The 253,224-nt window shown below is 46.4% G+C and overlaps 2 protein-coding genes and 4 long non-coding RNA genes across 14 annotated transcripts; 4 read left to right on the top strand and 2 right to left on the bottom strand.

Moving 5' to 3' along the window:
• The first annotated feature begins 1,794 nt into the window (after window positions 1-1,794).
• KLHDC4 (kelch domain containing 4) lies at window positions 1,795-76,940 on the top strand. Of its 5 annotated transcripts, XM_039503142.1 has the most exons (14): window positions 27,903-27,959; window positions 28,473-28,934; window positions 29,311-29,458; window positions 36,109-36,200; window positions 37,261-37,316; window positions 39,881-39,979; window positions 44,702-44,838; window positions 53,562-53,654; window positions 54,480-54,639; window positions 63,541-63,622; window positions 66,345-66,553; window positions 68,110-68,518; window positions 75,359-75,478; window positions 76,330-76,940. In XM_039503142.1, the coding sequence occupies exons 8-14, from the start codon at window positions 53,599-53,601 to the stop codon at window positions 76,503-76,505; spliced, it is 1,212 nt and encodes a 403-aa protein (XP_039359076.1). In that variant the 5' UTR covers window positions 27,903-27,959; window positions 28,473-28,934; window positions 29,311-29,458; window positions 36,109-36,200; window positions 37,261-37,316; window positions 39,881-39,979; window positions 44,702-44,838; window positions 53,562-53,598; the 3' UTR covers window positions 76,506-76,940. The 5 variants fall into 5 exon arrangements, with proteins under 5 accessions (XP_039359077.1, XP_039359079.1, XP_039359078.1 ...); XM_039503143.1 differs by lacking the exons at window positions 27,903-27,959; window positions 28,473-28,934; window positions 29,311-29,458 and adding an exon at window positions 1,795-1,937 and having other exon boundaries at window positions 37,261-37,339; XM_039503145.1 differs by lacking the exons at window positions 27,903-27,959; window positions 28,473-28,934; window positions 29,311-29,458 and adding an exon at window positions 1,922-1,972 and having other exon boundaries at window positions 37,261-37,339.
• A 15,103-nt stretch (window positions 76,941-92,043) lies between these two features.
• On the bottom strand, window positions 92,044-210,905 carry JPH3 (junctophilin 3). The gene is made up of 5 exons (XM_039503138.1): window positions 210,246-210,905; window positions 176,427-177,204; window positions 119,235-119,359; window positions 104,170-105,089; window positions 92,044-92,622 (listed from the first exon to the last, which is right to left on the bottom strand). Exons 1-5 carry the CDS (start codon window positions 210,625-210,627, stop codon window positions 92,542-92,544), a joined length of 2,286 nt encoding a protein of 761 aa, XP_039359072.1. The 5' UTR covers window positions 210,628-210,905; the 3' UTR covers window positions 92,044-92,541.
• On the top strand, window positions 103,635-238,550 carry LOC120384438. 5 transcript variants are annotated; one of them, XR_005588881.1, is made up of 8 exons: window positions 103,635-103,709; window positions 104,107-104,222; window positions 109,049-109,180; window positions 109,475-109,582; window positions 114,657-114,791; window positions 170,923-171,042; window positions 237,666-237,727; window positions 238,328-238,550. It is a non-coding gene; the product is annotated as an uncharacterized LOC120384438 (long non-coding RNA). The 5 variants fall into 5 exon arrangements; XR_005588883.1 differs by lacking the exons at window positions 237,666-237,727; window positions 238,328-238,550 and adding exons at window positions 173,614-173,744; window positions 175,150-175,443; XR_005588882.1 differs by having other exon boundaries at window positions 103,636-103,709; window positions 104,093-104,222.
• Window positions 149,405-158,777, top strand: LOC120384440. Its single transcript, XR_005588886.1, has 2 exons — window positions 149,405-150,103; window positions 157,204-158,777. It is a non-coding gene; the product is annotated as an uncharacterized LOC120384440 (long non-coding RNA).
• On the top strand, window positions 197,091-198,580 carry LOC120384442. The gene is made up of 2 exons (XR_005588888.1): window positions 197,091-197,305; window positions 198,225-198,580. It is a non-coding gene; the product is annotated as an uncharacterized LOC120384442 (long non-coding RNA).
• Window positions 238,551-240,148: 1,598 nt separating the features above from the next.
• Window positions 240,149-241,431, bottom strand: LOC120384441. Its single transcript, XR_005588887.1, has 3 exons — window positions 241,338-241,431; window positions 240,942-241,094; window positions 240,149-240,267 (listed from the first exon to the last, which is right to left on the bottom strand). It is a non-coding gene; the product is annotated as an uncharacterized LOC120384441 (long non-coding RNA).
• Between the last annotated feature and the right edge of the window lie 11,793 nt (window positions 241,432-253,224).

Below are 253,224 nucleotides of genomic sequence, written 5' to 3'. Positions count from 1 at the left end.
GGGGTCACTTTGCTACCCGTCTACCATCAGTTTGACTGATGTTCTCTTTCTCTCACCGTTCCTAGAAGCGATGCTGGAAAAGTGCTCCTTCATGTAAAACTGCAGCACCAGATTCTGGTTGGCTGGCATTAGACCTTCTTTCTAGGACGTTCTGCCTTCCAGAGGGTGGCACTGCTTTGGATGCCGACCAGGATCTGCAGTTCTATGGACCATGTGAATGTGTCTCTGTTTTCTGGGTGACTACAGGGAGCCAACTTTCCCATTCCAACTTGAATCTAGACTCTTATGCTCGCATACAGAGTGCTGTGACCTGTTATGTTCCCATGTAGTCAGGGGCATTCTCTTAAGGACTGTATTGGTTCCTTACCCTTACCTAAAAAATCTGTCTCTTTAGCAGGACACAGGGCCCCAAATTCTGTAACAAATTGCCCTGAATTCATCTATGTGAAAGGTGATGTTCTCTTTTAAAAGCAAAAGCCTATTTTCCTTAAGTGAGCTGTGCTAGTCACTTCCAGAGTCTCCTTTATGCTTTTGCCTGGCCATCCCCTCCCTTAGAAAAGGGTAATTAAACTTGTGCCCTGCAGTATTGGTTTTTTTGTAAAACAAGATGTTTTGAAGTAGTAACCCTGTAGAGTTAGGGGCTTAGAACTCTGCCTCTGTCAGGTGTCTTTCTGCTTTGTTTTGCGTTCTTTTGGCAGGATGGAAGATTTCTGGAAAGAGAGGCAATAAGCATATTGAAGCCTTTAGTTGATGCACTGTCCTTTTATGAAGCTCTGTTGCCAGGAGTTTTGGCAGCTTGTAGCAATTCCAGACAGCAGCATCTCCTAAGACCATCTGGAGAAAATGACCAATGGTTGTAGTTAAATCAAGCAGCACTGTTGCTGCTATTTAAAAAAAAAATTCTCCTTGTTCTTAGACAGTATGATTGGAGGATTGGATGGCTCATTTGTCCTGTAGAATATCTCCCTGCTAGGTCACCTATTCCAATCCAGCCTGGGTCGGTAGTGACACATCTGATAGCTGTTGAGGGGAACTCTGTGCCGTGGGTTGGTAGGTCTCAGACCATTCCTAGTGGACAGGTGAACAACTCATGGGCCAGGGAATCTGAGCTCCGCTCCTCCAGATCAGGGTTGAGGTGCTTTGGCAGGACAGCAAGGGGAAATTTGCACTGCCACCGCGTGCGCAGTCAGTACCTCTTCTGCGGACGGCGCACCTTAGGCAATCCGACACCTTTCACTAGTGCTAGATTTTCTTTTCTTTTCTTTTAGGGTTTAGTGTTCTTCGGACCAGCCACATGGGGAACCAGGCTTGAATTTCTTGACTTGGGCTCTAGCCCCCTTGGCTGGCAGGGACTTTAAGTGCCATGTAGCCAACTGAGAATTATCAGGAGTGGGAGGAGAGAGGGTTTTTCATCCCTCCCCCACCCCAAGCTGAAGTAAATTAGTAGCTGTGCTGAAGTCACAAAAAGTTCAGATCTGGCTCCAAACCTCCCCAGAGTTTTGGCGTTGCTTGGTTTGCACCCATCTCTGCACTAGCTTCAGGGGTGAAGAAGAGATGAAAATGGATTTCCTCTTGTTTAACCTTTAAGACCTGTGTGTATAGAAGGATTTTCACATTGGGGAGTTAATTTTTTTAACAAGTCTTAATTAAAACCTGCTTGCTTCTCTTTAATAACTTTCTTTCCTGACATTGAAGTGAAGTGAAGAGTTTTCTCTCGTGTCAGTCTGTGTGCTCCTGCAGTGAAATCACAACACTCCATTATGACATCACCATTGTTTCTATGGCAATAACTCTATCATCAAAACAACTGCTTCATCACCACAGGTGATGCAGGAGGAGTATCTGGTAGACCAAGGTTGAAATCTCATTCTGAGTTTTCCCAGTGTGCAAGTTCATCTTTCAGGGACCAGACTGATTGTCTTGGAAGGGAATCCCAGGTAGTCCTCTTCATCCAGAGGATGGTGGCCTAGATGTATGTATTTTGGGGGGTTGGGGAGGGAATGGGTAAAGGAGTAAAACTGAATGAATTTTCTTTGGGGAGAAAAAAAGTTGAAAGCAGTTTTGGCAAAGAGAAGAAATCGCTGTTATAAGTGTAGATGCTGTCAGCAGAATCTACATCGCAGTGCTAAGGTGCATAACTATCATTCTGAAGCTTGGAGATACCGGCTTTGAGGCTGGACTTGTTAAGCTAGGATAGAGTACATCCAATAAAAGACCTCTGCTGCCTTTCTGATCAAAAGCAGGGTGAAAAGTGCCAGCTGACAGGGGGCATGAGGAGCTGAGAGGGCATCTGGAGAGACTGCATATAAGTCATCCAGACTAGACATGGTTTTGCCCGTGATTAGTCATCCTATTTTATGTTCTGAATGACCCAAAAGAGAGAGGCTAACCCTCTGCTCGCACACACTCAAACGAAACCACAGTGTTACTTGTAAAATACTATTTGATGTTGCCGTTTAGTAAATTTCCCCAACCAGCGAAGTATCTTGTAAATGAATTTTATAGCATAATGTTGTGCAGTTGTGACCTCCAACAGCTACAACTTACTGTAGTGTTAATAGAATAGAGTGTATGGGACCATGGCAACTAGTTTTTAGGATTAATTGCAGGGAAATAATTATCACTGAATGTTCATGGCAATCTTCCCTTATTGTTACCTAGAGGGTAAGGGAGAGGGGTCCTTGATTCAATGGGCACATTCCCCAATGTGTTATAGGGCTCTTCCTCTTTCTCCCTCCCCCAACCCATAAACATCCACCCTAATTGAAATGAGACTATGCCCTTATTACCCACATCCATTCTGGCAAAATAATTCAAAGTAAACCATGTCAGCTGGGATTTTGTAGAGATGGTGTCAGGGGTTTAACTGTGACTTTGGTGTAAATTCTGGAGGGCAGGTGAAATACAGTGGATGGTGTGATTTGAAAAACAAATGATTTCCTGGCTAATTAAACTTCCAGCAGTATGTGCAGCATTTCCCCTTCCGAATATTGTGTTGTGGTAAACAGGGTTTTAGTGGCACCCACTGTACATACCTTGTTGCTGTCCAGCAAACTTTAAAGATCGTCCAATTTGATTGAAACCTGTATTAAATTGCTCTGTTGTTTTTCCCTGCTTCAAGCAATGCTGACAGCTGAGATGGGAGTATAACTGAAATTCCTTGGTGTGGCTTTCTTGTGGTCGGTTTGTCTCCAGTGCTGGATTGTGACATAGACTGGAGAGGTGGAGCAGGCTGTGCTCATTAATCAGCGCTACAGATTCATAAATAACTTGGCCATTGGCAGTGATTGGAAGGAAGACGGTACCTGATAATTTGAAGATGTTTCTGGAAGGCATATTTAGGTTTGTCTGAACATGACAGGGTCATTTTCCATTTAGTGGTGACACTGGGAGGTCTTTTCCCATTTGTCTGTGAAAGCCCCCTGAAAGCTTAAACAGATGTTACCGTATTTGGTGGTAAGAGTTCCAAACGCTACCATTTACAAAACACTAGAGAGCCTCTACTGTGAGGCACTGCTGCATTTTCATAAAAGGGTTGCGTAACCCCCTTTCAGTGACATCAAAGGGAAGGCTAAAAGAACTGTTGAACCACTAAGAATTTTTTTTAATTTAAAAAATATATTGAAACAATGTTCTTAAAGTTTGTGTCCTCTATTAGAGCTGAAATGAGGCAGGCCAGAAGTGAGATGGCTTTAATTTCCTCCAGGACCTTTGCTGAAGCTCACGCACTGAGCTGTCTGACATTTTTCACATCAGCAGGACTCTCTGGCGTCAATTACAGCCTTGTATTCACACTGGGAGCCCACATAGTAGCTGCTTTATCCTGCTGCAGGAATTAGCATCCTCCCGTGGGGACAATGGAGTTCAAGATACTGACTTCAGGCCAAACCTCAACACTCCTTCAGGTGAAACTCCCATGGAAGTTATAAAGTTCCCTAGGCCGCTGAATATTTCATGGAGGCTGCACCCACTTGTGGTTGTGATGAATTTGGTCTCTTTCATGGGTATTTTGCCTGCATGAGAATAGCACGTGGGTTTGTGGGGCCTGATCATGAAGGATGCTTTAGCTCCTCTCAGTTTTTACTGGCTCCACTGGGAGTCACAGGGCTTCAGCCTCACCCTGACTCGGGCCATGGTAGGGGAGTTTCTTACCATTCTCTCGACTGCAGCATCGGGAGCTGTAGTGTAGATGGGCACTGGCTGCTGCTGGTGGTCTAAGCAAGATGTCAATCAGACCTGCTTTGAACAGGGTGACTGTGCTCAAGGTCATGGCGGCAACTGGCAGCCCGTCTAATAGGGCTCTCAATGTTTCTAGCACTGGTGGAGCCGAACCGTTGTTTTTAACAGTGAGGAATATTTAGAAGATGTCCCTAGTGTTAGATGATGGCCCTTTAGAGACCTGCTGTTCACAGGTCCTGTCCTTAGCTGCTCTTTATCACTGTTGTTCCTTGCTTTAGAAACGATGTCACTTCCTCCAGTTGTAGTGTTTAATACAAAAAATATTTTTTTAAATATTGAATTAATTGCAAAAGGCTGAGGGAGCCTTTATACCTAAATTATTCCCTTAGTGTGACATTCATCTCAGTGCAGAAGATCTGCACTGCCATATTCAGTCCCATGTTGAGGGGCCAAGTGATGCAGATGGCTTTGGGTCTTCTGCACTGTGATGAATTTCACGTATAGGGAGAACTTTGCTCCTTGTTTGTTCAGAAGGACAGCGAGAAGACTAAGTCCCATTTAAGTCCTTAAAATAGGGAGTTTTAAGTGTTGTGTAGGCCTCGCGCTGGCCCTCTGAACAAAAAAGGCTGAATTTTGCACCTAGTGAATAATCTGACTTTTTAGAAATGTCTTTCTTTTAAAGGTAATATAAATTTTTTGTTGTTTGTTTTAATTTTCTTAACAAACAAAAAATCTAAATATAGGTTAGGATTTTGTTACACCTGGTTGCTTTTTAAAAAAAAATACTAATTTTATGGTTGATCTAGATGATTTTCAGTTCACTTTAATGGGTAAATATCTTTAGTCTTAATATTTCTACAGTAAGTGCTGTCTATTTACAATGTTTGTGTTCTTGTCAACATGGCTATTCCAAGATTGACCTAGAGTGCTGTTCTGTCAGTCATTAGTAACTTTATCAAATTGCTTTGTACAATGAAATGTGTAATGCAATGTATTATTTTTCTCTAGTATTTCTCAATTCTTTTATTGTTTCTGGTTAACAAGTCTGTTACATTATAATGTTTTGGTTTTTATTTGATCACTGAAATATGAATTATAACTGTTGTTGCTGGTCTTTGCCTTGAAAACTTTTATTTGCAAAAAATTGCCTGCTTTTTCTTTTTTTAAAAAAAAAACATAAGTCTAATTATGTCATTTGACATGGACCTCTGAATTGCATTTTCAAGGGTTCTGCTTGCAGATGGGTGCTGGCATAGTAACATAACATAACATAAAGATAATTTGCACTTCCATATCAGCTTCATTCAGAAGCTCTCAAAGCCCCTCACAGACATGAAGCTTTGTCCTCTAATAACTCCCTTGTCAACTGTTTACTATGAGCCCCATTTTACAGATGGGGAAATGAAAGCAGAGAGAAGTGGTGTGACCTGGGATAAATCAATGAAGTCTGTGCTGAAGCTGGGAAAAGAACCCAGATGTCGTAACTCCTGAATCTTGAACCATTGTTGTTCATTTCTGTGTGTTCTGATAGATGGGGCTAGACTTGTCAATGGGCAGGAGAAATCTGGAAAGCAGTAATGCCGAAAGAGACCTAGGTGTGACAGTGAGACAGATTATCATGTGATAAAAGTACCCTACCCCCTAAAAAGCCCCTCTGCATGTTTGGGCAGCATAAATCGAAAGATGGTGTCCTGCGGTTGGGAAGTAATAGACCTTGGCAGAAATCTTTCTGCAAACTGGAGGGAAGTTCAGAGAAGAGCAATAAAAAAGAGTTAAGTTTGCTTGAAGATAGGCGGTGAGATTAAAGGTGCTAAATATTTTTAGCTTGGCTAAGAAACAACGAAAGCAGGTCATGACACCAGCCTACAAATACTTGAAGGATGTGAACACTAATGAGAAAGGGGAATTCGCTAGGATGGTGTAGAAGGGCTCGGCCGAGGCTCGTCCCCCCGCGGGGCTGTGGGGGATCCCACCGCCTCGCAATAGTTCGCTGTGGGCCCCAGGGTGGGGCAGCAAACAAACAGTCTGGAGCTCAGGCCCTTAGGCAGAGCTGAGCCAAGAGTCCAAGGGACGCCCAGGCCCTAGGTCAGGGCGGGGCAGTAAACAAAGTCTGGAGCTCAGGCCCTTAGGCAGCGGCTGAGCCAAGAGTTCAATAGAAGCCCCAGGCTCTGAGTCAGGGCGGAGCAGTAAATAAACAGTCAGGAGCTCAGGCTTCTGAGCGTCTGGTGCGAGGGAGAGACTGCCACCCGTGAGTCGGGTGACGGGGGACGCAGGCCCACCCACTCCACTGTGTCCCAGCCTGGGGCCCTTGCAGCAGCAGGAGACTCGCTGCTGTGTCAGTGGGGATCCTGACTGCAACACACTGACCTGGGTTCTGGCTGAGCTGCAGCCAGATCAGGGTCGACTGCCCCCGGGCTACTTCCGGACTCCCCCTCGTAGGGTACCTGAGTTAGGGCGGTGTCCTCAGAGGTTTCCAGCACCACCGGTTCCACAGGGTAGCGGGCGAGGGGTAGGCTCGGCTGCTCCTCAGGGTAGCTGGCCAGGGGTAGCTCGGCTGCTCCTCGGGGTAGCTGGCCAGGAGTAGGCTTGGCTGGCCCGGCCAGTCTTGGTGTTGGCTGCAGCCTGCCGGCGTGTCCCAACCCAGAGCTAGGCCACAGGCATCTGGCCTCTCCGGTGGCTGGCTTTCAAGTGAGCTGGTGCTAAGGGAGGCTCATCCCTATGCGGGGCTGTGGGGTATTCCACCACCTTGCTACAGATGGGACTAGTGTGTATAACACTGGAGTAGATGGAATAAATAAAAGGATAATTTAGTGCTGAATAAATTAGTGCAAGGATAATTAAATATAGGGATGATGCAATTTACTAAAGTGATAATTGAGGCTGGCAAATTCAGTGAGATACATTGGGTTGTGCAGTAGGTCCCTCAAGGGAAGTGATGGAAGTTCCCTCAGCTATACTAAATTAAACTCTAAAAAATGAGTTATTCTTATGTCATCCATCTGTAGCGTGCAAGACACAAAATAAAGATGGTTCCTGCTGTGGGGCCCATGCAAATAAGTATGCACTCCCCAGTCCAGTTGTCCCTGGTTCTGTTGGAGAACGGCTTGCAGGTCTCCAGATGTGTGCTGTCGGCTCTTAATCGAAAGGGTGGGGCTACCGACTCTTTAACCAAGGCATACTTTCAACTCGGTGTTCATTAGGTGTTGAAACAAAATAGCTGTAGACAAAACTAAACAAAAAGCAGTTTTAGACAGTCCCACAAAATTGCTTCTCAAATTTGTGCAGATTTCACTCTTGTGATGGTATCATTTTGCTGGTTCCCAATCACCTTCATTATGTTCCGGGGTTCACAAGACCTGAATTTCTAATGCAGACAACATTTGTATAGGAAGGAATGACCATAAACCTTCCACGCCTTTTGCTGCATCATAAATATAAAGAAGCATAAATGGGCAGCGTCCAGTTTATTATTCCATTCGGAGGTCACCTTTGACTTCTCTATTAATAACTGTCTGTCCTAAGCAAGCATGGCTGAATGGTAGTGCTGGCTCTGAAAGCAGACATCAAAGCCCTACTGGGAATAGTCCCCTGACATTTTAAGCCAAAGTGGCCTCTTTCATATGAAGACGTTGTATAACAGAATAATTAAGTGGGAGGTTTGGGAGAGGATGAAGCTTTTTTTGGTACATGCTTAAGGCAAAATAATTCTGCATTAGCGTCTTTTGTGAGTACATGGCAATTTTCAGTGCATCAACACAAGGAGTATCTTGTGTTTAATTTACAGTTAAATCTCTTGTCTTTATACTCCACCCCATGGAAACAAATCTCATAAGAACATACATCCCCATGCTTTTGTGGTGAGCGGGCTGCAGATGGACCATTATGTGAAAACGTTGCCAGCTGTTAATTTCCAAAATCCCTGTATTATGGGGGTGTGCGAAACTATAAGGAAAGTATCAGGAAAATGGGTGAATTTTTCAATAGTGGGAGTGTCACAGTGTGTGGAGAAGTCAGGGCCCTGCATCCCTCTTCCTGAGATTCACCGTGATGCTCAGCCAACCAGTAAAACAGACGGTTTATTAGATGACAGGAACACAGTCCCAAGCGGCGCATGCAGGTTCAACCATAACCCCTCAATCAAGTCCTTCTGGGGGGTTTAGGGAGCTTAGACCCCAGCTTGGAGTTCTCTGCGTTGCATCACCCAGCCCAAGACTGAAAACAAAACCTCCTCCCGCAGCTCTCTTCCCCCTTCCCCCAGATCCTCCTCTCCTTTGTTCAGTCTCCCTGGCAGAAGATGTCACCTCTCCCAACCCCCCTCCTGGCTCAGGTTACAGCTCAGGTAGCTTCCTTCAAGGGAAGTCCCCCATCCCCAATGTAACTCCCCTGCAACATTCCCAGGTCAAATCCGCCCTGCTTCCTGCTCTGTAACAAGGAGTAACAGATGCAGGCGTAACCTTTTAGAGGAAGGCAGTGCGGTTGGGTGGTTAGCTTGGGACTCAGGAGAGCTGGGTTCTGTTCCTGGGTAAGCCATTTCCCGCGCATTAATTGATCCCTACCCCTTTTGTGTAAGAACATGGTTATTTATTATTTGTATTACCACAGTGCCTAGGATTCCTGTTCGTGCACCAGGACCCCATTGAACTAGCTCCTGTACAAGCCTAGAACAAAATCACTGTCCCTCCTCCCGGGGTCGTGCAGTCTAACATCTTTGAGGTTGACAGATGAAAACTGCTATTTAAGAGCTAGGTGGTGGCGGTGTTGTTGTTAATGTCACTGTGAAAGCTTCATCAAACCTTCACGTTTGATGTTACCAGATGAAATCCATAGCTGCAGAGTCTAGCCTCAGTAAGCATCTTAACTCTTACATATTGTGTGTGAAGACCAGGACCGTGAGAAAAGTTTGCTATGGGGCTGGACCTCCGTCCCCTAATTTAAGTGCCTTTTTAGCTAGATGCCTCCTTAATAGACTGCCTTGCAAGGAACCTCGCTCCCCAGTGAAATGAGTTCTGCCAGTGTGTTTGTCCTTGAACGTCAAATTGGATTCACATTTTGCCCTGGGATGTATAATGACTGTTGTTGTTTTAGAGCCTTGCTCAAATATGCATTTCAGGGAAATTGTTCCTGGATTTGGATCAGTTGAAATCCCACTTAATACCCACCAATTACCCATCACTTCTTCCAATTGTTGTGCCCTACAGATATTTGAATCAGAAGCTAGCTGGTAAGCATTAACATTAGAACAACGCAGGGGTAAAGGAGGTTGCTAGGATATGTTAAAAAGAAGGGAGGGGTATTTGCGAATGATTTCAAAGAAAATAACCAACTTCTGTTTTGCGTAAAGAGCTCTTTTGCAATCCACCCTTTTCAACCAAATCGCATCTGCTTTGAAGCCTGAGTCTAAGGCTATGTCTACACTGGCAATTGAACAACAAACCTTTTGTCTTTCAGAGGTGTTAACCCCCACTTACCCCCCGAAAGACAAAAGTTTTGCCAGTGACAAGCACCAGTGTGAACAGCGCAAATGCTGCTTGTTGAGGGTGGAAGTTTTTTGTTGCCAGGAGAGCCGACAAACAGCGGCTACACTGCACGACTTTTAGCGGCACGGCTGTAGCCACTTAGCCATGTCGCTAAAAGCTTGTAATGTAGACATAGCCTAAGTAGGCATAAGTCATGGGAGCTACAGCAAAGCTTACTTTTATCTTCTCTGGGGTTACATTCTTATATGATTCACAAGTTTGCATTTGTTCTTTGGTCTTTGTTAAGATCTCTCTTACTGCATGCTATGCGTGAGATTTTCAAAATGCCTAAGGGTGCAAGTCCCATTACAAGTCACAGGTACAGATGCTTTTAACCCACTTAGGGCCAGTTTTTCAAAGGTATTTAGAAGTGTAAAGATGCAGATAGGTGTCTAGTGGGATTTTCAAAAGCACTTAAGCAGGTTAGGTGCCTATCTCCATCTTTGGGCACCTTTGAAAATCCCACTTTATTTATCTGTTCATTTGCCTAGTACAGTGGCTTGATCTGGATGCGCCCTCTAGGGACTACAGCCGTATAAGTGAGTAATAATGATCCTTTGTCATCCTAAGATCCATGGCTCTGTTACAACGGGTATTTTAGCCAGGTGGCAGCTTGGGGCTAGAACCAGTCCTGTCAATCACTGGCAGCAGGGAAATGTCCCCCAGCGTTCCCAGCAGTTGTGTTGTGCCTCTGTGGCGGCAGACAGGCACCTCCTCCAGTCCTCCCTGCTGCAGAGTTTTTATGAGGAAAATTCCAATCTTTTGTTTTCAAACTTCTGACTAATTAAGAATGACTAACAAGCTGGCTCAATAAATCCCAGCTGTGTCTCAGGCCTGTGGTTGCATCTGGGGGAGTTTTCCCCTTAGCTCTATTTCCCTGTCTGAGGCATCTTGCAGTGGCTGATGTCCTCGGGGGCTTGAGGGAGGTAGGGAGGCCCAACAGGCATAACGAAAGGTCAGTCTCCCTGTCTGCCTCCCCATACTGAGGCCTTCCCTGTGGACAGAATGCTGTTTTCCTTCTCACTGCTGTGTTGGAAGGGTTGTCGCAGCTCCCTCTCCCTTGGGTAGGTAAGGAGCCAGGGAAGAATTGAGAAGTTGGCTCTGATTGGCATTGTCTTAGCTGCGCAGTCTGGTAAGGAGTCACCTCAGCCACCATCCCCCGGGCAGGGAAGAAGTTGGGTAGCATTGGAAAAACTAGCTTCAGCAGCAAGTGGCTTTCCATCCCTCATCTCCATGAGGGGAGTGACACCAGGAGGGCAGCAATCCAGAGGTAAGATGGTACCTAAGTCCCGAGAGCTATCACCAGCATCCAGGCTCCAGACTGCAGAACTTAGCCTATGCCATGTCCCCTCAGGCAGCCTGATGGAGGGCACTAGGCACTGCCAAAGCATCACTGCCCTTCAGACTCTGCCCTTCCTCCTTCTGCCACCTCAATAACAAGTCTCCCAAGAGTTCCTCTCTGATGCCCTAAGACTAGGCTGTGACCTCTGGGGGAAACACAGACCCTTCTGGCTTGTGTAGTAGAGCACTGGGACCTCCCACCCTCCACAAGCCAGTCTCTGGGCATCGGGTTTTGTGGGAGTTCATTCCCAAATCCCAGAGGGCTCCTTGAGAGATCCAGAGTGAGAGGGGAGACAATGAGTCCATATAACCATGTATCCCTCCTGTGCCCTGGAAAAACATGAGAGGAATGGAAACACCTGGAGTATGGGCTATTGTCTTATCTACCACTGCGGGTCGTTAGTCCATATGGAGGAGAATATCATGCCCAGCTTAGGGTTGCCAACTGTCTAATCTCACAAACCCAAACACCCTTGCCCTGCCCCTGCCACACACCTTCTCTGAGGCCCTGTCCCCACTCACTCCATCCCCCTCCTTCCATGGCTCTCTCTCTCCCACCCTCATTCACTTTCACCAGGCTGGGGGAGGTTGGGATGTGGGATGCGGGCTCTGGGAGGGAGTTTGAGTGCTGGGTGCAGGCTCTGGGCTGGGGCAGGAGGCTGGGGTGCAGGAGGGGGCAAGGGGTGCAGGCTCCAGCCAGGCAGTGCTGACCTCAGGTGGCTCCTGAAAGGGACCGGCACATCCCTCTGGCAGCGGCTCCAAGGTTGGGGGACCAGGGTGTCCTGCGGAGTCAGCGCTTGGGGCAGGCCAGTGTGCGGAGACCCTCTGCCGCCCTCCCTAGGGGCCATAGGGACATGCTGGCCACTTCCAGGGGCGGCACAGAGCCAGGGCAGGCAGGGAGCCTGCCTTAGGCCCACTGCGCCGCCAGACTTTTAGGGCTTAAAAACTCCCACTTTGATTTCAGTAGCCTCTGGGAGATAGAGCCTGATTCTGGGAGACTCCTGGCAAAACCCGGGGGGTTGGCAACCCCTAGTCCAGCTGCTGCTGCAGGTTGCCATGTCCTTCTGACCAAGATAAGTCCACCACCACTGACTGATCCTTAGCTCTGACGGGACAATCGGGAGAGCAGCCCAGATATGGAAGCCCGAGTAGGAAGTAAAGGCCTATTAAATGCACCAAAAAACAAATGACTGAATAATTAACGTCCATTCTGCATAATCCTTGGTGGAATATGGAGGAGTGTAACCCACATTAGTACCAGCGATGCTCTTTGCTCCCCTCTAGCAGAAAGGCAGGACAGTTAAGACATTGGCCTGGGGCTCAGGAAGCCTGAGTTCAATTTTCTGATCTGCCACAGACTTCCTGTGTGACCTCTAGCCTCTCTGTCCGTCAGCTCCCTCGCTGTAAAAATGGGGCTACTAGTAAATTCCCTCCTCACAGTGTCGTGAGGACAAATATGCTGCTTGTGAGGTGTTTGGATACTATGGTGATAGGGGCATGCCAATACCTGGACCATGGAAAGACATGGATGGGTCTGCTACTGTCCCCAGGTGAGGGTCTGTGGTGACAGGACTGGAACCCAGGTCTCTGGGATGGCCAATGCCTCCACACTGCTACCTGGCAGCCATGATCGGACCATATGCATTATCACTGTGAAGATAAATACCATAGGAATTATAGCTTTGGTGGGCCAGACTGACAGATTCTCTTGTGGCCCCTGATTGGTCCAGGCACCCTATTTAAGCCCAGGAAGAGGTCCTGGAAGTGTTTATGCAAAGAAAAGGATCCCCTGTCAGCTGAAGTGACAGACCTGCATCTCAGCTTGTTCTCGGGCTCCCAGCTCTGACCTTGACCCTGACACGTGGCTAGACGCTGACTCCTGGCCCCGGTTCTGACCCTTGGCTTTCCTCCTTTCTCTTGGATTTCTCTCTGACCACTGTGCCTGACTTCAGTCCTGGTCCTCTCTGCTAGGCCAGAATACCCACGTCCTGCCTGTGGACACCCTGACTCCGAGCTAATAACTTTAGATCCAGCGGCCCTAGGTTCACTCCTCATAGAGTACCAACAAGGTCTTCTGTAAGGCAGGAGGACTGAGGGCCCTTGTAATTTTTCACTTCACTTGTGTAAATGCAAAAGCTATTTTTATTTGATATTTTGTCAGTTCTGCCTATGCCCCGTGCTACGTCCATCACTCTATTATAATTGAAAATGAATCACAATATCATCAGACGAGACTCTGTTCAGCAAACAGACTTCTAAACAATTGTTCATGTACTGTACTTGTTGTATCCTTTCTAAAATTGCTAAGCTGGCTGCCTCCAGGGTAGTTTGCAATAGTGCATTTCATAGGGTAAGAATAACAATGACATGTATAGGTGCTCGTGCTGAAAGGCCTCTCTGCGTGCCATGACAAAATTAGAAGAAACAGGCCCTATGCCTATAAAAAAACCTAACAGCTTAATTATGTGCTGGTTAAACTAAAACGTTACCCACTTTGAGCATGTTTGAATGCCGGTTTGTTTTGTCAATTTAGCAGGCAAGGCTCCAGGTTTTAATGCTCTTAGGAGGGCGTTTAGGGTGTGAGGAGAAGAATTTGTGAACTGCTGCCTGATGGAATAACAGGTCCTGCCTCTGAGGCTCTGTGGATAGCGCTTTCTTCCTAGACTTGGGCTAACGAAAGCTCATAAATCAGGCATGAGCATTTTAGGCATTCAGGAGGCTTGTCACTGTGATGAGAAACATGAACATGGTGGTGCATGCTAGATCCTTAGGGTAACTAAGCTGCAAACAAAGACGTCAGTTTGGTATAAAATATTTCCTTTTGAGGACCGAGCGTGCCTTAGCCAGGTGATGCACAAATGAGGAAGCTGCTGCTAATTGCGAGTGATTCAATCCCCACAATTATTGCGTGGGAGAAAATAAGCAAAACAGGGACAGGCATGCCAGTATTTGAGATAAAGGCGGCTGCTGGCCCTTTGCTTTCATTAAACAAATGTTAGCAAACTAAGTAGATATGTAAAAGAGGAGAAGTCGTTGTCCAGGGACAGAAATCAGTGTGCAACCTTTAGACAGTCAAGAGTTTGTGTCAAATGGAAAATCAGGCAGCTACCTCATTATATGTACAAGAGTTTGTAGAAAAATCCTCCTGCCTTGGCAAGGTCTGATCACAGATAAAGATGTGAAAGAAAGACCTGACTTAGGGCAGGTCCATACTCACCGCGCGGGTCGACGCGGTAAGTTCGACTTCACGGAGTTCGAACTATCGCGTCTGATCTAGACGCGATAGTTCGAACTCCGGAAGCGCCGCGGTCGACTCCAGTACTCCACCACTGCAAACGGCGGTGGTGGAGTTGACGGGGGAGCCGCGGAGTTCGACCCTGCCGCGTCTGGACGGGTGAGTAGTTCGAATTAGGGTACTTCGAATTCAGCTACGCTATTCCTGTAGCTGAATTTGCGTACCCTAATTCGAACCCCCTTTTTAGTGTGGACCAGGCCTTAGAGGGAAAAGAAAGTTCAAACTCTATGACCCACCTTGTTCTTTATCCTCCCATTGACACTGGCAACAAAGGGGTTAGTTACTACCAGTTGTGCATTTGTGAGGCACGGGTCGGGTATTTGTCCAGTAGGAACTGGTCAGATAATTGCAAAAAGGCTCAGTGATCCCAAAAGAACGTACTGTGCTGATGGCAAGCGCCGGAGAATCAGGAGCAGTGCAAATTGCTTATTGCACTTTGCAATACATCAGAAGTAATGGTGGGGGGGGGGAGGGAGTGGAGAGGGAGGGGAGGAAGCAACATTTCATCCCCAAACTGGCCCAATCCATAATAAAATCAGCAAGAAATGCTGATTTTTGGCTTGAAGCAAATCTCGCTAATGCTGCCAAACTGCAACTATTGTAACTTTATTTTGTTTTTGCCCCTTTTTATCAGCTTTGTTAAAGGAACTAGGGGCTAATGAGACTTTGGGCCCATATCTTGTCCTGAAGCCACATTCTGGCGCTTTGTCAGAAATCTCATGGCCATCGATGTGTGTTCGGTCACTGCTTGAGGGCATTATAATAAAGAAGAGGTCCGAACCTCTTCTCACTTACCAATATACCTCTATTGCTTCAATGGAGAGACTGATTTTCACTCCCGTTAGGGCTTGTCTATATGTGGAAGCTATTCTGGAATAAGGTAGGGTGAGCAATTAAAGCGCTATAGCTAATAAGAGTGTCCACACGAGCGCGGCTCCCAGCGCTTGGAGCCTGTCCACACTAACGCTTTAAAGCACTCAAACTTGCTGCACTCAGGGGCGTGATTTTACACACCCCTCAGCTAGCAAGTTAGAGCATGAGACAATGTAAGTGTAGACAAGCCCTAAAGCGCTGTAATTGAACCGCTGTTGCATGTCCACACTGTGCTCCTTGTGTCGCTGGAGCACGTCCATACTAGCAGCTTTAGCAAGTGCACTGTGAGCAGCTATCTCGCTGTGCAACTGGCCGCAGGGTACTTTGGGAAGGGTTTGCAATGCCTCATGGGGCAGGTACAGCATCACATGATGCAGGTTTCTCAATCTCATTGTTCCCTGGGCATCCTACTAGATTGCCAGCTGCTTTTCAAATGAGGGGGAGAGTGAGTGTGTCGGCATGCTATCTCCTAAATTCAGACAGCCGCTGGAAGCAACCTTTCTTGAAGCAGGGGAACAGGGTGGCCATTGCACCCCAGAGGGATGGGATTGTAGCAGAAGAAAACCTTTAGAAATGGTGACTCTGCACTTTCTCCGTTTTGTGTTCGTGGTTTCTCACAGGTATAGCTCCAGGCGGACACTTGTTCAAACCAGTGCACTTCAGTTCCCATCCCAACCCATTCCTTTGTTTACAAACAGCCTCAGTTACCACCGCCTTCGCTGAGAGAGCCAAGGGGCGATGCCTAATAGCTGTGTTGAGACATGGACTCTCTTCCCATTAATTGTGCTGTATTTATATTGCTGTAATCCCCACAGGCTCCATTCAGGATTAGAGCCCCATCATGCGAGCACTGTACCAACAGAGCTCTCCATGAATACCTGTAAAATGCCCTCATATTTAATGAATACTTTGGAGCCTTAGTCCTGTTGGAAATGCCTTGCAGTCAAATCACTTCTAGTTTGTTGCCCGCTTACCCAGTTAGAGGATGTCCCGGCCTTCAAATCTGGCACTGTTCACTAGTGCTAAATTCTAGTGCTTAGCTACCCTGGTGATGGAGACCTTACAAATATCCTAGGTAGATAAAGTTGCCTGAAATGTAAATAGTCTATGCGGTATTGCCAACCCAAAATGTCCAAAAATCATGCATCAGGCTCACCAAAAAATCATGAGATTGGCTTGAAAATCATGAGATTATGTAAAAGTGATAGATTTGGTATTTTTTTATTTGCCTTCTGCTTTTTGAGCCTTTAGGGTGCACTGGAGTCACATTTTGAAGGTTTCCCCACATCCACGAGGGCTAGAAACTTACATTTTCTTTAAGAATGAAGGCTGAAATCATTACGTATCCACTTGACTCCAGGAACTGGGGCTTTAAGGAAAACAATAATTATCATGAGGCTCATGACAAAATCATGAGAGTTGGCCACACTGCCTATGACTTTTTAAAATGTAAGCATCTTAAGCTCTCACATGAGGTGTTCTGTTGTGCCATGAACTCAAAAATCACCATTAGACAGAGTGATATACTGCCCTCCTTGTGACACAATGTGAGAAAAGAACAGGAGTACTTGTGGCACCTTAGAGACTAACAAATTTATTTGACCATAAGCTTTCGTGGGCTACAGCCCACTTCATCGGATGCATGCAGTGGAAAATAAAGTAGGAAGATAGATAGATAGATATATACACACACAAAGAACATGAAACAATGGGTGTTACCATACACAGTCTAACGAGAGTGATCAGTTAAGGTTAAGTAATAATAGTAATAGCTCACCTTATCTGATCACTCTCATTAGAGTGTGTATGGTAACACCCATTGTTTCATGTTCTCTGGGTGTGTATATATATATATCTTCCTACTTTATTTTCCACTGCGTGCATTCGATGAGGTGGGCTGTAGCCCACAAAAGTTTATGCTCAAATAAATTTGTTAGTCTCTAAGGGTACGTCTATACTACCCGCCCAGGTCGGTGGGTAGCGTTCGACTTCTCGGAGTTCGATATATCACGTCTCATCTAGACGCGATATATCGAACTCCGAACGCGCACCCGACGACTCCGGAGCTCCACCACCGCGAATGGCGGTGGAGGAGTCGACGGGGAAGCCGCGGACTTCGATCCCGCGGTGTCTGGACGGGTAAGTAGTTCGAACTAAGGTAGTTCGTAGCTGAACTTGCGTACCTTAGTTCAAACCCGCCCCCAGTGTAGACCAGGCCTAAGGTGCCACAAGTACTCCTGTTCTTTTTGCAGATACAGACTAACACGGCTGCTACTCTGAAATGTGAGAAAAGAAACCCAGGACATGCAGCTCAGTGAGAAGGCTTGTGACTAGTCAGCATTCAAGTAAAAGTGCCAGGTCCTATAAAACAATCATTTAAAGTCTCAGTTATCAAGGCATAGGACATTTCTTGTGGTTAGTCAGAAAATAACTAGTGCCAGTCAAAATTTTTCAGATGAAAAAATAATTTTAAACAAAAATCCTCCCCCTCCACCCTTTTTTTTTTTTTTTGGTAAAGAAAATCTGTGGAAAATGTTCAAGTCCTTCACATTTTTATATATATTTTTTTCAATAAAATACTGAAAACCTAAAGTTTTCAAGTTTTTGAAAAGTGAAAGCCACCAACCTCCTCACCCAATTTATGTTGTTCAGTTGCTTTGGTTAACTTTTTAAAAAAAGAAAAAAAATGGAAAACACCAGTAAAATTTTTTGAAAAAACTGAAAACATGGAAATTAGTTCCCCGTTTTCTGACCAGCTGAACTAATTGCTAACCCGCAAGGAAGAATCAACAATTTTTGCCATTCTTTCAGTATTAAGCTAAATTTAAGGGAAAACATTTGTAAAATACTCTGTGTGGCATTTTCTTTTTATTATTTGGCTTTGGGGGCCAAATTCTCCCTTAATCCTTTCCTGCACTGGGCACAGGAAAGGGAGGGGTGGAAGTTAGCTTTGAGCCTCTTGCATTCTGACCTACTGCTTATTTGTAACAGCCCTTTATGGGCTAGTACTTCACAAGGGAATAGCCAGGGACGTGTCACTCTGAGCTTCCCAGTGACAGCAGGGATACAACACTGATCCTCCTGCTCCATAAACACAGGCCTTTACCGCGTCGGCTACAGGGACAAATTACTCTTTACCCATGGGCTGGGGAAGAGATGTGAGGGTTGTGAAAGAGTTTGTACAGGATGGACAAATCCTGGCCAAAACTTGTTGCTTCATTAAGTTGATTAGAATAGCGGGGGAGGGTGGATTAATAAGATTTTATTACCCTTATTAAATTAACCCAAATAGTTACATAACAGTGGACTTCCTGGATCATATGCCATTGTTTCCTCGGGCATAAAAGTCTGGTACCAAGCTCTGCTCCACCAGTGCAAGTTGAGGCTGGGTGAATGATGCATTCATGATTGCCATGCTCCAAGCGCCAACAGTACTGGCGCTAAGGAAGGAGGTGTGTTCAAACTCCCACACAATATCGCTTTGGCTACCTGGTTGCATCAGAAACTGCTGTTGGCCTACAGGACTTTAATTATTAATTCAGAGGCGTTACATGTTGAAGCTTTCTTGAAAGCAGAGTTGAAAGGTAAAACATTGAGACAAGGGAACTTCTCTCGTGCCTCCTGCTGAGTGAGAGCAATTAGAGGAGATGAAAGCTGGATTTATGAGCAGTGCTTAACCGCAAATATGGGTGATTTAGCAATAGTACAGGTGTTTGTGAGACACTGAGGCTGGAGAAAGGGAATGAGAAGAGACATGAATCAGAGATAACTCCATCACGTTGAATGGACAAGTTAACACAGAGATAGACCTTGGGAGGTCTTGAAGAAAGAGTGGGCTTACCTGTGCAGCTGCACAAAAAGCAAAAGGCTATTTGGGAATAGCATCCCCACAAGAGATGTAGCTTGGCTGGTTTGGAACTAGGAAGAGGCTGATCTCGACAAGGAAATAACAGTGTTTAGGTGAGAGCTGGTGGTATATGTTTATATGACTAACCGCCCCCTGGGCTGACAGCAGGGTCTGAAGCCTGGATCTTCAGTGCTAAAAGCATAAGCTCTATTGTTTGAGCTAATTCCATTATCTGGAGCAATAGCAAGCTACTAGAAGAGGACAAAGACCCCCCTATTCCCCTGTGTGCATTACCCTTAAAAGGAAGGTGGAGATGGAGGGTCCATGGGAGGCTATAAAATCAAACAGCACCCCATTCCTCATTTGCCAAGCTGAGGTCACGTCTAGATATGCATGAGTGGGGACTGAATTCCCATGACCAGTCCAGTCCTTGGTCTTTTTCTCAAGACTGCCAGCGAGGCCCAGATATGGTGATTTATTATGTGAGCATCTGTCAGTGGGATGGAGCCCACCATATCATTTCACAGCTGCCACCAGAGAATGATGACTTTATGCCGCTACCAGTTTTAGCCACATTTGTTCCAGTGCCCTGCGGGTTAAGGGCTTGTGATCCTATGGCTGGTTTTCAAGCTTCATTATGGTGTTGTTATTTTGGTTTGGGGAACAAACAAGGAGTTGCTGTCATATGTAGCCTACTGAGAAATCATCAAGCCTCCACCAGGGATAAAGAAGTGTTGGATAATTCAAATGATAGCGAAGCAACATTTGTCAGAGAAGCATCAGCAGATTGCACCTGCTTTCAGCAGAGTTCTTTGCAAAGCAAATTGCTGCCTTAGGCAAGATGTCAGCCTCTCCTTGAAGCTATTGTGCACTTCAGAGCTACCACTTTTTTTGGTTTGTTTGCACCAATAAGAAGCCATAATACAACTAATGTGAGTGAACAGCTCTGTGTAGAAAAAATAACCTTCAAGGCAGATTGCTATGCTGGTAATTATATATCAGTCTGGTACACCTCTACCCCGTTATAACGCTACCCGATATAATATGAATTCGGATAGAATGCGGTAAAGCAGCGGTTCGGGGGGTGGGGGTTCGGGGGGGCTGCGTGCTCCGGTGGATCAAAGCAAGTTCGATATAACGCAGTTTCACCTATAACGCGGTAAGATTTTTTGGCTCCCGAGGACAGCATTATATCGAGGTAGAGGTGTATTTCAAGAAGGGAAGCAGATAAGTGCCTTTTGATTTTGGTGGAGTCAGATGCAGCTTGGGAAGAAAGTTGAACGGGAAAGAGGCTTCCTCGGCACTTCTGCCCTTTGTTTATTTTTCAGAAATGTGAAACCTATTCTGCTCTGACAAGTGGCAGCTGAGTCAAGATCAGCTCTTTACAAACGTATCTCGGCATCAGCTCAGGTTATAGTCACAGTAACCCACAGCGCTTGCTCTCCATCTCAGTTCTATTCCTGGAGACGGTGGAGCGAGCAAGTGGAGGAGAAGGAGGTTTTGAGCTGACCCACTAGTTCTGAATAGAGATGCTTGTACTGTCATGCAAAGAAATGGGGTTCAACTCCTGAGTGAAGGCTCCGCTTTCCTAGACAAGCAGGGTCTGCAGGAACTGCAGAGTCAGGGCATTCAGCTCCAGGAGAAAGCACCTCACCTTTCTCAATAGTGAATCCCTCTGGCTGGTTAAGATGAAGCATTGATGGACTTTGCTCACGTCGGTCAAAAGGGAGGTCGCTGCACTGTGAGGCCTCCAGGATGTGGGCTCTTCAGCATCCTTATTTCCAAAGGATCTCAAAGTGCTTTAGAAACTATTGTATTCAGACTGTACAAAGCACAAGGAAGACACCACTCAGCACTGCAAGCATGGGGGCTCCTTCTCAGAGGGCATGAGTCTGAGGCAGTAGTGATCAGCAGTCACTTTGGAGAAAGCAGTGTTTTTGTTGTGAGAGCCAGTGTGTGTGTGACTGTGTGTTGGGGGACTGTGACAGAATGTGAGACTATGTGTGTGTGTGTGTGACAATCTGTATTGGGGGACAGTGCCTCGTGAAGAGGTGTGTGTGTGTGTGTGTGAAGTGATCAGAGGCAAAGCAGCGCAGGCAGGCAGGGTCCAGGGAGGGACTCCATTCCAGGCAGCGGTGGGGCAGGCTGCCAGTGACTGGCTGCACAGCTCTGGGCTCCCCGGGGCTGGAGTGGCAGAGCGAGAGGCTGGAGTCCTCAGCCGGCTGGCTGAGGCATGAGGGAGGGAGGGGGCGGGGTTGGGGGGAGGGGAGAAGCCCGCCGGCCCAGCGTGACCGGAGGGGCCGGAGACTAAAGGGTTCCAGCTGCAGCCAGCGAGGGGAATGGTGCCCCAAATTTCAGGTGCCCCACACAGCCGCATATGCTGCTTATGCCTAAGGACGGCCCTGGTTGGGATGGTCTTGGGCCAGGAGAGTACGTATTGGCAGTGTAACAGTTCTTTGTGTTGGCATGCTCAGGATAGAGTTATTCGGTAAAATCGAGGCAATAGGTGATGATCTTGTCCTCAAAGGCCTGAACAGCTGATAAGTACCTGAGTATCAGAGAAAGTATCTGAGTACCAGAATGGGAGCCAGGAACTCCTGAGTACTAATTACAGCTCTGACACTGAGCTCTTCTGTGCCCATGGAGAAATTGACCCTATGTGCCTCAGTTTCCCAATCTGTAAATCAGGGATAAAGATGCTTGCATACAGTGTCTCCAAAGGGTAGATCCTGTCTGCAAAATGCCAGATATGTTTATAGTGCTCCCAAGGTGAAAAGTACTGAGAATGATTGTCATACAGTTCAAGTGGCCATGGTACAGCTACCATCCTCAGCTGATGTGAAAGCTAGCCACACTGCAATATCATAATTTATCCCCTGGGAAATTGAGAAGCTGTGTTGAATTTGAATGGCCGTTATGGAAAGCTGCATCATACATCCTGATCCTCGGTACACACTGTGACACAACAAATGGCAGGTAGCTGAGCAAATATTTATTTCTGAATGGAATGTGATTCTCAACTCTTTCATTAATAAAATGGACAGTTTGTGTGGTGTGCGTGATTGAATCGCCTGTGGTTGCCTTAATAATGAAGCAAGCAATGCTTATTTCAGCCCCACTGGCGGTTGTTGTAATTAGCCAGAGGCAGAATAGAAAGAGCCATGACATTATCCCCAGGATTTGCCTATGTACTTACCGTGTTGCTGCCTTTCCAGTAAGGTGAATGAGATCGCAGGTCGGAAACATGAGCTAACAGGCATTTCTGAAAAGCGCAACATGTTCTGTGGTGTGGGGAATCTGTTGACGGGCATTAGTTCAGTACTGCTGCTGCAGCTTGTGATTTTAAAACAAAACCTTTCCATACTAAAGATTAATTAGTGGCTGATACACAGATATGACGCATCATCTCTGTACAACACCCCGAGACAGAGAAAAAAACAGTGTGTCCTAGAAATGTGATGCTATCATTTTAGAGATGAGTCAAAGTAACGGGTAGTCCAAGTTAGGGCATAAGCCAAAGCATGGACTGCTGCACCGGAGTGGAGAGGAGAAAAAAGGGTCCAGCTGGGGCCACCCCTCCCTCCAGCACCTTCCTCGACTCTGAACTGTCCTGGGGGGACCCATCACAGGTGGTGTCTCCCCTCTCCCTGCACCATATGAGCTTGGGAGAAAGCAGCAGAGGAGCCAGCCAGAGACCCCAGCTAGTAGGAACAGAAACAGCCACAGCAGGGACTTTGGGTCCTTTGGAGAATTTTCTGCGGTGTTGTGGACTAGACTCTCTCTGCTCTGTGCTGGGCTAATTGGCTGCTTGTTTCTACCCTCCTTCACAATCTCTTCACCTCAACCTCACTCTTCTGACCCTCTTCCCTGCCCCCCTACCTCCTTCCCTTCAATGTCCCTTCCCTTGAGCTGATCCCCTCCTTCCCAAACCCACCAAAACAGAAAAGAATCATGGAACTACACCTCTACCCCAATATAACGCTGTCCTCGGGAGCCAAAAAATCTTACCGTGTTATAGGTAAAACTGCGTTATATCGAACTTGCTTTGATCCCCCGGAGCGCACAGCCCCGCCCCCTGGAGCGCTGCTTTATCGCGTTATATCCGAATTCATGTTATATTGGGTCACGTTATATCGAGGTAGAGGTGTACCATGACTTTGCTACCATCATCCTGTTCACTCTGCTTGGATGTGATGCCCCTTCCCCCATCCTGTGTCTGTCCTGTCTAGTGAGATTAGATGAGCCTTGGGGCAGGGACTGTCATTTTGTTCTGTGTTTGTACAGCTCCTGGCACAATGGGGTCCCAGTCCATGACTGGAGCTCCTAGGCTCTACCATAACACAAATAATAATAATAATTAACTAAACAGTATAGTACTGTGGTAAACTAGCAAGTGTGATTACGTATGACACTGTTTTACTGGATGGAATGAGAACTTTTCAGCTATGTGTCATAGACCCTATAGTCTTAACAATAAATGGCGAATTTCCTTTAGCTAGAATTGGAGATGCCATCTATGCAAAAGGAACCCAATTACTAATGATCATCACCAAGAGTCAGAAAATGATGGGCTCAGATTCATTATTAACCAGTGCCATTCACCATTAAACATGCATCTTTTATGCAAGCTGGTATATAGCATGTTTCTTACCATTAACCAATATGAGCCTTCACATCTGTGCAGTAAGAGAGAAATGAATATAGGCAAATCCTGTAAGATGAATTCCTTTTCCCCATTCAAATATTCTAATACTCCAGAGAAACACAAATTCCTATTCATCAAGAAGTGCATGGTACGCACAAGTCCACTTATTGAAATTTATAAGAATAAATAAGTAATTCATGTTTATTTTGCAAAGACACAGGAAATCTTGCAGGGCTAATCATTTCACTGGGGATAAAGTTTTATGGTCTGCAGCATGATAAGAGCATATATAGGGGGTTATCATATTATTTGTTCAGCCTAAGAGAACCAGACTGCACTTGTGTGTGACAACAGACTAAATCCCTCAGTAATTTATTGTATAGACCAGTAAACCTTGCTCAGACCATGCTGACTGAAGCAAAGAAGGCATTAACCAGCTGATCTTACTCTGATATCTGTCATATTGTTACCCACAGAAAACATGGGAGTAATTCAGCCCACTCTATGAGGCCAGTAATTATTACTATTTTTATTGTGGCAGCAGGCAAAATGAGCTTGGCTGTATACAAACAAATGTGAAGAGACACTGTCCTAAACTGCTTACACCACAAAGGTGGGCAAGTTGATTTTGTGCCTGGGCTAGTAAATGTTCATGATGGTTTTGCAATGCTAAGGTATCTGTCAATTATTTAAATATCCAACAAATTAGGCCTCGGCAGCTCAGGAGACTGGTAATAGGATTACAGTCCCCTTTTTTAGGTCACCAGTCCAGATTTGTCCCACATGGGTAGTGACCAAAATCTGCTTCCAGCTGGTGGTGGTTTGGTAGCTATCTGAAATGAGTTCATTTTCCAGTGTGCAAGTACGTAAATTCCAAAACCACCTTCACAGCTGATACTGACGGATGCCCTTATTGACAGTCTCCTCAGAGCACAGTAATGCACTTTCATGTGGGGGGTAGCTTGGATGAGAAAGCACTGATTATTTACAATTCCAACAGTGAATCCCAAAGAAGCATTCTGGCTACGTGTGTTGTGCAGCTGTTAATCAAGTTGTGAACGAGAAGGCTCTTCATAACAGAGAGGTAAACAGTTTGGCTTGGAGCAGAGTTGGGTGGGAAACTAACATTTTTGCAAAAACAAATTTTGGTTTTGCATTGACAATTGAGCATTTCAGTATTCAGCCCAGCACTAGAACAGAGGGGAGGGGATCTTTGCAGACGTGATTGAGTTTGAAAGCAAGGTCGATCAGACACCAGTTTCAGAATGCCCTCTTCCTGTATGGACTATCAAAATATTCAGAACTAGTGAAATGTGTGTATCAAATGGAGAATAGGCCCCTAAAACTGCATTTATAACTCTGTTCTTTGTGTCCAAGAGAAACCATCACCTTCTTGATTTTAGTGAAATCCCCAAATGCAGAATGTGAAACCCACTCTGCACTACTCTTGCCTCTGGAAACTGGTAACCTTGCCAGTTGAGCACGGACTCTTCAGGTGGTTAATTGAATAATTGGCTTCCCTGGTTAATAGAACAAGAAGTAAACACAGGATTCATATTTTTGTGCTGGCTGGAACCATCTACATGGATTTAGGGCGAGGAGGTCCTGACTGCGAGTGAATGAAGTTTGGATTTCCTGAAAGAATTAAAATAGATTTTTTAACCTACACACAATCTCTTCTTCACTTTGATTCATAATCCTGCTCCTGATCATTGAACACTTCTGAGAGGGAATAAACCCCCCACCTTTGCAACCTGATGCAATGCCTCAGCATTTGTTGCACCATGTGTGGAGAGTGTTCCTAAAGAGGATGTGGATGTGGTTTGTGGCTCTTCTCTGCTGAAGTGCTGACACCTGGTGGACTATGAAGGCCATGACAACTTGTCGGGTCTCACCACATTTCAGTCTTGATTGCATCAGCCTAAGAACCTGACTAATAAAGACTGCAGAACTGGAATTAATTTGCAAACTAGATACCATCAGATTAGGCCTGAATAAAGACTGGGAGTGGTTGGGTCATTACAAAACCTAAACTTAATTTCCCCAATACCAATTTCTCCCTACTGCTACCCACACCTTCTTGTCAACTGTCTGTAATGGGCCACTCTCTTATCACTTCAAAAGTTATTTTCCCTCCTTTGGTATCCTGCTGTTAATTGATTTATCTCGTTAGACTGACCTAACACTTGGTAAAGCACCCCCATCCTTTCATGTATGTATACCTGCTCCTGTATTTTTTACTTCATGCATCTGAAGAAGTGGGTTCTAGCCCACAAAAGCTTATGCCCAAATAAATTTGTTAGTCTCTAAGGTGCCACAAGGACTCCTTGGTTCTTTGACTGCTACAGACTAACACGGCTACCACTGAATTCTGGTGGTGTTTCATTAGGTACCTCTGGCTGTTGTGACCTTCTGAGCAATAGGTCCTTTTCTTTCACTTGGTCATTTTCCAGATGGCTTTCCCTTCAGTCAGCCTTGAAACTGGGGTTTATTTTCTAACTAGTGCACCTACATTTTTTAGTTTTATTTTTAAATGATAAAGTGAATTCAAAGACAGTGTATAAACTGGAAATGGGCCCAAGCCCCTGAGTCTGGATCTGGACCTGATCTTCTACAAAGGCCAGATTCAGGGTTTTTGTTCAGTGGACCGTAGAGATGTGAATTGATGTGAAGCGAAGCGCCAGCTCTGAAAGAACATCAGAGGTGTTTTGTTGCAGGACTATCTCTAATAAAAACATTCAGCTTACTAAGCCTCCGTGGGTCCCCACTGTGAGCTGTTATGTGCTAGCAACTCCTGTGTTTGTCAAACCATTCTGCAGAGATACATGATGTAAATGTTACCTAATGGGTAGGACAGTGCCTTTGCAATTTCAGGAAACTAGGGGTTGTTTCATGTTTCCCAACAGAGACATTTGCAAGTCACCCCCACGCTGTCAATTGCTGGGTTTTAATAAATTATTGGAACAAGGAAGCCAGTCGCAAACACTCATGTTAATTAAGAAAGACAGACTCTTTCGATCTGATTGTAGTATTGCCAGTGTTACAACACATTGCCCAGAGGAGTGTGCTTTGAATGCTTCCTGCTTTTTAAACTTTCCAAGTAGTGAGTTTTCCCCCCAACTCACACATCTGATGATAATCCATGGAATGACTTTGCCAAAAGGTATAGGGAGGGAGTGAAAGGCAGAATGAGATGAAATCAAGACTAACAAAAGAGGAAAGGAGGCAACTGCTTGCTTGCTTCATTTATCTAAGGCCCTGTCCACAGTGTGGTAGAACAGTGCAAGTAAAGCCCATGTTTAAGCATGGTTCTTGCTAGAGGGCTTCTATCAGGATCTTGCTCATCTTTGGGACAGATATATTTTATCTCATAGCATGCCAAGGGAAGTCACATGGTTTGAATTGTACTTGGCACAGGGCCAAAGGCAAGAGTCAGAAAGAAGATACCATTTTGCCACTAAGTACTATGGTACAGTATGAAGTCCTGGAGAGATCTGCTCTGTTTCATAGAAGGGCAACCGAGGCAGAGATAGCAAAACACATTTGTTAAGGGCTCAGTCCAAGCATATACTGGACAGAACCCTTGGGAAGTTTTGCTAGTTCCAGATTGATACACTGGATACATTACTGTATAACTATATTCAACAATATATCCCACAAAACTGATAACTCCTTGCTCTAATGCCTAGTTTGTTTTAATTAAAGACTTCCAAGGATGCAGCATACAAGTGTATACAGTGGGTCAAATTCATCTGTGGTGCATTGATAATAATAGAGTTGCATCAAGCATTCATTTGGCCCAATGGGTACTGCACTAACTAGAGGCAGGTCTGAGCCAAAACCCCAGGCTCACACTTTGGTCCAGCTGTGAATTTCATGTGTAGCCCTGTGATATATAATGGATCGGTACCAAGCCCCTGCTGTTGAATGTCCACACCCAAATGTTGCAGGTTCGGCCCGTCTCTAATGCCATCCCTTACAAAAGGCCATCACTGAACTCAGGCGTTTATGTTAGGGCAAATGGGCATGAAGTTGCCATTGACAAGAGCACTGCTGGACCCACAGCCCCCAGATTTGAATATGTGAAGCTCCATTTATTTGGTATTTACAAGAGGCAGGACAACCTGCTTCAGCTGGAAGCAAGAATTTTATACGCAGCCCTGAATTAATTGAGTCAGTTGGGCTGATGCAATAGGACAATGATGCATGTCCCCACTGCTCTTTGGAGAAATGAAAGTGGAAGGCTTTAGGTGATTCTACAGGGTGAGGCACCACTAATGTTAACGGCTTTCACTAGCAATGAGATCAAGACATTCCCAGCTTCTAAAGGCCTGTGGGGAATTTGCCACTCCAGGCTGCTGCAAATGGCTCCTTTTATGGGCTGTTGTGGTTTCATATGCCAAGGCAAGAAAACTGGAAACATTCCTAGTTGTATGCGCCATCATATTAGCAATTTGCAGTGTTATTGTAGTCGTGTGGGTCCCAGGATATTAGGGAGACAAGATGGACGAGATAATATCTGTTATTGGATCAATTTCTCTTGGTGAGAAAGACAAGTTTTTAAATTTACTTAGAACTCTTCTTACGGTGTTTTGTAGTCTTTGCAGTAGTTCTTGTATTGCAAACTTTTAAAGTGAACACCGCCCTAGTTTTGGCTACTCGGTAATGAAGCCTGCAGTTGTCGACTTCTGGAATATTAATAACTGCTGTGGTCATTATGTAGCACACTTGCGTTAAAACCATGCTTCTTCTGAAAGGCTCTCTCTCTCTCTACAGGTGAGCTCACTTTAAGCTAGTAATGCCTGCCTTTGAAGTGGAATTGCTGGATTCAGGTGCCTATCACCTTGGAGCCAAGTTCAAATATCGGTGCAATCTGCAGAGATGAAAAGTCATTCCCATCTGACAGCTGTGTTTAATTGCTCAGTTGATATAAGCTGGTGGCCTCCCTTCACTTTTAGGGAGGAGGCGTCTGCTTCATGAAAACTGCTCTGTCAAGGCTCCTTTATTGAAAGGTCAAGGATTAAAAGGGCCATAGAAACCCAGGCTGAATGGAGGAGTTTTGCTGCCTTAGACAAACCTAAACCCAAGTTACTCTATCTGCAGTCCCCCTTACAAACAATTATCGGGCCTTTTGTTGCCCCTAACACTGTGCTGCCCTGCGTGACCAGTTGTTCCACCTTCTCTGCTAGAGATGATGCCGATGGAAAATGAAACTCCCTGCTCAGCCTTAAGTTAGAGGTGATCTTCTCAGATTTGAGTGAAGAGATATTGTAGGGGTCATGTGGGGGCCGCACAGGGAAATTTGTATTGGTTGCAGAACCTGTTATGTGGATAAAGAAAACAGTTCAGACTCTAGGACCTTCCACATGCACTAAATTAATTTTAAAATTAAAAAAATATGACCATTTTGAGACACATTAGACTTTTCAAAATTATAGACAGAGGCTCAATTTTCAAATTTTGATGCCAAAAGACACTTAAATCCCTTTTTTAGGCATCTAAACCCTGAGTTTGGTGCCTATACTGAAACATCCAAATTTGAAAACTTGGCCCACTGGACTCTTACAGTTGGAAGAGACTCTCTGAGTTAACTTATCTGTCTCCCATTTTGTAGACGGGTGTGGAATTCAGCTGGAATTTTATTTCATTATATCTGCCACCTGTCTCCAAGTGTCTTGGTCCATCAATCATACTAAACTGCTCCATTCTCAGCTACGACCTCCTAAAATGTCTGCAACATCGCTGGAAACCATAAATAATATGTATGTTAAAGCCACTCTGTTTGAATCCTTTTCTCGCATTTCAGTCTTTCCTCTGAAGTCTAATTTGATTGCAAAGCACTAAAAAAGCAATGAAATTACCTTGAAATTGAGAGTTAAAGGGCTTTTGCTGATTCATTAAAGAGGATTTGTGAACCTAGACACAGTTTGAATGAAACAAACCGCTGTCATTGAATTAGGAACGGGACATCTAGTTGAATTGAGTCATCTCATCCTGGTTAGCTGGTGCTGGGGGTCCCCTTCTGGATTGTGGGCATATAGGGACAAATCTTGTAGCTTTTATATAAGCTAATCTCCCCTGGAAAATTTGTCTAGGTTAGGAATTTTTAGAAAGTGCCTAAGAAGCACAAGTTCCATTAACTTGGCCTTATAACTCAGACACTTCTGAAAAACCTACCTTACGAGCCTGATCCTGAAAAGCATGGTCATGAAGAGCTCAGGGTGCTCGGCAACCTGTTGGATCAAGCACTAATTAAGGCCTGCTGGGTTCAGACGGGGTAAGTTAGGCATGGACTGGGAAAATTAAACAATGAGTCTGAAGTAGAGTCAGAAATAGAGCCCTTGACACCTGACTCCCTGTCCCCTGACTTAACCCCAAGACTGTCCTACCTCCCTGAGGGATGGGGAACCTGATACATTAGACGAGAGCATCTAAGACGTTATATGACGTTACTGCCATTTCACAATGCAAATATCGTAATTAGATCTGAGCCCTTATTGGAACGCTGTCGCTAACCCTAAGCTACCGGAACAATGAGGATTTTCTCCAGCCACATCAGAATATTGTGGTATTAATCTGCAGGGACTTTGTATTGCTCTGCAGCTGCGTTCGCTGGTTCTCTAGCTCTGCAAGGACATTGTTCTACGTTTATACCAAAAGAAATGACCGTATCCAGATTCCTAAAAAAAATCTAAGCTTCCCCCACTCATCAGTTCCACATTCACCCCTGTTTATTGGCTCTATCATCATCCCCACCTTTCCCTAAAATAAAACCTAGGAAACCCTGATTAGAATGTATTTCTCTTCCATCCACCCATTCAGGCACGGGAATGTGGGGCTAGTTTTGTTACTCTCATTGCACCGCCCTGTTGTCAGTCATAAATGACTTATGGTCCTTCTGCTTCCTTTGTGACATCAATTTCTTCCTTGCTAGCGGCTCTAGGAAACCTTAATAAGGGAAAATAAGCCAAGTGTTAGCGCACAAAGGTGACGTGTGGGGGAAAAAGCTATTGGGTCCCCTCTGATCTTCAGTACAGTTATGAAAAAATGTTACGGGCATGAAGGCTCCATGTGGGTTATTCTTTGCTTTGCTGATGCAGCAGCATTTACCATCCCGTTGAATGAACATGTTCCAGACAGTAAAAAATAACAAAGTGAAAGGGCAAGATCTTGCTACAGGCCAGTCTGGGCCAGGCTGCAGATATGATAGTACAGAGCGTCTCACATCATAAAAGGAAATTTGCAAACACTGGCAAACTGAAGCCTCTGTAATGTTCCCTGTCAGCAGATTGTCAACCAAACAAAGGTGATAGAGTGAGCAGCTATGCAAGGGAACATCTGTGAGTGCATGTCTGTGTCTGGCAGTGCACATCTGGCTGCCAGCTGTGTGTATATGTATGAGTGTACGCTTGGCGTGTGTGTGTGTGTGTGGAGGTGGGGAGTGTGATTGCTCAAGTATGTGTTTGGGGTGCAAGAGAGTTGGCCTGTTTGTGCAAAAAACTTATCTCATCCCAAGACAGTTCCAGAGATCCAGGGCTCTTAGCACAGGAACACTGGAATTCCTGTATCAGAACAGTTTGTCTCCTATCTCCAGATCTGGCCTTTAACAGACTCTTTCAAAGAAGGCCAGTCCTATACTGCCACCATCATTATTGCACTTGGAGTTTTGTGCAATGTAAATATAACATGGTGGGGAGGGATTTCGCCTTGATCCAGCTTATGCTAGTGTTGCCAACTTTCTAATTGCACTACACTGAACACCTAGCCCCGCCCCTTCCAGGAGGCCCCTCCTCTCCCTAGAGGCCCAGCCCCCATTCACTACATTTCCCCGTCCCTCGTTCTCCCCCACCCTCACTCACTTTCAATGGGCTGGGGCAGGGAGTTGGGATGTGGGAGGGGGTGAGGGCTCCAGCTGGGGGTGCAGGCTCCTGGGTGGGGCTGGGGATGAAGGCTTTCAGGTGCAGGAGAGGACTCCAGGCTTGGGCTTTGCCATTTATTTTGTAATAATAAGTCTAGTCCCCAAGAGAGGGGCTTTGTTGACCAAGAAAAAGCCTGAAGTTATGTTTTTGAATGGCCTAAGAGGGGAAATTGAGGCTGGTTGCCTGTAGAGCAACCTCTGGCCACAAGGGGGCTCTGGGGAGGCAGCTGCCTGTCTTACAAACCTCAAACATTTAAATACCTCAAGTCTTTCTTCCCTTCAAAATCTCCCTAAAATGTATTAGGTGAAAGCCTGACTGCAGTGAATTGAGGGGCAAAGCTCCCATTGACGTCAGTGGGGCCCAGATTTCACCCTTGGGTTTCTTTCTGAGAGAAAGAAAAGTCACTGTGTCTGAGCTATTGAATGGAGCTATAACTCTTTACGCCAGCTGAGGATTTGCCCCATTCTCCTAAGTTCTCAGTTCACTTTCCTGGTATAAACTTATTGATGACTCATTCTAGTCTTAATTATAACTCTGGCATTTTCAAGACTGCCAGCCAAACATTTGTTTAGCAGGATGTGTATTGTCTGCAGTGCTAAAGAATTTTTACGGTTCTCTTCTCATTCTGTTTTTTTTTTATTATCTTGAAAAAGCTGAGATTCAGATTTTAGGCAGATATTCAAAAAATCTGAATGATCCTGCAGTTTCTAGGGTATGGGCTTAAGTACTTAGCTTATTAGCTGTGTCAGCATTTAGATATAGCAGTGATAGGTACTATGGAAAAACACTGGCACACAGATAGATTAGGCATTGGTGGAAGGCAGCCTGGCCTCACATTCTTGGAGAGGTTTTTTTTAATTTATTTTCAGTGAAAATATAATAATTCTACTTTTTTTCTGGAAGTGAAAAAAATTACACAAGCATATTTTACAGTGGAACCTAATGAAAAGAAAATCATGCCTCCTTGGATTTAAACTCAAACTGATTTTCACAGTGTTCAAAACTGGCTGAATTTAAGAAAATGGACTCTCGTAGTCAAAATGATCACTTTTCCCAATTACAGCTTGATGAGATTCTAATGGGGGCTCCATATCAGTGTGAAACACGTAGTTAATAGCAACCCTAATAATGACTTGTTGGGCCATATCACCAAAGTGACACTTATAGAGCACTGGAGTATCACCAACTCCAGTTTTTCAAAAATCATAAGTCAGGTCCCCCAAAATCATGAAACTGGCTTAGAAAAAGTGAGTTTCTAGCCCTCCTGGTTGTAGAGAACAGCTCAAAACATGACCTGAGTGCCCCCTCTAAAGAAACAGGAAGGCAAATGAAAAGAACCCCACATTTATTATTGTCAAATCTCATAATTTTTAAGCTAGTCTAATAATTTGTTGAGGCCTGGCTCGTGATTGCTGGATGGGTGGGGTTGACAAACCACACCTCCTAACATTTCAAGTGGCTAATGTGGGTCACAGCGCCGCTCAGGTTTGATCCGTTCACTCCTCCATCTACAGAGGGGCAAACCTGAGCGGTGTTGCGACCCCCCCCACGTGCCAGGTCACTTGGTTTGGGGGCCCTCTCCACTGGGGGGCATGGGGCAAACTTTTGGGATCAGTGGTCTTGGAGCTCAAAGCTAGGGCTTCAATTACAGGGGAATTTTTTTAGGGGGGGCCCTTATTACTTTTTGAGGTTACCTATCTTTCGTCTTTTGTCTCACTACTGTTTAAATGAAAGTAGCCACTTGACATTCAGGGCCCCCCGACTTTTTTCTGGTAATTTGGGCACTGGTCAAAGCAGGCTCATAGTGGGCTAGTGAGTGAGTGAACTGCTGGGGCGTGTTCAAAGTGACCCCCCTAACTATGGGGTGCTGTACTTTGCACAAGCCTCGGGGATGGCCTTGTACCTCTCCCTTTGGCTAGGGTGACCTGATAGCAAGTGTGAAACACCGGGACACGGGGTGGGGGGTAATTGGAGTCTATATAAGACAAAACCCTGGCTATCAGGACTGTCCCTATAAAGCTGGGACATCTGGTCACCCTATTGGGACAGGCAGCAAAGCCTGTGGCTAGCACAGCTGCACCAGGGCTTTGCTCAGCAAGGCAGCAAGCTGGTGTGAGAAGCCATCCAGCCCAGCAGATGGCATTCGCAACAGCACGTGGCCAGCTCCTTCCCTTCCACCCCAGGCAGGAAATCACCCCTGAGTGCCTGGGAAGTGATTGTCCTCAGCTGGGTTGCTCCCCCATGTGAGCTCTGCAGGAGCAGGGCGCACCCTGGCAGTGGGGCTCTGTTCAGTGCCCCCTGCAGTAACCCAGGCTGAAAACATGGGTAAGAAAAGCAAGAAGGAGAAGAAGGTGAAAGGGGCAGAGAAAACAGCTGCTAAGATGGAGAAAAAAGTCTCCAAGAGAGCTAAGAAGGAGGAGGTGAGTGGTGCTGGGGCAGGTCAGGTCGCAGGGGACTGATTCGCCCACCCAGCGGAGTGTGCAGCAAACACACACTCACATTGTGCCATGGCTCCTGGTCTTGACTAACTAAAAGACTTTCCTCCCACCTGCTGTTTTATTAGAGCTGCTTTTTTCTGAAGAGCTCACTCCTGCCAATCTGTGTGTGAGAGACACTGACTCTGAACCCTTTGGCTTTCAGATGCAATATGTATTCATCCTCCCCAGGGATTTCTCTGAATAGCAAAGCAACACACAGAAGTAAAATTCAAAACAGAGCCGTCGCATTTATTCTCATTCTGTCTGGGCTCTGTTCCCTATAATGGGAACTTCACAAGCCATGCCTAAGGGAAAAGTTTCTCTTGAAAGTTAAGCATGTGTTTAAGTGTTTCACTAGACAACCCTCCCTTTTCAAACAATGCAGTTGGCTTTTTTGGAAGGGAGATCTGCTGGTATTGAGAGGTACAGATGATTTTGCCCATGTGGGTCTGGCCAGACAGAAGATTGGCCAAGTTGAAGATTTGCCCACGTTACCTAGTATTTTATAATTTGTATAATTTCTCAATGGCAATCTCAAATCTTGACCCTCATCGGCTCAAAAAGTAGAATATTTATTCTGTAGTGGTAATGTTTCAGTTTTATGGGCAGTTGTCTTATTGGCCTGGTTGGTGGCAAAAACAAGAAAGGGATTGTGTGAAATCTATTTTATTTATGGTTGAGCTAGGTCAAGTGATTCTCAACTTTTATAATTTCATTTTTGTTTTAAGGGGGGTGTTAGAAGTGTAATTTGTATGATAGGAGAAGGGCTGAATCTCTGCTTCATATCTTTCATACTGTGACAGTTTGAAAATGTGTACCTATTCTGTTGAGTATAATTGTTAATTCAAAAAATGCTGTAATAATAAACTAAAACTTATAGACTGGACTGGGCTAGAGGGCTCAGCACCTGGCAGAATTGAGCCCTGCACAAGGGGTGGGGCAAACAGGAACTAGTAGAATTAAATTAAGACCGGACATTTGGAAGAACATGCTGACAGATCTATTAGGCTGTGGACTGCTTTCTCAAGGAAGCTAGTGTAAACCCCATTGCTTGGAGACATTTAAACCTAATTGGCTGAGAGCTAGAAGACTTACTGTAGGGAACAATCTTTCATTTTCTCCATCTCCAATTCATATGATTCTGTGAGTTTTAAAAATCCTAGAAACGTTTCTATTGCTCTTTTAAAAAAAATCAATTTGACAATTTATATTTAAAAAAAAATAATTAAATTTGACCTGAGACTGTGTCCCTTTACTCCCAGCCACCCTGCTGCTGCAGAATGAGAAAGTTTAAACTAATTGATTCAAGTGTCTTACCCAGCAATCGCAAGTATAGCAAAAAAAGAAAGTTGGGCCAAGAAAGAATGAACAGTCCTAGTACTTACTGTTAGGGCACATGGATGGTTATAACTTCCCAACTCTTATCTAAAGAGGGAGTGGGGAAGAGATTTTCTTTGACTTTTGCATAATTTGGGGGCTTTGGGGTTGTGTGTTCTGTTTTTTAATTTACAGAAACTGAAGGAGACTAAAAGATAACATATGGAGTTGTCTCTCCAGATGAAATATAAATTTTAAATAGAAAACACATTTCTCTTTGTACTTGCACAGGAGTCAGGCCAAGAAAGAACCGTGTATTTTAACATCTGTCTGATTATATCTGCAGATCAGTTACACAAATGCTGAAACAGCTGCCTTGTGCTAAGACTTCGGTTTCAACTACCAGTTGTGCTACAGAATTGCTCACCAGCAAAGGTGAACCACCTCTGTAGGGTAGGAAGTGTGCACTAACCATGGCATTGTGTTACAGCCTGCTTACAAATTCAGAAATGTACAGTAGTGGAGACCAGCCCTTAGTGTAGGATGAAAAAAATCTATAACTTTGATACCTCACAGTTTAATGAGGTGAATCTAATCAAATTTAAGGAAAATCGAACTGGTGGCTAGTGTAGGTTTTCGTGGTATGTGGATGACAATATATGCCAAGAAACTCATGCCCGACTGGCTGTTTACTTTCAGGAGGATCTTGAAGCCCTGATAGCAGAATTCCAGACATTAGATGCTAAAAAGACCCAGATAATTGAGACAGCCTGTCCCCCACCCTCACCAAGGTAAGAGATCACCTGGAACCATGACTGCTGTTATCCAGCAAGTGATGGTATCAATGAAACTTGTTTAAGTTGTATCCTGAGAGTGGAGGATGTAGTATCAGGCTAAAATGCTTTTATGGAAGGATAAAAATGTATAGGGTATTCAGACCTCGTAGCATCAAAGGGACCAGCAACGCCTCTCTGCTAACAGCTACTTTTTAATCTTCCCTTCAGCCTGCTAAAAAGAGCCAAAGTGGGGAATCTTATCAAAGCTGGTGGTTAGATCTGAGGGCTTTGAGCGGTATAACATAGATGAGTGAAGGGGAACCTTGTGACTTGGGCTGGAAAGCTGAGGGCATGCTACCGGTAAGATTGTTACGAGAATCCTTGTGAGAGTCAAGATACAGTGGGCTAGTGGCCGGAGCACAGGACCGGTATCCTGGCACTGCAAAGGTCTAGTCCTGTAGCTGCCACTGATTCAGTGTCTTGAATGACACTTGACCTTTCTGTACGTGTTTCCCCTCTGTAAGGAGGAGATAATGATACTCGTCTACCTCACAAAGATGTTGGGAGGATCAGTAAACAATGAGCTTCTTTGAGGTCTGATCCTGTGAAGTGCTAGATGCTGTCAACTCCTGTTACGTACAGGGGGTGGGTGAACCTTAAGCGAACAGCGGTATCTATGGAAGAATGATGCAGATAACTTAAAATGAGACAGCCCAATTAGAGTCATAGCTGTGTGCCATGACGAAGCTAATCTTTGCTCCTTATCCATCAGCATTAAAATTAAAATCATGTCAAAGGCCGTAGTTAATGACAATGTAATGTGTGTTCCTAAAATAGGAGAGGATTTCAGATTAGCCTTTTTGGAAGTTTCCAAAAAGTTAATTTCTTCAGAAAGTTTTTGGTTTGGAAATAAAAAAAGATATCAGAAACTGATGGAGAGGCTTTTTGGCCTGGAGGGGAGAAGTGCTAGCGCTTGTTAAATTATGCATCCAGAACTGTAGTGAGTAGCTTCCGAGCTGAGTTACAAATGGTTCTGTTATGTGCTGATGTCGGCCCATCTCTCTTTCTGACGCAGGCTGAACGCCTCCTTGTCTGCTCATCCCGAGAGAGACGAATTGATCCTTTTTGGAGGTGAATATTTCAATGGCCAAAAAGTAAAGTATTCTTCCATTTATCTATCCTTCCCCTCCCTCCCCATTGCCTTGACTATCATTTGTATGGGTTTCATCTGGAGCAAAAATTCAAAGCGGAGGTCATAAAATATGCATTTTTCCCAGAATGAGAGCAAAATAGCCTTTAATTCTAGGCTAATACTGTCTCACACCTGAGCTGAGCTGTGTCAGCAGGATCAAGGAGCACTGGGGTCCATTAAGGGGTCAGAGTAATTGCATAAGCATCAATATTGCAGGCATCATAATTTCTCTAGACTTGAGGGGCAAATATAGTCCATGTCATCTTTGGTTCCTGTTGTACTGTGTGTTTGCCCCACTTGCCCCGCCATGACAGTGAGATGCTTCTGTTAGCCCAGAAGGGCTAAGCACTGGTGGTCCCTCAACAGCTTCTGCCTGCAGATCTTGCACTGATTTACCATATTCCTGGAGGCGGGAAGCTCCTTATGCTTCCTGAAAGCTCAAGACTGTTTATAGTCATCGGGCTTTGATTCAGCACTACACTAGCCTGCGCTGCCTGTTAACAAGTTCCACTCGTGTCAGTCATTTCCCCTTGTTTTCAGTCTATCCTAGCTGAGCACCACCTTTATAGTACTCATCGGAACGGCCATACTGGGTCAGACCAAAGGTCGCTCTACCCCAGTATCCTGTCTTCCAACAGTGGCCAGTGCCAGATGCTTCAGAGGGAATTAACAGAACAGGACAACTAACAAGTGATCCATCCCCTGTCATTCACTCCCAGCTTCTGGTAATCAGAGGTCCAGGGACACCCAGAGCATGGTGCTCCGTCCCTGCCCATCCTAGCTAATAGCCATTGATGGACCTATCCTCTAGGAGCTTATCTTGTTCTTTTTTGAACCCTGTGATAGTTTGGGGCTTCACAGCATCCTCTGACAATGAGTTACACAGGTTGACTACATTGTATGAAGAAATACTTCCTTATATTTGTTTTAAACCCACTGCCTGTTAATTTCATTGGGTGATCCCTAGTTCTTGTGTTATGTGAAGGAGTAAATAACACTTCCTTTTTTATTTTTCTCGACACCAGTCAAGATTTTAAAGACCTTTATCATATCACCTCTTAGTCTTCTCTTTTCCAAGCTGAAAAGTCCCAGTCTTTTTAATCTCTCCTCATGTGGAAGCCGTTCCATACCCCTAATCATTTTTGTTGCCCTTCTCTGTACCTTTTCCAATTCTAATATATCTTTTTAGAGATGGGTCATCCAGATCTCCACACAGTATTCAAGGTGTGGGTGTACCCGGGATTTATATAAAGGTATTAGGATATTTTTTTGTCTTATTAGCTATCCTTTTCCTAATGGTTCCTAACTTTTGGTTATTTTTTTTTGACTCCTGCTGCACATAGAACGGATGTTTTCAGAGAATTATTCACGACTCCAAGATCTCTTTCGTGAGCAGTAACAGCTAATTTAGATCCCATCATTTTGTATGTATAGTTGGGGTTATGCTTTCCAATGTGCATTACCTTGCATTTATCAACATTGAATTTCATCTGCCATTTTGTTGCCTAGTCACCCAGTTCTGTGAGATCCCTTTGTAACTCTTCGCAGTCTGCTTTGGACTTAACTGTCTTGAGTAATTCTGTATCGTCTGCAAATTTTGCCACCTCACTGTTTACCCCTTTTTTTCAGATCCTTTATGAATATGCTGAACAGCACTGCTCCCAGTACAGACCTCCGGGGGACACCACTACTTACCTCTCTCCATTCTGAAAACTGACCATTTATTTCTCCTCTTTGTTTTCTATCTTTTAACTGGTTACAGATCCATGGGAGAACCTTCCCTCTTATCCCAGGACTTCTTACTTTGCATAAGAGCCTTTGGTGAGGCACCTTGTCAAAAGCTTGCTGGAAGTCCAAGTGGATATACCCACTGGATCACCGTTGACCCCTTATCATGGGCAGCCTTAGGCTGTGCAGCTGTGTTGGGCTCCATCTTTCAGGAGCTCCACATCTCAAACATGCACCCAATCCACCAGCCAGGGAGCCATCCCTGATTTTCCCCACAGTGGTATCATTTTATCCAGGCACCAGAAGGTTGCGCTGCAGACTGACTTCCCTAAGTAGTATCCTTGGCTTAGAAAGCTGATCCTCATCCGCACCTCCTGACTTCTTGGCCCACGTAAGCTGTGTGTAGGTCAGCAGTGACAACAGAGCCTCAGACAGCTGGTGGAGGCTCTTTGCGGTCTGAGGTGACTGCAGGCAGGGAGAAGGTGGGTGGACATTCTCACAAATGGGGTGGGAACAGGATGGTTCCATCCGCTTTGCATAGGGCCCCGCAAGCCATAAAGCCAATCCTGCCTATGGCAGTCTGATCCCCTAGCATGAGAGCAGAGTGATGCCATGGACCCAGCAGGCTGGCCTTGGCTTGTTCTTCCTTAATAGAAAAGGACTGTTGCATTCCTTCAGTGCCTGGTAGAGGCAGGTTGAGAATTTGACACGCTTCTGTTAGGTAAAGTTAAATGGCGAGCTCTGGTGATACCCATTTTCCTTTTCCCTCCCACAGACGTTCCTGTATAATGAGCTGTACATTTACAACATCCGGAAGAACAGCTGGAGTAAAGTAGATATCCCAAATCCTCCTCCCAGGCGCTGTGCACATCAGGTAAAGCACTTGGCCTCCCAGGCAACGGAAGAGCACTTAGAATTACTCTGACATTGTATTTCAAGATGCTATGGTAATAGACAGCTGTGTTTTCAAGGGGTTACGACTTCTTAGTATCCTAGTCACAATGGGATGCCAACGTTGTGATCAAGCTGTGGCTCGTTGTGCTGAGAAATTAGAGCGTTGATCCTTCACTGTGACTTAAATGAATCAAACTGTACCATAGAATCTCTATGGCTAAAAATTCTGTGCTTGAATAATAAGAGTATAGCAGTAGCAATATACTACTGACCACCTGACCGGCCTGGTGATGGTGATTGTCACCTCTCTGGGGCAGAGACCCACGTCTCTCTCCCTCCTGACCAGGGGGTTTTAAGGCAGTACAACTCCCTGCCTGTTACTGTGATATTCCCAGCAAGCCAGACTGCTGAAAATGGCTAGTCCTTGCTTTGTCTCCGAGGGCTAGGACCAGTGTATTGCTTGCAGTTTACAAGTGACCACACAGCTCCTTCTAATGCTACGGTAACAGCAAAGTCTTTCCAACCCTTCCGCAAGAGTTGTGGCCCCCTGGGGCAGAAAGTCCCGTGTGTGTTTGCTGGATCAGGAATAAGAGCCCCAAGTCAGTTTAAGCTCAGGCTGTTTATCCAAAAATTCTTTCTTTGTCTCTGGAGAATCCAGTTGGAATGAGTACACGCGAGGCTTCCCAGGACAGGATATCTCTCTGGGGGTTACAATCTCGGTGACTTGCCTTCAGCACCACCCATGGTTTTGGTTCCTGGAGGAGCTGTGGCAGCCCTCCCCCATGGAGTAGGACACAGTTGAACATAAACCGTGCAATTAATACAGTGGACCCCAAAGATACTTAAAGTTAATTCAGTAAAGTCTCCCAAGGATGTGGCAGGAAGCTGCCATATCTGTCACAAACAATTTGCCCATATTCCGCAGAGGCAACTGATGCATATGCAGAGGAAATTATTCTGTAATTTCTGAGATACTGCACAGAGCAAGCTTCTTCGAGGATGTGCAGCCCTTCACCTCTGGGTTACCAGATCAAGTTAGGTGAGGGAGCAGTTCGGTCTTTCTCTCCTCTGGTGCATTTGCCAATACGGTTGCTTGTCAGTGCCAGTTGTGGAGGTGGTTTTTATTATGCAAACAGCTGTGCCCTGGGAACTAGGCTGAGCCTTCTCCCAACTCATTTGACACTGCTTGTGCTGCCTGAGTAACCTCTTCACAGACCCCCCACTAATTTCAGTAGGGGGCTGCTGATGTGGTTCACAGTGGAGAACTGGGGGCGTAGGTGTGGGACGATTAGCATGGGTTGGGTTTTTTTTTTTTATAGCGATTAGAAAAGTAATAGACTTTTTCTCTTCTAACCCAGCCTCCTCTGATGTTCTCTTCCGCCTGTTGGTAAAGACAGAATCACCCTGACACTCTGATACCGCATAAATGGTCTTAGGGAAGGGGCTTTTAAATGAATACTACTTGGTTGGTTTAAAGCCCCCAAAGTTGCTTAATAAAACCTTGCACTTCTGTAGCGCCCTTCAGCTGGGATCTCAAAGTGCTTTTCAAGCTAGGTAAAAGGTCTGCAATGTCACTGAAATGCATCCACTGCTATGGTGGGACAGTTTTTCACATGCGCAGAGCAGTTCAGGACAGGAAGTGAAAACAATATGAAATTCAGACCAGAGCAGTGTAACTCTGTATGAAATGTGGGCAGGACACCAGGGTAAATACTTGATTTATCAAAACAAACCAACCCAAACCAACAAGGGATCTCTGATTGCCACAAGAGGTCAGGACCTTGGCTGTGTCTCTCATCTGAAAGATATCAGACGGTTAGCCGTGTTAGTCTGGATCTGTAAAAGCAGCAAAAAATCCTATGGCACCTTATAGACTAACAGACGTTTTGCAGCATGAGCTTTCGTGGGTGAATACCCACTTTGTTGGATGCAAGTAGTGGAAATTTCCAGGGGCAGGTATATATATATGACAGCAAGAAGCAAGCTAGAGATAACGAGGTTAGTTCAATCAGGGAGGATGAGGCCCTGTTCTAGCAGTTGAGGTGTGAAAACCAAGGGAGGACAAAGACAGCAGCACAGTACCACTGGCATCATGCTGGCGTGTTGGACCAGGTATTATTTGTAGTATAGAATCACCTAGGACTCCAGTCATGGACCAGAAGCCTTTGGTGCTAGGTGCTATGCAAACACAGAAGAAAAAGATAGCCCCTGTCCCCAAATGCTTAGAATCTGAGCATGAGAGAAGAGACAACAGATGGAGACACACCGACCTAGGGGAGAATACAAGGAAACCATGAGGCAAGATTGGTCAGCATGACAGGCTGTGGTCTCAGCAGGCCAGCAGCCTAAACTATTGTCAAATTTCTGTTCGGTTTCACAGCAGACTCAGCTACTGATTCTGAAGGAACAGCTCCACTTGCTGCATTGGCAACTCTGTTTCCCGCAGTGCCTGGGTTCCTTATTCAAGTCTTGACTTAGTCCAACTTTGCATAGCTTGTTAAATTCTTATTATTTAGTATTTATATTACCGTAGTGCCCAAAGGCTCCAATCCTTTGTGCTGGTTGCGGTACTAATACAGAGGTAGACTTGATCCTTGCCTCAAGAGTTTGTGATGAATTACACCACCAGGACAAAGAGCTGCGAGGAAATAGGGTTCTAAAGCACTGATTCATTCCCCATTTTGCACTGTGATGAGTACCCTAGCATTTTCTGTAGGCAGAAGTATCAAAGATGGATGGGTGACCCTAGAAGGAAGATTCATATCAGTCGTTAGGTTTCTTGGAAGTTTCCTTTCACATTTAATGGTCCTATCTGCAAATGCTCACTCCTAAGTGTGGTAGTACTTACTACGGTGAGTCGTCCCAGTAACTGCAAAGGGACTACTCATGGTAGTAAGTGCTTGCAGGATCGGGCCCTTTGTTTGCCCAGAATCTTTACTCTAGACAGGGGGTTGGACTAGATGACCTCCTGAGGTCCCTTCCAACCCTGAGATTCTATGAAAGCTGTTTGTAGTGAATTATATTTACACAACTTTAAAATCTCCCAAGAAAAATCTTAAAATGTTGAGTGAAACGTATAGGTAAGGTATTGGAGTATTTAGGGTTGTATATTCCAGATGGTAAATGTGACAAGTATTAACTAATGAGTACATAAAATTGTTAATCAGACACAGGCAGGCAAAGCATTTACGTTTCCGAATGGGCTAGGATTGAATTAATGCATCGTTCATGTGCGTGGTATTAATCATAGTTACTAGCTGCTGCATTTTTGATAAACCATAAGATAAGTCTGGGAAAGTAACTTCAAATAATAATTTTAAATAGGCCTGGAATATGATGTCCTAGAACAAATGCATTAAATTGCCAGAAGTTACGGTTTTCTTTTGTTAAAAGGAGATCCTTTTTGCTCATACAAGCACTGCTAATCCTGGCTGTTTGAAGTGACAGTGTCCAGCAGGTGGCACTCTAACAATTTAAATCTTACTACCAGGCTGCCTACCAGGGAATTGCAACAGACAACTAACTGCTCGTCATTTTTTTGTTTTAATTTTACCTGGAGCGTTTTGCGGTGTATTTTCTGTTTGATATTTAATTACTGTTACAGGGAGAAAATTCAGCAAAGTTAACTGACTAGTCTTTTGCCTTCATTGCAACTTTGTTTGTAAAGCATGTCCCTCATTAGCTAGCAGTTAGAGTAAACAGAAGTACGTCTCTGGATCATCTGTGCATATCTGCAGCCTGGTTTGTTAGCTTTAGCCTCTGACACAGAATCTCCCCTTGGCATGACATCCTGCTGTTCCACCTTACAGTCAAAATGCTTTTGCTACCAAGTATTTGTGAAGCTGGGCTCTTGGCTTTGTAATTGATTTGGAGCCATATCCTCAAAGGGGTGCACACAATGACATACCTGCTTTTGTACTTGCCCAACTTCTGTTTGCAAATACCAAATCCCCCTGGAAATCATGTGTTTGCACAAGCAGATAGCCAGTTAGGTATCTACATTGCAACATACTTTCCTGCAAATCCATGATTTTCATATGCATTATCTCTCTGCGAGTATAAATTAGGCTCTTACCCAAATCTTGGGAGACCCAGAACAAGGAATTGAGCCTGGGTCTCCCAAGTCATAGGCTGATTCTCAAGCTGCTGGACCATGTTTCCTGTAATGGTGGTTCCTCTCATGAGGTTGCCTGCTCTTTTGTGGCACATTATCTACATGTAAGAAGGCAGGAACTCCCCTCTTTCTGTATGCCACTGTGTCTTCCCCAGATAGCCAGTGTGTCATCTATGGGATGCATGGCTAGAGCTGAATGACTGGAGAGTTGCTGCCAGACCCCAGTCTTTGGCATGATAGTCTAGAGATCTTTCCCTCTTGCTGGTGGGAGAGACTTTAAACATTTCTTTTGAAAGATAAATCCTAATGAATTTTCCCAGTGTGAGCCAGATTAACAGACCTGGCAGCACGATGCTGCAGCGAAGGGTGCACCAGAAATCCACCGTAGACAATAAGCAATTTTGAATTTAATCTCCAGATATCTCGTCTTTCCATCCCTTAAGAGCTACCGTAGCCAAGCAATGCCGCAACAGTTGCTGCTATTTGTCTGTCATATTCCAGAAGCAGCTGCATGTTTGACTGACTAAATTCCTGAGCCCCTGACTTTTTAAAGGCTGTATGACATGTTCTTTCTCTCTCTCCCGGCAGGTTGCAGTGGTGCCCCAGGGTGGTGGACAGCTATGGGTATTCGGTGGAGAGTTTGCCTCTCCTGACGGAGAGCAGTTTTACCACTACAAGGATCTCTGGGTCCTGCATTTGGCCACCAAGACTTGGGAGCAAATCAAGTAAGTGAGATGTTCTGAAATTAACCCTGTTGACTTCAGTGGGAGCTGCGTTTGCTCAGGCCCAGTTTGGTCCCTTGTGTGGCTGCGTGATTTTCTGGCTGTCTTCAGGTCTATCTTTGTGGGCTCTGATTATTTCTCATGGTGCATGTGCTAGAAAAGGTGGAGATGCTCCGTGACTCCCAGGGGGCCTGCATCCAGGAATCAGCAGAAAATAAGAGACCTGCTCTCAGTGGGAGAAACTGTAGCCTTTGTAATCAAACAAGTTCTGCAGCACAGCTGTTTTTCTGCATTGTCGTTTTCTGCCATGACCAGCACTGTGTCGTGTGGCTTATTCTCCCCTCCCACTCTGGACAGCAACAGCTAGCATATTTTAATGCAATTCCCTTTGATTGCTCCATCCATCTAGGCTCTTGGAGAGGCCGTGTCTTGGTTTTGAGTTTGCTTGGAGGGATGGTACAGCACTGGGAGGAGCAGACCTCCTTGCTTAGCCACATGACTATGCCAGAGGGGAACTGAAGGGACTCAACCCTACCTCTTCATTCTGGTTTAAAAACATGTTTAAATATCTGGCCACAGAGCAAAGCTCTTGCACCCAGTTAGGACTCACTGTCCCAGAGAGGCCCAGTGGTGGAATAGCTGAGGTCTTGCCCAGTTTCCTCTCTCTGTGGCCTGTACTCGTGCTTCAGGGGGAGTGTACAGAGCAGGGACATTTGGAGTGATCACCCCAAGTATGGGCTTGCGTCCCTGACCATCATAGCTAATAGCTATTGATGAACCTGTTCTCCATGAACTTGTCCAGTTCTCTTTAGAACCCAGTTGTACTTTGGGCCATCACACCATCCCATGGCAATGAGTGCCACAGGTTAGCTGTGCGTTGCACTGCCTCTTGTTTGTTGCTTGTGGTGATGCCTGGCTGCAGTTCACGTGGTTGTGATTACATTTTGTTGCCCTCAAATATATGATTATAATTAGAGATGTAACTATTCCATAATTAAATCAATGTTCCTGTTTCTGTGCATGCGGATAATCATTCATCCTATTAACATTTAACAAGCCCTGAAACTTTTAACTTTTCCCTGGGATCTTATGTCACCATGGCCACATGGCTTGCAACCCTGTGTCCATTTGTCCCCTTGTTTTGCAGGCATCTCGCTTGCTGGAAGCCAGCCTTTCAGTCTGGTCTGCATTTCATGATAGCACATGTGCTATGCTCCTGATGTTAAAATAAAAACAAAGTGCATCTCCGCCTCATCTTTGGGAAGAGGTCCAAGATCTGTGTTAATGAGAGATTTCGCGGAGGAGGCTGGGAGGGGAGGAGACATCTTTGTTTTAATGCTAACCTGACCGAGTGCAGAAATCAAGTTTCTGCCGTCTTTGTGCTGTTTCATGTGGCATCTTGATTACAGTCTGCAGGGGAAGGGGGGAAGGACGGACAAAGCAGATCAAATCTGCTGTATTATGTTTTTGTCAAAGGCGTGAAACATGTTGCACTTGCTTTATTTGGAACTTTTGTCTGCTCTCCTGGGCCCCGATCCTGTATGTGTGTAGCTTTATTCATGAGACTATTTCCACTGAAGTTTATGGGAATGCTGCTGTGAATAAAGTTACACACCTGCTTAAGTGGTTGCCAGACAGAGGCCTAGATGCTGGCTACCTGTTGGGATTGTTGCTCCAATGGGAATGGGTGACGCCAGGCATAACCAATCCATTGTTACTAGAAGCCAGTGTAAGTCTGTGTTTTCAGGTACTCTGCATACCTGCTGGAGTTCAATGTCAAAAACATGAACGAGTGTGGTGATTGTGGAGTTGCTGGACCTGTGCGGCTACGTTGGAGTCATGTTGCATTAGCCACTCTCACGTTTTGAGGCTTCAGTTAGCAGGTGCAACATCAGCTTAACACACAGACTGCATAGCCTGCATGGAGATGAATGAATGAAGTGGGCAAATTTATCCAGTGAAACAGCAGAGCCCAGTGTATGGGAGATTACAAGTTTGCTTTCTTCCAGAACCTTAACACTGTTGATTTGATTAATCTGTGCCACGGGGATAGCAGGTGGTGTGGCGAGAGAACTGCTGTGGAAAAGCATTGAGCAACAAACCACCCCTGGTCTAAACAGCTGTTTCTCCCAGCCTTTGCCTGTGTTCATCTTAAAACAAAAACAAAGAAATGGCTGGAAAAATGGACAATTTCCAAACTGTGCCAAAAATTGATTTATTGAGATTACCCTGCTGTGGGCTTTGAAATGTGGAGTGGTTTCAGGTGATGCGAGCACACACTTGACAGTTCTGTCCATCGTGTACGAGGTGCAGTCAGTGTTTGTTGGACTGCGTGGCTTCCTAGAACCATCCTGGAGCACCTGATTTCTACCCCTTTCAGCCCTTCCAATAATGGCCTTTTGTATAAGGCTCCTGGGGCGCTAGAGTTTTGAGTTCAATTCCTGGCTATGCCACAAACTTCCTGTCTGACCCTGGGTATGTCACTCAGTCTCTTTGTACTTCAGTTCCCTATCTGTAAAATGGAGATAATGCTGCTATTTTTCTTTAACTTTCTGTCTGTTCTGTCTTTGCGGCAGGGACTGTCTCTAGCGTGATGGGGCCGTGAATTTAATTTAGGTCTCTAAATGCAACTGTCATGTGAATAATAAGAGTGTGTGTGGGATTTGTGTTTAGAGTCCTAAATAATTTCTTCTGTTGTTTTTTTCAAAGCTTCCATGACATTTCAGACTGGAATATTTACTTCTGAACAAATAAAGTGTAATGATTACACAGACTTCATCTGTCTCTCAATCTGTGTGTCAGTTTCCTATGTGGAAAATGTGGATAATACTTCCTGTCTCCCCTCTTGTATTGTGTTGTCTATTTAGATCGCAAGCTTTTTGAGGCAGCGACGGTCTCTCACTATGTATAGGTACAGCGCCTAGCACAGTGGGGCTCTTAGACTCTAAGTGCTACTATAATACAAATCGTAACAAATAATCCCAAAGCCCTTCACATACTACGATATACGTGCAGCACTAACGAATGCAACCACCTCTGGGGTGGAGACTGATGCATGGTAAATTAGCCACCAGTGGCGAAGGAGATGAAATTTTAGTCAAGGTTACACGGTAACACCATTACCCGCGCTTCTGTGCCTCAGTTTCCTCAGCAGTAAAATGGGGATCATGATACTGATGTTCTCTGCAATGCATTTTGAGATATATGGATGAAATGCGCTAGATAAGAGTCAAATATTATTATAAGACTGTGACCCAGGTCCCAGGGGAGCCAAACTGAGGATACTTAATTCGGGCAAACTGCAAAGAATGGGGCAGACAATCCCCACCTGGTTTGTCATTCCAGTACTTAGATCCACCAAAGTTAGCCTCATAACCGCTTCTCTGATACCTTACTGGTTGGTTACCCAGAAGGTTAGACCTCCACCCAAGTCAAATATGATGAGGATTACTGAAAATCTTATTAATCATATAAGAAAGTTCTACCAATCCCAAAGGATTGGACACATTACCTCCCAGGTTAATAAATATTCCAGCTCTTACCCAAATATGCGCTTACAGTCAATTCTTATTAACTAAACTAAAATTTATTAGAAAAGAAAAGAGAGTGAGTATTGGTTAAAAGATCAGTATACAGACAGACGGACGTGAGTACCATTCTGAGATCAGTTTTATAGTAGAGATGGTGAGCTTTGTAGTTGCAAAGAGTTCTTTCAGAACTAGTCCATAGTCCAATATTCATATTCAGGGTGATCCAGGTGGGACTGGAGATCTCAGTCTTACCACTCAAGCTTCCCCTGCAAAAGCATTAAGTAGATCTGAGATAAAAAGGATCAGGACCCAAGACAGTTCCAGGCCTTCTCTTGACAGGTCGGAGTCTTTAGGCGAACAGTAGGCAATCATCGAGACTTTGAAGTAGACCTGTTTCCTAAGCATCACCAGTAATTAGCTACACAGATTAACAAAAGGCAATTGCCTGTTTTCCACCTTTCGCAGGTGATTTGCTATATACTTCAAAGAGAGATCAATACAGTGATATCACTGTATTTACAGTTCATTAATTGAATACAGCATAGACAGGAACTGTTTGGTTACATTGTTAACTTCTGACTATATGTAATGTAAATGTAAACTTCTGACTAATGTAAAAACACAAACATTATCTACCCTATGTCTCTAAAGGTTGAATTTGGGTCACTTATCCTGTGGGATGCTTAACCCTTTCTGGCATGTGTCTCAAAGACATGTCTGGTCATCTAGCTCAGAGGCAGTGTAGGCAAGACCGTAGTCTTTTAAGTCCCCACAGAAAGAACCATATGGTTTTGAATGTGTGAATCTGTGTGGGGTGAACAGTTGAGATCATCCTGCTGGGATTTGAACGTATGTTTCTAGGAAATCTAGTTATTTCAGTCCTGGAGCTTAGGCCAGAAAGGATGGCTTAGTGATTTAAAGCCTAGCAGTTCGTGCTATTGGGCCTTTAGCAACATCACAGGAAGCTTGAGACGTGTGGTCTAATTGATACTGATAGTTTTAAAATAAGAAAAGACCGACCCCCACTGCTTTGCAAAGGCTGAGAGGTAAATGGAGCCTATGATCCTAATGCCATTGCTGTGTGTGTCACCACACAGATCGAAGGAGCGATAGTCACTACTGGACACGTGGCAAAGTAGAATTAGCAGCCATTTTACTTGTTTGCATTTTGCACGCATATTTTAAAATTCCAGCAGCTATGTTGAAACCACCTTGTTATTCGTTTGTGTTACAGCAGTGCCCAGAGGCCCCAATCCAGACATTATTTGTTGACCACTTTACGGCAGAACAAAATTTTAATCAATTTACACCTTTTCTTCTGAAGAAAGCATTCATTTCTAGGCAGACAGCTCTCTATATGTGGCCCAGTTCATGCCAAAATGAGCCAATAATCCCCCAAAAGCCAGGTTGATGCTTCCCTATATGGAAATCTGTCTACCCTGTGACCCCCTTCACTGGAGCACCTGAGCACTAACAAGCACTGTGATACGTCTCGGACAGTTTTGTGAAATATGAAGCTGTAAATATTTCAGGACAGTGTTTTAGGAGCGATTGCTTAACACCCTTTACAAAGCAAGCTGGAGCAGTCCCCAGTGGTGCGACTGCTGCTGGAATCTCGTGTTTAGTTCAGGTGCATTGAGTCCAAGGATGTTGATACATTGGAGAAGGTTTAGAGAAGAGCCATGAGAGTGATTAAAAGATTAGAGAAATGCCTTAGAGTGGCAGACTCAAAGAGCTCCATCATCTTAGCTTAACAAACAGAAAGTTAAGGGTTCACTTGATTACTCTGTAAGTATATATGCAGGGAACAAATATTTAATAATGGGCTCTTCAGTCTAGCAGAGAAAGGTCTAACAGGATCCAATGGCTGGAAGTTTGAAGTGAGACGCATTCAGACTGGGAATAAGGTGTGCATTTTTAACAGTGAGAGTAATTAACCATTGGAACAATTTACCAAGGGTCATGGTGTATTCTCCATCACTGACCATTGTAAAATCAAGACCTGATGTTCTTTTCTAAAAGATCTGCTCTAGGAATTTTTCGGGGGAAGTTCTATGGCTTGTGCTATACAGCAGGTCAGACTAGATGATCACAATGGTCCCTTCTGTGTCTAGATTAGGTCCTGTTCTCCTGATAAAAGCATTGAGAATTTACAACTCCCTCCCACCTGGCTGCATTGTGATATCAACCCCCATGAAACACAGCTTTAATCAGAGACTTGCTCAGCCTGTCTCTGAAATGCGCTTCTGGGCCACGAAGCGGGTACAGTATTTTACATTATTGCCAGGATTGCTTGACCAGATTATGAAGTTTCCTGTTTGGTGGTGTGAGTCGTGTTAAACCTTCTGTCTCTATAAACAGGTACATCTTTAGGTGATTCTGAGCTTTTTCTTTTTTTAACCTTTCCAGGGTTTTATCTGAAAATTATGATAAAAATGGATTAAAAACTGAAAGTAAATCATGAGCTGAGAGGGATTTTCTCACTCTTTATTTGTGTGTTGCCTTATTAAGATTATAAACTCTTCAGACAAGAGAGTTTTCTTGCTATGGTGCACTAAGTTTTCTAGCAAAAAATTCCCACTACCAGCGATGGTGGTACTAGTGTAGACAAGATTTCCGTAGCAACTGATGTTTTTAACATTGCCCTGTCTAGACCTATTCTGGGCAGGGTTAGATGACACAGTGGATAAAACACCAGTGGCTCATCTGCTCTAATGCTCCTGCCTTGGAGCTGCTCTGGTGGTAACAGTGGTGGGAAACTTAGGTAAAAAACCATAGAATAGAGAGATCCCCTATGTCAGTGAAGTTTTATAGAACATTATTGGTCTAGGGTTTAGAGGGGTGTTTGTGCTTATTCAAAGTGTTGTTTAACCCTTACAAAATATAAAAGATAGGTGAAATTTTCAATTTAAACTCATAAATTTTGATCCATTGGGGTAAAATCTTGCCATCTTGTTAAATAATACTGTATCTTGCTGAGCATGGGAGAGATCTTAGCTCGGAGAGATCTTGACTCATAAATGCAGAAATCCATTTGGGGACCAATTTATTTGAAAATCTCTCTGCAGTGCTGTTCTCTCTATCTCCTTTGGGATCTGCCTCTGATTTTGCAGATTCCCTTTGCAATTTAAATGGAAGAGAATCGTTCCCCCCTCCCCCATACTTTGCTTTCTCCAGTGCCTTGTTTTGAGGTGGAGGAGGAGGGAGTTGGAGCCTGACATGAAGTTTCAGGATAAAAGTATTTTTTTAAAATAAGGATTGTATCTTGGGAGGATTTTTGTTTTAAATCAAATGTGATAGAGTAGACATTCATTTAAGGTCCATTCCAGCAAGGTGCCTGCTGATTCCAGTAACCACATTTTAGCATCTGTTTTGCATTCTAAATTGCAATTTTTAGGGAGGGGAAGAAAAATCTTCTGATCCAAAGCACAGCTAGGGTCAGTGGGAGTCTCTCAGTTCACTTCACTGGGTTTTGGGTCAGGCCTCCAATTGGAATATTAATTGTTTGGAAAACGTGGAGTTGATTGCACAGTTGTGTGTGCTTGTTTATTAAGAACAGTCATGAAAATCAATGAATAAGCTTTTTACCATTCAGAAATGGCAATTGGCTTCAGAGAAAACACTGACAGTAGAGACAGAGAATATGTATGGGACCAAAATTGCCTTGAAAGCAGGGTTTTATTTTATTGTAAACATTGATTTAAAACCCCTTTTTAAAAAAAATAAAAAGGCACTATGCTCCGGGGAAATCTACTGGCAATTTCTTTATCAGAGAGAAAGAAAATAGTGATTTTAATGCATGATCAAATGGAAGATGCTTTTAACAACAAAAGCCTGGAAAACTGCACTTCCTCCTGCTAGAATAAAAATACATGAGAGCAATTTTAATCCATTTCTTACCTACACACTACTCCTCTGATTGGGTTTTTTATTCTGAGTAGTGTGAGATTGTCATTTTTGGGGGGATTTGGGGCTAATTTACTCTTCTGTGGAAATCTACCTTGGCTCTTTATAGCTATATAATGCCAGTTGAAGGATAGCAATGGATTCTTTCAACCCTTGATAAACAATTGGCTTGCAGTTCCGTATTCATTTAGGCGATGATCCTGCAAAGAGGCTCAGGGCTTAACTTTATCTATTTGAGGAGTCCCATTGAGTTCAGTAGTGCTAATCACATACGTGTTCGCAGGACTGGTGCCTTAGCAGGGATTAATATGTTGTAGGATTTACCTAGAGAGGCAAAGAACAAACAAGGGAATAAACTGGAAGTTTCCATATGAACTAGTGCTGGGCCTCAAGCACAAAGCTGTATCTAGAATCCCCCAAGTTTGGGAGTGTTGGTTCAGGCTGATTTCTAAGGTGACTATCAGTCAAATAAGGGTTGACTTCTGTTAATGTGGTAGATCTTTATTGTTCTTCAGAAAATGTTGCTTTCAGTTGGCTGGGTTCTTCCTACAGCTTTTGGGCATTGACAGATGGGGACTTGGGGCTCGCTCCAGGAAGTGGAAGCCGCAGGAAGGTCATGAAGGCTTGAAAAGACCATCTATATCCCCCTGCTTATTTAATGTCTAAAATAATAACAACTCTTTGCACCGCTAGAGTGCCTTAATCTGAGGAATTCAAAGAGATTTACAAAAACACTATGTAAACATCTCTGTTTTTCCTCTTAGTCAGGTATTATATCCTTAGTACAGGCTGATAGATTGAGGCAGAGAGGATAAGTGACTTGCCCAAGACCTCAGAGAGAAGTCGGTGTCAGAACCAGGACTGGCATGCCGGAGTTCCTGGCTCCCAGTCCTGCATTCAGATCGTTATACCATGTTGTTTTCTCTGTCTTTCTCTCAATCGTGGGAGTTAGCTGCTATTCATTAAACTCTCCTGGAAAATTAGCTGCTTGAGTCATAACTGAGAAGGCTTCTAGATCTTGGGTAGCACAGAGATTAGATTACTTCATCACGAGGAACGAAACGATTACTGCAAAATACCTATTATGCAAACACTGAATGGTGCAAGAACACACATTTTTGCAAGAAAATGTACGTTTTATTAAGGTAGCAAAATTCTCCGCGCTCTCCTTGCTGTTAGAAAAGAAGCTGAATGAGCTCAGCGAACTGTTGCCAATATCTTTAAATAAGAACGAACTCTGAAGTCAGTAAAAGGAACCCTCACTGATCAGTGTAATTTCTTGCTTTTCAGGGTAACAGGGGGGCCCTCGGGAAGAAGTGGACACCGAATGGTAGCCTGCAAGAGACAGTTAATCGTCTTTGGAGGATTCCATGAGAGTGCCAGGTTGGTTGCTCCAGGATTCATAGATTTTAAGGTCAGAAGGCATCATGACAGTCACCTAGTCTGCCTTCTTCATTCCTGTATCAAGCCCAACAGTTTGTAGTTGAGCTAGAATATCTCTTTTAGCCATCCAGTCCTGTTTTGAAGATCTCGTGATCGAGAGTCCATCGCATTCCGTGGTCAATTATTTTGTTGGTTAATTACTGTCACTGTTAAAGATTAAGACCATATTTCCATGTGCCAAGCTTCAGCTTTCAGCTGCTGGATCTTGTTATGCCTTTGCCTGCTAAATTACAGAGCCCTTTACCATCAGAAATCTTCTCCCCAAGCAGGTACTTATAGACCATGATCAACCTCCTCTTTGATCAGCTAGATAAATTAAATGAAGAATAGGGTGTTTTGAGTGTTACACTCTTTTTTTTTTTTAATTGGCTCAGGTGATCTCAAAAAAAGTAGTTAATCTTAATGTGTTAGCTCTTTTGTTGCCCAGTGGGATTCTACTGTTTGCCTGGAGTTGCTGGGACTTGTTTGGAAGTAATGGTTAATACAGAGCAGAGAATCTGGAAGAGGTTTTTGCCACCTGCTAAAGTACAGCTGTCAGCTGTACATTGGTGCTGCGCACTTTTAATTTTTGCCCTAGCAAATTCAAATTTTACACTGTACGTCATGTCATAAATTCATCGGCTGCAGAGGAAATGAACCTGCTTTTAAAAGGTGTGGCTCACAAGGGGCTAAATTACTTGTCCACCTCTTCAGAGTGTCCCCATTGCGTCCCTGAAGTGACATTTTACCCTGTGCTAAATGACAGTCTTTGTGTGCCCTAACTAGAGACTACGTGTATTACAACGATGTGTATGCCTTCAACCTGGACACTTTCACATGGACCAAGCTGTCTCCATCAGGGACTGGCCTTGCTCCAAGGTCTGGCTGCCAAATGGCTACCACTCCAGAGGGCAATATAATCATCTATGGTGGCTACTCCAAACAGGTAAGAGGCTCCTCTGGGTGAGCTGGGGCAGTCGGAGGAAGGATAGCCCGCTGGCTAGGGCCCTAGCCTAGAACTTGGGAGACCTGGGTTAATTCCCTGCTCTGCCTCTCTAGCCTTGGACAAGTCACTTAGACTCTGTGTGCGTGAGTTCCCCATTTGTACAGTGGGGATAATAGCGCCGCCCTGGGGTGTTCAGTTGAAATACATTACAGATTGTGAGGTGCTCAGATATTACAGTAATGGGGCTCAGATAAGGACCTAAAATAGGTAGATAAAAGACTGGAGATAAAATCTCAGAGCATATGCCAGCCACTCACAGCCCTGAGTTCAGAAGAGACCTCTCCCACAGGCAGGTTATCCCATAATTGTCGACTGTAGCGTTTTTTCCACCTCCCTCTGAAGTGTGTGGTACTGGCCACTGTTGGAGACAGGATACCGGAGTGGCTGGGACATGGGGTCTTGATGGTCTGGCAGCTCCTGTGTTGTTTTCTGTAAATGAATGATGTGTTTTTCTGAGCCCAGGTTTGCTGGGCCTGGAGCCGTAGGATTCCAGAACCAAAGTTTGCTGACGGTGTCTGATAAATTCCAGTGTGTTATCATTAAATAGAGTATCATCAGTGGCTGTTGGCCCGCTGGCCAGTGTCTGATAAATGGTCTTTTCCTGCCTCATGCCAGTAACAACCAGCATCTGGGAGTTCACTGGCCCTTAACGGGTCATGTCTCAATCTATTAGATACCCACACTGAAGACCACAGCTGCCAAAATTGGGGTTGGGGGACTTAATAGCAGGCAGAACATAGGAGGCATCAGTACCAGTATTTCCCATGATTTTTCAACTTGTGGCAGATGGGCTGTCCTTTCTTGATAATATCATCCGGCCTTGTCATGCCACCCCAAAGCGAATATAAATGCCCAGCCTGTGTCCAAGAATGTCTCGCCCTCCTGAACCCAGATAGGAAAGTGTTTCTTCTCGGCCCCATTGCCCCTGAGGCAGCTACATTCCAGCACACATGGCAATAAGGCAGTAGCTGCCAGCATGCATGTCCTTTCTCGCACTACTGAAGGGGTTATGGGAGCACAGCTAGTTTGCAAACCCAGTCAGCCAAAAGGAGACCTTTGATCAGCACCAGGCTTCCTTTGCCCGGTTCTTGCCTTGTTAATCAAGGTAATTTATACAGGCCAGTCCTTTTGACCATATGTCCTCATTGACCAAGTGTCCCTGTCTCCATGCTGGGAGGCAGGAAGTAAACATTTCATTGGCAGCATTCGCAAAAGGCTCCTGCAAATGCTTTTAATGTTTATAATGCAGCCCGTAACAGCAGGGTCTGGGTTTTATAACTCAGCAGAAAGGCATCTCTTCCAGCAGTGCAGCATCGGGGGAGGAGGATGCACTGTTCTTCCGATCTGAATAAATGAGCGAAGAAGAGAGGGAAAATATTCCATCTTTATATTTAGAAACATTTGTGCCTCCTCACGCCCTGCGCTCATGGCTGCATCTTCTTGGATGCACATTTGTTTAAGTAGTAATAGCAATATGGAAGATTTTCCACCCAAATAGGCTTTGTCCTGCTCCTTGCTTTTCCTCCCCAATTGCTCTGAAGACTGGAGAGCAGCAAAACCTGCTTGTCAGATGGGGGGGTTCTGACAAGCAACTGGGATTGGGTTGTGTGCTGCAGCCCGTGGAAATTAAAGCTCGTGTGTTTTGTTTTGTTACCATTGGCTGCTGTACCAAGCTGAGCTGCGTCGCAATGTTTCTGGGTTACTTTTCTTTTAGGAATTTGGCAAATGAGTAGTGTTAGGAGCTGAGCGAGAATGTTTGGCTGAAATTCAACCTTCCTGGTTAAAGCCCAAACAGCTGGCCTCTGTGCAGGGCGCTGAGCAGGGATTCAAATAGAGTGCAGTTCCTCATGGACCCAAAGGAAAGCTTTTAGGCTAAAACAGCGGCAACTGCTGCTCTGCACACTCTGTGAGGTACTGGGCCGGTAAATCCTGAGGCCCCTCTCAGTGCACACAGCCCTGTTCGTGACTGTCATGGAACCCCTTTCTGTGTAGTACAGAGGGGAGCGGAGACCATCCCTCTGCATGACTGATCTGCCTGCACATCCCTGTTCTGGGCATAAGTGATACCTGGGGCCTTGCGTGTGTCCCCCACAGCATGGGTGAGTTTCACACTTGGTGGGTAAATCCAAAGACCTGTTGTATCTTAGCTACAAACTGTAACCCAATGCACTGGACAGAATTAATTTGTGTGGCCGGTAGCTGCCAGGAGATGTCAAGGTGACAATTTTCAGACCTGTCCTGATAGTTTCATTTGCTGAGATGAGTAAAATTACAGCGAATGGTTGTTTAGTACTTGATATTTCTGCTGACAGCTGATTATGGAGTTGAATCTCTCTAGATTTAGTGTGAATCAATCAGCAAACTGTATTGTTGAGAATAATTTGAGTACAGGCTTCCAGAGACAATGAGAGGGGTGCAGTTTTGGGTGTGTGTGTGAGTGAGAGAGATGCTGTACTCAGAACCAATGGCATTGCTCAAAGCTCGACAAGCACTGAGCAAGACACGGTTCCTGCCTCAGCTACTGAGCGAGAGAGACTGCAGTGAAGAGAGCTATGAAAAAATTTAAGCTAGACGCAATGAGGCTCTGCAGCCTGCATGCGTAACAAGCCAAGTGACCAAATGGAGCTCCATTCACAAAGTCAGCTGGAGATTTTTCTTGGGGCCAAAGTCAGAGCTGGTGTAGACGGGTGCAATTTGCATGGAGGTCTCTGGGCCCAGTTCCAGTGTGGAGGTTACATATGTTTCAAGAAAGCAAGTATCAATTGTAATAGCTTCTCCTTGTTAGCGCTGTCTCCAAACAGCTCAGCCATGCGGCTTAATAGGCATGGCTGGGGGGAAAATGATCTGACTCAGAACCAGGATGTTCATTGTTAAGGTTGGAGCTTCAGCCTTCTCTCTGCCGTCCAGGCTGCTCTACCACCACACAAGCTTTGTGGAGCCCTAAGTGAAGTCACCTCAGCTTTCATTTTCCCACGTTTGATCAGGAACGTTTCCCTCCCCAGAAGATCCTCCTCCTCCCCCCCCTCAGCCCGTCCACTTGTCTCACCCAGCCTGCCATGTGAGCTGGAAGGGCAGGCGTTGGAGGCAGGCAGCAAGGGAGGGGAGGGAATTTGGTCTATGCCATGTGTTGCTGGTGTTAGCGTTACATGGCATTTGGGCTGGAGGGCCAGAAGTGTATATCGTGCAGGGCCCTGGGATAGTACAGGGCCTGTGGGTTTAAAGCTGCCCCTACAGTGCAGGGAGCTGACCACGCAGTTTTAGCCTTGATGATGAATCTTATTGCTGTTTTGATCCTAGCTGCAGCCTAAATGTTGTCTGCTGTGGTGTGTGTATGATGCACAGCATCTGAAATGCACCTGTTGATCCTCACGACCAGTCTGTCAGGTAGCTAAGCAGTAAGTATTATGGGCACACTGAGCTAGAGAGGATGAAGTGACTTGTCCGAGGCACATAGGTGGTCAGTGGCAGAGCTAGGACTCGAACCCAAGGCTCTTGACTCTCAGCCCCCTGCTCCAACCCCTTGGCTCCTTCACTCCTGCTCCAAGACGAGTGAAGTGCAGATTGCAAATGTCCAGCAGGTAAATAGTGAAAAGTAAATATGAATTTCAAAATCCTTTGATCCTTACTAATCTACGATGTTATCAATAACACTGGGAACAATATACCTACTATATATCTTCACAGTGTTCCTTTATTCAGGTGTATTGTAGCAAATATTCTCTTTCATTTTCATGCAGGCTGAAAATAGTAGGGTCTACTTCTTTGGCTACTGTCATCCTCATGCCTTGAAAAGTAACTTAAGGGGATCTTATCAGCTATCTCTGGTTATACAAAAAAATCCCCTTGGATAATTTATATTCATTCTTCACCCACTGGTCTTGGTTTTAAGACATTCCCATTTTTTTGGCTTTCTTTTTTTGTGTGTGTCAGAGAGAGAGCTCTGCAGCTACTGCATCTCGGGCTGTTTAAAGTAACGAGAGTGTGCTATTGCTAGGCAACCTTAGCAGAGTGTGCCTGACTAGAACTCTGAATGCAGCTGGGAGACGTCAGGAAGCTAATATTGTTACACCTCACCAGTGAAAATTGGCTAGAACCCGCATTAGGGCACCTTGTGGGGGAGAGATTTTTGAATGCACCAAAGTATGCCATAGTTCATTTTAAGGGGTAGCTTTCTAATGCTTCTTTTTAAAAGCAGATTTGGTTAGGCTCTCACTTGCTGAAATGCTTACAGAGATGAAATGTGATTGTCATCAGTTGCTGAGTCTCATGAATATCAAAAGGGCCAGGATGCGGGACAGAACAAGACTCCTGTGGCTTGAACTTTCAACAATGGTCTTTGATTTTGCACTTAAAATCAGTTAAGACAGAGCTGAGTTTCAATGGCTTCACCATAGAGTGCCCTGAATTCTTATCCCGGCTGTAAACACTATGACCAAGCCACTTAACCGCTCTGTGCCTCAGTTTCTCCTTCTGTCAAAGGGAGATGAAAAGCCTGACCTCCCTCCCACACTAGGCTCTGAGGTGAGTATTCATTAGTGAATGCTTGCAGAGAACTCTGAATTTGGAAAGGGCTCATGTTATTTATGAATTGTGGATGCAAACAATATAAGGTAGAGATCTAACACTCTGAGTTGTGCTTGCAAAACAAGGAATTGGATGCCAACGTTATGTAATGGTGTGGATGGGAAATTAGAATGAGGATGGAAGCCCCTTTAAAAATGTGGACCTCTGTGTGATAAGGAAGGTGCTTAATATTGCCAGGTCAGAGGGTAACCATATGTTTCTGTTGAATAATAGTGCTTTGTAATCTTGCTTGGTGTTTGTGCATTTCGACAGCAATTTGAAAGTGTGTGTGTGTGTGTGAGAGAGAGAGGCATCTCTTTGAAAACAAGGAATTGTAACTCCCACTCCACCTCATCGATTTTTTTCCGTCCATGAAGCATTATCATGTTTCATACACAGTGTGTTTACTACAGGGAGCCACATGGTTTTCAGATGAGAAATAATGCAATTCTTCCTCATAGCCCTTATGATATTGGAGCAGACAGTACTCGGAACACGTAATTCCCCTCCCACCCTGCACTGTTCAGATCGCTGTGCTGTTAGCAGATCTATGCCCCTCATCGTTATGTGCCCCTCACACACGCATGCACACACACTCGCTTGTACTCCTATGTTAAAAAAAAAAAATAAAAATAAAAACCAGAATATAGCTTGGATTGTAGGGAAAACAGCAACATGAATCCTTTATTGTGATGAGGTGCTTATGTGGACACGTACAATGTTAATTGAATTGGTATTTGCAGGGTGTTTCCCTGAGGGGAACATTTTCTTTCTCTTGCCTTTTTTTTTTTTGCACTGGAAGCTCCTCCCAGGGAGGTGGTTACTAGACTGTCCAAAGCGGAAAGCTCCCGGCTTTGTGTGTGCTGACACCTGCAGCACAGAGCTCCCCTACTTACACCCAAGAAATATACATCAAGTCAGAAATTTGCTGTGTGGCTTGTTTTTGTTTTGTTTTTTTGTCTCTTAATAAGAGCCGATGTGGACATAAAGAGCTCCTGCTGTTTCCCTCTTTCTCCCAAGGTACAAATCTCATTGATGTTTGTTCTTACAGAGTTTCTGCCCCCAGCCTCCCAAAGCTCCTACCTTGCTCAGCTCAAGTTCTGTAGCAGGAATAATGGCTACTGTGTTTGGGGCTGGATGCTTGTTATATAGAGAGCACTGCAGGCAACCGGGCACCACCCCAAAGGAGGAGAATACTTCCAGTGTAGTATTTCCATTCAGTGCACCAACAAATGCGGCAGTTCTGGCAAATGATACAATTCCTGGTGTGCTGTCCAAGCACCAGTGCATGTGGTAGGCAAGAAGAGGTTTGGATGTCAAGTGTACACCTGTATTTCTTGGGAGACTTCTACTGTTGTGCTGAAATTTAAGGTAGGGGACACTAAGGCCTGCAGAATCCAGAGCATAGTGCATTTTTTGGACAGGAATCCCTGGGATTTCTTCATTCTCATGCAGTTATATGGGAGCTGGAGATGTAGCAACAGACAAAACACTTGCTGTTCAGCATCTGGAACCAAGGTTCAAGTTGTCTTGAGGATCTGCATGAGTTTGTGGACAGGAGCTCATGCCCCATAACCACCCTGGGTGGAATTTTTCAAATCACTAACTCTGCTCCCATTGACATCAGTGGTAAAACTCTCACCACAGAGTTGGGCATGTGCTGAGTGCTTTAAAAGTCTCAGCCCACGTGTAAATTGACGTTGTTGGCTCTGAAGAGGCCAGGGGCTAGTTTGGGGCTGGAGACTGATCTGCCCCTTGCTGTTGGGGAGGGAGTGCCTTCCCTGGCCGCTAGGTGTGGGAAGCTGTGGGAGGTTCAGCCAGCAACTACTGAGAGACGCTGTAATGTATGTGTAACAAAGCCGGATTGCAGTGCGCATCACTATCTTTCCTTTCACCCTTAGGGACACTAATACTCACCCATAGTTTAAAAGATACAGACCCCAGGTAGAAATCAAGGCACCAGCGCTGTTTCTGTTGGAGTCAGTGGGAGCCAAATAGTGATCAAAGGCTGTTAGCACTTTTAAGCATCCCAGGGACTCCACTGGGCCTCTTTGGTGGGGTGGGATGCCATTTCCAACAAAAGTGCGAAGGACGGCGAAGTCCCAGTGTCCCAACAGCGGTGAGAATTCTCAGGGCGGGAGCTAAAACAATGATTCTCTCACCCACATGCAGGGTGTTTTTCCCTCATATTTCAGGGGAAGAACAGGGATGCATTGGGCTAAGATATCGCAGTTCAAGCTGTCCTCTTGGTCTAGAGCCCATTGATGTCAATGGAAAGACTTTCTTTCATTTCGGTGGGATTCGCATCAGCCCCTTAGAGTCAAATTCTGCCTACGGATACGTGTGGAGGCTCCTACTGAATTCAGCGGGAGCTGGTGTGGACAGACCTGAGGGCAGAATTTGGCCCTTTGGTTTTTAAAAAACCTTCCTCCATCGTCCTTCAACCAACCTGCCAGAGCTCATTCCACTGCTCCCACCAGCTGCCCTGAATCTCTCCACACCATCCTTGCAGCCTCCCTGTGCACTCCATCTCCCATTTCAAACCTCAGCTGGAAACATGTCCTGCCTCCCCTTCCTCTGTCTCTGCCTTTCTCTTTCCTCTCTCCCAGTAGTATAACATTTGACCCTATAACAATAATCATACTATAATATACTATTAGGAATGTATTATTATTGTTGTAACTGTCGCATTGAACTCATGTACGTACCTGTGTGAAGAACAAATATTTGATACTGGGCTTTTCAGTCTAGCAGAGAAAGGGGTCGCACAATCCAGTGGCTGGAAATTGAAGCTAGGCAAATTGAAGCTGGAAATAAGGTGTCGTTTTTAACAGTGAGGGTAATTAACCATTAGAACAATTTACCAAGGGTCGTGGTGGATTTTCCATCACTGGCAATTTAAAATCAAGATTGGATGTTTTTTTAAAATCTGCTGTAGGCGTTACTTGGGGGAAGTTCTTTCCTGTGTTATACACAAAGTCAGACTATGATCACAATGGTCCCTCCTGGCCTTGGACTCTATAAATCTGGGTATGTTTTGTATGCAAGATGCTGTATGAGATGGAGTTGTGTTGTGTTCTCTGAGATGGGCCAGAGTCAACATCCGGGATCTGAACACTCCTGAATTTTGAACCAGACCATCCTGGCTTGGGCCCACTTCCCATTGCGCTCCCTGGATCCTGTTTGCAGAATGAATCTGTTGCGTGTAGAATGTTGAATGCCACCACTCGTGGGGGGATGAGAATGGGAGCTCAAACTGAAGGATGGGTGGCTAATGCCATTATTAAGAGACCTCCCACGGTGGCATTGCATACTGCTACCTTCAAATAACGCATGTTGCTATGAGCACCGAAGTACAGGAATTCATAGGATAAGAAACAAAAGTGGGGGAGAAGAATGGCATTTAAAACCAGGCATCTAATTACATCTGCTGAGGCATGGCCCTGCTCCCACTATAGTTGGTGGGAGGTTTGCTGCTGCCTTCAGTAAGATCAGGATGGGGCCCCTTGTTTTATTCTGTTTAGCAGAGAAAGCTGATGCCAAAGGCTCCCAGGCCCTCTGAACGCTTACAGGGACAGACCTAGTCAAGGTGCAGAAGGCTGTTCTCACCTCAGTTCCTGTTATAACTGGCCGTGGCCGTGTAGGGGACCTGAGTGATCGTGTGGGAATTGTGGCAACTGTAGTTGAGGATGACCTGGGAGAGCAATAATGTAAGTTCAGGGGAACTTGAACCATAATACGGTACTTTCAGCTTCTGCTGTGCCTTCTGATTCAGAATCCCAAAGTACCTTACAAACGCTAGTGAATTTAGGGTCATGACACCCCTGTGCCAGTAGGTGTCATTGTCCCAATTTCACAGATGGGGAAACTGAGGCACGGAGCTTGTAACTTGCCTGAGGGTCTCTCAGGAAGTCTGTGGAATATCAGGAATAGATCTTGGGTTTCTCGATGCCACAGTAATGCCCTTCTTTCTCTCTTTATAAAATTTGTCACTACCACTTAAAGCTACTTCCTTCTTGTCGTCTCCGTCTTGCATGGCAACTGCCTCCCTGGGAAGGAAGTCATTGAGCAAGTTAGTTAAATGCTGGGGTGCACGGATACTGGGCCTGATTGACTACTGCCTTGTCCCTTGTGTTGTCAATTGCAGCTCTGCAAACTGGGTGTAAAGTGCTACTAGTCTGGTGCAGATGACTGCCAGGTGCAAGGCTGTGGAGATTCAGGTGTGTTGGGCCATTGCAATATGTTTCATTTTGTGTTTTATCCTTCTCTTCTTTGCAGAGAATTAAGAAAGATGTTGACAAAGGCACCCTGCACACGGACATGTTCCTGCTGAAGGCTGAAGGCGTGGGCAAGGAGGAAGGTGAATTGCCTCTCAGCGACTGTAAGAGGGAACAGGGCCTGGTTGTGGTCGATGCTGAGCCGCTTTAGTATGCCAATGCTCTTGCCCTCTCGATGATTTAAAAAAAAAAAAAAAAGAAAACTACCCAGAACGAATTTCACCAATTATGAAAACCACCACGTCACTGGATCTGCCTTGATGCTAAGCGGACCAGATGGACCGCTTCCCCAGGACAAGTTGATTTGAATTTCTCTTCTTTCCAGGAGCAGTTAGAGGATTTGTACCAGGATTCTTGCTTTAAAAAAGGAAAATACAAGTTGAATGGGAAGATGAGATGAATTGCTCCTCTTCCTTGGGTGACATGTGGGGCATTTAGGGACAAACCTTCCCCTACCTGCAGGCAGCTTTGTAGAGGACAATGGAGAAGGAATTGTTAGGCACTCATGTCTATTCAGCATCTGTTTCTGTGGCCCTAAAGCTGCAGTAGATTTCACAATTGCTGTATCTGCTCTCTGTAAGAGATTGATCCTATGGCATGCCTGCCCTCCCCTATGCCTGCTACCCCACATGCCAGGGGCATGGCAATCCTTGCAGGGATGGGATCTCTGGCACAGAGAGGGTGCATGATTTTTGTGCAGGTTCCTCCAGTGCTGCCCCTCTCCCAGCAATGGAATCATACTGGGTCACTGATGTTCAGAGACTTGCAGGACCATAGGAGCAGTATAGGATTTGCTCCTTTAAAGCACCTTGTTGACGGACAGGACAGAAACAGTGTAACATAGTAAGTGAAATAGCAAAGGAATTGAAGCAGAGAAAGGGTCAAATGATGCTAGTGCTGCTGGTTTGCGATTCAGCTGTGGAAAGGGAATGCAGCAGGGTGTGTCATTGCTACTTCTTGCTGCAGTGCCTCTGTGCGCAGCCCAAGCCAATTGCTGATACAGGTTTTGGAGCTGTGATTAGTACTAGCCGTGATGTGTATGTAGGGAGAGCAAACTGGCAGGCCCAGTGGGTTAGGGCTAGGGCTAGGGCTGAGTTTGAGATCTGGCTCAGATCTGGGTTTAGGACTGAATCCAAAGTTCTCCAGTGTTCTGTGGTGTCCAGATTTGGTTCTGACTCAGCCCCAGGTAGCAATGTTTGCCTCTAGATCCAGCCTCCATCACAATGGGATAGGGAGGTCCATTGCTCTGGTTCAAGCCTGCCTCTGGTTAGGCCACACTTTCAAGTCCGGAAACCAAAGTGTAAATGCTAGCTCTTGTCCTTATGCTGTTGGGTTTGGTGCTTGCTCATCTGAGTCTTCATTTGTGCACGCAGTAAACCCCCTGTGCAGTTTTTCCCAGTTGGCATTCTCTGCCCGTAGGGAGGCCCAGGCCCAGACTAGCTGAGGGGAAGGGAAGGGCCGTGTTACAAGTTAGAACTGCCATGCATGTGCTCCCAGGCTCCCCACCTCACAGGCTGTTAGGATTCGGGGCAGCTCGGAGCCTCGGGAAAGTTTTGTTAAGGTCAAAACAAAATGTTGTTGTTTTGGATTTTTTTTTCTCAAAACAAAATTTTGGCATGTCCGTTCCCCAGAGCCGAATCTGTACAGCTCTGAAAACCTGGCCCTCGCTTGCTTTCTTGTCAATACAGGATCTGTGTCCTGTACATACAGGGTGAATGACTCATCTATCTAGTGGGTGTTTCCCATCTCTGCCTACTATCATCTTTCCTGTTTAATATCCACTAGCCACTGTTTATAGAACCAAATGAGTAAGCTGGATAGGGTTGTCAGTTTGGCAAGTCAAGGCTTAATTCTTCTTCCGTGCACCTTTCCGCAATTGTCACCTTGCCGGTCCCAGTATGAACCCTGTTCTCTCCCCAGACACACAGATTAGGCACGCTACTCTGCAGTGACCCACTGCTGGATTTTGGTTTGCATGGCTACCAATGCCCACTCAGTCCTATGTAGGTTACAACATATTTGCGTCTTGCATTTCAGAGCTGGACTGGAGCTGCTAAAAGTTTGGGTTAGAAAGGTTTGGAGGGGGAGGGCTTGGAACGCAGGCTATTTTCCACTCTGAGGTACTGCTTTTAAGTGTGACCTGAAGTCTCTGTTGAGTGAGCCTGGTATTTTTTCCTGGAAGACTAGAGCCCTTAAAAGGCAACATAGGCCATGTCTGCTGGTAGAAGAGGCCTGGGAAAGGTACCAGAATGCGGCATGCTTCCCAATCATCCCTAGAGACAGCTTTTTTTGTATTCCAGGGCCAATACCTTACTCGCTATGCACTCTGTGGGTAAAGTTTGCATTGCAGCCGCTTATGGCATTCTAGGCCTGCAAATAAACAGAGGAATTAAGTCCGACCTTGCCAGTCCGACCTGTGCTATGAACAGAAATATGAGCTCCTCCCTTTGTTAAACACACACATGCTTCCTCCTGCCCCGCTCTGAAAAGCATCTCTCGAAGATGGCTTTCTGTATTATAAGAGCAGATGTACAATATTTATTTGCATACACAATTGCTTTCTAAGGGTAAAGAATGGAAAATGGAACATATGGATTAGCTGGGTGATTAAACTGGCAAATGCAAATTGTTATGATTAACATTATTTAAATAAATTGTCTAAGGAAACTAAAATGGGTCAGGGAGTTTCTTGCTGATATTGCTATAGAATTGAAGGGCCTTTGAAGTTTTGAAGCAGCTGGAATTTTCAGCCACCCCCTGTGCGAATTGACTTTCTTTGTTTCCTTCTCTTTTTTCCATTACTAGACAAGTGGGTTTGGAATCGGCTTAGCCCGTCAGGTGTGAAACCAACTCCCAGGTCTGGCTTCTCTGTGGCAATAGGCCCCAATAACCGATCCCTTCTCTTTGGAGGTGTGCATGACGAAGAAGAGGAAGAGCGCATTGAAGGAGACTTCTTCAGTGATATTTATTTCTATGATATGGGAAAGAACCGCTGGTTTCTTGGACAACTAAAGGTATTGGAAAAATATGTACAATAAATCCTCCCTGTTTATCTTAGCCCGTGGAATCTGAAGCTTCTCTGATTTATAAGAACATAACATAAGAACATAAGAAAGGCAGTACCGGGTCAGACCAAAGGTCCATCTAGCCCAGTATCTGTCTACCGACAGTGGCCAATGCCAGGTGCCCCTGAGGGAGTGAACCTAACAGGCAATGATCAAGTGATCTCTCTCCTGCCATCCATCTCCATCCTCTGACAAACAGAGGCTAGGGACACCATTCTTACCCATCCTGGCTAATAGCCATTTATGGACTTAGCCACCATGAATTTATCCAGTCCCCTTTTAAACATTGTTATAGTCCTAGCCTTCACAACCTCCTCAGGTAAGGAGTTCCACAAGTTGACTGTGCGCTGCGTGAAGAAGAACTTCCTTTTATTTGTTTTAAACCTGCTGCCTATTAATTTCATTTGGTGACCCCTAGTTCTTGTATTATGGGAATAAGTAAATAACTTTTCCTTATCCACTTTCTCAACATCACTCATGATTTTATATACCTCTATCATGTATGACTTCGTTATGGTTTTAAATCTAATTCTGTTCAGAGTGTAGCTACAAGTCACAGCTCTTTTGCGTAATTTGATACACTGAAGGAGCTATCTCATTATAGAATCCTTGTGGAAACAAAGCACTGTGGCTTTTATCTCAGTGTAGCTAGTCAAGGGGAACTCCAGGACATAAGGATATACAGTTGAGCTGGACTAGTTACATTGAGGTAAAAACCACAATGGTGGATTTTACAGCGAGATAACCTGATATAAAAACATGCTTCTTTTTGCAGGGAAAACGTACCCTTTAGCTGACTGATGAAGGGGGAGATAGAATGTTAAACCTTCAGACATGTCGCCCCAGATCTTTGGCATTACTCCAGCTGTTTTCAAGGAGTAAACTGGGTGCAGACGACCTGACTCAACTTCCTTCCTCCGGACCCCAGTGCTTCTTAGTCTGTTCTGAAAGAGGGAAAACCAGTCACATAACAACAGGCAAAGCTTCAGGAGCAAGTTGGCTTCTGATTTCCTGGCAAACTGTTTCCCAGCCCTTTGGTACAGCACTCCGAAAGACCTGGAGTTCTTCCCACTAACGTGCTGTCATTTAGCGCTCAGTCACTGTGTTTTGATTTCTCAGAATGGCAGGTCATCGTATTTTGCGCCAGCCACAGGTCATCGTATTTTGCGCCAGCCACAAACTAGTGAGATCTGTGTGAGTGAGAGTGTGTGCTGTGTTTCTCCTGCCCCAGCACATACTTTTGTATTAATAGAAGCAATTGCACACCATGTTTTCCTGTTGGTCACGTCACAGCTAGCAGGGCAGTCACTCTTTGGTTGGAGCATGTGCCCATCTTCTGAGAATTATGGCACCAACAAACCTTAATTGAATCCCCAAATTGCATTTAAGTGCATTGTGTTCATCACTGTATGGCGGGTTAGCCATGCTGTACGTCAGCGTTGCTCAGATTCACAGTCGCGTACAGTATTCTCTGACCCCTTTTCTAATGTGCTTCCTATCAATAGGGACCTAAGTCTGAGAAGAAGAAACGTAGGCGAGGCAAAAAGACGGAGGCAGAGGGTGCCGGGGATGGAGAGGCAGAGGGCCAGCCCCCTCAGGGCCCCGTGGAGATCGTCAAAGAGGTGGTGGCAGAGGATGGGACCATCATGACGATCAAGCAGGTGGTCTCTGCCCCTGAAGTGGAGCCGGTGAGGTCCGAATCAGAAGACGAAGAAGAGGCCAGTGATGAAGCCTCCGGCGAGCAGGTGGAGCCGTGCCCACGTTCAAACGCTATGCTGGCAGTGAAGCATGGGGTTCTCTACATCTACGGGGGGATGTTCGAAGTGGGGGATCGCCAGTTCACCCTCAATGACCTCTATAGCATCGACCTCCACAAGATGGAGGAGTGGAAGGTCCTGGTGGAGATGGATCCAAGTAAGTTATTGCTACGGGTTAATCCTTTCTTGTGCATTTCAGGCAGAATACTCAACGCTGGCATCCACTCAGCGTGCCCATGCCAGCCCTGCCAGCACCATCTCCAGCAGATACAGCACCTGCACCTCCCAAGAGGGCTCTTGGGCAGGTGGGGTTTTCAGCAGCACCATGAAAAAAATGGAGTGGCTTTCTCCATAGCTGAAATTAACCCTTTGAACGCTGGCATTTTCCAGAGAGACCATAGCTTGGGAGGGTACAAATCCGTGGGCACCAAGGTACTTCACAGTTATCGCCATACTGCATGCTTGGGCTGCTTAGGACTTTGTTGAGGATAGGGACAGAACTCGGATCCTCCTGCTTTGAAAACGTATGCACTTAAAATGTAAGCTGAAGGAGCATCTCTGTTTGCTGATAGCAATATAAGTCCTTTGGTGCACAGGTGTGTAGTTCTGATTCCATCCAGCAGAGGGCAGTGGCTTGCAAACACACGTGTAATTGTGACCACATACCAGTTAATTACAATTTTTATAGCACGGAGTGTAAGTAGTGGTGATAGCCAGGTGATTAACTGCATTTATCTTGCTTCTTTAATCCCACCTGCACTCTGCCCTTACATCATCTCCCCAAAGACACATTCTAAACTTCTGAGCAGTTCTCAGATCGCTGCCATCTCCCTGCCACAGAACATTTCTTTCTCAGCCTCCCTCTCAAATATGTGCCGTTTAAGGGTGCTCATTTCTGGACTAGCAACTAGTTTAAGATCCAATATACCATGAAGCATCAGAGCAAAAAAAGAAGAAGAATTGTGAATAATCTCCCTGTCCAATATGATCTACTCCACTCTGGTAGACAGCAGGATATCACACCTTAAAACACAGCATTATCATGTGCAAATATTGCTATTTTAGATAATGTTGTAGAGGTTTCTAAACTGTTTTTAAAGTTTTTTCTCTCCCCTTGTGGGCTGTACAGCTGGACTTCTGAAACTAGGGAGCTGGTCTTTGGAGGTCTACACACAATGTCAGTTAATAAGTGTTTGAATTCTTGAAATCACTGTAGAAATAGTTCTTCAGTACAATATTGTAGCGTGAACAGAATGCATGGTGCTGTGTGGTAGATGGGTTCCATTGGCGTGGGTGTGGAATGGCTATACTGCTCATGAGTGGAGAAGCCCAGAGTAAAACCATTACTCCATATCTCATCGTTCTGTCTAGGGTACTTGTAGAGCCCGTTATATTAATGTAGATGGAATAAATGGTCCTATGGTGTTAACGGAACCTAGTCACTGTCCAACATTTGCTATACAGAGACTTTAGCCTCCTTAGCACCATGGCAAACACATTGTTACAAATCCTTTTTAACCTCTTATTAAAGATACAGAAAAGATCGAAAAAGAGTTAAAGCCTTTAAAATGTAAAGTATTCATTAAAAGTCCGATCCCATTTCATCCCAGATGGTGTTTGGGATTCAGCTATAGCCAGAAAAGGTGGTGGTGTCACCTCGGTTCTTCTTTCTGGCTCTGTCTGGTCAGAGCGTCTCTCAGGGTTAGGACAAGGAAGGTCCGGGGTCCCAGGAGACAGTGGGGTAGCAGCCATAATGATGAAGCTCCTTCCAGTAGTCAGTTTTTCTCCCAAAGTCGTCTCCTTCAAGGACCCCAAAGGGAGTGGTGGGTGAAATAGCCCACCCCCCTCATCATTTTGTCCACCAGTTAGGCCTCGTTTCCAAAATACCAGTTTTGGTTCACTGATTTCCAGTCTCACACTTCCCTTGTTTACCAGGCATGATCTTAACACAGCACTTGTAGTCTTTTGGTTTGGACTAGTGCAGTTCTTCTGTCTCCCGTTCAGGCTTTTTGCCATCAGCATCTCTCGTTAGAGGTCATTGTGACATCTTACGGACTTTCACATACATTTTACGGTTGAGCTCACAATTAGGGTCAATTTTTAGGCCCAGTTATCACAACGGGCTCCCAAGACCATAATATCCGAGCGCCTCGCAGTCTTTTAATATGTTGATCCGCACAGCACCCGGGAGGCAGAGCAGGGCTACTATCTCCATTTTATAGGTAGGGTACCAAGGCACCTCCACAGCAAAAAACCCCCACGGCAGCGAGTCTCCGAGCCCAGGTCTACAGACTCCGGCTTCCGGGACTCGCACTACGCTGCTAAAAACAGCTTTTCAATGTTCTGCTTCACGGTTTGAAACCCACCCCCCTCCCCGGGCTTCACAGCCCGGAGGTCAAGCCTGAGCCAGAACATCCACAAGTGTATTTTTAGCGCTGTCGCATGAGCCCTGTGAGCCGGAGTCTGTAGACCCAGGCTATGGGACTCGCTGCTGTGGGGTTTTTTTGGCTGTGAAGATGTACCCTGAGGGTATGTTCACACCACAATTACACCTCCACTGCTGGCCCAGGCCAGCTGACTCAGGCTAAGAGGGTCAGGCTAACGGGCTGTTTAATTGCGGTGTAGAGGCTGCGACCCTCCCACCTCGCAGGGCCCTAGAGCCCAGATTCTAGCCTGAGCTTGAACATCTACACTGCAGTTAAACAGCCCCACGAGCCTGAGTCAGCTGGCACGCGCCAGCAGAGGGTTTTTAACTGCAGCGTAGACATAACCCTGGGAGGCTAAGTGATTTGCTCAAGGTCACACAGGAAGTCTGTGGCGGACCATGGACTGGAACCAAGGAACTACTACATCATCCTTCCTCTCACTCATTGTATATTCACATGTAGTCTCCAAACTAGCCATTTGTCATTCCTGTCTTTGGAGGGAAGTGAATCTTTGCCAGCCAGTGGGGCGAGAGAGGAAATTACGTCCTCAGTTCACAAATGAAGTTAAGTCAGTTGAGGTCAAGTGATTTGCCGAAGTCCACAGTGAAAGTCTGTGGCACAGGTAGGGTTGAGAACTCAAGGGTTCCTGAGTCCCTCTCCTGTGCTCCAGCCACTGTGCTGTGCAACAATCATGATGATGATGATTGATAGAGCAGGTTTGTTTTTTCTTTCTCCCAGACAGGCAGACTAGAGCAGCTCCGACATAAAATCCTGTTCTCAAAGCCACAGTCTGAATTCATGCACATGGTATGGATCTCTGCATCCATTGTCCTGCCTGCTTTCAATTTCAACCTAGAGTTCACCTGCACAGCACCTGATACTTTAAGGACAGTCAGAGTTAGCCTTATTCCAGCACTAATGGTAACTGGGGACAAATCTCACCTAAGCCACAGTCTTTCAGTAATGGTCTATTTAGGGCAACATGGAAACAGGTGAATCATTGCAGAGCAGATTTCAGGAGGGATCGTATTCTTTAGATTGCTGGCAGCAGGCTCCCTTTACACACAGCGGAACTAAATTTGGCATAGATTAATCTGTACGAGACCCTTCCCTGGCCTCATGACCTCCAGTCGACTGGCCTTATTTATTGTGGGATCACAAATTCTTCCCTTAATCCCCTTGTCATAAAGAATGTTTATGGCCTCTCCTAATTTTTTTGTGTGTAAAAGTAAGTTTTGCCTGGGGGTGAATGCAGGGAGGATAAGGAATTTGGGAAATCTTCTGACCCAAGTCTACTCGCTTCCTACTGGGAGTGGTTCTCCACAGCCAGAAATAAAGGGGCTTCCCCCTCACGTGAGCTGTGAGGAGGTGATAAAATCATCAATGGGGTCACTTTGAAGTCAGCAGGAGGGACAAGAATTGAGCACATTTCAGTATATAGATGTGTGAAAACGACCGGCGTGAAGCAGGGTATTCCACACATGATTGTGACACCCTAGCCTAGACACTCCCCACGCTTTCGGAGCTCATTGCGGCCTGCCGCTAACCACGGCAGCTCTTGCGCACCGCCAAAGGGATCTGGAGGTCCAGATTTTCAGGGTAGCCATGCAAGCATGTTGCCTGTTGGTTATTCTCTAGGAGTGGGGCAGTGTCTGGCAGGCGATACTGACTGAGGCTTCTCTGCATGATGTTTGGAAAGTTAATCCAGGTCTTTCCCCTAAGGAATCCACCTACAGCATGTTCACTCCGAGCTTTCACTTAAATCCACCTCAGTACCCACGGTCCTCAGAGAGGCCAGAACCACTGATGCTTCCCTGTGCTCCCAGTCAAATCGATTCAGAAATGCCCCTGAGGGTAAAGCTTTAAAAGCCAGGTCCTTGGGTCTCACTGAATAGCTTTGGCATGTGATTTTGAGGTGAGTTTAGAGAACAGGTTCTCTGGTAACACTGTGTCTTCAACCCCCTCTCATTTTCACATCTGTATAACTAGATATCTGGATGGCATTGCCCTATTCTTCTCCCTCCCCCTCTCTCCTCTCCCTCAGTGGCCTTATGGTGCAGTTTCATTGCTTCCCGTGTTCACTCAGTGCCTCTCTGTGCTGCTCTCGTGTGGAAGAGGCCAGGCAGTAGGAGGGAAACTGGGAGCATGGAAGTTGAGCCCTTGAATTCCCATCCCATGTGGCATTGCACAGCATTGTCAGCAGTCTCATTTATTCATATTCATTGATTATTGGTATAGCAGCCAGCATCGTTTGAGGTGCGATTGTGAAGGCAAGCCACCTGCCCTGAGGCGCTTACAATCCAATGAGACTGTGGGGCAGGCTCCAACATTGTATTTCTTACTATTTTTTTATTACTTGTATTATGGTAGCACTTAGACCTTCCAGCCAGGATCGAGGTCCCGTTGTCCTAGGTGTGCTGTACAGGCATAGCGGAAGACAGTCCATGCTCTGAAGAGCTCACGGTTTAAATCAGTGGCTCTGAAACGTTTGTACTGGTGACCCCTTTCACAGAGCAAGCCTCTGAGGGCGACCCCCCCCTTATAAATTAACACCATTATAAATGCTTGAGGCAAAGTGGGGTTTGGGGTGGAGGCTGACAGCTCGCAGTGCCCCCATGTAACAACCTCATGACCTCCTGAGGGGTCCCGACCCCCAGTTTGAGAACCCCTGGTTTAAATAGACAAGACAGACAAAGGGTGAGAGGGGAAACTGAGGCACGGATGGATGAAATGGCTTGCCCAAGGTTACACAGCAGATGGCAGAGGTGGGAATTGAACGTAGGTGTCCTGATTCTTGGTCAACCCAGGCTCTGAACCATGCTGTCGTCCATAGTTGTTGTTGGCCTTTTTTTTTTTTTTCTTTCCTGTTTCATGCATGCGTATAAACTCTAATCAGTACAGTAACTCCTCACTTAAAGTCGTCCTGGTTAACGTTGTTTCGTTGTTAGGTTGCTGATCAATTAGGGAACATGCTTGTTTAAAGTTGCACAGTGCTCCCTTCTAACATCATTTGGCAGCCGCCTGCTTTGTCCACTGCTTGCAGGAAGAGCAGCCCGTTGCAGCTAGCTGGTGGGGGCTTGGAACCAGGGTGGACCAGCAGCCCCCTATCAGCTCCCCGCTCTCCTAAGTTCCCTGTGCTGCAGCCGCCCAGCAGGCTATCGATTGCCAGCAGTTCAGCTGTCCCTTCCCCCACTGCCATGTGCTGCTCCTGCCCTCTGCCTTGGAGCTGCTCCCCGGAGCCTCCTGCTTGCTGTGGAGGGAGAGAGAAGAGGGGGGCTAATGTCAGGGTGTCCCCCTCCCCCTGCTCCTGCACCCCACTTACCCCATATCCATAGAGTGAGCTGGGGGGAGGAGACACGACAGGGCTCAGGACGGAGGGAGCTTGCTGGCAGCAGCTACTGTCTCAACTTGCTGATCTACTTATATATATATATATATATATATATATATATATTGTGGCAGAGCTCTGACCTTGCTCCTGTGGGTCCTGCGCTTCTAGGCGGTTTATGCTTAGCCTCAGTGGCTCACTGTGACCCTCCACATAGCCCTTCTCTCTCTAGGGCCAGGGTTACAGTCTACTGAGCCCTTTTCATCATAGGCTGCAAGGAGGTTGGTGAGAGAACTCCCACAGTCTCTGTTCAGCCTCCTATCCTGACAGGGACCTGACTTCCCCTACCAGGAGCTGTTCCTGTAGTGGAGGGTTGGGGGAACCCGGGCCCGCCCTCTACTCCGGGTTCCAGCCCAGGGACCCTAATGGTAGCAGTTGTTGGCAGCCAACCTTTCACTGCCAGAGTTGCTACATTTCCCTGGGCCACTTCCCCACAGCTCTCCCGCTTCTCCCTTCTTCACCCTTACCTTAGGGCTCCTTTAACGATGTTTTAGGGTGTCTTCAATAACCAGCCCTTCAGCCGCAGTTCCTCTCCTCTGGCTCCTCTGCCTGACTGGAGTGAGCCCTTTTTATAGTAACAGCAGGGCCTTAATTAGAGTCAGGTGGTCACATTAACTGAATGGCCTCACCTGACTCTTTACAGGTTAATTAGAGTCAGGTGTTCTCATTAGCCTGGAGCAGCCCCTGCTCTGGTCAGTCAGGGAACAGAAAACTGTTAATCCAGTGGCCAGTATATCTGCCTTCAGCTATTCTGCTGTACCCAACTGGCCTGAGTTTATCACATTTTTTATATATATATATATATATATATATATAGTCTGGTGAAATATCATTTTATATTTATATATATATCTATCTTTTGTCTGGTGAAAAAAATTTCCCTGGAACCTAACCCCCCTATTTACATTAATTCTTATGGGGAAATTGGATTTGCTTAACATGATTTTGCTTAAAATTGCATTTCTCAGGAACATAACTACAGTGTTAAGCGAGGAGTTACTGTAGTTCAAAACTTGGTGTCTCATGGTAGCTGAACTGCAGGGTGGCTATGTGATGACTGCTCAGCTCAGAAAGACGGGACACTTGTCTGACTGTCTCATTCTCCCAGTAACAATTCCAGCCACCCCAAGAGGGTTTATTGTGTTTTGTTTATTCATTGTGTATGTTTGTTTTACTGTTGAAGAAACTCAAGAATGGCTGGAAGAGTCCGAGTCCGATGAGGAGGGGGATGATGTGGAAGGTGCAGAGGGAGGTGATGAGGAGGAGGAGGAGGGCTCTGATGAAGAGAGTGAAGATGATGAAGGTAATTGTGCTAAAAGGAATTAAAAGAACACAGGGATTGGTAGTTGTTTGGGATGTGTTTTGCCCCACATCTGCAATTTTGGCTGCCTTGCTCCAGTTTGTGATGTTCTAGAGCTTTCAGCCTTGTCTCTGGTTTTATGAAGTGGCTTCAGAATTTGAAACTGCTGTGCTTTATTAGCAACCCAAGCCAGCTTTTAATGACAGCTTGAGCCCACTGGGATTTTCCAGCAATAAGAAGCTACAGGGAATTTAGGAACAGGTAATGGCCCAGCGCTTTTCACCTTCAGGGAACATTTACAAGTGTCAGTCCTCACTAAACCGTCAGGGAGGGATGTGGTGTCATGGGTCAGAAATCTGCTGGCTTTGCTGTCCTGTGCTCAGACCACTACTTCCCGCCTCTGTCTCAGAAAGAGATGCTGGGAGTTTTGCAGGTCAGGGTTGAGGTCATTGACACAGCTACGCGTAGGCTCAGAATGCGGATATTGGCTGGGGAGAGGGCATGTTTCAGATCTGAACTGAGGTATTGGAGAAAGTATGTGTGCACTGCACATGTGTCTGTTTGCCTTTCCAACCAGGGCTATTAGTCCTTTAATTTAAAAAGGCAAAAATCCAGCGGCAAGTTGAGCTTTCCAAAAGAAATTATATTTCCACAGTACATTCTGTTCCACGTTTCCCTGTGTCCTGGGGAGAAAAACCATTTCCCCTAGCTATCGATAGTCTTTAAACTGTGGCATTAAAATATGTTAGCTGCAGCGTCCTCTCAACCGGCCCGGCACATGGGCAAGCAGATTGCTTTCATCAGCTGTTTGTGACCTCTCTCTTCCTTTCTGTTTCCCTCCTGTCGTGTGCTAGAAGAGGAGCAGCACCCATCTGTTCAGCTTGATGAGAAATACACAGACTATCTGCCCAGGACTGAGCAATACTGGATTAAACTAGCCCGCCACAATATGGGCCCTGATGCGAAGGAGAAGAAGGTGGCGAAATTGGCACATGCAATGGCAAAGACTTTTTATGAAGGTTCGGTCTAGATGCACGTGCTGCTGAGAATGAGCAGTGTGGGTGCAGACACCTCACTGGGACAATGGCCAATTGAACCAACCATCTAAACCTGATGTACCTCTTACCTGGTATGTACTGTAGGTTCCGAAGGTCCCTGGCTGCTACGCACTAATGTCTCGGGCAGTCCAAGGTTGGCGTGCCTCTCTGCTAACAGTATATTTCTGCCATTATCACCCTGTAAACAGGCCTTCGTAAACAGGATTGCTGGCCAGGAATGTGTTCTGCTGAGATTTGAATACACATTGTAATTTTGTTGACAGCTGTTTAAGTTGGCTGAAGAGAGACTGCTTAATAGAATCAGAACATCACTTGAGGTTCCTAGTCCCAAATGTCCTTCATCTGGCCAGGGGCTGGGTATGGTTTTTTTCTAAGTGCTTTCATAATAAAGTTGTTTGGTTGAGTCATTTTGTTTTTTCCTTAATTAACCCTCCTAACTTTTAATTCCTTTGCTCTTGCCTTGCAAAATAAACTTTGGGGGGGCCCCTTTTGGATCCACCAGAATCCCCTTAATCACCCCATTGATACCATTGTTTTTTCTTACTGGCAAAACAGTCTATAGATCCATTTTAGGCTCAAATGCAAAGCAGTTCCATTTAGGACCTCTGCAAGTTCACTCCTCTTCAGGTTTAACTAAGATCTCTTTCCTAGTGCGGGTCTGTTGTCCCCGAGTGCTCGGACAACGTGAAGGGGAAAGCCTCCTGAGGGCCAGACTGCTTAGTCACTAATAGTCCTGTTTCTGTACTGGGCTGGCAGTTCTCCTGGTGTCGACAAGAGCTGACCAGGTGAATTGAGGACGGAGGTGTGACAGTTTTACAAGCCTACAATTTCTTGGTGGGATCCTCTCTGGAAGGCACCCTCCCTTCCTTTCCTCCTGTTCCTGAGTATTATTTTTGTGGAGTCCTGCTGTGATCTGCAACTCTTTATTGTGCAGCCTATTTTCCAGCTGGGCTGCAGCCTCACCTAGCCATGTTAAATTTTTTCTCAGCATTTATTTCCAGAAGATATTTGGATCTCGAGGGACAGTGTGTTATAAATAAAACATAGTATAGAACAGGGAGCTGTATTTTCCAGGGTCCCTCTCTTGCATATGCTCATTTTTAAGTACCTCTCTCCAGCTCCTGCATTCGCCTCCATCTCTGAAGGTTTTATTTTAATTCAGAAATATCAACATAAAAATGCCCAGCATCCCCGGGAGGCTTTTTGAAGTGGGATCCTTCATCTTCCTCTTGATGGGTGCCTGTCTCATTCCCACCACCTCGACTTTATAGCAAGAGGACATTCTATCCAGGAAAGGCCTGCTGAGAGTCACTATGGAGCTGATGCCATCCCTTAATTATCAGAGGCGTCTACCTCTCAGCAGAGGATTGCATACACAAGCAAATTCACATCTAGCATAAGCCTTTGGCTCCCCTGAATCTGGCCCTGCTGCCTCAGAAAACTGCCAGCTCTAGGCGTTCCACCCACGTTTCGTCATGGCAGGGTAAAGGAAGGGAGGTTGAGCTATACGTCTTGGTGTAGTCTGCTCCTCGGTACCCTAAAGCACAATCCAAGCAGCTCAGCAGAAGGGGCACACTGTATACAGGCCCTCGACAGTGGTTTGTCAGCTTGGAATCGTTTGCTTGGTGGGATTACGACTTTATCTGCGACAGCAACGTGTACCAGTGCTAGCTGCCTTGCAGTGTCACTTTTTTTGGCTTAATGGTGGCTCTCCCCATGGCGTGAGTGGAGGAGGCTTTGTTTGAAAACCAAAGGAGAGTTAACCTGGCTCTTGCTTATGGTGCCAGAGGTACAGGCTGAAATCCTGTGGTAGCACGGGAGGTGGAAGCCAGAATTATACACTGGCGGAGATTATATGGCCTGTGTTATGCAGGTGATCAGGCTAGATATTCATAATTGTCCCTTCCAGTCTTAATGTCTGTGAGTGAACCAAATGTGTCCCGCACAAGCTGTCCAACATACAGTTCCCATCATAGGTATGCCCGATGGAGGGAACAGTGGCTGGGCTCTAGGGTCCTATTTGGAAGATCTGTTCGAGATTGTGTGAGAAACATCAACCACTGACTGGAGGTGTGGAGTTCTCTGCTGACTCTCACAAGCAGCAGGACTTAGGTGGGTCTCATTCGCTCGCTCGCCTTCAGCAGCACTGCACGGTTTAGACCCAGGTCCCCCAAGGTATTTAGGCTCCTGACTTCCATTGATTTCACCTGAAGGGAAAGCTCTGGATGTAGCCAGCTCAAGTGGGGATTGAGGCCAAGTTTAGGTCGACCTGTTTTGAAGCATGATGAAGTACGGCAATGAGAGTGGGTGACTGGCTCATGAGATGGGAGACGTGGGAGTAAATGCTAAGCCCAGAATGGGAGAGTACTCAGCCTGCTGAACCAGCTGTCAGTGGGAGGCTGATAGAGAGAGCCAGTGTTTTGATGCTGGGGCCTATCCACTACCCAAAATCCCCCGGCCTACTGAGTAGTTAAGACAGAAGCATTTTACAGTGGCTACCATCTGCCAGTCCTGGCATCATGCCAGCCATCCCCATGTGTCTCCAGCTGGGAGGCCAAACGGAATGAGTATTTGCCGGGAGTTCCAAGAAGGCCTCTGCTGCCCTTCTGAGGGGAGATGGCTACAGATGAAAGTGGTGGCCTTGGTATTGGTGGTTGCAGTGCCCATTGCCATGGGTCTGTGCCCCTGCATCTTTTGAGCATGAGTAAAAGCCGCACTTGGCCCTGGGGAGAGGACCTTTGTACACGGGGCTGTCGTCACATTAACCCCTTGCTCCTGCCTCCATGTTAAAGATACCACCCACTGCCGACGTCATTGGTGTGGAAGCAGAGCTGTAACTAGATGTCTTAGTGCCCGAGGTGAGCCTGCATATTTGTGCCCCCTGCCATTTTGGGGGGGCATTTCTCCAACCCATTTTTCCGCTTTGCGGCTTTGCACCCTGGATGGCTGCCCTGCCCTGGTTATGGCCCTATGTGGAAGGATTAGTTCTGAGATAATATTCAGCCTCAAGCAGTACTTGTGACCTGGTTCATATTGTTTTGTTTTTATTCTGAGCAACCTGCAAGATGGCTTGAATTTGTGGGTTTCAGTAGGGAATCACATTTATTCCACAGTGATCCCCTTATTTATTCCTTTAAAAGCTTGTAAGAAATTGATACCCAAGACAAAGAGACTCGCGGCTAGAAGGGTAATGGGAAACATGATTACTCACTTAGCAGCATGTTGGGGCCAGGAACTGAAACGAGAATGTTGCGAAGTATTTCTAGCAGGGATTGGCTGATGGCAGCAGGAGTGACAGACACAAGCTATGATCCCTTGACGTAGAATCGCTCCATTTTGCAATCGGAGGAGGATGCGGGTAAGCAAAGGTACTCGAATTTTGCCTGACTAAAAGGATACATTGGCAACTTTCCAGGCGCTACATCTAATTTGAAAAAAGTACAGAGCAGATTTTCCCTGTCTTTAATTAGGTGCAACCTGTAGAGACTACAAGTCCCGAAGGGCAGTGCTTCAACCAGCAAGGGTCCGGAGCAAGTGGAACATTGCAAGCTATGGTGTGTAGGCTCTGTGGGCTGCAGCTGCATGTTGCAGTTGGTAGTGGCTTGGCTTGAAACATCAGCTTACTTTAATGGGTTGGGGGAATTGTGGCTGCTGTTGTCCTAACGGTTCCTGACTTCGCTGCTATGGGTGTTGGGTGCTCAAAACTCCCAGGACCTTCTGTGGGTATCATCGTGCCAAAAATTCTTTCTTCTCTCATAGACATACATGAAAGATCATCATCTCCCCCCCACCACACACACCAGGGAAGTGAGTGAGTAGTCAGTCAGAGAGAAGTAGAGAGAGACTCAGCTCTCCCGACTGCCAGGCCAGTGCCTGGCTGCCCAACTGAACTGTGTTGCCTCCTGCTTTCTTGAGAAGGCAAATGTCTAACTGCACCCTCTGTGGTAGCCCTCTGGGGCAGCGGCTATATTAGGCTGGCTTGGGCTGGTATATACCACCCCATCAGGAGTGGGGGGTGGGTGGCATTGTGCTATCAGAGCCCAGAGGGAACCAGAATGCCTGTGGGTGTGGGGGCGGAGAGGAGCAGGGGCAGCAGCAAAAAGGGGAAGCACATTGGCAGCTATATCAGGGAGGGTTCTTTCTCTCATACATCATGCCCTCTCTCCAGCCGTATCCCTTTAAAAGGCCATACCCCTGGCCATACCCCTGCCAGCAGGGGGGTGAGGGCCACAACCCCTGTGAGGGGTCTAGTAACTAACACTGCTGTACACCCAGAGCCCTGGGAGCCTGGCTGTTCCAAGCGCAGGGGCATGGGGAAAGCGATTCCTCTACATCCCTTGTGCTCATCCACGTGAGAGCAACCAGGCCTGTTTTGCATAGTAAAATGTTCTACCCTGGGAAACTATTACGTCTTGGGTTTGGGGATGGGGGACAGGGGCATGAGCATTTTGAATTGCTCGCCTACGCCCTTTGCTCCCCTAAACAGCCGCTGTGCCCAGGGCGTTGCTGTCCTTCCAGCAGAGCGCTGCTGTTGCCCACAGGGATAACGGAGGGCGTGAGGGCATCTCAGTTACAGCAAACAACAGCAATGACTCGACTCAACACCAGCGCCCCTTGTGCGGAGAAACCCTAGACTGTTTTGTGTATCGCTTCTGTGGGGTTGTCGCCAGGGAATGTGGCTCTCAGAAGAGTGGCAGTAGGTTCCTTGAGGCTAATTAGAAGAAAATGGAGATTAAATAAACAAGGTTCCATAAAACAAGCTGCCCATACTATTTAATTGTTAAGATAAAAACATAGCTGATAAGGAAGCACCTTGCATGCAAAATTGCAGGGGAGAGGTGAAAACACAGTGTTTGTGGATACCCAGGGAAGGAATCTACCAGCACTCGCTCCATTAAAAGCATCAAGCGGTGTGTTGTCTTGTCAGTGGGGTTAGTTCACAAGGCTTCATCTCACTGCCATTTAGTCCACTTTGTGTCGCTTCCGTGGTCGTGCATAAAGATTCGTAGAACCTGCAGTTTTGCTGTGTTGCTGATTTTTATTGTCAGAAAGTAGCAATTAAAAAATAGCAGGGTCTGGAAGCAGGGCTCCATTTCAGTGTTCCCTTCCAGAATTCTAAACAGATTGGGTAGCATGCGGTTTTTTTGCCAAGTTTATTCTATTATTTTTGCATCTATCTGTAGCCTTTGATTCCTTAGCTGATGAGCAAAAAAATAAAATAAAATAAGGAAGCACATTCGCAGCTGTATCAGGGAGGGTTCTTTCTTTCTCATACTGCCCGTGTAAGACTGCTGAGAGAGCCTTATGCAGCAGATGCGCTAGAAAGTATGTGACAGTGGTTTGAATTTTCCCTTTCTTCTTCTTCAAAGGGTGAATCTGAAATGTAGTTGTGTGTGTTTGTGCCAAGCTAGCTTTTCACCGGAATGGGGGTGGTGTGTGTGTGGTGGTGGGGGAGATGGGAATGGCTCCTTTTTTATGCCGTTACATTTTTTCTTATGGGAATAAATATATTGAGCAATTCTGTCCTGGGAGAGAGATATTCTGTAAAGGAGAGTTTGCTGAGATTGACTGAAAACAAAAAACACAATAAAGCTCAAATTAGAGAGCGAGAGTGTGTGTGTGTGTGTGTGTGTGTGTGTGTGTTAGCCAGCCAGCCAGAAGGAAAATCAAATTGTGTTGAACCATTTGGAATACTTGTGGGGAGCCCCTGGGCCATGAGAATGCTAGAGCCTTAAACCATATGGAATCCTATGAAAAGTTCTACTTCAACTACAGCTATTGGGCTTGAAGCAGGAATTAATGCAGGGATGTCCTTTGATTTGTGTTACGCAGGTGATTACACTAGAGAATTTCAATGGTTCTTTCTGGCCTTAAATCTATGAAATCAGTGAAGCTCTGCAGGGGAGCAAGGATCTGTCCATACGGACCTAACTGTGGGATCAGGACCCTGAAATGGACTGAAAAGCTTTAATGTGTTTTTATTATTTAAATGAAAGCTTTTAAAAATATATATAAACAGTCTCCTGCCAAGTTGGAATCCCAACCACAGCTGCACGGATAGCTTGATTGTCAGAGGGACTGAGCACCTGCAGCTCCTATAGCTGTGCGTGAAACCAGAAAGCAAAGCCAACAAATCTGGTTTCATTGCCCAAGCTGAGGGAAATGCACAATATAGACAAACGGCATATGTGGTGACCAAATTATGTCAAACAATAAACATACCTGGCTCTTTTGGGGACCAGTCTAAAGCCCACTGAAGCCTTTCCTTTGACAATGGATTGGGACCATAGGGCATTTTGCCCAGATGTCTCAAAGGGCTTTGCAGAAAAAGGGTACATACTATTAACCTCATGGGGAAACTGAGGCACAGAACGATGAAGCGACTTTGCCCAGGGTCATACCGCAGGTTGAGCAGAGCTGAGATTAGAACCCAGGTCTCTTGGCCAGTGTTTTATCTACTGGAGCCCATGGTTTCTCTCATAAAAAACATTTTTTTTTCAATGTTCAGTGATTTAAGGGGTGATGAGCAACATATAGAAGGGTTGTGCCTTTTTTAGTGTGTATATGTTGTATGTGATTTTTATCTTGGCAGTATCCCTTTAAACATATTACATGGCTCATTTTGCAAAAAGGCTAGAATTTAAACATTTACATTCAGGAAAGATTTTTGGTAAATAATCAAACTGCTTTTCCTCCTCTTCTCTTCATTTTATTTGGGGGGAAAAGGCCAAGGCAATTCTTTTTTCGCCACTGCATGTATGAGAAAGATAAGAATGTATTCAGCGTTCCCTTTCCTTTTTAGTCCACACACGCAATAATTGCACTGTAACCAGAAAACAGTTGGCATGCACCGGGGGCAGGGGAAATGGAGAATAAATGAAGATGCTGACTGAAAACTCGCATTTACTTCAGGATTCACACAAAAGGCAACAATGTAAAGATTAGTGGTTTCATGTCTAGTTGAAGGTTAACATGGGTTGTAGCCCACAACAACAAAAAAGATTGTTCATCCTTATTAACTGAGATGTGAATCTCTTTGTGGGTGGGTGCCTAATAGATAGAAATGAACAAGACTTGACATAAGAGCTTATTGGATGCCAGCTGGGATAATGAAGTGCACTGGCTTAATCCAGAAACAAACCAGCTCAGTGTGTACTGGCAGAAAGCTGGGGATGTTGTTCTGGGATGGGGTCCCTTCTGCAGCTTTGAGCGACTGCCCAGTCACTTCTGATTCACGCGGGTGTGCTTGGGAAAGGTCAGGTGCCAGTTTGAGAAACCTGGAGGTTGAAGTTTACCCACAGGACAAGTATGGGTAACATGCAGCTCTCACATGCATGCTGCCCAACCCTCACCCCTTCCTCAAGGGACCTCCTTTAACCGTGAAGACCTGTTTGATCTTTATGGCACTATGATGATGGTGTTTACAGACCCCCAGAAAGGGAAGGAGCAGTACTGGGTCAGAAGGGCCCCACCCCTCAGTAGCTGCGGAGCAAGTGCCCAATGGAGGACCTGCTCAAAGGGGGACTTGACAGTCAGGCCGGAGATGAGGCTGTCCAAAGAGAGGAACCCAGTTGGCAGCCTGTGGAGGCAAAGCGAGCCAGAGGAGAAGGGTCTGGACTGTGGGTAAGACCCCAACTGGGAAGGTAAGGGCCTGACCCTTTTCCCTCCCCCACTCCTTGCTGAGGGAAAATAACTGGATGCTAGGATGACAGCTGAAGAGTGAGCTGCTGAGACTGATTGGGATCTCTGTGTTGGGGGTGAGAGGGCTGGTGAAGCTGCCAGTAGTGGTGGTTTACTGGGCCCGGTTGGAACTGGACCGAGACCCCCCAGTTCATTTTGCATAGGCCCTCCAGCTGCCATCAGTCACAAATGGCCTAGTCTGGATTTGAACTAGTGACCTAGAACTAAACATCTCACATCCCAGTACTCTCAGGTGCTATTCACTCCTCATTTTAAACGAGCAAAGGCACTGCCTGTATCTACCTTATCATCTGTCACTCTTGGCACTGTAAGAATAAAGTATGGTGAAAGTTTGATCAGATGACAGTTTAAAGCCCTTCCTCATAAAACAGGGGCCATTTTAGATACCTAGTTTTCCCAAGTGGCTTTAGGTTACAGAGGTCAGATAGCGGAGGTGTCAGCAGCAGAGCAGATATCAGTGTGAGAGAGTGGCAGTTAAATTAATCAAGCCATTTAGTCCAGCAGGGATGACAGAAGTATTTGATTTATGTTCGTGGATGACCAGCAAGAGGTCTGCATGTCTCCAGCTCACCACCCATCTACTGTCCCTGCCATTTGACTGTGCCAGGCAGGACGACAGGAGAAGAGACGTGCATCTCAGAGCACTAAAGCTGGGCAGGACATGGTTTTCCTGTCCCACTCGAATTTTAGAGAGGGTGAGAATTTTTTTTCCATTCCAGAATCATGACAAAAAATTAATCTAGAAAATTTTCATGAAGCCATAATCTGAACAAAAGTTTGGATAAGGTCAGCTGACATGTTTTGTTTCAGTCATTTCAAAAGTTTTCACTTTGAAAATGTCAAAACAGGTTGTTTTGACCACTCTAAAACCAAAATTTCTTCCAGTTGAAAGATTTGTCAGAAACAACCTTTTCCGGCAAACAGTTTCAGTTTTGACAAATCAGCATTTTCTGATGGGCAAAACAAAGTTTCAGTGGAGAATTTCCAACCACCTCTATTCCACAGGTGTTTCCTTCCTTCTACGTGTGATATTTCCTGCAGAGGGACATCCTTGGCATTTCCTGGCACCAGGGGCTGGATTGCTCTGGTTCTCACCCACCTCATCTGGAATGAATCTGGCCATATTTTCCATTTGCAGGCTTTTGAGAAATGACCTCCCTCCTGCCTGCACTGAGTACCACTGATGGGCCCTGCTGGCATGTCTCTAATAGAGAAAACCTTGAGCTGCCATTCCTCTCAGCGAGATGAGAAGGATCAGAACACAAAGGTTTTCACAAATGCAGGCCTCGGGTTACAGAAGCTCATCAAATTTTTTAATTCATGTCAAGAAGCTCTGCTTATTATCAACCTGTTACGTGGAGATGGGCCCAGTGGCTGCCCTGACCTTCATCACTAGAGCAGAATGCCTCAGCGTTACAGCTAACGAAGAGAATTGCTTTCTGAGATGATGTCAGCATGCGGAGAGGCGGCAGGCTAGTGGGCAACAGTGGAATTACTGATGCCATCAATTATGATTCGCCGGTGCCTTTCACAAGCCTCCAACTGCTTTTTTTATAGTCTCAGTGGGATCACTTTACCTGGCACCAAAATGCAGCCACTTCTGGGGCAAGACAAAGCTGCCATTATGCAGCAGGGTAGAGACAGGAAACGAAGAAGAAAACCAGATCCAGTTAAAACAAGTCAATCTAGGGGAATTGGAGCTTTGATAGGCCACTGGTGCTTACACACCTGAAAAGGGGCCAAAGAATTTTTAATGACAAGCAATTGGGACTTGGCTTTGTGTTTCATCCAAACTGGGAGATAAAAGCAAACAGGTAGATGCATCAGTGTAGTGTGTGCACTGTATAGAAATGTATTGGTGGAGCTTTATACACCCATGCTCTCTCAGATGTATGGAAGGTGTGTGAGTGAGTGAGGCACACAGCATCATCCTCGCAATCAGAGGCATGCACACGTGTGTGTGTGTGAGAGAGAGAGACAGACAGACAGATGGACAATCTTCATGGCAATGTAAACCATCTAGACCAGAACCTCTGAGTGATGGGTCCCCAACAGCTTCTGCCACATTGTAGGTGTCAGATTATATGTCATTTGATGCGAAGTCCTGGGGCTCATTCCTCCTTGCAGTCATTCTTTCCTTCCTTCCTGATCTCTCTCCTTCATCACCTTGTGAAGGAAGGGCCTGATTTTTCATGTGGCACCATTTGACTTCACGCTGGCTATCAGCCCCAATAATGCCTTGGCAAGTGGCATTCTGGGGTCATGGGTGATGGAGTGAGTGCTCAGCGCATGATTAAGCGTGCTCCTCCTGCCCCCCAGGCTGCGCTGCTGGAGCGCACTTAGTTCCCCTGCAACTTGGGTCATTGACAGCAAGGCTTGCCTCAGCTGTCCCACATGCACCTACATGATGCTCACTGCTGTTTCTGAATGTCTCAAGCACCCTGTAATGTTTATCTCCTCAGCTTATCTGGACACCTTGCTGTCTCACCTGTGATTCCTTCCTCAGATCTGAATGAGATCTCTTCTTCCACCTGTGCTGTTAGCACTTCCTTTTCATGAGCGTTTATTTGCTGCAAACCACATGCCGCTCTTTGGCCCCCTGGCTTGCCCTTGTGTCTGCTCTTCCTGGGCCGTGCTGTGCTGTGCTGATGTGTGCCTTCATCGCATGTCCCATGGCTGTGGTGTGGGGATTTCACGCATCTGCTTTTGCGGTGGCGCTTAGGGATGGTACCTTTCTTGCAGTAAATCAGCATTAGCTGCGGTTCTCAGCATCTCTGTCCTTATGCCAAGTAATCTACACCTTGTGTTTGATTTCAAGTGTCTCCAGACAGCTTCCCCTCTACAGCAACACAAGGCAAGAAACTAGAGCTAAAGGATAACACTGCAGTGTCTGCTTCCTTGGGAGGCCAGACCTTCTTACTTCAGCACTATGGAGCTCCGTAACTCAATGTCAGCTTGTCATCGGGAAAGTGTAGCAGGGTCCTGCATTCCATACCATACACACAACAGAAGTCCATTCAAAACAGATTGAGGGTAGCACCCGGAAAAGAGTGAGAGTGTGCATGTGTATATTTGACTTTGACAAAGGAGATCCTGTTCAGAGACTTGGAAGCCAGAAGGGACCATTGCGATCATTTGGTCCAGGGGTGTTTTTTTTTTTGGGGAGGGCAAAATAAAAAAAAAAAAAAAAAAGGGCCACACACACCACACGTGTACCGGGGGGGGCGGCGGACCTGCTGCAGGCATGACTGCGTGGTCGTCCCCCTCTCCCTCGGCCCGAGCTCCTCGCGCCGGCATGCCTGCCGCGGGCCGTAGTTTGGACACCCCTGAACCTCTTGCATAATCCAGACCAGAGAACATCCCCAGAATAATTCCTAGAGCAGAGTTTTTAACAAAACATCTAATCATGATTTTAAAATTGCCAGTGGTGTTAAAACACTTGACAGATACAGGAAGTAACCAATTATCCTCTAACAGGGGTTCTCAAACTGGGGGTTGTGACCCCTGAGGGGATCACGAGTTTATTACATTGGGGGTCATGAGCTGTCAGCCTCCACCCCAAACCCTGCTTCACCTCCAGCATTATATTATAATATATATTAGTGTTTAAATATAAAAAAGTGTTTTAATTTATAAGGGGGGGCGGATGTCACACTCAGAGGCTTGCTGTGTGAAAGAGGTCACCAGTACAACACACGTGGAACCAGCCCTCCTTGGGGCTGCCAAAATCCATACTGCTCCATTACTTCACAGGCTGTGCCACGATCATGTATGAAAATGGCCCTACAGCCCACCAATGCCAGGATAGGCTGGGCCATTTACATTCTGCTGCATGGCAGGTGCATTATGCCTGGCTGTACTAATACCATTCAGCAGCAGCCAAGCATTTGGGCACCTTTACACCCTCAAGTACAAAAAACAACCACCACCACCTTAAGCCATGCAAAGCGAGCTCTAAGTAGTAATAAAGGGTGGGGGATGGGTAAGGCTCTATTCCTATGAGGCACGAATGCTCCTATGCGTACTCTGTATTTGGACCTTTGGACACCATCTGATAACCATAGGATTCGCTGACCATGGTAGTTATCCTAGGTCAGTGTGGTAATTACACAATTATCCATACCCTGGAAAAATGAGCTGATGTTGACTCTAAAGTTAAATACCAGAATGGTTGCTACCTGTGTTGTTGGAACCTGAAATGGATTCATACGAAGAGGAATAAAGTATGACGGAAAAAGCACCTCTAAGGAATCATGAGGTTTGAGACAAGGTTATGAGTGAAGGGAACCACTCACTCCTCTGAAAGAAAAGCAGTAATAACTAGTCAGTCACCAGTGTGAGAACCACTCCTCACTAATCTGATGCACATTATGGATCTCTTATCCACAATGCATGTCTCTAATGCGCACCATGTGTTGGTCCCACGCACAGCATTGCCTTCAGTAATAGTTCCAAAGTTGGGTTCAGGGCTGGATTTGCCAGAGAGCTATACAGTGTGGGTCAGAGAGGAAAAACAATAGTAATAGACTAAACACTGTTCCTGCAATTCAGCGAGGACCTGATTTTCAGAAGTGCCGAGGCATCCACCACTCTAGCTGCAATAATTGGGAGCTCAGCCTCTCTGAAAATCAGGCCCTCGGTTACTTAAACTACACACTTGTATTAAGCTTTTTTTTTCCTCCTGCAGCTCAGTCCAACCACATCCAATTTCTTCAGGGCCCTTTAGCTGTATCAGCATGGTAACTGATTAGCATGTAGAGCAAGGGGCCTTGGCAAGAGAACAAATGAAAAGTTTGTTTCAACAGCGTGCAGTTGTCAGTGGTTTGAGTGGGTGACTCCATGTCATAGGGCTGTGTGAAATGAGCCATGGGATGTTACTACACATTCCAAGGGACCTTGTCAATCCAGGTGGTTCCTTGAGGAAAAAGAACAGCCAGATGGACTAGAGCTAAGCCAATCTGGGGGACTTTTGTATCCTTCTTTCTTACTCTTCCCTGAAAGACTTGACTTCACAATGATCCACTGGTGGTCCAGGTGAGATATAAAGGTAGTCTTTCTGGAGTCCAGGAAGGAAACCACGTGCATCTGGGTGGGGGATGTGGGTGGGGAGCTTGGTCCATTCCTGCAGCTTGGGGGCAGGTTCAGGACATGAGGTTGGATTGGTTTTAAATAGCTGCAACTTCCTCCTTAGGAAAATGAGAAGATCCCTAAGACTGAAAAGCAAAGTCAATTGTCTTCAGAATTACACAGTTGCTTGCATGCATCTGTCTAGCTATGCATGTGAGTATTCATGTAAAACAGCATGGAGAGAGAGTATTTGTGGATTTGGTGTCTAGATACTATGGTGATGCGTGTCTTAGACATGACAAAGAGAGAGAGAGAGAGCCATGAACACAGTACTTATGTGGTAGAGAGAGTACAATGAGTTGTTTCTCTCTTTGGGCTACTTGTCAATAATATTTTTGCCTCTGGGTGGATGTGAAAGCACAGAGCTAAGACAGATTGCTCAACTCACCTCGATTAATCAAGGGATCATTATTTTTAATCACATTGTTTGGGAACCAATTTAATATTAATCTTCAGATGTCTTTCAGACCCACTGAATCTTAGACACTTTGCTTGACTGAATTTTTAGTCCCATAGAAACTAGAACATAAGAATGGCCATAGTAGATCAGACCAATGGTCCATCTAGCTCAGCATCCTGTCTTCTGACAGTGGCCAATGCCAGGTGCTTCAAAGGGAGAAACCAAGAGATGAAAGACAAACAGAGTTAGGTTGAATTTGGGGTAGCCATATATTGATTCCTTGGAGGTTTGAAAGAAAAGCAGTAATAACTAGTCAGTCACCAGTGTGAGAAACCTAGGCATGAAACCACTAGTACTTTTATTTGATAATGATATGCATTTTTGTGCTGTTTTATACATATCTAAATATTGTACTGTGTTTGCATTTAAATATGTAACCTGCTTCTGTAGGTATCTGTGTGTCATGCACTTACTGGAATGTACAAAAAAAGTTCTCTAGAATCTTTACAAAGAATTGCAAACAGAATTACAAAACACATGTCGCAGCATGTATGATTTCCTAGGGCTGCAATTACATTATGTCGTTATTTGGTTCACTTAAGGTCTGCAGCAACCATTCAATATTAAAAAAGATGAATGGGGGAAAAAAATGAAGATGGACAAAAAAGATGGACTGTTCCCCTGGAAACAAAATGATCAGAAAGGTCACTAGGCTCGCATTATCTGCCATTCATTCCTTCCATCCCACACCCTCTACCCAGAAAAGAAAACAAACAAGCAAAGGAGAGAAAACAGCAAGACGGAATGAGCGTGGCAGTTTAAGAAAAAGAACCGAATTTAACTGGCACATGCGCTAACCTTTAGTTTATTTCTGGTTAAAAATAGAGCAATCCAGTGCAGTGTAATAAAGAAATCTGCTGAAAAGGTAGCAGAGAAACAGCTAAAATGTAAGCAAAGCAAAGCCAAGTCCACAAGTCAGGTTGTATCCAACACCCTGTATGTAAAATGATGAGACGGATTTGGTCACAGATAAAATCTAGGTTTGTAATTGGGCCATATCTGACCCTCATGACTCCCTCACTCCTCTTTATCCAATGGACTTGCAGTCGGTGTAATTGTGGGTCAGAGAGGGTTCCGATATATCCTGTATCAGAGAGAGGCAGTTAACCGTTTGAAGTGCACAGCTGACGTATCAGGCAAGGACAGACTGCATGTGGTCTTGGGGATGGAGGTAGGCAGGGAAAACAGTTACATTGTTTTTGGAATGCAACAGGACTTCAGGAATTTCCAAGCAACTGAGCTAAAACCATGCTCTTGTCATTGCGACCATAACAGCTCAGGACTGGGGTAATGCATCTTTAATAAATGTGTATTATCGGGGCGGGGGAGGGAGGGATGGGGAAAAAAATCAAGGCAGGCATAGAATCATAGAAGGGTAGGACTGGAAGGCACCTCAGTAGGCCACTTCCATTACAAAGATGTTAAAATGAACAAAATTAAGTGACGTATAGAAAAGAATACATCCTTAAAGGCTGCGTTGCCAATGACGTTTTTTTTTACAGGGACATGTCGGAAGCTGGAATATACATCCTGCATACAAAGTGCAAAAATACTACATGCTCAGAGCCCAAGCATGATGTCTGAAGCGGTCCATGGCGAGATGTAACAGGCATACCCAGCCGCACTGCTCCGCTCCTGCAGCTGTTGCAATGCTCCTCCCCAGATGTCCTTTGCTGGATCAGAATCAATCTCCCACCAGACAGCTTCCTTGCATTCTCTGTAAGCGCTGGTGTTGTTGTGTAGGTGTGGTTACAGTTCAGGATGGGATAGCTGGTGATTGTTTTAGTATCACCGCTCCTGATGTGTGTGTGTGTGTATGGGGGAGCTGGGCCTTAATAAGCCACCAGGCAATTTATGGGGGGAGTTGGGAGGGAAGGGCAGATTTGTAGCTAGGAGAAATCAGCTTTGAACAGAAAGAGGGTGGCTTTGGGTGGTTTTGTTCCGGCTGAGTGAGGATAGGAGGGTGGCAGCAGGTACGATATTTACACCTTGTAATTCCACCCCCTCACTACACCAGAACTAAGCAAAATTCTGATTGCTTCAGAATTTTTTTAAACTGTAACAAAAATGGGCCACTTTCCCTTCATCCTCTATCCTCTGTACTTAGGGGGGGTCTCTTCCCCTCCCCAAGCACCTCCTTTTCTCCTCTTCATTCCTGCTTTTTTTTTCTTTCCTGGTAGCAGAGAGGGGAAGAAAAAAGAGGGTTTTTTTTGTGGCGGGGGGGTTAGAGGGGGATGGGTGAAATGGGATTTCCCCTCCCATCAACTTCACAACAATGAGGTTGAGTGTTTACACCAGAGACTCATTCACCCCACTTTGTGCCCCTGTTCCATCTGCCCACCCTCTTACCTCCATTTTGCAATTTTTGTTGTTTATTTACTTTGGAGGGGGAAAAATAACTGACTTTTATTTTGCTGGGATCCTGTCTCATCCTTTCTGGTGCTGGGAGGGTCAGAGAGTTGTTAGCATTCTGCCATGCCACACAGCATAGTGTTGTACAAGCAAAGAATTTTGGCTAAAATCCAAAAAACATTACCCAGGAAAAAAAGGCAAACTGTGAGTGAGACTCAATCATTTGTTGTTCTTCTGTGAAAAGACTTGGAAGTTGTCATAGGACAGTTCAAGTTATGATCTTTCCCTTTTTTGATTTGTTTTTGTTTGGTTTTGTCCCCCCCGTTCGTACACATAACTCTTATTTTTGCAAACAAGACAGTCTCGAGTTAGATGAAAAAGTTAATAAACAAAATGGCGACGCCAATGTTCAGTAAGATCACCATGACTACCAGAATGGGAGCCGAGCCCTGGAACAGAGAAAGAGAAGGAAAGGAGTTACAAAGCATGTCGAAATTTGGTGGTTAGCCAACTGTTGGTAGGAAGGGTCAGAATCTCTAATTATACCGTAACCCGGCAGGGCATGGTTTGCTGAGGTGCAGAGCACCTGTAACTTTCACTGAAGTTGTAGGCACCTCTAACCATGAGACAAAACAGGTTGAGGGAGGAGTAAATAGTACTTTGCACTTAGGTAGCACCTTCCGTCCAAGAATTGCAAAGCACTTTGCAACTGGTAGTGAATTTTGCTTCACTGTCACCTTTTTGAGGCAGGTAAGGATTCTACACATGAAGAAACAGAGACACACAGCAGGTTTTGTGGCAGAGCCAGGAAATGACCCTAGATGTCCTGACTCCTAGGGCTTTGTTTTAACCATAGGATCTCTACCCCCAACTGGCTTTTGTCCGTGTACAATTCAGTGCAAAGGCAGCTTCTGAGACCTCAGAGGAGCTCGTTGTTGTCTTCTTCATGAAATAAACCAACTCTGTTCAGTTAAGGGCATGCTATGTGCATCCCAAGGGCCAGATGCAGCCCCTGGCAGTCCAATCCTTGTTACTGTGCAGTGAGGACAAAGCTGATCGAGTATGAGACACCTCATTCGGTTCTCAAAGGGGGCGTTGGAGCAATCCAGTGAATTGGTGCCAAGTTGTGACCATGACGGGAGGTTGACTGAGGAAGCTTATACCTGGTGGATCAATAAGTGAGGACAGCACCTGAGCTTGGATTCCCTCCTGTCATGTACATGGTGAATCCTGCCTTAAGGGACCAGCTAAAACCAGGTGCCTATCTGAGGTGACGATCTAAAAAAGATGGCGCAGAACCGTACTTGCTATGTTTTGGGACACTTTGGGGTGGTCTCTTCAGAGAGTCGGTTGTCTAATAAGTGTGAGCTCCCATGCAGGGTGCAACCCACCCTAGAGATGGGCCAGCGCTTGGACATCAGTCTTCTGTGCTTGGCACGCTAGGCTGCTGCTCCCTCCTTTAATGCTAAGCCTCTGCGTGGGACTGCGGTGTGGCACTGCTGCTCGCCTCTACCAACATGGTTCGGAAGAATCCAAGTACTGGGCAGGCGAGAGTGCAAAAATGAACGGGAGGTGGCAAGCAGTGGATGGACTAGCTGGCACCTTTGTCTAAGCTGCTGCAGTTGGGTAGCACAGGGAGTGGCATACATAGTAGCAAAGCCAGAGGCCCTGAACGGCCCCCATTCATAGTCATTTTAATTATATAGATTTGTTTATTTCATGAAATGGCGCAATTAGTTCCCTGCTTCTCCCTCCTCCCCACTGTAACAAGGCTCATCTGCCTATTCCGACTGTAACAAGGCAGGGGTGGATGCCCTCATTAAGCCAGTCTTTGTACCACAGTGCAGATCTATTTAAAAACCTCCTTGCGAGACAGAGATAGTTTCTCCTCCGGAGTTGCTTGATTCATTTCACATTTGGGGAGGAGGGGGTCCAGGGGGAGGAGGACGGGGCTCTGCCTTTGAAAAGCTGAAGCTTGCTGGAAAGGCATATGCTGTTGCGTAGCAACAAGGTCAAAGGAAGCCAACCAAATGGAAGGATTTCTGAGGGAGCCTCCTGGCAGCCAGGTAGCTGCTCTGGACTGGTTTGTGCAAATCTCTTTGCCTGTGCTAAGCCAACCCTTTTGGGTGCTGAATTCCTTCCCTGCTTGCTGCCAAGTTGGAGCAAGGCTAAATACTGTGATGCAGATTGTTATTCACTGTACTAGCTCCATTTCAAAAGATTATTGGGTTTCACGTGCTTTCCCCTAGGATTAATAGGATAATAGGTTGCTGATGGTTATCAATCTGGTTGTTTCTGCTGGCAGGGCAGCGCAGTGATGCAAAACCCCACTGGGTCTCAGCCACCCATCAGCCAGTGCAGGATGGCTCCCTAGTGTACGTTCTCTAGCCTTTGGTCCAGTCTCCATTTAAATGTCCCAAGTGACAGTGTTTCTGCCTCTTTTCCTATTCATGTGCTCAGTCTAGTAGGTCAAATCAACCACATACAGGAGGCAAACTTACATGCCAGCCAGCCAGCCTGAATGCTGCTCAGGCAGATGGCATATGGTACCCTCTGTGTGCTTCTTTCTCATCTCTGAACAGAGTTGTAGAACAGGACTGGATGTGGCTAGCCTAAGCATTTCTTAATTCTCTGGTCACCAGAGCTTTCCCCTCTTCAATGCGAGAAAACGTAACCCTGCAGTCCTTCCTGAGACCAAGCTCCCATGGAAATCATGGAGTTCAAGGGCAAGTTGACTGGAATTTTACCTGAGTAAGGGCTGCAGGATTAGGCCCTTAACATGTGCACGGGGATACCGAAGTCATGCCCGTGAGAGGTCTGTGAGCTTGTGGAACAGGTGAGCTGGGTTTAAAAATCACCTCTGCATGTGCAGTTGTCTTTGGGGATTCCTTGCAAAGGGGGCAGCCGATGTCTGACATCCTTTCAGCCTACAGCTTCTCTTTGCTTTTCACATTTGCCCTTTCTCTACCCCTCCTGACCTAACTCCAAAAAGGACTATCCATGTAGTGATCTCTCAGCTGGGAATGGCCCACCCATTGTAAAGGTGTTGGAATGTCTTAGCAGAGGGGCCAGATTTCTGATAATATGCTGGCTAATCTAATAAAAAGCTTTGTGACCTTTCAGGCTTTTGCTTCAGCTCCAATTATAAACTTTTAAATGCTGCTTATGCCTGGGCTTCTGATTCGACAGCTTTGTGCTTTAACCTCCACCAAAGATCTACTCATCCCCTGCGATCACAGGAAGCTGACTGTCCTGGGATATGTGCCATCTTTGCCTGATTCCTCTTTGGTGACCTGGAGGAAGATGAAACACTCTGATGTGAGTGAGCTCTGGAGGAAATTCAGGCCTGTCCTCAAGCTGGCAACAGGTTGGTAAATTCCCGTGAACGGCAACGTTTTAGAACCAGCAGATAAAGTGACTTCACTGCACTGTCGACCATGCTGGACCTTTAAGAAGGGAAACCCACATTGAGACAAAAGCAAAAATCCCTTTTACCTTGAGGCCTTGTGATTTGAGACACCACACACAGCTCTAGCCGTTCAGTGGCATTTTATTTAAGTCTTGCCCCACTTTAGCTATGTGGTAACTGATCATTCGATTGAGAGACAAGCCCAAATAAAAACTTGGGACTGACACGCCTACAGACTTTGCAGGGATGGGACTCCAGAGCCCGAGCTGTTTTGCAGCTAGGACTCACACGTCATTTGAGGGCATAGTACTTTATCACAGCACCTACAAAGAGCCACTGCGCAGAACGGTAGAGAGAGCTGTGCTGGTTCTAGGCAGTGACGCAAGGGGTTGTTTATAATTTCCAGTCCGTATCCCTTGTAAAGTCAGGGCACAGTTTCAAATTTTCACTCCACAGCCCAGCATCAATGCACAGATTTCCAGACTCTGCTTTACCATGAAGTAGCAGTGTAACTACGTGCAGGGTGAATAGCTGGCTGACCACATCCTCAGAAGGGAATTATTATATTGAGCCTCCTTTCACTCGCTCGCCTTTCCACGCTGGGGATGGTAAATTTCAGCAAGAAGGTGAGGCAGCCGAACAGCGCCGGGGCCTGATTCTCATTTATACGAAGGCCTCTTTACTTCTCCCTGGCAGTGTAAAGGCGTGTGGAAGGAGGGGTAAATTCTATTACTGCCAGAGAGGTGTAAATGGGCCTTAGTGACAATCAGGTCTTTGGCTTTTAAACTCATGACTTCCCAGGCACTGGGGCTGTGGATCAAGAGGGGGGCTCGGTGAGAAATAAAATGGACCCCGCTATGAAATAATAATTAATCATATTTTGGTAAACTTTATGTTTTGAACGGAGCCTCCAATCTGTCTGTAGTATCAATGTATTTATAATCTCATCACTGCAGTATCTAAGCACCATAATTTCTGTCTCATCATCCTGTTTGTTTCTAACTGTTGTACAGCCACCCAAGCGTCTTACTGGGAATATGGGGGGCTAGGGAGGTGTACCTCACAAATAAAACCGCAGCATTGTTAATTAAAATATTAACAATCCATTGTTATTTGTTATCACATAGTCCGACCTTTGTTATCTCTGCCATGGAAACTGTAGTGCGGTTACCTAGGAATCCCTCTGGGATCTCTTGAGTGTAATTATCAAGGATGCTGCTCAGCAGAAAGCCCCAGCTCTGGGAAAATGCTGAAAAATCAGCAGCTGGATGTCATTTTTGCTGAATAGTAGACCCCGTGCAATCTATAGGAACAAGTCACTGCTAGGTAGTTAAAGAGCATTTACCAAGTAAAACATGGGGGTAAATTCTTATTTACACCCGTGCAAAGAGGGACGCCAGTAAGTGAGCACAGGAGTAACCGAGAAGAGAATCTGGCCCCAAATGTAGTTACATAAAAGAAGCAGTCACTTGGCGCCAGTGCACAATAAAATAGGGCATTACTGAAAAGCCATATAATACTGCAGCGGGGCGTAGTTAGATGGCAAGCGGATCCATTATGGTTTATGGTCTCAGTAAGAAACACTGTCTGCCATTCTCTGGGATTTGTACTGATGCCCATCACCTGGGTGTCTGAGCACCTCCCAGACTAATGACTTGGCATAGCAAGGTCTCTTGTGTATTTCATGGAGTCTGCATCATCTCTCTTGCCTGGTTATAGGAAGGGCTGTCTGGGGTATGGTGAATCGGTGTGCTTCTCCAGAAGTAATGGGGGCTGTGTAAGTAGTAGAAGCTGATAGGTCAGAATGTAGAGATAATAGAAATTTGATCCTCCTCCTGCAGTCCTCACTCAGAAAAAATTCCCATTGAAAAAAATCCCATCAGCCTTGAGGGATTAAGCCCTGAAGCCATGACAACTATTATATATTTGGGGACCCATCCTGCAGGGTCCTGAGTACCCTCGAGTCCCAGTGAAGTCAGCACATCACAGGACGAGGGCCTTACATAATATGCATTTTTATATATGTGAGAATGTTTTATTTACATAAAAAATTTTAATTAAAAAAAAGTCATCCCGGAGATTTTTACAATAAAACAAGAACAGATTAAGGGGCTACATTTTCAAACCCGTGCTCCTAAATTGTACCTGTGACATTTGTGTGTCTGTGTGTGTGTGCAAATGTAGTGTAATTCCATCCTACTTATGAGGGTTGTATGTATTAGTGCACCTGCACGTTCTGCCAGTGTGACCTACATGCCCTTGTTATGAAGATCTGTAGAGCTGGGTGTGAGTTGCAGGTTCTAGATCCGAATGCCAATGTTTCCGAAGTTTGGGGGTGATCCAGGATTTTAGTTTGTTGAATTACCAGGAAAGGGAGCCAGGCACAAAGTTGAGATCCAGATCTTGATTCCAATTATTGCATGGTTGGGGTGGGGGTGGGGGAGTGTTCATAGTTCAGGGGTTGGGTGAGGTCCATCTCTAAATATTCACTTCGAAAAGACTAAAACACATACACGATGACAATGACAATAAAAATGAGGCTAAATCCTTCAGCTACATCAAAGGCCTCCTGATATCAAAAGGGTTTTAAAAGGACATCAAGCTGAACATCACACTTCTGTCTGAAAACTATTTACCTAGAGTTGTTACAAGTAATCCCTGAGATGGCTGTACATGAAAGAGATTAGAGGAAAAAACAATATTTCCTCCCCTCCTCCCCCTGTGTTTGCTTTGTGCATTGACAGCACTTTATGCAGAGGCAGTTTATGGATAGTTTTATGGATAGTTCTCCATGCCCACTGATGGGAGAACAAGAAGTAATGAGCTTAGTTTGCAGAAGGAAGACTTAGATTTGGTATTAGGAAAATCTTTCTAACTTTAAGGACAGTTAAACAATGAACAAGTTAGTGAGATGCGTCAGGGATGTCTAAAGACCCTTAATCCTGCCTCAGCATATGGGGATGGACTAGATGACCTCTTGAGGTCCCTCCCAGCCCTACGTTTCTGTGATTTTTATAGTTTGTTGTGTGTAGTCACTGTGACATAGTATCCACTAGCTTTAAAGGGAGGTCATAGGGAAGCCCTAAACCAGGGCATTCTGGGGGATGTCATCGAAAGGGACTGATGGGTGGCACAGTCTCAGGAACAGATGACAGAGGTCATGTGACTGCAGGACTAGATATATGGTCAGCAAAGAGAGTGGTTAGGGAGACATTGGCCCTGTTGTGAGTGTCTCTAATGAGGGAGACCAGGGAGAGCTCAGACATGAAGTGTGGTGCTGTGGAAGTAGCCTGGAGAGAGGGCTGTGGAAAAAGGCTGTGATGAGACATGAGGTCTGGGAAGGGGTAAGATCAAGGCCTGAATGTGGAAAGACCACAGGAACCCCACTGCCATTCACACCAGTGTATAGCAGATAAGGGGACTAAGCCAATGGCCTGGAAGACAATGGAAGTCTTTCCATAGATTTCATAGGGCATTGGATTAGGCCCAGGCAGAGATACAAATGTGAGTGAACTGAACAGCCATTCAGAGTCCAAACAATGTTCTCGTTGACCAGCCCAACCCGCCAAATGACAGCGGTGGGTGGGGGGTGGGAAGAGCCCTTTACGAGCAGCAGCTAGGAGAGATTCACTCTCAGTGGCCTGTCTTCCTAAACATCAGGTGGAAAGAGTCTCTGTTGGCACAGGGAGTGGGTGTTAGTTTATTACGGAGGCAGCAACCGGTTGCTATTTTTATCACTTGTTTCGTATTCTTTGGGACTCAAGGTGACTAAGTTTTCAGATGCAAATTCTCCATCCCGAGGTGAAATCCCTTTAAAATACTTTGAAAGCCCCTGAAAGAGCCGAGAAAGGAACATTTGTCACCTACGTAGGCCGGGAGGTTCTATTTCTGGGGAGAGCTGCTGGATTCCATCCGCCCCGCTTCCTTCTCCCTTTACGCATTGACTCATATCACCTTCTCCTCTCAGGTATCCTCCCCCTGGCTCAATACCTGGCCAAGCAGCCTTCACTGACACCCCCATCACTTCCACTGTGATACCTCAGCAGAGAGGTGCTAATTACAGGCTGGCTGGCTCCCTTTCACTTTCTCCAATGACAGTGAAACATGCTTAGGATATCTCAATAGAGAATGTGCCTCTTAAAAAAACAAAAAAAACAAAACCTGGCTGCCACTGGAATTTCTTTCTCTTTCTGTTTATAATGCCTTGCCGGTAGCTGAAGTTGAACAGGGACATTTCTGTGGTCTTTAATCAAACAAAACTCCCATAACCTTCACTGAGCATCTGGCTCCACTGAGGACCACAGTCAGGGCCGGCTCTAGGCACCAAACGAGAAAGCACGTGCCTGGAGTGGCACACTGTAAGGGGCGGCATTCTGGTCAATCTTGGGGCGGCACATTCCGGCAGCCATGGTTTTTTTTGGTTTTATTTTTTTTTTTTTTTGCTTTGGCAGCCTGGTCTGCAGCTCCGGAGCCCCTAGCCGGCTCCCTGTGCTCTGCCAGTCCCAGCCCAGCCCTGCAGGGGCAAAGACCAGATCTAGCGATCCCCACCACTCACCGTGCCGCCGGGCTCCCTGGGATGCGCAACTCCCCACCACCTGCACCGGCCTCTGCCTCCCGCGCCGCTCTGAGCCCAGCCCGGCTGAGCCGCCTTTAAAGCAGCGGCTGAGCCAGCACCTCCTGCAGTCCCCGGGAGAGGCACTCCAAGCCTGGAGGGGGGAGCCCTTCTCGCCTGGCTGCCCACGGGTGGAGGGAGCGGGCGGGCGCCGCCCTTCATTCCCCTGCGAGCCGCCTTGACCACCCTCCACGCGCTCCCTGCGGCTGCTGTTTTATTTATTTATTTATTTATTTTGCTTGGGACGGCAAAAAAGCTAGAGCCAGCCCTGACCACAGTAGTTGTCTTTGAGTAGTTTGAAATAAGACAAGATTTTAGCAAATAACTGAGAAAACCAAACCAGCATCTGACAATGTCTAGGGATGAGGGCAAATGTGTTAGAGGTGAACACAGATTTTTGGTAGCATGGGTTGTACCCAAAAGTGGACAGGGCTTTACATCTGTGAAAGGAGAATGTCAAAGGACCAAGTATTGGTCCTGTTGAAATCAACAGGCAGTTTGTCATAGGCTTCAGTGAGACCAGAATTTGTCCTTGTAAGCACTTTGTCTAAATAAATGTGATCACTCCTGCTAAATTACGATAGTCAAATGAAACTTTTTGGTATCAGTTCATGTCTGAATTCTGGCCTGACTGAGGTCCCACAGCACTCAGCTTGCCTGGGAGATGCAGATGTTCACCCCCTTTGCAACTCAAGTCATGTATTTATTCTCTCCCTCCTAAAAATATGATGAATTTTGTGTTGATGAGTAAAAGGGCTGCTGGCATTTTAAAGACTCTCTCTTCCTCCATACCTCCCCAAAGGTTAGTTCTCTTTTTCAAAGACTGGTCCAGAGGATACAGAAAGCTATGGACCACCCAAATGCAGGACAGATTTCTGCATCATACGGTCCCCCCAACCTGACAATACAGGTGCCAGTACTCGCCCATCCATAGAATCATAGACTATCCGGGTTGGAAGGGACTCATCTAGTCCAACCCCCTGCGCAAAGTAGGACCAATCCCCAACTAAATTATCCCAGCCAGGGCTTTGTCAAGCCTGACCTTAAAAACCTCTAAGGAAGGAGATTCCACCACCTCCCTAGGGAACCCATTCCAGTGCTTCACCACCCTCCTAGTGAAAAAGTTTTTCCATGTCCATATTCCTCTGCCCAAATGGTGGCAATCTACTGCATGTTGATGTGAGGTTGTTCTGGGTGTGCAGGTCCGCACACACGCAGAAACATCAAGGTTTTCTTAAACTTTATTTTAAATTTTTCATATGAGTTGAGTACTGGCTTGAGAGCCCTGAAGACTGAAATCCCCTGACTACCCAAAGAAAGCACATGCCAAAGCAGCGCATGCTTCCCAACCCCCGCCTCTCCCCTCCTCACACGCACTGTTGTTCAGCCCTGGCCCGGAAAGATCACATCTAGACGGAAGGCACAGTCTCCACAGCACTTCACTTCAACCCCTTGGGCGCGCCTATAATGCTAATAACAAGGGGTGGGATTAGTGCCAGCTGTGATAATGACTTCGCTGGGAACTGACCTTAACCCACCCTGTTCACTTCACATAGGGTACCCAATAGCTATTGGATGGTCATTACTTGTGGTCATTACTGAGCTGGGCTGGCTTTGGACTGATCATCCAGAGGAGAGAGGCTGCTGCAACTAGGAGCCGGTATTCTGGTTTCATTAGTGGCTCATGCGGAGCTGGCTTTTGGTTGATTATTTTTAAAACCTCCTGTCTTGCAAGGGTGATGCTCAAGGATGTTCCAGGTAGGTAAAAAAAAATAGACCTGCCCAGCTAACAGCATCCCTTTCTTCTGCTTTCGGAAGTGGCCCAGCTGTCTTTGAGATGAGAAATGTCCTTTTCAGCAAACAGCTTCCCAAATGGCAATGCTGGGGATGGCAGGAAAGCAGGGCCGCCCTGCAAGCTGGCCTGTGCGTGGGAGCGCACAGACTTTTGCAGGAGCTGTGGTTTGCGTTTTGCAAAAGCTCTCTGCCAGGAGGCTCTGCATCCGGGCTGTCCACATGCTGGAGGCAGCCTCCTGGAAATAGGAAGGCTTGTCTAAAACTGGCAGCCTAAGTTGTGCTCTGGCGAGGCTGGATGGACTTAAACCTGCTTTGAAGAACTTAAAGCCTGTCTGGGAAATCCAGAGCGGCAATGCTTTGCACAGGTTTGGGGTTCCCATTCATTAACTCTGTGGCTCTGATGGCACAGAGCTAAAAGGTGCTATGTCCTTTTCCTGGTTCTGATACTGCTTCACTGTGTGATCTTGGACAAGGGGCTTAACGCTCTGCGCCTCCATTTTCCCATCTGTAAAATGGAGCTAATCACACACGGCTACCTTTGGGTAAAGTGAGGCTAAACTCCCTAATGCTGGTGAAATGTTTGGAGATCCTTGAAGGTGCAACAAGCTATATGTATGCGACATTGTATTGTTTTTATGCTGTGGATGAGTAATGCTTTGTGTCCTAGATATACTCACTCAACAAGCTCTTTCTGATGACTCCCTTCCTGTCCATGCCCCTGCAATCAAACCCTGTTAATGCAGCAAAACTTTCTAGAACAAAGAGTCGCCAGCAACATGGGTTATTTAAATCCACATATCATCTATCACTCTGTATTTCATTAACTTCAACTCAAACCTTCACCATCTGTTCCACCCTTGGTTATGAATGTGAGAAAACTGAACATGCTGCTTCACAGTTATAGCACTTAGAAATATGATGTGCATTCTAATGGCTTGTCTGTGCATCTTTACATGCAGGCTGTAACTGCTAGATAGTCAGTAATAACTGTCTTGTATTGATGTTTGTTTAGCTCTGAAGCCAGGGTTTGAGCGCCAGTTCCCTGCATGTGTGATCTATATAGTAACTATATCTCCAGCATGTAGGTTGGGTTCAACTCCTGCGAACCGCAGAAGCTTGCCTAACTCTGGGGGAGTATATGATGTACTGGGTTTGTGTGAATAAGTAACGTCACCTGCTAGGGCCTAGCCCACAACAAGGGCTGGATTTCACCTTTAGCTCTTGTGACAGAGCCCTGTGCATTGGTGCTAACAGATCAGTTGTTTAGGCCCAGCTCCTTGCAGATATTTAGGGCCAGACAAAGCACCTATGTGCTCCTAGTGACTTCCATAGGATTTGTGGGCGTTTAGTGCGATGCAGCTCACTCCCAAGAGTTAAACTAGAATCAGGATCATCCCTTATCCAGAAATTCAGGGAACAGTCCTAATTTTCTTGGGCCTCTTCCATGACTGTCGTATAGCACAATTTAAAGGATCACATTTATTTCAGGCTTTGCAATGCAACAACATTATGGCACAAGAACATTGCATCACACTTGGTGATACACTGTGATGCAGCAACATGACATCACTGTACATTGATGCAATGGCATGAGGTAAGGATTCAAATACAGAGATGTTGCAACTGGGTTATTTCATACTGTTGGACCAGTACAAGGGTTTGACAAGCCTACTGATAAAATGTATCAACAAGAGCTGCATGGACCTGCTCTTTTTTGCTGGGTGAATTTTCATGCAGGAACCTGATAATTATTTTGTCGTTTCTGAGGGTGCTGGGTTTTTATTGGGTGGAGGGAGGGTGGTTTGCAATGTTTCATGCATTTGATCAAGTCTTAGTCCTGCTGGGATTTCACTGTGACAAAATTTTACCTTGGAACAAATCACATTTCCCTGTTTATACCCTCTCCCGCCCAATGTGGAAATTTTGCCATTTCCCCAGAAACAATTTGCCAGTAAAGCAAGCTGCAAAAATCACCTTTCAATGTACTTGATACCTTGTGTAGAATGGGAGGCGGGGGGAATTCAAGGTACTAAAGGTGGTTGGTGGTGAGGGGGCAGTTCTTCTCATGGTGTGAATTTTCTTCCACACCTTTCTAACACTGCAGTGGTTCTGAACCAGCTCAGGTTCGCCTTGGCATCTGCTTTCTGAGTCAGGTTCAACAACACAAGTTTGTCTACTTACCGTACTGGATTTGAGCTCATCCCCATTTTCCTCTTCGGATTCTAGTGCAACAGGTAAGGATTTCTGTGGCGGGGAGAAGGTTAAGTCCCACCTTAATAGCCGGGGTTCTGCTTTGTCCCCGAACCTCAGATTTTCCAGTTTCTGCACTGTGGGCTCAGCAGAGGAAGCTGGCCTGAAATTCTCTTTGTTCTGGGACTTAGACCTCAGTCTCTGAACCCCAAAGCCCCGGTCTTCCCCACGGTGGTCCTCAGCCAGGCTCCTGCAGGGGCCTGCTTTACTATAGTGTCTTTTTTGGGTGTGAATCTCTTGCATATAAGAATCCATCCTCATGAGGGGTTTCATTTCCATCTCGTAATTGCTCAGCTTCTCCTCATCCAGCTCAAGCAACTTGGCACTCCCTGAGCTGTGGTTGTGGGATCGGTGGTGGGAAGTCCAAGAAACTGTGGCTGGGGAATCTGTCCACCTCTCTCTTTGCTTGTGGTTGGAGGCCATATGTTTGTGTCCTCCACTCCGGCCTCTGTAATCTTCAGGAATGGAGGCAGACCCCAAATGACTGCTGCGCAGGGTCCCACTTCTAACGCCACGTGTCCCGCCTGCTTTGTCTTCACTCCAGCTGTTGGGTCTCAAGTAGTCTCCACCTCGTCCCTCCAGCAACATCTGGATTTCCCCACCCCTCTCTTCGTCCACTGAGACCTGTCTGGAGAAATGGGCGCTCTTGGTCCTGCAGGTGGGGCCTAGCGGCGGGGTGGAGGAGGGGCTGGCAGGGAAGCTTTGCAGGGGGCTGTCGTCAGGAGTGAGGTCAGAAGGGGTGGTGCCTTTTCTGTACAGCTCTGGGCTTTCTTGCTGGAGCGGGGTCCCTGTGGAGAGGACCTCAATGTCGTCGCTTGAGTTCTGACGCTTTGGCCTCTGGCACTCGAGCCCTTTTAAATGAGAGGAGAGAGAGAGAGAGAGAGGGTAACTGCTATCCTGTGAGCATCACAGGGCCTTTCAGGGTAAAGAACAGGACTGACAGTATCCGACACCAGAGGTCAGGTCCGTGACAACAACCTTTTCCCTGCTCCTAGACCAACAGAATAGACTCTGCTGGTTTCAGACCGTGCCTGACACTACTCGCAGCATCTGAAGTGCTGCACATTACGAGGAGCTGGAGCCTGGCAGGGCAGGGAGCATGCAGACAGGCCCAACAGGCATCACCCATGTTCTGCAATGGCTCATGTCCTAGCCTGGTGTGGGACGAGGGAGTGCTGGGTGGGGCCCCGGGGTGATCTGCTAGGCATGTCAAAATACCTTCTTCGGCCTGGCAACTCACCGGTGATGGGCAGACTGGCACTCTAACAACACTGATGCTTTATCCTTGTTATCTTCCCTTTGAGGCCCTTAAGGCACCTGATCTACATGAATGAATTAAGCCTCACGGTCCCCTGTGGGGAAGGAAAGTAATACCCCTCCTCCCCCATTTCATAAATGGCAGAGAGAGGCCCCCAGGGCAAAGTGACAAAGAGTCCTGTGGCACCTTATAGACTAACAGAAGTATTTGAGCACAAGCTTTCATGGGTGAATACCCACTTCATCAGACGCAACGCTGTGGCTGGATCCCCAATCCTAGTCCTGTGCACTAGCCACATGGCCATTCTCTGCCCATGTCTCTGAGCATCTCATCCACAGGATGTACATGAACACCCCTTTCTCTTCCCTGCTACTGCACATCCAGCGGTGGGACTGAAATCCACTAGACTAGTGGGCTACCTGCCTGAATTGGTTTGACAATACATAGGTCATTTTTTGTCTGAAACTGGCAGGACTAGAGATGAACTTGAATCAAAACCCCAGATCCAAACAGCAAGGAACTTCGGGAAAGTTCAGAGCCGGATCTGAATTTAACGATTTCCCCGTCTCTATGATGGATCCAAACATCCCTGCACTTTGAGAGCATTAAGGTCAGGATTCAGAGCTGATCTTTACTCTGAAGGTAATCTAAAGTTGCAGGCTCCTGGAGCCAAATGTTGAGCTCCTGACTGAGGCAAGACTCTTATCAAGAACTGGTCCCCGGAACTGGCCCTAGTTTTTTCAAGGGCTGGGCAGTTATTGCGGACTTATAGGCAGGGCAGTAGTTCATGACTAGCATACTGTGCTTTCAAAGCAACGCACCACGGTGGCCCTGAGTGCCTAGGAGACATGAGACTCACTAGGATGAAATGCCTGTTCATGGTCCATGAGAATCCCTCTGTCTCCCTGTTATCGCTGAATCTAGTTTATGAGGAAGTAAGCAGAATGCACCCCTATGCCACCCCACACAGCATACCCTGAAAAGCGCATTTCTGCATGGCATCCGCATCCTACACACACCCGCATCAGCCTATCAGCATTCAGATTCCCTCCCCATTCCAAATTTTCAAGCCCTACTATTTTGCTGGTGGAAGGATGTGGTGTCTTTGATTTAAGATGTTCAGCTGAACCAGTTCTCTGGCCAGTTATATTAAAAATAATACTTTGTACTTACACCTAAGGATCTCAAAGCCCCTCACAAATTAGTTAATTCAGCCTCATAACTCCTCTGAAGTGCCCAGTTTTTATAATACCAGTTCTGCAGTAGGGGGAACTGAGACACAGAGTGGCTTGGCCAAGGTCATGCTGAATCAATGGCAGAACTAAGACTAGAACCCAGGTGTCCTGCCTCCCCATCTCCTGCTCTACCAATTTAACTTTGCTGCCTCCATTGTTTACAGACACATTTGCACACTGCTTGCTCTCCCAGTGGGCTTCTCAGAGAAACCAGCATCATCACACAGGACGGCAAGAGGGAAAATGTGACTTTGCCATGCTTGGGCTATGCTGGTGATTGCATTTTCCAACAGGACCTAGTCAAGGGTGTTGGGACAGCAAGATAAATTTCACGTCAGGCTGATTTCTCGGCTATGAAAGCAGCATTTTGTTAATCCCTTAACAAACACCTATGAGTCCAAGGAGGCAGTGAAAACAAAAAGTTCTTAATGCTTGTTTAACATAGCAAAAGCATATTTGTTCCCAGCTAAAGTCATGCTAAGTTACATGAAAGATTTGATATATATATATATTAACTTCCTGACACCCCTCAAATACACCTAATTGCAATTGCTATGGCTAGATGAGAAATGAGTCTCAAAAAGGAAGAATTCAATTTTCTTGCCTGGGTTTAAAAATAAACACTATGAAATGCCTGCTTTAATCTCTGCCTGATCCTGCTGGATAATTTGCTTTATGTCATCTTGTTCCTCCTCAAGCACATGAGAGATACTTTGGCTCAAGAAGGCAAGTCAGGAAAGAAATTATGGTCAGGAAATAGCGGAAGTCTGTTTGCTGTTTCTGAAGCAGTATGGAACCAGACTCAAGCCATCCCCCAGGTCAGGGGTAGGCAACCTATGGCACGTGTGCCGAAGGTGGCACACAAGCTGATTTTCAGTGGCACTCACACTGCCCAGGTCCTGGCCCCAGGTCTGGGGGGCTCTGCATTTTTATTTAAATGAAGCTTCTTAAACATTTTTAAAACCTTATTTACTTTACATACAAGAATAGTTTAGTTATATATTATAGACGTATAGAAAGAGACCTTCTAAAAACATTAAAATATATTACCGGCACGCGAAACCTTAAATTAGAGTGAATAAATGAAGACTCGGCACAGCACTTCTGAAAGGTTGCCGACACCTGCCCCAGATCCAAGTTGTCTCCCTGAAAGATGTCTCCAAGCAGAGGTCACTTCCAGAGCAGAATCTTTAGCCAGGTTTTTGGGAATATTAACCTGAGCCTGGATAAGTGATGTAGTATGTTAACATTTTATTGTAACTTTGTTCTAATAAAAAGTTAAAAAAAACAAAAACAAAAAAAGTGCAGTGTGAGTTCACCCGAACAAAAGGAAGGCACTCTGATTTCATAGCTTAGACTTGGCAGAAGAATCAAATGGTCTCTAGCTCAACTCAACGCAGTCTGTGAGCCCATGGTTCCCCTTTTAGCACAGACCTGGATCCACAACATACCCAGATCCAAATCTTGATGTTGTTGCTTAGAGATTATTATTATTATTTATTATTATTGCAATAGCACATAGAGGCCTCAACTGCAACTAGGGCTTGATTGTGCTAGGCGTTGTACGGACACAAAGTCAGAGACAGTCCCTACCTCAAAGAACTTGCAATCTAAATAGACAAGACAAAGGAAGGATCATTACAAGGGCTGGTTGAAAATTTTCTGTTGAAATCGGTTTTCAGTGGAAACCTGGGTTTTCGATTCAGTGACACCTTTTGTGAAAAGTGTCCACTTTCCACAGAAAATTGTTTTTTGTTGAAAAATGTTGGCTGAAAACTGAAGTATTTCAGCTGAAAATGGGAGCTGTAGTGCCTTAAAGGGGTTGCAGTTTGCTCCTCTTGCCCCCGTTCTCTTCTAGGGGCTGGGATCTCCCATAATGCACGATGAGCAGGGACTCTGTGATGCACAGCTTACCCCAGTGAAGAGGGGGGGAACCATGATGCATTATGGGAGATATAGTCAAGCTGGGGATCCCAGCCCTCCGAAGGGAACAGGGATAAGAGAAGTGAACTACAATTCCATGATCCCTGAAATAACTTTCACTGAAAGTTGCCAGCTCAAATTATCACTCCTGTTTGACATATGGGGAACTGAGGCACCAACAGATTTAAGTGACCACACAAGAAGGCCGTGCCAGAAATAGGAATTGGACCCAGGCCTCCTGAGTCCTAGTCCAGGGGATTAACCTCTCTTTGATATCCTTCCTTCTTACTCTGTCTCATGAGAATTCAGTGAGAATTTGCTTGAGTTAAAACTGAGCAGGGAGCTCTGGGTTGACTTCGTATGCAGTGAGAGTGAGGATGTACATCTCACACAGGAGTCCCTGCAGACTGCTGTTAGGAATTGTCAGACTGGATGAGAGTGAAGGTCCATCTAATCCAGGATCCTGTTGCTGAGATGCGCCAGCACCAGATGCTTTGAAGAAGGTGTAAGAACCCTGCAGTAGCAGGTAGGTCTCATCCTAGTCTCTCATAGTTAGACATTGGCTTAAGCCCTGAAGCGGGAGATTTACTGTTCCTCCCAGAATGTTTGTTTATTAATTATTCCAACTCTGGATATTCTCGTTGTCTGTATAAATATCCAGCCCCTTTTTGAATCATGCTAAGTTCTCAGCCTCGACAATTTGCTGTGGCGGTTAGTTCCACAGACTAGTAATGTGTTAAGTGAAAAAGTATTTCCTTTTATCAATTTTGCATTTGCTACTTTTTAATTTAGTTGAATCTCCCCTTGTTGCCCTCCAAAGGGTGCAGCTCCTGGGAAGAGTCAGCCTGGGCATCTCCCTCACCAAACTGAACTTACTATGGGTGCATCTACAGTATAGAAATTGGATTCCTCCACTTCAGCAACAGAGGTCAGTCTGGGTGTGTGGAGTGAGCTTTTACCCTAACCTCTTTGTTCTTCCTGACTAAACTCTAAAGCCCCCTCCCCCAGCAGGTGCTTCTTGAACATCCTTTTCTAGCGAAAGCTTAAAACAAGGGGCAAGATTTTCAGAAGAACCCAGAATCCAGCAGCTCCCTTGGTGCTCAGTGGAGGAGTGGGGGATGGGAATTCCCCAATGTTCTCCAGGAGAGTCAAGGGTGGGAATTCCCCAATGTTCTCAAAGGGGGGTAAGGAGGAGGCTGGAATTCCTCATTGTTCTGAAGTGGGGGGGGGGGGGGGGTTGGGAATGGGAATTCCCCATTGCCCTCAAGGGAGGGAGGGGGTGGGAATGGGAATTCCCCATTGTTCTCACGGAGAGCCGCTGAGTGCTAAGCACTTTTTAAATATTTGTCCCAAGTAAGTTTCCTTTGAGAGCCTTACTTCTTCTTTGATCTTTCAAGGACAGGCAATCAGTGTGGCAGAAAGATGTAATCTTGGGCCTTCTTAGACCTTGAGCTTGTACCCACCTCAGTCTGCCAAGCCACTGGGCCCACTCCCCTCCTCCACCTCCCTCCCCTGCAAAGTGTCCAGATTAATTTGTTTAGGTTTGGGGGTTATCTGGCCAAGTCTAAATAGTGTTCTCCATATTGCACATCCAAGTTGCCTGGTTATTGCCGCCTCTTGTGGGAGGTTTAGGTAGCCTTGAAACTTCCTTGTAAAGTTGGAGGTCCATTTGGGAAATCCATGCCTGCTGCATTGGGGTAAATTGTGATTTTCACCCTGTGACGGGGTCGACTAGGTGTGGAGGCCCTTTGCTGGAGCCCTCACAGTCCTATGCCACCCAGTCCCACAACAGAGTAGCAGAGAAGTCCTCCAGGCAGACTAGAGTGGCTGCAGAGAAGCAACCAATCAGAGTGGCTACTAGAGCAACCAATCAGAGGCCGGAAGGCCATGTAAAAGTCAAGCAGGCAGAGAGACAGTGTAGTTCCTGCCTGGAGCTTGAAGAGGGAGGACCAGGTGCATTGTTGGCTGGCTGAATGAGCAACAGGCCCGTGGACAGGTCAGTGCGGGCAGGCTGAGCCTGCGGGACTGAGCACAGAACCTGGCCGGATCAGCTGAGGGCACTGAGGTGGGCCCAGCTGCTCTGGTTGCAGACTGAGCCCAGGGAGGGCTGCTGAAAGGACACCGGCTGTGGGTACCAAGATGGGCCCCGACTGGATTACTGAACGAGGCAGGGCCTCTGGGAGGAAGTCTTAGAGCTATGGCCCCATACCAGGGCTGGGGAAAAAACCCGAGACTGTACCCCAGTGAATGCAGCTCAGCCAGAGGCTCGGTTCTCGCTCGAAAGAACTGTGATTGCAGTCACTATCGGCCAGAGAAGGGGGTGCTTGCGAGAGGCAGGTGTGGACCTTGTTACACGTCCCCAGAGCTGTAATGCTTTACTAGATGATGTACGCAATACAGCTGGAGCCAGAGAGGTCTTTGTGCCCCGTGTTACTCTGTTACACAGCATATTGACTCAGCAATCTCTTCCTGCTGACTCCTTCCAAACTATTTCAATGGCGCAAAACCCTATTACCCCAGCAGATCTCTTGCTAGAGCAAAGCATTGCCAACAGCATGGGTTATTTAAATCTGCATATCCACTCTTCTGCATTAGCTTCAACCCAAACCTTCACTGTCTGCTTCACGCTCAGCTATGAACATGAGAAAACCCAAATGTGCTATGGCACCTATAAATCTTTAACCTGGCCCTGCACATTTTTACTCTGTGGGTAGTCCTATTGACTCCACGGGAATTATTCCTGTGAGAAAGGCTTTGCCAGGTTGAGTGATGGCCTTAAAGGATTGTCCACCGATGGAAAAACTATGCAAGAGACGCTTATTAAGTAACCTCCCATCTTAAGAGACGTCCTTAATATACATTTTACTGTATTGAATATAATTCTGCTGCCCTTTTATTAGCTCAGTTAAGCCACTGCTCTTTCTCAGTACCTTGATTAGTGGTTTAAGACAGGTCTCATTTCTTAGTATGGTATTCTCCTCTTTAGCCCTTATGTAATAGCCAGCATGCCAGATGGATGCACTTTGTGTCAATATTAACCCACCACCCGGGGTAAAGGCATTCAGTTCTTCTCTGAAATACGGATGTTGCCTTTAAAAGAAACTTGACAGCAGCGTGATACAATCTTGCCTGCTTGCAGCATCCAAGAATGTTCAACAATTATTATAAGCTAAAATTAGCAGTGGAGCATGTGGTATTCCTGGAAGAACCACTGTGAAATTGCAGAAGAGAACACACAACATTCATGTCTGGATTTCAACATGCTAGCGGATTTGAAGCATCCTTGATATCTAAAGCCAATGAGCAAAGCACTGAAATGTGCTATGGCCACCTCCTGTCAGGTGACGCTGAACCCTTTGGTTGTTGCAGTTTCAGCAGAGCGGTTATGGGTCCTGGAGAGGCCAGGCCTTGATGAAGGGAGGTTGGCAAGGGGGCAGTGTGGCATAACCTTGTACTGCCATTGTCTGGGCTGTACCTGTTCTAGGAATACAGTGGGATCAGACTGAGACTTGGAATCCCCGGGTTCATTTCCTATCTCTGCCACATACTTCCTATGTGACTCTGGGCAAGTCACTTAGGCCTAGATCCTCCAAGATATTTAGGCTCCTGATTTCAATGGAAGGGGGCTGGGAGGATAAATCTAGGAGGTGTATAGGTACCATTGTGATGAGACATGCATACAAGGCTGTCTGCCTGGCACCTTTGACCAGCATTGCTTTCACTTTTTAATAAAATGATGTTCTCCGCAGTTCCTAATGGTTGCTGATCAAGTATCCTGAGGGATGCTAGCTACACTGAAAGGAATTCCACCGTGAGGACTGAATGCTGGCCTACAAGAATAATAAAGGGCATTTCACCTCTAGTTCACTAGCTCAGCCATAGCTGGCCTAGATCAGGGAGGTATAATAAAGCCCTGCGTAGTCTGAGTCTTAGCACTAGCCAGGTCCCTCACAACTTCCAGTAACAGCAGAGAGAGCCATGGGGCGATGGAAGAGACCACCAAACAGCCGGGGTGGGGGCGCATGCTGTTGGGTGGAGACAGGGCACCCCTCCTGCGCAGGCTGCAGGGATGTATTTGTTTAACATTCTGTGATACTTTACAGAGCTTTAACTAGACAGGAGCCTGCGGCCTCCTGTCTCAAGGAAGCGCCACGGCATGTTCTAGGCTGCTGTAGCAGGCTGCGTGCCCGCCTGTCAAGCGCCTGTGTCTGACTGGAGGACACTGCAGTTAAGTTGCGTTAGATCAAGTCACATGCTGGGACTTCACAGTCCTGAGAGGTGGCCAGGTGTCCTGCCGCACCTGCAATGCAGTGCGCAGCAGCTGGGCTTTCAGGGAGAGGGAGGGGTGAGCGAGGGACCCGGTTCCCGCACCAATGCCTGGAGGCAGAAGTGAGCAGTTGGTGCCATTTCACAGCCTTGTCTCTGGAGGTTTCACAGCCCGGGAATATCCCCTTCACTTCCATGTCTCTTTACATCAATACATCTGGTGAGAGGCTAACCTTGGGTGGCTGTCAAGGGGGGGAACTTGCCCCCCCCAGGTGCATCTTAATCCCAAATTCTAGGGCTTCCCCCAGCCCCAGTTGTGTCCTCTCTGTCACCTAAACCAAACCCTTCATCCATGCCCAGATCATCCCCTGTATTGGCTATTGCCTCGTCCTTGGCTCTGGCATCCCCATAGCCTCCTCCAGTTCATTCAAAACCCAGCTGTTGAGATCATCTCCCAGCATGTCACTGTCTCCCCCCTGCCCTGAATCCCTCCACTGGCTCCTCCTCTTCCCACCGTGTCTAGCTCAGGTTTCTTGCCCTCGTCCTGGGCCCCTCTCTGTTTATCTCCTCTTGTGGCTCATTGAGTTGCCCCTGCCCAGCCTCCCCGACCCCCTCATCTGCTTCACCCACAAGCCTCTTGGCACCTTCTTTCCCACCACTGCTGAAATGTTGACTATCCTCCCCCAGCTGCTCTGTCCTTCAAATCACTTCCCAGAGCCACTGCTCCTGTGGCGTCTGCAGCTACCGATGGACCTGTATGACATTTTCATCATCACCCTTATCTCCCTTTCCTCCGTCCCTTCTCCTGTTTGTCATGGTCACTTGTCACATCTCGTTCCACGGTGGACTGTAAGCTCTTCGGGGCAGGGCCCCCATTTTCCTATGTGCCTGTGCAGAACCCTTCACTTCAAGGTCCTGATTGGTTCATTTGATGCTGCCACAATACAGCAATACCCAACCTACCCAGCTAACAATTGCCACAATTTGCTTTCCCATAGAAACGGTCTTATTCCATGCCAGCTCTCCTCCCCAGCCCTATATAGCACCCCCATGAGACAACTGCAGCCTGCCAGTCTCCCATCCACTCACCTGCTAGGGACCTTTGCTGCAATTTCCCCTCTTCCCCCAAGCCAGCTGCTTCATTCTGACCCCACAGCTGTTCCTACATCACACCACGACACTGTGACCTCACATTCCTATGGGTGCCTGAAAAAAGCAAGGCACGGCTCTAGTGTTGGGTTAAGTGACAGTGATTTTGGACTTTTAAGGGAAAGAAGAGGGGAAATGTAGGAAGAGGAAATCAGGCTAGCTGTAGAAAGGGGAGGGAAGCCTTTTACAGATATATTTTGTTTTGTATTTTAAAAGTTCAGTTCAGACAATAACAAATAATATCACCTGTTTCTGTAGAACTTTTCGCCCTAAAGGATCCCAAAGCCCTTGGCAAATAGAGGGATCACTGCACCACTGGAATGCATCCACCTCTGAGGTAGAATGTGGCAACTGTTTCACAGTGGCTTTGTTACATGACACATTACACAAACAGCTGAGGACAGGAAGTGGAGTAGAATGCCAGGTCCCTCTGGAAGTGCAGGGGGACTTTTCTGGAGGTAGAATGTGATGTAAGTTAGAAGTAAGCCAGGGCACTGCCTGCCCTGTTCTTTCAAAAAGGGCAGTGGGCTCTTTAATGAGCACTCCTGTAAGGGACCTTCCATTTTACTATTTTTCCAATATTACAGGGCCAAGGAACCCTACCAACATCGCCTCCTGCTCCTGCAGCACCTGGCTTTCTCTTGAGGCCTCCCATCCAACGCCTGACTCCACTCAACTCGTGAATGCTGACAAGTTCACACCTGGAGGTTACAGAGCTGCAGGTAGGAGAAATAGCCGGACTAAGGTACACAGTCCTGGCTTTTATCTGCAAGAATTGTTCAGCAGGCACTTCCAGGTTTCATGCCACGTCTTGGTTGGGGCGTTTTTTTTTTTTCATGTGTTCTAAGTGGAAACTCTCACACACACACACACACACACACACACACACACACACACACAAAAACCCCAGCACAAATCAAACAGCAGATCCTTGCCGAGAAACTAATAAAAAAATGTATTACCTAAAAAGTCTTTTTTTCAAGAGGCAATGTTAAAAAGGAACCGTCTCTTGGCAATAGGAGATGTAGATACTGAATATCTCAGGGTTGAAAAAGCCCCTGGGAGTGGGAAGACCTGTTAAAAAGCTCAGGTCTCTGATATCCGAATTGCAGCTCTGAAAGGAAGTGATAACCCGGAGGGATATTTCAGACAGATCCGCATTTGCTTGCAAAACAGACACGGTCCCTTTACTGAGTTTTCTTGTTTACGTTATAAGCGGTTCTGCCCACAGTGCGAGCCCCTCTCTGGCTAGCAAAGGGAAATACACCACGGTAAATATTCAGGGTGCAGGAATGAGTGCGTGTGTGTCAGGGTGGGTCTGGCCCATAACCCCAGCACATAGGACTGGAAGGGACCTCTTAGGTCCTCCAATCAAGGCCCTGCTATCCCAGGCAACCCTCTTATTTAATCCCACTCATGAATGTGTCAAGCTCCATCTTAAAACTAGTTTGGTGGTTTGCCCCCACTCCTCCTGTTGGAAGGATGATCCAGAACCTCACTCCTCTGATGGATAGAAAGGGAGACAAGATCCAGAACCCATCTTACTAATGGACTAAAACTAAACACATTCTGATTTTTGGGACAGTTCAGATCTAGATCCACATTTCAAACCCCACCTCCCACATTCAGGGGCCTTCATATGAGCTCATTACAGACATGCAGCTTGGCATCCATAATTAAGGTCCAGAGGGTTATTTCATGCTCCTCGCCATTTGGAAGTGCATGGAATGTACAGGATGGATACAGGGAGTGGGGTACAGATGTCAAGGATGCTGGCTTGACAGCTTGTAAACCTAGGGTAATGGGAGAGGTTCCTGAAAAGATAGAGAGGAAAATGATCAGGAATGTTTCAGGGCAAAGACAGACAGACAGATGCACACACATGCAGTAGGAACAAAGGAACTACAGTGAGGAGTGAATGATACAATGCCTGCTGTACTTAAGTGCGGAGCAGATGCCGAATGCCAGCCCCATCCTACAAACTACAAATGTGCCTGAGCCAAACACACTGCTGTAAATCTGACAGATAAACCATGGTGAGGAGGGGTGGTTTCTTGACAGCAGGAAAAGAAAGCCTTTGAACTTGAAAAGCAGTGACAGCGAGGAGACCAGGAGTAGAGTCTCAGAGCAGCCAGCCAACACTTGGAGGGGAAAAAATTCTTACACCTCTAGGGTTAAGTTCTCATAACTGGGCCATTCTGGAAACAGTCTGCAGCTCTCCAACCATGGATTCCCTCCCCTCCCCCAGAGTAGGAAGCGACGGCCAGCAAATCCCTTGTCCTGCGCTGCTTCCCGCAGCCCCCATTGGCCTGGAACGGCGAACCGTGGCCAGTGGGAGCCGCGATTGGCCGAACCTGCGGACCCGGCAGGTAAACAAACCATCCCGGCCCGCCAGGGAGCTTACCCTACACAAGCGGCCGCCCCAGTTTGAGAACCACTGCCTTATGGGGAACTCTGAAAATGACGATAGGGCTTTTAAATCCTCCATTCGAATTTAGTAGAGAACTATATCCCTGTCTAACAGATGGCCCACCCCTTTAACGTCAGTCAGCCCTGTGCAGTTAGCCCTGCCCTGCTACACCTGGGCAGGGTGGGACTTAAAAGGAAGCCCAGCAGTGGCGAGCTGGCTAAAGAGAGGAGCAGATGGTGGTGAGAGGGTCAGAGGCAAGCACAAGCTAGGCAGAGAGAGGTGTGTGGAGGACTCCAGGCAGGAAAACCTGGGAAGGGTTGCTTGTAAGAGTGCAAACCCCAAGGGGCTGAGGGGAGGATGAAAAGGACAGGATGTAAACTGAGTCCAAAGTGTGCTCAGAGGAGTGCTTGGATTAGAGAAGGGAAAACAGCCCCCTGTGGAAGAGGAGCTGGGCCTTGCTGGAGACTGGGGCAAAGAGTTTGTGTTTTGTTTTTGAAATTGGATACCCTGGAAGGGGTGGATTTTTGTTAATGTCTTAGTTGGACAGCCAAGTCATTGTGGGGAAAGTGAGGCAGGGATGCTGCAGGGCCACCTCAGGCCATGGGGGAAAAGGGACTCTGGAGCTGCTTGGGGAAGGGAAGGGATAGCTCAGTGGTTTGAGCATTGGCCTACTAAACCCAGGGTTGTGAGTTCAATCCTTGAGGGGGCCATTTAGGGATCTGGGACAAAAATCTGTCTGGGGATTGGTCCTGCTTTGAGCAGCGGGTTGGACTAGATGACCTCCTGAGGTCCCTGCCAACCCTGATATTCTATGATTCTACATGGGTTGGCTATGGTTATTATCTCTATAAAAGGGACACAGCCAACCTGAAATGTATCTATTTTAAAAAGTAGTAAAAATCACTATCCAAGACCCCTGACAACTTTTGTGGGCTTACAACCCCATTTGCCTGCTTTTAAAAATGTCTCTGTCTCCCTTGTTGCTGTGTGAAATAACAGGGGGGAACTGACAGAGTGACTAAAGAAACAGCCTATGTACAAATGCACAGCGTGACCACATTAAAAATACAGAAAATATTTTCTCTCTCTAATTTCTTTTGGTTAGTTATTTGAGAGGTTAGCAGTAACAAGAGCAGGTGGGAACATTTTCAGGCAGCACTGTGATTTAAGTTGATGGTGCCCCTTTAAATTCAATTGGGGTTCTATAGAAATTACTCTAGAGGCCTTAATTTCTATAGAATTTTCCATAAGGAGTGCATTAAGCTAATGCTTAGCCCCAAAGCAGTGGAGAAATCTCAGATCTGGGCACCTTAATGGGTATGTCTATATAACCCTTGGGTTATGTAACATTTCCATTGTCACCCTGCCCTCAACCAGCAAGCATCATGCCTGTGAATGTATTTCCATCCTCAGCTGGAAAAGTCCTCTGGGGTCATCTCTAGTCCATCTTCCTGCCATGCAAGGATTTGCACTATACACTAATCTTTGAAATGTTTTATGTAATGTCCATCTAATAGACTGATGCATAATAACAATGGGCAGGGCTTTCTGGGGCCATCTAAGGTAGCCAAATACGTGATCTCAAGGAGGGCTCATCCGGGCGGTTTCCCTGCAGAAAGGGACTGTGGCTGTTGATTGTTACTAGTATAATGACAAGGATAATATCTTACATATGTATGGTGTAGCTCATGCTTAAGCATGCCGAAGGAGTCACAAATTTTACCTAGTGTGGGCAAAAGACACTCTCAGTGTAACTCTATGGAGTCAGTGGAATCACACGAGGGATGAATTCAGCTTTGTCTCTCTAGATGAGAATTGTGTCAAGTACCAGTGAAATGCAGCCACCTCTTGGGTGGCACAGGTAAGCTGTTCTACAGCTTGCAGCAACAATACCTGATGGGAAGTGAAGATGAGTCTCACATCCAACTGAAACAATGTGAGAACATAGGAACACTTAGGAAAACATATGTACCCAAATTTGAATTTGGCCAGGATACAACAATTAGCCGTCCCAATGCTTATGAAAAGAACCATTGATCTTTGATGACTACAACAAGTGAATGGAACATGTTGTCCTAAAGATGGCACAACCCCTTAATGCCACACTGGGGCACTGACTCAGGGAGACTAGCAACAACGTAATGAGTCACCAACATCAGACACTGAAGTGATTAGAATGGATGAGTAACCTCCGATTGAAGAGCTTGAGAAAAACTGGTGGTAGCAGCCTTCTAATGAGAGTGCAGTCTGCTAAAATTTTTGAATAATACCATTCACATATGTTAATTAATGCAGTTTAGTCTTAGATCTTCCCAACTACCCCCACTTATACCTGTCCCCTTCTACTCTCTGGTGCACATGCACACACACTTGAAGGGAATGATCTGCCTCAGGAACGTTTGTGGCCTAATACAGCCCTGCCTGGCTTTACTTTTATTTTGGGCTTGGCTTTGCTTTTCCATGAACCTTACATGAGAGTTTTAAAAAGTGAAATTTGGTTACTGTGTCAGTATTTTGTCAATGTCACTTCTACTACTTAATGCTGACTAAGTTTGTATATATTTTGGCTAGTTTGGGGGCCCTTGAAGATTATTGGGGTGGGGACAAGCTTTCTCTTCCCCCCCCTGTAGCTCCAGGCTGCCCTGCCTCCGAAAAGCCCCACAATGCCCCTATGCATTGTACCATTCGACACATGCGCACGCACACACAATGAAGTCATCCTGGGAGACCGGCCGGTTTGGCAGCACAGACTGACCGTTTTCCCTGTGTTGGAAGGAAGGCGAAAACTCTTTGGCAGTGATCCTGGCAATCCGAGCTTCCTCCTGAGCTTTCTGCGCTGCTGTCACAGCCGCATCTGCTTTAGCCCTCGAGTGGGAAGTCCTGCAAGCGAATGAGAGACAGACTAATTAGGTATCTCAGTTATTCAAGTGGGAAAGAGGCGTCATTCGAAGAGCTGCAGCAGTAGCAATGATCACTGCCGTCCTAGCTCAGAGCCCCCCTCTCCCCACACCCTCACCTCGACTAGTTACCTAGCTAAACACAGAGCTTTTCTTCTGGTCTAGGCATCAGCCCTGCTGGTGTCCGGTGTCCAGTGCCCTGCTGGTGTCCACTGTTCTTGAACCTGTTTCTGCAAGAGGGACCTCACATGGCAAACGGATCAGCCCCGTTTGGAGCTACAAAAGCCACACTTCAATGGGAACCTCTCCCCATTAGACAGCCCCTACTGTAACCCTTTGTCAGGGTTTTGCTGTGGCACTTGTTCGCAGCAAAGGAATTAGTCTAGTTGAAAATAGTGGGTATTAAATGTGCCCTAAGAACTCGGTCCTTTGAAGTACTGAGGAACTCCAGGCTATGACAAGGGCCTTCAGCTTGCCCGGAAAAGATGGGCACGCTCAGCCTCTCCAGGAGCCACTCAGTGCTTGCCACTCCTGAAACAGAAGGGCTGAGAAACAGACAATCAACTGGCTAATGAGCATTCTGAGTAGTAACCCAACCAAAACGCCTTAATCTCCGAATCGGAACTCGTGGGTCACCTCAGCTGGTGCAGAATTATCCCCTGCAGTCACTAGTTAGAAAACGGGTGCTTTCTGTGGAAAACTTTGACTTTTGAGCAAAAGGTTATCAGCTGAAAACTTGTAGTGGAAAAGCCAAAGTTTCAATTGGAAATTCCACCATGGTGCTTCGTCGGAGTTTCACAAAATGACGTATTTCATCAAACACAAATCTCCACCGAAAGACAGTTGACAATGAGTTTTCAACCAGTCCTATCTCCTGTACCTTTTTATAAGTCGTTATCAATCCATGTTTTTAGAGTCCCAAGTCCTGGACATAACGCCCCTTTCCTTGAGGGACTTTTCTACTGACTAATTGTTCATGCAGTGTTCTCAGTAGCCTACATTTTTCTTAATTTCATCCCATTGCTCGGAGTTGCTTGTCCTTCTGCAATCCCTCCTTGTCCTTGATGTATGCGTCCTTTGACTAATGGTAAACAATTATCCTACACCCCCCAGCCAAGCTATAGATGTACCCTTACAAAATGCTAGTGCCTAGACACTAGGGTAAAGGGAGCACTAGCAATAGACTGACTCTTCCCCACACCCCAATCAGTCCCTCCAGCTCCTTCAATCATTTTTGTTGCTGATCTCTCAATTCCCTCTAAGTTTTCCAAATCTATTTCACTGCAAGTGCCCAGAACTGAGTGCAGTGCTCTGAGAAACTCCTATACGTGGAAAATAAGAATGGCAATAGGATACATTCTACACAATATAGTTTAAAAAAGAAGTACTAAGTGTACCCAAAACAAATGTAGGGTTTTTTTGTGTGTGGTCAGTTATTTGAGTCCAGGTTAGAAAGTACCATTATTATGATTTAGTTGGGGATTGGTCCTGCTTTGAGCAGAGGGTTGGACTAGATGACCTCCTGAGGTCCCTTCCAACCCTGATATTCTATGATTCTATGCACCTACATCTGCAGTCATTCTGTAACAACAGGGTACTGTGTAATCATATCAGCACAATGCATAACTGCAGGAAGCAGTAATGACCTGTCACTTGTTGACACGTTCTGTTTCTTTCACAAGTGGCGGGTTTATATAAATTGGCTCCGCTGTAGCAGCTGATGGAATTGATATGACTAGTTCCTAAAGAGTTATTTAAGGTGGCAGTGTGAGAGTAGTGGATATGACACTGATATAGGGAGACCAGATGTCCCGATTATTATCAAGACCAGCCCGATACCAGGGGCTTAGTCTTCTATACACACTATAGCGCCCCCCCCACTCTCCCCCCCCCCCCCAAAAAAAAACTCCTGATGCATGGATGGGATCACTGTGGCCAGTTCCTTAAGGGCTATTTTCCACAGATTCATAAATTAAAAGGCAAGAAGGGACCACCGTTGTCTGGTCTGACAGGCATAGGACTTCCCTGAGCTAATTCCTGTTTGAACTAGTGCATAGATTGTTTAAAAAAGAAAAGAAAATCCAGTCTTGATTTTAAAACTCTCTGTAATGGAGAATCCACCATAACCCTTGGTAAACAGTGAGGGTAATTAGCCATTGGAACAAACTTGCGGTTATTTCCAGTCTGAATTTGTATAGCTTCAACTTCCACCCACTGGATCTTCTTGGACCTTTTGTCTGCTATATGGAAGAGCCCATTGTCACAATTTTGTACCCTGTGTAGGTGCTTATAGATTGTGATCAAGGCACCCATTAACCTTCTCTTTGTTTGAGTGCCTTGGATCTATCAGTATAAGGTATGTACTCCAATCCTCAGGGCATTCTTGTCGCTCTTCTCTGAACTCTCTCCAGTTTAAGGCGCTGCAGTCGCAGTAGTTCTGATAATATGCATATGGCCAGTTCCCATACAGTTTCTCCAATATATAAACTCCTTTTTAAAAGTGCTGTAGAAGAAAACAAACGTTCTTGGCCTTTGGAAGAATGATTAAAACACTTGCTTTGACTAGTGCAGCACTTTACACTCTGCCTCCTATAACATTCTCCAGAGAGCAAGCAAGACACCCAAAGAATGAGTCTGATTTTGGTGACGGTTAGTGATGGTGCATGAAACAGACAGCGGACAGTTTGACTTCATCAGCTAGTTTGACCTCAGGGTGCAAGGAGGCAAAAACAATGCAATCAACTGAGTAAAGATGACACAGACAGAATGTGTGCAAAGATCACCAACGTTCTGCTTTCCCTTCCAAAGGAATTGCGCCAGAGGAGCTCAGAGTGCAGAGCTCAGCAGATGCTGGGCTCCTGTCTGTCTCAGAGCTCAACATTGGCAATATTGCCATTTTTAACTCCACACACAGCCCAATTCAGCAGGGCCCTGCCAGCGGAGGTCTCGCTCCAGAAACTGCAGGGCACAATGAGCAGGCTTTCTTCTTCGCTGGTGCCAGGCTTTAGAAAGGAAGCTGTCTCCAGGCCGTGCCCAGCCACCTGCTAGAAAACTAGAACTCAGCATGAATCCAGTTCAGCCCACTGGAGAAATTCAGAGTTCAAAAACATGCAAAATATATAATCACCCCCTATTTGGATGGGTCCCTTTGGGATTTCATACGTGCCTATCGCTAGGCTTGGAAGAATTAGCTTTTTCTCAGTAAATGTTGCTAAACAGTGATTTTGCTGTACACACACAAACTGAGAAAAAACATTTCCGTCTATACTAATAGATAGTGACAGGAAAATTAAGAAAAATGCTACTTGAGAACTTATCCTTAAATCAGACTCAATATTTACTTTGTCTATTTTGACATGTGATGTTGACAAGTAGTGTTTTAATCATTATAAGGCTTTAACTGTTTGAATTGCAATGTCTACTGCCACTAAATATTGTCTGACCGCCCCATAATTTCCTGCAACTGTGAAATTTAAATTTAAAAAGCTAAAATATAAGCCTCAAGATTAGCTGCTAAATTCACAACAAATAAAAATTCTATATCTAGCTTATAGTCAGGGCACTGGTGAGCTCTGGTAGCTGCCTGGGTGGGGAAACGCTGAGGTGCCATTGTCTGATATAAGTGGCGGTGGTGGTTCATTTGGTGCTTTTCTGTCTGTGGCAGTACTGAACCAGTGCTCCATAATGTCCTGGTCCAGAAGTGAGGACTGAGCTTCTGGAGGACCACCCCAAACACCTCCACTTTGCATTCCAATTGCAAGGTGCGCCTCTTGAATAAAAACACACAGCACATCATCCTCAAAAGTATCCACACAGGCTCTCCCTGGAGAAGGTACGACACGTGCCAGAGGCTTGTGTAAACCAAACCCCTGAGACTAAGAGCGCATCTCCATTGTGATAAAAACCCCACAGCACCAAGCCACAGAGCCCAGGTCAGCTGACTTGGGCTTAGGCTGCAGGGTTAAAAATTGCTGTGTAGATGTTGAGACTGGAGCCTGGGCTCTGAGACTCTCCCCCTCAGAGGGGTCTCAGACCCCAGGTGCCAGGCCAAGCCTGGATGTCTACACTGCAATTTAATAGTCTCGCAGCCTGAGCCCTGCAAGCCCAAGTCAGCTAACTTGGGCTCTGAGACTCAGTGCCATGGATTTTTTTTTATCAGTGTAGACGTACCTCAAGAGTCTCCTAGAATTGTAGGACTGGAAGGGAACTCAAGAGGTCATCTAGCCCAGTCCCCTGCACTCATGGCAGTGGTAGATGAAGTGTACAGTGTGCCTATCGGGTGGTTTACATTTGGGATCCCTTTGGAACGACATATAAATATATCAACTACACTATTATGTGAGAAAATAAGGACTAGGGACCAGTCTTTGATGGTAAGTGAAATTAATCGTTTTCACTTTTATTATTACAGTACTGACTCGATTCCATGATCAGGACCCTGTTGTGCTAGGCACTGTACTCATAACCTATGTACATATTGGTCCCGGCGCAAAAGAGCTACCATATAAGTAACAGACCTATAGCATACATAGGGCTGGATCATCAGCTGATCCAAATTCATACACTTCCACAAAGGATCTGTTTCAATTCACGTTGGCTGAGGATCGGCCTCATAGCCGATTCTCATATCGCACTGAGGGCTGATGGTGCGTGGCCAGCCTTGGGATATAATGCCCATAGTTGCACTGACAACTGGAGGTTGGTTTTCAGTCCAAGATGCAATAGTTTTCCTGATGCCCTAAAACCTTAGCTGCTATTTATTAATCATATTTATTTATTAAATCATTATTAGTTCTATAGCACCAACTGTGAGCTAGCCACTGTTCACACAAGTCTGAAGACATGGCCATTCCCTCAAAGACATTGTAGGGCAGATGTGATGCTACCAAAGGAAAATGATTCAGCCAGGAAGTTTAGGAGGGCACTTGTTCGTTCCATTATATTTGTCCAGAGTGTTGATGTTCTTTATATATATATATATATATATATATATATATATATACTCGCCTCTCTTCTAACTCTTCTTAGAGGTGAGGACTAAGGTTTGTAGAATGCCTGCCCACCTGCCACACATAATTGTCAATATACAGTTTGCGGCTCTGTTGCATCTCTTGAGAGAACTGTTGCACTTTACTTACAGATGTTTTCAGAGCACATGCTGCTTTATTGTTTGTCCCCTGAATCTTTTGAGATTTAAACCCCCCCAAAAGGCCTCTCCTCTTGTCCTGCTGTTGTGCCCTTCATAATTGTCTAAATTAGGAGAGGGTAGTTTTACAAAGCAGTAAATTAAAGGTGGGATCGAGCGCCTGTGAGGACCTAATTTGGGCCTTGGTCTTGCTTCCATTCATTCTTCGCAATCACACCTATATTGTTTTCAAGCACACACCCAGGCAGAACAGTAGGTTTAAATAACATTACATTGTGTCTGCAGTTAGCTGCTGCCAGGGAATGCAGTCTTGGACCAGTGCTGCATGATGCCCATTGATGTCAGAGCTCTCGGGAACTCCCATTCACTCCAAGGGGACCCCACAGAATGGCAGGGAAGACTCATGGAGGACTGCAGACTTGGGGTTCTGCTTGGTGCACCTGGGTTGGGGTGCAGAGGTGGCAATATGGTACATTTCTGCTCCCTTGACCCTACAGACCAAATCAGTGCCAGTCAAAGTGGACACTGAGGGCACATCTACACTGCAATTAAAAACCTGCAACTGGCCCATGCCAGCTGGCTTAGGCTTGGGCTGTGGGCATTTAATTGCCGTGTAAACACTCAGGATGCAGCCCGGGCTCTAGGACCCTGCAAGGTGGGAGGGCTGCAGCCTGAGCCTGAATGTCTACACTGTAATTAACCAGCCCCTTAGCTCAAGTCTCAGGAGCTTGAGTCAGCTGGCACGGGCCAGCCACAGGTGTCTAACTGTAGACATACATTGGGATGCTCTAACGCCAGCTGGAAAGCCCGCTCAAGACTGCCACCAGCCAGGATCCCAAGTGCACAGTGTGCTCCAGCTATTCCCCTGACATGCCCCACAACACCCCCTTCATAGAAGAGGGGATGGAGAATGGGTGGCATAGAACCAGCTACACCAGCATTATGTCACTGCGGGATTCCCCTCTATCAGGGAAATCGCAGGTCCAGGGGCTCAGCCTGGGCTGAAGACCTGGCCCCTCTGTGGTAACCTGCACTGCTTTGCCCTGAGGATTTGGGTGGGAGAATGCAGCACAGCCTGGTCCCCCTTACACCCCTCTCACCCACTGGGCTGGACCACTGCAGAACCCCCTATGGGAAGAAGGGCAGCACTCCCCTCTTCTGTACACCACTCCCCCTTCAGAGATCCACATGCTCAGGCTTCCCTCTCTTCATGGAAGAGGATGGGAATGTCTGGCCATGAGGGTTGGATACAAGACCCACCAAAGTCAATAGGAGTTTGCCCATTGAGTACAATGAGCTTTGGATCATACCTTGAGTGTGGGCATCAGGGGCGGGCCTGAGGCAGCTGTGGTTGCTCAGCCGCTTTTGGGATTTGGCCCAGGTAAAGTAAAAATAAATTATATTAATTAAGTGATCTCCATTATAAAATATACCCAATTCCCGCAAAGCGGATACAATGCACACTGCTGCGCAGAGGCGTGGGTGGGCTTAATTGTTTGTAATGAGCTCTAAGATGCTTGGAAGGAAGGCAGCATTGAAGCGAGAAGTAGAATTATGATGATCCATACATTGCATAATAAAATACATAAGTATACCCAAATCAGTGCAAGTAATCCAGTTAGTGCTAGCGTGAGTTTCTCAGGCACTATATTTAACAGCTGTCTCCTTTATATATGAATGCTGTCTATTGCGTGCACTAGATCTTAATTCCCCAGTTAATTGCTTGATTTTTATTTCCTTGTAAAGCAGGTCCTCCTACATCACACACACACACACACACACACACACACACATTTTAATTGCTCTTCTCCTGCCTCATGTGGCTGAGTCTAACTTTAAGTAACCTGGGGCTAGCTGTGTGTAAAAAGATGAGCTCTGTATATATTACAAAGAACACATGGTCCCCAGCTGAACAGCAAAGCGGCAGTTTCAGCGTCGTGTTCAGCTGTTTTGTGAATGGGACTCACTGAGTTACAAGACTGCATCGACTTTGGAATGTGCTCTGGAATAGCTGTACTGCCACCCTGTAACCTCCTAGAAACCACTGTAAAAATAAGGTTTAATCTTTCCCTTTGGTATAAGCTTAACTCTAACAGCAGCTTCTGTGTTGGGCTGGAGCTGCTGGTATCAGGTATGCAGGGAATTGTGTTTAAAAATAAAAGATTGGGGACAGATCTAAGTGTGGGATGGGGTAGCTGAGTGAGAAAGAAAGGGAGGTGGGGGGGGGGGCAGAAAAGGTCATATAAATGGACAGAGATGAAAATATAGAAATTCCTAACCATGAATAGCTCCTGTTTATTCATATCTTTAACTCTGATCAGAAAGCTGCTGATCAAGCACATAGCTAAGTTATGTGACCACGTGTTCCAATGAGGGCTGGCTCCCATTGCTCTTCCTCCTCCATTTGTTATCCCAACTTGCGGCCTCTTCTTCCTGCTCAGTCCCGAAGTTCTTCTGGACAGGGTCTGTCTCTTAGTAGGTTTTCAGACAGTGCCAAGTCTGACTTCTGTTGGGCCCCCAAGGTGCTACTATAATATTAACTTGCCAAAAAATAAGATACACTGTAGTAATGGCTCCAAATATCAAAGCTAATTGTAGAGTATCAGGCCATTAGTCTGTAGTACGGATGTTTGCTGGGGCAGAGCTGGCAAGGGCAGCTGGGGTTGGAGGTCAAGGTCATCCCGCATCTGAACGCTCACAATTGGGTGGAGTGATAGCTCTAGTTTGGTTGAGGCAGACAGGGGAGCCAAATTTGGGGCTGGTTCTGATTCTTCTTCCCTCTCCATCTCCTTCCTCCCTGAAACCTTATCCCTGATTACTGGGCAACTTGTCAAATTGGAAGGCAGAACTGGCAGGGGGGAAAATACCAACCAAACAGATTTTGGTAGCTCTTTTCAGATCTGTTGCGATTTGGCCAACGCTAACGAGGGGGAAGGGATACTAACTAAGAATGGACTGTAACGCCAAGCTTATCTGCTCTGTCTAAGCTATAAGAAGATGGAATAAACTAATTTGAAAGGAAGAGTCTGGTTTTCAGGAATGCCAACAGGTCAGTCAGGGCTTTCTTTGGGGAAAGAGCCATTCAAGATATTGTTTATATATCTGAAACTCGGCCCTGGCTTTGTGTGAAAGGATTAGGGCCTCTGCAAGCCTAGGCTGATTTTATAGCAGATCTGGGGCAATTCATGGTTTTAGGAGGAAACTAAGCAAAATCTAAACCAGGCAAGACTTGAATGTTTTTAGATCAGTTTTGACTTGGTTTGAATTGAAGGGCAAAGGCAGAATTTGGGGAGGGAAAATTGTAAGCATGCAAAAGACTTACATGCAAAGACTTACATGCAAAGAAGCTCTCTGGCTTCTTTGCATTTTGTTACCAAATGGAAAATAGACCTGTCTCCAAATTTTTTTCAAAGGTAACACATTATCTGAGCAAAAACGGATCTGTGTTCAAATGAGTTGGCTCTTCGCTAAAAGCAGGAGGCAGGGCCGGCTCTACCATTTTTGCAGCCCCAAGCAAAAACAAACAAACCACTCAGACTGCTGCTGCCCAAACTGCCGAAGCGCAAAAAAAAAAAAAAAAGCTGCCTGGACTGTGCCGCCCCAAGAATGGACGGAATGCCGCCCCTTAGCATGTGCCGCCTCAGGAACGTGCTTGCTCTGCTGGTGCCTGGAGCCGGCCCTGGCAGTAGGCGAGATGTATTTTTCACACTTTTGATATGAGGGGAAAAAGCCATTTGGTCAAATATTTTGCATTGGGTGAAACACTGATTTGCAAAATCACATAGAATTAAAGGGCCACGCTTCTCATGTGATTCTGCACCTCCCAGGCAAACAAACATTTTTATTTTTCCTTAACCCTAAGGTGAGCCCAAGCAAACCCAAAGCAAAAGTACACATGGGTGTTATCAGACAGCTCCTCCATAAAGGCACTGAGGCCTGCAAACAAGGTCCAAGACTCTGAGCTTTATTGATCACATATATTTGGAGTCAGTGCTGTGTGAATACTCCTGCAGTAAATACTCTCACCATGTACTGAGATCAGTATAGAACCTGCCAAAGAGTAAAGAGGGGATAGACTCTTTAAGGTCCCAACCCCCACCTCTGACTTTCACACAATCCTCTGTACCTTGCTGATTCCTGGTGTTCACCACAGCTGCAGGACCAGGCCTTAAGGCCCAGATTCTCAAAGATTTTAGGTGCCTCTACAGACCACTCCTGCTCCCTGTGGAGTCAATAGCTAAATCCCCATTGACGTCAATGAGGATGTGGTGCTTTCTCGGAGCATCTAGGACTGGAAGTCACCCTTGTTACTCTCCAGTGTGAGGGAGACTTTCTCAGGTAGCTGGCTGGCAGCTCTTTGACGTTGCCAGCCCGTCAGCCACTCAAGCACTCTCCTCGGGGCTCTGCCAGTCCCTGCTTTGCCTTCCAGGTTAACACCCCAGTCCCCACACTCCTCAGAAGTGTCCCCTTATACTACATCATTCATCATTCATTCATTCATGCCCGTCACCCCAACCGGGGTATGGGCCGCCAACCACAGATCTCCAGAGTCTTCTATCCTGGGCCATTCGCTCTAGCTGGTTCCAGGTATAGCCCATTTTTTTGCTATCAACCTGAAGGTCAGGTATTTTTATTTCTTGGGCCTTTCTTTTCCGCCTTGGGGGGGTTCCACCGCAGTGCCTGTCTGGTGATGTTGGTTGGCTGCTTGCGTAGTGTATGTCCTATCCAGCCCCACCTTCTCCTTCTAATTTCCTCCTCTGCTGGGAGTTGACGGGTCCTCTCCAAGAGGTGGATGTTACTGATGGTGTCTGGCCAGCGGATCTGGAGAATCCTTCTGAGGCAGCTATTAATGCTCGCTAATGCCTAGTAGGGTCAGGTTGTTGCTCCTCATCTCTGCTGCAACCTGCGTCTTTTTTGACTGACTACATGGTCCTCACAGTCCCTGTGCCGAAGGGAATCCTCCTGGCTGCAACCAGGGTGATCGGCTTAGTGGCTTCCTCGCGGCTTTCACCACCCAGCGTCATGCATCTTCGAGTTGAAGACCCTTCTTTTTCCAGGCTAAAAGCCTCTGTTATCTCTATTGTTGGCGTTTCTGTAGCAAGCTGATTTTTTTACGGGGTGGAGTTGTTAGCCCCACGCCCAACCCTCCTCCTTTACCCTGACTTGGGACAGGCAGATGGCCCCAAAGGACCTCTCTGGTGGAGTTCCCCTTATACTACCCAGCCCTGTTATTGGACTCTGTCAGGTTTGTTATTCCCAAGAGAACGGTATGTACACCAGCATGTTGTATCCAACTGAGGAGACGCACTCTGCTTACTACCACAGCAGTGAGATGCATTTATAATGAAAACAAGAAGTTTATTAGCAAAGGACAGAGATTCAAATGGGCAGTGAGTAAGAACACTGGAAGCAGAACTGGTTACACATCCAAAGCGCAATCCTAAGTCTAGAGGCCTTACTGGTTTTCAGTCCTAACCATGTTCCTGGTTATTTCATGAACACCACACCCCCTGTAAGAGGTTTCCTCAGTAAATGGCTGCTAAAATGTCTTCTTGCTTCTCATTGCTTTGTCCACCAAAGACAGGATGTCCCCGATGTCTGGTTGCTAGGCATCCGGTTTTCGACTGGAACGCCCAGTCGAAAAGGGTCCCTGGCGGCTCTGGTCAGCACGGCTGACCGGCCCATTAAAAGTTGCTGGCAGTGCAGCGGGGCTAAGGCAGGCTCCCTGTCTGTCCTGGCTCTGCGCAGCTCCCCAGATGCAGACAGCATGCCTGGCCCCTAGGCGCAGGGGTGATCAGGGAAGCTCCATGTGCTGCCCCCGCCCCCAGTGTCTAGGCACCGTGCCGAGCCGCCTCGCTGCGCCTCCGCCTAGGCGCTGGACATGACGGCCGCTTCCAGGAGCAGCGCGGAGCCAGGGCAGGCAGGGAGCCTGCCTTAGCCCTGCTGCACCACCAACCAGGAACTGCCTGAGGTAAGCACCCGCCAGAGCCTGCCCCCTGAACCTTCTGCCCCAGGTCAGAATCCTCTCCCACACCCTAACTCCCTCCCAGAGCCCATACCCCGAACCCCCTGCCCCAGCCTAACTCCCTCCCAGACCCCGCACCGCCATCCGCACCCAAACTCCTTCCTGGAGTCCGCACCCCACACCCTCTCCCACACTCCAACCCCCTGTCCCAGCCCTGAGCTGCCTCCTGCACTCCAAATCCCTCTGACCCGGCCTGGAGCCCCCTCCTGTACTCCAAACCCCTCATCCCCAGCCCCACCCCAGAGCCCACACCCCCAGCTGGAGCCTGCACCCGCCCGCACCTCAACCTCCTGCTGCAGCCCTGAGCCCACTCCTGCACTCCAAACCCCTTGCCCCAAGCCCAGAGTCCCCTCATTCATCCCAAACCCCTCATCCCCAGCCCCACCCCAGAGCCCGCACTCCCCCGCACCCCAATCCTCTTCCCCAGCCTGGTGAAAGTGAGTGAGGGTGGGGGAGAGTGAGCGACAGAGGAAGTGGGGGCTGGAGGGAGTGAGGGCAGAACCTCAGAGAAGGGGTGGGGCAGGAATGGGGCCTTGGAGAGGGGCGGGTGCTGGGGGCAGAGAAAGGGTGTTCGGTTTTGTGCCGTTAGAAAGTTGGCAACCCTACTGGTCCACATGTTTTTCCTGATGACTTTCACATTGTGTTGGCTTTATAATGCTTAATTCACTTTAGGCAGGGTTGGCGAATAAACACACTTTGTCTGGCAGAAAACCTGTATGTCAGTGGTGGCTGAACAGATTTTTAATGGGTACACAACTCCTTACACACCCATTGTATATACATCTTGCAATGCTTATGATGACCAGTATGATGTAAACTTCCATTTGGATGCCTTGCATGCCACCCTTGATAGATAAATACTATGACAGCAGTGTGTTAGGTGTGGTGAATCTGTCAAGACAGACAGACACAGCTGGTACAGAACAGTGAACTCTTTGCCAGTTGTCACTGAGACATAGGGGCATAGAGAACCTGAGCGACTCCATCATCTTTATACTTCGCTTCCCCCCCACCATCTTCCGTTTGCTTAGCTCTGATTCAGCGTTGATCTCACTGTTCAGGGCTTAGTAAGCTGAGACCAAGCCCCTGCTTGGCAACAGGTATTTAAGATTAATTCCCCATAAGAGAGCGCAAAGCACCTGCAGTGTTGGGGAGCTCCCTCATTGGTCTCTTGCTGTGTAGCGTATTGAAGTATCAGATTCTGTAGCAAAGGCTTTGTGGCTCCATCCAACGCTGCTGTGCTCAGTTGAATTAAATGATTAAATAAAAAAAATGTACCTGAGTCATTACTCGCAACAGAATCACTTTTTCAGAAGAATCTTAACAGTCTCATTGTTTACAGAGAAAAAGCCTAGATTCCTTATTGTTATGGGCCAAAATATGCAAATTTGGGTGCTTAAAGTTAGGCACCTAACTCTATATGTAAGTACATAAGAAAAGTGGCTGAATTTTTATAGGTGCCAAAGCCCCGTAATTCCAATTTCCAGCATCTCTGAAATCAAGCCACCTTTATTAGGTGCCTACATGTGATTTTGGGTTCTTAAAGTTAAGCACCCAAGTTTAAAACTGTATCTATTATTTAAGAGGTGTGATACCCAGCCAGGATCATTGTGTGAGGTGCTGTACAAAGACAGTCCCAGCCATGAAAAGCTGCTGGTTTAATTAAAGCTTGAGACAAAGATGCAAGAAGTGAATGTGACCGACCAAGAACTGAGGCTGGTGCATTTACAGTACAGCGAGCCCATCCGCTGATATGGCAGGTGCACTCTGCCAGCATGTACCTGGGACATTAAGTAATATGATCGATGCATTCTGTCTGGCTTAGAGTGTAACTGGCATTTCAGTAGCGTGCCAGAGTCTCCTGCTTGTTCAGACCCGCAATATTCACCAGCAATTAAGCAGTTAAGGAACAAGTGGCTTCATCATGGAAGATGAGGAACTGTCTCAAGTTTTCCTAAGGGGCCAGGGCTGGCTCCACTGGATTCATTTAATCTATTAGGTCAATATGTAATCAGGATGGGTTTTTTTTAAATGCATTTTTATCTTCCTAGGGGAGGAGAATATCTTCTTTCTCCATTCCCTGGCTCTTCGGTGCTTTTTTTTTAATTCTTTTAAAAAAAAACAGGAATATTCATTTAGATACAAACTGTAAGAAATGTTTTTAAGGAAATTTAAGAAGCTGCATTTCCAGGGCTTTTAATATTTATATCTTTCCCTTGGAAATACCAAAAAATAAGCCTAGCACATGGCTGGATTCCATATTTTAAGATCAGTGCTAGTTTTAAGTGTGCTAGCTACACAAAGGGGTAGAAACAGCCATAAACCCTTTGTGTATGGAACGCTTGGATAGAAGCTCTACCACATTTATCAACTCTCTGGGCAAACTAGTGGGAACTGTGGGGAAAAATCCATATCCAAGAGGTTCTAGCTGTGTAAACCTGTGCTCCAAACCAGAAGAGCTCTGCTAATGTATCAGTGAAGGTGCCATTTTGTAGCAGGGGTGTGGGAGTGGTGTATTCTCCTGCTGTTGGTTCATTATTGGTAATTGATTATGCAGATTTTTCTATGGTGTAGCTCCTGAGTGACTGTCAGACACAAATAACACTTAGATCTGATACAGAGCTTTTAGCCCCTAGGTGTCAAAGTGCTTTCCAAAAGATGGTCACTATGATTATCCAAATTTTACAGATGGGGGAACTGAGTCACCAACAGGGACGTGACTTGTCCAAGACAACATAAGAGGCCAGTGGCTGGGAATAGAAAGCAGATCTCCTGAATTCCTTAACTGCAGGAACATCAGGGATCAGCTCCATGTCTAACTCCTAGGAACTAAACACTCCCAAACTTTGGGGAAGTTCAGATCATGGCCTAGGTCTGAATTTTGCGTCCTTCTCTATTGGCTTGTCCATGGAAATAGTTTTGTTCCTTCAAGCTCATCTGATCCTGTTGCTTAAAACTTGGCATTTATATAGGGCTTTTCATTGTCAGTGTGATTTCAAATATTGATGAACTCTTGATGTCCCTGTGAGGTAGGGAAATACCATTTTACAGGTGGAAAAATTGACCCAGACCCGTGAAATGAGTTATCCAAGGCTACAGAAGCGACTCATTGCAAGAGCCAGGGTTGTTAGTGTTATTTATTAAGCCCTGACTGTGTGCTTAGTGCTGTCCATAACATAAAGGAAGATACAATCCCTTTTTTGAGAAACTGACAATCTTGAGACAATTTAGACAAGATTCCTGATTCCAGTCCTATGTGCAGGCCACTATTCCATGCCTCAGTCAGTAAGCCACTCCCCTTTCACTAGACATCCGCCTTCCCTTTTGAAGTCATAATAATCTGTCGGATATCACAGTTTGTTGCCATGGGATAGCAGCAATGCCTCCAGGAGGGAAGAAGTAACAGGTGCAGAGAAGCTTGTAGGATCCAAACCCAAAGCCAGTTTTCCTGCAGTTATCTCTTGAAAATAAACAATGAAAGGGGGAAGATGGGGAGGAAATATCTAACTTCTCTGGAGTTAGTCTGGATTTATACTGGTGTACGCTGAGAGCAGAACCCAACTCCTACTCCATTGACTTCAGTGGGTTCCTCCAGATTTACATTAATGTAACTGAGGTATACTTTTATACACGGGGACGGTCGGCGCTTCGATTCGACTGCTTCGTAGAACTATCTGACTATCGATCGATCGTTCGAATACGAGTCGAGCGGCGTTTTCGAACTCCAACTCTCCACCGCGGCAGAGGAGTTGGCGAGGTTGTCTTTGGAGGAGAGAGAGAGCGAGCGCCGCGCGGCGTCTGGTAAGTAGAACTAAAACTATAGGAATTTCAGCATTACGTATTCACAGCTGAAAATTCGCGTACCCTAGTTCGACCCCCGAGCTTAGTGTAGACCAGGGCTGAGAGGACAATCTAACTATTAGAGCTCGTCTATATGGAGAAGCTATTCTGGATTAAGGTAGAGTGTAAACCTAAAGTGCAATAGCTATTACAGAATAACTCTCCATGGGAACACACTTATTCTCTAAGTTTCCACATAGGGATCTGCTCTGAAATAGACATTCTGGTCAGTGGTCCCATATAGACAAATGCTTACCCCACTGACTTCAGTGGGGTTACTCTGTATTAACACCAGTGTACGTGAGAGCAGAATCTGACCTTAAATGCATCCAACCTACAAGCACCAAAAAATGAAAAGCAAAAGTCTCTGCTCAGAGCTGGTAAATGAATCCCTCAGCAGAAGGGAGTAGGGCGAAGGCCATGTACATGACGTAACCCTCTCCAAAGGGTATCTGATTATCCAAGAAACCAGCTAACGAAGGAGAAACACTGCAGCAGGTACCTGCTTAGAATCAATAGCTCCAGACAGCCATTGGGAAGGCTTTTGCCTGCCTACGGCAATGCTCAGTAGCAGCCCTTCTGTTCTCAGGTTCTGTCTGGAAGCGACTGAGGATTGATTGAGATGGCAGCTTTATCATCTCCGCACTCTCACTAGAGGGTGCAAACTGGAACTGAATTATTAATAGCCACTGCAGACTGCCTGGCTTCCATCTCCAGCCATCTGGCTTCCTCTGACTGCAGGAGCAGCTAATTCAAATGTACCTTTGCGGGGAGGGGAAGGAGAAAGCAGGAAGCTCCCTAACCTGGTCACACCATCCTACCCTGCAGATACCTGCCAGGACCATGATTCTGTCCCCTAGTGTATGCCCAGTCCCTGCAGCCATCTCCTGGGTACCTTCAAATGAGCAGGCCCTCATCAGCCAAATGCCCATATCCCTCTTCAGCCCTTTGGATGAATAACTGTAGTTTATTCCTTCTCTTTACAGCATCCCCTGCCTCTGGGACAGGAAGGGAGATTCCATGAAGAGGAAACATACATGCTACCATTATAGACTATGCTATTATAGACTATGCTATAGATACAGGGTCAGATCCATCCCTGGTGTAACTCCATTGAAATCAAGGCACTTGCCCCATTCAGCTCAGCACTGCTGATGATCTCCCTGCAGTGGCTTTAGGGTAGTGTGTGAACTCATCTGGGATTCCACCCACCCGTCTATGACTGAGGACACTGGATGCTTCTTCCTCCAGCACTGGCTTCCACCAGGGCTGCCCGGGGGGGCAAGAGGGGCAATTTGACGCAGGGGCCCCCACGAGAGTTTTTCGGGGGCCCTAGAGCGGGGTCCTTCACTCGCTTTGGGGGCCCCGGAAAACTGTCACGGGTCCCAGGACCCCGGAGCTTCTACTGCTCCGGGTCTTCGGCGGCGGGAGGTCCTTCCGCTCCAGGACTTGCCGCCGAAGTGTCCCGAAGACCCGCAGCAGGGGGGTCCTTCCGGCACTTCGGGGGCGGGTCCCGGGGCGGGTCTTCGGCAGCAATTCAGTGGCGGGGGGTCCTTCCACGCCAGGACCCGCCACTGAAGACCCCAGGCCCCCTGAATCCTCTGGGTGGTCCTGGCTTCCACTGTTCCTGGCTCAGCTGTGGGAGGTTCTCCAGGGCAACATGAGCCACTCTGCCCACTTCAGAAGCAACCTAGGACTCAGCAGGCCACTTTCCTAATACTCCCAGAGCCTGCTGGCCCTGGAGAAGCGGTTGCAGGGTGGGGATCTGAATTCAGACCCCTGGCACTGAGCTGCCAGCAGGCCCATCAGACCATCCATCCTTCTTGCATTTTACTCCTGCCATCCCTCCCTGTTTTCTCCTGATCTTCTTCACAGCTGTTCTTCTCCCCCATGACTCCTGTGCTGTGAACATTTCCCAGCTGCTCCCAGAGGCTCACACCCTGCAAACTGGCTTCCCAGAGATCTGCCAGCCTTTCAGGGAATAACTGTTAGACGGAGCAGGTGCTAATGGGCATTAATTCACAGCACAGGCAGAATCTATTCCACAAAAGATTGCAGCTTTACAGCCAGGGGAATGGGCAGAGCAGACACAGGGCAAGGGGTGTGTGTGCTTCCTGGATAAACCTGTTGGGTGTACGTCACCAGTTCTCAACCCCTTTCCTCCTCTGATGCTACAGTACAGACCCAAGGGATGTTATCACCTCCTCCCCTGCCCCAAGGATCCTGTCTGCTCAGTCCAGTTCTAATTCCTTGTACATAAATATCATGCCCCTGTCTACAAAGGCTCATCATGAAAAATGCAATGGCTAACACCCTGGCCCAGCTGAGGGACATGCCTCATATGAAGTGTGAACTGCAACTGGGGTGTAATTCTTACAGTAAGAATTGTACCTAAAAATGCAGCTCAGGCTTGCAGTCCACTCTGAGTGCACCTCAAAACCTCATCCACATCTCAGTCTTTATCTCTGGCGGCAGGACCATAAGTGGGAGGAACGATGGCTTTGAGTTTGAAGGTGTGGGACCAGGATTAGGAGTTAAAAGGTGTGGGTCTGCCCTGACTCCCTGGGAGACCTAAGGCCAGTCACCTGATCTCCTGCTGTGTCAGAGGCGACGTGTAGGGGGGATCTGGGGTTATGTTCCCCCGCCCCGATTTGCCGCTTAGCTTGTATTGAGCATGCTCAGTAACACTGCTGAAGCCAGCTGCCCTCACTCTGCGCCCCACCCCACTATTGGCAGACAAGGGTCATCTCTGTCTAGCTGTGCCTCAGTTTTGCTGTCTGTCAAAAAGCCATTCGCTGACAGGGTCAGTGTGAGATCAAGCAAGGAGGGGCCAAGGGAGGGAAGGTGCTGGAAGGTTTTACACTAAGAACCTGATTCTCCGTGGCCTTATTTCATTGCTTATGGGTGTGCAAAATTAGGGTTGCCAGGTGTCCGGTTTTCGACCAGAATGTCCAGTTGAAAGAGGAACCTAACAGCATCGACCGGATGCCAAAGTCCAGTTGGCTGCAGTAACTGGCCTCTAGCCATTGTGAGGCAGAGGCAGGAAGATCGGCAGCTGTTGCTGGAGCCACATGGAGGAGCTGCTCTCTGCTCAGCTGCTGACGCCTGACAGAGAGCAGTGGCTATCGAGAGGTAGGTGCTGCCGCCTGGAGGGGGGGAATCCTGTCTGCCCCCCTTCTGCCCCGATTGCCCCCTCCCCATCACCTTGCTCTGGCAACCGACCCCTGCTGTGCCCTGATTGGGCATGAAACGCTTCCCTGTCAGCACGGTCTTCTCACCCCAATGGTAACCTTTGACACCCAAATTGCGACAGGAGGGGGAAGGCTGGGGAGCACCAGGTCTTAAATACAGTTCTGGGTGTGTTTGGGGGGATGCTTGCTTACCTCTGCTCTTGGAGGAGGTGTAATTTGTGAGCCTACACTAAGTGTAATGTCACTGCCTACACCAGTGGAATGTCCTTTCCTCTCTTCCCCCCACCACTTTCATTCCCAGTCTCACTTTTCCTTTTCCTGCCTTAGGGCAGGCCATTTGTTCCACTGTGTTGCTGATCATGTCTCAATGCCTGAAATGGCTCTTCTGGAGGCATCAGTTCCCGTCTGTGACCAACTAACAGCTCTGATTCAGGTGGGACAGCTTTTCTGGTCTCTATTAGAACTGGGCAAAACTTTTCGGCTAAAATTTTTTCAGAAAAATACACAGATTGAGTGACACCAGTCCATTTCACCACAGTGTTTGTTTTGGGGGGGAACCCCCCCACACCTAAAAAAAAAGTCTAAATGTTTTTATTTTGACATTTTTATGTGAAATATTTCAGGGGTTTTTTTTATTCAAAACAACTTTTTTTCAGTGTCTGTCAATTTTATTTTTAAAAAAATTAAAAACATTAAACACTCAAAATTAAAACAAAACATTTTGTTCTGGGTTGAACAAAACATTTCATTCGACTTGAAATAAATTTTTAAATATTTTTTTCGGAACAGCAGCAAAGCAAAAATTCCACTATTCACCCAGCTCTGATCTGTACTTCTCTGTAGCTTTTCCCCTGTGTTCTGTCTCCTACCCACCCTCACCCTCAATGTGTCTTGATTTTTTGGAGGGAGGGAGAAGGAGGGGCACTAATTTTGCAGGTTAGTCTCACCTTCCTTACCATTCCCCTGAACCCGCTGGGATGACGTACGGGAGGGAGGGAGGGATTCCACACCACAGGTGAAGAACTGCTGATGTAAGTTACAGGTAGCAGATGCTGTGATGAGGCCAAGATGAATAAAAAATGGGTAAACTAATCTGAACTAAACTCCATATTCCCCAGATGAGGAATGGGTAAAATGCATTTACCCTTGACTACACTACTGTCCTGCCCTCTGCAGGATGAAACAGGTCAGATCTGCTCAGCTGTAGAACAGTTCCCTCTAGCTGCTGAGCAAGTTGAGCGGTTCCTTTAAGACCCTGGGGTGAGAGGCCTGCCTTTTTTTGGAGCCCAGGTATGAATCCTAATATTCCATGGATGCAGTTGGCAGACAAATCCGACTGATGCAAGCTACGCTGTGGGAAATTTCTTCAGGATTTTCCTACCAGATGCTGTGCTTCATTCCAGCATCCTGTGCTATCATTAAACAAACAAACAAACAAAAACTGGACACACACATTACCCTTTTTATCTATGCCCTCCTATCTGCTATAATATTTGCTCTGTAAGGGGATGATGATGTGAGGTGGTCATCACCCAAGAAGGAACTCAGCATCTCCTAGGATCAGGCCCTAATTCCTTGGGAAGCTCTGGTCTTCAACTTCAGACTTATCCTGCTTTGGGCACATGCCCGACACTGAAGGGACTGTATGAAATCTATTCCCGAGAGCCTGGAAAGCAGAAACTCTATCTAGGCATCTCCTTTAGAAAATCAGAGGAATCCCTGCAGTTAACAATGAGTTTGTTATTTTCCCATCAGGTGTACATTGCCCTGCTAAAACCCATTCTCAACTCCAGTTAGACTTTTTTTTCAGCAGTCTCCTGGCTGTTGCACCAGGGACTGCAATCAGTGATTTATGAAGGCAGTAATACAGTGCCTGTACTCAGGCGTGAACTATTTACCACAGCAATTAACTAGCTGTGGATAAATTCCAGGTTACCTGCTTGTCATGTAAGTTTGACTCACTTGTTACCTCTGTGCTATTCCCTCCCCACCCCCAGATCAGGCACTTTTCCTAATTAAGAAGAAAAAGCAGCTACTGTGACCCCTGACATGATGTTATTCAAGAGGGAGACACCTGCTCTGGCTCTTTGCAGCCAGAGGAAAAACAGGTGCCATGAATAACAAAGAGGAAGCCGCCCTTTCTGCTGCCGCTGATTTCCCAAGCCCTAGCTCCGTTGACTTACTGGCCTAGTGAATGGGGGGAAGCAGTAGATGTGATAGATCTTTGTTTTAGTATGGCTTCTGACCCGTCCCACATGACATTCTCATAAGCAAATGAAGGAAATGTGGATCTAGATGAAATTACTATAAGGTGAGTGCACAACTGGTTGAAAGGCTGTACTCAGAGAGTAATTATCAATGGTTCAGTCTCAAACTGGGAAGGCGTATCTAGTAGGGTCCAACATGGGTCAGCCCTGGGTCTGGTACCATACAATGTTTTCATTAATGACTTGGATCCTGGGGTGGAGAGTGTGCTTATAAAATTTGCAGATGACATCAAGCTGGGATGCAAGCACTTTGGAGGACAGGATTAGCATTAAAAATGACCTTGACAAATTAGAAAATTGGTCTGATACCAACAAGATGAAAGTCAGTACAGATAAGTGCAAAGTGTTACACTATTAGGAAGGAAAACTCAAATGCACAGCTACAAAATGGGGAATAACCAGTAGTGCTGAGACGGATCTGGGGGTTATAGTGGATCACAAATTGAATATGAGTCCACAATATGATACAACTGCGAAAAAGGCTAATACAGTATCCTGCTGGGAGGTGTTAACAGGAGTGCTGTAGGTAAGGCAAAGGAGGTAATTGTCCCACTTTATTTGGCAGTGGTGCAGCCTCAGCTGGAGTACTGTGTCCAATTCTGGATGCCACACTTCAGGAAAGATGTGGACAAATTGAAGAGAGTCCAGAGGAGAGCAACTAACATGATAAAAGATTTAGAAACCCTGATTTATAAGGAAACGTTAAAAAACTGGGCATGTTTAGTCTTGAGAAAAGAAAACTAAGGAGGAATCTGAGAACAGTCTTTCAATATGTTAATGGCTGTTATAAAGAGGACTGGGATCAGTTGTTCTCCATGTCCACTGAAGATAGGATAAGAAGTAATGGGCTTAATCTGCAGCAAGGGTTAGATATTAGAAAATGTTCTAACTACCAGAGTAGTTAACCTTTGGAATAGGTTCCCAAGGGAAGTTGTAGAATCCTCATCTTTGGAGGTTTTTAAGAACAAACTAGACAAACAACTGTCAGGGAAGCTCTAGGTTTACTTGGTCCTGCCTCAGCACAAGGGGCTGGGTTTGATGACTTCTCAAGGTCCCTTCCAGTCCGACATTTCTATGATTCTATGATAAATTTTCTGTCTAACTTCTGTCCACACCTGGCTGCAATAGTGGAACCCATACCTCTGCTCACAAGGCAGGATGGTGAGTGGGCCTGGGCAGGCTCCCATCGGCAAGCGTTTGATACGCTGGAACAATTGATAACCGATGCTGCTGTCCTGAAGCACTGCAGCCAGGAGAGCCACTTGCATTCCAGTGTGGTGCATCAGAGAAAGGACAGGCTTTAGTTCTTGCAGGATCAGCCAGGTGCTTTTCAAATTCAAGATGAGCTGAGTGTGCATGATTAAGCTGTTGTCCCTGCCCCATTCCACAGGCATGCCGTGCAAAAAAAGACATGCTTCACCCCTGGGAATTGGCAGTTGTCTTAGACAGGCTCCAGAGGGTGTTGACTGGCCAGGAATGAATACACAGCTCCACTCCTTGATAGAAGGGGTGGGACACCTGCCAGATGTATGATAATTGCCAGCAGAAAGAGACTGTTTTCCATGAACTGCCCACCTGATCATGGGGAAAGGTGGGAGTGGACTGATTTACCTTCAATGTAAAAAGCAGTACTTGATTACAGTGGATGACTCTTCACATTTTGGGGAGGTTGATGCCCTGCCTGATAGAAGAAGCAAGTCAGTGACTGGTGCACTTTTTGAGATGCAGCATTCTGGACACTGTATTCATCCACAACAGACTCCCATTTGTCTTGGGAGAATTTAATGCATTTGCGTGCAAATAGAGAGTTTGCCCCATCACACCTCCTCTCCAGCATGCCACAGAGTAACAGTAAGGTGGAATCAGCCGTGAAAACAGCTAAGAGACTGTTACACAAGGCTGTGTCTTGTGGTTCAGGCCCCTTGTTAGCATTTTTGGAACACAGGAATATCCCATTAGAGGGGTGCCAAAACTGTCCAGCACAGGCACTGAGGGGATGGAGGACCCCAACCCTGCTACAAGAAAGGGCAAACCTGCTGCAACCAGAAGGATGGAGGCACTGACAAGAGGAGATGGCCAATGATCAGACAAATCTGGCACTAGAAAACCACAGGTCAGTCCAGGGCCGACCGGCCCTCCTGTGAGGATTGGGGGGTGTACGGAGGAGTACGGGTGAAGGAGTTGGGAGCATGGTGATCTCTTTAACCCTTCCGGTCAAGGGTAGGGGCCCAGGCAGAGACAGATGCATCCTGGAGGTGAATACCTGGCTGTGAGGATGGTGTTGCCAGAAGAGCTTCAGCTTCCTTGACCATGGGATGCTGTTCCAGGAAGAAGGACTTCTAAGCAGAGATGGGGTTCACCTATCGAGGAAGGGGAAGAGCATATTTGGATACAGACTGGCTAACCTAGTGAGGAGGGCTTTAAACTAGGTTCAAAGGGGGCAGGAGACCAAAGCCCACAGGTAAGTCAAGAACATGGAGACCTAGGAGAAGGGTCGGAATTTGGGGGAAGCATGGGCTGTTATAGCAGGGATAAAGGAGAGACAAGACAGAACTGGGATGGGAGGGGGAATCAAATCAGTATCTTATACGTCTGTATACTAATGCGAGAAGTATGCGGAATAACCAGGAAGAACTTGAAATGCTAGTAAATAAACACAACTATGACATAGTTGGTATCACAGAAACTTGGTGGGATAATACATATGACTGGAATATTGGTATAGAAGGGTACAGATTGCTCAGGAAGGACCGGTAGGGAAAAAAGGGAGGAGGTGTTGCCTTGTATATTAAAAATATGTACACTTGGACTGAGGTTGAGATGGAAATAGGAGACAGACTTGTTGAAAGTCTCTGGGTAAGGATAAAAGGGGTAAAAAAACAAGGGTGATATCATGGTAGGGGTCTACTACAGACCACCTAACCAGGAAGAAGAGGTAGATGAGGCTTTTTAAAAAAAGGCTAACTAAATCATCCAAAGCACAGGATTTGGTGGTGATGGGGGACTTCAACTACCCAGACATCTGTTGGGAAAATAATACAGCAGGGCACAGATTATCCAATAAGTTCTTGGAATGTATTGGAGACAGTTTTTTTATTTCAGAAGGTGAAGAAAGCTACTGGGGGGAGGCTGTTCTAGATTTGATTTTGACAAATAGAGAGGAATTGATTGAGAATTTGAAAGTGGAGGGTAGCTTGGGTGAAAGTGATCATTAAATGACAGAGTTCATGAGTCTAAGGAATGGTAGGAGGGAGAACAGCAAAATAAAGACAATGGATTTCAAGAAGGCAGACTTTAGCAAACTCAGGGAGTTGGTAGGTAATATCCCATGGGAAGCAAGTCTAAGGGGAAAAACAACAGAAGACAGTTGACAGTTTTTCAAAGAGACATTATTAAGGGCACAAGAGCAAATGATCCCACTGCGTAGGAAAGACAGGAAGTATGGCAAGAGACCACCCTGGCTTAACCAGGAGATCTTCAATTATCTAAAAAAAAGAGTCCTACAAAAACTGGAAACTAGGTCAAATTACAAAGGATGAATACAAACAACACAAGTATGTTGGGACACAATTAGAAAGGCCAGGGCACAAAACAAGATCAAACTAGCTAGAGACATAAAGGGTAACAAGAAAACATTCTACAAATACATTAGAAGCAAGAGGAAGACCAAGGACAAGGTAGGCCTATTACTCAATTCGAGGGGTGTGGAATAATAACAGAAAATGTGGAAATGGCAGAGGTGCTTAATGATGTCTTTGTTTCGGTTTTACCAAGAAGGTTGGTGGTGATTGGACAGCTAACAGTGAATGCCAGTGAAAATGAGGTAGGATTAGAGGCTAAAACAGGAAAAGAACAAGTTAAAAATTACTTAGACAAATTAGATGTCTTCAAGTCACCAGGGCCTGATGTAATGCATCCTAGAATACTCAAGGAGCTGACTGAGGAGATATCTGAGCCAGTAGCGATTATCTTTGAGAAGTCATGGGAGACAGGAGAGATTCCAGAAGACTGGAAAAGGGCAAATATAGTGCCCATCTATATAAAGGGAAATAAGGACAACCCAGGGAATTACAGACCAGTCAGCTTAACTTCTATATCCGGAAAGATAATGGAGCAAATAATTAAGCTATCAATTTGCAAACATCTAGAAGATAATAAGGTGATAAGTAACAGTCAGCATGGATTTGTCAAAAACAAATCATGTCAAACCAACCTGATAGCTTTATCTGACAGGGTAACAAGCCTTGTGGATATGGGGGACACGGTAGACGTAGTATATCTTGATTTTAGTAAAGCTTTTGACACTGTCCTGCATGACCTTCTCATAAATAAACTAGGGAAATGCAACCTAGATGGAGCTACTATAAGGTGGGTGCATAACTGGTTGGAAAACCATTCCCAGAGAGTAGTTATCAGTGGTTCAGTCACGTTGGAAGGGCATAACGAGTGAGGTCCTGCAGGGATCAGTTGTGAGTCCAGTTCTGTTCAATATCTTCATCAATGATTTAGATAATGGCATAGAGAGTACACTTATTAAGTTTGAGGATGATAGCAAGATAGGAGGGGTTGCAAGTGCTTTAGAGGGTAGGATTAAAATTCAAAATGATCTGGACAAACTGGAGAAATGGTCTGAAGTAAACAAGATGAAATTCAATAAGGACAAATGCAAAGTACGCCATTTAGGAAGGAACAATCAGTTGCACGCATACAAAATGGGAAATGACGGCCTATGAAGGAGCACTGTGGAAAGGGATCTGGGAGTCATAGTGGACCACAAGCTAAATATGAGTCAACAGTGTAACGCTGTTGCAAAAAAAGCAAACATCATTCTGGGATGTATTAGCAGGAGTGTTGTAAGCAAGACATGAGAAGTAATTCTTCTGCTCTACTCTGCTCTGATTAAGCCTCAACTGGAGTATTGTGTCCAGTTCTGGGCACCACATTTCAGGAAGAATGTGGACAAATTGGAGAGAATCCAGAGAAGAGCAAGAAAAATGATTAAAGGTCTAGAAAACATGACCTATGAGGGAAGATTGAAAAAACTGGGTTTGTTTAGTTCTGAAAAGAGAAGACTGAGAGGGGACATGAAAACAGTTTTCAAGTATATAAAGGTTGTTACAAGGAGGAGGAAGAAAAATTGTTTTTCTTAACCTCTGAGGATAGGACAAGAAGCAACGTGCTTATATTGCAGCAAGGGAGGTTTAGGTTGGACATTAGGAAAAACTTCTTAACTGTCAGGGTGGTTAAACACTGGAATAAATTGCCTAGGGTGGTTGTGGAATCTCCATCATTGGGGATTTTTAAGAGCAGGTTGGACAAACACCTGTCAGAGATGGTCTAGATACTTAATCCTGCCGCGAGTGCAGGGGTCTGGACTAGATGACCTCTCAAGGTCCCTTCCAGTTCTATGATTCTATGATGAGACACCCGAAGGAGTGGAATAAAGGAGTGCTGAGGGGTGCAGTGCCACCTAAATCATAGGGGGTGACTACGCCGGAGGGACAGGTGATCCAAAGGAACAGGAGGGACTTACGAGCCAACAGACACAGCATATGGAGAGATTCTACAGAGATCACCGCGAATCAGAGAGACACAGAACCATCTGGAGGCCAATCCCACAGGGAGGGAGCAGATTTCACAAGCTTGCTAGACTTGGAGACAGAGATCCTGACTTGTGGTGCGGTTGCCTGTTGAGGAGACCAATCTAGCTCAAAGACTATGTGACCAGCTGAGTCTGTGGTAAAGATGAGCCTCCAACTCAGCTGTCTAGCAACCTGAGGCTGAAGGGACTCAGGATGGAGGTCTGGTCACCAATTCTTTGTTTTTAATGTTTGAAAAATAGGGGCAATGTATCATGATCAGTGGAACTGGAATCAGAGGGCCCATGTTCCCTGGAAGGGTCTGTTATTGAGGGCACAGCAGCAGAACAGGGAATGTGGAGAATTGGGCAGGAAGCAACTCAGCCATGTGGACAGAGCAGTCCACAGGATTGACTAAAGTTCCGCTTGTTCAACTTAACCTGCATTCAGCTTCCCTCTATGCTCACGAAACAATGCTGATCTCCCCTCCCAGGGGTTTCATTTCTTTGCCCCCTTAATGCAAAGAGGATGTAGGTATGCAGCACTGGAATGTTATTTACCAACTGCAACGTAATTAACGTCTGGAGAGGGAGACATGTTTCCAGCCACCTGTCACTTCTAATGAAGCTATTTGAGGGCAACAGGCAAGCAAGCAACTGATTAAGACACCTTGTGTCACCCGCCTTGTCTCTCTAAGACAACGCAGACAGGAAATACTTGGCTATAGGAAATCAAAACGCTTAGCCTATATCCTCAACCCAAGTTCCTTCTGTCTCCTCCCCATCCTCCAGTCGTCTTTCAGGAGCATTACAAGCCACAAGGAACTGCTGGCAGGGTGGGGGTGGCATGCACTACTAGAACATCCCTTTGCACACACTCCTCTCCTCCTCCTCCATCCCACAGACAGCACAATTAACAGCGCAACAGCTAGAGCTCTGAGAGGAAGGGAAAAAACTGCTTCCAGATGGGCTCTTGCAGGCAGTACAGCCTGCTTCAAGGTGCCTTTGCTAGCTGCTCTGTTGCTCACCAATGCACCCAGAGCTTCCCTGGCTAATAAGAGATGTGACCCCCCACATGCACTGACCCCAGAGGTTACAGCAAATCCCAACAGCACATGACCGGATGGGAACCGTGGGGGCGGTGCCAGCAGCCAAAGGGTTACAGAGAACTGGGCATTGGGCTATGGAGTCCATGGCAGCTGCGCAGCTCCTGGATGGGCTCTAGTTTCATTCCCAGGAGGCTGTAATTGATTGGAAGGAGCCAGAGATGCCAACCCTGCACCCCCCTCGCCCCCACAATTAGCAGCATAACAACTCCAGCAGGCTGCAGCCTCTGTGTAGCAGAAGTGGCAGCTTGTTACAGGGAGGGGGAAGGGGAGGTGCCTGTGCTCATGGCAGCAGCCCAGGATGCTGTGTAGTGTTAACAGAGCACTTTAAGGAGAGGCTGTTGTATCTGGAAAGCAGCCTTCTCTATACGCTCCCCAAAGCCCGCACAGAATAAACAGGAGAGGAAGATGGGGGTGAACCTTTGTTCTCAACAGCGTGCCACTCCCTTTCACCCCTAAACCCCTGCTCACCAAAATATCTATGCTGCGAGCAGAGGTTAGACCCGGAATAGGGAGAAGTGTCAGTGGTGTCATTAAAATGCACCAGAGATTTTGCTGTTGCTGTTGATTTCACCTGGAAGATGCTCAGATACCACAGTGATGGGTGGCAGGATAGAAGCCTAAGATAGATAGAGGGGTGTGTATGGGGATATAAAGAGAAAAGGTTTAGCAGGCACCTTCCAGGCTGTGGAGGGGTGAAAATTCCCAACTCACATGGGAGTGTGGTGAGATGAGTGTCTGTAAAGCAAGGGCTGGCAATGTACAGCCTTACCCGGAGCAGTAAGTATTATTATTCACAACGACAGTGTGGGGACTGCGTTGGAACAGGGCAACAAACACACCCTTCCATGCTGCAGATTCAGTGCACCAGACAGCAATGCCCCAGCACTTTGTTCGGAAGTCTGAACAGGAACTGGAAAGAGCTAGCTGCAAGAGGTGGCCTGTCTTACTTTCCGACTCTCTCTTTTGGTTTGGCAAGAGGTTTCCGTGACTGTACTGGCTATTCATTGTGCATACAATGGTCGGCTTGGATACTTCAAGAGTAAATGTGAAATACAGGCATTCCACCTGTTTCCTACTCACAGCCTTTTGCAGAGAGGGGTGGGTGGAGAGCCCTACACACTCATGCTGCTTGCATGCACACCCTTTCAAATACACCCCTTCCATACATGCTTCCACAACTCTGTGCAAAAGCAGCATGTTACAAAGCGCCCATAAGCAGGAGGCAAAATGTTGGGGAAGAAATCACGAGCAATCCTAAAAAAGAGGCCAAGGTATAAAAGCTCTGAGGAACCCGAGCAGTGGTGAATGTGCCATACGCTGCGGATCTATATAGTCTATATTAAATACAGTCCACCTCCCCCACACACATCAGTGCAGCATTACGGTAGAGATTTTAAATGCACAAAAAGACGAAGTTATAGTTCCCAGAGCAGTCATAACTCAGCCTGTTTGGACATGTGTAGCATTTAGTTTGGCTGCATATGCTGCCGACTTTAATGATTTAGGGTTGGATCCTGAATTCTTTTCACATTCCAAAACTCCCACTGGCTCCAAGCAAGCCTGGTGTAGGCTTTGAATGAGTCCACGGCCCTGCGTGCACTTTCACATCAAAACCACACAAAGTGCATAGCTTCACCTTTACGATTTTGTAACAAAACCAGGTGAACTGTCACTGTTTTGACTGAAGGCCCCACGCAGGGGATATTGACACCCATAGAGCTAAGCCAGCATAGATGCATTGCACCAGTTGACCATGCGGCATTCCCCAATTTGAAAGCAGAGGTACAAACAGCCCTAATATAGACAGGCCTTGACTTAGTTTTTTTTTCTTTTTTCAAATTATTTCAAACCTGAACCTGCAAGGAAATCTCCATGGAAAACAACATCCAAAGAATCGCAGCAACAGTCACTAAACATCCTCTGTTTCTGCAGCATTACATTCTAACGCAGGCACTAATGCACCTGCCACTTTGCTTTGCAGCTCCCGGATGCAAAGAAGACACCTCCTTGAGGGAAGAATGCATTGCTGTTCTCAGGTTTGCCTAACTTTCTGAGCTCCAATTGAGGGCTGAGCCGGCCCCGCAGGCAAACTGCCACATCATTGTCAGAGACACAAATATTCCCAGCTGAATTCAGCAGGAGGAAGAGGGAGCAGGGAACCACCTTCTGTTCCCACAGGCCTTAGGACAAAGGCTGGTATGTGCCTTTTGGCTCCCATGCTGTGATCTCTCCTATGCATGTAGACAGGGTTGGCCAGAGCTGCCTTGAGTTAAAGTGCTGGTCCATAGCCAGCCTCAGTGTGGAAGATCATCACTGTTGCCATGGCAACCAACAGGCTCATTGGCTGCTTAAAACTTCAGGCCCCCTCCAGACGGAGTCAGTTTTCCCATATCCCTTTATCTGGGTCCTTCCCTTCCTGCTGCATTTAAAACAGAGGTGGCAGGGGGCAGATCCCATCATCCCAAACACAGCCCCAAACGCCCTCGTACAAAAACAATCCTGGCATTCTGACTGGTCAACCAGTGTGTAACTGGAAGGCAGCCCCTTCTGGCCTAGCAAACACTGTCTGTTTTGGCCTCTGATTGTACATGTGTAAAAGGTGAGAAGGCAAGCAAGGAAGAGGGGGGAAAGACTGGGTCATTCTTTAAATCCAGGTGAAAGGAAATTCCCACTGTGGTGGAGCAACTGCCCCAACCCCATGTGAGAGGGGGCTAGAATAGGCCAGAGAGGCTGTGCAGGCCGGCAGCCAATTAAAAAAGGGCTTACTGAGAGCCAATCAGGGCTGACATTAAAGCCAGCCAATCAGAGCTAGGCTAGGCCCTATATAAAGACTGCCTAGGCAAGGAGCTGGTAGTTTCTCCCAGACCTTGAGAGGGGAAGGTCTGTTTCCTGAGTGAGGAGACTAGCACTTGGGACAAGACAGTGCAGTGCTGGGCAGGCTTGGGGGAGTAGAAGGGAACTCTGGTCTGCTACCTGCCAGGCTGCAGGCCCTGAGGGAAGGGCCTAGCTGGTGCAAAGGGGCTGAAGGGGAAGTGGCCCAGGGAGAGAGGTGCACAAGGGGAGAGAAAGAAGGCAGGAAGGCCACCACCAAAGGGTCCCTGGGTTGGGACCCAGTGTAGAGCGTGGGCTTGGGTCCTCCTCCCCCTTGCACAAACACCCAGCCAGTGGATGTGGTAATAGTGGACTGCACCAGGCCCCTGACACTAGGGGTTAGACTTTAGGGGTGTGGTTGACCATGGTGGCTGGGCCGCAGAGGACTGTGGATAACACCCCCCCCAGAAGGGGGTGAGGATGGACTAGGGGGCACTGCCGGAGGGCAGTGGCTTGAAGAGGATGCCGCAAGTTGGCAGCAATGTGGATCCACATGCCAACCGAGGGCGAAATAATGGATGGGACACCACCAGGAGGGGGCACTGCACTGGACTGAGCTAATTCCTGGAGTCGCCAGCGGGAGGTGCTGTGGTGGTGAGTTGTTACACCCATGCTAAAGCCCCACTGACCAGCTGTGGAGGTCCCCTTGCCTTGTGACTGGACTCTCCGGCCAGCTCACATCTTACTCACTGCTTTTGGGGTAAGTCAGAGTCCAGTCCAGCCCAGTAACAGTCTAGCAGCCTGATCACCAGCCCAACCCTAGGCCTGCTAGTCCTTATGACCATTGTCTGGAGCTTTCTCCAGACCGTTCCCTGGTGGCCTGCAGGGGAACCCAGCACCACCCTTTACCGTGGGTTCCAGCCCAGGGCCCCTGTAGCAGGTGATGAAGATCTGTTTCTTCAGACCTTCTGTTTCTTCCTTGGGCTATGTCCTGCAGCAGCCTGCCTCAGGCCTTCTTTCCCAGCCCCCTGCAGGCCTTGGAGGAAAGGCACCAAAGGAAAAGCACAATATCAGACTAATCCAAACATGTCCTTTCTTGGGCTCCTCCTGTTGGGAGATACGTGACAAGCCATGGCCCAGCTCAGGGTCTCAGGGCTATTGTGCAGTGCTCACAGGACCCCAAGGCAGCTCCGTCCCACCTCAGCACTCCTGTCTGGGAGCTAATGGGGAGAGGTCTGTCCACCTCCCAGGCTGGGCCCTTCTGGATTTAGCTTCTCCCTTTTAAGGCTCCTTCTTCAAAACTGGCATGCCTAGTAGGTGTGGCAGGGCGGGGCTGCCAGAGCCCAAAGCTGTTTTAATCTTTCCTTGCCTGGTTGGTATGTGATGGATGTAGAAACCCCCAATCTCCCCTTTAGCCACAAAGAAAGAGAGGGTGGTCATGATCCACCTTGGACCTATTCGCAACCCTCAGGCTGAGCACAAGTGAGACACTTAAGGTGTTTGCATTGGCAGCAGAATGCCTCATTTTACTGGAGTCTGTCCTGAATCAGGTTGTTTTGAAGCGGGTTATTAGATTAGCAAATTAGTTAATTACCATGGTTCTCCCAAGGAGTTCTTAGCTGCGAGAATAAAGTTCTTTGTTGGGTAAATATGCGGATTCAGAATGCTCACGTTGTGGCTGAACCAAGTAATTGCAGATCAGTGTTCACTAGTGAACATATAGAATCATAGAATTGTAGGACTGGAAGAGATCACAAGAGGTCATCTAGTCCAGTTCCCTGCACTCAAGGCAGGACTAAATATTATCTAGACCATCCCTGACAGGTGATTGGAGATTTTTAAAAGCAGGTTAGACAGTGATGGAGATTCCACAGCCTCCCTGGGCAGTTTGTTCCAGTGCTTAACTACCCTGACAGTCATGAAGTTATTCCTGATGTCCAACCTAAACCACTGCAGTTTAAGCCCATTGCTTCTTGCCCAGAAGTTAAAGAGAACAATTTTTCTGCCTCCTCCTTGTAAACAACCTTTTATGTACTTAAAAACTGTTATGTCTCCCTTCTCCCAGTCTTCTCTTCCCCAGCCTAAACAAACCCAATTCTTTCAATCTTCACTCTTGGGTAAGGCTGTGAATTATTCACGGAGGTCACAGCTTCTGGTGTGGCTGACCCCAGGACCACCCCAGCAGCTGGGGAAGCCCCAGGACCAGCCGCACTGGCCGCTGCTTTGGCAGCCCCAGGCGGCTGGTCCCTAGCACTGTCCTGGAGCAGCGGTCGGGGCCAGTGGTGGTGGGGCCATGGGCCATCCCCCACTCCAGCGGCAAGGGGCCCGGGGCTGCCCCCCCAGCAGAAGCATCACCTGCACTGCCCCCCTGCCCCAGCAGGTAAGATTTAGTCTCAGGTATTTTTTAGTAAATTCATGGACAGGTCATGGGGCTGTGCCTTTTTGTTTGTTGCCCTTGACCTGTCCATGAATTTTACTAAAAATACCTGTGACTAAAGCTTAACCTTACTCATATGTCATGTTTTCTAGACTTTTTTTAATCATTTCATCATATCCTCAATCCCTATCAAAATAGTGCTGTCATGCAGTGTGCATCCAAAAGCTGATCTCCTTTAAATTGGTTTGAATCTGGTACTGGGGGGGAGCATGCCCTCTGAGGAAGAGTCAACATGGTTTTAGTAAAGGGAAATCATGCCTCACCAATCTACTAGAATTCTTTGAGGGGGTCAGCAAACATGTGGACCAAAGGGATCCAATGGATATAGTGTACTTAGATTTTTCAGAAAGCCTTTGATAAGGTCCCTCACCAAAGGCTCTTATTCAAAGTAAGCTGCCACGGGATAAGAGGGAAGGTGCTCTCATGGATTGGTAACTGATTAAAAGATAGGAAACAAAGGGTAAGTATAAATGGTCAGTTCTCAGAATGAAGAGAGATAAATAGTGGTGTCCGCCAGGGGTCTATTCTGGGACCAGTCCTATTCAACATATTCATAAATGATCTGGAAAAAGGGGTAAACAGTGAGGTAGCAAAATTTGCAGATGATACAAAATTACTAAAGATAATTAAGACCCAGGCAAACTTCAAAGAGTGACAAAAGGATCTCTCAAAACGGGGTGACTGGGCAACACGGGAGGGAGGGATAGCTCAGTGGTTTGAGCATTGGCCTGCTAAACCCAGGGTTTTGAGTTCAATCCTTGAGGGGGCCACTTAGGGATCTGGGGCAAAATCAGTACTTGGTCCTGCTAGTGAAGGCAGGGGGCTGGACTTGATGACCCTTCAGGGTCCCTTCCAGTTCTAGGAGATGGGTATATCTCCATGATTAGATTAGAAAATGGCAGATTAAATTTAATGTTGATAAATGCAAAGTAATGCACATTGGAAAGCATAACCCCATCTATATATATAAAATGATGGGGTCTAAATTAGCTGTTACCACTCAAGAAAGAGATCTTGGAATCATTATGGATAGTTCTCTGAAAACATCCACTCAATGTGCAGCAGCAGTCAAAAAAGCAAACAGAATGCTGGGAATAATTAAGAAAGGGATAGATAATAGGACAGAAAATATCATGTTGCCTCTGTATAAATCCATGGTACACCTACATCTTGAATACTATGTGCAGATGTGGTTGCCCCATCTCAAAAAAGATACATTGGAATTGGAAAAGGTTCAGAAAAGGGCAACAAAAATCATGAGGGGTATAGAACGGCTTCTGTATGAGGAGAGAGTAATAAGACTGGGACTTTTCATCTTGGAAAAGAGACAGCTAAGAGGAAATATTGCGGTCTATAAAATGATGACATATAAAGAAAGTAGATAAGGAAGTGGTGTTTACTACTACTCATAACATAAGAACTAGCGGTCACCAAATGAAATTAATAGTCAGCAGGTTTAAAACAAATAAAAGGAAGTATTTCTTCACACAATTGCACAGCCAACCTGTGGAACTCCTTGCCAGAGGATGTTGTGAAGGCCAAGACCATAACAGGGCTCAAAATAGAAATAGATAAATTCACAGAGGATAGGTCCATCAATGGCTAATAGCCAGGATGGGCAGGAATGGTGTCCCTAGCCTCTGTTTGCCAGAAGCTGGGAACGAACGACAGGGGATGGATCATTTGATTACCCTGTTCTGTTCATTCCCTCTGGGGCACCTGGCACTGGCCACTGTCGGAATACAGGATACTGGGCTAGATGGACCTTTGGTCTGACCAAGTAGGGCCATTCTTATGTTCTCATGTTATGTTCTCTAAAATCCATATTCTTTTAATCTACCATTTTGTTGCCAAGACTGGAAATATGTGTGTTTATATAGACCCTACAGTGTTTCTGCTCTGCTCCTGCAGAGCCAGCTAGCAAAATAAGCACACGTGAACCATCAGTCTACTTTCCCAGAACTGTGCTGCTATCATTAGTGATGCTGTTACTCAGACAAGAAAGTAAGAAGTCTGAAGGCAGCCAGGTGCCATCAAAAACATAGGCAAAGAAATTAACATTTGCCATAGGGAGAGTGAGAACATTTGGTAGGGGAAGAAATATTATTTTCAAGCTCCTGAGAGGTTGCTTCAAATAGAAGAAGTAATGAGCCAACATGAAAAGTTCTAAAACTGGGATTTGACAGTGTGGTGTTTGGATTTAGTTTCATAGATTAAAAGACCAGACGGGACCACCCAGCCTGACCCCCTGCATAACACAAACCACGAGATGTCCTTGAATTAATTCCTGTTTGAACTAGAGCATATCTTTTAGAAGAACATTAAACATTTCCAGGGATGGAGAATCCACCACTACCCTTGGTAAACTGTTCCAGTGGTTACTCACCCTCACTCTTAAAAATGTGTGCCTTATTTCTAGTCTGAACTTGTCTAATTTCAACTTCCTGCCATTGGATCTTGTTATACTGTTGTCTGCTAGATTGAAGATCCTGCTGTTATTACATTTTCATTCCCAGGTAGATACTTATAGACTGATCAAGTCACCTCTTGATCATCTTTGTTCAGCTCTGTAGATTTCACTCCTTCTGTCTGTCACTATAAGGCACACTTTCAGATCCTTTACTCATTCTCATGACTTCTCTAACTCAGTTTTTCAAGATCCTTCTTTAATTCTTGACCAAAACTAGACACCACACTCCAGCAGTGGTCACACCAGTGCCAAATAGAGGGGTAATATAACCTCTCCACTAAGCTGGACGAAGCACTGAGCACATGGGAGCCCTGATCTACTTTGGCGGGGGCCGTAAGTGTCAGTGTGATAGCCTTGGCAGTGGTAGACCCAGGCAGTGGCAGGGGCCTGTGCCCGGAGAGCAGGGGGATCTGAGTTGTTACCCCTGCGATCACTGTGGGGTTCAAGCGGCTGTGGCTGGTAACACAGGGGCACGCGCGGAAGCTAGGTAGCCATGGATGGGTTGCCCTGTTAGTATTAAGAACTGGGAAAGAGGACAGAAACCAAGATAATGACACCTGCCCTAATGACACTGTTTATCTGAATGTGCAGAAAGGCTTTTCCCCAGCAGTTCTACCCGCTAGGCTTCTGCTTCAGGGACTGGCAGCAGGAAGAACCCTGGGGAAAGCTGTGAAGGAGCAGAAAGTTTGGGGAAAGGACGGAAAGCAGGCAGCCCTGGCAAGGAGGATACCATCTGATGGGACACATGCTGGGGCAGTATCTCTGTGGCCTGAGTTGCATAAATGACCACCCTAGGAAGACAGGCTGCAGGCTTCTTCCATTATCTGTCGGTCTATCTGTCACCGCTCTCTGATCTGTCTCATCAGCATAGCATGGAGGCGAAGGATCCATAATTAAAAGCACAGATTCTCCCTGGAAGGGACAGATTCCCCACCTCTCCCTTGCTGCGGGGCTGGCTCTCTGCGTGGAAATTTTCCTTGGTTCTGCCTCAGCGGGCAGAGCAGCCCCTGCTAGGCTGCAGCCATTGTCACTGCGCAAGGTGATAGGTTTTGCGTGGAATTGGAAAAGTGGCACCCAAAAATCAGTGGCCAGTGGGACGACTGGGCTCTGGCACAAGCATCACCGAGAACATTAACTGGAGATTAGGTATTGAGGGCTGCTTTCCCACTTCTCTGTGCCGGTCTTCCATATCAGGCTTCTGAAAGAATGCTCCATGAGGCTTTGAATGCTGGAAACAGCATGGGAAAGGCTCTGGGGTGTAAAGAACCAGTGTCAGCGTCAACATCCTATCCACTGAACCTGAACCACTGAACCAATGGCTCGTGGGTCACTTTGTCACCAGGTCCCAACAGTATTTTCTTTTGCAATGTGGGGTCTGTTGTGATAACTGGGCCTAGAAATTTACCCTGATTGCAAGCTCGGCTGTGAGGAGTGAGTGAAAGTTCAGAGTGTCACACAAACCTATAACAATGGATGTGGATGGGGAAACGGTGAAGTAGAGTGACCATATTTTCCTAAAGGGAAAAGACACTGCACCGGGCTGGCATGAGGCCTTGCCTCCCACCCCCTGCGCAAGTGCCCCAGCCCTCCCTGCCTCCTGCCCACCCAGGACCGGCCTAAGGTTCCCCCCTCTTTCCCCCCACCATGTGCAGGATCGGCCCGAGGCCCCTGCCTCCCTCCCCACTGCCTGCCTGCATGGGGCTGGCCCAGCCCAAGCTGCTCTCCTGAGCCCTTCCTCCTATGAAGGCAGGTGTTGCTGCTTGCCCCCTTCTCTCCACATGTTCCTCTGTGCCCCCCTAGGGGTTGCACCCCATTTTTTGGCAAAACTGCATTTGTCCAGTTTGTTTTTGCCAATTGGTGGTCAAATGCCCAGTTTTGCAACAAGAACAAAGTCAGGACAGGGCTTAAAATAGAGACTGTCCTGGCCCAAACGGGACACATGTCACCCTGACTTAGCACAAACAAAAGGGGCTCCGGATATAATTTGAAGACTGTTAAGATCACGCCTGGTAAATAAGAGATGTGGAATCAGACATCAGTGAACCAAAATTGGTGTGCTGGAAATGAAGCCTAGTCAGTGGGATTCTTCCCATTACTCTCTTTTGTGGCATTTAAAAAAAACAGACTTTGAGGGGGAAAAGATGGATGGACAGAGGGATGTGAATATGGCTGAAAGGCAAGAGAAGGGGAAGGAGCAAGCATCAGTCTCATGGCTGCTACCCTCACCATCTCCTGGGACCTCAGACCTTCTTCATGCTAATCCTGAGAGAGGTCCTGGCGAGACTGGGCCAGCGAGCGGGAGCCAGATGACATCACCACCGGCTCCAGCTAAATCCCAAATACCATGTGGGATGTGAGATCTATAGTCTCCCACCCTCTGTGTCCTTTTCCTTCCCTACCTTATTTCTTAATTTCCTAACTCTCTCTCTCCTTTTTCCTTCTGTTTAAAGAGTCTGTCTTAGCCTGCCAAGACTGTATTTTGCAACTCTGCTGTGAGCCTGTGGCCAGAAAAACAGCTAAAAGCAATGCCCTACATAGCCCGATGCTGGTACAAGTTTGCCAGGTCTTGGAGGGTACGTCTACACTGCAGTTAGACACCTGCGGCTGCCCTGTGCCAGCTGAGTCGGACTCAGGCTGTGGGTCTGTTTAAATGCGGTGTAGACATTCTGGCTCCAGCTGCAGCCCGAACTCAGGAACCCTCCCACCTTGCAGGGCCCTAGAGCCTGGGCTCCAGCCTGAGCCCAAATGTCTGCACCGCAATTAAACAGCGCCTTAGCCCGAGCCAGCTGGCACAGGCCAGCCACGTGTTTTTAATTGCAATGTAGACATATCCAGAGTGGCTAAATAAGACCCTGTGATGGGCCTGTGTTTTTTCCACCAGAGACAGAAGCTGCATTTTCTATCTTTGCTGTTCTTTTCCTTCCCCTTTTGTTGGTCTTGTTTTGCCTTCTAGGAAACAGGATCAAACTTTAACAATCGCAACAATGACAACAGCTCCAGCGCCTCTCAACTGATGACTTTCCCCCAAAAGGGCAGTTATGACCAGCTAAGAGACTGTCAAACAAGTGAGATTACTTTCTAAAACCTCACCCGCTAAAGGGAAATGGAAAAGCCTTATTTAAAGGACTGCCTTATTTCATACTTTCCATTTCAAATGCTTTAACTGCTCTTCCTATTTTTCCCCTGTATCTTTAATAAGAGGTTAAAAGGATTTTTCATTATGTGTTTGCCATGGGCTGAGGTCTCTATAAACCAAATTCCAAAAAAAAAAACCTGTTTAGTGTTGGACAAGTTCCAGGGTCATGTAAAGACCTTTGACTCTTTGAACTCACATATTCCATAATCTAAATTAATACAACAGGTGCCAGGATGAAAAAATTTAAGAACCACCAATGCCATCAAAGGAGTTTGTTCCCCTCCCATATGCTAGGGCTGAATTTGGTCTATTTTTGGCAGTTTTGCGCATCTGATTTGTATTCACTAACCCTAAAATCAAGCCTTTCGAGCCTTTGTTCTTTGAAGAATTCTGAAATGGTTTCCACCAACTTCCAGTAAATAAACAGCCTCTCAACAGGACAATAATAACTAAGAGCAGAGAAAAAACATAATGCTCATCCTGGTCTCGCTAATTGCACCAAAGAAACTAATTTGCTAATTGCACTGAAGAAACTAATTTTCTAAAGATTAAAAAGCACGAAACTATCTTTCAAAAGAAAGTGAGCAGCAGCCCAGATGCTAGGTTCTGACCTGACAATGTCAATGTTATTTCACATGCTGGAAAGAAAATCACATCTGGTTAGACTCTGGATTGATAATATTCTACAACATCCATGGTCACCTAGAACTTCAACCAAGAAAGAACCATGATCTTCCTGCTCCAATAGCACACCTACAGCTGGAGCCAAAGAAGAAGCTGCAATAGCAATGAGCAGTAAAGGGCTTATGACTCATAATTTAGCCGTTCTGATTCTACCCAGGTCAAGCAATATTTGTTTGTGCATCTGCAAACTAGACATAACCTTTGAAAATAGACACCTGTGAAGTTCAGCTTCTCAAATCTGAGTGAGCCGGTCAGTGGAATAGGCTTGATTCTTCACACCACACAGTCACTGACATGAGTGCAAAGTGGGTGTAAAACAACTGAATGCATTAATAACATTCTAGCCCAGAACACAAACATGGATGTGGTGCCTGTGTGGAAACATTAGCTGTGGTCAGATCTGGCCATTTGGACAGGGGGAAAGGCCAATTTATATTCAGGATGGAAAAGATTTAGACTTTTGTTACAATAGCTCACATCCTAACTGGCAGCTGGTGAGTACTTCTGGTTGCTGCATACCCCATGATAAAGGTTAGGGGATGAGACCTCATCTGTCCACATGCAAGGTTCTGAACGCTGCTTCTCCCCTAATTTCATTGGGAATTGAGGACGCTCAGCACCTTGGGACTTTTCTTAGTCACAACATTAGAGGGATAATCAGGCAGATCTATGGGTAAATCCCCATGGGATTTTCTGGGGGATTTGCTGAGCTGGGTCTATAAACAAAACCTTTATTTCCTGGATTATGAAGTCACAACAAATGGTCATTTGTCCTTTAAGGAGGTGGCAGAAGCCTCATCACTCAAGCCATTTAAAATTAAACAAGACAAAGCACTGGAAAAATGGGAGCTACTTCGATTCCCCCTCCCTCCAAGCCCTACAAAAACCCACCTATAATAATGCAGGAGGCCAGACTAGGCTATGAAAATGGTCCCTTATGGCTTGAAGAACTAGAAATCTATGACTATGGGGACTCCTGGCGAGCAAAATATTTTTGCCCAGACACTGTGAAAACACCCCTGCATTTTCATCTATACTGTGCTTCTTGTATTCCTTCTCCTCCTCTCTGGATGTGAAGGAAATCAATCGGGTCCAGAGGCATCAGTGTATTTGGGTTGTTACTGTAGGAAAGAAGGTGGGGGGGGGATTTAGGGATGGGAACCGTACCGCAGAGAGCAAAACGTACCAGGGCATAAGAAAGGGAACAGGAAAAGAAAGAAGCACCTCTGGATCTCTCAGGATGGGAGGACAGAATAAATCACGCCAGCCTTCTGTACCCTATACACCCCAAAGTTCTTCACCAACTGTCTGTGACTCCCTCCTCTCACCACCCAAATTCATCCCTGTCTGGGGTGTAACATGGCAGCTGTTTTACAGCACTCAGCAACACAGCTGAGAACAGAAATCCTGCATTTAGTGGAAACTGCAGGGGGAATTTAGGGTGTCTGAATATAGTTGCTCCAACTGGAATTTGGCCAAGACACTGAAGTTAATATGCTTAAGATCATGAAAAGTGTCCTGTCTGGGATTTTTAATGCACAAAAGAGATAAGGTCTTCAATGAGACCAGCCCCCACCCTTCTAGTGTTTCACAGTAGGCCCTTTCCCCACCCTGTGGTGAAGAGGAAGAATGGGGACAGTGGGACATAGAGGCATATGCACCATTGCCATGATGCCCGAAAACCAACTGCACTGGGTGTGGGAGGTTCTCTCTGTCTCTCCTCTAGACCACAAAGAAAAGCCGCTCTGCAGTCTCTGTTCTTTGCATAGGAAAAACATTAGCAGTGGGAAGCTGGGGAGTCATGTGAGGAACTTCTGCTACAAGAAGCCACCTGAGAGATACGAGCAGCGCACCAAGGAACACAGCACAATGCAGCTGCAGTGTCTGATCTTGCTCCCACAGGAGGAGGAACTGATCCTTCTGTCACATAATGCCCATAGCTCAAAATGCTTTAGAGAGGTAGATAATGCACATGCAGAAACAACAGGCAGTCCCAGCACTGAGGGATAGTCCAGGGAGAAAAGATCAGTGAGTCAATGAGGCAGAAAGAAAAAGAGGCTTTTCCAGGAGCTGTGGAAGAGACGGTTCTCACTTCAACAATGGCAGGTCTGTGGACCAATATGTCCCACAGGGAGGTCCTCATCCACCCTGTCTGTGCATCTTCACCCCCGGGTATGCCTAACTCCACAAGCCATTAGAGCCTCACTCATTGCCCCAGAAGGGTGTATGTGAAACCTGCTCTGCAGAGACTGGGGGAAGCTGGAGACATTGGGTGAGGTGAGTAGAGATGATCCCTGTCTCAAGGATGCCTGAGAAGTTGAAAACTTCCCAGGGGAGATGAGGTGAGGTGGGTGTTATTTGCCCAGTGTGTTTTGGCCATGTTGGACGTCAGTTGTGTGTCGGTGAGGCACAGCCTAGCATCAGAGGAGATACGCTTGTGTCACACACACCCTGCCTCCTTCCCCCCCCCCACCAGCAGGAGAGCCACAAAGGCCACTGTAAAATGTCTCCAAGTAGCTGTCACGTGATGACAGGGAGTGTTAGTGCTTTAAAAGAACAAGGAGTGGACAGCTGGAGACATCTGTGGTCCCTTACTCATGGGAGTGATGCTCACTCATACAAGTAGTCCCACCGACTGCACTTGGGGACTGAGGGTTGCAGGATGGGAACTTCTGAGCTATCACTGATCCGTGTTGTCTATACACTGAGTGGGCCAAATTCATCTATGGTGTAAGCCCACTGAAGTCAATGGAGTTACACTAGGGAGGTGTTTGTCCCAGTAGGCTCGAAGTTATTGTGTTCCTAATGCCTTCCCTGCACTCCTTGCCTTACCCTGCCAAGTGATGTAGCCACTCCACGGAGGTGGTAACCTGTCAGGCTGTCCCACTGGGTGAGAGGAGGAGGCTACAGTGATTTTGCAAATTCTGATTGGAAGGGGCGATTCTGCAATGGAGCCAGTCCCCAGCAGAACAGCGGTGTTATTAGCTCAATACGTGCTGTAAGCCTGTCACAGGCTCGGATTAGATCAGACAGAGCATCTGGTCTGGGATGGTCTGCAGTGTCTCTGTCAGGCAAGAGCAGCAGGTGGTGATGAGGAGGAAGGACAGGGTGAGGAGGTACAGCTGGTTCCAGCAGCTTTTTGTGCAGGAGAAGGTATTATATTTCTCTCTAAAAGCTGGCAGCTGAACCCTACATGCTGCCCATCCCCTCATGTTGTTTCCTAGTCCCTTGAAAGTGATAAGTGCCAGGAATGAATCACCCTCAGATTCTTCCTGTCTCACTACCATGCTATGTCATTTCTGCCTGTTCCCAGCTGGCCCCAGTGTAAAGAAGACTGCCACACAGGGACAGAACGTTCAGCTTCTGACTGTTCCTTCACCAACCAGGCCTTGCCCGCACATCCACCCCATCCCTGACTACATGCACCACTAACCAGTCTCCACCCTTGCATTAGCTTCACCCTCACAACACCCCTCCGAGCTTTTAACTCCTTACTGTGCCTTCTTGACACTTCTGCTGCTTAGCTGTAAAGTGAAAATGGCATTTCCATGTGTATCACTGTCAGGCATGCTGAGATATAACAGCACGGGGCCTCCTCACAGCTCATGTACTCCAAAGGAAGATGTCAAACTGGTGCCTATGTCAGAAGATACTGGTACCAGATAACTGTGATAGGAGGTAATCAACCCACATCCCTTATTTATATATCACATGACACAGTAAAAAACATTGAAAGGGTGACTGGAATAATGGTTCCACTGAATAACATAGGACAAGTCAGCTTGAAAAAGGAAAGGATGAGGTGCACAGACACATCAGTGTACAGCAGGGGTAGGCAACCTATAGCACGGGTGCCAAAGGCGGCACGCAAGCTGATTTTCAGTGGCACTCACACTGCTAGGGTCCTGGCCACCAGTTCGGGGGGCTGTGCATTTTAATTTAATTTTAAATGAAGCTTCTTAAACATTTTAAAAGCCTTATTTACTTTACATACAACAACAGTTTAGTTATATATTATAGACTTATAGAAAGAGACCTTCTAAAATGTTAAAATGTATTACTGGCACGCAAAAACTTAAATTAGAGTGAATAAATGAAGACTCGGCACACCACTTCTGAAAAGTTGCCGACCCCTGGTGTACAGGATACTGAATGGGACAATGGCAGCGCCTAATTCAATAGGACAGTGATCTCATAATGTTATTTCAATGAGCAATTGATGTAAATGATCAGACAAACACATGTTTATTATAAACCAGTGCTACGTATCTTGAGTGTGTACGTTCACGTTCTACTTAGTGGGTGCAAAACATTTCACAGCTGGAAAACACCAAGTCAGAAGAAGAGTTTAGCTGTAGAAAGACATGATAGACATAAAAGAAAGAAAGATACCACAATATTGTTCTCTCAAGAACAAGATAATAGCTGTTTAAACAGCCAAGTTAAATAAGATACAGCCAAAGTGAACTGGAGGCATTTAGCTTCCTGTTGGAGGGGTTGGTTTTTTTTTTAAACAAAATCATTTGCTGTAAAACTTCCTGAGGATTTTCCAGCAGATTCATTTCTGAGCATATAAGCAAAGCGATTTTGTATTGTGCAGCCATCAAAATGTATTGCCCTGCACTCCATCCCCACCAAGAAAGTGGAATAAAACTCTGCCCTTATGCAGATTGCTACGTGCCTGCGAGTCCGAGGGGCCATCACTTGAGACCATGCGACTGATTGGGGGGTTCTGCAGCAGTAATTCTGTATTCTGTGTGGATGGCTTGTTAACACAAGGGCTTAGGGTAGGAAGGTGGCTGTATCCCTGCATAAGAGCAACAGCTAGTACAATGCTGCTCTGTTCTGATGGGTCCTTATACACAGAGCCCATCACCGTGGTATCTGAGCATTTCTGCTAAGATCCCACACACAATACAGTCTCTAAGTCTGGTCTAAGCAGGAAGTTACCAGCTTTGCCTTTGCTTGACCAGAGAGGGCAGACCTTGAGTGCCAACAATTGCTGATTATGTAATTGTTCTATCAAGGCTCCCTTAAGTGCTCCTGGGATCCAGCTGGGGATCCTTGCCTTCCTGTGCCATTCATCCAACTTTCTGGCCTGGAGGTGGACGTGCTGGCTGCACAATGAGTTAGACGGCACCCAAGTTATCCAGCCTGACAGCTACACAGTTTGTTATAAGGACAAGAGAGGAATAACAGCTGATCCTAATCACATCCGACTGTGGTATCGTCTGACCCCCTGTCAGTAAGAGGTGGGCTGTGATGGGGAGAGGGAGGAGAGAAAGATAGCAGAAGATAGAAAGGAGACAGCACTAAAAGAACTTCCTGTGCTTGGCATTTGTCCAAACACAGCTCTTCCATTTGTAACCAAACCCACAGTGACCCCCTCACCTGAAACTGACGAGCAGCATGGGGGCCAGGTCTGAAAGCACAATAGATATTGCTGTCTGCAGTAAATGCTCATTGTTCTGGATGGAAGGTGGCAGTTAAATGTAAGATAGGAAGGTGCAGAGAACCACTCTTCTCTCCCCGACCTAAACGTAGCTTTCCTCTCCAAGCGCCCTGCTTCCCAGTGCCGGGGTTACAATGGCTCCAGTGCCTCTATGGAGCTGGGCCCATGCTGAGAAGGGCCCCGATCTGCTCCACTTGCACTGCACCCTGAGACCCCACTGGCTCCCTCCACCCACCACTTGCTCCTCTCCGAGGCCTCCTCTCCACCCCCTGGCCCCACCCCCTGCTCTTCTCAGCCCCCTGGCCAGACCCCAGTGCACCTCCGGCTCTGGGCTGTCTCTGCTTCCCACCACCTGTGGGGCCCCACCTGTCTCCTTGGAGCTGAGCTGCCTGGGACTGGTGCAGAAGCCTGGCCAGTCTTGGCCAGGTCTGTGTGTGTGTGTGTGGGGGGAGACAGTGCAGACTGCTTGGCTGGGCCCCTCCAGGCAAGTGGGTCCTGAGGGAGCCCGGCCGGGGCAGCCCCTGGCCTGGCTGATCGCGCCACTCCCAAAGGGCTGGAGCGATTCCTGGCCCTGGGACCAGCCCTGGCTGCGCTGTTGGCTCAGGGGGAGTGGGTCTGTGGGGCATCTGGCGGGGTGCTGGGCTGTGAAGGGGCGGGGAGGATCTGTGTGTGTTGGGGCACTAGGGAGTGGAGGTTCTGTGGGGGGTGCTGGGCAGTTGTGTTGGGGCTGTGGGCAGGGGTGGTGTGCAGGGCGCTAGGCATAGTGGGTCTGGGGGGGCCCTGGCCATAGGGAGTCTGAGGGTGTTGGGGGAGCTGCGTGATGTGGCATGGGCCCACCCCCAAAGGGAAGGGGCAGGCTGGCAGCACAGGCCTGGGCAGGCCACTGTGTGTCTGGTAACTGCCGGTTTGTAAATAGTACCCTTGCATTGGGTGGGGCAGGGCCACCCCTGCCATGCCATGCCCCATTGCTTCTGGCTGGCCTCTCTCTGGGGACTAACCTCTCCGCACCATGTTCCATTGCCTCTATGGGGGCCCTCAAATATGTTTGGTTAATCCGGCCCTGCTGCTTCCTGCTCCCCTCCAAAGTGCTGCAACAAAAATGCCTGACTTCCCTGTCACTTGGGCCACGATGTCGCTTTTCCCCCACCCCCCAGGAGCCATGGTCAGGAACCGCAGCTGGGAGTGGGTCTGAAATCAGGAGCAGGGCCGAGGCCAGGAACGGAGCTACGTCCGGGAGCAGGGCCACATCTGAGGCTGGGACAAAGCGGAGCTGGGGACTGGATGGCACTCCCTCCCTGTCCCCCATGGGGACTGGCCTGGAGTCAGATCCCTCTCTGGGAAGGTGGCTGGTTGGTAGTTTTACTCTCTCTTCCCCACTGCACTAAGGGCTGCAAAGGAAGGATTTAGCTGAGAAGCTGAGAATGCCCCAGGAGGCATCAGACAAAAAACTCCCCACAATGATGCTACTTTGTTGGCTTTTTACTTCCTCTTGGAATCTCTCTGGAGACTCCTGCAGTATCTCAGACTTTGTGAGGGCCAGAAACTTTGAGGTAGTTGAGGAAATTAGAAGGAACTGATGTTCGGAACTCATGTTCTGGGCCTTTTGGGTGCTGACTGAAGAGAGAGGGAATGGGGTCTCCTATGAGGGCTTGGGAAGCCACTTCCCCAGAGCTTTTGGCCTGGAGAGGTCCTTGTGACAGAGAAGCAGCTATGGTTTTAGAACAAGATGGATGACAGAGCTGCCCTTAAGATGAAAACCCCTGACTGATTCCCTAACGCAAGTGAGTGGGTGGGCAGAAGGCCCAAACTGGAGCAAGGACCAGGCCCTTCCTGGTATATTTGGGCCCAAGTGAGCTGTCACCACAGCAGGCTTAGGAGAGGGGTTGTCCCTCACCATGGACATTTCCTTCCCCTCTAACTGAGCTGCTCCTTGAATCCTGGAGCCCCAATCAGCAGTGGACAGAAGCATTACTAGCTGAGGAAAAAGCCAGGCTCTGCCTCAGAAACCTGCCCCCAAAATGGCCGTTTCCAGGGCTGCTGCAGAGTGGGGGAAAGGTGGCATAATTCCCACTCTCCTGGCACAGGGCCCATCCCCAGGATTACACGGCTCCCTTTGCTGGGGTGTCCACCCCTCACTTGCTCTGACTGAAGGGGTTAACATAGGCTAAGAAGAGGGCCAATTAACCAGGCCAAAGCTGAGGGGAATAGGCGGCGTACATAATCCTCTGACTGAATAATGTGGGAGCCCAGCTGAGGAAGGCGCTAGCTGGGCTGGGTTTATAAGGCAGGAAGTTGGCAGCAGAGAAGGGGCTGCGGGGAAGGAGTCTGCAGTCACTTGTTGGGAGAAGAGAGGTGTGTTTGTGGGCTACAGCGCTTAAGTACCCTGCAGTTACTCCCTGGGAGGAGGGAGTTTTGGGGCTGACAAACCCAGAGAAGGGGGAGAGCCAGAAGGTGAGGAAAGGCTTAGGGAAAAGGCTGCAAGGTTTAAGATGATGCAGACTTTGCTGATTAGAGTGTCCCTGAGCTGGAACCTGGAGTAGAGGGTGGGCCTGGCTTCTCGTACCAGTAAGGTTGCCAACCCTCCAGGATTGGCCTGGAGTCTCCAGGAATTAAAGATCAATCTTTAATTAAAGACTATGTCATGCAAAGAAACCTCCAGGAATATGTGCCACCAAAACTGGCAACCCTACCTGCCAGCCACTGGGGAAGTGGCACCGGCTGGACAGTGCCTGTTTGTAAGAAGAGACTTTGATATGCTGGAAGGGGAGGACACGTGTAACTTGGTGAGAGGGCTAAACTGTGAACACAGAGCATCTCGCCTCGCTGACAGCCAGGAAGAAGGCAGGGCATGTAGTGAGGGGCAGAAAGGCGGCATCAGATCTGGAATCAACTACTCTCAAGAGCGACCAGCAGGAGGCACACTAGTGGTGAGCAAACCCTGTGACACTCCCCCTTGCACAGGCCATTTCCTTAGGAGCACCTGGCTTTCTGCTCGCTTTCCACAGGCATCCCTGTACAGGATCACATGGTTAGTCCCTTCTCACAGGCACATGGTCCCCTCACTGCTCAGGCCCCATTCTCTAAGAACACTCCTCTCCCCTGCTCACTCAGGCTCTGTCCCAGTGGCAGGTGGTTCCCAGTCCCTTTCCACAGGCTGTGTTCCATTAACATGTGTGTGTCCACACAGGTCACTTCCCAGGACACTGCTATGCCCTCTAGTTTGTGCCCCTCCTCCCCCAATTCACAAGTTCGGGAAACAATTACAGCATGAATTATGAATGGCCGCGTTTTCTCGTGTTCACTGCTTTAGGTAATAGCCGCTCTTGCTATTTAAAATAGGTCAGTGCGGGACACGGCTCGCTGCAGCTGCTCCTCAAAGTTGAACTTTCACGCTCAGTCAGCCTCCAACATCATATTTAACCATGACCCATTTCAGCTTAAATCTGTTAACAACAAATTCCCCTCCACCCTGGCCCCAAATGGTTCCTCACCGAAGACAGGAAGCAGGAAATCCAGCTGTACGTGGACCATTGCTTTCTACCACCAGTTCAGATTCTTTACTGCTCTGCCGTCATCTGTTACAAAGATACTTCTGATGACACACACACAAGGGAGTAGGAATAAACTCAAAAAGAGCCCCATAGATAGCCCCCTGAGGCATCAAAAAAGCCAGCAGATATCTTAAGTGCAAGTGTAAGTACAGCTAAGTACAAATATAAGATCCTGTGCATAAGCTTTACAAAGAACGAGAGTAGCATTGTTATAACTCAGTGCACTGCCTGTAGTAACTTTATTGTAGCTTTAGAATGTTTTGGACCTTAAATGTTCTGTTCCGTTGGTTTCATTCGGGCTGGATTTTTGAAGGAGACCTGTATGGCTCAAATAACCTTTTGCACCTTGCCATTTAACTATAGAGGGATTTTTCTTGCCTTCCAGCTTCCTTCTTTGTGTCGGAGCATGCAGACCTTCTTTGACTCTGTTATGGCACCCTGAAGTAGCAGCCATGCAGAATCTAAGGATTTTAATAGTCTCATCTTTGTCCGGTTCTTTTAGACTATCTTGCTCTTTAATATATATATTCATTCAAGTTCCTCTTTCTAAAGTTGAATGTCACTATTATAGATTTTGGCCCAATTCCTCTGCTGTGGATGGCAAATTTAATTATATTTTTCTCACCATTTTCTTAGTGGCTCAACTATAATATATCTTGAACCAACTCCTGTGCCGTACTTGGAACTAGCCTGGGAGTAACATCACCTGTTAAGCGGTTTAGAAGCTGTTGTTCTGAGGAGCAGTTGGTTAAAGTATTGACAAAATTCTTTCCATAAGACATGTCCTGACATGTGACTAGTTTATATGCTAAATATCTCCAGTCTTTGAAGGGATTAGGACCCACAGTGTAGTCAGTGGTCCCTTCCATGAGTGGCTAGTCCATTTCAGGAATTAGGGAGACCCTGACTGGTGACAGTGGGCAGCAAAGGGTGTGTTGTTCATGCTACAAGATAGTCAAGGAGAACTACGGGGCCTGTGGGCATGCAATAACCCCAGCAAAGAATTCCCACCCATTACAATCAAGTCCTGTATTTTTTCAGCAGTGAGGGATACTACATAACCCAGCTCAAAATCTTGTTTGCTTGGGGCCCACCTGTATGCTTAACCTATTGGAGTCCATCCATCACTAGGTGACAGAGGGTCTGGTCTCTAGTTCTGCTCCCGCCTAGGCTATGGAACTGTGGAGTAAAACTAAGTAGTGAAATATGAATGAAACATCCCATAATACAAACAGAAGGTTCTTCCGGGCACCACAGAAATGCATTCTAAGTAGGCTTGGAGGGATTCCATGTTTATTATTATTTTTTTTTAAATGAAATCCAATTGATAATGTCACTGTTAATTGCCAAACACATAAGACCCGATCCCTTGCTCTGGTACCCCATTGACTTCCTTGGAGCTACACCAGCATACAACAGATGTAAGAAAGTGGCGAATTAGAACCATATTCTTTCATTTTAATTGCATTAAAGGAAATCTGGAAAAGCTCCATCCCTAATTCTTATTGATCCAAAGTTTAAGTTTAAAACATTTGAAACAAACTTCCTTTCCTATGTTACCACTAACTCCGGTTTGTTAAAACTGAAACAATGTTGAGAATCCAATTGACCTGTCACTAGTTATGCTGCATTTTTACTTTTTTTTTTTTTCCTCTTTTTCTTCATTTCTCTCCGTTTGGACAGTGAAATTCAGTGAAGAGATTTTCATTTTTGGTGACAGTTGGTTTCCCTTTCAGGTTCCATTTACAATTGCAATGTCTGCGCTGCAGATTCTGCAGGGGAATGATGATGATTTTAACAAAATTGTAATAAATAAGGATGTTTAAATAGATAAAAACCATGAAAACATTTCTAATTGCTCTTAGGTTTTGTAAACTGTTTGCAGACTCTAAATTTTGGACCATCTTGGAGTTAAGAGTGGCCTGTTAAAGGCTGTAGAAGCTGAGAATCATAGCATTCAGAACAGGGCCGGCTCTACCATTTTTGCTACCCCAAGGGAAAAAAAAAAGCTGCTTGGACTGTGCCGCCCCAAGAATGGACGGAATGCCCCCCCTTAGCATGTGCCGCCCCAGGCACTGCTTCCTCTGCTGGTGCCTGGAGCCAGCCCTGATTCAGAAATGAAATCATACAGGGCTAGATTCTTAGCTGGTGAAAATTGGCATAGCTCCGGCGTACTTCAGTGGAACTACACTGATTTACATGGTGCCGAGAATTTAGCCCATAACATTTCAAAGGAAATTTACAGGTACTGTCCGCTTACAAGGTAGTGAATGTACACTGGGCTAAATAATCTCCAAGGGTCTTTTCAATAGGCAAGCAGTCTTCACACTTGAAACAGTGTTTGCAAAATAAAAAGACCACAGCTTTCACTTCTGAGTGAGGCCGTGCTTTCTTTCTTTCTTTCTTTCTTTCTTAGGGGCCTATTGAAGAGCAGGCTAGATAACAGGTGAATGGGAAAGGTGTTGGGAGCAGTCCTTCAGAATGCAGAGATCAGACTACCCATGGCCTCCTGGTAGCATTACTGTTGCTGGCTCTAAAGGGAGTAGGGGAGTAAGCTGTCACTAAAAGTACTCTGTCAACTGGAATCTCTTAAAAAATTGACTATACCAGTTTCTGATAGACCTTAGTGTGTCCTACTTTGTTAAAATTCCTTTAAAAATGCAAAGACTTGTGTTTACTCCTTTTTGTGATGGTTGGAAGTGTCTTTGAGGGTGCACTCAAAAGCAACACTCCCAGAAATATTCTGGCTCCTTTCTCTCTATCTGTGTGCATACTTGCTGGCTGCCCCTTCACTTTCAGTTTTGACTTTGCTGCTGCCACTGTTCCTTTTGCAGAGCATGGGAAAGGGCATGCACTATCAAACAAACAGTGAAACTGACTGCACACAGTGCTGTCAAAATGCACAAAGTAAACCAGAAATAGAGAACAATGTATTCCTTCATCTCTTTCAGTTACAGAAATCCTAGGCATTAAGTGCAACAATAATGGGTACAAGATTTTCAGATGGGAAAATGATTTTTAAGTTAATGGTGTCTCTTTAAACAGCTAAAAGATATATAGCCACTGTCATCCAAAGATCTCAATATGCTTAACAAACTTTACAAGTGGAGTGTTTACACAAGCTGTGATATATACTGGGTTCCCTTGACCCATTACTGAAATGCTGCCACCTCTGGGATGGTGTACATCAGCCATTTAACAATACACAGCAGCAACAGCACAGTTCTGCACAAAAAATAAGTACCATACCCAGATTGGGAGACAGAATGTAGTTACCTAAGTTGGGATTTGTCCAGGATGCTAGAGTTAACCCCCACCTCTCCTGTTGGGGGAAATACTATGGGATCTATTAATGACCAAGACAGGTCAGGAACTCAGTTTTGCATCTCACCTGAAAGATACAGAGCCCCCCAGTAAGTGGCATTGGTTCAGTACTAGGAGATGGAGTCACCAGCAGCCCTTCCACCAGTACCCTGGGTTTCCCTTGCAAGCCTCCAAGCTGAGCACTGACCAGGGCTGATCCAGCTCATTTAGCAAGGTCTGACGAGATAACCACCTGTGGGTACTACAGCTGCAGATCCCATGCACTCACAGGGGGTTTGTTCCCCAGAGGGGCTTGCTCCTCGGGGGCAGAGCTCAGGGCAAGCTTCCTTCCGTCCTCCATTCTCTTGGCCCTGGATTTCTGCTGCATTGAGTGTTTTGGGGTGGGGGAGAGCCAATTACAAACACAAGCACACTTGTTCAGTCTGATTTTTCCTTCCTTTAAAAAAAAAATAGAAGCTATAACTTTAAATGCCACAAGCTAATTAAAGCATCACCAGCTCTGAATTATGTCTCCTCCATCTCCAGCACGCCTGCATTGGTCTTTCGGGACAGATCAGTGACACACCCCAATACACGAGTGCGTTATCACCATGGGATGAAGAATTCACCAATGCTCAGATAAGGCACCTCCTATCAGAACAAAAGGTACAGCTTTTCTACTACAGCCAATACTTGTGGCAATAGTACATGATATTGCTGGGGACCTGCGGGTGGATCAAACCACATTGACTGATCTGGACTTGCTTGTGTTCTACAGTTCTTTTCTCTTTCTTTTCTAAACTTCGACAGTAATTTGATACTTTCTAACTGGTGTTGTATCATCAAATGCAAATATGCTCAAAAAACAAGCCCAGGAGGCTCATTCACACTCATATGAGAGATCCAGCCCACTTTCTGATAAAGCGTTTTTAAGTGTCACTGTGAATATGAATGATTGAAACTTGCAGTTTGTCTAATTCAGTTAGAGCTGGGTGGCACCAGACTTCTTTTCTTTTTCTCCCCCCTTTCCTTTCTAATTAATTTCATCTCACTCAGAAAACGGAGAGGAAACTCTACGCTGTAATAAACAATCGCTGCACTGCAGCCTTAAGGCAGTGAGCAGTAATATTAAGGGACATTTAATCAACAGAGGAGCCTTTTCTCTCCAGCCCTCCTCTCTTTTGCCTGGAGTAGGTTCTGAGTCATTAGGCTCGCAGGTAGATTTTGGGAACCAGTGAGTTAGCTGTGTATATCTGTCATGCACATTCGTATAAATCTAGCTAGCTGGCTACAGAGAGAGAAGAATTTAATTTGTCTCTGGAGGATCACATTGTTCTGAACACATCATTAGCACATGTCCCTCCCTCTTCCCCACCACTGCTCCACAACCAAGCTTTCATAAGTCTAAAGATTTCTATTAAGAATGGAATGGGGGAGAGGGCACTGGCACAAGGAAAGGAATAAATGGAACTTATAGAATCATAGAATTCAAGGTCAGAAGGGACCATTATGATCATCTAGTCTGACCTCCTGCAAGATGCAGGCCACATAAGCCGATCCACCCACTCCTTAAGCAAGCGACCCCTGCCCCATGCTTCGGAGGAAGGCGAAAAATCTCCAGGGCCACTGCCAATCTACCCTGGAGGAAAATTCCTTCCCGACCCCAAATATGGCGGTCAGCTGAACCCCGAGCATGCGGGCAAGACTCTCCAGCCATACCCTCTGGAAAAAGGCTAACAATATCCTATCATTGACCCATTGTACTAATTACCAGTGTGGCACTTCTCATGGGATGAACATAGGGTTGGAACAGTGGCTACTTAGCAAGGCTTTTCAAATAGTGAGGAGACTGGGTTATGGGAGGTGTTGGATAACACTCTCCCATGCTTTTGCCTGGTCACTGGGCTGCTGAATGCGCTGGGAATCAATGCCATTATTACTTTATTTAAATTTGCAGTGTCCATTGAAAGGAAAGCCAGCAGTAGAATATCAGAAGGGGTGGCAAGTCAGGATGGAGGAATATCAGCAGAGACATGGAGGGAGCCCAAAAGACTAGAATCGTATGGGGAGTGGCAGATCAGGACTGAGGGGCACAGGCGAGCTCAGGACTGGAACAGCAGGGGGTGGAGTGGGTCAGGAACCAGGGGCATTGGAGGATCTTTACGGGGATCCCACATCTGGAATAGCAAGGGGGCTGCTGGTCAGAACTAGGGTTCATTAGCACAGCTCTGTGTTGGAGCTGTAAGAGCACGTGTGCTATAGGTCTGGATTGTGGGATATTAGCAGAGATGGGTGGACATGCTTGCACAGTACCCGTACAGCAACTGCTCACCTCCAGCCAGCTCTACCACCCCCATGCTCACTGCCAAGAGCTCTAAAATTCACCCCTCTTTGATATACACAAGCATTAATGCCTGAATGAAAAAATGCAGGTCATGGTGGAGTAGCCGAGACCACTCGGCTGTCCAAACCACTGTCAAACTGTTCTAACTTGGGGGGACAGTGTGTCCACTGGATTTGAAGGGTCACAGCCTCCCCAGTGAATTCTCTAGGGTTCCACAAGGGACAGGGGGCTGAAGGATGGTTTTTTGCAGAAGGTGTGGGACTGGTACTGAGCAGCTCTGCGTTCGAGTTTGAGTTCTATCGCAGACTTTCTGTGTGACCTTGTTACGTCCTCTCTATGTTTCAGTTCCCCAGCTGTAAAATGGGCATAATGATCCTTCCTTTCTCCTGCCCTTTGATTGTGTTGTCTGTTTAGACGGTAAACCCTTTGGTTGCAGGAACTGACGCTTCCTATGTGTATGGACAGCACTTTACACAATGGAGCCCAGATTTCAGCTGGGGCCTCTACGTGCTACTGTAATACAAGCAGTTTATAATAATAATAGAATTTGACTCTAAATGATTAAGGAAAGAGAGAGCGAGAGAGGACTCTTTTTTCCTGAGCCCCAGCATTCCCCAGGCTTTTTCAGAGATTTGAAAATAGGATCATTTTTTTCATATAAAGCTGAAGTGTTTTTTGTTTAGTTTGTTTTTTGGCAACACGTATCTCTTATTCTAGCCCTGGGATGCATATTTTCCAGGTGGCAGATCTAGGGGAACATGGGGGAGGCACAGATGAGATTTCCTCAGCCAAGTGACTGCAAGGCCATCATCCCTGCATTCCAGCAGCCTCTCAAGTGGGCGACGCTGCATTTCCGCCTCGCCCTGATGAATGGGTTTTCCCTTGACTGACAGGAATTCTCTGGATCTTGCTAAAAGTCTCGTGGGCGGCACAGAACAGGCACTGAGCTTAGCAGCGCTACGAGAAGCGTGAGATAAGGCACACGCAGCTCCCGTACCTGAGATACCAACACTATGCCACCCAGGTGAGCCATGCAGAGGGAAATAGGATGAGTGTGGGTAGGAGGGAAAGGGGGAAGTGGGTCCCAGTGAGGCCTTCCCCCTGCGCACCCCACCTGCCTGGCTTTGATGGGAATGTCCCCGCCACTGAATCATTGAAAGCATTGTGACCATCAGTGACTGGCATAGCATGCTGGTCTTCAAAGGGCTCTGCATTTAATCACACGGCCTAACAAACATCTGCCAATATGTACCCCAGAGCAGGTCCACACTGGGAAAGAGAGAGAACGGGAAAACAAAGTCTAAGAGAGAGAGACACACACAAAGGCCCAGAGAGAAAGAGTGGAAAAGGATGGATCGATGGATGGATGGATAGATTAGATAGAACAAACACAGGCCCAGTGAGAAAAAATTTCAAAGTCTAATTAAAAACTAAAACTGGGTCTTTCCCTCAGGTCCCTTGCACTGCTCTGTGATTAATAAGAAGAGCTTCAGGAAGACAGTCTCTAGGCTGAGTGCCTGGTTTCCTGGGGCATGCAGGAATTCCTTGGGTACACGGAGCCTCTGCTCTCCAAGCAGAGAAGAGCCTAGCAAAGGGCAAACCCTTCCCGGAGCTGTGGCTGTAATTAGGGATCTGTCTCTTCTTCCCTTTGAAATCTTGTTTACCGGGGCAGCGAGAAGTAGATGGGAATCCACACGGCACCAGCTAGAACCCACGAGGTTTCTCTGAGCTGCAGACCAGCAAGAAAATACTTAGAGGAGTAGCTTGTCGAGAACCCTTCTGTCCAGCATTAGAGATATGATCCCCATTAATGCAGGGCTTCAGAACAGGATGCAGAGGAAAGAAGCAGCAAAGGGGTTAATGACACCCAGCACCTCCTAAGTGACAGCTGTGTTGTCACTGTGTCCCATACAAGTGATGCCACTTCGTAAAGAAATAGAGAGAGGAAATTAAACACCAAGGTCATGCCACAGTATTGACAGTGAGTGGCTGCTTGGCTCCTGCTAGTTTTAATGGTAATTGCACAGTTAAATCACTGTATACTAGGCTGAAAGAGTCACCGACTAAGAGGGTGCCTGAGCCAGGAAACCGTGAATCACAGCTGATGCCCAGTTCCTTGACAAACAAGGATGAGCTTCTCAACCTTTGTCCTGCAGCAGGAGATGCAATGCTGCAAAACAGGGTCATGACCTTTGACCCTCCCCGTGTAGGTATTGCTATAGATATTGCCTCATTGGGTATTGGCTGAGGTCACCACCAAGTGAACCTGGGGTTCTGCCACTGTCCTGACTGCCATAGGGGATGATGGTGCCACCAGCGTCACATGGGATAACAGCAGCACATGTAGCTATATCCCCTGCTGCCTGGGGTTTGTATATTAACTAAGATTTTGTTTTGCTTTCTTCACTTAATTCAACACCCTGCACCAGTTTTTGGACCTGAGAACATCCTTTGAACCTGCCGCTGGTGTGGCTGAGCTGCTGTGACTTTGACCTTTCACCTCAGGGCAGAGTTGGCTTCAGATGAGAATCATCTATTCCGTGAGTTCAGCATGAACAATTGCCACCCTTAGCAAACAGAGAGATGTTGATATCTATGCAGAGCCGAATTCTAGGCGGGTTTAGTGCAACCAAATTATCACATTTGTTCACCTTCATAGCTTTAGTGCCCTGAAAGATCCTCTTCATACACCTGACCAGGACTTTGGAACAAGTAATGTTGAGACAGCCCCTGAAGAATCCATCCTGGTTTTATATAAGACCCAGTTTATGCAGGGACAGGATATCTGGGAACATATGTTAGGTTTCTAAGCTGGCTGCATATGGCCAATAAAAACTACTACTTCTTTACCTTGATAACACTGGCCCAGATTTGCAGTCACACCCCAACCTGTCCTCCACTTTTGCACAGGCTGCTAGAATCTGTCGCCAATGCGTGCAGGTGCCATATTGGTGCAGCAAACTGCACACATCATTGTGGTGGTGCAAAATTGCAGTGGTAAGCCAGGGACTGAAGATCAGGTACATTGAGCTTTGTGGCCTAATCCTGCAACACCTAAGCCCCAACATCCAGACGAGTGTTGCCTGCATTTGGATTGAAGAACTGAGCCCTTTTTGTGCAAATTAAAGGCTCCCAGTTACAAAGCACTATCTGGGGAAGGGAGACCACTCGGCTAGGGTGACCAGACAGCAAATGTGAAAAATTGGGATAGAGGGTGGGTGGTAATAGGAGCCTATATAAGAAAAAGACCCAAAAATCGGGACTGTCTCTATAAAATCGGGACATCTGGTCACCCTACCCTCAGCAAACGTACTGGTTCAGATGGGTGGGGGGCCCTCACTTGTTGCTTTGAATAAGGTAGCGCAGTCAAACAGTCAATTCCATTATTGAAAAGTCCAGCCCAGGACACAAGGAGCCCTGGGTGACACTGAGCAGCTCAGGCTGTATCTATCAGCAGGTGAGAGCTGGAGAACCAGAGAGAACCACAGGCTCTATCTGTGTCCATCAGCCCCAATAAAGGATCCCCTTTCTATTCATGAAGGCCAAACTTTGTCTCTCCTCCAACATGAGGGACACCACAGGTCACACCGAATGCCACAGAGATCAGAGTCACAGCAATGGGCCCTCTGCCATTCTGCCAGCCAACATCTCCCCCGACCTCCCCTCATCTCCGTAACGACCAGACATCATAACGAGGCAGCCTTACCTGGAAGCTGCAATCTCCGCTTTCTGCTTGGCAATGGTGGCCGCCCTCTCTGCCGCCTCGGTGGCCCGATCCACCTTTTCGCGGATCTTGCTGGCCCTCAGCGGGATGAGGTTCTTCCGCTTGCCGCTCACCAGGACATTCTGTTTGTACTTCCCCTCCTCCTTGGTGCCGTCTGGGAAGGTCATGCAGCCGTAGCCATGGCGCTTGTTGTTGGCCCACTCCCCCTCATATTTCAGCCCGTCTGAACGCTGGCTGACCCCGAAGCCCGAGCGCTTGTCGTTCTTCCACTCGCCCACGTAGATCTCGGTGGTGGTGGCATCAATGTCGTCCTCGATGACGGACAGCTCAGCCTCGCCCTCGCCCAAGCTGATGGTGGAGTTGATGTCGCTGGCGGTGGAGCTGACGGTGCTCATGCCCGCCTCGCTCCGGAAGGAGCTCTGCTTGCTGCGCTGGCTGGCGAGGGAGCTCTTGGACTCAGACTTGCGCAGCTTGAGCCCGCTCAGCAGGGACCGCCGGAAGATCCCCTTCTTCTTGCTCTTGAGGATCTCGGCGTCGCTGTGAGCCATGAGGACGAAGCCACCCCTGGAGACAGCAGGGCTGCCGGCCACGGCGGGCGAGGAGTCGGGGTGCAGCGCCGTGCCATTGGTGTGCTCGCTGCGCAGCGAGTTAATGGATGTCCTCAGGGGCGATCTGATAACCGCAGCCATGCCATAGGGGACGCTCTGCCGGACACCATAGCCTTGGCGCATGCCACCAGCCCACTGACCCTGGTACGTCCCTATGAACAGAGATGCCGGAGGAAAAAAAACAGAGAGAGCTTGATTTATGCACTGCACAGAGCCCTGCCTAGTGGGTTGTATACAGGAGCATAGCAATCACTGAGCCATTCATTGCAGGGAGGATGGGAGCCCAGCGAAGGGCAGATCCAGATCCAACCCCCCTCCCAAGCCTGGAGGTGTTTTTAGTCCAGGCCCATCTCTTTTTGTGGGGGCAGCCAGTGTGTTGGTGGGGGAAGGAGGAAGAAATATCTTAGCAAGATTCCAGGAATGCATTTCAGCTCCCTTGGGAGATGGCCCGGAAATAATAGGAAACAGCCAAGGCACCACATCACATGGGCCTATCCTTCCAGGAATTGCCTATTACACCCACGCCCTAAACTGAAAGGAAAGAGAGCAGGGAGACAGAGCCCAGGAACTCTTATCCTAGAACCAGGGGTGGCTCTATGTATTTTGTCGCTCCAAGCACGGCAGGCAGGCAGCTTTCGGTGGCGTGTCTGCGGGAGGTCCGCCAGTCCCGTGCCTTTAGCATGCCCGCTGCCAAATTGCCGCCGAAGCCACGGTTCCGGCAGACCTCCTGCAGGCATGCCGCCGAAGACAGCCTGACTGCTGCCCTCACGGCGACCGGCAGGCCGCCCCCCACAGCTTGCCACCCCAGGCACGCGCTTGGTGCGCTGGTGCCTGGAGCCGCCCCTGCCTAGAACAGAGTAAAATCCCATCTATTTTGGTCACCAGCCTCTGACAGTGATCAAAGCTGGCTGGTACATTACAAAAGATTTATTTATATACATAGCACCTTCCATCCAAAGAGCAGTGGAAGGAAGCAGCAATAGAGAAATAAAGGCCACATGCCTAGGGACCCATCTGGATAGTACATTCAGAAATGTGAACCCATCTGCACTCCTGCATTTGCGTGGGCATTTACCTGGGTTACTTTACAGGTATTTAGGAGTCTACAAGTATACATGGGCACTTGCAGTAATTGTAGGTGCAAATGTATGTGCAGTTTTGAGGGCTATAAGTAACAGTCCATGGGAAGGCATAACATCCTTATTACATTTGTAAGTGTGCAATACTCGGCTCAGGGGGTGGGGCGGGAGGCCTGTCTTCCCACCCTGAGCTGATGTTCATTCATGTCCTAGACCACTGGGATCAACTTCCTTTGTAATTTTATCCCAGGCATTTTAACTGCAGATCTTGGTCTTAATTCTTAGTGGCTTAATCCTTTCTGTGCCCACAGTTTCCAAGCTGACTGAGTGCACAATGAGGTATTTATGAACACGAGTAAACACTCCATCCTTGCTTTGCCAGCAATGAAGTGATAATGGGTGTAGGGCAGGAGTTAAGTTTTTGCTAAGAAGCCATCCACCTTATTTCATAGAAATTTGAATCATAGAACTGGAATGACCTCAAGAGGTCATCTAGTCCAGTCCCATGCACCCATAGCAGGACTAAGTATTATCTAGACCATCCCTGACAGGGGTTTGTCTAACCTGCTTTTAAAAATCTCCAATGATGGAGATTCCACAACCTCTCTGGGCAATCCTTTCTCTCAGGGCTGATCTGTCAATGTGTTGACGGCCTCCTGAAAAGTGCTCCGCTCCCTGCACTCCTTCTAACATGAATGGGCTCTGCCTAGCACCACTCTGGGTACACTCAGCACCTTGCAAAATTGGGCCCTTCCTTTGTACCATCCTGATACCTACGTTGCAAGGGCTTCAGAAAATAGACTTGCTGGAACAATGACCCCTCTCTGAACCAAACTGAAACTAAACCTTGATAAAAACGGCCCCGGTAAAGCTCAGATTATGCCCTCGGACTTAGTCTGATAAAGTCTTTCTATCCTCTCTGCGTACAGCAGGACACGTTCTTTGCCCTTGGTAATAATCATGCAGAAATTAGTGACCTGTTAGGTTTCTCCTAGCCCATCTCTGTGGCAGGTGGAAGGTTGTTCCCTGCAATGTTTTCCAGTGGTAAGTGTCCTGAGCAATAGGGCTTCCACTGCTTCTACTGTTAAGGCCAGAAGGGCTAATTAGGATAATCTAATCGGACCTCCTGTATATCGCAGGCCATAGAACTTCCACCAGCTCACACCACTAGGAGATATTTCCTAAAATGCAATCCTAAATTTCCCTTTATTCCCTGTTATTGGAAATTCCCTACATAATTCTGCTCCTTCCTTGAAATCTAGGCTGGTCAGACACTTCTGTGCAGTTATGGTTATCACCTTCTCTTGCTCATCCTTTGGCCAAGCCTTGCAGTCTGAATATTGTTGCCATTGGTTACATCAATTGTTTTTTAAATAGTCCTGTCCTACTGTATTTGTCTGCCTGAGTTGAAAAATGGAGTGGGGGAAGCCAGGTCTCTTATTTGCATTGCCTGCTTGGTGTGTTTTAGACAAGGAAAAAAAAAAGCCCAGCCTGCCTCAAACAATTCAAACCGAAACCCTTTCATTTTGGCCTTCTGGCCGGTATTATTTATTTGTGGCACATTCACATTGTGAAAAACTCCTGTCCTGGGCTCTAGGGGGCCAGACTGTCCAAGGGATTCAGGCACCTAAGGATGCTGGTAGGCACCTACAGGGATTTTCAAAGCACCTCAGTGTGTTAAGTGTCTAACTCCCATTGACATCAATGGGAGTTAGACACCTGACCTGCATAGACCTTGCCAGCTAATCAAAAATATAATCCAAATGAATAACAAAAACCAAAACAGGAGATCACAAAATAACAGCCAGTCACGCCCCCGAAACTGAGACTCCCAAAGGAATGCCCCCACACTCTCATGAGCACCTTAGTTCACATCAAACACTTTCAGAAAGGCCACAGATCCGGGGCTACTTGGGACTGAGAGGAAGTGAATTCCAAAATGGAGGGGTCAGCATAAGAAACTACCTGCCATCAGTCCCCTCCCTTACAGGGCTTGTCTACATGGCAACATCCAGGAAAATTAATCTGAATTAAGTGAAGGTGTAAATTTGAAGTGAATTAGTTAACCACATTAACCACAGAGTGAACACCTTCATTCAGAATTAAAGTGGCCTTAATTCAGTTTATCTTAATTCACTTCCAAAGTGAATTAAACTCAGCCAAATTCAGTCTGCTTTAATTCTGAATAGCAGCATCCACACAGAGATTGAATGCGGTTTAATTAATCCTCTTCAAATTCACACCTTCACTTAATTCAGATTAATTTTCCTGCATGTCCCCACGTAGACAAGCCCATAAACCAAAGTGGGGTTCCAACATGAGCACCTCCATGCTGGTCACAATCAAGTCAATGTGGCACATGGAGAGAGGTGTCCCAGGTCAGATGGTCCCAGGCAGTTTAGGGCTTGATAGGTCAAAACCAATACCTTAAACGGCAGCCAGTGATGATCACAGAGCACTGGGGTGGTGTGATTGGGATGGGCTATGGCATTTAACAAATGAGCTGATGTGTTCTGCACTAGCATTAGCCTGTGAGTGGGTTTAAGGGGCAGCCCCAATTAGAGCACATTGCAGTAGTCCAATCCAGAGGCGATGAGTGGATTTCAGCAATGAGATATGAAAGAAAAGGACACAGCGCTGTAACCAGATACAAATGGGAAACAGCCACCCTGGCTACTGATGCTATTTGTTCGCCTGGGAGCCACTGGGAATGTAACCAGCCCCCCAAACTGTGAACGTCAGTAACAAGCAACGGACATAAACCTCAGCAATATTCTCGGCTTGCTTCCTCCCAGCACATCATCATCACCTCCCTTTTATCTCGATTCTCAGCAGCACTCTGAGCTGGACGAGACAGAGATATTAAGCTGACTGTCATCAGCACGCTAAAAGCATTGTAGCCGTACCATATCTCTCGCTAAAGCCCCAATCCAGCAGAGCACTTAAGCATGTGTGTAACTTTAAACACCTGAGTAGTCCTGTTGACTTGACTTAAAGCTGGATCAGGATCTTACTCTCCTTAAGAGCCCATAAGGACATTGAGGAAGAGAGGTGACAGTAGTGCACCCTGTCTCAAAGTCGCCAGAGAAGTTGGATGCACTTTCTGCTTTTGCTTTCCTTAGCCAAAAGTAACAGATTTGTGCTTTAAGCTTCCACAGGCTGATTTATCCTAAACAATTGGGACTTGAGAGACCTGGATTCTAATCCCAGCTCTGCTGCTGGCCTGTTGGGTCACTGCCCTGCTCTGGGCCTCAGTTTCCCCATCTGTACAATGGGGCTAATGATATTGACCTGCTTTGTAAAGCACTTTGAGATCTACTGGTGAAAAGTGTGAGAGAAGGGCTAGGTGGTATTATTACCCCAACGTGTGAGGATCAACAGTCCTTGTAATTTCATATTGCTCATCCTTTCTAAAAGACCTTACTAGGCTATTTGCCGCATAGAACTTCCAGATTGGAAAGTCTGGTAGAGTCTATCTAGTCCTTCCCCTAGAGCCAGTGCTGTCTATTTTCTATAATAAATTAAATAACATGTAATAATAACTGGTACTTTCTATCTAAGGATTTCAAAGCATTTGATCCCTAGACTAAGGCACAAATAGGTTTGTAGTAGAAAGAGAGAGCCTGAGACATGAGGCCTGGTATAGGAGGTATGAGGCCAAAGGCCTGAACTGAAGTAGTCCAGCCCTGCTGATATAAATCAAAGTTAGGAAGAGTCAAGCTATGAGTAAAAGTCAGGCCCTGTACAACGCATACCTACTTGCAAGTTCACGGAACTTGGCAAGAACAGGGCTAGTATTGCAAAAATGCAAATCCTCCTAAGAAGTGCTATGCACAGGACACTCACATAAACACATTGCAGAGCACCCCGATACAAGAGTATGGTGTAAGCACACTCTCCGGAGATGGTTCAGGGACATGCTGACCCCTCTGAAAGATAAGGTCAGGATGACAGGGTACTGGATAGAGATGTTTTGCCCGAACCTACATATACAAGATAAAGGGTGGTAACTAACCACGTCAGAGGGGCAATATGTAACTTGTTTGTATCAGTGTATAAAAGAGGGGTCACAGGTGTCTTTGTCCAGCCACAGGGGGGAATGGAAAGTCCCGTCATTCACTGAACCACTTCCATTGTCACAGGCATACATGTGCTAGTGTAACAGTAGACATTGATCCGGGGAGCTGGGACTGTGCTTGGTGGTCAATAAACCTGGCCGAGTGCCTTCACTATAGAAACCAAGTCTGTGGTCTTCGGGGCAGTTCGATCAGAGCCTGCTGTAAGGGCTCTCTAGCCAGAGCCAGTGCAGCACACAACAAAAACACACACGCAGCCAACAACTGAATACAAGGTTAATGCTAATTTTTTCCCCAACACTAACAAGCTGTTCCAAACAGCCATTTGTGCTTCCAGTTAGAGGAGCCTCCAGTTAGAGGTTTCAATTGGAAATGAGCATGCCAGGGCTTTTCTGGTTGCACCCAAGTTGTCTGGGCACCAAGGCAGTGTTATCTGGGGGGATGTGCACCCAAATGGGATTTTCAGAAGGCCCTCACTGGGGCACATGGACTGCTCCAGGGGCTCAAACGTTAGTTATTGCAGAGGCATTCCTCAGCCATGAGCAAAAATGAAGCAATGCAAGCAGCAGCCCCTCACCATCTGCACTCTAGTCAGAGAGAAAGGATCCCACCCAGACTAACTCCAAGAAGGCACAGGGAAAGAGTCAGCGGCAGACAGAGGATTTACTGAGGGTTTATTGGATTAGTACAGGACAGGAGGGAGGAGAGTCAGGATTATGGATGTGGGGAGAGGTGGGAGGGAGAAAGTGGAAAGGTCAGGGTCTCATGTTGGCGTTTGGGGGTGGGAGGTTCAATGAACAGAGAGGGAAGCTGCATGTCAGGGCCATACACCATGGGTATGTCGACACTTCCATAAAAGACCTGTGACACGTCAGTTGACTCAGTCTTCCAGGACTCGGGCTGCAGGGCTATAAAACTGCAGTGTAGACCCTTCCCCCTTTGGGGGTCTCAGAGCTCGGGCGCGAGCCCGACCCCGAACGTCTACATTGCTGTTTTTAGCCCCAAGCCCCGTGAGCCTGAGTCAGCTGAGTCGGACTCTGAAATGCAGTACCGCAGTGTAGACATACCCTATGAAACAGCTGAAGAAAAGAAGCCCAGTGCTCTGAGCAGGACATTAAGAGCCTCAGGCCCCAGTTCATCTCTCTCCCACTCTGCTTCCCAAGGCTTCCCATGGGCCCTGAGATAAGAGAACAGCCAGTGCCCTCTGGCTATGTCCCCTCCTCAGTCCTGACGTGACCCTTACCACAGGGGCTGGCACAGGGCCATTGTGGCTGTTCACCACTGATGGGAAAGGTCCCTCATGCAGGGACTATTCCTGGGGCCTGTCTGCCCTTTACAGGTGCCTTTATGGCACCAGCATGATGTAAAGGAGCCTTAGCACAACAGAGATTGGCCTCTTGGGGTCAGCAGTTCAGTAGCAGAGTCAGGAAGAGACCCTACCTCTTACTGCTAGCCCTCGGCTGCATCCACAGGACCACGCTGCTATCAAGGAATGCTCCTCACTTCAGTATGAGTGCTATATCCAAGAAGCCTAATGTCAGTTCTGTTCATAGTTACAGCTGTCCAGGCACCGCACAGTTGCTCTCTCTCCTGCATAGCTGACTTGGCAGTGAACTCCTCCCTGGGGTTGTCCCTGCGAGAGAAAGCTCTGGGGAACATGATCAGGGAACACCCTAAGGAAAAAGGAGTGAACTCTCCCCAAGCCCTCTTCCCCAAGCCTCAAACGCCCTTCTTTCAACCCTAAGGATCATAACCCAGCCACAAAGCCTCTGGTCCCTGCTTCCTTCTAGAAGCAGGATTGAGAGCAAAATGAGATCCTAATTTCTCCACATTCCAGGCTGCCTGGCTCCCGGGTGCTGGTATAGACCCATCTTTGCTTCCTTCCTACATTCTCAACTGCAAGAGCGGGTGCAGAGGAGGATGCACACACTGTCGGTGCAGAGAGGGGGACAGAGGAATAAGGCAGCTGTAGGCTTCTCTGCTCAAGTTCTGAACTTTCCCCCTCCCATCTGAGTCACTTGACTCAGTTTCCAACCCCACACAAGTCACTTGACCTGTCTGTATCTCAGTCAATCCCCAGCTGAAAAATTGGATTAAGCCAGATAATAATAAAAAAATCCAGGTCTTTGCTGAAAACCAGAGGCTGCACTGAAGAGAAGAACGAAAAACTATCAGGGAGCGACAGAGCAAATCTCTGAGGGCCCTCAGGGAGCAAATTGGTTGCACCAAGTTACAGCAGAAGCAATTGTCTGTGTATTTCTTTATCAACTTGAAGGACCCAGTGAGACTGCAGCCGCTTTTTCCAGAGATGACCTGGCCAATGTGTGGCCTTAAAACACATTTCCAGACCTGCATGTGGCCAGGAACAATTGTTCTCTGCTCCTTAGTGGGTTTGGTTTGGCTTTTTTAACCAAACCCCCAGAGAATGGGACGACACAAGGCCAGCTTTCCCACACCGCGGTTTCCTTCTGTCAAGCCATTCCTGGCGCAGCAGAGAATAAAACACGAGCCATATCACCCTTCCCTTGGATGGTAGCTTAAATTTATATTGTTCCATGGTTGTATCCTTTCCCGTTGGACACAGGCATCCTGGATTTTGCTACTGGGGACTGGCTGGAAAGCACAGCTGCCAGCATTTCAGCGTGTAATGGCACTAATGAAAAAGAGCAAATAAATCAACTGAGGCTGGGAGTGTGTTTTGGGGGAGCCGAGCTGCCCCTCTAAATGAACATTCATTTCTTTGTCAAGATTCTAAGCCTTTTAGAAAACCTAACCATTCCAACATCTGGGCGTGAACAGAGGAAGGGTGCAGCCTGTCACCCACTGCCATATGATCTCCCGTCGCTCCCTACCACCCTGCTCACATCGCCCGCCACCAGCTTGACTGTCACCCCCTAACATTTGCAAAAATATGCACAAAGCGTCAAATCTCAGTTGGCGAGGAGATTGTTGGAAATGGAGCTCTTTATAGGAAATCTCCTCAGGCTTCTCTAGTTTTCACGAGGGGCCAAACCAGGTTTTTGGACAGCTACAGAACTGGGAAGCTGCAGAGGGAATGTAAAAATTTCCCTCCCACTCCCCACCTTCCCTCTCTGTAACTCGGGTCCTGTGCTAAGCACAACTCGGCCAGACAAAAAGATCAAGGCCTGCATCTTTAAAATGCCTTTAATGATTTGTACGAAACTCCCCAGCGAGGCCCTCTCCTGGGGTGAGCTGTAGTGTGTGGAATTCCAGAAAAATCCTTTTGTGGGGAAGTCAGATGAAGGAGTTGAAAATTAGGCTTAAAGTTGGAAGCCAGCTTGAACCTTTACTAGGGTGTGGCTGCTGCTGCCACATGATGAACACAAAAGGAGCCCAGCGGTCTCTGTAAACAGATTGTACAGACATAAAGCCTGATCCTATGCGGTGCTCTCTCTGCCATCGACTACACAGCCCCCATGGTTGTCAGAGGGGTTGTATATGGAACCAGAATTTGGCCCTTGTGAGGGGATGTGTACCCCATGCAGGGAAGGAGAGGGCTGAGGTGCGTGCACCTGAGAGGCCAATTATGCTGCCTAGCTGCACCTGGAGGATGGGCCAGGCATTATTAAAGATGAAGCCTGGCTGGGGAAGGAGTTGGAGGGTGATTATAAAGAAAAGCCATACAGATTAGAACGAGGCACAGGGAGAAGGAAAGAACTTTGCAGTCCATCTCTGAATAGTAGAGCATGGAACCCAGAGAGATATGGAGATGCCCCCAGGGTGACGCATGCTCCAGTGATGTGCCCTGACAGAAGGGCAGGACTTGGACCTCCAGGGAAGAAACCCAGGAAAGCATTCAACGGAAGAAGAGCATTGAGCGGGAGTCTACACCCTGGGATGGACTCTGATGGGAGAGGGCAGCAGGGGTGAAGAAGACTCCTGGAGCAGACTTGGGAGAAGGCCAGCTGACAGGCAGGTGGCCTTAGGATTGGACTGGAGTGAAGGACCCACAGTGGGGGCAAGTCTCCTGTGGGGTAACTCTTGAGAGTCAGAGTTCTGCAGAACAACAGAAAGCTGGGGAGGATCCGGGATGGATTAAGTTTAAGCCCTTGTGAGTTTGGTGAAAAGGCTCCAGGGAGGAGACCTGGGACCACTGCCCTGACAACCAAGTGGGATGGAAGGGGAGCCTTGGAAGGCGGAAGATGACAGCCTGATGACCGGTGTAGTGTAGGACATTGTCTGTTAGGGACACAGATACCCTGGAAGGGGAGAGACTTCAAAGTGAGCTGTCAGGGAGGGGATGTCAAGTCACGAGAAGAGAGACCACCACGGGCTGGATTGCCTGTCAGCATGGGGCACTAGAGAGGAAAAAGCTGCTATGCCACGCCCAGCACTGAGCGGGAGCGTCATCGGTGAGTCAGGTTTTCTACACCCTATGTATAAAATTCCAGAGCATTCCTGCTGCCATGCAGTCATCTCTAGGGCGGAACATGCCCTCCGTCTGACAGCGCACAGCAATGCTGCCCAACAGATTGGGGCAGGAAGCGGAGAAGAAACCAGCAGGATTTGGGCCGGAGCTGGAACCACTCTCCCAATAATGCGAGATGCTCTGGCCTGCTAGAGAATTTGGGTCCATGCTGCCCACCCAACGTGCCTGCCTCCTGGGGCAGAATAGCCAATCAGAGCTGTTGCAGGCAGAGCACTCGCCCCCCTCCCTCCCCACAGCCACCAGGAAGGGTGGGGGAGCCAAAGAGCCCAACAGCTCAGGGTAGGTCTGCCCCCTCCTCCCCTCCCCTCTGCCCTTCCTGTGGGCAACAGGGTCAGGACCGTCCCTCTGCTCCTCCCCTCTCCCTCCCTGCAGCACCTGGCCTGGGCAGGGGCAGAGGGGGATGAAGAGCCCCTGGAGCTGCCCCCTGAGCCTGGAAGGGGTGGGGGGACCCTGCTGTCCCCCCAGCCAGGAAAGGGGGGTGGAGAACCCCAGGAGGAGCAATGGGGAGGTAGAGGGCTGAACTGATGGGGTGGGGATTGAGGGAGCTGAACTGGTGGCAGGGTTGAACTGCTGGGTGTGGGGGTAAAGGAGGAGCAGAATTAATAGCTGGGCAGGGGACAGCTCTGGGGGTGAGAGCTCTGCCCGCTGGGGCCAGAATCACCTTATTCAATAAATCTGGGAGAGTGGGAAACACGGATTGTCTCATACACTGTCTCTCCCACTGGGGATGGGCAGGGACAGTTTGAAAATCAAATGACAGACCAAAAAACACAACATGGTCTTTAAAATATAGTCGGCAGGACTGAGAATCCTATATCCAAATGAAACTGCACGGGGAGTTTTAGGTATGCCGAATGTGCTGGCATTACCCAAGACTAGAGTAAAGGCAGGACACTTGGGCTGATCCCTGTACCCCACTATTGCAAAATGAGCCATGGGATTATTTCAGGGGCCCATAGGGCCCCCTATTGCCATGCTGAGATAATGGTTCAGCATTGATAAAGGATAAACCACCACTCACTGAGTTACTGGCAACTTTTCCTGCAGCTCCCAGGTTATCTGTGATGGTCTTTCATTGACCTAGCCTAATCCCGCTCATATTTCATGAGAACTGACATGATTACACCCCAAGGCAGCATGGGAAACAGTTCTGAACCAACACTGCTAGCAGGTTATCGGATGTGCCAATGGCACAGAATAACCAGAGGGTAAGAACGCCCCAGTCACCCTCCCTTGCACTGCTAAGCCACCCCAGACCACCCTTTGCACTGGGGTCTCCTGCTAGAGTGGCCCAGGGGTTGCCCTGCCAGTCCCGTGGCTCCTACAGACATGCTGCTCTTGTGCCAGGAATTATTCATTCGCTGGGGGTTCCAGGTGGCTGCTTTGTGGTCTCTTTGCACTGGCATATCCAGTGCAAAAGGGCAATGGAGCAACCATGAACCAGCCCTGTGGGCTAGAATGCTGAAAGGACACACTCTCTTGCTACATTTTTTGTCAAAAGTCCAGTACTTACTTTGATAATACAACCAGAGCAACAGCCATTTGCTTTGTAGCACTTTCTGTGTCATCAATCAACGCAAAGTGCTTCCCGAAGCATGAACGGCATGAGAGTAATGGAGTGAGTGCATTTAGGAAAATGCAGCGTCCATTATGCGGTCAGCAGCATCCCGCAGGCTGCCGTGGACACCAGGGCCATTTGGTCGGGGCTAATGCTCGACGGCAGTCACTAAAAGAACAAATGCATGGAAAGAAGGTGAAAGTTGGGAATCTGATCCAAGGAATCCCAACCACCACCCTTGTGAAAAGAGCCATGGGAGTCAATGGGAGTTCTGCCATTCACTTCAGGGGGAGCAGACGCAGGGCCAGAATGAATAAATAAGCAGGCCAGATTCTAATTTCATGCGTGTTGGCTTTCCAGGAGAGAGTGTGTGTGTAAAATCTTTTGCATTCCACTTCTTGGCTGCTGCCCCTCTCGATGCCTTGCCTCTTGACATGACTGGAGTGTCAGAAGGTTGGTGCGGGGTCTCTGCACTGGGGTGAACATCACCCTGGCTAACAGCATCAAAATGGAGGAAGGGGTCATTTTTTTCCCACTAGGCCATCGTAACCTTATATCCCCTTTCTGCAGTCACCTCTAACTCTTTCCCTCTGAATCCTGGCTTGTGCAATCTCTGTTCCTGTGTCAACAAGCAACAGGCTTCTGAGAATCACAAACTAGCCAACAAGATCTCACATGCACGCACACACGTACACGAACCAAAATAATTTGGGAAGATAATTGGAGGTCGGGGAAAAAACTGACATGCTGAAAGATGGATTGCTGAGAATATTCCTCATGATGATTGCAAAATCTTCAGCTGCATCCACAGCAGATGGAATGCAAGAGAGGAAACTGATTCACTAGAAGTAAAAAAAGAAAAGATGGTGGGACACGGGGTGGGGGGAGAGAAGAAAATGGCTGATTCTTTTGCTTTTCTTTTTATCAAGGAGGGGAAGGATGGTGAACTGCCCCGCAGTAGGGATCCTAGTTCCTGCTCTGGGAAGGAAAGAATTAGATGGTGTGTGCATCGAAGATACAGGAAATAACAAAGATCAGCCGCTCCAAAGGCTAAGGCCAGATAACAGCCTTTGCCAAAGGTTAAAGAGGTGCTGTCACCTTGGGATCTGCTCCAAAGACAGGCAGAATTTTTTAATCCAATACGACCTGGGAGCAAACCCTTAGTAGTCACACACTGAACAAACACTCTTCCCACATTATTAACAAAAACAGCAATGGGAAGAATTGTAAAAAGTCAAATGACTTCCCTCCATTTATGCTCTATTCTCAGCTTGGGCTGTTACAGTCAGTGAGGTCAGTTTCATTGTTGTTTATAGTCTTTGGTTGTTTGGGCTGCCAAACCCTTAGGTGAAGGTTTTATTTGTTTCACAACTGGTTCCAGAGTTTTGGTTTCTTTTCTTAAATCTAGAAACATTTCTATTGGCCTTAGGTTTTGTAAAATCTTTTCACACAAATACAAATTTGAATGGACAGTATCTCTTTGCAGGCAGCTAAAGAGGGAAATGAGTGGAGTCTGACAGGTCATTTTTGGTTGAAGTTCTAGGATACAAGGGTCCACATTCCTGAGAACTGGAAAGTCGCAAAGGTAATATTGCTGGGCCTCGTTATTCAGCCCTTACTTGGCATCTGACCTGGACTGCTGATCTGGAACTCACCCCCGGAAGAGATATTTGTGAGGCCACAACTCCCGCACTAGAGCTAGATGGAAAAATGACAAAAATTGTCATAAAATTCCATTCACTTTTTTTTTCACCTTTCATCAAAATTTTGAAAGATTTCAATGCACTTGGCCCAGCACCTTCCAAGCAAAATGGAAAACCTTCTTCCCTGAGCCGGCCTGCCTGTCAGAACAGCAAACACTAAATAAATAACATGCCAAACTTCAGGCCCTGCTCGTTGGGGTGTGTGGTGGGTGGGAAGCAAGAGAGAAGCTATTGCTTTATACCCACTTCATACTTTTCAGAGGACCTTACATAGTAGGGTGATGGATGTCATATAAGAACCTAGACAGATTTGTAACAGAACGGCCTGTCTCCTATGAGCTGGAGCTAGCCAACCCTGATTACAGAATGCACCACACCTGAAAGGGCTCAGGTGATCCTCCTATAAAAAGCTGCTGTGAGGCAGCGGGAGAAGCTCTGGAATCCATGGCAGAGTTTGTGGAGGGAGGAAAGGCTCCTCCAAGGAAGACCCTGAGACCAGGTGGGGATGTCTGGGAAAGACCCTGTCTAACCAGGGGAGGGATTGCAGAGACCCTGGGCAGGAAGTTCTGGGAGGAGGAAGAGAAATCTTGTGCTGTGTGGACTTAGGGATGGACTTGTTTTGGGATGTTGAGTTTCATTTGCTGTTTATTTTATATTAATACCCTACTCCTCAAAGAGGGGTATTGTTGACCAAGAAAAGGCCTAGTGGGGAAATTGAGGCAGACTGCCTGTAGCATGACCAGGGCCGGCTCCAGGCACCAGCATTCCAAGCTGGTGCTTGGGGCAGCATTCCGCAAGGGGCGGCAGTCCCTGTGTTTTCGCCCCAAAGCAGCGCACCGAATTGCCGCCGTGGACAGCGGGGGCAGTCCGTGCGCCTTTAGGGCAGCAGGCGCGTTTCCACGGTGGCGGCAATTCGCCAGCAGCTTCTGTGTTTAGCTGTCTGCAGCGGCTTCAGCTAAACATAGAAGCTGCCGCCAAATTGCTGCCGCCATGGAAACGTGCCTGCCGCCCTAAGGGCACACGGACTGCCCCCGCTGTCTGGCAGCAATTCGGCCGCTGCTTGGGGCGGCAAAAACTGTAGAGCCGGCCCTGAGCATGATCCTAGATTGTGAGGGGATGCATGGGAGGCAACTGACCCGTTACACGATTATTCAAAATGGCCAAGAGAGGGAGAGCAACAAGTGTTTCCAGGGGCTGAGCCCCCACATCCTTGATGGGGGAGATACTGGTGATGCATTCTGCATACTGCCATAGTAGCCACAGAATGGCTCCACTGGCTCTATGCTGCCTGCTGGTGAAAGGGGAGGATTCTTTTACCTCCAGCACCACCGGACACTCCTGCATGCAGGCACAGAGCTGGGCTGGGGCAGAAGGTTTACCCCTGACATAGCTGTTGATGGCAGTAATAAATCAGCTGGGTGCTGGTGGGAGTCTAGCAGCAAGTTCAGCCCAGCTGATGGGTTTGATCCTGGGTGAAGCCGGAGGTGAAGTGGGAAGTGTATCAAGTGCGATAACATGGTGGGGCTCATCATGACACTAATGGGCAGAGCTGTCCGGTGGGCTGAAGGCTGGTGAACAGTTTTGTCTCATTCCTCTGCCACAGCAGCTTATGTGTTTTCTGCTACAAACACTCCCAGCACCCCCTTGTGAGGAGCTGGGAACAAGCACATGGACGGCATGCTTTGGAACTGACCCCCCAAGGGAAGAGCTGGGGTCCAATCTGACCCCCAAAGTGTCATGTCCATTGAGCACGGTTCTGAAAGCAGGGATCAGAATGTACCTTTAGGTGATGATCCTGTCAGCAGATCCCCACATGTGCAGGGGTCACCCTGCACAGAGCTGGTTACAGGAGTGAGCGTAAACCTGGGCTCTGGAGCGCTAACCCTTAGCAAGGTAGGGGAGCAGTGTGGCCTAGTGAACAGAGCAATAGATTGCAACACTAGAGATCTGGGGTCCATTCCCAGTTCTACCACTGGGTGACCTTGGACAAGTCACCTACCCCCATTTTTCAGCTAGGGAAACTGAGGCACCGGAAAGGGAACAATACTGACCTCCTTTTTAAAGTGATGAGATCTCCTGATGAAAAGAATTAGGCATTGTTATAATTATTCTGCTGCCTTGTGTCAGTCATGGGTGAACAATCTCTCTGTGCCCCAACTTTCTCATCTCAAAAGCAGGGATAATACTGCAATACCTGAGCAATTCATAAGGGTGTTGGGAAGATTGATTAGCTCCTATTTCCAAAGTGCTTGAAAGATCTGAAGTGTTACGGACTTGATCAGAACGCCGATGTTCTGTTCATTTTGTTTTACTTAGCGCTCAAGTGAAGGTGCTCCTGTGTTGACGGGAGAGCTTCTTTCATCAGCGTAGTTAATCCACATCACTGAGAGGCTGTAACTGTGTTGACGGGAGAAACCCTCCCATGGACATAGCGCTGTCTGCACTAGGGGGTTAGGTCTGTATAACTATGTCGTTTAGGGGTGTGAATTTTTCACACTCATGAGCGATGTCGTTATACCGATATAAGTCTGTAGTGCAGATCTGGCCTTAGGAAAGGTATTTTTACAGCATATCCCAGGGCAGTGTGACAGCGGGGACATAAAGGGCACCTGCTTTCTGTCCTGGTGCCCCTCTCATTTCAGAAACAATCCCTGCCCTTCCATCTGACTTATCCGAACCATACATTCCTCCTTCCACTTGAGTGGATGGGAGAAGCAACCTTCTCAAGTGCCCCTCCTTCAGCCCTGCTAGCTAGAGACTGTACTCCTTTGACCTCCAAAGACTCAAACTACGGGAAGTGGTAACAGTGACTTGGTGGTGATGGTGCGTTTCTCCCAGAACCAGTCCTGCACCAGTGCCCCAGCTAGGCACTGGGAGGTGCTGTGCTGCCTTTCAGGGGAGACTTAAAACCTGAGGTCTAGACTACATGTAGTTATGGAAGATCCCATCACAATTTAGTAAGTGAAGGGATGTTAAAAGCCCTGGCTACGTTCCAACTGGGGCACTTATTATTGGTATAATGCCCACTCTGCACTAAGCAGTTTACAGGCAGATATGAAGACAGGGAGCCAGATTTTCAAAGATATTTAGGTACCTAAAGATGCAATTAGGTGCCTAGTGGGATTTTTGAAAGCACCTAAATTCCCATACCTTTAAAATTGTGGCCCAAGGTGCCCACCCCAAAGAGCTTAGCATATAACCAGAAAACATACGGGGAAGGTGCAGGGGAAGTTGAATATCTAACTAGCCAAAAACATTCCCATGGCTGGGCACACATCGAGAGGAACACGTGTAAATGACAAGCTCCGTATCACATGTACAATTTTTAAAATCTGAGGCACAGTTTGAAAGAAGTTATTCAATTGATTTAATTCCTATCAATGTGTGTAAAGAGATGTACTCTAGGCCCATTTTATCAATTGGAAAACAAGAGAGGGAGAGCATTCCAAACAGTGCATCTCTCCCCTCCCCCACGAATCTGAAGAGATGTGTCAGACTTATGTATAATAACTGATACCATACTCAGCACATGAATGTAGCTGTAGCCATGTGATGTGCAATGCAGCGATGACTGTTCAGTGTTGCCGTCTGCTACTTCAGGTTGAGTGGCCTGCTTTCTATTGTTTGTTTTTGTACTGGAGTAAGATTGCATGAATGGCATCCCCTGGGAAACTCGCAAAAACAAGTTCTTACTCCCGGGAGGATATCCCAGCGAGCCTGAGTTTCGAATAAATACACAGCACCCAGAAGGTTCTTTATTATAGAGCAGAGGTCGGCAACCTTTCAGAAGTGCTGTGCCGAGTCTTCATTTATTCATTCTGATTTAAGGTTTCGCATGGCAGTCATACATTTTAACGTTTTTAGAAGGTCTCCTTCTATAAGTCTATAATATAGAACTAAACTATTGTTGTATGTAAAGTAAATAAGGTTTTTAAAATGTTTAAGAAGTTTCATTTAAAATTACATTAAAATGCAGAGCCCCCTGGAACCGGTGGCCAGGATCCGGGCAGTATGAGTGCCACTGAAAATCAGCCACCTTTGGCACGCATGCCATAGGTTGCCTACCCCTGTTAAAGAGAGTATCAGAGCAAAATGCCAGATCTGGCACATTAAATTGATGCACTAGCATTGCTCATCTATTTTACCCAATCAAACATTTAGAACCAGCCTTTATCCCTCTGCATACTCAGTTCTTGTGGATTTCATTCACCAAATGTGGTATCATTTATTTGACTATAAAATCTGGCACTTCCTGTCTACACCATCAGAGGGACAAAAGAGCTCAGGGGTTTTTTGAATGGCTGAACCTTTCTTCCATCAAATTTTTCCTTCTGTGAAACGGGCTCATCAAATATGTCTGAGAGCTTGCAAGTTGCTGAGCTCTCTAGCCTTGATCCAATGAGTAGAGCACTTAAGTGCATGCTGTACTTTAAGCACATGGGACTACTCACATGCATGCTTAACTTTCAGCATATAAATGCTTGTCCTGGATTGAGGCCAGCATGTTCCACACCTTCCAGGGATTGAGTCTGAAACACTTGGATAGGAATAAAACACTCTGGTTTGTGGGCCTAGCACTTGCCCTCAAAGGTCCTTAGCCTAGCTCTGCCACAGTCTCCAGATCTGTAAAATGGAGACAGATACCTTGGTAAAGTGCTTTGAAATGTATGGCTGCAGAGTGGCATCCGAGTGCTCAGTGTTGTTGTTCTGACACTGTCACGTCAAAAGAATCATGCATTTAGAAAAATATTCCTTCCCTGGGTTACAAAAATTGAGTTGAAGAAACAAATAAAAACAGCCCCCAATTAAGTGCCAGTTGTTTTTTAGTGCATGTAATAGGGTGGCCTGCCCCTTTAAGGACCTGGGGTCAGCCAGCCCTGCTCACAATTTAGATGATGCTGAGAAGGGGACAGCTGTTCCCCATAAAGAGCTGCAGGAAAGATGGGATAGCCAGGAGCTGACGCAGTGAGAGATGAGGCCTGGTCTGTTCCCCAGTTATCAGAGAGCAGGAAAAGACAGTGGGTTAGGGAGGAGGGGTTGAGCCCAGCCTGAGAATGGGGTGACAGTTCCCCTTCTAAGAGTGGGGGGCTGTGAGGATTTGCACAGTCCAGAGGAGAAGGACTGTGGTGTTTCTTGGTGAGGAGAGCTGATGGAGAACAACAGATCCTGAGGTAGGAGGAATTGGGTCTAACTGAAAGTTGGTGGGGGGAGATTTTAAGGGTTTTGGGATGTCATAAAGTAGAACCCTAGCTGAGGAATTTTGTCACATAGCTTTTGGACTGGGTGGAGTTCTTAAGTGGCTCTGAGACAAGGGGAAACTGAGGCAGGGTGCTGCAGTGCCACCCTAGGCCATGAGGGGGTATAGGGAAGGCCTATACTGTTACAGTGCATGCCAGGTTAACAAGGCTATATCTGTGCAAGGTATTACCATCCTGGCTGTTTTTCAGGTTGCGTAAAATAGATGAACAGATAGATATGGGCTCTTGGCCTTTTGCAGAGGTTGAGTGGCAGGCTTCAAAAACTCAGTTTCTTTGTTGTTTCATGCACTCTTTGAAGTGTGGCCAGACTTGCATGCTACGAGGACTATATCAGAACAAGGCAGCAATCCAAAATGTGGACAGCTCACTATTTGTACTCAGTGGGGCTTTGCAATTAGGTCTGAATGGCCCAAACTGCCTGTCCACATTGCAAAACCAAATGGAATAAATTGTACCTTGCAAGTTGCTAGTTTATCTCATTATTAATCCTTCTGGTGAATTCACCTTCTCACTTATCTGTAGATTCTGTAGTATACTAATTAAAGGACTCTAATGACAATAATCAGGCAGATCTCTCTGCCATATCTTCTTCTAAGAGATCTTCTGAATTATGACACAAGAAAGCATATTGTACAGATATCCATTGCCAGCAATTCAATATCAGAGAGGCCTGGGCCTCTCTATCTATGGAAATATTCATGCAGGTTGTTTTAAAAGCATATTTAGCATCTCGGAAAATATGTCCCAAGGAAACTGAAGTGTGAGAGGAAAAAGGAGACTGCCTGGCCCAGTTTCAGGACCCAGAGCCTTTTGTCCCTCATTCATTAGTTCAAATTCAGCTCAGGCTGACAGTAAACAGAAAACATTACTCGCTGATGGTTGGGTGATTTATGTGAGATGAGCTGGGAGGTCTCAGCTTAGGTGCTGGTGGTTAGGTAGCCCTGTCACAGAACCCACCTTCGTTATTTATAATTGGCATTAATTGGTCTCTGTATTGGCAGCAGAGAGGTCAAGGAATGACCGAGCCATGGAGATTGCATTCCCCTCTCGCCCTTGAAAGTGGCTCCTCCAGAGCAGATGGCAGTGGGGCAAAGGTTGCATGGATGCTACCCAGGCTGTGGCTAAATACAGGCTCATGCTGCCAGCCCAACAGCTTTCATGAGCATTGTCTATTTTAATGTACAATTCAAACATCCCAATAGATGCCTTTGCTCATCGCTGGTGGGAAACGCTTGGGCTGATTCTTCTCTTACTCATGGAGGCATGAATCAGGAAGGCGATAAAACATCTCCAGGCCAAAAGCAATGTCAGGGAGAGGGAGTCTAGGTCCAGAGATTCCCAACCTGCTTGCAAGCAGAAGGTGAGACCTTCTTTTTAAAAAGAAGCTAGTGACAGGGTGTGTAATGAAAGAGCTAACAGGAGATAGAGGCATGAGTGCTCCTGGTGGCACCTGGGGGGTGTGCCAGGCCCAAATGAAGATGAAATTTAGGCCAGGGAGGTGTTGGGTGGTGACCATAAAGGGAAGAAGCTCAGAGGAGACGTCAGCAGGGAAAGGGAAAAACTCTTCTAGTTCTCTCTGGTGACTAGAGTGGAGAGAGAGCCTACAGAGGGCAGAGGTACAGGAAGCCCAGGGAGGGGCTGTTGGTAAAGGCCTGAAGGAAGGCCAAGATGGGAGGAGTCCAGGGAAGCAGCAAAGCATATGAGAGAGCAGACCTTATCTGCCTGCCATAGGGTCCCTGGACTGGAGGCCAGAGAAGAAGAAGGGCCTGGGTTCCCTCACCGGCTACTGGAAAGGGTGATATGGAAACACGCTGACACAAGGCGGGAGAGAACTGTTGAGTTTGGTGCTGGGCCGCCAGGAAGAAAGCCCTGGGAGGCATCCCTCTGCCCAACAGCAGAATAGCCACCCTGCGGAGCTCAGGGAGTGAGTCAGAGTAGGGGTGACGAGTTAAGTTTGCTTGAATTCACTTCATTGGGCTCTTTGTTTGCTCCAGAAGTGAGGGGACTGAATGGGACCTGGCTAGAGAGGTGAATCACAAGCAGAGCATTGCAGGGCAGGAGCAGCTGTCAGCCGGGGATGCTAGCGAAGGAAAGCCGGCCACCTCCAGCCCTGAGGGGGTGCACCAGCGGTGAGTCAACTCCTAGACAGCCCTAGAGAACAAGGACAACACAGGCAGTGGCAGAATGAGGGTCCCTCGCTCCACATCCTCAGCACTGTGTCTCAGTGCTGACTCAGTGATCGCCCTACAGGCAAAAGGTTCATTCACAACATCCACCCACCGGGTCCAGTCTCTGCTAATGCTGATGACCAAGGTGCCAGAGGAGAGGGGGAGCATTTTTAAACGTTGTCTGTTTTGGATAGTTTTTAATTGTCTTCATAGTCATACACACATGTAATTACTCATGCATGTATGTGCACATATACATGTGTGTGTATACACCAGAAGCAGAAAATGTCAAGTGGCCACCTTATTTGGACAGTGGCACAAATACCCTGATGCCCCATCCGTGTGTGTGTGTGTGTTTGTTTTTTTTTTGGGGGGGGGGGGTAATTTAGCTTGTGTTTTTAAGCTGCCGTTTGCCTCCAGGGGCACCCTTCCCCTTGTGATCAGGGCGTCCCACCACTGTCATTTAAACCCAAGAAGAGTTGCCCAGTGTCACTTCTGCCTTCAAGGCACAAGGGGCTTTGCTCCACTCTAAAGTGAAAACAACAAGGAATCCGGTGGCACCTTAAAGACTAAACAGATTTATTTGGGCATAAGCTTTCGTGGGTAAAAAGCCTCACTTCTTCAGATGCATGCAGACATCTGAAGAAGTGAGGTATTTTACCCATGAAAGCTTATGCCCAAATAAATCTGTTAGTCTTTAAGGTGCCACCGGACTCCTTGTTTTTGTGGATACAGACTAACACGGCTACCCCCTGATACTTGACACCGTTCTAAAAAGTGAGAAAATGACACCAGTCAATTGCTTGTACCTTCTGCCCAATATCTGCACCAACGACAGCTGTTGAGTTGACACACAGATCTTTGATCTTTCTGTTAATAGATCCACTTAGGGAGCAGTCATTCCAGTGCCTGCAAGTGCACTGCAAATTCTACCAGTGGGGAACACCTGCCCTGCAATAAACAGGCAACATGGGACTAACAGGATGCTGCTGAACTGCCCATGGCTAACAACACATAGGCAGCTACGGAGGGCTGCAGAGCTCCACCTAAAATGGTGACCTAACCCATCACTGGAGTCACATAGAGGTCTGGGAAGAGCCACGAGTGATGCATGAGGCAGAGGATGAGGTTCAGTGGCAGTACAGCATATGCAATGCCAAGTAGACATGGAGCCAGCTGCAGACTAACCTCCTCCCAGCCCTGCATTTGATTATATATGTTTGGACCATGACTAGATTATACTAAATATGGCCACAGTTGGGAAGAGATTCCCCAACATGTAATGCTATTAAGCTGCTAACCGGGTTGGGTATATTTTCCCCCAGAATATTTGGCAGAAGCCACACCAGAAAATGACACACAAATTTAGCTAGGCTCACATCTGTGATGGAGGAATCCCTGCAAACTAATGTATACATTTTAGAGCATGCCTGACAATGGCTTCTAAGGCATTTAGGCTACATGCTTTGAGAGGCAAAAACTCAATTTTCTCGCCACCGTGTACTGTAAAATAGAAATACATTCTTAGCCTTTCTGCCCACCCCACTGACCCTATATCTATATCCCATCCTCCCCCATCAATCTTGTGTTTGTTTCATTAGCAACTTCCTCTTCCAGCCAGTGTTTAGAGGAGAATAAGTTCAAAAAAAAATTGTGGTTGCTAGCTCTGGTGAGTTGCTGCACTTCTTAGTCTCAGTTCCTGGAGTCATGAGAATCTCAGCTTTCATTTTATAAAAGGAAATCTCTAGCCCTCTATTTACAGAGCAAAGCTGGAGGAAAATGATCCCCCTAAAGGCAAATCAAGTCTATTTATGGGGAGAGGGAAATTTTCATGATTTTAAAACCAATCTCATAATTCTGGGGGCCTGACTTGGGGTTTGCAATGATTGTTGAATGCTTAGGGTTGAGAGCACTGGACTGCTCAGTTGTGTTAACTTCATGTGAAGCTAGTGGGAATTAAGCGAGTTAGGCAGCTTGCAGAAATAAGACCCATAACTGTCCCTAGGAATGGGCTGACTGCTCTGGAGGGAGCTCACATGCATGCTCCAATCCATGCTTCCTAACAAAGCAAAGCAACAGCCCTACAATCAGAGCTATGCAGGTAAACCCTCATGGACCTGTCTGCATGATGAGGGCCACAAAAACATATTGGGCTTTAGCATGTAAGATGCTAAATGCATTAAAACACATTCAGCCTCCTTAATATTTCTAATATGCTTCTCTCACAAAATATAGTAGAATCTGGCTAATTCTCACTCTGCTAATCCTCCAACCCTATAATCCTCCTCAAAACTCTGTGATCTCACCTCACTTTGCAGCAAAGCTTTCACAGCAGATCACTGTAGTAAAGTCTCATGTTGCTAAGGGTTTGTCTAAATGCGAAAGTGGTACTGCTTTAACTATACTGACACACTCCTTAGTATGGATGCAGATATATCAATATAAAGGTGCTTTATAGCAGAGGTCCCCAAACTGTGGGGCATGCCCCCCCTAGGGGGAGAGGAGGGGCACGGCTTGGGCCAGGGCCAACCCTTATGGGGGTAGGGAGGAGGTGCCACCGAGCTTGGCTTCTGGCCCCGGCGGTTGCCCAAGCATCAGCTCCCTTACCCCTGTCTGTCTCCCACTCCCCCAAGCTGCAGACCCACTCCTGGCCCCAGCTTGGGGAGGGGTAGCATGGATGGGGTAAAGAGGGGGCCAACTCTGAAAAGTTTGGGGACCACTGCAGTAGGGCCAGAAGTGCCAGTGCTCCCACTAATTTCAGCATTGCTGGAGGTGGGGGGAGCCATTGGCTGCCATCCCCACCTGCTCACCTCCTGGGAAAGAGCAGCCAACCAGGAGACAGGCAGAGCTCTTTCCCCCCCTCCCTTCAGGAGCTGAGAGGAGCTTTTTGGGGCAAGGAAGGAGGGAGCAGAAAGAACACAGCAGCTCTGCTTCCCTTTGCCCTGCTGTAAACAATGGGTCAGTCTGCTTCCCACCCTTACCAGGCCTGGGAAGGGGGAGTGGGGTTAAGAACCCTGGGAACTGCAGCGGGGCGCCTGACGTAGAGGCTGAGTAATGAATAGCTGGGGCTGGAGAAAGGGCAGGGGTGTGTGGTGATGGGGTGGTGGTGCAATGAATGAGACGTTTGGGGAGAAGCTGGGTGCTCTTCACCCTCAGGCAGCCACGAGATCCTGCAGCGGGGGCCAGACTCACTCAGTGCATTTGGGAGAGCTGCAACACGAATTGGCGCACTACTCCACGCAAGGGTGGGGTGGGGGAGTTCAATCAAAAGACAGACCAAACCCCACAATCCCATTTTTTTTTATAACTCACTCATTATTTTGATTGTTGGAGGAGCGATTTGTGATTTTTTTTTATTTATTTATTTTAACTTTGGGGCTGGCAATCCTGAAGACTTAAGTACATGCTTAATGGAATGGGGCTACTCATGTGTTTTAAAGCTAAGCACATCCTTATGCCTTTGCGGGATCTGGGCCTTCCACCTCCTGATTCACGCCTACTGCGAGAATCAGAAATAGTAGCTGGGGAGAGAAAAAGCACAGTAATAAAATTCTAGACTCTAGGGATGAGAAGGACCCTCTTGGTCCATCTCCTTGCCAGTGCCCAGGACCGTTGTCTGTGTCCACATTTGCTAAGGCTTAATTTGGTCCAGCTTTAAATAAACCAAGAGACAGGAGCTTCCACCGCTTCCATCCTCAAAACTTCCTGCTTATCCTTACTGGATCCAGTGGCTGGAAGTTGAAGCTAGAGATTTTCAGACTGGAAATGAGGCATAATTTTTTTTTAGCGGAGAATAAATGACTATTGGAACAATTTATGAAAGGTCTTGGTGGATTCTCCATCACTGGCAATTCTTAAATCAAGACTGGATGTTTTTCATAAAGCTCTGCTCTGGGAATGATTTGGGGGGCAGGTCTCTGGCCTGTGCTATGCAGGAGGTTGGAGTCTATGATCACAGTGGTCCCTCCTGGCCTTGGGATCTATGAATCCCTCTCCATCGTCATCTCCAATCTTACTCTCCCCCAGGCCTGGACTGACTTTCTCATTCCAGTGCATCAAACCCCTCACTCCCCATTCAATTCCACCAATAGAGACTCGCAGCTCTTATACCTACTAGCCCACCTCAGTGTAATACCTTCTCCAGCACAGCATGGGCACTATAAAAACACACACACATCTAAGTGGATGCTATCGTCTGGGTCTCATCTTAGCTACATCTCGTTGTTATGCTGGAAGCTCTTCGGGAGAGCCAGACCCTTAGCTGGTGTAAATTGCCATAACTCCATTGGAGTCAGCTGTGGAACAGGCTCCATCTCCTTATTTTTGTGATTTATACAATTCCAAGCATGTCAGCATTCAATTAACTAATAGTAATTTTACACATTAATATATCTCAGTGTTGGGGAAGTGTTATTTTCCCCCAGTAGTCAATTACCATTTCCTCTTTCTTAGTTTCCTCCCATTGGTCCATTGTCCAGTCCTGAATAATTCCTCTCCCTCCCTGGTGTTTACACCATTCTGATATTTTTCTTCAGTCATGTCAAGGGTAAAGCAGAACATAAATGTTTAATCAGTAATGCCAATCCCAAACATTCAAAAATCATGAGATAGGTTCCCGCCTCCTTCCTCCCTCCCTCCCCCCCAAAAAATCATGATTGAATTAAAAACCATACCACTTTTAAAAATAATAAATATTGGGTTCTTTTAAGTTGGTTTCTGAGCATTTAAAGGTCACCTTTTCAAGCATTTCTCTACAACCATATGGTCAACAAACTTACTTTAGGAAAAAAACAAATGAAGCTGAGAATCTCACATAATCACGATTCCAGAAATTGGGGCTTTGAGGAAAAACACCAAAGATCACAAGAGTCACAATAAGCAAGCGGTGGTAAGGCTGCTTCATAAGGATGTTTCAATCTGCCCATTTCAGTTTTTCCTATGGTAGATTATTTTTGTGTGGGTTTGGTGCTGGCGGGAGGTGCCAGATGACAGCCCTGGACACTGAAGGTCTCTGTTTATCCACAGGCTGGATACAGCACGGGGTGTGGTAGCTCAAGTGACATGCACCTGCAGAACACCCTGTGCTCATGTGCTTTGACCCTGATTTGAAGGGATAACCTCTAGGAGTAAGAGGGAAGTTCCGTTTCCAGGTCTCCTTGTGAAAAGTCCCTCCTAAAAAAGGAGCCATGAAGCCCCACTAGTGATATATGTACAACAGGAGCAGGGCTGGGCCCAGAGGACCATGGCAAAGCTGTCACTGACTTAAATGAGGCAGGATCAGGCCTGACATTCTGCTGGAAAATGTGCCCTAACGTAAACACATGTGGTCCTTTTAGATGAAGCTCAGCTGAGCTGCTCAGTTAATAATGGACTTTAGTGTTTAAAATATAAAACCCACTGAATGAAATTGATAAAAAGTACTTGGAAGCAGCATGGAAAGGAGAGTACCAGCTTCTCTAAAATGCCTGTAATTTCCTCCTTGCTCTCAGCCAAAACTCAGAAGAAGCAAGTGCAGCATCAATTTAACATCTGATACATTGTGTGTCAGGGGACTGTCTCCTGCCCTTGCAAGAGCACAGGCTCAATGATCTAATAGGTCTTTTTCTGTCTCTAATAGCTGTGATACTGTGTGAGATGGCAGCACTCCTTGGCCCTGATATTGCAGACAGGGAGGTGGTCTGGCCTAGTAATTATGGCACAAGAAACCTGCCTTCTAGTTTTATGCTATAGTCTTGACTCTGACACTAGCTCATTATGGCTCCAATCCTGGACCACTGAAACATGAGTAGTCCCACTATAGTTTGGGGTCTCTGTGACCTTAGGTAATTCATTCCACACCTTAGTGACTCTGTTTCCATCAACCCCTGTAAAATGGAGATCATATTTTCCAACCTTGGTAAAATAAATCACTTTATCTTATGTTCCAAAATGGTCATGCTGCAGGGTTCCAGCTGAGCTCCTGCAGGGGTCAGCAAGGGTTTCCCCCACCCCGCAAGTCTTGTGGTGTTGCCATAATTTTTTAAAATCTGCGTCCACTGAAGCATCAGGGATGGCCATGGCCAGAGACAGGTCATTGGATTGTGAGGTGGCACTGCGCATTCTTTCTCTCGGGTGCTTGGCTGGCTGGTTCTTGCTCACATACAGAGTCTAACCAATCACCATATGTGGGGTTGGAAAGGAATTTCCCTCCAGGTCAGATTGATAGTGATCTTGAGTGTGATTTTTGCCTTCCTCTGCAGCATGTGGGTGCAGGTCACTTGTCAGGATTATCTAGGTGTATCTAACATCATTTCCCTGCTGTTGCAGGGGTTTCAGGTGCCTCTGTCCTTCCCATTCTCTGCCTGTGGCACACAATAGTCTAGTCTCCTGTGGGCTGTAATACTTGGGTCTAGTTTCAGATGCTGGGTTTAGTGTGTGGGTGCTGGGTGGTGGCCTATGCTATATAGGAGGTCAGGCCAGATGATCTGGTGGTTCCGTCTGGCCTTGAACTTTGACTCTCTGACTTTGAGATCTTCTGAATAAAAGCTTCAGTCTCTGCTATAATAATAATAATAATTAATATTCAAAAAGGGATTGGCTACTTCTGTGGATATCTAGAATATCCAGAGTTAAACAATTAACAATGACAGATTTTGGAAGCAATATTAAACAGTGGGCTTCAGGCCCCAAGTCTGTCTCTGACTGTTAGGTCTCATCCTGGTCTCTGTGTGGGGCAGATTATCCCACGTCTGCCTACTGCAGGATTCTTACACCTTCCTCTGAAACATCTGGGACTGCTCCTTGTCAGAGACAGGACACTGGGCTAGTCTGATCCTGTCTGCAAATTCCTATGTTACTGTGTTTGTTTATTATTACCTGGGCCAGACTCCTATTACTTCAGTACCTCTCTGTGCCTTGAATGACGTAACACGTTATATGTCTCAGTATTTTGATCATTTTTCTGTTCTGTTTTAATTGTTCACTTATTATCATTGTATTTTAAGCGTGTACCATACCCAGTAAACTTCTAGGCAGCTGGGTGCTTTATAAATAAAGCCATCATTGTAATGAAATTAACAATAATTATTTTAAAATCAGCTTATTAGCATCAATTAGGTCTTCGCCTTTGGATTCTGTAGGAACCTGAATATTTAAAGAACACTCAGTATTTGTGTTTGTTTCCCACTGATTTTTTTAAAATGCTGCAACAAGCCACTTATGGGAACAAAATAACTTGAGAGCTGACACTTCCATGGCACTTCTGCCATCCAGGATATGAACAGCTCTCATGTAAATTTGTCCTTGTGGGTGGTTGGCTCCTTGCAGCATTAAGAAAACCTGTGGAAAAACATCAATGCAAATAGCAATACAACACAGACACTAGATTCTGCAAGCACCCTTAATGGCAATATGAAGAGTTAGTTTAAAACAGACTGCCTCTGCATTAAGGCAAATGGATCACATCCTCTTCTCTTCAGGAGGGTTTGAATGGACGTAACTGAGAGCAGAAATTAGCCCTACATTTGTAGATATACAAGGTAAATGTGAGCCCAACACTCCTGGTCCATCTCTGCTGTACCCATTTACACCATTAGTTCATAGAATTTACAGGGCAAGAACTTAATTTCATTCTCTGGCTTTTTTGGGGGGGGAGGAGTATTTTGTATTTTCTTATAACAACACTTAAAACCTTTTTTTGTAGATCTCAAAGCACTTGACAAAATCAGGATTATAAGCATCACGATCTCCATTTCACAGATGAGGAAACTGAGTCATGGAGATGTTAAGGGTCTTAAGCCAGGCTAAACATGGCAGAGTCCCAACCTCAAGCCTCATCTCCCATCCACTGAACCAAGCTGCCCCTTGAGTGGTGATGAGTCACTCCTGTGCTAGGCTCCAGCCAATCCAAAAGCCAGGAACTGGTCTTGTGACTCCCAGACGAGGTATATAAGCCTCACAGGAGGAACAGCAGCTGAGTCTGCTCAACACCACTCTGGGGCTTGGAACTCATTCCTGCTTGATAGTGGCAACAGACTCCCCAAGCCTTAGTCCTCCTCTGACCTTGCACCAGCCCCACCCTGGCCTCCCGAGTCTGGCTCTGACCACTAGGCATGACCATCCCCAGGACAATTTGACACCTCCATCTTCTTTTTTTTTTCTTACTGGTTGCAAAGCACTCTACACCTCTATGGCAGTCTTCCAAAACAGTCATGAAAATTTACTAGCCCAGGCACAAAATCAAATTGCTCATCCATGCCTAGTGAAAATACAAATGACATTTCACTTACCCATCAAATTATTCACCCCAGGCATGTGGACAAGAACTTTGCAAGACTGATATTGATGATGATTCTTTTGGTTTGGGATGGCTGTGTAGATGTAAGTGGTTTATAAGACATACAAATTATTGGGGCCCAAACAACCTCAGATGTTTGCCCCGAGACTTCAAATACCAGACTCCTATTCAAATCCTGCTAAAATCACCTACATATAGCACAGAAGCATTCTTGCATTTAGCCTTCTTTTGGTCATTTATCCTGCCCTAGTGTTTGTGGTCTGATAACAGATGGAGAGAGAATACACTGAGAAACATTGCTTATTGCATGAAGCATCCTACATTGAGTTTATGATGGAGCATGTTCTCTGGAGTTAAAAGAATGCTCACTTGATTTATGCAAACTCTTCACCCCCAGGTTGTTGGCTTGTATGGGGTTTGTTAGAGAGAGACCTGGAAGAGCTACATAGACCCTTTTGTAAGTGTCCCACTAAGAATGGAGGAGTAGATATTCTCAGCATGGACTTGGGGAGACGTGCCCATTCAGCACAGTGCTACTGTCTCTCTCCAAGGTCCTGAAAAGAGAAGCAAGCCGGTCTTCAGAGACTAGATTGATGGAGCTGTGGGGTTTTTTCCCCCTGAGGTTTGGCGAGGTTAATTCAAATTGTGAACATCAATCAGGCCTAATCACTACTGTATCACTTCTCTATTTTAAGAGGGTGCTGGTTCTTGATGGTATTTACCCAACGCTGCCTCAGTTTCCAAATATAAAGCAGCTAAAATAGAGATGGGTAGGAAAGAAAATAGCTTTTAAGGCTATTTTTTTCAGTAGCCATTTTTAGGCCTGAGATTTGCAACAATTAATTTGATATTTTATTCATTTCCCCAACCCCACCTCTTAGTAATCATTGTTTTAGCAACTAGAAGGTCTGCTTCAAAACACAAAGCTTTTCCTGCTTGTGTGTGTGTGTTTAAAGGATTTATGTGGCAGTACTTTATTTTCTATTTGAATTGTTTTTATAATTTCTTCCCCCCACACACACACAGTTCAGCTTGGGAGAAATTGTTTAACATTTTAACCAAGCTGTACTGAGGTTCCAATTCAGGAATGAACTCAATGGGACAATTCACTTGCTTAAAGTTGTGCCTACAGTAAGGTTCCTTGATGAATCGGGGCCTATGCCTTCAAAAGATTTCTGATCAGCAGCTCCATAAACAGCAGATCTCCTTCACTTCTGCATTAATCCAGTTTAATGGTGGTATACTTCCAATGAAGTGACACTGTCGTAAAACTGGAGTAACCCAGCAGTAAATCAGGCCCAGTATCAGAATTTGACATAAAGCAAACAGTAAATCAGTCATTTGAAGCCTGTTTATAAAGGGCATAAGTAGGAGTCCAGGCTAGAGGGCAGGAAAGGTTTGGATTCAGGGGAGCTGGGGTGTGATATCTTTCCAAAATATGGTTTGTGTGGGAGTTATATCTATGGGACTGTGCATGGGATAAGCATGGAAGTGAGTATATCTATATGCAGCAGGTGTGTGAGCGTGTAACTATCAGTGTGATATGGGGAAGCATGTGTTTGCAATGCACACGGTGGGGGCACATGTTACATGCATGTGGTTCTTTGTGTTTGTGGGATGTAATTATGTGGTCTGAGTGGATGTGTTAGGGAGACTGAGCATCTGTATGGGGCTGAGGGACTACATGGGTATGTGTGGCAAGACTGAGTATGTGCCTGGTGATGAGTGTGTCTGTGGGAGGTGTGAGAGTCTGTGATCTGCATACGGGGGATGTGTGTGAGACAGGTGTGAGTACAATGTGTGTGTTGGGTGGGGGGAAGACACACAGGTCTGTGAGCAGGGCAGGAAGAGTGGCTGGTGGAAACAAAACTGAATTCTTTGTATGCCATATCCTAAATCCAAGCTAAATGCACAATACATTTGTGCATTGTTCCATGCAAAAGATGGCTTCCCAAAGTCAGCACTGGCAGGGGTCACTGGAGTTCTGAGACTTTTGCTGATGCTTTGCTGCTTTTCTGTCTACTGTTCAAGAAGAAGTACAATTTTGAGTCAAACCCCCTCATTCACTAGCATCCTGCTTTTCAACCCCTGCTTCCCATTTGATGACCCCATTTAGCACCAGTTGATTTTACCATACAATGCAAGGGACTGATGTTTAGCATTGGTGGCAAGCAACAGATGATGGGACAATGATTGCAATACACCTGAAAGTGACTAAACTAATAATTTGGCTAGATTAATGAGATGCACATAATTTCCAATAGCTGCCTCTTTCTTATGATATCCAGACAACTATTCTTTCAATATAATGACCGCACACATATGGACCCATTATCCAAATGCATAATGATCATTTAGATTTAGTGCCAGGAAGCCAGGAGATGCCCAGATCTGGCCTTTTTGCCCAGACAGAGTGGCGACATCCATTCAGGAAGGGACCATGGCTGCTTGGTACCCAGGGATCCTGGAGCAGAGTTCACCTAGGTGTGATTTCTATTGGGTTCAGTCATCCCAAGGTGAGCATCAGAATGAGATGTTATGATGAGCTGTGCTTTGAAAAGAATACAACCAGGTCACACTGGAATATACATTTTGTGCTTTGTATTTTCTCTTGGTAATTACAGGCCTAACCATAGGTACCACTTTATGTAGTTATCTGTCACATCCTTTTCCCTACCTTTATAATTGAAATAACTTTGCTACAGATGCCATCCTTTTTCTTTTTTTTCCCCTAGCAATTTTCTTAACCCTTCCTAAAATAAGTTTGTTTGTTTTTTTTTGTTTGTTTTTTTAATCCCAAGCACTGACTAGATGGGGATGAAAGCTTCGTTTCTGGTAGATTCTTGAGAACTATGAATTGCTCATAGTCTGCCCCCAATTTGGGTCTGGTGCCCTCGCTTCTCAAAGAACTGTTCTGCTGCAATTAGTCAGAGGCATGCATTGCTGGTGACTGCGTGTACGTATGCATGCATGCACACTCTGCCAGTCTGATGACATGCAGTTCACGGAGCCGCGTAGTTTGAGACTTTTACAGCCTGACTTCTGTCTGTCTCTACTGAAAATGTTGATTATCAGGGCCTAGATGTCACAAGGGGCATAGAAAGGCAGTACTATGATCAGGCACATACAGGATCTGGACAGATTCTGTCCTAGCATTAAAAGTGTATAAGAAAAAAATCATTATTCCCCAAACCTCTGCACAGAAGATTTTCAGTATTTAAAGATTGCTTCACAACACAAGCCAATAGGGTGACCAGATGTGCTGATTTTATAGGGACAGTCCCGATTTTTGGGCTTTTTCTTTTACCCCCACCCCTGTCCCAATTTTTCACACTTACTGTCTGGTCACCCTACAAACCAAACGGATTTAAAATGGGCTCCTGATTCTTTCCAAGCTATGTGAAGCAGAAGGCTGCAATTGTATTTTCTTTTGGGGGAAAACCCTAGCAATGTAAAATTTATTTTTTAAATAGATCATTCCATTTCTTTTTGGAAAAACTAAAAGCTGTTTCAGGTAACATTTAATGTTGCCTTCTTATCTCATCATAAAGCAGTGAGCTCTGTTTGTAAGACATGTCTCTGGAAAGAAGAGCTTTTTCCCAGCTTCCAGGAAGACCGAAAATTGCAATGTTTATGAGACCTCTCTCAGTCTAAGAGTTCTGGAAAAGAACACCATTGGAAAGCCCAGTTTTGATAGACACACACCCAACAAAAACAGGCTAGCCTCATTAATTCCATTGGCTTCTAACAGATAGGCCTGATTCTTTTTATGGTGGCAGTTAGATTAGATGGAATGATACAGCCACTTGCAGCAGAAATGCAGCTGTTCAGCCTTAAAGCCCATTAGTCTGACAATTTTTGATCACCCTCACTGAGTTTTCTTGTTTTTATTTAATCCTCATTTCCCTTCAACATTTTATTAAGTCATGTTGAGGGAAGAGCGCTTTCTATCCCTCCTGAGTGCCTACAAAATGCATTACGCTGTAGTGAAATAGGAGCATAAGAACCCTGCTTGAATTAAAGTCTCTTGCCTGGTATTATCACATGTAGGTTTGTGTTTGGAGGGGACAGGAAGGCGATACATGGATGTAAAGATCTGACCCTTGCTGAAAGCATTTGCCATCTGTTTCTTATAGCTAGAATTTCAAATATCTGTACAAGATCTTGCAGCAGTGCAATGTCCATTCTACCCATGGCTGCTTCGGAGGCTTGGTGGAGATCCTACAGGTTATGGTGGTGCAGTCATGACTCTGAATCCAACTTGGCCTGTCTCCTTTCAACTTGGCTACACTGCCTCCTTGCATTAGCTCTGTGTCCCTCTTCCTCCTATACCCTCCTCTGAAAAGCTTTGGTCATCTTTAGGGAGAGAAAGCTTAGAGCCCCATTGAACATATGGGGCAGCTTGTGTCAAACGGCTGGGATAATGCCATGCTGGGCTGGTTTCCTGTACCCTGTAGGAAATTGGTGTGATCATCACTCGCTCCCAACTAGCAGGCTGCAAACTCTGAAAGTTCAACCCAAACAAAGGGTCCCTCTTATGGGGGAGGCAGGGGAAATTTCTTCTAACCTCTTATTTCCTTTCATCACAGCTTGATCCATCTCAGAAGATGCTAATGCATCACCTACCTCCATCTGAGTAGGTCTCTGTCCCGTAGCCGTCCTGTAATCCATTGCTCCAGGTGCCTTCGTATTTGGCCCCATTGCCACTGCATTCGCGGACCCCGTACCGTCCCTTAAATCCATGAGTCCACTCTCCTTTGTACACCCACTTCCCCTTGCTCTCCAGGCCGATGCCGTGGCGCTTGCCCTGTGCCCAGGTGCCCTGGTAAGTGTTGCCACTGGGCCAGGTGTAGACCCCCAGCACCTCAAAGCCGTGACTCCAGGAGCCTGTATACTCGCCTTGACCCTTCGGGCCGGTACAGATTCCATGGCCGTGAGCCTTTCCGTCCTCCCAGCCTCCACAGTAGGAGCCTCCATCGTCAAAATTAAACCTTCCCCCACTGGACATGCATGTAATTCGGTTTGCAAATCCCCAAAAAGGTGAAAAAAGAAAATGGCAAAAAAAATTGAATTATTATTTAATCAAATCTGCATCGTGCACCGGATCCAGGGTGCTGCTTAAGTCAATGTCTTGGGGTTATTCATTCTCGAGGAGGATCCTCAGGATCAGTCCCTTCTTCTTCTGCTGTGGAAACAGTATCACACCAAAAAAAGGGAGGGGGAGAGGGCGTGGGGGGGAATAGCAGCAAGAAGAGCAGCAGCTATAGGGTTTTGGTGCAAACGACTCCACCTAAAAATCATGCAAGGCAGAGCCCAGAAAGGGAAATAAAGGGGAGGGGGAAAATATGGGGAGGGGAAGAAACTGCCAACAATTTTTTTTTAAAATCCCAGTCTCAACAAAGAAGAAAAAAGGGGTATAAGCCACACAGCTGTGACCTCCACCTGGGGCTGCGCGCTGCTGATACTGACTCGCACGCCCCAGCCCTGGCAGAAGCGGCAGCAGCAGCAGCATATTGGAGACTCGTGGCTCAGCAGCAATGCAGTGTCTGTGGCTCCCCGTCTCACGCTCGCTCACACAGGCGCACACACATCCCTCACCCGAGAAAACAACTGAGCTGCTCTGATTCCTCCCTCCAGCAAACCTCACTCCGTTCGGCCTCCGCTCGGGGTTGGGAATAAGTCCCGCATCTTGGTGCAAAGATGCTCTCAGCAGTGGGAAGGATGGGGTGGGGGGCGGAGGGAGAAGGATCTGGAGGGGGGGGGGTCTCTTTTTTTTTTATCTCCAGTCTGGGGGGTGGGGGAAGAGGGGTCCTCTTGCTTCCCCCTCTCTCCCTTCGGTCCCTTCTTCCTGTCTTCCTAGTGGTTATAAATCTTGCTTATTAAGGAGAACAGATCCTAGGCGGGCTGCTCTCGATTCCCTGCTCAGCCCGGATTTAAAGAGACAGGAACTGCGTAATGTGGAGACTCCCAGAACAGAGCTCTCCCACCAGACGCTTAACCCACTACCTCCTTGGACACAGCAGGCTTATCTCAGACAAAACAGGACGCGGGGTTAGCCTGCAGCAGGGTGATTATTCATGACAGGCTGGGATCTGTCAGCACAGAACCTAGAGGAAAACAAACCCTCGGGCTTCTCTCCGTAATTTATTTGTTTATGTATTGCTGCCTCTACATTCCTCGCCTATCCTCCTCCCCAGATTTAATTGCTAGCTGGGCTGTGCTTCTGGACCCTGCTTAAAATAAAGGAGAGTCGATTTATCTAAATGTTACGGGGCCAAACTGCAAAGTCTTGGGGCAAAAACTGCCTTTTGTACAGGGCCAAGCACACTGATGGTGCAAAAAGACATTATTAATTAGCTATCGGTTGTTGGTATTGTTTAATGCAGACACCAGAGTCTGGGCTGTATTAATAAACCATCTGCCTTTCTGTCCAATTCATATTAAAGTTGTCTCACTCCTAAACCCCATTTTAATTCACAACCATCTTTGCCCCCTAAAAATATGCAAGAGAGCAAAGAGCCAGCAACAAACACATACCAGGCACTTGTGGAATTCTTACAGGCTAGAAAACGATAAACATATTGTAGCTACTCAAGACCATGCTCAGTGGAGCTGTAGTCACAGCAGCAGTGAATTCAGACCACACAAGGCTCCAATCCTGAAAAAGCATGTGCTTAATTTAAGTACCTGAGTATTCCCACTGGAGATATGTGCTTAAGTGTTGGCAGGATCAAGGTTTATATTTTCATGGATTAGAAGCAGGGCTTTGATTTCAGAATTTTTTTTTTTTTTAATATCATTCACAGGAGCTGGAGCCTGGCAAAGTAGAATCTGGGAGGTGGGGGGAGGGCAGGTGGAGGAGATCAGCCTCCTTCAGAAAATGTTTGCAATTTTGTTGACTCCCAGCCATATGCTTGAGTAACTGCATAGTCTTTCCACTCCTGCATTCTTATTTATTTATTTATTTTATTGTTAATAATTAGTGATGGACTCGAGGCAAGATGATGTTTGGATCTGGACTCAGATCTGAGGCCCCAGTTCAGCAAAAAATGTAAGCATCTGCTTAACTTTAAGCAAGTGCTTAAGTCCCATTCAAATCTGTAGGATTTAGTGGCACATGCTCAAAGACAAGTAAATGCTTAAGTGCTCTGCTGAACAGAGATGGATTGCTGAATTGAGACCTGAGTCTATATTTGCCCAAGCTTGGGGAGGTTTCAGATGTAGGATTCCCATTTGGGTCCATCTCTATTAGTAATTTTTCACCCTATCCAGTATAGTAATATATTTTCAAGTTTATTACATTCTAGTCTGTAAGAATATATTTGGTAACCGTTAGCCTCTCATTCCTAATTATTCTAAGTTACTCCTTTGTATTAGAGTAGCATTTAGAGGCTAAGATCAAGGCCGTATTGTGTTGGGCCCTGTACAGAGACAGTCCCTGCAGCAAAGAACTTGCAACCTAACTGGATAAAGGGTTGGAGAAAGAGTCAACCAGTGCAGATGGAACAATTTCCATTGAAACAGTTTTTCGATGGAAAATGGTTGTTCAGCAAATTGGAAATTTTCACAAAAGAAATGCCTATTTTCATCAACACTCTGTGGGTTTCCATCAAAAACACAGAACCTGGAAAAAAATTCAGTTTTTGGCAACCAAAAGATCAAACTTTTTGTTTTATTTCCAACAAGAACCCCAGAACAATTCCAAGACCATTTTTGAGGAAAATGAAATTGGTTTAGACTTTGTCACAAATTTTCAAGGGGAAAAAGGGATTTCCCTGCCAGCTCCAGATACAATATAAAAGCAGAGTGATGCCTGGCATGCATCACATCACTTCCATTTTTTCCTCTGCCACGTTAAAGTATCTTCTGTGTATTTTCACATGTTAGCCTCCTACTTTTTAAATGTGAGCAGCCACTATTCCATTCCACCAGCTGATTCTAATGAGTCCCATTCTCTATAGAAATCACCTGCCAGAGTATGCTCATCTACACCAAAAGCCATGCATAGCACAATCACTGACTAAATTCACTCTAAACAACACGTACATAAGAACAGCCATACTGGGTCAGTCCATCTAGCCCAGTATCCTGTTTTCCCAATGCCAGGTCCCCCAGAGGGAATGAACAGAACAGGTAATCATCAAGTGATCCATTACCACCATTCCTGCCCATCATAGCTAATAGCCATTGATGGACCAATCCTCCATGAACTTATCTAGTTCTTTTTTTAACCTGTTATAGTTTTGGTCTTCACAACATCCTCAGGCAAGAAGTTCCACAGGTTGACTGTGCATTGTATGGAAAAAATACTTCCTTTTGTTTGTTTTAAACCTGCTGCCTATTAATTTCATTTGGTGACCCCTAGTTCTTGTGTTACGAGAAGGAGTAAATAACACTTCCTTATTTACTTTCTCCACACCAATCATGATTTTATAGACCTCTATCATATCCCCCCACCCTTAGTCGTCTCTTTTCTAAGCTGAAAAGTCCCAGTTTTATTAAACTCTCGTTATATGGCAGCCATTCCATATCCCTAATAATTTTTGTTGCCCTATTCTGAACCTTTTCTAGTCCAAATAGACTTTTTTCTGAGATGGGGCAACCACATCTGCACGCAGTATTCAAGATGTTGGCATACTATGGATTTATATAGTGGCAATATGCTATTTTCTGTCTTTTTATCTTTCTCTTTCTTAATGATTCCCAACATTCTGTTTGCTTTTTTGACTGCCACTGCACATTGAGTGGATGTTTTCAGAGAACTATCCACAGTGACTCCAAGATCTCTTTCTTGAGTGGTAACCTGTTAGGTTCACTCCCTCTGGGGCACCTGGCATTGGCCACTGTCAGTAGACAGGATGCTGGGCTGGATGGATCTTTGGTCTGACCCAGTACAGCCGTTCTTATATTCTTATGTTCTAATTTAGACTCCACTGTTTTATATGTATAGCTGGGATTAAAAAACATTTAATGAAACCTTGTTTTAAAAAAATCAAGATGGAATTTCTTTTAAAAAGCAATCAGTAATCTATTAATACTGCACTCAGACAAATTTAGGCCAAATAAATATTGCAGGGCGTTTATAGGTGCGAGGTTTAGTGATGGGTTTGTTTCTGTAGCTGAGCCATTGGGCATGCTTTCCGATTTTAAAACTGAATATTATTTTAGGTGCAGCACCCTACTGACCTCAGTGCTAGGGGCAATTTCCACCTTCATTTATTTCCCTGTCATTCTCAATCTATAGTTGCAGAAGATGAGGCCAATGGGGAGAGCATTGGGTAAATGTTTTATTTCCATATTTTGACATAATTGATCATTGTTTTTACTTGTTGGTACCGTTGGATGAGCAGCACATACTGCACAGTAGTTTCTTTTGGGGCGAGGGATCGTTAAAGAATGACGAATGCTCATTTCATGGCCATTTCTGCCACCCATCTTTTAGCACATCACTCTGTAGCTGGTGAAGATCAGTGACACATCTACACAACAAAACTTCTCTTGCTCATTAACCCCATGATGGATTTAAACTAAATGAAGTCCAGATGCAGTCCATGGAAAGCTCGCCGCCATGCAACCCCATGCCTCTTGCTAAATTGCTTGCAACACTCCTGACTCCCTATCCTGTGCATGCTGCATCTGGCTCCCCCTCCTTTGACTTTATGGGTCCGAATGCCCCATACCAGTACAAGGCCCTGATCTGTGGAGGCTTCCTTAATCCACCTCCAGCCTTATCCTGAAGCTAGCAGAAGGGTGGTAGAAAGCCCTGAAGGCAGTGTAACCATGTGGGGGCTGCTGGTTGGAAGGCAGGGGTTCCACCAATGGGGAGATGGCCTCTTTGCAAATTTGTTGTGGAGCAGTGCTCTCCAGTGATTTTTCTTCACACCTCCGCCCCCAGGGCTGGGGAGATGTGGCTGGTGTGGGTGCATTACTGCCAGGGGAGGCTCTGTTTTTTCCCGCCCCAAGCGTGGCAGGCAGGCGGCTTTCGGCAGCACACCTGCAGGAGGTCCGCCGGTGCCGCGCCATTGGTGTCCCCACTGCTGAAGCCACAAGAGCGGCGGACCTCCTGCAGGTGCGCCGCTGAAAGCCCCCTGCCTGCCACCCTCACAGCAACCGGCAGGCCGCCCCTTGTGGCTTGCTGCCCAAGGCACGCGCTTGCTGCACTGGTGCCTGGAGCCACCCTTGATTACTGCATGGGTCTGCTGGTCAAAAGAACGCGTGAGGGCAGGGCACAGCTGCAGATGCTGTTTGTGGCCCTGAATCTCTGTGACCTGGGGAGGAGGGTTCAGGCATCCTTATTGGCCCAGAGAAGCCATGGCAAAGCCTGCTTACTCAGGCTTCGCACAGTGGTTTAGCTTGGAGAAAATGCTCACACTGAGCATGATCCCCTGCCCTCCTAATTACCTCTCAGGATCTCTCTGCATGTCAGCCTCAGGCATTCTGGCTTCATTGGGTTGGGGGAGGCGCAGAAGGGAGTAATTGAAGCTTCTTTCTGTTGGATCACTTCCCACTCCCAGCCATCTACAGGCCGTGTAAGATGACAACTGATCTGGCCATCTTGGGGGGCGGGGGGTAGCAAAGCTACCACTGAAGTTAATTAGGGAGGGTGAGTGAGATAATATCTTTTATTGGTCCAACTTCTGCTGGAGAGAGAAGCTTTCAAGCCACAGCTGTGTGTGCTCAGAAACTGTCTCTCTCACCAACAGAAGGTGGTCCAATAAAGTGTGTTACTTCACCCACCTTGTGTCTCTAATATTCTGGGACCAACACCCCTATAACTACACTGCAGGCTGAAGTCAACATCAGTTTCACCTGCCTAAATGCTGCCATATCAGGCCAATAGTGGGTATGTTTCTTGAATACCAGGAATTATTTTGGGTGAGGTAATATCTTTTATTGGATCAACTTCTGTTGGTGAAAGAGACACGCCTTTGAACTCCACAGAGCTTTTCTTCAGGTCTGGGAAAGGTACTCAGAGTGTAACTTGAAAGCTCATCTCTTTCACCAAAAGAAGTTGCTCCAATAAAAACCTATTACCTCACCCACCTTGTGTCTCTGGGACCAACAGAGCTGCGGCAACACTGCAAACAGGAATTATTTTTGAATTCATTTGGTCAAATCTTGATACATTTCCCCAGTATACTAAAGGGGACCATTATTGACTGAGCCTTAACTCAAGTTAGTGGGTTTCCACTTAACACTAATCATCTTATCTTGGATTAATAAATTACTAAATAAATAAAAATGAAATAGAATAATACAACACAACAAAAAGCCAACAAACGTGATAATAACCAGCATCCAATGGATCAACCAGCTGAGCAGGGGTAAGGGGAGACTACCCAATGCTCAGACAGGATGTAAAATGCAAAAAGCAAAACCCACAGTAGTAAAGGATCGCCTGCCTCTGTTGTGCCATGTTTACAAATGACATGGGGCTCCTATCGTGCTGGGACGAGGCGTGTTTCACATCATTTCAGTGCTGTTCTTTGTGTGTATGGAGCCAGCATGGCATCTGTAAATAACAACATGTGAACAGAGGAGAAATCACTCTGCAACTTGCTCTTGCTTTTGGCAAACAGGCTTTATGGCATCGGAGTTGGGTCTCATCTGTCATTATAAGCTTTCCGTTACCAATCAGTTCAAGGTAATGCAGTTACACCTCTGCAAATGGGAAAATACCTTTCGTTTAATTTCATGCGAGCAACAGCCAGTGTGATGTTGTATTGACTGAATACTGTTTGGGTTTTTGTTTTGTTTTTTTTAGTATTTTATTCAGACTCATAAATTCTGAAGCTGGAAGGGATCACTGAGAAAATCCATTGTGACTTCTGCATAACACAAGCCATAGAACTGCCTCAAATTACTTCCTGTTTTAACTAGAGCAGATCTTTCAGAAGGACGTCTAATCTAGATTTTCAAATCGCCAGTGATGGAGAATCTTTCTAATATCTGTTTCGTCACTGATATCTACAAACCATTAGCATCATTTGTGCCTTGTGGAAAATATTAGAAGACATGTTGTTTTAGAAACAGATCCTCAGATGTATTATATTTTCTGTGTTTTCTTGTGTTCTCATAACTGGGAAATCTTTAGCGTGTGATCCTACACTTAAAAGTGGCTCTGTAAGGACAGCATTGTGGGGATCCATGTGGACTGTGTCTCAAATGCTACAGATCAGATTTGCTGGCCTTAAAAGTGAAAAAGTGTTTTTTCTAACTTCAGACTGCTGCTGGGATCTGAAAGTCAAGCTGGAGTCTTTCCTTCTCACCCTCTGAAATACAGATTCTGTGAGCCAAATTCTGTTCTCAGTTATCCCTGTGGAACTCCATTGTCTTCAGATTGCACCCTCTGTTATGTGTGTGCAACACCAGTATATTTAGTGGGGTTACACAGTTGTAACTAATTGTAAGCAAGGTCCTCATTCACCTTCGGGGTATGTTTATATGGGAACAATGGGGTGTGCTTGCAGCTCAAGTAGTCCTACCTGAGCTAGCTTTCATCTAGCTAGCTCAGGTACTGGAGCAGAGAAGCCATTGCAATGCATACTGCAGCATGGGCTGTACAAGCCCACCTGGAACCCTGGGTGATTATTTGTGGGACAGGCCCACACTGAAGTGTGCTGCTGTGGCTTTGCTGTTCAGGTATCTGAGCTAGCTAAATTAAAGATAGCATGGGCATGGCTACTCCAGCTGCAGTGACACCCCATCATTGCAATATAGACCAACTCTGATTTGGTAACCCTTTACACTTCCTGCTTTTTGATCCATAGTGTGCAGATCTCTAGAGTATATTAAGCCCTTGCTCTGCAGGTGAAGTTCCCCACTAATGTCTACGACCCACGTGCATGGAATGGGCATTAGATTTTTACATTATGGATCAGAGCTATCCATGGGGGAAAGGTGCAGAGAGTTTTGCTCTTTACATTCAAGGCAAAGTTCTGTCTATAGGCACTCTCCGTTTAAAACCAAAACCCAAACCCAACCTTCCCCAGCAGCAGGGGCACAGAGTAGAAGTTAGTTGCCCCTATTCTGCTCACCACAGATCTTCAGGGAGGTTGTTCTGTTGGCCTTCAGCCATAGGAGCTACGGGGAAGCATTCTGGTATGAGATCAGGAATGCCGTGTGTTTATGTGCTTGCACACAATCGCTGACAGATTGCGCAGACCCCCGTCTGCATGGGGGGTCCATGAGTGGACTGCTGCCACTCACAAGACAGGTACATATTAAAGTTGCTTCTGCAACATACAGGCCTGATTCCTTTCATTTACACCATAATCAGGAGTAACACTAGTGAAGCCAATGAAGCTACACCAGTGTCAAACAGATGTCAGAGGGGCCTCTGTGTGAATCCTTTTGAGGACTGCTTGGGTTACCTATCCCACCCTGGCTAGAATGTGTCTGATAGCAATTCCCTAGCATAGATCAATCTGAATTGCTTACGTTTTACCAGTTCTAATGACATCAGAATGAAAAATACCTCTCCAGAGACTTGATTGCTTTTCATTTTAACTTTCTCCCCTCTTTCCCTGTCCCCAGTGAATAGTGTTTCATTAGAATAAAGTCAGCTGGAGTAGTCCCCAAGCTTTCCCTTATCTCTCTGGTCTCTAACTAATCTACCCCAAAAGACAACAGAATGATATTGTAACAAGCAGGATTGTTGCTAATCTCCCAGTAGATTACAAGTTATGAAAGCGATTTGAAATGGTTGGACATTTTATTATTGAAGGAGGTCCACCTGTGAGTTACAAGTAGCATTTTTCTGTCTTAATGTGTAACCACTTCAGTGCTAGTAATCTCCCCAGGTCAAGACCTGAGTTAACCAGAAAGAGAAACTCTTGCATGTATTTGGGTTTAATACTGGTTTGCTATGAGTTGTACAGAAAATGGGGAAATGTTTTACACTTCTTGTCCCCCCTAGGAAATATGTTTGGGGATAGAGAGTTAATGGCCATGCTACATGTGTACAATAAATTAGCTTGATTGTTTTCTTTGTGCTGGGCCTGGGCTAAGTGCATTTGCTGGTCACTGAATGTATCCTATTAGCTTGCTGTGCAGAGTGTGCATCTGTTTATCCAGCCAATTACTGCAAATCTGATCTGCTTTATCCGGGTAAAAATAGAGCCAGTTTCTGTGAAGAAATCAAGAGGCACAAAAAATGGCAGCAAAGAAGCTGATCCTGATCAGCTGAGTGCAGAGAGGGCAGGAAGCTTTCTGCTGGTAATTGGAAGTATTTTCTAAGGTTGGTTTTTGTTTTGTTTTGAACATATGACAGAGTGAATTGTTTTTCCTTAGGTCTTTGCTCAAGCCAGTACCCTTCATGCACACTTTGATAAATTGAGTAGGAGAGGGTTGGGAATGGAATGCAGAGCAGTAGAGACCTCATCTGGGCATTGATGTTTCATGCACTTTCAGAAGTGCCTCGTTTCATTGCAAGCGCCTGCCCTGGGTGAATGCCAGGCCAGTATAAAAAGCTAGTGGCTGTATTACAGTAGTTGTAAGAGGAAACATGATCTTGAGATTAAGGCACTAGACTGGGACTCGAGATCTGTATTCAGTTCCTGGCTCTTCCACACACTGACTGTGTGACCTTAGGCAAACTACTTAATCTGTCTGTGCCTCAGTTTCTTACTCTGTATACTGGGAATAAGAGCAATTTCCTACCTCATAGGGATGGGGTGAGGATAAAGTCTCTGTAGACTAGGAGGTGCCCATATGCTCTATTGACGGGCTCCGTATAAATACCAAGATGGACAGCTGTGTATTGTAAGGAAAGTAGGCAATATAATGGGTGCATTTGGATAGTTATACCCAGAATGTCCTTTCAGCTCCTAGCTCCTAGCATCGAACTGTATGAACCAACCGAAAGGTTTGAGGTGCATATGCAATGGCTTTTTATTTTGTGCGGTCAACAATTTACTAAGCAGCTTCTGAATGTGAAGTGATTCATATTAACTGTGTGCCACCACCACTGGAGAGAGCCTTAAAGGATCATAGTGAAGTTGTTTAGGGCAAAAATTCAGGTGGTCTTTCACAAAACTCAAGTCTAAAGAGAGAGGTTTTAAAAGACAGTTTTTCATAGGTGTAGTTTGACTTCTATATGGGAGGGGTGTGCTCCAGTCAGGCCAATGAGCCAAGTGTGTGGGGGGGAGGGGCAAATTTCACACTGTCTGAGGCTTGTAGTTTGGGGGGGGGGCAACACCCTCTCTTCCCCCCCCATACTACGCCCATAGTTTTCATATTTATTTAAATGCTCTCTTGCAGCATTGATCTTCAACCCATCAGAACAGTGCTAGTGCCTGGGTGTCCTGACTCATGTTCCTCCCTGCTTTAACCATTAGACCACACCACTTCTCTCTCTTGGCTGCCAGCAGTCAGGCTCGGAATATTGCGGGCTGAGGTTCCCATGCTCTGTCTGTGGAGGGAGAGCAGCATTGCTCTTACAGCAGTTGCTGATCAATGCATTGATCCCAAACAGAGATGCCTTTCCATTCAGGAGTAAAGCATCAGATACTGACAGCATCTAATAGGGGAGGGGATAGACTACAAGGACTGCATGAGCAGGAGAGAACTGGAAGAAAGCACCATGGTATGAGCTTAGTTCCTGATTTATGTGACCCAGATCTAGGATTTTTTTCAGGTCCCATCCCTCCCTCAAACCTTCCCTGGTCAAAGTATTCACACAGCAAACCCTATACTCCCATATTAAGGGACTGATTCTGCAGTCTTCACATGGGAAATGTTCCCAGTGAATGCAGGATGGAGACACGCATTTAGGACTGGCTCCCAAAGTGCCCACTAATGCCTGCATGCTGGACATGGGTGTCACACCTCCAAAAATTGATCAGGGTATTACTGAACTGCTTGGGGAGGGAAAATTAAAAAGGTGTGGGGGTTGGTTACATTCAAGTCACTATCTGAAATACTAACCTACTGCAGCCACCGTCTTTCTCTAATACCCTTGAGCTGGTTTAGTTTATGTGGATATCAGACTCCCAGCACTAAATCAGAGCACAGGCCCCCTCTCTTTCCCCCAAGCCGGGCATTACCGCCCCTGGGGATATAGGGCGTCATATCTCTCCCTTTCGCTTCCCCTCTCCTGTCTGTGATGGGGAAATGTTACTTCTGCTGATCCTACAATGCTGGATCTATCAGTCTCCTGATCCAGGCTACCATCCCCTGCCCAGCCTGACCACATGGGCGGAACAGGGAGAGGGGCCCAAGATGGGATTCAGGTGCAGTGCAACAGGGCATGGCCTGTGAATTAGCTCCAAGGTGTAGAATGTCTTGGGAGTTGGGGATATGGCTGGTCACGGGGAGATCTATTACAGTACCTGTCTCTCTTCCAACCCTTATGACCTTTGCTAGGAATTGTCCCTTCAGGGCCCATCTGGACAGACTTAGGGTCCAGATTGTCCAGCCTAGAGTGCATGCCACAGGTTGTGGGGGCAGGCGCTGAAAGTCTGCAGGGAAGGGCTGTCACCAGCTTTATATCCCTGCTTCCCTCTTTTGAGACACTTCCTTGGGGCATCCAGAAGCGTAAGTCACCCCTTACCATAAGAGGGGTGTCTTGGTGCCGTACTGTGTAGCAACTCCCTGCCAGCCAAACAACTCCCTTAGAATTCTTCCAGTCCTGGCCTTGCTTTGCAGATTAACCCTTGGTGTATGTGATGGACTGTCCACCCCACCTGAAGGGGCTAATGGAGGCCAGATGGGACAAATAATTTATTAGGCTGAAGGCTGAGAGGAAAGCCATAATTAGGGGAAGCTCACCTGTACGGGAACAGGTGAGGCTTCTGTAAAGCCCAGGAGCTGCTAGCAGAAAGGAGGAAGGTGTGTTTGGGACTATGGTGGGTAGTCCACAGTTACTCCCTGAGAGGAGGGAGTTGGGAGGCTGGCAAACCCAGAGAGTGGGAGAGAGCCAGAAAAGTAGGAAAGGCTCAGGGGGAAAGCACCAAGGTAGGACAGTGCAGGCCTTGGCTGATGATTAGAGGGCCCATGAGCTGGAACCTGGAGTAGAGGGTGGGCCTGAGTTCCCCTGCCAGCCACTGAGGACATGGCATAGACCACACAAAGGACAGATGACTGCCTGGGATGATTTGTTCCAGAAATACTTTGTTACCCACTCCTCCTCCCCACCCCGCTCCGCCCTGGAAGGGGGAACAACATAGTGACCTAGCCAGAGGGGCATGTCACAAAGGGGAGGCTGCAGTTCCTGGAGAGAGAGAACAATGGGCAGGGACACTGTCAGAGGAGGGCAGCACCTCACAGAGCTAACCCCCAGGACGGCAGCAGGAGGCACCACTAGTGGTTGCATATATCGGCATGGAGATGAACTGATAATAAAACAAGAAGATGTTTGTTAATAAAAGAACAGAGATGTAAGTGATACCAAGCAGAGACAACAGAAAGCAAAAATGGTTACAAATAAAACCAAAAGTCTAACATTCCCAAGAGTCCACATAGAAACTTAGCAGGCTCCAAGGTTTGTCTAAAGCAGTTTTCTCGCCTACAGCTGCTTCCCATCGTCACCAACCCACATGGCTGGGGATCCACCATTCATAAATGCAAAGAGTGCCGACTTCTCTGTTCCCTCAGGGATGGATAACCAAAACATCTCTTGCTTCTCCTTATATTCCCCAAAATTTATTGTCTTTGTCACCAGAGTCAGGATGATCCCCCTCACATTCACGCTCCGGTTTCTATCCATGCTGATTTCACATCCTCTTGGTAATTTGCTCCTCCTGTTTACTGCCAGTGTAGATGAACTGGCCCTTGTCTCTGGCATCACCAGGCTCAATTTACATTAGAGACTGGGGGAATAATTGTCCGCCCTCTTGTCTGGAAGAAAACTTTGTTTCTCCCTTTGTTTTGTTACAGTCTTTAAAGAGTAATATTAGTGAGTATCCATAGTTCCTCAGATACTGTTAATGCATCCATTCCATGACAATATAAATGACCAGTGTGTCACCAGCTTTCATGTGATATCTCGCACGGCATTCCTTACAGATAAACATGATGACAACAATGTGTTAGGTGTAGTTAGTTTGTCAGGCCTGATGAGAGTGGCTGACACAGGGAGGTTAACCACCGCCAGCCCTCTGTGTCACAGCTTTATCCTCCAAACACACACTCTGTCTCACCAGGTCAGAAAGCAAACAACCAATGTCTGTTTCACGTGACTCTGGGCTTCAGCGGGCTGAAGAGATGCATCAGCCTCCTGAAATCTTGTGTCCTGAAACGTTTTTATCTCTGCTCCCAGGCTTTCCCCTGACTGTGGGCTTTGAGACCAGTGTCTAAAATAGAAGAGATTAAAAAGCACAGAGCTGCCACAAGCATTTAATGAGTCATTACCTGTTTTCAGCAGGTCACTAAGTCAGCAGGAAAAGAGGGGAAGAGTTGAAAATCTTACTCAGGGCAGAATATCACAGCCCCTTCAAGTGGCAAAGAACATCATGTTATTTAGGGCAGTTGAAAGGTGTGTGAGGGGAACAGACTGGGATTTGCAAAATCCTTCACAGTATTAGCTACAGCGATTGTAACGCCAAAGGAAAATATGTTTGCACAGATAAGAGGTTCCTTTGCAACTGGTGAAGCTTTCTGCTATTCTCCTTATGCCGTTGTTCTCCTCCTCCACCTTAATAAGTTGTGGGGTGAAAACAGCTGTAGACTCCTATCTATATCTGCCTATCCACCCACCCACTCACATCACTATGGTATCTGAGTGCCTTAACTGGTGCTGAATGTACCTGGTAAAGTGCACCCAGGTAGGATGCACCCACCGTGCTGCTGAATGTAGCAAGTACACATTTAAAAAATAAGAATGACTGATTGAATTGCATACTGGTGAAAGGTGCTAGCTTAACAGGCTTGGAAACTGCAACAGGTCCAAAATGAGTGATGGACATGCAAATTCCCCTCTCCTCTCCTCCCCCCCCCCGCTCCCTTTTGTTGTCCTGTTAGTGGGCCGCAACCCTTCCTGAAGGTGTCTCCTGGAGGGGTGAAGGAGTTAGGTGTCAGATTGTAGGGGAAGTGGTGTTTCTTTACTCAAGTTTGGTACAATAAGCGTCATTATCCCCACAAATCCCAGAGGAGATTTTCTGCTAAAATGATCAGGGGTTAAACAATGTTACCAATTGCTGCACCATTAGGCTTCAGAGTTAATGCCCAACAGAGAGAAATGGGGAGCAGTTCACATCTCTCTCACGAGCAACTGGTGATGCCCACTCCCTCCTTCAATCCTTCCCCATGCAAAGCCCAGTTGCTGGGGGTCACCAAATGAAATTAATAGGCAGCAGGTTTAAAACAAATAAAAGGAAGTTCTTCTTCATACAGCGCACAGTCAACTTGTGGAACCCCTTACCTGAGGAGGTTGTGAAGGTTAGGACTATAACAGCATTTAAAAGAGAACTGGATAAATTCATGGAGGTTAAGTCCATAAATGGCTATTAGCCAGGATGGGTAAGGAATGGTGTCCCTAGCCTCTGTTTGCCAGAGGGTGGGGATGGATGGCAGGAGAGAGATCACTTGATCATTACCTGTTAGGTTCATTCCCTCTGGGGCACCTGGCATTGGTCACTGCGGGTAGACAGGATACTGGGCTGGATGGACCTTTGGTCTGACCCAGTACGGCCGTTCTTATGAAGGGAGAGAGCATATCTTGCCCATACTGCTCTCAGACCTCTGATCTTGTAAGCCCTACAAATAAAGACACGGGAAAGGAGTATAGGGTCTCGGGAAAGCACTACCATTTCCCCCCAAGACACTCTACCTAACCTGCCGCTCTTTCCTGTTCTCAGCTTCTGAAGGTTTTACTTATATCCTGATGCTACCAAAAGCAAGAGTAATATTTTTCAGTAGATGAGAGATTCCAGGAAATAATACCCAGGTATCCAGTCTTAGCCAAAGCCCAGGGGCAGGAGGGGAGGGGGCTCCCCCCCCAGGAGCCCCCACCCCCCAGGCCCCCCCTGGGGCCTCCCGGCCTGGGCGGGGGTCCTTCGGCCTCGAAAGGGGAAACGGACCGGCGGCGGACCTTCAGCCGCGCTTCCGCGCCGCCCGGCTCCCCGTCCTCTTCCTCCGGGCCGAAGAAGACCCCCCTGGAGCCAAAACCAAAGCCGGGACGACCGCGCGGGTTCAGTTCAGGCTTCAGTTATCTTCACGGGGGGGGGCCTTTTCCATCCGGACGCCCCCCCCGCCCCGAAAGTGCCCCCGCGCGCGCCCCCGCCCTAAGGCCCGGCGGCGGGCGCGCGGTAATTGCGGGCGGGGGGGGCACCAGGGCACTTCGCGGGTCCTGTCCTGGAAGGGCCCCCCGCCGCCGAAGACCCCGGGCCTCCGGAATCCTCTGGGCGGCCCTGAATGAAACATGGCCGGCATGTCAAGCCTTAACGTTCTCCTTTGAGTAGTTTATGTGTGAGACCCAGGAGAAGGAATGCTGGGATAATTAAGGGTGACATCTGTCACTTGTATGTGAGGCTGTGTGGCTGACAAAGTGTGAAGAGAAGAATCCTTCTTTGGAAAATGTACTTGGACTTCATCGGTTATGTGTACAAAACCTGTTCACAACTAGAGATACTTAATCCTGCCTTGAGTGCAGGGGACTGAACTAGAAGACCTCTCGAGGTCCCTTCCAGTCCTATGATTCTATGGTAGAAAGTACCAACAAATGGTAAACCCAGCATAAGCAACTTTATTGTATTATAATATTTAGCATTTTACAGCTTTGTCAATCCCATGTGATCAAAAGTCATGAGTCAGGCCCCTAAAATCATAAAGGGTTTATATCTATGTCTATATATAATCTATATATACATTTTGGATTCTCTTTCTTTATTGTTCAGGTTTTTAGCCTTTAGTGGTCAAGTTTGCAAGAAACTTGCTTTTTATTTACTATACTAGAAGCTGAAATTCTCTCATGACCCCATGAATCCCAGAGCTAGGGCTTTGAGAAAAACAGCAGAAATTGTGACAAAAATTGTGAGAATTGGAAATGATGATTTTTTTTTAGTACCATTCATCTGAAGATGCCAGGTGGGCAAGTATTAGTATTCCATTTTACATTATAGTAAAACACATTTTGTTTGAAAGGGCCCAGCTTACCAAATGATCTGGATTGCTCTGTATAACTGCCCTGTCCTCCTTATTTACCACTCTGCCAATCTTTGAGTCATCTGCAAATTTTATTGGCAGTGATTGTATATTTATTTTCAGATCATTGATTAAAATGTCGAATAGCTACTTGCTAGTACTGATCCCTGTAGAAGCCCACTAGAAACACCCTGTTCAGGGAAGAGTCTCCTACTTTTTGAGATCAGTCAGTTCTTCACTGTATTATTATGATTTAAACTTTATATTAATGGAGGCCCTGAGCCCTAGTCATGGACTGAGACCCCACTGTGCTAGGTGCTGTACAAACACAGAACAGAAAGGTGGTCCCTCCCTGGTCCCTTCCAGATAATGTATTTTGACTGCACTAACTTCTCATGATACCCTCCAACTAACGTCATGGTTAAAAATAAAAAAGGGGGGCAATTTCTGAGTGTTATGTCCCCCCATATGGCAACCTTTATAACAGTGTTTCCCAGAGGGTGGGTCCTGACCCACCAGTGGGTCATGGAAAGGTTTTAGATGGGTCACCACATTCAGGGCCAGATTAACCCATCACAAGGCCCTGGTGTAGGCAAACATACACGTCTCCTGGGTTGACACTTCTATTCCTGACTGGGCCGGGCCTAACCCGAGTGATGCAGCAACCTTGTGCACCAGGTTACAATGCCTGGAGCAGGGTGCTGGACCCAGCCCCACAGGACAGAAGCTGCCATTGTGGGGTGAGTGTGGGGCAGGCTCACTTTCCAACTCCCTCCCTGCCACCTTGGAGCCTCTTCACCATACCAGGCTGGGATTATGGTTGTGGGGCCGGGGTGGAGGAGATAGATAGATAGAGATAGAGATATATATGTAATGGTGGATCACTCCAGGAAAAAGTTTGGGAACTGATGCTTTATAGTGATTCACATGGCCTCTCTTGGGGGGAGGGCAGTAGACAATTGAAAGCTACATTTTGTCACATTCTGGAAAAGAACCTTAGCACAATCTCAGGCCTAGAAAGCTGACCCCAAGAACAAACTGCAAGGCCAATTAGCAGCGCAAGGATTTGAACTGTGGCCTTTGGGAGGAACAGGTCTGAAACTGCAGCTTTAACCTTTAATGATTTACTGACCCATCAGCTGGCTGAAAGATTGCTGAGCAGATGTAAAGCATAGCAGTCTACGGCATCCCACAGCAGCAGGATGTGCTGCAGTGAAATCTTTCAGCAGGTTGCATACCCAGCATTGTGACGCTATTACAAGTCTTTAGTATGAGCCTGGCACTCCCTCTGGTGCCTTCCATAGGAGGATCTCTAAGTGCTTTACAATCATTAAGTAACTATGAGGTGGATAACTATTATTCCCACGTTACATATGGGGAAACTGAGGCACAGAGACCTGGAGTAACTTCTTCAAGGTCACACATAAAGTCAAAGGCAGAACTGGGACAAGAAGCCACATCTGCTTCCCAGCTCTGTGCTTTAACCACCAGGCCATCCTTCCCCTAGATGAACTTCCAAAAGGCCTGTTATATATTGGAGTGGCATCAATCTATTTTCTGTGCTGCTGCCTGTAGTTACTCTGCGTCTCTAGCTGTAGTTCTCTATCACAATGTCCAGACTGTTACAGAGCGTTAGTGTGTTTAGCTTGTTGTACCTTCCCCCACCTTGGAAACGATTTAAGGGCTGTTATTCTCTGTACACTATTATGTGAAAATCAAAGTCTGCCTGTTTCCACCAAGTGAAGTAAATACAACAAGAGAATTGACTGTAAATTCCATTTGTCTCCATGTATGGCTTTGCTAAGGACACTGGCATTTGTGACCTTGACTGGGGCATGGCACATCCAGGCTGGCTAACTAGGAAGATAGTTGTTTTGATGGACAGACGGGTGGATGAGCAGCATATTAGGTCTCTGCAGGAATTAAAATCTGCATATTTACTGACGCACTGTGAGTATCTGTTCAAAGAGTTTTAAATCAATTTTGCTACTCCCTTTCATAATGCCTGCTAATTATAGGGCGCTTTTCACGTTCAAGGTGCTATACAGACACTATCTAATTAATCCTCAGCACAGCAATGTAGGTATTAACCTTTCTGCTTCAGTTTCCCTATCTATAGCACAACCAGGCCCATGGAGACCTATGTGTGGAGGCAGCTTTTCAGTGCTGGGATTAGAACTCAGGCATTGCTGATTCCTGCTCCCGTGTCCAAACTGATAGACCATGCCTCTCATTCAGTCCTTGCTGCCTCTCAATGTGTTGTTTCATTCTCTTAACAGGAGACTGAGGAAATAGACTCCCTTATTTAGAAAAAAATCCTGCAGTATTCTACAGAAATAGTATTGCTTGCAATAGAGTAACTACATTTTGTTACTGTAGCATAATGTAATATTTTTAATGAGGGTTTCAACTTAACTTGGAATCTCCTAGACTGAAGGGATCTCTCTCACTTATTGCAAAGTGTGTGGTGTTCGGGAACCATCCTGGGGCCACGGTACTTGCAAGAGATTCTCTTTAGTCAGTGAGTAGTTCCAACTGCTTCTGCATAACACATGAAAAAAGAACTACTGCAGCACTTTTTCCTGTGACTTCCTGTCTCTGAAGCTAAACCACTTAAAGGTCCAATTCCCAAAACCACACATAGGCAACACTAAATGTGTTCAGAAAATCAGGAACATGGATAATCAGGTGTCAATAGACCAACAAGGCATGCTGATGCTCGATTAGAAAGAGAGGACTGCAGGTTCAGTTAATTGGATCCTATTGTAACTGTCTCTGTCCAGTCAATTGATCAATTTTTGGAAAGTGTTTTGAGGATGAAAAGTGCAGAGTGCTGCTGCTGTAACATTTTCCAGAGTTCATAAAACCAACACCAGGAGTTTCCCAGAACTGTTTGGACAGTGGCAAAGTGACTATATAACTCATGGCTGTCTTTTTTTATTTATTTGTTTGAACAACTGGGAAACTGGAAAAATATATTAACTTGTTGTTACTAATATGATTGGATTTATTATTTAAGTGCACAACAGCGTACCAATAATTTGGATTCCGATCTAAAGATGGCACCGAATAAATACATTTATTACGATAAATGACATTTACACTAGGTTTACTAGCTATTTTTATGAAATTATATCAAGCAAGAACAATCAAGAATCTTGTTTTCTAAACAGATCAATGGCTATATGGAGATTTCTTCCATACCTTGATGTACTTTCCCAAACAAAGTTTTCATTTTTAAGGCCCCAGTTCAGAAGGAATTTAAGCACATGCTTAATATTAAGCATATGAATAATCCCACTGAGGTCAATGTGACTATTCACATGCTTAAATTTAGGCATGTGCCCTACAGAATCAGAGCATTTGATAACTAAGATAAAATTGACTGACCCTTAGTCTATATGAAATCTGTTTACGATACTTAAATTTTAAAAAATTAGAGCAGAGATCAGCCTTAGCTGCAAGAAACCCAATAATTTACTGGTTTCCCTTAATCTGTCAAAAATACATTTTCAAAGTTTACCACAAATTCAGTATCAAATCCTCATCATGATCACCTGCTGCTCAATAGAACAAACAGCAACCACAGAACTGAGCTCTGGTAAGATTTGGAAATCTACACATCAGATGTGTTTGGGGAACAAGGTTTGAGGGAATAGCAAAAGTCACTATTGGCTAGATTTTTGTCACTCCTAGGTAGTAGCCCCAATGGGACTACCCTCAGAGTGAAGGACAATTCATATAAATAACAGTGGCTCGAATACTGATTTGTTAGACAAATAAATCCTGACGCTTATGCCTTATGTCACAATTCAGGGCAACTGCACCTATATTCCCCTTCTACGTCTAGCAAGGACACCTACTCTAGGCTTCCGGCTCCTCATCCGTCCCTACCTAAGCCAGACTGTCTAAGCAGGCCTGCTTTCGTTTTCTTCTCTGAGATGGTGCATAGTGTGATTGCCCACAGTTGAGTTTCCACATAGCTCCTTCTCAGCAACCACATTCGTTTTTAAGGAATTACACAGAAATCGTATTAGAAACATCAACAACCAAAACAAACCCTACACTTATGCTGATAAGCTTACCAAAGATCATCCCAACTCCAGCACGGACTCAGTGACCCAATGAACAGTCCTTCTAGCCCCACCAAGAGGGTTTTCTGTGGTCACAAATTAATAACAGCTGTTAGCTCAGAACAAGCACCCCCATGAATCTGTGAGTGCCTTCATTTTGGTTTTTTGATCTGTCCTCATGAAACAGGTGATCAGCAGATAAAAGGTCCTCCCCACACCTGTCAGGGCAAAGCTTCAGAAGACTGTGTTCTCATAGACTCATAGACTTTAAGGTCAGAAGGGACCATCATGATCATCTAGTTTGATCTCTTGAACATTGCAGGCCATAGAACCTCACCCACCCACTCCTGTAATAGACCCCTAACCTCTTGCTGAATTACGGAAGTCCTCAAAGCAGGGTTTACTGCAAGTTACAGAGAATTAACCATTTACACTAGTTTAAATCTGCAAGTGACCAGTGTCCCATGCTGCAGAGGAAGGTGAAACCCCCCCAGGGTCTCTGCCAATCTGACACAGGGGAAAATTCCTTCCTGATCCCAAATTCCATACCTCTCCTCCTAGAGATTTCCTAGGAAACCTTCTCTACTTTAAAAGTTCATTCTTGCCTTGATTGTTTCAAATAGCCCTTTAAAGCTCATAACACTTCCCAATGTTAGACGCTACGTACAATCCCACAATACAGAAACATATGCAATTTTAAAGCAATGAACTCCTAAAATACTTGATCTTCATTCATCTAAATTTGTCCAAGATGTTGCAGGAAATTGCCATTTCTGTCACACCTTTTGCCAAGAGGCAATGTGGCGTGGTGGATACGGCACAGGTCTGAGTTGTAAGCCCAGCTCTGCCCTTGTCCTGCTGTGTGATCTTGGGCACCCTTGACCTCTACACACCCCTGTTTTCCTTCCCACCCATTCTCTCTCTTGTCTGGTTAGATTGTGCGCCTTTTGGGGCAGGGACGACTTCTTACTCTGTGTTTGTGCAGTGCCTAATGGGGGCCCCATTTCGGTTGGGGCATCTGGGCTGGACTATAAGATAAATTTAATATAATCTCTTTAAATAATTTTGACGGGTGTGTGACAAAGATCTGTAGAATAACTGTGCACATTAGCAGAGGAGATGCCTTGTGGACTAGAATCTCCATTTCAGAAAACAAACCTACCTCTACAGAAACAAACAAAGCAAAATAGTATCAGATTTACTCTGTGGACAGGGCCCCATACAAACAGGGCTTGCCGCGTATGAGGATATTGCTGTACATGGTGTAGTACAGCCTGACTCTGCAAACTGCTGAGGGTAGTGCTTGCTACGGACTGCATTCCCAGTAGTGTTCGTGCTTAGCTAAAGGAGGCATTGAAAACCCTAGGCCAAGAGCACTTTCTGTTTGATTCACTTTTGCAAAGAGATTGGTCAAATTTGTTTGCATTTTTCCCCCGTCTGTCCCCGTTTCAGGATTGTTGTTGGACGCAAGCAAGACAGTCGTCAAGCACTGCTGTCCGTACAGCTGATAGCTTTTGTCTCAGGCATTGCTGCTTCAAGTGTGTTGTGTGAGATGATATGCACCAGAAAGCACGTTTCCCTGACCTGGTGTGGCTAACTTCTTAGCGCCTATTTCTCCTCCCCCATCTCCACCCCCTTTTTTAGCTTTGGATATTACAGCTAATGCTGGACCTACTCATGTGGGGATGGAGGAGAATGGCCATCCCTCCGCTCCTCTCCTCCAGTCTGACACTGGGCATGAAATTTAACTGTTCTGCAAACACGTTCTCCGGGCTTCCATGCTGTCTCTGCAAAACATGAACAAGGCTTTACCCACAGAAAACCATGACAGGTAATTCTTCACCGCTGCCGCTCCACTGCATTAACTGGGGGCAGGTTTCACTCCTTTGGGGTTAACAATCCAGAGGGGGAAATGCTGAGTGTCAGGGCAGATAGATTTGGGGAGACTCGGGACCGGAAGGGCTGTTGAGGTCACCCAACAAGGAGTCACTAGGCTGGTGGAAACCAGGGTGAGAAGCCAGGGTGCTTGCAGGCTGGTTAGTGGTGTCACAGCTCTGAGCCGCCCGCAGCAGCAGCATAGCATTAAGGCACCCAAAGCTACAAGGCAGCCAGTGACAGATACCCTTACTGTTCTGGGTGATCCCCAGAACATCACAGCGGCAGAGGGGACTGGGAGGGTTAACCCGTTAGTGCTAGTAAAGCACTTTTAAGATCCTTAGATGGACATGCTTATAGAAAAGCAGAGTATTTACTACTAAGTCTAGCTAATTTTTTTTAATAACTCATATCCCCCAATCCGGTTTGTTTAAGTTGACGTACTCTTCCAGTTTTAGCAAGAGGCTTTGTATAATAGGGGCACAGCGGGCTAGTCATCCCATCAGCACATCTGAAGAGATCTTCGCCTGTGCCTCACTGCTGACAACTCTTTTACAAGGGATTTATTGTGTTATGTCGACTCTCATTTCTTTCTGCACTGGTCTTCCTTTTAAAGGGGGCATCATCAAGTTAAGTCAAACACTGGAAAGAAAAGCCTTACCTCTGCTAATGACACCTAAGATATGAAAATGTACATTTAAAAAAAAACTGTATTTTTAACTATTTATGCTGTTTTGTTTACTATTTTGCATGTCCATCAGCTCAGAATATGAAACTGGACTGTTCAGTTTCAATTTTGTTTACATTCACTTTTGCTTCCTGTTTTGCAAACCCTATCACACACACCTAGATATAGAGATATATACGTTGTTTTACTGAAAATATTAATTCTCTTTGTATTAGATTTTACCAAAATCTTTTTTGTTTTTTTGGTTTTTTTTCAAACAAAACCTAAATATTGGATGTAAACTATTCAGCAGAGTCCCCTTATTTATTTTTTGGGTGGGGAGGGGCGAGCCATGACTGAGGGCCAGATTGGGTGATGTTATTCACTTGGGTAATACTTACACAAGTAGTCCTATGAAGTCAGAATCTGGCCCTGAATTTATTACTTTCAGCTAGATAAAATAAGAAGAATGCTTCCCATAAATATGTCTCCTCTGTATATGTTTGTGTTTTCAAGAGTAGTCGTAAGTCTTTGGCCCACTGGAAGGCATTCTTCAGCTGTCTACAGATGCAGTATTAATGCGCTGTACTATTACAGCACAGGAGTTGTGTCTAGACACATTAAAACCCTTTGCTTCCCAAAAGTTTTAGTGGAAGAGCTGTAGTGCACATTCTAGAGTTTGCATTCAAAACAATTTCAGAATCAGCAAGCCGGATTCAGAAGAGGCTCGCAAAACATGGTTTTGTGTTGGCACTTGTACGAGTATTAGCCTTGTGTAAATGCCAACACAATACCATGTTTTGCTCACCTGTGGAGGTTAGAGGGCACAATCACAGAAGAGCACACTATCTAGAAATCAAAGTATGGGAATCCTAAATCATCAACTTCTATTAGCTACTACAGTCACCTGAAACCACATATCAGATATTGAGGATGAGGAAGAGTGGTTGTTTGGAGAGAATTAAGCTTCGGGGGGAGGGGGCGGGGGGAGGTATTTGTGTGCCTAAGCCCAGACCTCTCTGTCTCCCAGTGCTGCAGTGAGACACTGACCCTGGAAAGGTTGGACATCATTAGAGTTGGATCCAAACTAAAACCTTGATCTGAACACCCTGAACTTTGGAAAAATTTGGATCTGGATCTAAACTTTGCTGTTCGGGCCCATCCCTTGGCGTGATGGGACACAGACATCATTTCTCCCTTCTCTGTTCCTTGTCTATTCCTTCTCCCTGTTCTTTTCTTATCCCTCCTTCATTTCCAGCCTGGTGTACAGGAACTAGGCCCTCATTTACCCATCCGCGAGTGCTATTAGCAAATTTCTCCAGTGACCGGAGATGGGACACTAGATGGGGAGGACTCTGAATTACTACTGAGAATTCTTTCCCAGGTGTCTGGCTGGTGGGTCTTGCCCACATGCTCAGGGTCTAACTGATCACCAGATTTGGAGTAAAGAGGGAATTTTCCCCTGGGTCAGATTGGTAGAGACTTTGGGGTTGGGGTTCGTGCCCCATGCTGCAGAGGGAGGCAGGTCACTTACTGGTTTGATCTAGTGTCAGTGGTGGATTCTCTGTCACTCGAAGTCTGTAAACCAAGATTTGAGGACTTCAGTAACTCAGCCAGAGGTTATGGGTCTATTACAGGAGTGGGTGGGTGAGGTCCTGTGGCCTGTGAGGTGCGGGAGAGCAGACTAGATGATTATGATGGTCCCTTTTGGCCTTAAAGTCTATGAGTCTGTTTGTCTCCCACACTCTTTGAAATGCTCCTCTCCAGAGCTGCACAAATCTCTGGCTACCCTTAACCCCCACTGTAGAGAGAACATTTTCTTTATTGGCTGTTGTTTGTAGTTTAGCTCACATAGTCTGCGCCTAAGCATAGTGACTATGGCCAAAAAATTTGTAAGTGTCTCCTAATTATGGGTGCCTCATATTTGGGGGAGCCCAACGTGAGACAGGAGGCATCTCAGATAGGGTGACCCCAAATCAGAGGCCTTCAGAATGAATGGCCAGTTGAATCTTTTGGCTATAGTGTGTTATTCAGGATCTGTCATCACAGGCTTATAACTACAGGAACAGTGCACTTGGCTCAAGATTTTTAAAATAAAATACAGGACCCTTAAGTTAATTCCCAAAGCTCTGTTTAGGCACCTGCTTGATTTTCAAAATTGCTGAGTGCCCAGAAGCTCCCATGCAGGCCCATAGTTCAGAGCCCAGTACTTGTCTATGCTTCTGAGCGCCTCCTCCACTGTGCAAAGCATCCTTAGTGCCCGCTGGAGGCACTCAGCGCCCCACAGGATCTGGCCCTAAGTCTATAACACAAGCTCCAAAGCACAGCTGCAATAGGCTGCCCTTCGTTATGGGGAGGGGGGGACAAGAAATGTGCCCCATAAAGGGTTAATCTAGAAGGTGGAAAAACAAAATATCTGGGATGAAATCCTGGGCTTATTGAAGTCAATGAGAGTTTTAGCATTGATTTCACTGAGGTAAGGATTTCACCCCCTAGACTCTTATGGTACGGCTTCACTACTGGCCGGATCGGCGGGTAGCAATCGATTTCTCGGGGATCGATATATCGCGTCTCATCTAGATGCGATATATCAATCCCCGAACGCGCTCCTGTCGACTCCGGAACTCCATCAACGCGAATGGCAGTAGCGGAGTCGACATGGGGAGCCGCAGACGTCGATCCTGTACCGTGAGGACAGTAAGTAATTCGATCTAAGGTACTTCGACTTCAGCTACGCTATTCACGTAGCTGAAGTTGCGTATCTTAGATCGATTTCCCCCCCCCAGTGTAGACCTGCCATCAGTGACAAGATGTCTTGTTTCACTGTCCTAAGCAGAACAGGCTGTTGCATATTGGCCATAGCTTTCATCAGGCTTGAGTATTTCTTAAGTTTAGTTTCCTGGGAAAGTCCCAGATTTGTTCATTATTGTACAGTGTACTCTGCTGACCTGAATTCCCCCAGCAGTTTCTATTGGATGAACTGCAACATTCTTTTGCCTTTCCTGTTGTGTACCATTGACCAGCTGTCCCATTCCACCCCTCCAGTGGGCAAAATGACCCCAGTTTATATATAGTTCATAACACACTTTGGGATCCTTTGGGATGAAAAGGCGATTCAGATTGGTAAGATGATACCATTAGTCATGTCAGTGGCAGTTTGCATAAGGATAGGACGACAACCTGGCAATTTTCTATTCCTGGCATATGAAATCGGAGGCTCAGAAGATATAATGTGAATTGGAGACTCAGATTAGAGCATGGCTTCTTCTTGTCCCCAAAGTAGGGCAATGAGATAACACCAAGAGACGTTATGGTGTCAATGGAAGTGCTCCATCTGGATCAGATGCAAACTGAACAGAAGTAACATTTCATCAATACAGAGTGTTCTTGCTATGCAAAAACCACAGCAGAAGGTCTGGAGCAGTTAGATCCCAGTGAAAGTGCCAGAGAGAGGAAGGATGGTGTTATGCTTAACGTACAGTCCCAGGAGTCAGGGGAGCTGGGTTTTATTGCTGGCTGGGTTGTAGAGTGGTGGTGCGACCTTGGGCAACACACTTGCCCCTCTGTTCCTCAGTTTCCTCACCTGTAAAACAGGGATAATTTTCATCACCCAGACACTGAGGGGCAGGGAACACTTTAGGCTTTTGGGCTTCACACCCTTTCCAATCTGAGGTTCTGAGCTGTTGCTGCTCTGTCTCACCAGCACATTGTGGACAGCTGGCTTGTAGCTTGCCTGCCTCTTGCACACCGTCTGATCCCTCTCTCTTGCTTTTGGCACACAGTGTTCTGTTATTTCTGCTTTGGGCTAGGGCCATTTCCTGCCTGACTCCGCAGTAGCACAAAACAAGGATGAATAACGATTCAGACTGTACGGAAACCGCAAGTTGTAACACACACAGCAACTTATTATTGTTGCCACAAATTTGAGTGGCATTGTAACCCCAGGCGCCAGGTTGCAACACCTCTCTCTCAACTTAGGCATAGCTGCCACTCCATCATGGTGGAGGGGATTTGATGGACGCGATAGTTCGAACTCCGAACGCGCTCCCGTCGACTCCGGAACTCCACCACCGTGAACGGCGGTGGCGGAGTCGACGGGGGAGCCGTGGAGTTTGATCCCGCGGCGTCTGGGTAGGTAGGAAATTCGAACTAAGGTAGTTCGACTTCAGCTACGCTATTTGCGTAGCTGAAGTCACGTACCTTAGTTCGGACCTGCCCCCCACCGTAGTGTAGACCAGGCCTGAGAGAAGTAGTTACCTTGTGAACTCTAATTCCCAGAATGCATTGCATGCAGTAGCTACTAGCCCATTATTTACTGTTGTTGTTAACAGCAGTATTTTGTTATTTCAGATTTATGTTAAAATAGTGTCCAGAGGCCCAGTCAGGACGAGGGACCCATTCCACTAGGCATGGTACGTATTGAAAACACAGTCCCGGCCCTAAAGAGCTTATAGGCTAAGACAAAAAGGGGAAAAGAAATACTGGCAACTGAGTTGTGCTTAGTAGCAAGTTGGGCATGGTGTGGAGGGGTATATGAAATGAAGCAGACCCAGTCAGCCCCTGGAATACACCTGGCTAGTCTACACTAGGAGCGCTACAGTGACGCAGCTGCACCCATGCCATAGACTGCTGTAGTGCTATCTGGTGAAGATGCTCTATGCCGATGGGAGAGAGCTCTCCTGTTGGCATAATAAAACCACCTCTGTGAGCAGCGGTAGCTGTTGGCAGGAGAAGCTCTCCTGCCAACATAGTGCTGTTCACATCGGCGCTTAGGTCTGTGTACCTTACATCACTCGGGGGGTGGCTTATTCACACCCTTGAGCGACATAAATTATACTGACATAACCTGCAGTGTAGACAACATTAAAGTCCTTGTAAACTCTGGGCTCTGTAGCAACTTCTCTGCAACAGCAGCTTCCTGGCACCCTCTAATGGGAAAAAAGAGTCACTGAACCCTCACTTCACAGATGGCTTTTCATGTCTGCATTTCTATTTTTAATCAACTATCACAGTAATAACTTCCAGGCGGATGAGGGATGCCCAGTGCCAACGCACGCCCAAAAGAATGTGCTGAACCAATGTCAAGGCCCCACTAGAGAACTGGAGGATGCCTGGCCAGACTTGCTCAACTCTGGAAATTAGCACATAAACAGATTGCTGCCTTGAGTTATTTAAATGGAAAAAAAACTAAATCAACTCTGCCATTTGTGTCTTACTCATGAATTAAATACACATGCAAGGGACTAACTGTGTAACATTTGTCTTTAATGCAGCCCTTTTCTTTCCTTACTCTTTGCACAAATGAATACGACAGTATTCTCCGATAGTGGCCCAAACGCTGTACTTATGACCAATGTTTTCAAACATAGGAGCTGAAAGCTACGCTCCTAAGCTCATATTTAGGCTCCTTAAAAAAGAAGGCTGGGTTGTTTTTTTTCAAAAGTGCAAGGTACCAAGCAGCTCCTAATGAAATCATTGTTGAAAAACAGGTCACTTATTTAGGACCCCAAATTTAGTCTGCTATTTAAAAAATCTCAGCCTTTTGTTGGTGATTCTGCTGTAGTTTGGGTTGTTTCTGTAGATACTGCAGTTTGTTTTAAGAAGAGATGCCACTTTTAATTATGAAATGCTGTGTGCAGCTGATTTAGCTCATTGCTTATAGGAAACTAATGCTATCAGCAAAGAAGTTCTGCACATGGACCTTTGCAAGATATAGCTGTCTCACATTTGTTACCAGGGATTGGACAGGACATTCAGAGAGATACAGAAAATCTGGGATGGTGGCATATACAATAATCAAGTGATGACCGAACTGTCTAATATAATGTATTAGATGTATGATCTAATAAGTGATAGTAGACAGTCTCGTCATTGCTGCACTACAGCCAGAGCTAGCACAATAAGCACTTGGCATTGTAGAAAACACTGTCAAAGCAGAGAATGGCTAGGGTTATTCTAGTAGCTGACTGCAGTTCGGTGCTATCCTCCATTACATCTTGCTGTGCGTAACTCTGGTTTGGTACTGGGGAACATAAAAAGGTACTGAAGTATTTCAATGAGTCCTCTAAGGCATTTAACAATTCAATATTGTAATGAACTGGCTAGTGTGTGTGTGAACTACTTTTCTCTGATGGACCGAATTTTCGAACGTGTATGTCATGGGCTCTCTATTGCCAACAGCAAAGGGAGATTCTCCTTCAGCTCAGGTGGTAGAATGATGTGCGTTTAGAGGAGTAGGTTCAGAGTCATAGCCTTCTGACCACCATGAAGTTCCAAGGGGCTGCAAATACATTATTATGACAATCACAAAATTCTAGGTGCCCATGGATTTGCTGCAGTATCCGGGAGTTTGCAGTCTGAATTGCAACGAATGGGATATTTCACTTGACAAAAAAATAAATAAATAAAAATGTCAATTTGGCAAATGTATTGTGTTGAAACTGGGAGTTCAATAACACCAACTTAATCCAGGAATTTTCAGGCAAATATTTGTCACACTCGTTCTGCCAGTGCAATTCAGCCTTGTTCTCCCTCAAGTCTCTCCTCAGAATCCACCCACCCCTTCCGTAAGGTACAGCAGATGGCTGTACTGATCTCAAGGACCAAAAGAATTAAGGGTGGTTATAAACTTTCACTGTTGAACATTAAAACAGTGATACTTAGGTTTGGAATGTTTTTTACCGAGGGCCTGGCGTTTTGGCAAACACTCCAAAGCCTTCATTCTAAAGTTGAAAGGTTATTGATCAAACACAAGAAAGAACAAAAAATTAAAACAAGCCTTTATACTGAAATTGAGTGATGATACAAAACAAAGTTAATTAAAACTTATTAAAGCGTCTTTCATTTTGGAGGCAATATATCAGTGTCTTATTTTTATCAACCACCTTTCTTTGAATCGAAGGAAAGGGTCCGTTTTACTGGCGTCGTCCTGATGCGTGGAGGGTATTCACTTCTATTTTTAACAAACAGGCACAAGGTGGTGGAGAGACAGGATAGAAAAGGTAGGGGAAATGTGGCTTTTGTTGAGGTTTTAGGAACACTGGGCGGCCGATGCTTTGGCAGCAGCTGTTTGCTGGCTGTTCAGAGCATTTGCCCATTTCTGTGATAGCTGCTGCTTGTGCTCAGCCTTGCTCCCACCTTGTTACAGTCCTGCCCCTGCCTCCTTCCTGCCTTGGACCCAGCCTTGCCCCTGACTTGCCTCACCCCAGGTAAACCTGGCTCTGATTCCTGACTCCAGGTCTGCCCCCTGATGCTGGCTGTGACTGTGGGCTACTATTGCTGGCTACTGCCTCCTGCTCCAACCACTAGGCCAGACCGCCCATGTCCTGGTTCCTGATCGCTCCCCTCCATCTCACCGTGCCTATATGTATCACCAGCCTGTTACATCTTCTCTTTTAGACTGAAAGCTCTTTGGAGCAAGGATTGTCAGGTCATATGTGTTTGTACAGTGCCAAGCACAACAAGGCCCAGCTTGGCCTGTCGGTGGCACCACAATATAAATATTCAATAGTAATTAGAAGAATCAACCCTGGGTCTCACTGTCCCCTTGAGCTTCTGTGCTTTGTTCCCCCTTTCATGATTTTGCTATTGGATGGTGTTAGTCACCCCGTGATGCCTGCTCCTTACCACTGACAGTCTGTTTCTTTTGTTGTCCCCATTCCATCCTGAGCGTGGCTTTTGCTCTGCTTTTGTTCTCAGGCCAGTGTTCCAGTTTCAAGCTGTGTCGAGATTTCTAGCCTCTTCCTGAGTCCAAAGGCAGCTACTGATCCAAAGCAAACACTGCGAGATAGGGATTTGGTGTGTCAGCCTCTTTCCCTCCCCTGCTCCACACACATTTGGCATCTCAGTTAGCATCCATTTCCCCCTCCCAGCCCACATGTCAAGATTAGCCAGCAGCTACCCCTGCTATTCCAGTCTCAGAGCAGAGAGTGACAACCATGCTGAAATCAATGTGCTAGAATGCATGAAGTGGTTTTGGGTTGCAGACCAGTGTCCCCTAGGGACTTGGTTGAGATCACCAACCTCATTTCACAGGAAACCTTAAGGTACAGTTGCACCCAGATCTCTGGAAGTGGAAGACGAATGCATTAATCCAGCATGTCCCTTTAAAACTCTCATTGGAAACCTTTTACTTTTAGAATCCCCGTTTCCATAGCAACAACAGACCCAGCACACACTGCAGAGTTTGGGGTCTATAAATACATTCTAGATCTATAGTTGTGATATTAGCTATGACGACTACAAAATTGCATGTGGTAATGAAGTAAAAAGATCAGTACTCAACGGAAACAAATTAGATGAGGTTCACAACTTGGTTCAGATTGTGGCCTGAAAAAAGAACAACTGAAAAATAATGCACAATACCTAAGAAGATCCTGTGTCTTAATTAGGATAATTTTATATTGATTTTAATTATAATGTTTGGAAATTATGGATGGCAGTCTAAATCTCTCCCTCTCTGTCTCTGTGTATTTTAACTAGTTATTTATTTAGGAAGTTTTAACAGGTTTACAGATCCCTGGCCATGCAAATATCAGACAAAATAATCATTACAACAATGAGCTTTTGTTTAGATATACATTATACAGTCTTATAGTCATTAGATCTCTCTATTTAACAGGGTGTTACTGTATTACACAATGAGCGGCTTTACACTATCCGTGACAAGTTTCTGGCTATTTTATTAATTTGAGTGAAATCTCTGATTAGGCTGTGTGTATTTTAAACACGTTACTCTGTGGTTGTTTATGTAAATAGTTTTCTTTTTTTAAAATAGCCATTTTTGTGGAACCCACTTAAAAACACTGTGTGAACGCTTGCTGTTTGTGGAAAAGCAGCTAGCTAGCTAACACAGAGCTAGATTTCCTATTGCTCCATTAGTGGTCCCACTGGGTCTGATTCAGCAGTACAGTATCTCTCTCCCTTAAGTGCATTCTAACTTTAAGTGAATTTAAGTTCCAAATGCTTTTCTGAATTGGGATCACAGCCTTATATGAGCCCACTTGTGTAGGAAGATACTATTCAGTGTGTCAGGATCAGGGCTGCCCAGAGGGGGGTGGGCAAGTGGGGCAAGTTGCCCCAGGCCCTGGGCCCCCAGGGGCCCCCACAAGAATACAGTATTCTATAGTATTGCTACTTTTTTATGGAAGGGGCCCCCAAAATTGCTTTGCCCCAGGCCCCCTGAATCCCCTGGGCAGCCCTGGTCAGGATACCAAAATGTGGCCCATGGTATCTAGAGATGTGTTGATGTTGCCCATGACACCAGAACACAAAGAAAGATGCAATCTAAACAAGGCAGATTAATATTAACTGCATTAGAAACAAAGGGAAAATAAATGACTGCCATATTGAAAAAGATCAGATTTGGCAGGAAAGAAAGAAATGTTATTTTCAAGGTTCTGACAGATTTGTATACAGTGGTCAGAGAGGAAAGAAAGAAAATAAACTGAAACATATCAACAAGTTATTTGCAGTTTCCACCTTTAAAAAGAGAAGCTCCATGTTATTCAAAATACACTTTTTCATGCAATCAGTTTTCTTTTGTTTGTTTTTTTAATGATGGTCTTAGAAGGAAAATAAATTCCTTCCTGTGGCCCCTTTGTGGGCCTGATCCTCGTGGCTAGAGGGTCCATGTTACAAAAGCAGCACCATGGTTGTTGATACTAATTATTGGCAGTCTGCACAGAGGAGTCCAGGAATGAATGGGCCATGGGCGATTAATTCATTCCATAGCAGTGTTCCTCCTGGTCAGGATTGAGGCTACAGCTCCCACTGGATCTTTTTGTCAAGATAGATGGCCCCCACTGTCCACACACATCTGCCAGGGCTTGGCCCGCTCATACAGGAAGCTTTCTGAGACACGCTGATAAAATAGTTGATTGCTGGGGAAGAAGTCAGCACTGAATAATAGAGAGCCAGTAAGTTCTATGGTGTGTGAAGTGTTATCTGTATCAGTAAGTGGTTTCTGGAATACTTGACCCTGAACCTGTAGAACAGAGGCAGTAGACCATTAGCCAAGATGGCTAAGCCTCTGACTGCCAGATGCTGAGACTGGATGACAGGGTATGCATCATACGATAACTGCCCTGTTGTGTTCATTCCTTCTGAAGCATCTGGCATTGGCCACTGTCAGAAGACAAGATACTGGGCTAGATGGACCACTGGTCTGACCCAGTATGGCCATTCTTATGTTCTTACAAGGCAGGCTAATTTAAGAGTAACAAACGCACTACCGAATGGTAGTGGAAAAACTACTTACATTACTGGAGCTATTCTATCAGTACTTACCATCTACACTGGCACTGGATCAGTGGAGACAGGCATGGTGAAGGATGACCCAGTGCAAGGGTGGGCAAACTATGGGCCAGGGGCCACATCCGGTCCTTCAGATGTTTTAATCTGGCCCGCGAGTTCCTGATGGGGAGCGGTATCCGGGACTTGTCCTGCTCCGCACGTGCTGTGGCTCCACATGGCTCCCAGAAACAGCGGTATGTCCCCTCTCCAGCTCTTATGCGTAGGGGCAGCCAGGGGGCTCCGCACACTGCCCCTGCTTCAAGCGCCGCCCCTGCAGCTCCCATTGGCCAGGAACCATGAGCATTCATGGCCCGCTATACAATTTCCATACCCAGATGTGGCCCTCAGGCCAAAAAGTTTGCCCACCCCTGACCTAGTGTTTAGCCTTGCTTGAACCAAGACTGCTCCAAACAGTGTGTGTACACCCTTGTGAGCAATTTGGTGTGCTGAAATTCCCTAGTGTGGAGAAGAGCTAGGAGGGCAACATGTGGAAGCTTGCTCTGCTGCTTTCTGTGTTCTGCTGTCCCATCTCCTCTGAGTAAACAGACGACCTCACTCTTTAGAAAAGTCAATCCAGCACCTTTTACCAACACAAAATTACCATGAAATGCAATGCTATTCTGAGATGTGATCTGTACATTAAACATTATGAAGTTCCACGTTTATTGTGTCTCATTGACGTTAGATCAATTGTGCTCATATCAGAAGAGATGATTTATCTAGTTGCCATCACCACAGACTCAACTTGAGATCTGAGAATCAAGCTAGGTGCTTTCTGGCTCAAACATGTGTGACGAATTTGGAGCATTTTGGTAATATTTTTATGATTCCAAAGCACATCTTAGTTTCCTTTTGTGTTTTGTACTGCTATGCACTGAGAGTAAAGAGCAGGAGACATGAGGTGTTTTGTCATGTAGCTGTCGATTCCTTTGCGAACTCTGTCAGGAAAAATGTTTGTTGTTTGCGCTGCAATAATTGCAATGTTTGGTTAGAAGGTGTAAATCATATGGGTTTGCTTGGTTCCAGATTGGATGGTTTATGTAACTAAGTAATGCAGCAGAAATTTCAAGTGTTGCAATGAAAAAGAAAACTTTTCATTCATCTTTGGCAAATATTTGAGCATAGAATTCACTCTCCTTGAGCATTTAAACTAATCAAGCATGTTTATTAAAATATCAGCAGAAAGTACAGACAGTAGGGATGTGAACACAGTCAAAGCAAGCTCATTTAAATATTCAAATAAACATTTGCAGAAGCACTTGTTTCCGGTGCTAGTAATTCTTTAGTTCTAGTGGAAGGTAAATGAATCTAGAGTGGTGAGGTATTTGTGTAAGTTAATGTGGGGATCTGGACTCAGTACCTGAATAAAGACTCTAGTACCTCTGCCTAGGTGCACGCGCGCGCACACACACACACACAAAACTATTACAGCTGTTAGCTAACCAGACACGTGGCATAGAATTTGCAACTTTTGGCTCCAAAAATACCTGGCATCTCTACTCAGAGAACAGCTGCACTAGCTCAACAAGAGGAGAGAGGTGCTACGAACACTTACAAAACAACCACATATTGTATAGTGTCACCTAAAATATTTCCCCGAGTTAGATTGATAAAGGGGCGCTGAAGTAGAGAGGAATTCAGAGCTGAAACCATAAGAAAATTTGCGGCACACTGGATGGGACAATAAGATAGAGGAATACTTTTTCCGGCAGCAGTAACTGCAGAGGAGAAGGTTGACACTGTGTTAAAGGACAGAGGCCAGAGCAGGGTATAGATGAGGTTCATAGGTAGGCTGGAGCAAGACCATGAATGTTATGGAGGATCCTGAGAAAAGTGTATTGGGAAAGGGAGCTCGTGGAAGTGTTTGAAGTTGGTGTTGATGTGGCTGTTTCTTTACACTAAGGCGAGCTGCAAGCGATGTTATGAGCAGGACAAAGAGAAAGGAAGAGTATAGTCAAGGCGAGAAGCAATAAGTGATTTCAGCAGAAGCGGGGCAGGGTTGTGGAAGCGGGGATGAGGAGCTTTATTGACACAGGAAATCTGGGAGGGGGAGAGTTTAGGGTTAACACTCTGAATCAAGGAGGGAGATGGATGAGATGGAGCTGTGTGTTGAGGCTGCTTTTGCCAGTGAGAAGCACTTCTGTGCATGACACATTTACCTAAAGAAAATTAAGAGGAATCCAGAAGTTTAAAGACATGAGCAGGTCTGACATTGTCCATCCACTGGAGGGCAGTAGCACACATGCACTCAAACCCCAACACATTACACAGTACTGTTAATTAACCTTTTTCAGCTTCAGTTTGATATTTTATATTGCAAAACTGCACATGCTGTGACTGCTCCTTCTGCCGCATCAACTCTGGCTCAAATGGAGTTTTTTAAATCTTAAAAGGACATTGTCACAACTTGAGGCCCAATATTTGGCCTAACTTTTTTTTTATGCAAAGTCCTTTAATTTTTTTGCATGTGTTTCAAAGCTTTTTTTTTTTTAAAGCATCCGAGCATCCATGAGCAGTCCTACAATAAATAACCAGTGTATGTATGAATAATGAGGAGAACATAGTATAACATTAATCTCCTCTCTACAGACATTTTAACAGCTTAGATCATACAGTGATGCCTATTTTAATTATTACTAAACATACCTGAATAGAATACAAAGGGGAATTTGTGTGAGGGGAAAATGCTAGGATCAAAGGGTTTCATAGCAGTCAGGATTGGGCAGTTGGAAATAGCTGCTGGAACTGGGTAGCTGGGAATCAGGGCAGGTTGGAATTGGGAGCCTGGGGTAATGCAGTGTTAGCTGGTCAATTGGCATGGCCTGATTTACAGCTTACGTGCCCCTAGGCACAGCATCGTCAGGGCCCCCCTGCCTACAGCTGACCTTTGTGTTGCATACAGTTTTAAAGAGGTAAGGTGCCTCTAGAGCATGTGCCTACTGTGCCTAATTGGAAATCCAGTCTTGCCAATTGGGAGTGGTATTTGGAATTGGGTGACCGGAACTGGGCATCAGGAGAGAGATGAAATCAAGGTGAGCACAGCATCTACAGCAAAACTCATGAGGTGGAGTAATCAGTGAGGGAAACTTAGTGGGAAGCAGGGCAAAGCATATGAGAAGAACAGTGTCGGTGACATAAGCCTGTGTTGAAGGGAGGAAAAGCAATAGCTCTAAAGAAGCCAGCCAATCCAGGAAGAAAGTGAGGCCACACAAAGTAAAACAGATCCCGCAAAAGAATGTATTGTCTCACACTGTGCTGAGCATGTGAAAGGTTTGAACTACTGTCTGGCTTTCTTTCATTATTAATATATGTCTAATATGTTCATGCTTCCCTTAGATGATATTCCGTCAGATGATCGGGAATTGGTTTCAAGGGGGTAGTGCCAGGGTATTAATGTGTGGTCACAGCTAGCCTATATCAAGGCAGTGACAATTTTGTCTATGCTTTGCAAGTTATTTTGCTCTGAGGCAGAGAATTTGCATGCTAAATTCCAGGCAGAAATAATGAGGCTTAAACCACATTTAGTGGTCCAAAGATTCCAGACTTTTGGTCCAGGATACGTACCTGCACATCGTACCATCTGATGATGGCTGTGGAATAGCCCAACAAGGGAAGTGTACAAAACCTCATGGATAGACTGGACAAAACTCTAAAAATGTACAGTAGGGAACAGTCCTGCATTGATAGGATGCTGGGACTGGATGATCTACAAGGTCTCTTTACCACTAAGTTCTATGACAAAGATACTACTCTAAGGCCTGGTCTACACTGGGGGAGGGAATCAATCCAAGTTACGTGACTGAAGTTGACGTACTTAGATTGACTTACAGTGGTGTCTTCACTACGGTGAGTCGACTGCTGCCGCTCCCCATTCAACTCTGCCTGCACCTTTTGTGGCAGTGGAGTACAGGAGTCAGTGGGAGAGCGGTCGGGGATCCATTTATCGCATCTTGATTAGATGTGATAAATCAACCCCTGCTGGATCGATCGCTGCCCGCCAATCTGGCGGGTAGTGTAGACATACCCTAATTTAAACTATTATTGGCTCTTACATCTAATTGGATCCACAGATACTGGTACTGGGTCTCCAAGTGAAACATCTTCTTTTTTAGGCTGGTCTTTTGAAAGGAACCTAAAGGAGTTAAATGCCTAAATGCCACTGAAATTCAATGTGAATTCAGCACCTAACTCCCCACTTCCCCCAGACACCTTTGAAAATACCAGCCTTAATGCCAATGACAGTGGCCCAAATTCATCCACGGAAGAAGTTATTCCATTAGGTTAATCTATGTTTATGGAAGCCATGAGTTTCCTAACATATTATAAGAAAAACTAGTCTTTGGGTTGACCAGATGGTTTAATAGGATCTAGGAGGAGGTAGTACAGAAATCAGACTGGAAGCTTTATAAGATAGGGATTGTCACACTGTCTGGAGTGGATCATAATGATGGGTTCCAACCTCAGGGCAGACTGTCAAGAAACAGGGCATGAACCCCAAACTGGTTGTGTTCTCTTACTTAGATTTCACCAGCCAAGTAATAGGTGTGAACTCCTCAAGCAGCAGAACAGCCTTAACAGGGAGCCCAGACCATCCCCACAGACCATCCCCAGTCCCAAAGGACCCGTCACTTACCCCAGTCAACTATACCTCAGATCTCAAACCAAAGACAATGTTTGTAGCCAAGTCTATAATAAACTATCTAAAGATTTATTAACTAAAAAGAAATTAGAGTTATTCACAAGGTTAAAGCAGGTAAACATACATGTGCACAAATGAGATACAGGCTTAGATTTGAAAAGATGAGAGTAGCTGCTATAATATGCCAGCTCTGTATGTCCTTTCTGGCTAACCCAAGCATAGGTGCCGACCCCATGAGTGCTCCACAGCTGAAGAACTCAGAAAAAAATTAGCGGGTTCTTAGCACCTACCAGCAGCCTAGCTCCTCCCACCCCCAGCACCTCCCATCCACCAGCGGGCCCTGCTGATCAACTCCTCCCCCACAGTGCGTCCTGCACGCTGCAGAACAGCTCTGTGGCTGGAGGAGGTGCTGAGGGGGAGGGGGAAGAGTGGGGATGGGGTGTGCTCAGGGGAGGGAAGAGGCGGGGCAGGGGATGGGGCTTCAGGGGTGGGGCGGAGCAGGGGTGGGAAGAGGCAGGGCCGGGAGTGGAGGCTTTGGGGAAGGGGTGGAGGTGGGGCCTGGGGCAGAGGTGGGGGTTGAGCACCCCCCCGGATAAAGAGGAAGTTGGCACCTATGAACCCAAGCTAAACAGCTGGGGACCCCCTACTTATGCTTAGGGATCTTCACCCCTCAGAGTTCAAGCGGGATAGGGATAACAATTTCTACTTAATGGGCATTTTTATTCCCTTCCCCCAGTGCACATTCCCTTTTCAGGGATGTGGGACTAGCAATCAACAAAGTCCACAATGACTTGTCTGAGGTCTGTAGACCTCCTTCTGCAAGGGAGGAGATAAATAACACCGTTTGCGGTAAACCAGCATTTCACACTTGGTAATGCTTCTCCCCTGACTGCAAGGGTACAGCGCACACATTTAGACATGACCTTATAACACAGGATACAGATATTATAAGTAGGATTAATACATGCAGCATCCTACAAGCATCCCATAAAGTCTAAACACATTCTTATAACTCTAGTATCTATTTTAACAATACTAACACACAGGTGAGCATAGCTGGAAACCAGTTTGCCATTTGTCAGTGCAGAGTGAGGACTGGGGCCTTGGCAGGAACTGGTACCGGGTCATAGGGACCATGTTTTCATATGTTTATACAGCACCAAGCACCCTGGGGCTCCAATCCTGTTTGTGAGCTCTGGGTGCTATTTTAATATAAATATAGTAATAGATTATGAGTATGTGGACAACAAAATGAGAGTGAACTATCTTTTAGTTTAGCTACTGTTTATTGACTATTCCGATAAAGCCATCCAAGCTGTGCGTTCCAAACATGCACACTCATCATCCAGATAATTAACATTGGGCAAGAGAGAGACTGCAGGAAATAGGACAGTCTGGAAAAATATAGTTTTGGAGTCTAGAGAACTCAGCTTTCACAAAGAAACTCCCTCCCCCTAATACATACACACACCATTTGCTCCTCTGAGTGACCTTTAGCTGCCGCCTGTTCTCTTGTGCAAGTTGTAATATGAGCTGTTATAACTATGATTTATACCTCTCCGTGTGGTTCTTTGCATTTTTCCGTAGGCCAGCCATGGATTCCTGGTACCATGTCTCTGCTGCGACAGAATTCCGTTTGGTTTTTTAGGGCCTCATCCAAAGCCCTAAAGTCAAAGAAGACTCTCATTGACTTTAGATCAGGCCCGAGGCTTTTCTACATCACCTATTAGGTGCTTAAAAGGTTTAAGTGTGTCAGTCAAAGGGCAAGTACTCATCTCCTTGTTCTAGGGGTTGGGAACGCTTCCTAGGGGAAGACAGCATTTCATCTCTTTTCTACTGAGCTCCTCTCCCAATGGCTAGCAGTTGGAAAGACATCAGAAGGAAATGCATATTGCCTTCCTCAACTTGTGGCTCACTGAAATGGACAGAAGGGGAGACTATGGGAGTCACAAATATCCTTTCAAAGGTGTGTGTGGGGAAACGTTAGAATTATAAAGTGACACAGACCCATCACCATAAAAGTGATGCCATGTGACTGTATTATACATAACACTATGTATTCTTAATACTCTTCCTCTGGCTGCCTACCTTTGTATTTTGATGAGACTATTTCAATAAATGCAGCTGATAAAAAAATCTTCTAAATGGATTTTTTTTAAAATGACAAATTACCAGTGCTGCTACAAACTACTGTGCAGCAATTAATCTTAGCACTGTGTATAATTAAATTACCAATAAACCATTACCTAAAGGAATAAGTCTGTTTAATTCTTACTGCGTCAGTATGTGACAGTACACAAACACATGTAAGAGGAAGGGGCTTTTGTGTGATTCCATGCACACATACCACGGAACTCACATGTGATGAACTCAAGATATAACAAGCTGTTTATAGTGAGGAACAATTGTTATCCTTGTTTAGTATTTGTGAAGTGCTAATACTGTGCTTATCTTCAGAACTAAGTAAGTTCATGGAGGATAGGTCCAATCAATGGCTATTAGTTGAGATGGTTAGGGATGCAACCCCATGCTCTTGAGTGTCCCTAGCCTCTGATTGCCAGAAGTTGGGAGTGGATGACTGGGGATGGATCACTCCATGATTGCCTGGTCTGTTCCTTCCTTTGGAAGAACCTGGCATTGGCCATTGTCAGAAGACAGAATAATGAGCTAGATGGACCACTGGTGTGACCCAGTATGGCAGTTCTTATATTCTTACTCTTCCATTAAGAGACAAATAAAGACATGGTCCCTGATCCAAGGAGATCATAATCTATAAGGGCAAGAAGTTTTAAAAAAAGAAAAAAAAGTGCATCAGCACCCCTATCATTGCCTAATTGATCACATCACAAAACACACAATTAAGCCACATGGAAAAGCATTATCAAAGTATCATCTGTCTCTCTTGACTGCTGGATGTTGTCCATAAAACCCATAGGTAAATCCAGCACTGAATTCTCAAATTGTTTCAAAATCTGTAACATACACATTTAAGTCACAGGGAACTGCAGTTCAGAGTGAAGTTGTTTGTGGAGGGAAGGGGGGATAAATTAGCACTATAGGAGGGCTTCACTGTCAGTTATGTTTTCATTCACACTACATGTAAATGCCAAAATGTCCTTGACCATGGAGAGCTGGCTGATCTGATAGAGATGTTGTCAAGGTTAACATTAGTGGCAATATCTTTATTTCACTTACAAGCTCATACCATGCTATCTTTCTGATCTCACCTGTTCCATATATGCTTGGAACTTTGTATATTTCTCCATACCTTGCTCTCTAAAACAAATTAAGCATGCCAGCAACCACAAAGAAATAGTGCCCCCTAACCATACCATCCAACTCCTTCGCAGAACCACACTATTTCCCATCCTGCTGAATGGCCCCTTTGTGAGAAATAAGAGGAGATAAGACACTTTAGAAACCCAGGGAATGACTTCCCAATCCATATGACGCAGAAAATATTGAAACTGAAAGATACCATCTACTCCAATGTTCAGGAGACGAGGAAATGTCAGAAAGAGGCTTTTTCAAATTATCTGACAATAAGGGAAGACTCCCTTCAAACAGCGAAGAAAGAAAAGGAGGCATCGTGTTGGGATGTACAGCAGGAGTTACAGCAGGGCCATCTGACACTAGATTAAAAAGACAACACTAATATCGAACAGCTCCATGCCATGAAAATCCACTCCTGCAGCACCCCCTATCCTGAGCAGATGCTGGATTGTACGGGATGTGACTTGGACGCAGCAGTAGCCCTGTTTGATTAGAATTTATTGAAGGGGAACGGCCACATGTGAGAAGCCACCGGCTCCCAGCTCCCCAGCCGGCCTGCGGAGCGGGGCAGCCAGGGCTCCCTTGTCTCGCTGCCTCCCCGCCAGGCAAGAGGCTTCTGCTGTGCAGCGCCAGCCCTGAGTCAGACCGCTCTGCAGCGGGGCAGCCTCTTGCCCGAGGGAGGGCGGAAGCCAGACGGGGCTGCTTTCCGCAAGCCCAAATGCCTCCCCCCGGAGCCAGCCTGGCCCCGTCCCCCAGTCCCAGCAGCCCCCGCTGAGCCAGCCTGGCCCCGCACCGCTCCCAGGCGGCACACGTGCCGGGGAGTCAAAAAGCAGCCACATGCTGTCCCCTCCTACTTCGCCCCGCCCCTGTCGCTCTTGGCCAGTCATCCAGCGGTGGGCGGGACTAAGACGCATGATTGACAGCCCGGCCTTTTGAGGGAGCGGCCCGCGCACTCGGGAGGTTGGGAGCCGGGAGGGAGGAGCCAATCGTAGCTAGGCCGACTCGGCCAGTCAATGGGCGGAGGTGGGGAAAGAGGGCGGGGCATCGCGTAGGGTTGGGCCGCGAGTGAGTGGGGAGGGGGAGTGAGTTCCGGCCTCCTTCCTCCCGATCGGAGATTGGGATTCCTCCGCCGGCTAGTCACTTTCACACACAGTGCTGTGTGCCTCCGCTCCGCTTGCTGCCGCCGGCGGGGATTATTTGTCGCGGTGGTGGCGGCTCGGGCGCTCCGGTGGCGGTTGAAGCCCGCGGGGGCGGCCGGGCTCGGGCGGCGCTCGTCAGCCGCGGAGAGCCAGCGGGAGGCGAGCCGGCACGGGGCCCAGCCGGAGGAACAGGCTCGCGGAGGGGGCGCGGGGCCCCTCGGAGGCCGGCGGAGGATGGAGCGAGCGGGGCTGAAGCGGAGGGAAGGAGCCGCCCCGTGAGGGGAGCGGCCCAGAGGCCTGGTTCTGCCGAGCCGCCAGGGGCAGGGACGCGGCGCTGCCCGCCGCCCGCTGATACCCGGGGGCCTGGACCGGCATCCCCGGCCTGCCCCCCGCATCTGCCCGGCCCCTCGGGCCTGCTCCCCCGCCCGGCCGCGGGGAGCGAGAGGGCAGCGAGCCCCGCTTGCGCGGCCCGCGGAGCCCGGCCTCACCCCGACTGCCTTCGCCCCGCGGCCGGCTCATCGCCCTGGGGTCCCGCGTCGCCCCGGGCCCCCGCGTGTCCCGTCCC

This window comes from Mauremys reevesii, linkage group 16 (assembly GCF_016161935.1).
Source record: "Mauremys reevesii isolate NIE-2019 linkage group 16, ASM1616193v1, whole genome shotgun sequence".
In the NCBI taxonomy this organism is placed as follows: domain Eukaryota; kingdom Metazoa; phylum Chordata; order Testudines; family Geoemydidae; genus Mauremys; species Mauremys reevesii.
The sequence above is the reverse complement of the archived record's forward strand: the minus strand, read 5'-3'. Positions and strand labels throughout refer to the sequence as shown.

Coding starts and splice junctions, on each gene's coding strand:
- KLHDC4 (XM_039503141.1), top strand. CDS start 33,937: ATGGGTAAGAAAAGCAAGAAGGAGAAGAAGGTGAAAGGGGCAGAGAAA. Junction 34,036..36,108: donor AGAGAGCTAAGAAGGAGGAG/GTGAGTGGTGCT, acceptor GTTTACTTTCAG/GAGGATCTTGAAGCCCTGAT. Junction 36,201..37,260: donor TGTCCCCCACCCTCACCAAG/GTAAGAGATCAC, acceptor TTTCTGACGCAG/GCTGAACGCCTCCTTGTCTG.
- JPH3 (XM_039503138.1), bottom strand. CDS start 210,627: ATGTCCAGTGGGGGAAGGTTTAATTTTGACGATGGAGGCTCCTACTGT. Junction 119,360..176,426: donor GCGGAGATTGCAGCTTCCAG/GTAAGGCTGCCT, acceptor ATTCGCTTGCAG/GACTTCCCACTCGAGGGCTA. Junction 92,623..104,169: donor ATGAGCTCAAATCCAGTACG/GTAAGTAGACAA, acceptor TCTCTGTTCCAG/GGCTCGGCTCCCATTCTGGT.